The sequence below is a fragment of the Phalacrocorax aristotelis genome, chromosome 7 (assembly GCF_949628215.1).
Source record: "Phalacrocorax aristotelis chromosome 7, bGulAri2.1, whole genome shotgun sequence".
Classification (NCBI taxonomy): domain Eukaryota; kingdom Metazoa; phylum Chordata; class Aves; order Suliformes; family Phalacrocoracidae; genus Phalacrocorax; species Phalacrocorax aristotelis.
Window position 1 is genome coordinate 9,115,022 of NC_134282.1, and position 288,358 is coordinate 9,403,379.

The 288,358-nt window shown below is 41.7% G+C and overlaps 6 protein-coding genes across 19 annotated transcripts; 4 read left to right on the forward strand and 2 right to left on the reverse strand.

The window, feature by feature from the left end:
• Positions 1–7,240: 7,240 nt before the first annotated feature.
• GMPS (guanine monophosphate synthase) lies at positions 7,241–38,600 on the reverse strand. Its single transcript, XM_075098631.1, has 16 exons — positions 38,410–38,600; positions 32,445–32,626; positions 28,720–28,834; positions 26,998–27,095; positions 25,842–25,945; positions 23,994–24,187; positions 23,528–23,693; positions 21,808–21,959; positions 21,027–21,200; positions 19,302–19,407; positions 18,157–18,272; positions 17,045–17,170; positions 15,826–15,941; positions 13,950–14,080; positions 12,178–12,350; positions 7,241–10,589 (listed from the first exon to the last, which is right to left on the reverse strand). The coding sequence occupies exons 1-16, from the start codon at positions 38,434–38,436 to the stop codon at positions 10,488–10,490; spliced, it is 2,082 nt and encodes a 693-aa protein (XP_074954732.1). The 5' UTR covers positions 38,437–38,600; the 3' UTR covers positions 7,241–10,487.
• Positions 38,601–40,004: 1,404 nt separating this feature from the next.
• Positions 40,005–54,380, forward strand: SLC33A1 (solute carrier family 33 member 1). The gene is made up of 6 exons (XM_075098632.1): positions 40,005–40,898; positions 44,640–44,830; positions 45,484–45,668; positions 46,573–46,690; positions 48,189–48,404; positions 50,110–54,380. Exons 1-6 carry the CDS (start codon positions 40,145–40,147, stop codon positions 50,275–50,277), a joined length of 1,632 nt encoding a protein of 543 aa, XP_074954733.1. The 5' UTR covers positions 40,005–40,144; the 3' UTR covers positions 50,278–54,380.
• Positions 54,381–54,671: 291 nt separating this feature from the next.
• Positions 54,672–59,920, forward strand: C7H3orf33 (chromosome 7 C3orf33 homolog). Of its 5 annotated transcripts, none has more exons than XM_075098633.1 (5): positions 54,672–54,794; positions 54,883–54,942; positions 56,700–56,853; positions 57,668–57,828; positions 58,745–59,920. In XM_075098633.1, exons 1-5 carry the CDS (start codon positions 54,714–54,716, stop codon positions 59,015–59,017), a joined length of 729 nt encoding a protein of 242 aa, XP_074954734.1. In that variant the 5' UTR covers positions 54,672–54,713; the 3' UTR covers positions 59,018–59,920. The 5 variants fall into 5 exon arrangements, with proteins under 5 accessions (XP_074954734.1, XP_074954738.1, XP_074954736.1 ...); XM_075098637.1 differs by having other exon boundaries at positions 57,668–57,690; XM_075098635.1 differs by lacking the exon at positions 54,883–54,942 and having other exon boundaries at positions 54,674–54,794.
• Positions 59,921–62,802: 2,882 nt separating this feature from the next.
• PLCH1 (phospholipase C eta 1) lies at positions 62,803–147,125 on the forward strand. 8 transcript variants are annotated; one of them, XM_075098630.1, is made up of 24 exons: positions 63,197–63,283; positions 77,295–77,412; positions 102,896–103,042; positions 104,131–104,374; positions 106,736–106,865; positions 109,640–109,810; positions 116,392–116,485; positions 118,630–118,833; positions 120,412–120,532; positions 122,081–122,252; positions 125,043–125,150; positions 127,194–127,355; positions 130,073–130,144; positions 132,976–133,070; positions 133,770–133,867; positions 134,481–134,660; positions 134,746–134,853; positions 135,844–135,968; positions 136,419–136,503; positions 137,266–137,412; positions 137,820–137,899; positions 139,925–139,984; positions 140,465–140,825; positions 143,886–147,125. In XM_075098630.1, exons 2-24 carry the CDS (start codon positions 77,334–77,336, stop codon positions 145,970–145,972), a joined length of 5,130 nt encoding a protein of 1,709 aa, XP_074954731.1. In that variant the 5' UTR covers positions 63,197–63,283; positions 77,295–77,333; the 3' UTR covers positions 145,973–147,125. The 8 variants fall into 8 exon arrangements, with proteins under 8 accessions (XP_074954723.1, XP_074954731.1, XP_074954722.1 ...); XM_075098622.1 differs by lacking the exons at positions 63,197–63,283; positions 139,925–139,984 and adding an exon at positions 62,803–62,868 and having other exon boundaries at positions 133,767–133,867; XM_075098621.1 differs by lacking the exon at positions 139,925–139,984 and having other exon boundaries at positions 133,767–133,867.
• A 38,196-nt stretch (positions 147,126–185,321) lies between these two features.
• Positions 185,322–190,140, forward strand: STRIT1 (small transmembrane regulator of ion transport 1). Its single transcript, XM_075098311.1, has 3 exons — positions 185,322–185,362; positions 189,871–189,970; positions 190,060–190,140. Exons 1-2 carry the CDS (start codon positions 185,350–185,352, stop codon positions 189,963–189,965), a joined length of 108 nt encoding a protein of 35 aa, XP_074954412.1. The 5' UTR covers positions 185,322–185,349; the 3' UTR covers positions 189,966–189,970; positions 190,060–190,140.
• A 17,598-nt stretch (positions 190,141–207,738) lies between these two features.
• MME (membrane metalloendopeptidase) lies at positions 207,739–257,205 on the reverse strand. Of its 3 annotated transcripts, none has more exons than XM_075098640.1 (23): positions 257,040–257,205; positions 253,636–253,805; positions 252,259–252,294; positions 244,490–244,651; positions 242,812–242,892; positions 241,999–242,094; positions 241,793–241,911; positions 240,697–240,762; positions 237,215–237,349; positions 234,791–234,892; positions 231,533–231,669; positions 231,340–231,433; positions 229,408–229,536; positions 228,387–228,485; positions 227,772–227,852; positions 226,699–226,802; positions 224,504–224,562; positions 219,533–219,652; positions 218,706–218,839; positions 216,394–216,459; positions 212,864–212,959; positions 212,384–212,460; positions 207,739–209,149 (listed from the first exon to the last, which is right to left on the reverse strand). In XM_075098640.1, exons 2-23 carry the CDS (start codon positions 253,793–253,795, stop codon positions 209,050–209,052), a joined length of 2,253 nt encoding a protein of 750 aa, XP_074954741.1. In that variant the 5' UTR covers positions 253,796–253,805; positions 257,040–257,205; the 3' UTR covers positions 207,739–209,049. The 3 variants fall into 3 exon arrangements, with proteins under 3 accessions (XP_074954741.1, XP_074954740.1, XP_074954739.1); XM_075098639.1 differs by lacking the exon at positions 257,040–257,205 and adding an exon at positions 256,511–256,603; XM_075098638.1 differs by lacking the exon at positions 257,040–257,205 and adding an exon at positions 253,996–254,082.
• Positions 257,206–288,358: the final 31,153 nt, after the last annotated feature.

The following is a 288,358-nucleotide window of genomic DNA, read 5'->3' on the forward strand; positions in this document are numbered from 1 at the left end:
CAAAGAAAGCCCGAGGGACACCTCCAAGCTCCTCTCCTGATCCACTTTTGCATTTCTTAACTTCTGGAAGTGCCCTGGAGTGACCCCTGTGCCGTGGTCAATAATGGCATCCCTGAATGCGTCAGGAAGGATCCCAAATCAGCCATTTCAATGTGCTTCCAAATACAAGCAAGATCTCTGAAAAATTTGGCATGGCAGGTTGGACATTCCCTGCCGTTTTCATCCTCTCTTGGAATAAGCTAGAAAGGGAGCCAGCATCACATCAGCCCTCACAGGATGGAGGAGCAGCCCTCCCTTGGTTCTTCCCTCTATTCATGGCAAGCAGGCATGACCTAGGAAAACAAAGAACAGGTTCAAAATGATGTTTAAAACCCGCTACGTATCTGCTTAGATTTAATTTAGTTTTTAAAACTATTCCTTGGGTTCCCCCCTTGGTGCCCTGGTTCCCTACCTGTGCCAGCCCTTCAGGTCAGCCCCCCCCCCGAAAAATACCCAAAATAAGCACCAGGCAGGGGCTAAGACCCTCCTAGCTGCCAGGGAGCAGAGCCCAACAGTAACATGAAATACATTTATAATCTAGCAGCATTGCTTCCCCTGCAGTGCACGCTCCCCCTCCAGGCTTTTGCCCATGAGTAGCATTGGATGGGCACCACACTGCCCCAACCCAGCTCCGTGGGGTGGAGCCCAGGCATGGTGATAGGAACAGCATTTAGGGGGAGAAATGACAAAATAGCTGTATCTTTGGCATTACTGGATAACCAAGAGTTAGCTATATCTATATACTTCGGGGTTTAAAGAGAAATGTCAGCATCCAATATAACAGAAACTGGTATTAATGTATTTCCACGTATCCAGCCCTCTCCTGGTTTTGATGTCCTGTTCCCATCCCAGCAGCAGGGAGCAGACCATTACAGGTGTGTCTCCTGGGGAAGGAGTATCTGGTTTCTCTGTGTTTCTCAGTCCTGCTGGCAAATCTTCCCCAGCATGAGGGAGAGCTGGAGGTGAACTGCCTCCCCTCCGATTTATAGCACAGGATGGAAACCAAGTGCACTCCTGTGCAGTCTGAGCAAGCCCAGCTCGTGCAATGAACTATGTGACTGTCGGGCACTGGCTGCTCATGGATTCCCCGCTGATGCACTGGGAGAGCAACTCCAGCCCTTGCAGACAAGCAGATCTCACATCAGCCATCGCACACAAAAACAGCTGTGTTGCCTACTTCTGATCCATTTGCTGACCAGTACAGGACAGGGAGCGGGACTGCCCCCCGCAGCTATTGCTGTTCCCACTCTCGCCTGGGGACAGTGCCAGCGAGGGCGTCTCAGCCGCCCGTGGGTAATTACAGCCACTTGCAATTTGCTGATGTATTGCTATGTTCCTGTTCCGTCCAGATTTATTACATCTGATTGAAACACCACTGCAATTAAAAGTGACAGAGGGTAAAAAGCACTTATTTCTTCATGAAATGGAGGTGGAGCGGTTGCATGTTGCAGCATACACCACAAACCCCAAAGGCAGCCCCTTGGAAAGCTCCAGCTGCCTCCTTGAAGGGCGTAAGGGAGCTGGGCAGCCTGGAGCACACAGGATAACATTCATCTTTGAGTGAGTCAATCTGCTGATATTAAAAAAATGAAGTGGAAGTAGGCTCTCTTCAGCCTTTTATCTTCTCAAATAATTTTTAGCTATATTCTTGGAGCCAAATAATAGTCCTATCACACCCAAGCAAAGAGAAAAATTCCTGGGTATGTTAATTAACATATATTTTTGTCCTTGCCGAGTCTTCAGTGAAATCACTGACAAGCGGCTTTTCTGGGTTTGCTCTGGATTGCACCAAGAGCAACTAGTGACCAGCCAATCCATGATTAGAAAGGGGAAGATTTTCCAAGGTCAAGGAGAATTCAGATGTTCAGACCTTTCTGGAGGTGAGCAGCTGCCCAGGGCAGGCAGGCGAGGGAGGTGGTGCCTGGCTCTGCTCTTGGACATGTGCCCTAGCCTTTGAAGCCTGACAATTTCCCGGATCGTTCAGCATCTGCTTTCAAACAGTACAGAAAGGTGCAGAACCACCCACATTGTTCCTTACTTTTCTGCATAAATTTCAGACAAAAAGGCTGATGCACTTTAGTCGACAAGAATTTGAGCAGTTAATTCCCTGCTGATCAGCTTTAGTGCTCTAGGTATGCATTTACATTCTTCCTGGACAGGTTTCTGTGCTTGGAGGATTGTGTTTGGTTTCCAGAGGTGGAGAGCCCCAGCCAGGGGTGGCAGAGAGCCCCAGCTCTGACTGTAAGCCAGATCCATGGGATGGACCAGACATGGGACATTGAGCTGCCCCTTTCCCCCCAAAAACCGTGGCCAGGAGCCCTGTCCCCATGCCCGCTCCTCCTGCTCCGGTGCCATCTGAGCAGCACAACCAGCACATCCATCAGACAACCTGCAGGATGCCATTGCGTTACCATGGCAATCATCACTACAGAAGTGACTAAAAATAAATGCCGGATCCACAAAGCACAAAAGATCATCCTGAATCCAAGCCCTGACTCAGTCACCTTCAAACCTGGGTGCGTGTGGTGCTGTGTCCCCGCTCTGCAGCCACCCCGCTTTGTGCGGCGGAGACATTCTCCCTGCTCTGCAAAATTCAGTGTGGAGCAGCGAGGTCCCTGTTGCACAGGTACAGAGTTTCCTTCAGTCCAGGTCCACCACTGAGCTCTGCCACCGAGACTGGCTGGAGCTCCGCAGGAGCCCGTGGACATCCCTCCAGAGCTCTCATGGGGCTGCGGTCATCAAGGAAACCTAAATTCTTTTTCTCTAAAAACCCTAAAAATCCACTGATTCTCATTGCATTCCCAATGTCCTGAGCAGCATCCCATCTCCATGACAAGAAACCCAGAGATCTGGGCAGGCCCCATGCAGATCAGACATGAAGAGATAAGCTGAGGACTTGTAAGTGACTTGTCACATGCCACCTTGCCCAAACAATAACAAAATTACCCCACAGAGCAAACTACAATGGCAGCACTGAATCACCAAGGTACACCCCAAAGCAGACCCAAAGGATAAGAGCTGCACAAGAGTGTAAGTCCTGGGCATAAAACCCAACATGTGAGCGCTGCATGAACAAGAGCCAAGCACCACCTCAGATAGAGCTGCAGGACAGGGAGGCCACAGGCTGAGCTTCCCTTTCCCCTACGGCATCACAAGTTTCCACCAGGGAAATAACAGCTCAGGGACTCCAGTGCCCGTGGCCGGGTCACGATCCCTGCGAGCCCCATGGTCAGATGGCAGCTCATGTCAGAGCATGCTAAATTATGCACGGCGGCTTTGAATTATTTCTTCTTCCTTAAGGAAAGCATGTGCACAAATATGTTGGCAAACACCCTTTTCTGTAGGGAGGGCGAGCCTGGCCACCCTAGGGAGCAGCAGGGCCGGGGACTCAGCTGGGGCAGACAGCAGGACACGCACAGGGTGGGGGAGGACGGTCCCCAGGCACGGCCCCTCAGCTTTGTCACCTTCTTCCAGACCCTGTAAGGAGCAGAAACTCTTTCTTCAATTAACATTCCTCTCAGCTAACACCTGATTTAAACTCAGGCTGTCCATGAAGCTTATACTTGTCTCAGAACATTTGTCCGTGTTTTTTTCACCCTAAAAACGTTAAAAAAGGAAGAAATCTTGCAAGCTGCTTTATATTAGCCTTTGTATCCCAAACCGCCCTTGTGAACAATCAACAAGAAAACTATCCCAGCTCTAAGGAGGCTCTTGAACACACATTTAAATCAATTACATCCATGAAAAAGGAGCCTCTGTGAGTAACAGGGCACAACGTGCAGCTAATAAGCCCAAAGCGAAGGCGTTTGCAGAGCCCCACGTAGTCGCAGCTTGCGATGGTGATGTGGGAAGCACTTAAAGCATGCCCTGCCTCGCCACAGCTAAACCAACCACTGGAAATTGAATTATCTGTATTGTTCCCACTCCCTCGTGCTGAAAACCTTCCAGCCTTCCTCTGAAGCCGCTGGCGGCAAGGCTGAAGCTTGGGAAGCACAGCCCAGGTAAGGACCTCCCGTTCCAGCCTGTCACCCGCCGCCACTGGGATTTGCTTCTCTAGAGACAGGTAGTGACAGGATTAGGGCAAGAGAAATATCCCACCCAGCTGCTTTGTATCTGGGCTCCCCCATGGGTGCCTCGACGGCTCTGCTGGCACCGCAGCTCTCCAAAGGGCAGGGCAGCGTGACTCCGCGTTCGCAGCCCACTCCCCATGTACCCAAGGGAGGGGTGGGGGGACCACAGTCCCTGGGAGCTGTGTGGCATGAAGGGGGGCGTAGCTGGGGTTTATCACCTCACTAATGAAAGCATTTAATGAGCCTGGAAATATTTCCTAGCAGAATTCCCACTGGACACCCAGTTCCTCCATGACGCTTATGGGAACAAAATCAACGTTTTGGCGTGTAGTTGCACCCCCAACTTTGGCGTGGGTTGTTTGGGTTTTTTTTTCCATCTGTCTGACCTAAAGGTCAGTGAGTTTAAGATGTCATCTTTAAGGACTGCCCTTGCTATTTTCAAAACCAGTATGAGCAAACCCATAAAGGAATCAGCAGTGCAGAAGCCAGCCGACTCATTCAAATGTTAAAACTATTCCATTTTATAATGAAGTAATTAAGTTACAGCACTGGTTCAGTTTTCGGCAGTTCATGTTCAGGCAATTAGAGAAACAGAAATAACCCTCTCCCCCGGATGAGATGCAGTTCACCTCCCAGCACTGCACTCCCACAGAAGCGGTTATCCCTGGGACAGCAAGAGCACTTTGTCTCAACTTCTCTTCTGTGATGAGATGCATGAAATTTAATGGGGAAATTAAATTTAAGAAGGAAGAGTCGCAACACACTTTTAATCTGATCTTTAGGCAGAGACATAGAAATGGCCCAGCTGTGACACTGCACTTCATGATCCCACTTTACTCCTTTATATATGGCTTTTTTTCACATTTATGCGTTAGCCAAGTGGGTTAATGGCCTGAATCTCACTTAAATCAGCTGCAGCAGCTATTATATCATTGCACAAGTCTCTTGGCAATCTGCTTCTAATTCAGCACGGAAATAAGCCAGAAACAAGAGCAGCCCCACAGCAAGTGCTGGGGATCCACAGCAGCACATCCGAGCAGTAGGGGACCCCGGCCTGACAGCCGAGCTGCAGCTGGCACCGTGCAGCGACTGAGCCAACCTCAGCTTCAAAGTTATAAACCTTGCTTTGGAGCTGTGTTCGCTGTAAAATGCAGTAGAAACATTTTAAGATAGAAGCTTTTTGTTCTATAGGAAGGAGCATTACTAGACTAAGGTGAAGCATAAGAACGAGAAGAATAAGGATTCCTTTAAATAAAGCCAGCACAGGGCAAGAACAGCAGCCCCAGAAATATATGCCCTGCTATCTAAAGGAACTTAACTCATACAACACAACCAGAAAACTAATCTGAATATTTGACTGAGGAAACAAAACCAGGGGAAACTCCAACCTGACACAGGGGATACCATGCTGCAGTGCGCAGGATTGCAGGACCAGCCTGTGCTGAAAAGGTAAACATTCCAAATCCACAAAAAAAAAAAAAAAAATCCAGTAATCCAAATTCCTTTTCATCTTCCGAAGTTTCTGAAAAAGCTTTTGTGGAAAATAGGAATTTTGTAAAAAATATTCCAGATTTATTTCTGCAACCATTCTTTCCCCGGCTGCTTTCATGCTGCAGGAGGTTACTCGCACTAATTTGCTTGTTCCTGTAACAGTGGCCCCGAGCACCCCCCACTCCCTGGGTGGGCATGGGGCGGCACCCAGAGCCAGCAGGATGCGCTGGTGGCACCGCTGGCCCTGCAGCCGGGAACTGGGAGGAGAGACCTGAGGACCTGCTCCCTGCCACCCAGAGCCCCAGGCTCCCCAATGAGCCCAGCCACACAGCCATTACCTTGTTCAAAACCACCCTAGCTGCATCCCCAGCTCCCACAGTGCTTCAGCGTGATGCTCAGGCAAGGCCTGCATGCTGTCCTTACCTTGGATCCCTCCCGCTGCTTCTCTGAAGTCCCTTAAGACTCTCCTGCAAGGCTGGAAACTGCACAGAGGGTTTTGCCCCAGAGTTCCTATCATTACTGAGCTACGGAAGGAAAACATGCAAGACAAGGTTTTGTTTTGGAGACTCCCCGGAGGAAGGCAGTCCCTCCAAAACCTGTATCAATGCCCTGCAGCCTCAGTGAGGTATGTGGGTCCAAAGCACAGCGTGACTGCTGCAGCTCCAGCTGCTGAGGCACAACAAGAGATGGAGCAGAGGGCTGCTCCCAGCGCCGCAGGCGCTCAGAAATACTGCCGGGGACCTGGAGGAGAACAACTTGTTTTTGCACTCCTTGGGGGATAAGGGTTCTTTTACATCACAGATAAGTGAGCAGATGGATCAATCAAACCCTGTTCCCACCGTGCCCCCAGCTCCGGCCCAGCCCACAGCGCCAGAACTGCACTCAAGGGCAAGTTATTTATACTGAAATCATGGCTGTCAGGTTTGTTTACTTTGGAGCATAGCTTGTATACTGCAAGAAAGGATCTTTAAGCAAGATAAATGACCACTGCCCACTCGCACTCTCCCCTGCAGACAGAATGACAGCAACTCCTTATGAACAAAACCTTCATGTGCAGTCCTACCTGTAATCTCAGCAACCTTTTTCTTTTTAGAGGGGGAATTTGCATGCAGTCTTGAAATTGTAACCTACTGCTTACGCTAAAAACAAACACCAGCAGCAGAGATCTGTCACAAAGCCAGTTGCAACCCCAATGCAACGAGGTGCTGGGGGAGTTTCCCACTAGGACGCTGCAGACCCACCACCAGCAGCACCCCAAGGGACAGCAGCAGCCTGCCCTGGTCTTGCGTGGACATCACCACTTCAGGTTAATTAACAGGGCTGCTAGAACACAGCCCTAGAAGAGGCTCCATACGCATTCCTAGGAAGCAGTTACATTTGCTATAGCATATCACAGTACAAAAGCACTCATCAGGCAAGTACCACACAGCACCAGTACAAGTACCACTGCGGTGGGGTGTCCTGTCCTGTGACATGGCAAGGGACAGCCATGCCCCGGCAGGGGCATCTCCTTACCCCAGGATGGTCTGCAGCCAGAAAGCATGACTGCCACAAACCAGCTTTTTCAACCCCAAATGGACAGTCCATTTATAATGTAGTTTTCTACATATAAGCCCTAAAAAGAGTAAGTCACACCCATGTTCAAACATAATATTTTTATTTGTGGATAAAAATTAAGGCTCACAGTACTTTATCATTTCACAAGCAGAAAAATGTTAAAAATCGAGAATGACGGGGAATGCCCCCAATACAAATTCCTCTAACTGCTGACATGTTTTACTGAAGACTCGAGGTGAACAATTGTACAGGGCAGCTACAGTTATTAGTTTGTAAACTAGGTGCTAAATATATATAGATTTATTTTTTTTAAGAAATGTGAACAGAGTATTATGTTTCTCTCCACTTCTGGCTGTCTGATACACATGGAGTCCATAAAAACACTCAAGAACTGCTGGGGTAACACCAACCTTCCTAAGAACAACCCACCACGTCTACAACGCATGGCACAGGCGTCAAACAGGGGGAAGAGAGCTAAAGATCACAAATTTCATTTTGGTAAGACATTTTGATTATAGTGCAACAGTTTATGCCTAAAATTTTCAATATTCAACTTTCTGGCTTAAAAAAACCACCACAAACCCCAAACCAAAGTATGTTCCTAAAAAGCACAGGGACTGCTGTCAAGCTCCGTTTCATTACACACATGAAAGCAACCCAGGTGATCCAAAGAAGGTAGAAGTGTATGTCAAACTTCAGTATACACATAGAATACAGGTATACATCATGCCTATAGTTAAGATGCAACTCAAAGGACTTCCAAGTGCGCAACATAGACAGAAATCATTTACTCACTACAAGGATGCTGCAGGTCTGTGGTCCAGAGGTACAACAGTTACTTTACCCCCAAACCAATGGGCATCACCATCACCAGGCCAAGTGTTCTTGTGAGTTACATCATAACTATGGGACTATTTACTGCAGATTTATTTACATGGAGACCAAGTGTCTCAGTCAAAACTGAGAAAGGTTTGGGTTTAAGAGGTGCTCTAAATTCTTTGCATTACTTTTTAGTAATTACCATATTCTTTTCATTCAGTACTTTTTAATAATTCTTATATTCTTGGCATTACTTTTTAGTAATGCCTTCTGTTTTGCCTGTTTGCTGTCAAGGTAACACAGACTGGTGGCAGCAGCAGCAAGAGCAAGCCTACTTACAATGAGCAACAACTGCTATAGCATTAAAAGGCTGAAGGATTTCTGCATCGCACCAAATAGATTCATTTCTTGTCACTGCACCCTTTACATCTGAGATACCCCCACAGTAATGAAAACTATCCTCAGCTTTTTCTGACAAAAAGTTAAAATGTACTCTAAGGCCATAATTTCATTAGGGAGCTTTCTTCTGAGATAATACAAAGAAAATGTATGTGTTTTCAACAGAACCCATGCTGTAATAGATTCTGCCACAGCAAACACCGATTTCCTGTGGTTTTGGCCAACAGCTCTTACAGGTCACAGTCAGTGATAAAAGAACATTTGTACTAACGGTATTTCACTTACATCACAAAAAGCTCATCCAAAGGGCTCAAATTGCTTATGATGGATGTGGGTGAGAAGTACTACCCCTATTTTATAAAGGGGGCAACTAAGATATCGATTAAGATCAATGTGCTCAGGCTACAGGACCTGCCAGGGGCTGGGCTGCGAGGGGAAGGCAGTTTTCTGGGCCCCTGGTCTACTGCTCTCCTGTACGCCTGTGTCCCCAAAGGGTTTTGAAGAGCAGAGGGCTGTAGCCACCACTCAGTGACACAGGCAAAAGAGTATATTAACGCATTAGCCATCTCCTATAAGCAGAAATTCAACTAAATTTTCATAATGTGTAGGCAGTAAATGTAAGAACAACAGGACAATGTGTGCAATCAAAAGAATATAGAACAAACACTTTAAACCATTACTCCAGTTCACAAATCTATGCAAGTGGAAATATACAGCCATGAAATACTCCAGGCTACTGAACATTTTAAAACAAGTGTTTCACCCCCATAATACTATGGTAATCTTGCAGCTGAATGAAATGCAACTGCTTAAATTAAAAAAAAAACGTAATGGTGATGAGCCTGGATACACGGTTACGGTTCCATTGGTGGAGGTACCTGGCAGGCACCCAGCAAGCTGCTCAGGTCAGAATTTAACTGTTACTTCCACAGACAGCAACTGCAGGACACACTCAAAATTCTCAGGTGGATGGAAACAGCTTTGCCTCAATACATCAGAAAAGCACAGGTGTCCAGAGTAACCATCTCTCAAATTATTGCTTACTTAACTACATAAACAGCAGAATACAAATGACAGAAGGGATCTATATGGATTGGGTAAGTCACCTCTGATACCATGACTCCACACTAATGACTATAATGATCTTGAAGATCAAGCTAAGTACAATACATACAAAAAAAATTCCTGTAAAAGCAAATGCATAGCAAATAAACTGTCATCAAGTATAATGAAACCACACCGGCAGCAGGCTGCGAAGGGACTGTTGCGCAAGAGTCTGAGGACAGAAACAGGATTCGCAGATCCAGTAGCTCTGGTGCAACAGCTTTCCAAACCTCACTCCCACTTTTATGCTTCTGTCAGAGTCCCCAGAAGGACACAAAGATACTTCACTGCCTGGAATTTGACATACGCATACATGCAGTAAGTGTATACTAAAGATTAGCCTGTGTATACACATCTGTTACCAACACGCACACCTACCGAGCAATGCAAGAGGGAGCAAGTACAGAAAGACAGACAGGTCATTTCATAATATTTTAGCATTACTCTCTTGGAGCTCAACATTATTGCCATGGGCTAATACGTCAAACAATATAGAACAAGCTTAACAGTATACAACAGATACACAGTAATTCCACAACTCAACGGTACCCACTACTCCATTTGGCAAAATATTTATTCATAATAAATCCGTTCAAAAGCAGTTGGTCACAAATAATTAATTTTACGTTTTTAGGCTGTAACAACGCTTTTGGTAGAAGTAAATAAACTGCCTAGTTTTTACACAGTGTACAAAACCAAAGAGACATTGAAATGACAGTTAACAATAAAACACATGAAAACAGGAGGAATCAGTAAGACAAAGGCAAAAGCAATAGGAATCTGTCTGCGCACCGGCAATGCTGCCATGATTATTTACCCGTACAAATCCTCAGCCCCACTTAGTTATTATCCCCAGCACAGCTCTTAACTGCAGGTTTATGCTCCAGGAGAGGAATCTGATGCGATGTAGCAGCTCCAGTCACTCCTTCACAGTACTGCATGTCAACACTGGGAATGGTTTCTGATATGATTTAGACTGCACACAGTACTTTAATAGAAAAAAGTTAATTATTCCCACTCTGTTGTTCCTGGTGGCTTTGATGTCAAGTCATACATCACCCGAGAAATGCCAGGAATCTTCTTTATCTCTGCCACCATTTTTAACACAACCTATTGTGGAGAAAAAAAAAAAAAAGGAGAACTTTGTACACACTAATTTTGTTATACACGAGAGAAAGAGCCTATAACTATTCGCATATTACCACCAATTAAGAAATTAAATCAACATAAAGAAAACCTCTAGCTTCATGATATCTGCAGTTACATTCGGAACTTGCAGATTTTTGGCACTGATAGTAAACCAGGGTGTCAACTGCAATAAATTCCCCTCAACGCAGCAGCTCTTCATTTTTTGAAACTATTTCCTGAGAGTTCAGCAGGAACATGTGCTGTTGTGTCAGCCACTGTCAGACTTCTCTCAGACCATGATCTCCAGCTGAACCATCAAACACAAAGCAACAGCCCAAGTGAAACCCCTTTCAAACAAAAAGGGAGCTCTAAAGGTTAAAAAAATAAGAGAAAAACCAAACCAGGAAGCAGCATCTAAAGGAAAGATTTTCCATTGAGAGTTATTCTCCACAGTTCACAATCAATTCGTGTTAGCAAAAGTATTCTAATCAAGAATGCGCTGATCCTTAGAAGTACAGCTTCCTTAAAAATCCCATGGTTCGTAACAGTGCCACTTACATGACATACTGGTTTACAGTACAAGCATAAATTAAAGAATGTTGCTCTCCGTGAGAAACAGACAATTTTAATCAAATATTATTATTTTCCCGATAAATACAGACATTTTGCACAACCTCTACTATTTTGTTACCACATTACTACCTAGTCTTAAAGTGACCATTTAACATTTTGAAGAATATGGAGGGGTTTTGTTTGGTTGTGGGTTTTGTGGTGTTTGGTTGTTCTGTTTGTTTGTGGGTTTTGTGGGCTTTGTTTTTGTTTTTTTGTTTTTTTTTTAAACCACAAACTTCAAGGTCAAATGAATCCTCATTTTACATAATGGAAGAGTTTATACGGTAACTTACCTTGAAGCATTTCTTTTTAAATGAATAGGCTGCCTTAAAGCAGAAGACTTCAGTTACATACCATTACTAAACAATGCCTATATGCTTTTGAAGTATGTTTTTAAAAAAAAGAAGTCAATCCTGTTCTTTGTCTAAACTGCATTCCCAGAGAGACAAAGTACTTGAAACTGGAAATGGATAAAGTTTCCCAGAAAAAATATGCCTGAACTTGACTCCTAAATCCTTTTAGTGACCTAAGTAGAAAACAGCACACAGACATTAAACACCAGGTTCCAGCAAAATCAGATGTGGCAATCAAGGGCAGTTCTGTAAGTCAGGACATTGCCAATTACTAATGCAAAAAAAACCATTTCAAAATCCCAGGGATTGTTGGGGTATTGGGTTTTTTTTTTTTAATTGATGGTATTTTGGCTCAACTCTGCTGAAAAGCCTGTAAGTTTTCACACTCATCTTCCAGCTTCTCATTTTGTTACAGTTTTTTTTTTTTCCCCTGAAACACCACCATATTCTTCCTAATGAATACTATGAAAGAAAAAGAATTGCAACAAAATCAATTGCAACAAAATCAAAGTCAAGGCAAGCAATCAAGAGAGAGGGAAGAAAGTGAAAATGAGTCATCTACAATACTAGCTCATGTTGAAAAGAAACTTGAAAACCTGTATTACCTCTTCTGGAACCTCATTACCAGGAGTTGCTGCAATACCAGTCATAAAATCACTTGTAATAAAAGTTCGAATAACCACAGATCTTTGACAGGAAGGTTGTTTCTGTAGGGGGTCCCGATCAAAATGCAACGGTGTCAGTATTATTGGCATCTGGCTAATTTTTCCAGCATAACCTGCAGAAATATATCAGTATAAAGTGCTTTAATTTGGTTTAAAGACACAAAGACGATAGAATTTTTACAGAATTTCCCACATGTACTTCGAACTATACACTAGGAGCTACATTTATGTCTTCTGGGATCTTGTAACTGCTACCACACCTCAGAAGACCACACTCATCATACAATTATGTAATTAGTGATACATACACTAAAACTACTCAAATTGCCACTTGAAATAATCTTCAGCGTTTGCAGACATGCAGAACAAAACCAGATAATCTCCATTATCCTGTAATTCACTGTGAATGCAATTTAAGATCTACTTCCCTTCCCACATAACATAACCATGGGGTTTTATCTATCCCCATATCAAGCCCAATAAAGAGCCATTCACAAGTATCTCTGTCTTTGATGTACTTGAAGGAAAGCTCTTAACTGTCTCTGCTGCTGGTGGTTGATGGGTAACTTCAGACAATCATCTCCCACCTTTTTTTATATCTCCTCTGAAACCTAATACACAGACGCCCCTATTTCACTGTTTAAATGATCTAAAAGTTTGAGATTCAGGTGCGTGGCAGCCTGCAGAGCCCATCTAACACTGATGCAGCCTCTCACGCTCTGCTTGCACCGGCCTGAACTTGTTGGTACAAGGTACTCCTTCACTAAGTAACTCAAGTCTTATTTTTGGGAGCAATTCATTCACACCAACTGTCACCAGAAGTTAGCAAGACATATACAGTTTTACAAACACAATTGACAGTGTTATCCTCAGCCTTTTGAGGCTATTTTTGTACAAATTATGGTAAGACAGCCTTGCAAACAGAATATGTAGTTTTAAAGAGATAGCCTTTGTAATTTGATTTATACAAAATACAGGCAAGTCTGATGAACTGCTTCCCACACATATCACATCTTCAAATGCAATTAAGTAAAAAACCAAAACAAACACTGAACCTCAGAACTACTGTATTCCCAGACTTTCCCCGTTCACCGTATCACAGGGTACTGAATGCTCCATGCGTATTAAGGGTTTGGAGCATTACCATCTGCTAGCCTGAAGTGGTTGGGTTTATAAATACAGCTTTTATTTTATGTTAAGAAATATGAGATCACCACAGGTAGTGGGCATCATCACCATTAGAAACTTAGTGTTTGGGCCCCCTTCTTTCCACAAAAAAACCCCATGATTTACAAACGATGTCAAATTTCTTTACAGAGTTTATTTACTTCAGCTAAATGCTGATGACTGACATCAAAGAAAAGTAATTTGGTTGACTCTCAGCTGGCTAACGGTATTTTTTGCAGAAGTATGCACTGCAGTGAAGCACCCCATCTCAGAGCTTCATGAGTTGCCAGAGGCAAGCCTTAGTCTCCGAAAATCCCCTAAAATTAATTCTGCTAGCAGAAAGGTTAGCAATTCCTGTCTTTTAGCTATCAGATTCTACAAATTTCAGAAAAGGCTCTTGCCTGTCATCCCATTAATTTATGACTTCTGTGGAGATATTCAAGAAGCCTGTAGATTTTCACAGGACCACAAGAACTATAACCAGTTATGGTTTGCATGGATCTTGAAACAGGCGTTTAATCCATGGGACAAGGCGAAGTACCTACCAGACTCCCTGAGGATATTGTGAGCCTCAAAATCAGCTTGACGTAAAGTGCTGAGGACTCCTGTTGTCAGGAAAGTGGGGGTGACATCTGTAGGAGGTTCTTTGACTGGTGGACCGAACACGTACACAACTCTGAACAGAATGGTAAAAAACACATTTTGCATACATGGAATAAAACAGATTGCCTAAAGACTTCATCTTTAGTAATGCAGTAAGAAAATAAAATTAGGAAAAAAGCGTAACACTTGATTTTGCTCCCTAGCTGCTACCTAGAGCTTAACGTAACTTCATGCATATATTCTATAAACATGACAGGCACACTAGCTTTAGAAGTCAAACGTACTAATTTGGTTTGCTACAGACTAACAATAGCCCCAATATTACTTATTCAAGACACTAATCCTTTGAAAAAAAAAAACAGAAGTACTAACACAGTGGTATCACAAAGGGTGTATTTTTGATTTTACTTTGATGTCAAGTTAAAGCTGAAGATCAAAGTTAAGATTATTCTAAGAAAGCTACTTAATAAGTGCTTACAATTTCCATCTTCTCTCCTAATAGGAAACCACAAAAAAACACCACTAAATAATAAACCTTATGGATAACAAATAGCTGTGTTTTCAGCATGGGGCACTAACGCTCCAATTCATAGATCTACATAGCTACGTTTGCAATAAAATATCTTCTGAATTCAGACCAATCACATCAGCTTCATTTTTAAATCTCACTCATTATGTTCTGTATGTTGCAGAACAAAAAGTATAATATTGTCTGACAGGCCTTATACAAGGATTTACTACAACATATTCACACAAGTTATTTGAGTTTGTAGATACAAACCAAGAATACTTGTCTAAAATCCAAAGCAGAAAAATATGCAAGCTTTCCATTCTGTATTTTTGTTTGTAATATAAATTCTCTAAGCATAGCTGGGCAGAAAACCAACTATTTCAGTGCACTCCTGGAACTGCCAGCTTCAGTGTCCCTATAAACATCAGTGAAAGATTCTGAAAACATACCCTGGTACAGCAGAACTCCCAGAGATGTGGTATATTTAGTAGAGTAGCATTAAATCCAAAAGAGCTTAGAGAAGACAGAAATGCTGTAAATCCAGCACATACTTTGAAATTGCACACGCAATCCTGATTTTATACCACCTTTTATATACACCTTTTGTTTCCTCTGCGCTTAGTTTAAAGAAATATCTCATGCTTCAAGATCTCACCTTGAAGAACTATACTCCTTTCAGTAGGAGTCACTTATGTGACAAAATTAAGTTTTGCTATCAGCAATTATAAGCAGTGTCGTCAGAAAGTCTACAGCCAGGCAAGGAGGATATGCATTCTCCAGAAATGATTTAATATCTGAGCAACTTCAGTTGCTAGGAAACTTATGGAATCAAGTAGCTAGAAAAATGCATATTCACAAAAGAATATTCACATATTCATATGTCAAACATATTCACAGAGCTCAATTAAGATTAAACTGCCCAGCTTTAGAGCTTTCCTATGTGCCATTAGAACTGACAGTCCCATCTAAATTCCCTTTTTGACACAAAGCAAAGCAAAACACTGCATGACACCACAACTCACCAGCAGACTTGGAATCTTTCAAAAATGATTTCACGTAAGTTACATTAAATGTAGTCTAATCAAGAGCTTAAGAAAATGAGGAGGTAGACTATCAATTTCTTTTTCAAGCTAGTAATTCCAGAAATAAACCAATGTTTTAATTTATTGTGTATTTGTAACCTCTGTAAGATACACCTGTCCAACATATAAAAAAATTCTACCATGGATTAAACAGAAGAATGCTTGTGCATGCTAAACTTCCATATATAAAGTACAACATTAGAAATAAAAATTCAAAATACTTACCTGTTTATGTTGTGGCACATGCGTGGTATGAGCCTGGCAAGAAACATAAGAGACTCCCAGTGTGGAGCATCTTTACTAGAGATCCCACAAACATAGCTATATGAACGACAGTCACCCTATAAATTAAAAAAAAAAAACCTGAACATCAATTTTGCTGCCAAAATAGTTCACAGTACTTTCTCGTTCATCCTGTATGTTACAGGACCATATTTCGTGCCAACGTTTAGCAGATGCTAAGCTAAGCTAGTGAAATCAGTACATGGAGAGAACCAAGTGAGTGAGAAAACACAGAGTAAGAGAACAGACCTCTCGTGAGCTAACAACAGCGTATGAAAGGAAAGATTCATATAAGGTGACCAGAGCATGGGGATTGGCATTTTCATGACATCATCTGTGGAAGGCCTGTGACAAAGTAAAGAAATCTGCTGATGACACTGCTATTTAAAACAGTAATAAAAGCTGCCTGCAAAGAGTTACAGAAGCGACGCACAAGATTAAGCGGCTGATAGTAAGAGATGTAATTCAATACTGATAGCGCAAAGAAAGGTACTTTACAGCTATGACTATTCAGTAAAGAAAACTTCCAAGTTATGGCACGTGATTCCATGAGAATGCCAGCTCAGCATTTGTATTTGGTTTGAGTTCCTGTAACCAAATTACAGCCCACAAAAATTCACATGGCATTAGCAAAAGAGTGAAGGGAAAGAAAACACTATGCCACTGCACAGATTCAGGTGATCCCGTATCCCGAATAGCCTGCACTGCTCTAGTTCCTTTCCTCTCAGGGATAAGGATATAGTACAACTTGAAAAAGTAGAGGAAAGGGCAACAAGCGTCTTCAAATGCAGGAAGCAGGGTTTTTTTTGACCAACTTAGTCTAGGACTCCTGAGCCTTAAAGGGGGCAACAGGATTACAGCAGGGGTCTACGAGACTGAAGTCATGAAGAAACTGCCTATAAATGACCAGCATTATTCAACCTTAATGATATCCTCAAATACAATACCTGGCATTTACTCAAGAGTCTATTCAGATATCTTGACACCTTTGCACTACACCAGCACTGACAAATGACAATAACATAGGTATCAGCCATTTGAAGTTTATGTTCTTGACTCAAGCTCTTTATTTTCAAATCTTAAAGCAGCAATTATTATGCTTCACTGCAGCCTGCCACACTGCCAGGAAGCAGCTTTCAGAACATCCCTCAAATCCATTTACCTGCACTCCCACAGTTTTGATTGGTAACAAGAAGGCATTCAGTGAATGTAGGCTTGTAATCTGCATCAGCTTCTCCTGGTCTTCTTCAGTTGTACAAGCTTTGACCCTTTGTAGCAAAGTATGTGGCTGTGCAACAGTGCAGAAAAATAAATTTTAATTAAATAAAGTCCCCAAGCACTCAAACAGAACTTACACAGTACAAATAAAATTATTATTTAAGCAGCAGTTTGCTTAAATTTAGTCTACATTTACTCCTTGGAACTATTTAAAAAATACCTTTCATTTAAGAACTAAATTTTAGCAAAAGCAATTTTGTTTTATTAGACTGTATGTATTTTAAGCTGAGGCTATCCAAGGCCACAGATGAAGCTCTTTTCCTATGCTCCTTCTCTCTTTCACAAAACTATACTTTTTTGTTGTTTATTTCAGATACGCAACAAAAAAATATCCTGTCACTCTACGCTACAATTTAATATGCTTTAAAGGAAAAGCAGATGTAAATACTCGCACTTCAGTATTTATCAAGAGAAGTTTTAGAAGCTGTGTTGAACTTATGCCTTAGAGCAGGCCTCTGCTAACAACTTTTCACCCCCCTGCAGTTTAGTTCAGGTGAGTAATCAAAGATCATAACAGTGAAGATATTGAGAACTTAAACATGACTGATTAAAAACTGCAGGTTTTTGTTCAGGACATCTGGCAAGCACTAGTTTCTCTTTCTGCACTCTCATTTAGACATTCAGTGATTTTGAGGGCAAGCAAATCTAGAAAGTTACAATTATTTCAGGGAGGGAAAAATCTTTTCCTGATACTATGTGATTTGAAGTACCTCCAGAAATCTCAACTGCACGAACTTCAACTGAAAATTTATTTACTATTTGAAAGGTATATACGCTTCAATTTTTCAGAAATTGTTCAACACTTGCACCAGTTATGGCACTAGAAATTCTACTGTACTCTACGGAACAGCTTCAAGTGAATTGCACTGGAATGCATTATTCTTTAAGGAGCACAGACAAGTAGTTTTAAACTTTTAGCAGCTTAAACCGCATTGCGGGCCACTACAGAAGGATCATACTGCTTTTATGCATATTAGAATTTAGCAACTTCGTTACCTTCTTAACACTGGCAGAAAAATCTGCAACTATTTTCAAAATGTTGTTTGTTTCAGGAAAGTCTTTGCACACATAAGGCTCTTCAGCACATATCACTCTGATTGCTAGACCAGGACCTGAAATGCAAAGTAGAAAAAACATTATACTAAATAACATGAAGCTGACTTCTATCTAAAAGCGTGACAGCATCTGGAAGAGCAGGTCAATCGTTGAGTACAGTGTGCTTTGTGATTGTACCTATACTTCAGTTGTCTTAACACCCTACAAGACAAAAAATACACGAGCAGTTTATTCTGGAACAATATTTCCGTTTGGCACATTTAGGCATTATTTACCTACACCTTAAATTGGCTGGTTGTGCAAAGTGATGAAGTTTGGTGGATGGCAAGCAAAGGGAACAGGAAGTTCCTTGTGCCCTTTGCTAGGCAGCTGGGATGAAAGAGATGGTTATAACATACACTTGAGTCTCCACTGATTTTAAACACCCCGATGGCTATTTGACCTTTTAGCTACTTAATACAAAAGCATGTGTAATTTGCTGGGAGTGTCTGAAGAAAGCTTCTTGCATTTCACGTGATGCTTGTGCATTAGCACAACAGCTTATGCCCTCTGCCAGTGACTACTACACACCCTGCAGGACAATTTTAACACACATGGACAGAAAAATATAACTCCCTTAAAAGGATGTGGGCTTTGCTATATTACGGACTTAGATGTTTTCTGGTGGAAATCTGTTGTTTTCCACACAATCATTTTCAAAACAGCAAATGCCCCTTAGTAAGGCAGGCAGGCACAGGCTGCTATTTCAAGTAAGATACATTTGACAGCTCAGGCAGCATTCAGCGGCACTTCATTGAGAATTCTTGCTTTGGCTTATATATCTAAAAAGAAACAAACACAGCTAGAAGCAAACTCAATTACACAACTTTTTCTTTAATCGTTATACATAATAAAGGTGCTCTCTAACGTTCTTTTCCTGAAAAAAGATTCTGCTTAAGTAGAAACTAATAAATCTGTAATTTTTTTCCTTTTTAGAGGTAACTTCTATGCTCCAACATAAATTTATTCTACAGGTTAAGCATATGCTAAACAATACTGATCTGATCCACAGCCCTTCATTAAGTAGCACAGACCAACTCTCATACCTGGGAAGGGATGCCTCGAAACCAGCTCTTCAGGAAGACCAAGTTCTCTCCCTAGCACTCGCACTTCATCTTTGTGAAAGTCTTTCAGTGGTTCTATTACTTTACCCTTAAAAAAAGAAAAAGCAATTTACACTCCAGCTTACATATTCCAACGTAAAGCCTCAAATGTTTAGGTTATGGCAGTCGAATTGGCCTGCTTTTCACAGCATCCACTTCCAACACTTGCATAAACACTGGAAAGAAAAGTACATGTGAATGTGGGCTTTGTAAAATCAATTACAGGACAGAGGCTACAACAAGGCAGTTTAAGTTCGTTCCAAAACTATTAATGGCTCAATCAGTGTAGATACAGCTGTAGGTCAAGCCTGCTCTGACAGTCTTCAGAAATTCAGACTTCTCTTCCCTAGATGTTCAAACCAATCCAAAAGCCTTGAAAATACTTTGTACAGTATTAGAAGTTTGGGTCAGTAATGGTTACTTTCTCTGCTATGGTCGGGCACTTACTAATAACTGAGCACCTTCCAACAGGCTTATTATGTGATGTCTCGTGTTGATTCTTTCTTATTTTATAATACACCTGGAGAACTTAGCATTCTAATGTCAGAAAAGACAAAACAGGGCAGTGTCCTACATTTGCTTTATATGCTAATAGGTAAGAGCTCTGCATGAGACAGGTGGTCAAAATGCTTTTCTGGGCTTTGGGCTAAACAGACCAATTGGGAGTGCAATCAAAGGGACAGGACTTGAGCTGCTTATCATCAGACAGTTCAACCTCCTGTGTTCATATCATCTTCAACCTCCTGGTCATCAACCATCGATCAGTCCACAGATGTCCATGTTGGGCCACGTCAGAAAGATTTGTGGGTTCTTAAATTGACAACTGGCAAACAGATTGTGTGCCACCAGCATACTGCTGGCAGGTAGCCCATCAGGTTACTACTGATGTGATGCATAAGCTGCATAAGAACACAAAGAACTCATCCCTGTAGGTATGTGAAGGAACTACCCCTAGATTTCAATACATTTAAAATTTATTATTCTCATGCTCTCTCAAGAGAGGGGATAATACTGTGTTTGCAGTGGCGAACGTTATTAGAGGTTCAAGAAAAGGATAATTTTGGCCCTCTCTGTCAACAGAAGGCGATTATCTTTTCACTAAAGCACTCTCACCGCTCTTGCCTGGATCCATAATGTGCCAGGTCAGGACTACTGGTACCTAAAGGTTACCCACGGACTAGCATTCAGAACAAGATACAACAGAAGGAATAAGTGACCCATTACATCGTGAATTCCAGCTGAACCAGAATAAAGTTGTCTGAGAAGCCTTAACCTGCCCTGCTAAAGGTATTTGGTATTGCTTTGCCTCCTTACTAGGATGCAGGTTTGTTTTGAGGGTTAAAAAGCAAAAGAGAGGAAACAGCTTTCAGCTTGCTGTTGAAAACACCATGGTTCACACTAAATGAATCCATGTTCAACCTGTTGACATCTTCCTCAGTATTCAATGCTGGACAACACTCAGTTGTGACTATTTTGGGAATGTAGCAACTAGAAGAGTGTGTAATAAATTGCAAAATATTACAACAGAATCCAGAGGGCATCATCAGAAGAGGGTCCCATCAACATGGGACTGTTATACTGGCAAAACACAGTTGTTGTTCATTTCTGATGTTCAGCTCCACATGTGTGAAATACAGCACATACACCAGTATCCTCACTTCCATTTACCTCTTCTCTTAACTTTCGAATCAGCTCTGTGTCATTATGATGAGTTTTGATGACTTCAGCTTTGCCACTTGCAACAAGGGAAGCACTTTCAATGAGATCAGGTCTGAGGGTACCCTGAGCAAGAAAAACCTCTTCAGGTTTCAGATTCATTTCTCCAATGACTTCATTGGCAATCTGTAAGATGGAGACAAAGAAAAGTGTTCTGATCTACTTTTTGGTTGTCAAAGGTCTAGAGGATGATAATGGATTGCCCAACAAATGCAGGTGACCTGCAAAAGCACAAACAAACAGGAAGACTAATTATGACACTAGCCCACTGCTGGAATAGTCCTACAACCCCATATTTTGTTGAACAGAAAATGCAAGAAAAATCTTCAGACTCCAGGAACATCACTGCCCAGTCCACGTTATATTCTCCCTGCGTCACCCACACTGATTGCTGACAGATGGAAAACAGCTCATCTTCAGCAAAGCAACAGAAGCATGCCCCGATGCACATTATCCATCAATCTGATGAAAAACATTACATGGAATTTCATGCAACAGCAATGAATGGCCAATCAATATAGTAAATTTAAGCATGATGGTGGATCTAGTACAATGCTTGTGAACCGTGTTGTGACCATTGACTGACGGCCAGTGGCTTCTTTAGATCATCTGCAACTTAAGACCACTAATGCCATTGAGTGCACAGTGCTTTAGAATAAAACAGTCTGACATAAAAGATGTATCTAGAAATTATATCATTAAAAAAAAATCAACTAATAATTATAAACATTACCTTAACGAAGGTGTCACCAATAATTTTTCTTTTTTCTTCAGGACTTGTAGTCATATTTAAGGTCTTGCTAATTCTTTTACGTGGAGTTCTGTCTTCATCCGAGATGGGCAGAGTTGTTGTACCATTATAGAATGAATGAGCTGCATTCACCACTGCAAGAAATTACCGGAATTTGTTGGCAAAGACAGTAAAGATTTTAATGCAAGGTGGCAAAGAAATATGTTTCGCTCTATTGCTTTAAAAAAGGAAAAACAAAAATCATTCCAGTACTTCGACTATTAACAGCACTATATAGGGCTGTTCAACACCTCAAGAATTAATTGTAACAAAACTGTTTTATTTCTCATCTTAATCTACTCTAGAGGGCAATTCTTTCATATTATGAGGCTAGGCAACCGTGTGAAAGTTCAGTTCTAGCTTCCCCTCTTAGACTGTAATTTATGTGCTTTATTTAAATAGTTTACAGGATGGTATTTTCCCAAGGCCTTTCTGCAACCAAAATTAAATGATGCACTATTTACTCATGGTACATTATTCCTCTTAATTTAGAGAGGCTCCCAATGCAGACATCAGCTAGGAAGCTTTTTGGCATCTTTTACCAACACTGAACTCCATGACCTACAGAAGGAGGATTTCCAGCAAAGGGATTCCCTCCGTTTGTTACTCCAGCAGCCTGCCAGAGCCCAGGTTCATTGGTCTACAGAGTGCAAGAATAGGACACAGATTTTCCACTAAAAAAAGTAATAAAAAATAATAATAGTAATATTTTTAAAAATATGTGTGTGTAACAAAGCTTAGACTTTGCTGCATCAGGATATCACAGCCCAATCTGCAAGAAGTTAACATGCAAGCTCCCAGCATTGTTTCACACAGTCAGGCTAGTGGAAAGCACTGCTCACCCAGTACCACACTTCCTGACAAAAACACAAGAGAATCATTTGACAACAGTACTTACGCACAGCCCCAGGAATAGGCAGCTATTACTCATGAAATAAATCAGCCGGGCAGTATAAAGCAGGTCTCGTTGTTTGCACAACTCAAACATACATAATTTGTCTTCTCTGACTTCCTTGTACTTCAGGTACCAAAAAACTCTACACCTTATCAGCCATGACAAGGTACCTTCTGCTCTCTCATAATGTATTGCTTCTCAACAAGCTACTCTAAAAAGAACTAAAATGCACACCTATTCAGAAGCCAGGAGAGCCAGAAAAAAAAGCAGCCTTGAAAAACTAATTTTGACTATAATAGCATTCAATCACCCAAATGAGCTCACCATTTAAAAAGAGGTCCAGGACAAGAAATAAGGCCCCAGTGGAGGTCTCTTAACCAAGCTACTGAAGAAAACCACAATGAAAAGAGTTTCGCAGCAGCCGAAAAAGGATTACTCAACCATCAGCAGAAAAGTAAATGAGCAGCAGCAACAGAGGCACATATCTACTGCTTTGCTGTGCCCCAACAGGAGATATCAGGTATCAACAACTGAAGAGATGGGTCAGTTCATTGTATGCTCCAATTAAATAAGAAAGGCTTAATATTTTAGGTTTCAAACTTTGTGAATAGGTCTAGGTTGTTCCACATGAGCAACCATGCTTTGGTATTTAAAGTCTGAGAACTGCAATGGTCAATTCAAATCAATGAAACAAAACATTAAACGTACATTTTAGGAGACTGGCCACATCATTAGTTTTATCAGGCATATTTAACAAAATTATGGTACCTTTAACTTGAATCCCAAGTTTCTTGAGTGCCTCTTCCACAGACTGGCTTTCTCTTTTGCGCATAAATCCATTATCTATGTGTACAGCTATGACCTGATCTCGGTTTAAAGCTCGGTTCAGAAGAGCGGTACACACTGTCGAGTCCACACCGCCACTGAGTAAAACCTAAGGATAAGAAAAAAAATAGCAAAATTTGGTCAGCTGTCTACATGGAAAGTGTAACAAATAATTCAGATGCAACTATGAGGATCAGAAAAGCTACTGACTTACAGTCAATGATTTGGAAGAAAACAAGAAGTCAAACAATGTATCGACCCAATTGTGCAAACCTTCTAAAACCTGTTTAATGTACTACCCAAATCATGACAATTCTGCATTTTTCAAATTAACCTTAGTAACTTTAAGTGTAAGTGTTTCTATCAGGCTTTTGCAGCCTATCTTTCAGCTTCAATTCAATCTACTTACCAGGACTTTTGATGAGCCCACTTTCTCTTTGATATCTTGAATGCACTGAAGTTCTCTGTTTTCCACTGTAAAGGTACCACTGCATCCCGCAATATCATAAAGAAAATTCTTCAGGATCATTTTTCCATTCACTGTGAGGCTAACCTCAGGGTGGAACTGTGCTCCATACAGTTTTTTAGATTCATTTGCTATGCCTTCATTGGTGCGAAGAAACAATCATAAAAAAAATTTGGAAGCAAAATGCATACCCAAGAAAGTCAAGCATACACTTTTTGAGCAATTTTTTCTGCCACATTTTCTCAAAAAAACATCAATCAAAACTAAAGTTTCCAGTTAAGATTAGGAAGAAGGGTACTGTTAACAAGTCTGGAACACACAATCCCTCAGTAACCAAGGAAAACACTCCGACATACTAGGAAAACCACTGTGAAAACAGGAAATCAATTACATTAATTTTTTCCTCATCATACGATACCTCATACAACCCTGCAACGAAGCCACATTGACACAGCTGCATCTACTTTAAACGGGTTGTGCTGGTCGAGCTGTGTAAGCGTCCCTACAGGGATATGTTCATGAGTACCACCGCTCTTTTTTAACAGTCTCTGCAGAGGTGAGCAGATCACAATACTGCACCTTGCACCAAGTAAATGCTGGTCAGACTGGGATTAAAAAAATAGTAGGCAAACTGCCTCACTCCACTGACGTGTGGGAGACTCCCAAGTACATGGTAGCACTGTATTTCTGTCGCTGCTGGAAGCCCGGCTACCACTTTACCAGCATTTTTTTGCTTGCTTAGGCACAAGTAGCCACAGGCTTTTTTAAGAGCCCATGGGAAATGGCACAGGAAAGTGTTGCTGATAGGAAAGGTACAACTCTCTTTCTAATGCCTACATAAAAGCAGGGTTAAAGATACCACAAACCTATTGGAGCTTGCATACTGGATGCAGCAAACTTTACAAACTACTGCTAATGTTAAACATGGCAAGCCAGAATATAATGAATGCTTTTGGAATGATCTAGAACTCATGCCTACTCAGATGGCACTACAAATTGTTTTGCTATGTAAAGAATCTTTCTGTAAGAAAACATCTTTACATCTTTTAAAAGGTCTGTTTTTCTCAAATTAGTTACTTGCCTGATTTAAGAGCAGTATCTTCCCTGACCCCCCCCCCCTTTTTTTTTTTTTTAATGAAGATTTAAAGTAAACCAGGTGAATATTTTGAGATCTTACTAAGTGGCTCAGCAAACTTAAGACCTCTCCAGGTCTCCCAGCTCCTAGGAAAGAGTAGCTTTCAAAAACCAAATTCTAAGGTCAAACATTTTTCTGTGGCAATATGTGTAATGTTTGAAACACTGCTTTCAGTACCAACATTATTTTTGCTCAGTTGAACATTCATGCAATAATATTAAATATAATAACAAGTTAATCAAGCTTTAATAATTGAACAGTGTTTGACTTGTACTGTTGCAGTGCAAAAACCAAACACTGCTTACACTGCACACTACCATACATGCCTTCCTCTCCCCTGCCTCAAGGGTACACAATATTTTATTTCAAAAGAGAAACAACACATGCATATTTTGAAATAACATAAACCGTAAAAATAAGTTTTCCTTAAACCACTAATTTAAAAACAAGACCATTCATTTTCATGTCTATTTCTATCTTCATTATCAGGACAGTACAATATGCAAGCAAACACATATGGGAAATTGCTAAAAACAATTCACTTATTTGGCAATTAATGGAGATATTCTGTTCCCATCTGGTTCTAACTACTGTCCTGCCATATTCTTTCCTTTAATGAATACTATCAAAAGACAATTTCAGTATAAAATAAATACCTGCTATAATGTTCCCAGACTGGGCAACCACTTTGAATCCATCAGCTACTTTATCCACACTATCTCCGTGAGTAAGGAGCACAAGCTCTTCCTTCTGAAGGCCCCTAAACAAAGATTAAAAACTAGAATCAATAAAAAGAAACACAAAACAAAGATACTCCCACAAACAGACTTAATTACCTGCGCTGCCAAGAGAAGCCCTTAGGCATCCCAACAAAAGCACATCTCAACTGACCGGGCCCATTTGAAACATATGCAGGATTTCCTTCCCAGAAACAGTCACCTCCAACTCTGAGCTGCCTCCACTGGAAGCTGCGTAAGTTCATGTACAACACATCCTTCATGCAAGAGGTAATTTACCTCAATTCAGAAGGGGTAGGGGTTTTTTTGGGGTAGGCGAAGGGTGGGATATGTTTGGTTTTTTTATAAACACACCAATATTGAAGTATCCCCTCTTTGACATGTGGAGTCATATAGAGTCAATCAGGATACTTGGAGTCCTGCTTTTTATTTCAATAAAGTTTTCTTGCTCAAAATGAAGTGTTTTCAGGACGATTTGGACATCTCAGACTTTAGGCAGGGTATTAAGTTCTGCAGTAGCTCTACAGGGGAACGTTAATAAAATTGGAACACCAGGTATCAGTAAACTGCTAAGAATTATTACAGGGACCTTAAGAGGCACTGACAAATTACCAAGACATTATAAAACATCACAAAGCAAATTTAAAGGAAGGTAGAAAACAAATGGGTTTACATTTTCTATTACATTTCAAGATTCGGATGGGTGCCAACCAATATAAGAGTAATGCACTGCACAGCAGAAGAATATAAGAGCTTAACATAAAAGATTCTCATACTGTGGTACACTTTATGGTGTCTCAATGAAGACATTCTGCTTTGAAATAAGGGGTTTACACAACATTCCAAGCAAATATATCTGCATTTTAGAGTCGATTGAGAAGTTATGCCTAAACATTTGTTTAAATGAGTAACTTGCCTACTTATGAACACAGCTATAAAAGTTTTATTAGAAATTATCAGATAAGCATGGGTGCAGTTCCACTACTTTCTCTAAAATAAGCTTCCTCTCATCCCACCACCGATTTCCAGATTGGTATTTCCAATATTGTTTCGATAACTTAAAATGTCTATGTACCTGAACAGTGAACATGTGTTATCCAGAGTAATGCTGAACACTCCATCTTCTCTAACACTCTTCTTGTGCACCGTACCTCCAAATACCTTATTCATCATCTGCCAAAACAAAGATGTTACATGAAAAAGCACCACACAATCTAGTACCACTTTATACCTCAGTCTGCCTGTGACTGCCAACAGCTCTAGCCCTCCAGTACACACCAACCTAGTTTTTCATGCTTATACTCATTTAATATATTGTTTTGCAAAACGATAAGAATTCTCTTCAAAATTAATCACTGTTCTGTATTGGGCTCACTCCCTTCTGCCAGCCTTCTGTCAGCATAGCTGGGGACTGGTGTCATACACAACGAGCAGCGGAAATCCACAACAGTAGACAATAGGCAGAGATTTGCAAAATAATGCATATTCAATAGTGCACATCTACTTGCTCTTATAAACGGCTGCTCTGCAAATCAGCTGAGTATCTGTGGCCAGTTAGAAAAAGAGTTAAGCTGCTGAACAAAAGTCTGATTTCTCTCTCCTTTAGTTAAGGGCCCTCAGATAGGCTTAAACTTCTCAAACTATGGCCCCTCAGTTCTGGAGACCCAGCCAAAAACTTGAGCCTATTCCCTCAGTGTTATTTTTGTGACTCGTAATAATCATTGCTATATCAGAGTAGTACAATTCTCAACTAGGTTTTTTCCTTCTTAAATCCTCACCTTGTCATTTGGAGTTGGATATCTGCATTTTAAATTTCAGAAGTCTCAAAGACTTTTTTCCTTGCAAGTATAACTGGCAACTTAAAAAAAATATTTTTAGAGTTTTACCTTCCAACTAATTTTCAGAGATTTAAGGCTTCATTTTAGACCTAGTTTGATATTATGCTATGCTATTATGATATTATACTGCGCTTGACTGATTTCAATCTTTTATAATGAAGTAGTAGCGCATTAATACACAAACTTGATTCACTTCCTTAATGTCAGCCTTAAGGAACTTCCCCTGCTTGAGGCTAGCTAATGTGGCTTTCAAATTGCTTGGCATTTTAAGGCTTATTTTAATATAACACGTTTCCCTTTAGAACAGGGAGTGCCAACATTGTTTCCGTAATTACCAGACTTTCTAAAGGAGTTTTTTTCCAACCATTATTCACCACCTCTGAAGGCCTAGTAAATCACTAACCCTGGAAAAAAAGCCAAGGTACACAAGCACAAGTCAGGCACCTAATCCATCCTTTGTCCCCTTGGAAGTTTGTTTCTTCACCCAGCTTGGATCTAATAGACCACTGCAGGATCACCGGTCAGTCCTAAGGTAAATGAGTGTTTTGTCGCAGGGAGGGTTTAAGCACTCTTAAGAGCTATGCTAGAAACATTCTGTGCTTGAAAGCCAAACGGAAAAACTATTTCACTTGTTTACATGAGGGGCACAATTTTCAATACCAACTAGACAGAATTAGTTAATGACTGCCTGGTTATATTTATTGTGACAAAAAAGGCAGTGTGGAACTCAATTCACACCACTTAAGCAAAGAAAAAACATTTATGCTATTGATATGTTAGAGCCAAGAGAAAAATACACAGTATGCTCAGTTTACTGATTAGCACTTTCAAAGTATCTTTTGCACATGTGGCATACTGCTTATATTTGAAAAGCAGAGCCTTTAGCAGGTCATCTTCAGTTAGTATCAGAAAATGAGGCCTAGAAGACAGCTCTAGACATACATATCTCTCAACAGCACCTGCATGCCATAGCAGATTCCAAGAACTGGTTTTCCTATTGTAAATATTGCTGGGTCAAACCATGGTGCATCTTCGGCATACACAGAGTTTGGTCCTCCAGATATAATGATAGCTCTGCAGACAAAAGATGGAGAAAATATTAACGTAAATACATTGTTTACTTTAAAATCTCTTTATTTGCTTGAAACATTGACATTGTCTCATAACACTCTCATAACTCTATATATTCTAATATAAATTTTCACACAGATACCCTAACATATAGCTTAACTTTGCTATGCTAGAGCTGTCAAAACCAGCAGCTTACCAGAGTAGTATTTCATCAGTTTAAACAAAGTCAAATATAAACCATCTTAAAAAGCGACTGTATTTTAAAATTCCTCATAGTCAAGTGTCAACTATCGGAGAAGCAAGATGCCTAGTACCAAATGCAGAGTATTAGCGTTAAGATATATATATATACTTCATGATGTCTGTGCCATCTGGAGGAGAGTTGCATTCAAAAAAACAAACTCCCAAACTTCTAGAGCTGCTGAGAAAATGTCCCTTAATCCACCCTGATCACAAAGGGAGTGACATTAGCAACAGGTTCTGAATTAGAAGTCCAATACATTCAAGCATTCACGGTTTGAAGTTAATACTTCATACTATAACAGAAAATTAAGTCTTTCCAAAGGGGAAGAGTCGCCTTTGCAAACCATGATGATCTGCAAGATCATGAACTGCAGAAGTACCAGCCAGTTGGGCAATGCTCTTTGGCCTCAACCCAGGATCGAAAACGGGTGTACCAGACCTTGGACTGGCGTACTGTTTATTTAACAGAGAACATCAAATCCGTTATTCAGAGTGAGAAGTGAAAAATGGGACAAGAGAGAAGTTGGCAGACATGGAGTAAATACATCTAATAAAGTTTTCTTCTAGCATTATTTAGAGTGTTTGTCATGCAAGTACTGGCAAAATAGAATTTTTCTATTTTTAAGCAGCAGAAACAGGCAGCGTGCTTACAACATCTGTACCACGGGCAGAAATAATCATGTAGTAACAAGCCCACGTACCAAATACTGCCTCTCAACTGCAGTCATGCAGGGTACCTGCTCCCAGCAATGCATGGTTAGATCTCCCCAACAGCCCACCTCCACCTTCCCCAGCCCGAGCTCCTCATTTCAACACAGGGGACAAGGTGGAGGGCTGGACACAGGCACCCCCAGAGCCAAAGCAGAGCAGCTTGTGAGGTGGAAGAGGCGGCATTTATTTCTTTGTATGTCAGGATCTACAAGTGAGCTTTGGAATAAGCAGACCGCTGACATAATGTAGTTTTACACTGAACAGTCTTGACAAGTAGCACCTGCTGTACGTGTACAGGCACTTCTGTCCAAGTCGGAGACGTGATGAATTTCCTGAACTCAGACACTGCTAGAAAAAGACTGAAAACTCTTAATGCCTGGTGGTATTACTGCTTTGTACAGCTTTCCACCACATACAGACACATTTGCTTAAGTGCCATACATACAGAACATTATTTAATATTAATTAAAGGAAATATAGCCACACCTACAAATCAAACATTCTTATGACAAGTCAAAAGAGTTATATACTGTCCTATTCAACAAGTAGAATCTTAAAAACCTGCTTTTCCCCACACCAATTAAAATCCCACAGAATACAGGAAGGTTATACAATGTGCCTAAGTATTAAAGAAAAAAGTTACGAGCTGAGGGCGAGAGAGGAACCTGCTTCTTCTCAACTGTCCAGGAGAAACCAAAACTATCATGGGACGTAGATTTTGAAAGTTTTACTGCCACACCATGTAATTTCTTAACATACCTTCTTGTGTTGGTATGAATATACCTTTTTCTGGTTTACCTTAAACCACTTCCAAAACCAGCTGACCTAGCTTTGGAAAGCCTATTTGCAATGGATTAAAGGCACATCAGGAACCACATCAAAATACCAAGAGTAAAATGCATGCATTGATGCCCCAATGTCAGGACTCATGCCAGAGCTCAGACAGTGCCAGAATTCAGACTAACGCCTGCGGAGCCCCTGACTGCGGCACCTCCTCAGCCCAGGGTCAGGATCTCATGGCAACTGCTAATATTTATGTCATGTTTAGATGAAACCTGTCACTAGAGATTGTTCTGAAACTATGGAAATTGAGGAGCTGGCTTTTTAAACACAACGTATAAATACTGTTTAGCAAAATGTTCAATCCTGCTGTCTCAAACCTTAGCACAGACGAAAGCACAGCTCCTTGGCCCATTCAATGCATGACCTGCAACACGGAAACCTGACTATTCCCATGATGTGGAAAGCACGTTGAAATCTTGCAGTAAAAAACACAAACTAATTTTTACAGTGGTCACTGAATAAAGGCACCCAATGGCTGGCGTCATTATTTGTTGAGCCTTCCTGGATGCAAATGATTGACTGAGGCTGTGGACACAAAGCTTATTGACCCATCTGGGTAACCAATAACGTGAAACCACTATCTCAGCCTTGAGAAGTGACCTTTCGAATGAAGATGTTTTGCCACATTTTAGAGAGCAGTTATTTGGAACGACAAGTCCAACAGGTCTAATCACAAGACTCTGAAGAACCTTCAATTATGAAAAGAAAGGGGGAAAAGGTCTTCCCACTACAAACCTGCATCAATATAGCGCAGGTCTGAGACAAAACATTAGGATTCAAGGTGTGGGTCACAGTACAACACACAGGAGATGCAGGAATTCTTTTTAAACCAGTAATCAGGTATGTCCATCTTTTAAAGACTTGGTTGTTGAAGAATTATAAATAAGATCTGACAAGAGAAGGTATTTTTCAGAACATTTCTGAAAGAAATTCTTCACACCACAGCTATCTGACAGATCCAGCAGTTCCTCGGTTTTCTGTTCTCTGTGTTTTCAGAAGAGATCAATAAGATCTTATTTGACTTACTAAAATATACTGTTTACTGATTCACTAATTATCATTGATTAGAAAAAAAATGCAATTCTACAGCAAAGCACTGTCTTATCTGTTGTCGGGCACAACCGAGAAGGACACATGCACCATATTTCTGGAGCTGTACTAAACTAAGTAAGACCTTAGACGATTTGTAGACTCAGGGTATTTATTTTCCTCCCACAAAAGAGAGACATACACTGGGAAACCTAATTAAACAAGAAAATGAATGCACAAAGGATTAAATAATTGTGAGAGCATTTCTTGCTGCAAACAATGAGTGGTAGTTTCAGTTAGTTTTTTTAAGTTGCTTCCCAGAAATAGTTTGGCATGATTTACTACAATGCCTTCAGTATTCAAGTTAGCTATTTAAATTTTTTTTTAAACTAACAAAATAACGTCTAGAAACTCACAAAACTTGTTTTCTTGATTGATAGCTACCCTAGTTTAACAGGTGAAACAGCAAGATCATCTAAATTGTTGCAGATACATATTTAAAATGCAACCTCTTAAATCATACTTACAAAAAGAAATGATTAAAATGACATTAAGGCATTATGAATCAAATATACAAAATTTATATTGCTGCACAAGTTTCCCCAGAAAAACTCAGGCGTTTCTGCGGATAATCTAAAGATGCAATCATTAACATCATTACAATGATAACTACTGCACATAAAAACCCAGGCGATTACCACCGCTGCCCACATCCATAGACACCGTTACACTGAAAAGAGAGAATGAGCAGAACATACAGGCAGAGGCATCACAGGAAACAACCTACCGAAACCCTTGTTCTCTGATTGCAAAGGCTGGCGTTTCCAAAGGGAAGATCTCGGACTGGACGAACAACTCGCGCACCCGACGATCTATGACTTTCCCATACTGCGCTCCAGCATCGAGTATGACGACTGCTCCTTCATAGTGGTGCTGCCCATCCTTGAGATCTCCTCCGGCGTTCTCTGGCTGCGAACATCACTCACGTCAGCGTTTTATCATGACACACTGCAGGCTGCAGACTTTAAGCCAGATCTCTTAAACAACTAACATCTGTAAATCTTGCCTATATGTTATTTTATGGTTAAAATGATAAAGACTAGCCGAGAAACTTCTAAATGAAAAAATCCTCAAGTTTATGAAACCAGTAGATGCACTGGCAAGATAAAGGGGCTATACATTAACACAGCACATCCCTCCCCAGCCACACAAACATGACATCCCCGTCCCCCAAAACAAACAGGGTACAAATCAGGGAAGAAAAATGCTAAAAAGCCAAGCAGAGCTTCCCACATATAAGAAGTCATATGCCCTGTACACCACTACAGACACTCCGGATTTTTCCATTTTACAGTTCCATATAAAACCCAGCACACCCTATGATAATTAAGAGCATGTGCCTATTCTCAAGCAAAACAGGACAGTGCAGTCAGAAGAAAAAATGTTTTTCCCCCCTTCACACTGCCTCATATGCTGAGCTTTCACTTGACATTACCTCCTGGAGAGGATAAAAAAAGGGGGGAAATTGAGAACAAATGTCTCTACTAAATAATTTTTCAAAAGAAAAAGTCAACTTTTGAATGCAGCATTCAAGCAGACTGCATAATGGAACAAAGCAATGGTTCTCTTTGACCCAGCCACATTTGAGTTGGTTGGCCAACTTCAGCTAAATCTGAAAGAAGGCTAGAAAACGCAAGGAAAAGTTTCTTCTTTCTTTAAGAGAAACTGTGAAAAGAGGCAGCTATTCCATGGAAGTATCCTTATCAGAGGATCTTCAAGGAAAGATGTGAACACAACCACACTAAGACACCAAGGAATTAATGCAGAAAAAAATCTGCTGCTTAAGGAAATTGCTTACTTTTGGGGTGTTTTTTTCTTAACTTAAATCTTACACTGTTTCCTTGCCAATGTATTTTGATGAAGGAGAAACTGGGAAGGGTTTTACTTTGGCAAACACTGCCTCAAAACACATCTGGAAGCTTACAACCATTTCAGGTTTTAATTTTGGCATGTTGCAGTTGTTCTGCATGTTTGTACCAGGCAACATATCCTTCGACCCAGGGCTCACAGGAGGTTCCCAACACTGCTGCTCAGACTCCAAAGGAAGCTGGGGCAGCCTGCAGCACGCCATGGTATTTCCCCGTGGGTCAGATAATCACCTCCACATTAACAACAGGTCATTCTGGAGGAGACCATCATCATGCTGGGACATGTTCTCCCCAACAAATACACAACAAAGGCTGCCTTTGAGCTTTCTTCCTCAGCTACCAAGATGACACCTCAGATAACTGTCTTCAGATTAGTCAAGGAAGTCAAGCACACTGGAAACTTTCAAAGTTTACACTAGCTGGAAAAGGTCTTCTCTAAATTGAAGGACATAAGCAGGAAAAAATAACAATGCCAAATCCCCCACAAGCCTAAATCCAGGTTGGTTAGTTACTTGTTTTCTTTCCTTCAGCTGGTAACTGAGCGTGCCTGATGGGGAGCTCTTAACTTTTTAGTCTTGTGTTACAATCAAAAAGGGCATATCAAAGGGGCAAACACCCCTTCGAACCCCGTAGTCAGATGGGAAGAGGTCACCAGAAATGTCTTCCCTTCCAGTGGGAGGGAAGGAATAATTTTTATAGCAATTCTGGGCATTGTCACCTAGCAATTTCTGAATTAGCATTTCTTGCACAAAAGACCAACATCCTTATTCTTTCCTGATCCCATCTTGTGGCAAATGCTATTCCTTTCAGTGCTATTTCTTAACAAAAGCCTTTAATTGGGTCAGAGCACGTTCTGTAGCTTGTACCATGAAGGGACAGAGCTGTGCAGCCCTCTTGGCTGAGTGTCTGAGATCATCCACTTCCACCTGAAGGAGACCAAGGTGGGCCATAAGCAGTCCCCTCCAGACCCCTGGGCAAGCCACGGGTGCCTAGCCAGCCCTTGCACAGATGGGTCCCAGCCACATGTCGTACCCTAGCATCTGCCAACTTGCACACCACCTCTAAGAACCTGTGGAATGAGTAAGAAGAAAGTAGTACAACTCTGTGAAGGCAGAATGCATTTTACAGTAAAAAATACTAAAACCAAGTTATTGTTGGCATCAGCTCAGCCAGACCAATGGCCTAGCTTTTACATGTGTAGCTAGTAAATAAATCTCATTTTCAGCGCCCTGCCCTGAAAGCACTGAGCTGCTTTGAGCAGTCAGGTGTAGTTAGCTGGTCCCAAGCAACAGCTGAGGGAGAGACATGCGTGTGAAAACAAAAAGAGCTCAAAGTTACATTGGGAGTAGTTTAAGAAACGTTGCGTAAGGCAGCATAAGTAGCTCTGTATCTCGGATGAACCTGCATGTTCCTTAGTTCTCCTCAGCAAAGGCAGACAGGGATACATACCCCTTCATCCCAAGGGCAAACTGGACAAGCCTCTGTGCTGCAGTCACCCAGATGTGAGCACTCAGCTCCCAGGCTGGCAAGCCCCTTTGCTGAGCCATCCCTGTCACTCTTGCAAAGTACAGCAGCATTTTGCACAATGATTGGGGGAATACTTTCATAGATAACTGCATCAACATTAGAATTACTTCTCCATCATCTGTGTGGCCCTGGAAGATGGCTGTTTAAGGATTCAGTAGCTCATTGCCCAAGTTTTGCTCAAAGTCCATTAACACTTTCCCAAAAATCTCAAAAGCCAGCATCTAATCATAGCTCAGAAGGTCTTTCTCCAGGTGATGCATTTGGGTTAAAATCTAGTAAAAGCATGGCATCCATCAAGTAACACAGATCTCCTTACAGAGAACATGTAAGATGAGCAAGACAACCTGAACTTCACCAGGAAAAAAACAAAACCCCAGAAAACCATTCAGTTGGTGGCCTAATAACTTGCTGCTCCCTTAGATGTGAGCTAAGAGTGAACTACAGGCTGAAATAATTTTCTCCCAGTACCACACAGGGCACTGTCCTTTCCTCCTGTAGGCAACCTTGCAGCACATCCCCAGCATACATCCACACAAGCCCCATCCCAGAGGCTAACGCAGGCAACTATCACCACAAGGGCTCCGTCAGAGGAGTTTTTGTACTTCACTTTTGAGCTAAAGTAGAACCGTAAGGAGGTGCAGCTCTGAAAAGAGCCCAATAAAAACACTACCATAAATCACATGGAAAAGAGAAAGGAGAAAGTTGGTAAGTCAGTACAGTATCTGGCTTTACTTATTTAAAGGCACCATTCCAAGGCTAGAGATTTTGAACCCAAATTTAACATGGGAAACTTCACTTAATAAAAATCAAAAAAGGCACAGATGCTGTTAACATGCAGCCAACATGGCAGTTCAGCTCACGCATTTGTATAACATATGCATGCCCACAGAAAGATGAAGAGGACACCAGGCAGCCCGGCTCCTGCAAGAACCGGGTTTATGGAGCCAGCACCCCTTCCAAGTGGGAATTCTCCAGTTTCTAATAAAAGCTCTTCTTCCCCCCTCAGTTGGGGTATAACTAGAGTTCCTTGTCTTCTCCTGGTCTATTGTCACAAAAATCTGGAAAACCTACTATTTTTGAGAACTTCTGCCGAAGCTGGTTTGACAGCTGTCAAAGGTTCAGGTGTTGGGGCAAAGCAGACAGAGGTACCAGCCTGATGTACTGAGAGGAGGGCTAAGAAAACGGAGTGGGACTGAAGTATGCCAAGAGAAAAATGGGGGGAAAAGGGGGGAAATCTATACTCAGCTAACTGAAATCACAAGAGTCACCCAGAAAATCACATCATACATGAAGTATTCATACTGTTCTCTACGACTGCTGAAACAAAGTGATTACACTGTCAAAACGCTGTGTCTCCAGACTGCCATTTGCCCAGTTTCACAGAGCCAAGACCTGGAACCAAGGTCCAGAGTGCCACCTGAACCATATCGCCACCTCCAACTGCACTGCCATGGAAAGGCTCAGCTACAATCCATCATTTCAGCTCTACCACTTGGTAAACTGGACGGGGAAAAAAGCTTCCATTGATGCTGGGTTTTTTCGTGTCAAAAAAGAAAAAAGGTCATGAGTTCTACAATGAGCTATGGTAGGAGACCTGCCACGAGGCTTGCATTATCAACCAAGGACACCACATATCTTATTTCTCAGTGTACCTACCTAACGCTTCAGACTAAGTTTGCAGGTTCCTAACAGCCCACTTCTGCAGAATGAGGGAATTTTTCAGCACTTCACACACCCACATGCTCACAGGTTTTTCATTAATGCAATTTATAAAATACATTAACATACAGAACAGTCATATTCTGGAGTACCAAGAAGCATCTGGCAGAGCCCCGTTTGTAGTAACGGCCCCTCTGTCTGAGCCTTCAGCCCTGAGCTTTCACCCACACTAATAACTTAGGACAAGCCTAAAACCAGGAGCCTTGATCTGGTGCTTTCAAGCCAGCACAGGTTTTACAAGACTTTAATTGTTTCCCTGTGGTATTAAAATCAAGCAGGTATAAGAACACCTACTCATATTTTTTCAAAGTATAACAGGAAAGTAACTCCTCCAAACTCAGGCAATCCCTGAGACTGATACAAGAGCCCCCAACCCATTAGCTCAGACAAACTTTAATTTACGTAAGTCACATGTGGATTTCCAATGGCTGCTGGGACCCGGCCCCCTGCTCTCGTTAGCTCTCTCGTTAGTTCTCATTACCCTCTTCCTGCGAGAGCATGGTTTGTGGAAGATGAGCCTGGCACCACGTAGCTGGCTCTGGGTGCCACCACCCCAGAGAAGAGCCCTCAAGAGCTGCCCTGGCCAGAAAAAGAGATTGTGTCAATGGTCAGGGAAAAGAGCGTGTCAGAAAACTTCCACAGAGACCAACTGAGCCCTTAAAAAAAAAAAAACACCTCAGAAGCATGTTTTCTTGGCAACTAGATAAAAAGTCCAGAACAATGCTTCTATCCTACTACAGAAGCAGCCTGAGACAACCTGCAGGGTTCTGGTTCTGAAGTTGCATTACCAAGAAGAAACTTCAACTTCAAAAAGGCACACACAAGTCACTTTGTCATCCCGGTACGCAAGACCTACACTGACACACATCTTTTTTGCCACTGTCGCTGCAAACTGGACCGGGCGCGACGCTGAGGGAGCGGTGCGACCCTGGGGGTCACCAGGACAGAGGCAGCAGGCCTGCCCGCTTCTGCGGCGATTAAGCAAACCGACTTTTCTCTCAAGTTGGCTGGCCGAGTGACCCTTCCCATCAGGACATGACAGCCGAACAGGGCGGCTAGCCGCTGGGAAGGCTGCTGGCTGCACTCCCCGGGAGCCCCGTTCCCGTTTCGCCCCGCAGGCCGCGCAAGGTGCGGACCCGGCCCAGGCGGGTTCGGCCACGCCATGAGCCGGTATTATAAAAAAAAATTATCGAAATCTAGATTGTGAAATTAATTCGTTATCTCAGAGCAACCGCTGCTGTGACTGCGCGGGCAGAGCGGCGCGAGGGGGCCGGGGACGCGGGCAGCTGCCCGCGCAGAGGGCGGGAGAGTGGGCACCGGCCCCTCGCCGTCCCCACACCCACGGCCGCCCGGCCCCACTCCCCGGCCCGCCGCCGCCGGCCTGCTCCGCGCCACAGGGCCGCCCACAGCACCCGGTAGGCGGCCGCGGGGGGAAGGCCAGGCCGCGCCGCGCCATGTGCCCAGCCGCTGGGTCAGACCGGGCCCGGGCAGCGGCGGCACAAAGCGCCCATCAGGCCCGGGCGGGCGGCGGGCAGCGTCCCGGGCCGCGGCGCGGAGGAACGCGGCAGCGGCACTGACCTTGGCGTCTCCGTTGCAGAGGGCCATGAGGGCTGCCGGGGAGCGGCGCCGCCTCCGACCGGCGGGAAGCGGCGGGCGGCCCCAAGGCGGGGAGGGGGAAGAAAGGGCCGCGAGGAGCCGCCGCCACCCCGCCGCGATGAGCTAATGCCGCCCGGCTGCGCCTCCGCCGCGGGGAGGAGGAGCCGCTCGGCCCGGCCCCGCTCCGGCGGAAGGGGCGGAGCGCGGGGCCGGGCCCGGACGGGGACCTTGGGGTCAGAAACGCGGATTTAGGGACTATGGGCCCACTCTGCGGTGCAGGGCGGCGGACAGTGGTCGCAGCGGTGCGTCTGGCCCTGGGCGGCTGAACGCCAGGAGTGCCCGCACGTCTCCTGGAGGGGCCCGGGAATGCCGGACACGCCGCCGTCAGTCGAGCCCAGCTTGCGGTGTTCGGGCTCCCGAGGGTCACTTCGGTCCGTTTTACGGGTACAAGTGAAAGCAGAAACCGAGACTTTAAGTGTATTTCTGTGTGTCAATATTGCGTGGTATTAAGTGCATCTTCTATTTCTGCTCAGGTGGAATTTCTTAAAAGGCACTAAGGGGGGTAACTACATCGATGACAGCCTGCCGGTAACGTTCCCAAAATATTTTGGAAACCTTTCTCTGAACTTTTAAAATTATTACTCTTCTTGCTTAAAGAGAGGGAAATGAGGAAGGGTGTGAGTACAAGACTTCAAGTTACGCGTGGAATTACAGACCGAAATCTGGTTCCGCTGCCAGATTCTAAGTGATTTTGTCCTAAGGACAGTGTGCAATTTTTGTTCTAAATATTTTAATTGCTTTATGGCTTTAATTGCTTTATGGCTGCGATTAATCTTTCAAGAACTGAAAAAAGAAATGGAAGAATACTTCAGGCATTAAAAACAGAAGAGAAGTGTTTCTGGTGGTCTCATTATCATGTAACTATAAATTATGGGTAAATGGGGGGGAAGTGACATTCGCTTACCTTAGTTCTTATTGATTTTTATTTCTGGTAGTACAGGACAGCCGCAGAGAAAGAAAAAAGAAGGGCGGGGGCGGGAACTTCATTTTTACCATTCACCTACGGGTCACGGATACCCTGGCGATGCCGCGCGCCGGCCCCTGGCGGCTGACCGCTCGCTGAAGGACCTTTGAAAGCGCCCGGGGGTTCGCTCAGAGCTCCGGTACCGAACCGGCGGGGCACCGACAGCGTCCCCGGCCCCGTGGGGCTGCCCTCCCGCCAGGGTCGGGGCGGGGGCGGCTGAGGGAAGCCCGGCAGCCCCGCTTTGCACCCCGCGGGAAGGCGGTCCCTGTACCGCCCCACCGCCAGCCCGCACCGTACACACCGGCGAGCCGGGAAGCCGCCTTCCGCCGAGCCCCGGACAGCCTTGCCACACTGCGGCCGGTCTGTCCCGGCCCCGGGGGTCCCGCCGTGACCCGGCTCCCTCCGCCCGAGGACGATCGCGGTGCCGCCTCAGCGGCGGGGCGGGGCCAGTCTGTCAGTCAGGGTTGAGCGGCACCGCGGCGCGGGGCGGCCGCCTGACGTATCTCCGCGGCGCACCAATGAGGTGCAGCCACGCCTGCCGCGGGCGCCCGCGTGACTGGAAGGGGCGGGGCGGTGGTTGGCGGCGGCCGGGCCGGTGTAGCGGCATCTCATCAGCGGCGGTGGCGCCGGCCTCCGCTCCCGCCTCGGCCCCTGGGGGCGCAGCGTGGCCGCCGGACCGCCCCCGGAGGAGTCATGTCGCCCGCCATCGCGGCCAAGGAGGGCGGCCGGCAGCGCCGCGCCGGGAGCCACCAGCACTGCCTAGACGTGAGGAGCGAGGCGCCGCCCGCCCTGGCGCTCTGTGAGGACGGGCTGCCGGGTGGGGAGGCCGAGGCGCTGCTGCCGCCGGAGCCGGGCTTTCGGGGGGCGCGGGGATGCCGGGCGGAGCTGGGCAGCATCCTGCTGCTGCTGGTGCTATATGTGCTGCAGGGCATCCCGCTGGGACTGGCGGGCAGCGTCCCCCTCATCCTGCAGAGCAAGAGCGCCAGCTACACCGACCAGGCCTTCTTCAGCTTCGTCTTCTGGCCCTTCAGCCTCAAGCTGCTCTGGGCTCCCTTGGTGGACGCCGTCTACCTGCGGGGCTTCGGCCGTCGCAAGTCCTGGCTGGTGCCCACGCAGTACGTCCTGGGACTCTTCATGATCTACATGTCCACCCAGGTGGACGTGCTGCTGGGTGACGGGGAGGGCCGCGGTCCCGACGTGGTAGCCCTCACTGTGACTTTCTTCCTCTTCGAGTTCCTGGCGGCAACGCAGGACATTGCGGTGGATGGCTGGGCCCTGACCATGTTGTCTAGGGAGAATGTGGGCTACGCCTCCACCTGCAACTCGGTGGGCCAGACGGCCGGCTACTTCCTGGGCAACGTCCTCTTCCTGGCCCTCGAGTCGGCCTCCTTCTGCAACAAATACCTGCGGATCCAGCCCCAGCCCCAAGGGATTGTTACCCTCTCAGGTACGGCCTGGGTACCGCCGGCCTGTGCGTGCTGATGCTGGGATGGGGATGCTTCTTCCCTGAGCCTGGATCAAAGCTCTGTTCAGAGCGAGCAGTGGTTTAGCACTGTGAACCGAGCAGGTTTAGATTGTCCCCTGCCCATGAGCAAGCACAGCCTGCCAGGGGGCTAGCACAGTCCACTGCACTGAGCTTCCAGGCTTCTCTGGGCTTAAGAGTGTAGGAAACCTGCCTTGTCATCATCTTGGCTGACCTGAGCACTTTGGAGACAGTTTTTTTTTCCCCTAGTTTAATGACCATGGAATAGATTATCGCTTAAAAAAAAACCCAAGCAATGCAAAAGCTTTGCCTCTTTTTAAGGAGGCCTTTTAAGAACATGTTCTGTGAGGAAGGAAAGGGGAAATTAAAAAAAAAGACTCTTCCAAGATGGTATTGTTCACAGAAGTAGAAATGATGAGTGTTTAGTGTTGACTATGTAACCAATTTCTGAAGGAAGGCCTTACTGTAGTAAACTAAGGGCGATTTTGTTTTCTCTTTAATGAACTAAATGGAGTCTGGTAATGCAACCCTAACTGGCTGTTAGCATAGGGATGTCTTCTGTTTGGTGGTTTTTGGGCTGCTTGGTTTTTTTTTCAGAAAGGTGATTTGTGGTGGTTGATGTTAGGTGTATTACCTAGAAGATGCTTAAAATGCATGTTTTGGTTGGAAGGTTGTGTTTAGCCAGCTCAGCTTATAGGAGGGCAGGGAAAACGGGCACCACTTCTGGGTGCTGTCTCAAAGTGACCATGGCTGGCAATGAAGAGTAAATTCTCATGGTTTTTTCCCATTCTTACGTTGATTGGTCTGCCTGTATCATCTAAGAGAAAAGGTATGCCAAAACTGAGTTGAATTGTTGTTTAAAGGCTAGTTTTCGCTTTCTGTCCTGTACCTATCTTCTTGATAAATTAGGATATCAGTTTCCAAGACTGCTGTACTTATTTTGGCTATGCAGCTATCGCAATTGCTGACTAGTTTTCCTCTTCCCTTCCTTTTGGTACCCCTATGTCTGGTCTATATGTCAACAGGCATAGAGTAGTTCTCAAAGTAACCCTGCTGATTTATTGCTTTCCTTTGTTTCCCTTTACTTTGTAGTTCTTCAGTGCTGGCGTATCTCTTCCTTCTTGCTCCAGCAGCAGACTGATATCTCTTACTGCTGATGCAACTTGCAAATCACTAGTCTAGTTAAGAGAGCTTGGTTTGTCTATACTCACCTCCACGGCCCAGGTTTTTTGTTGTCTGGGGTTTTTTCCCTCAGTACTGTTTGTATAAATGGATTTGTTACTATTACAAGAGTGCTGTCTTTGGGAGAAAAAAAAAAAAGTATCCCAAACCCCCAAAACATCAATGTGACCTGTTTAACTTGTCCTGGAGTACTAACCTGGATGGAATAAGAAAAGCAAATAGCTTTGACGCTGCAGTTGCAGGATGTTTTTTTGTGTGGGAAAACTGGCTGCAAGAAATTTCTATTCCCTTGTTCACGTGACTGTATGCCACAATTTGCTGTGTCCACGTTTCTCCTGAAGCAGCTGTAGAGCAGTACTGTAAACCTGCTCACTGAAATGGGGAGAGTGGCTCTCTGGTTCTAGCGCTGGTTGTAACGGGGCTCGTGATGAGCCGGTTTGGACAGTTAAAGCACCAGAAAACTTTACAGTTTGAAAAGGTGAATGGTCTTCTGCCAGTTCAAATCTCTGAATGCTTTTGTTGTAGGCTGAGTGCCAACACTAAGGAAAGAAAAAGTCAACACTTTGTGATCCCACGTCAACTTCAAGTTGATGTGAAGCGTCAGTGTTAGTTGCTTGCCACACGGTCACATGTATGCCTGTCCCAGCATGAAGGAAGAGAGGTGAAGCGTGAGTGCAGGAAGAAGGTGTCCCTCCAAGGCTGCCGAAACATACCTGGGCCAGTGACTGTGGAGGGCCCTTTTTCCTGGGAAGAGAGGTGTAGCTTTAGAATTACCTGAAGCTGTTATGATGAAACACCTGTTCCCTCACGCACACCTCGCTGATGGTTATTTTCCAGCCTGGTCTGTCCATGATCTAGTTCAAAAGTTTGCTTTTCCTCAACACAGTGGTATGTTTTGCTAGCAATAGTATAGAGGCAGAGACAAAATAGGGATGGGATCGGGCAGCACTGGTGGCACCAGAAACTTTATGCTAGAAATTCTTTGTGTAAACTGTAATTCTAAAGTTCTTTTGCTTGTAACCTGTTAGTGGACTACGTGGCTGCTTCCGCCCTGCTAATCCAGCCGTTGCTGTATTGCAGCTATTGGGGCTGACCTGATCAGGAGTATTCATGTGACGATGCTCAAAGCTATTTCTATTCCCGTCCTTGCACTGTAGGTCTCTCGCTGCTGTGATAATGCTTAGTGCTATTATTAGAGTACCACTCCTGTATGTCTTTTGTAGACAGTAGCTGTGATTAGCATGACTGTCTGAAAACTCATCTTTTACTTAAAAATATATATTCAGGGTGCCTTTTTTAACAGAGGACAGAGCAATCTGACAGCATGGGTTATGAGATCTTTCCTTTTCTTTAAAGAGGTGAAAAGTAACTGATGTGGAAGCAGCAGAAAATGGTTTGAATTACCCTTTTTTCCTTTTACACTGAGAATACTAGGATATAGCTAAAGTAGTCTTTCTGTGTTTTCTTCCACTCTTGTCGTGCTTGTTCTCTTCCTGTACATAAGAAGCAGCTAATGATTGCCTAAACCTTTGCACTGTCTTTGCCCTTTCACCAGCCCTCGCTGCTTACTTTCAAGTCACCGTGAGGCTTCTGGAGTTGCTCATGACCAGGAAGATAAAAGTCAACTTCTGTCTTACCCTCTGCATGTTACTGAGTTCTTTCTTGCCTCTTTCATAAAGGTAGAGGGTAGGATTATTTTAGATTAATCCAGTCACTAACTCAAAAAGTGCTAGCCATAAAATATTGGTGTGTTTTTACTATTGCTGCCTTCAAATCCACAATTTAGCAAATATTGCATCTGCTTTAAAAAGAGCACTTAAGAGTTAGCAAGTATAATAGCCACTTAAAACCTATATGTTGGAGTGATTAATTATTAATAATTATTAAATTATTAAATTATTAAATTATTAAGTTTGCTTGACGGCTGTGTAAGAACTTTCATCAGGACATCCTGACACTCATAAATATAAATCTTTGTTTCCTTCAGATGGTAGGTAGATATTATATAGGGAGTATAGAATTGAGGCACAGAATACTTACAGGGCCACAGAATAAATTGACCGGAGAGTTGTGAAGGACTTCTTCCTCTGAAGTTTTTCCCTGTCTTGTAATTATTAAATGTGGGTTTTCCTCCTTGATCAGCTTTTGGTGAGTGTAGTCCTTCAACATTTTCATTTTTATTTCTGTTCCTCCTCCGGCATGCTCACTGTGGTAAGAATACACAGAACACCAGGCAAGTGACCCGCTTTGCTGCTGCTCTTCTGCCTCAGATCTCAAGCAAATGTGGTTATAGAGGGAGGTGCAGGGAAGAGCTATGTGAGTTACTGTGTGTAGGCATGTGTTTGTGGTTTACTTTTGTTGCTTGTTTTTAGGAGGGTCAATGTTTTTATTCAATTTTTGATTATTAGGTTTATACTGTTGCAAAATAACTGCATTTTAGATACTCGGTGAATTGTTAATGAAGTGTTGATGGTGGCTGCTAGAAAGATTTTCTTTTTTGATTTCCCTTTTTTTTTTCTCCAGATTTCCTGTTTTTCTGGGGAGCTGTCTTTTTAATTACCACTACACTGGTTGCCCTTTTGAAAAAGGAAAACGAGGAACTAACACCAACAAAAGAAGAAACAAAAGGCATCACTGATACGTACAGGCTGCTATTCTCCATAATCAAGATGCCGGCAGTTCTTACCTTCTGTCTCTTGATTCTCACAGCAAAAGTAAGTAAATGCATGTAAGAATTGTTAAATGCTGCTGAAATGAGTGCCTGGAAGGTTGTTGAGTCCCTGTGGTGTAACTTATTTCTTAGTTTTGCTAGCTGGTGTCATCAGACTTCCAAATTTTCATGTGGAATTTGAAACAAAATCACTTATACCATTGTGCTGAGAAAAGTTGTACAACAGAAAACATTTGTTTGAGCTTTTGGAAGTGTTTGCACAAGTGTTAGAGAAGATTGATTGCAATCTAGCATTAAAGTAATTAGTTTTTAAACATTTTCAAACAGTACACCTCTTTGTGTACTCTGCAGTTAAAAGTCCAGAAAATGTTTCTTTTGACCAAAATGCTATTCCCAGAATCCGCAACTCTGCGCAAACTAGGTTTCCATGTTGGTTGTCGTGGATGCCGACAGCAGCTAAGGCACGGGAATGAACTTCACTGCTATGTTTAATGTTCTTGGTGTAGTTTTGGCACTGATGACAAGAAGAGTGTGCAAGTGGGGAGCATGTTTCAGAACGGATTAGGAAATCAAATGACACACACAAGTGAATTGTACTCTATCACATTTCTCAATTTACTTAATACTGAGTAAACTGAATTTCTAGGTAAACTATCACTGCTTTCCCCAGTTTATTTTGTCTAATTTATATTGCAGGTTGGATTTTCAGCAGCAGATGCTGTAACAGGACTCAAACTGGTGGAAGAGGGCGTCCCAAAAGAGCACTTAGCTCTGCTAGCAGTTCCGATGGTTCCTCTACAGATCATATTGCCTCTGATCATCAGCAAATACACAGCAGGCCCCCAGCCACTGAACACATTTTACAAAGCTATGCCTTTTAGGTAAAAACAAACAAATCTTGTTTGACAGAAACATAGTAATTTGCGTATTCAGATCAAGTGTGGGATTTCTTGTGTAACTCTCAAACTTCCAGATAAAAGAAAGTATGTCAGAATTCTCATAGTATGTTGAACTCTGTGCCTGGTGCAGTGAAGATGATTCATGTAAGAAAGCGGAAGATGAGGTGTTTTTAAGATGCGTATACAACAGCAGCATTAGAGCACTACTGTCCTGCTCCAGTGTCGGTAGTTGCTTATTCATGAATCATTCTGACTAGATCCAGGACTGTATCTGTAAAATTACATGTGCTTCCCAGCGTAAGAGTGGCAGAACGCGTTGACAAGTCATTTGGTGCATCTACTGGATGTATGCTTTACTGAGGTAACTGAGAGTAAAAGAAGCTGAATTATTTTGATACAGACAAGGAGACGTTTCCTAAGTGTTTCATATGAGAGTTTGCTTATGGAATTCTAAAACCAGTGAATGCAGCAAATTACCTAATGCTGTTATTCAGTAAATCATGTAACGTGTCTGTAACAGGTAGCCGTTACTTTTGTTGTGTTCTCATGCAACTATGTGTGTTTTTGCAAAAAAAAAAAAAATATCTTGCTGCAGCTGGATTTGGTTAGATACCTCGTGTGTGCAGGGGAGAAAGCTAGTATAGGAGATCTGGTGGTGAATTGTTTATATGGAAGACAGAATTGTTATGGCATAAAATGTTTACAATTTCAGTGCTTGTCAAATATTTAATATCTAATTCTGTCTAAGATATCTCAATAGTTAAAACTATTTCTATAAGCTATTTTAATATATTATGCATGTATAAATGTTCAATAATTGCTTTGTATCAAGGAAACACATGAGGAGAGTTACTTGAATTACAAATTATCTTTCTTATTACTCCAGGTTACTGCTTGGTCTGGAATTTGCGTTTTTGGTATGGTGGACTCCTACAGTAAAACATGAAGAAGGATTTCCCATCTACTACTATGCTGTAGTATTGTTGAGTTATGCTTTACATCAGGTAACGTGTGCTGTATGTGGGAAGGGGAGGGGGGCAGGAGGGCATTTTCACATCAATCAGTGAGAGGACTATAGATGCCATTATTTGCTTTTGTCCTTAGTTACACTAGAATTCCTCTAAGCCTGACCTGTTGTGCACTATAGCTATATTTTATTTGGGAAGTCTTGCCAATATTATTTCTCCCTCTTCCATGTGCCCCACTGAACTTCTTCTATGAAGTTACTTTTAGTTGACCAGATCTGCTTTTGTTTCCCAGATTCCTTTTCTTCCCCAAAACCAGAAGCTCAAAAGCATGGTGGAGTCAGAGAAATCCCAGTATTCTGACTGAGTTTCATAGGCATGATGATGATTGTGCTTATTGTGCAGATCCATAAATTATGTGATCCTAGCCCTAGAAAAAACACTTTATTGATTTTGGAGGAATGTTGTAATGGATCTAATCCAAAGGCCTGGATAACAAAATGCCTGTTACAAACTGGGCTTCGGATCAGAACTAAAATGTATGCAATGCCTTTAGAGTTCATGTTAATGGCTGAACATGAGCCAGCAGTGTGCCCAGGTGGCCAAGAAGGCCAACAGCATCCTGGCTTGTATCGGGAATGTTGTGGCCAGCAGGAGCAGGGCAGTGACGGTGCCCCTGTGCTCGGCACTGGTGAGGCCACACCTTGAATATTGTATTCAGTTTTGGGCCCCTTGGGACAAGAAGGACATTGAGGTGCTGGACCGTGTCCAGAGGAGGGCAACGGAGGTGGGGAAGGGTCCAGAGAACACATGTGATGAGGAGCAGCTGAGGGAGCTGGGGGTGTTTAGCCTGGAGAAGAGGAGGCTGAGGGGAGACCTTATCGCTCTCTACAACTACCTGAAAGGAGGGTGTAGTGAGGTGGGTGTTGGCCTCTTCTCCCAGGTAACAAGTGACAGGACGAGAGGAAATGGCCTCAAGCTGCATCAGGGGAGGTTTAGATTGGTTGTTAGGAAATATCACTTCATTGAAAGAGTGGTCAGGCACTGGAACAGGCTGCCCAGAGAGGTGGTGGAGTCGCCATCCCTGGGGGTGTTCAAAAAACATGTAGACATGGCACTTCAGGACATGGTTTAGGAGGCACGGGGGTGTTGGGTTGACAGTTGGACTTGATGGTCCTAGAGGTCTTTTCCAACCTTAATGATTCTATGATTTAAATTCAAAAGTGTTATTTCTATATGCGATTTTATCTGGCCTTATATTTCAGTGTGATAATGTGAGTTGTTCCAATGCATGTGAGGCTGGGTCCGCTTCAGCATGACTTGAGACAAGTGGCAAGGCTACCTCTTGGTGTTAGTAGAGAAACAGACTGCAGAAATAATTTCACTCTTGTGCAATTTTAACCTGTTGGGATTATTTTTCAGTCAATGTTGCTGACTTCAAGTAATCTCAGAACAGTTTTTATGTTGGGGTTTTCAGTTGTCACTGTGTAACTGGGAAGACCTTACCATCCTGTGGGTTGTCTTACCTCCTCTGTAGATCACGCTGTATAGCATGTATGTTGCAATAATGGCCTTCAATGCCAAAGTCAGTGATCCGCTTATTGGAGGAACCTACATGACACTCCTAAATACCGTGTCGAATCTTGGAGGAAACTGGCCTTCCACCGTTGCACTCTGGCTTGTGGACCCACTCACTGTGAAAGAGTGTGCAGGGGCCCAGGAACAGACCTGTGGAACTACAGTTGCTGCAGATGTAAGTTCTGGAGGCTGTGAAGGTCTCTGTTTAATTATTTATTGATTAAATGGCTTCTCTCAGTATTTTTTTTCACCTTTAAAAACCTTCATAGTGCATGGCTTATGCTTAAAATTTCGCCGTAATTGAGCTAATTTTCCTGTCTGATAAAACTAACTCTGTTTTTATCTTAATACATCTTTACCAAAGATTTGCAGTTGCAGAGTAGTTGTCCGTTTCTTTCTGGGCTGGGATGAAAAGCTGGTGGTAGAAGCACTAGAAGGGTGCCACATTCCCTGCGGTGTAAGGAGGCCATAGTTACACTTTTGAGAGTAAAGCTTACTAGGTTCAGAGTTGTGTAATTAGGTGGTCTGTTCTTGGCAGGCTGCCCCAAAGTCCCTCAAGTTTTGTGGTAGGTTTTGTTCCTTCTGTCTTTCTGGAGGCTTCCTATCTGGATACCTTAATACCTTCTCCTGCAATGTTACTTTGCTTTCTGTCTTTGATCTTCAATTTCCACGTGAAATTGAGCAGCGTGACTGGCTGCCTTCCCAGTTCTGGGGAGCCCTGTGGAAATGAACAAAGAACACGCCGTGCTACCGCACACGGATCAAACAACAGGACACAAAACGGCCTGGAAAGCAAGGTTTCGAATTCACCTTCTCATGAGCAAATGAGAAATTATACATGACTGTTTGGAAGGGTGGAAATGTTTGGGGGCTTTTTGTTGTTTTCTTGTGGGTTTTTTTGTGTTTTTTTTTGTTTGTTTGTTCCATACTCATGACTGAGACTTATTTCACTCTTGAATGCCAAGACTTTGGGATGTGGTGGTTCAGTAAAGAAATAGTGTTCTAGGAGTCAAACATGACTTGTTTAAACTGCACTTGTAGTTTCTATTAGTTGCAGAGGGGAAACTGCTTCTGCAGTGTCTGCTTTTTCAGCCTCTCATTGGCTTGCACTAGTAAGGTTCTCTGTGCCTGGGCCTCTACTCAACTGAAGTCCTTCCTCCTTCACCTCACTCCTCTGATCTTTTTTTCACATCCATCCTGTTGTTAATGTTCCACCGCCACCACTGCTCCCTTCTTATTCCTAATCTGATCTTGACGTGTCTTAGAGTAACAAAAATGCTGGCAGAACCTCAACTCAGAGGATTGATTTACCTTGGGATTTTAGCAGTATTGATAGCTGAACAACAGCAGAAATGATCATGTGCTATTCACTTACCCTTTAAAAGCTGGAATTTTTGTCTTCTAGTTCTGCAATTAGAAAACATTCTGGGCATGTTTTCCCCAGAAATATGCAGCATTCTCTACTGTCCATTTGCAGATTCATTGTGGTGAGATGCAAGGATATAATTTCTAAAGAAGCAGTTTGGATGGCTAGGGAGGGAAAAAAAAAAAAAATCTTTCTTCATGGGACTAAGAACAGTGATTGCACCTCCAGCCCAGCGTAAGACAGCTGGACAGCTTCTGTTTTGCAGAGTTAGCCCCTTGGGCCAATGCGCTCCATTTCCCAAATGTTTATAAAAGTGTCACTACTTTTTGTGCTGATGGTAGGCTCAAAAGCCTCTCTTACTAACTCCACAAGAAACAAGGAAAAGTAAACAAACATATTTAGTCGTAACCAAGAGCAGGTAGAAAACAGTATCTAATGCCTACTTTCTAAAAGTCTGTGTTTCTGTATCTCCTGGAGAATATGTAATGCATCAACTTCTGCTTCTCTGTTTCAGCTCTGCACAAAAGCTGGTGGTTCCTGCGTTACTACCTTGGACGGTTATTATGTGGAATCTGTCATCTGTGTCATTCTGGGATTTGGCTGGTGGTTCCTACTTGGGCCAAAACTTAAAAAGCTGCAGGATGAAGGACAGTCTTCATGGAAATGCAAGAGGACCAATTGATGCAGTTTAAATACTGGACAGACTAGCAAGGTCTTTTTTTGTTTCACTACAAAGGCATACCCCATAATCAGTAAACAGGAACATAGGTATTTTTAAATGCCACATCGCTGAAAAAAATGGGTGGCTGAGACAGTGGTATGTTTGTATGTGATACCACTTGCAATATGAACCTGTAAGTTCAGAAAGTAATTGTTAAAAAATGGTACCTGTGTACTACATCCATATCCCCGAGCTCTAGCTTGAGTCATGGCTACTGGTATAACCAATGTCCCAGTTTCCATCTAGTAGCTATGGAAAAGCTAATTGTGCCATGTCTGTCTAAACAGCAGCATTCTCGGTTAAGGTCCAACTCTCTACTTTCAAACATCAATGATCTGACATGGGGAGTTGACCTGAGGAAGGATGTCAAAGGCATTTTGACTTGTAGGTTAAGCGTGTTGTACTACGGCATTCCTCGTGGGAAGATAAATGTAAAGTGTCTGTGGGCTTTGTTTCTTCTCACTTTCTGAACTGTAACCACGCCTCGAAGGATGAAACGTTTCAGAGATTCTTTTAAATGTATTTTCTGGCTTTTATAAGCTTTAAAGATTTATAAGAAAATATTTTTATAAACAAATTACATTTGTTTATTTTATTTCCACTGTTTCAAAGCATTTTGATTTACATTAATGAAAAATTGCTGTAAGGTCGGACTTAAGAGTAACGCACAATACTCTAAGCCTTGAGTCCTGAAAATGTAAACTGGAGAGTGCAGCAGCTAGCACACAAAGACAGGTTTCAAAAGGAGAGGGCATGCAGGCTTTCCGAAGGCGGTGGTTGTTTTGAGGGAATGAACTGATAGTGTTCGTTCCTCATTGTCAATAAAATTTGAACATTGAATTTCAAAAACAGTGGAAAACGTGTGACTGTTCCCAGCTAGGGGTATGAAAAGATGATCAGTGCCTTTGAAAGTGATTTGGTGATGACAAACTTGCCAAATTCCGAGTAAGTTGGTGTATGGCTTGCTGTCACGTAAATCAAACAAGCTGAATCCTATGGTAGAGCTGCTACAGAAGTGTATTACTGATGCTGTGTAGCAGAAACATTCCCATTGCATTTATCAAAAATGACTTCCCTCCCGAGTGCCTTAGAGATGTACAGCAAGCGTACTGTACGCCTAGAGCGAGGGCACTTGGGCGTTGTTGGATGTATTTAGTGTACATCATTATTAAAAAAGAAAACTATTAAAAATACCTTTGAAAGGTACATGATTTTCTTTTCCATTCTGCGTTTCTTGCCTTGTCAATATTTAAGTAGTGTATCCTGAGCTTTGTGTTTCAAACTCCTGGAAGGGGTTGCGGATCTTTTCTTACTATATGTTTCAGGAAAAAAGTAAATTGATACCAACTTCTGACTGACTGGAGGGGACATGGGTGCGTGCAATGTGTCTACAGGACATAAGGAGTCAGAAAGTGTGCAGAAGAGGACCGGGTGGCCAAGTGCTTCCTTGGGCACTGAAGCCCCTTCCTCTGTCCCTTCCCCTCTCCCTTCTCAGAGTGACACCCTTGACAGTCGGTGGGGGAGAGCCAAGCCCCCGGCTGTGATCTGGGGTTCAGCAACAGCACCCTCTCACAATTTGTTTCAAGTACAGCAAAATCAGTCCAACTAAATAAAATCACATTGTTTTTACTCCCCAAACTAAAAGTCTTCCAATTTCACCTCTGCATAAGCACAAAAAGAATGTATCAGAGGTTTGTAATCAAAAGTGGATGCACCTTTCAGTCCCAGCCAGATCATCTCCACTGGATTAACTATGTATGAGGCACTTCAGTTCCGTGTCTTTACTGGAGCAACAGGCCATTTACTTTAATCACATCTTGTCGATGCCTAGAGATTGGGGTTTTTTTTTGTTTGTTTGTTTTTGTAGCTTTTCTGACTTTGAGGAAAAACTTCTCAAGGGCCGAGTATGGGAAATTAAATCCATAGGTGTTTTGGAGTCGGCTTTTACTGTGCAATTTTGTTTCACTATTTCTGAAGGTGCCAGTGAAACTTCTTTTTAATAAAGATGGGTTGAGGATTGCTTGTCATTACATTAGACAATCTTGACAATATCAAAATTAAATATAAACTCAAAATCAGTAGTACTATGATTCCATGAATCTGTTCTATGAGTCTATATACGAAAAGTGATCTAAATTAAATAACCATCTCCTCTTTCAAACTGGAGAAACAACTGATGGATTTTTTTTTTTAATCTATGTTGCTGTTTTGTAATGCAAGTCAGAAATGTGACTGCTTTACCAGCTGATGAGCAGCTCGCTGAAGAGAACCGCTAAACTTCCAGTCTTATGACTTTTTTTCCTCCCAGCCCTATTTTAAAGTGAAATAATTTTTTTTAATTATTTTTGAAAGATTAGAATTGTAGACTTAAACAGCTTTAACATAAGAAAAGATAACTTTTTAAAAAGACAAGAAGAAGGAAGCAACCCAACCTCTTCTGTGAGAGTCTGTTATTTAAATGGGAACAGGAGAATGGGAACGGTACCAGGTGCTGCTATAGATCTCTTAGTTCCTTTGTGGCCTTACGTGGCCTGAGCAGGCCCGGGGGGAGTTACCTGTGTGTTCTCTCTAGCAAAAGGGAGATGGCAGAAATGGGATTTTTGTAGGCAAAGTGTTTGTATTGGTTTAAACTCCTGAGCAGGATCGGTGTGAAGTGAGAGCGGTCCCAGGGGAGAGGCTGAAGGGCCGGTGCAGCAGGGTGCGGGCAGGAGAGGCAGAGACCAGCCCTCCTCTTCGATTCCCGTGAGACACAGCTGTGTCCTTACGGCAACTTGCTGTGCAGGAAAGTCTCACCTGTGCTCGTGAGTGTCATTTGCTGTTTCCCAGGGCTCCCTGAAAAGGTGAATAGTGGTGCTCCAAAATCCAATTCTGTAATTCCAGTGCCCAGAAAAAGCGCGTATAATGCAAAGTTAAAGGTGTGACAGGGTCTGTAAAATGGGATTGCGCACCCGCTGCTGCTGCGCCCGGCCTCCTGCGGCCCCGCGAGGAGGCGGCTGAGGATCGGGGCGCCTGTCCAGGGAACTTTGGTGCTGTCGGTGTGCTGTCCATCACAATGACCAATGGTTCTTATTTTAAAATACCAGCTCTACATGTCGTCTTTGTTACGGACACTAAAAAATCTACCAGTGCCGATTGTCAACAGTTCTTTGTTTTCTGTAAAGCTGTTTTATTTCGTTGTCTTCTGGCTGTTTGCAATGTAGTTTCACGTGATGAGAAACACTGTTTTAAACCGGCTGATAAGAGATGGTGTTCAGATGATTTTTTCTCTGATAAAATAGGGAAGAGTGGAGAGTTCTATCACTGAGTAAGCATTGAGGGAAAGCAGAACATCTCCCCGCAGCAGGGAGTGAAGCAACTGAGTTTTTGCAGGCAGCAATGTAGTCTGACTCTGACACCCTACCTCCCCCCTAATGAGATGTGGCTAATTTTTTTAGCATTTTACCCAAGGTACAAATTGTAGCAAAGTCAGCAGGATGCTTCCAAACTGTTGCTTGGCTACAACTTATGGTTTTGCTGAAAACAAGATTTTGCACTATTTCTATATTTATTACTTAATCTTAAAATGTTAACACTTAGTAAATAAATTAAAACTAAGAACTGTACTGCTTTCTTTGAAAAAAATTACAGGGGTAATATTTACTTGTCCAACTGTACTACTTGCATAGCCAGTAATTTAAGAATTGTTTTAGTTTGAACCTTAGATAAAATGTTTTGATTCAAGTATGGGTTTTGCTGCCTTGGATTATAAATTCCCATTTACTCTTTGCTTTTCCTGAAACCTTGAGTTGTAACCAGTATTGGTATCGTCTCATGTACCACCTGTTCATGTAGAAGCCTAGAACTGGGTTGAAATGTAAGACTTGTGTGAATATAAATCCAGTTTTGTATCGTTGTCGGGTTATTTTCTTACAACGCACATATTTCTGTAAAGACCGTATTGGGTGCATTGCACGGATGGGCATTTGGTTCAGCTGCGGGAAACGGTTGGCTTGAGCCTTTTGGTAATGAATTACAAATACTTGTTAGTTTTGAACTAAGGGAAAAGAATAAACAACAGTGATGAACACTGGAATGTTCCAAAGTTGTTGTTTCCTTAAGACAACACCCAAGGTCCGGCAGGGAGCACATTGCAGGCGCATAATGCAGCGTGCAATAAGCGTAGCACGTTTCACAGGGTCCGAGGGGGATGTCACACGACTGAAGAGTTCAGGTCATCTCACCAGTTCTGTTCAAACGCAAACCAGGCTGAGGCCGCACCAACAACGTCTGCGGCCTCGCCAGCCATTGCCACCGTCTTAGTTTGAAGGTGCCCGGCCCCGCCCCCGCTCCCCAGGCCGGCGGGCGGCGCTGCGGGCCGGGCGGCGCTCCGGGCCGGGCGGGGGGGCCGGCGGGCGGCCATGGCGGAGCGGCGGAGCGGGGCGGCCGAGGGCCTGGCCCGCCTCTCGGAGTGGGCGGACGCGCACCTCAGCCTCCTGCGGGTAATGGGGCTGGTGGGGCGGGGGGGGTGGGGGGAGCCCGGCGCGGCCATGCCCGGCCCGGCTGAGCCCCGCTCTCCTCTACCCGCAGAGCTTGAGCACCGGCATGGCGGTGGCCGGGCTGCTGGTGCTGGCCCGCAGCGTCCGCATGGTGAGTGGGCTCGGCGGGGCGGGGACCCGCTGGGCGGCGGGCTCGGCGGGGGGAGGGCCTCGGCGGGGTCCCTCCCGGGCCGCGGCGGTGCCGGGAGCCCAGCGCCCCCGGCCGGGCCCTGCGGACGGGGCCGCCCTGCGCCCGCGCCCCCGCGGGACGGGGGAAGCTGCGGCAGCGCCCGGCGCGGCGGCGCCACGCGTGTCTCCTCGCAAGCGGCCTCTCGGCGGCCAGAGCCAGCGGCCGCTCCCGCAGCCCGTCGTGCGGGGACGCGCGCTTCATCCCTCCTGCTGTAGGGGCCCGATGGCCTTCTGCCTCCAGCCCGAATAAAGCTGCACTAAAGGCCGTTTCCTCGCATCTTTCCCCCGTACTTCCGTGAACAGAGCTACTTTTCGAATATTTTTAAACATGACCCTAGATCTTCACTTCCCGAAATGAGCAGCTGGCGGCACATACTAACGCTACGCTGCCAGGTCGAGTCTCCGCAGGTAGGGAGCCACCCGTTCTCCCGTGTCCCCCCCAGCTGTTAAATAGTTCCTCTGATGTTCCCTCTGCACAATTCCAAATGCAGTTTGCAATGGGAGAACATCTGTATAAAGTTTTTACTTTAAAATCTTACCAGAAGGCCTAGATTTGAACTACAAATGTTGTTGGAATTAATTTTTTTTCTGTTTTTTGTTTGTTTTAAACCAAGGCTTCCTACATGTGTTAAGCAGGTTGTTGGAGCTTCCATTGCAAATGAGGTCAGACTTGAACAGCTTCTGTTCATAAAAGCCTTCAGGCTTTCTGCCCGCAAAGTGCTGAGTTTCTGTATTCCTGGTGGGAGAACTTACGGACCACAGATGGGAAGGTTTACTGAATAAATAACATAGAGTAGAAAGATCTTTGAATTTAGTGGCGGTGCTTTGGTTGTTTTATTTCCCCTGCGGTCTGGTGTGTCACAGCGGTTGCACGTAAGCAGGTCGGTACTTTTCACAGCTGTATAGAAGTAGGTCAGCGTTCTACTAAAGGTTTCCTTCAGTGAGCCCTCTAGACATCGGTGTCTTGAATTCTGGGTGTTACGGCATCCCGGGTGCCTACCCTTCTCCCTCCACCCCCTAAACCGGGTGGCTGCTTCATTCCTGCGCTGCTGCTGCTGGCTGAGACTTTGCTGCTGCTAAGCTTAGTTTTCCTGTGTGATCATGTAACTGTCCCTTTGAATACTCCCATTAGCTGATGGCTATGGTATCAAATTCAATCTTCTTGTGATCTTTTCAAAGGTGTACACCTGCTTTTGTCCCCCTCCTTTTTTACTCTCTTATCAAAGTCTGTGTTGTTTCTGGCCTGCCTGCCCTGCCTTTGTTTTCGGTGAGTCTGTTCTTTGCTGGCATCTTTAGATACGTCTTGGCTTCCTTTCACCCCTATTCTAGCACCGCTCAGGCCACTTCTAAAACACTCTTTTCATGGTGAATCAAGTGAACTTCAGTATGCGTTGCTCAAAAAAAAAGTCAGTTTCTGTTCTTTCTCTAAACCTTGCTTTCATGCCCACCCCTAATATTGCAAAGTCCATAAAACAGCGAACATCCCTAAGTGTCTGGAAAGGCTGGTACATAATGGCTCCTGCAGCTGATCACTATATACACGTAGATACTTGCCCATGCTGTCTAATAATAGATCTGTAAACCGCCAAACTATTTTCAGAAGAAGTTGGATTAAACGTGGTTGTAACTGCTCTACCTTTTGTTTTTAAAACTTTGTCTTGCTCTTCTTTCCATCAATAGACAGCAAAGTTTACAAGTGCTTTGGATATACCTGTGGCGTTTGTAGAAAAGAATGTGAAACTGCGGGGAAAATTACATCACATAACTGAGAAAGGCCTGGAAGTTGAACACATTCCCATTAGCATTCCTTTCATTACATCGATACAGAGAAAATGTAAGTAAAAGTACGTGAGGAGCAAGGGTAGGAGCGAAATGTTGTTTTTAATGTGTCTCACGGGGAGCAGGTAGGGGCACGCCTGAGAGGAAGGGTTAAGGTACAAATCTGGGTCTGCCTTTTGGCCTTTCCATACTTACAGGTGGGAAACTGGGGAATAAAAGACTGCGAGAAGACTTGTAAAAAGAGCTTGCCTATACAATATTTGTATGAGTTAGCATCATTATCGTGTTATGTTTATGGCAGCAACAGCTCGCAGGCAGGCAGGTCATTTGCTTGCATAGCTCATCTCCTTCCTGGCAAAAAGACTCTACAGGGATTACGCTTTAAGTGATGGCTGAAAATCCGACAGCTACCTGTGCAAACCCATCCTGAGGGACAGTTTTTCTGTGATTTTGCAGAAGTTGTGTGACTCACAGACTTGATGGACACTTGCTTTGCGAATACCTGCAGGGGCTGATGCTCTGTTTGCAAACACCTGCAGGCATTAATGCTTCTTGCCTATTGTTTCTGCCCCTTCAGATAAAATAAGTGACTGACAATGAAAGTGTTTTTTTCTATTTGTATGCAAATTAAAAGAACCTAGCTTAAACCACTTGTGCAATCTTGAATTAATTTTTTTACTGAAGTTGAGATGAGACCAAGTTCTTATTTGCGAGTAAGTAGTGCTTTGGGGAACTGACGTGGATTATTTTTCTTTTTTAAGTCCATAGGAATAAACTCATTCCCAACAGCTGAGGGTCGGCACAGAGCATGGCATTTCCTTTGACTGCTGCATTCCATGACAAAGTTCTGTCTCTCCCTCTCTAATCAGGGCAATCAAAAGGTCTTCTGCTGGTAAGACTTGCTGGAGTGGAGTTGGCTCCGGGCGGCACGGCCTGGTTACAGCAAGAGTTAAAACCCAGACAAGTTATATGGTTCCAGCTTCTGGGAAGGGAGGACTTGGCACTCGAGTGCCTTGTTTTAGTAAACAAGGTAAATATAGTGACAAAAATGGACTTTTATCTGCAGGCTTGAGTTTGGCTTTAGTCATGCAATTCAGTTATCTCAGTACATGTAGGGAATGTTATTATTTATAATTTATCTATCTTGATATGAATTTTAAGTGTTGTATTTGTAAATCTGATTTCAAGACTACTATTTTTGCAGACTGATTCATGGCACGAGTGTATTTCTGTGTCAGATAGTGTTAGGCTGTATCACATAGTTCTGATTACCCTGATGTTTAGTCACAGAATCCCAGAATGGTAGGGGTTGGAAGGGACCTCTGGAGATCACCTCATCCAACCCCCTGCTTGAGCAGGCACACCCAGAGCAGGGTCACAGGACCGCGTCCAGGCATTTGAATGTCTCCAGGGAAGGGACTCCACAACCTCTCTGGGCAGCCTGTGCCACTGCTCTGGCACCTGAACAGGAAAGAAGTTTTTCCTCATATTGAGGTGGAACTTCTCATGTTCCGACTTGTGCCCATTGGCCCTTGGCCTGTCATTGGGCACCACAGCAAAGACTCTGGTCCCATCCTCTTGATACCTGCCCTTCACATATTTATAAGTATTGATAAGATTCCCCCCTCAGTCTTCTCCAGGCTGAACAAACCCAGGTCTCTCAGCCTTTCCTCATAAGGGAGATGCTCCAGCCCCCTGACCATCTTGGTAGCTCTCTGCTGGACTTGCTTGAGCAGTCCATCAAATGTTCTCTCACAAATGTCTTGCATTAGTGTTATGTTTTAACAGCCAGCTGGATTCCTCTTAACTTTTAACTCTTTCTGCCTGAAGCAGATTTAGCCAGAAGTAAAGCTTCTATCTCAGAGGGAGCTCACACACACAAAAATCCCAACCCCAAACTGTTTTAAAGGTGAAGTGGATATCTTATTTATTGTGCCTTTTTATAGGGTCGATTTCTCAGCGTGTGCTTAAACGAAGAGATCTTGAGACAAGGGCTTGGCAGAACAGCGCGCATTGAAGGGCTACACCATGATTCCCGCCTGTACTGGAAACTTCACAAAAGACTGCTTCGAGCGGAGTTAAAGGCCTTGAAGAAAAACAAAGGAATATGGAAAGAAGAAAGCTACTCTGAAAGAATTAGAGATCGTATAAGCAACAATAAATTTGTACAGACATTGAAACAATTTGCAAGCTGGATAAGACGTTCTATTTACAGGTGAACAGGGGGACTTGTTTGGAGGAATGCCAGTTACCTACGCTATGTGCTTTGGGTAAAGTAGAGGTTTATGATAAAAAAAACAGTGCCATAATTTTGAGGGTCCCTGTCTCGAACAGAAAACCCGTGAAGTTACCTAATGCTGTAGTATAATCCACCAGTGGGATTGAACATCAGCAGTAGTATGCAGGTCACCAATTAAAATCTTCTGAAGCCAAACTTTTCCACAATAATGTCCTAAATTAGTTGTCCAGTTTTCCACCTGCTAAATACACACACAGCTGTGTTAGCTAACTAGTGAAAGCAGTCAACAGTCCAGTTTTTAGGAGGTGCAGAGTATTAGTTCACAGTGTTCGGCCGTAAATGCTTCTCTGTTACATGTCATTACTATACATTGCTTAGAAAACTCCATTTCAGACCTTCGCAAAGCTTGTGGTATGTGTTTACACACAAGCGTTTTGTTTGAATTCTATTCTTACACTTTTGTGTATAATTTGTGTTTTAAAAAACCTTTCATCTTGAGTAATACGTTGCATTGTTACCTGTATAAAAGGTAATTTGTTATGGCTGATCTTAAAAGCTGATAAGGTCATAACAACCAAAGTTCCTTGGAAAAAAAAAAAGTCACTTGGTATATCAGAGTATAAATTAATATGTCAGTAATCCATGTTTCTAGAAGACAGTGCTCATTTGAGGAGGAAAACTTATGCTATTTTTTCTGATGGCTCTATAAATATCTAAAATTGGATGAAAATAAGACTTTAACATGGAATTTGAAAAGGTGGACCATAGTGTGCGAAGAACTTAAATTCTCATTCTTGTTTTGGTTTTGAAATACTTGTTAAGTATATGAGAGTGTATTATTTATTTACAAAATATTATCAGAATAAAGATTGAATTTCTTGTGTTCATTGTTACATTTTATATACCAAGCACTTGACCTTAGTTTAACCTCTCACTGTCCCAATATTTATTTAAAGTTAAGTGTTTTACGGATTTTCTTTCTTTCTGTGTATTTTTTTACCAATCAAATACTAGGAGGAAGAGTGTGGTACAAAAAAATCTTAATAACTGAACACTGCTTGTCTGAAAATTAGTTGCTATGTCATAATTATCTCTGCTCATTTCAGGGTAAAATTGTTAATCCTGAGATCTTAAAAAAACACAGCCTTCCCTTGGGTAAGAGTAGATGTCAGTGCTGCTTTATTACTTTTGTTCCTGGGTCCTTTCAGGGGTGCGGCTGGTTTTTGCAAAGCAGTGAGCAGCAAGCCATGAAGTACCTGCAGCACAGTTATTTGGATACAAATGTGAGGAAGAGGAAAAGCAGCTCTGCGGGCAGAGGCAGAGCTTGATGGGAGCTGGAAACCAGGTACCTGTGTCTGCTTTAAAAAAAAAAAAAACACAACGAAAAAGGAAAAAACCATGAGGCATCTGTTTTTAAGTGTGATACAGTAAAGGACTGGGACAATCACTGCTGTGGTACTTCGACATAGAGTCATTAAGGTTGGAAAAGACCTCTAGGATCATCAAGTCCAACCATAGAACATAAAAGTCATGCAGATGGTTAGGGATTTGGGACCAGCTGTTGCATCCTCCAAAGCAAAACTCAAAGTTGACTTTTAACCCCAAACTACAAATTTGGTCTCAGCAATAATCCACGTCTCATGGGTGGTTATAGGTGTTCCTGTTTCTACATTTGGTAGAAGGAGCTTTTCCAAACTGACTGTAATTGTACAGTTATAATGGGGTTTTGCTGTAATAATTAAATATAACTCTACCTGGACTTTGCCCTTCTGTTATGTAAATGAGCCCTAGTAGGATTTATCACAAAAATCCACTGTAGAGGTGAGAGAAAAATCTCAGGAAACCGCATGCTATGTTTCTAGCAAGCAGAGGTGAGGTGTGGGTGAATATGAACCAAGTTTGTTCCCCCCAAGTCTTGGCTTCAGCCCTTTTTGCCCTTGATGGAGTTCAGAAAAGCCCTAGAGATTTTTCTAAATTACAGCAAATTGTTGTATCCTTTGGATTAGATTGTGGCTTGTGAAGGATTTTTAAAAGATGGAAATACAGCTGCTTTATCGCTTGTTTATCCACCTCTTAGTTTTAACTATGTTTTTGAAGTTTCCCTCCCTGTATTTGTGGCCATGAGGTAGTCTAACAAATAATTTCAGAAGGAACTATAGAAAGTGATACCTAAAATCTTTGGATTCAGGCCTCTGATCTCTTTTCAGGTTTGTTGCACATGACAAGAAGTTTCGGTGATGTGCTCTTACTATCGTTCTTGGTCACAACACAAACCCAGGGAGGGAGTTTCATGTACAGGATCAGTGCTGTGATGGACAGCACTAGTCTCACAGAGAGTAACCAAGTGGTGTGGGATTTGAGATTGCCCTGACAACTGACTTCATGAGAGTTAACTCCTGTAATTGTTTGTTAATGCGGTTTTCCTTATCGTCCAGGGCTTATCTGTTTTTAAAACAACACCACCCCCTCCCACCTCAAAAAAGCACAACTCAGTTCAAAGCTATGCTTTCCATCTGTGCAAGGCTTGAGAGGTTGCAGATCTTGTCTCCGTGGGAGGCCAGTCTATTGAAAAACTGGTAACAGGAATAGAAACAAATAGCTCTGCAGAACCAAGTTGAAGAACTGACTGGGAGGTCAGGGGCAGAAAAAGCACTTTTCTCCGTCATGTAAAAACACTCCACGCAGCCTCTGAGAAGCACTATCCCACTCATTTGCGTGCCCACAGCAGCAAGGCACGCAAGAGTATTTCCAAGCAGAGGATGCAGACCTTGTCTGATTAGGAAAAAGGACAAGAATTAAACTGTTTAGCTCTTGTACCTTCACCCGGCAACTCTGAATATGCTGCAAGTAAGTCATCTTAAAAATACCCTAGGGAGCAAGAGACCTCCAAATGGCCAGCTAAGAAAAATATTGTCAGTGTTGCACAGGCTTTTTATTGCTGGTGCAGCATGTAAGGCAAATGGTTGTCATAAACACTACTAGCCTTCCTCTGAGCCCACCCGAAAGTGGTGGGCATGGTGCTGTTAGCATGCTTTCCTGACAGGCAAACAAAGAAGCTTGGCCCCACACATGGAGCGAGGCGTCGCTGCCGCAGAGCGATGGGCGCCTGGGGCGGGTTCTCCTGCCAAGGCCCCTAGGATGGGAGGGATGGCAGTCGCCTTCCTCAGGTTATGTCTCTTGTCCATTGCATTATCCCCGCTCTTTTCCCTGTCTGTCAGAGCTCACACCTGCTGGTTCCCTATGAAACACTCCTCAGTCACCCACAGAACTATCAGATATAAGAAGTTATAGTTTCAAAAGCAAATTTTTAGATTTAACCTGCTCCAGCAGAGAGGCACATTCACTCACACCAGGACTTTCGCTAGCCGCTGGTACACCGTATGTCAGGGAAACCAGAGCTGTGCAAGTACCGGTTATCGCTTCCCTGCCGTTAGGTTCCGTTAGCCAACGCAGGTGAGCGGCCCTTTGAGGTCATCGTAGCTTTTTATAGGAAAAAGCCCAAGAAGTCAGTCAAACCCGATGATTTCCCTCCCCCGGGGGATCCCGGCCTTGTCGGGGGTAGGTCCCAGGACGCTCCCTCCGGCTCCCGGGGGCGGCGGGTCCCTCCCCGGGGCTATGAGGAAGGACGCTCCCGCCCCGCCCCGCCCCGCAGCAGGTGCGGCCGTTGTGCCGGTTGTGGCCGTTGCCGCCGTCCCGCGCGTCTCCATGGCACCCGCCGCCGGCGGGGCGAAGGTGAGCCTGAGGGGCCGCCCCGAGGGGCCGCTTCACGCCCTCAGTCCTTCCCCACCGGGCCGCCTCAGCGGGGTCCGCTTCCCCGGCTCGGCGAACTCCGTGAGTCCCGCCGTGAGGAGCGGCCGCTGTGGGGAGGCTCCACCGGGGCGCTCAGGGAAAGGGTCCCTCGCCCCGCGGCAGCCGCGAGGCGAGGCGGTGCTGAGGGGGAGCGCTGAGGGGCGGCGCGGCGCCCCACCGCCTCGCAGCGGACACACAATGGAGCAGGTTGAATGGGAGCGGGCGCGGGGCCGCCGCAACACCGGGGCTGGATCGCCGGCCTCAGCCGCCGCCGCCGCTCCGCTGGCGGGCGGGAGCGCGCCCCGCTCCGGGCATGGCGCCGCTCCGGGTTTCCCCTGCGCTCCGCGCCGGAGGGCGGGCCGCGCCGGGGCGGGGCGGGCGGCAGCGCCGTGCGTTTGAACGGGAGAGCAGGTTGCGGCGGTGGGGTAGGGGATTGAGCGGAGCCCGGTGTTCTGCGGTGAGTGAGGGAGTGCGGGCGGGTGGGCCTTGGGAGGGATGCCCCGAGCTCCCGGCCCCTGAGGCGAGGGCGGGCGGCGGCCCCGGCGGGGGCTCCCTGCGGCGGGGCTGGGGGCGGACGGCGGCGGGCGCGGACCTGTCCCCGGGCGGACTGCCCGCTCCTTGGAAGCCTTTGCTGGGCTTTCGTTTTGGGAGTTCATGCCGGGTTTTCCCGGTGTTTACAGCAGAAAGTTTACAAGGTGTAACTTTTTTTTTTTTCCCCAATAAAGTGTTGCTCTGGCCGGTGAGACGCGGTGTATCTCACGCGGCGCTGTTATACTCACTTCGTAAAGAAACCGCGACCTTTCCTTCCCCTGGAGCTGCAGAGGCGCGGCGGGCCCGACCCGGGGCATCCTCGGACGCTTCGCGGGGTCCCCGAGGGAAGAGCCAGCACCCGCCGTGCTGCTGGTACCAGGGGCTTTCCCTTGGTGCTCCGAGGGGTGTCTGATGTCGGCCCGAGTCACAAGGGGCTGCTCCAGCGGTTGCGTTGGCCGTATTTGTTCTGTTTGTTAAATAATGAATCATCCCGGATAAACTTCCAGTCGTCTTTTGGGCTCTTTGCCCCTTCTCTTGGGGGTAAGAACTACTTTTGTCATGTGGTGTGGGAGGTTCTGCTTTAAGGTTGTGTCAGAACAGTTGGAGAACCCGGCTTGGTGATGAGCTAAAATCAGAGAAAGCTGCAACCGTTTGGTATGCCTTAGACTTAGGCTAGACAGTGTTAAATGAGGCTTAACGAAAAGTCCTGACTCTGCTGAGAGGAGTGGAGGATGTTGCCCAAAGAGTGTTGCGGGGTGCAATGCTTCTGGGGCGTGCTTTGTTCTGACCCTGTGCTGAAATAGGTGGGAGTTGAGAAGAGTCAAGCCTCCTGCTGGATTGAGTCCTTTCTAAAAATAATTTCTTTGATGCCTGACAATCTACTCCATAAACCATTTTTCAAGGAAAAAAAATAAAGTACAAAGAGCTGGGAATTCTACTCCATGCATGTTTTGTTGTAATTAAGCAACTGTATAATTCTGGGAACTTCAACTAGCTGACCGAGAAGTGTTTTTAGAAGAAGTGTTATAAAGTTTCAGGGAGAAAGATATAAGCTTTATCTGATGAACTAGTCATAGGCTTTTTGTTTAAAGTGTGCTTTAACTCCTGAGTTATCAAGCACAATGTTTGCCCTCTTTCAGTGGACTTTCCTGATTTACTTGCCCTTGGGTCTTCTGGCCCGTGTGTTGCAAAACTTAGAGGAGGCAAAAGAAAACTTTGGGTGTCTGTTCTGCAGGTATTCTTTCAGAGCATAACATTACTGAAAAGACAGACGGGATTCAATCCTGCAACAGGACACCTAAGTTAAAGATAATGTGGTATATGGAAAGAAAATGCAGACTTTTTGGGAGTTGAGAGATAGCAGAGTGCATGCACGCTGTTAAAAATCTTCCTGTTTCTTTAAATGTTAGCTCCCTGGCATAAGTTTGATAATACTTTTTTTTTAACTTTGGATGCTTTTTCTAGGTTTAAAAATGGTAGTAAGCTGTTACAGAAAAAAAGTTAAGTGTTTGTCAATTGAAGATGCATGATTTGTGAAAAATGATCTGACCGGTTGCAGATGCTTTCTGGTTTTATGCTACCTATTGTCCATAAAAATGGGGATCAGCTGGTGGTTTTGGATCAAGTGGTGCACAACTCATTATTTTAACAATACTGGCTCAGCTTGTGAGGTTGCCTAGGGAATTGATTTAATGCTTCTGTCCTTTCACCCTTTGAGGCGGGTGTCCCACAATGACTTTGATCAAAATCACTAGTATTTGTAATGGAGAATAAAATTTTTGCTCCATAAAAAGCAAAGGAGGGGCCACTCGCTATTAACAGATCCCAGTCTTGCATGAGTTGACCTGTAATCTAAAACATTATCAAGAAATACCCGTGGCAGTAAAACAGTTTTATGAGCATTTCATGAGAATGAAAATTAGTCCTTTGTTCAGAATTTAGCTTCCCTTTATTTCTGGGGAAGGCTTTAACACTGAAGCTGTGTGTTTCTGTTGGCTCTACAAAGTAATCTTTCTATAAATAGAATGGTTTTCCTTAATGAAATCTGAATAAGCATTTCTTTTTTTAAGGTGTCACCCAAGACTCAATTTTGATTGATAACCTAGGGTCACAGCTACATATGGTGGTGTGGTGGGTTTTTTTGTGTTTTGATTTCTTATTTGTTTGCTTTCGGTTTTTTAATAAGTTTAAAGAAGTCTGAATGTTTAAAAGATCGCAAACACTCTGCATTTGGAAAGCAGAGGTCTGTTTCCAGGTCTGTTAGAGACCTTCTTTATTATCTTCAATAAGACAGTTTTTTTTCTGCCTGTGTCTTCTGACGAGGTAAGACTGCCAGGTGTAATTGCCTTGTAGGGTCTTACAGAAACTTTTATTTAGTGCTTCAAATTTACTCGAATGTGTTGAAATGAAACACAGTTATTAGGGCGTTTTTCTCTTGGCATAGTAGGATGCAGAGTATGTTCTGAGCAATCATCATGGCTGTTGCACTGGAAGGGTATTAAAACCACTAACCAGCAAAGCGTGGTTCCCCCGGGCAGTGGAGCAGGCCTGAGCAAAGCACCAGAGATTAATTGGTTTGAACCGCTGGGTCTGGACTGTGCTAGGGATAAATCCATCTTTGCTTCCACTGGAGTACTGCTGAGGTTGGCCAACCTTAGTGCAGACTGATCTAATTGCCAGGAGGAGGGTGTGTGTACTTTTTTGTTCCCTTTCTTTTTCTTTCTTGTTTATTTTAGAAAACTGGAATTGTTTTCTGTAACAACGGTGACTTCCTTGTTCCAGCCTCCTTGGCCACTGAGGGCATTTTCATTAGAGATCTGAGCTTGCCCTCTGTGTTCCTGACTCACAAAGCCTTTTGCTGGTGGTCTGGCATTAGAGGAACACTATCTAGTTGTACTTGAGTAGCTGTGAGTGACACGAGCGTGCATTTGAGAGATGGAAAGGCAGGTTGGGAGATTGAGAAGGTGAGGAAATATCCACTACTGTGGATAGGCAGTTACTAAGGCTTCCACAAAAGGAATGGAAGGGAGAGGTAGGCAGAGCTGCTGACAGCAGTTTGAAAGCAGATGCCTGTTGCAGTGCTAGAGAAAGCTAGTGACATGATGCTGGGGATGCAACATGTGCCCCTTCAGAGCTTCCTGTCCACTGGTGAACAATGCAAAATTGCTTCAAGGGTGTTTGGGTGTGTGCATTAAAGCAGTGTATCACTCTCAGCAAGAGATGTCCACATGAATCTCTTCAACTTGAAATAACTCAAGGTTACTTGCAAAAAATGTCAAGTAGAGGCAAACTGTTGTTGTGAAAAGCAGTCCATGCTCCATTACTGACTTGATTTATTGGAACTGACACAAAGCTCGCATACCCATGCCCAATGAGCATGACCAAGCGTGTTACTGAGGTGAAGTACAGGATGATGTGTTGACTGTAATTGCATGGGCCTAAAATGGGCATTGCTGAGCCTCATATCAATGTATTCTTTGCTTGGTCTTAGTTCCAGCTGCAGGTGATTGACACGTTGGTTGGCAGCACATTTGGTAGTGTGTCCCCACATGAAAAAATGGAAGAACGTTGGCAATCACCAACTGTATCAACTGCTGCCATACACAAAGGGTCTTGTATGAAATGCCTGCTCTTTGTAGGACTGCATGTCAATCAACTGGTTGCCAAATATGATACAAGATGCAGATCATCTATACACATGGCTGGCTGTGTTGGCACAAGTCCTTTCCAGGGATCTTATTTTTATCTTCGTATCTTACCACATTGTTTGAATTATTCTATGTTTCAGCTGAGCAGCATCCAGGGTTTCCCAGGCTATAGCAATAGCTGTAAGTTCAGCAACAGCTCTTTCAGCTACTGAAATGGCAGTGTTCCCCTTTTCAAGAAATAGTCTCATATATTAAGTGTGTCTGAAAATGACTTGTCCAAATTATTAAATATTTACACCTAGTGAGAGATGGATACTGTCAGGTGTACTGCGTACTACCTGCTTTTTACTGGGTATGTTCCTGCTGATCTGTTGAGGAAGAAAAGGTCCTTCTTAAAGCTATGAAATGATCTGTGTGAAAAGAAACATTTGTTTCAATTTCTAGAAACAGAATTATTTTCTAAAATGATAGGTAAGAAGAAAGTAAGCTTACACTTCATTATCATGACTTCATGTCTTAAAGCATCATTTTGCTGTTGGGAAAAGGTCTTCAGGTATTTTCAGAAGCACTTAAAGATGTTGTTAACAACTGTTCAGTAAATTTCTTTCTGTGTTGAATCTCTGTGGGAAAATCTATTTCCTTCACCTGCCTTTTATGTTTCACACTCCAGGCAGAGGTGCATGTGGTGAAGCGGTGCTAACCACAGCTTCAGCTCAAAGCAGTGCTGGATGTGTTCTTGGGAGACAGTCAGTCTCCTTTTGCTGGCATGTTTAATAGTTCGCCCTAGTCAGCATCAGCACTGACAGACTGAGTGGTGTGAAGAGGAGTTTCTTTTCTTGATCACATGCAGTAGTGTTGTAATAGCATTGAAGCCCATGAAAATTTATCATCTCCAGCATGGGAGGTAAAAGTTGTCCTAATTTTTACCTGGAGAATTGAGGCATGCATTAGGAATCTCTGGGCGTTCACTAACTGCCTTTGAGGTGAATCAATTCCCCTGACTTTGGGACTGATACTGGGGTGGAGGGCTCTTGGGGCTGATGGTTCTGGGCTTGCTATACATTCCTCTGCCTACTTTGAAGGGAGTGGTGGTGTTTATAGGAGAAATTGGAGAAAATATAAAAGAATCTCAAAAAGTATAATAGAATCTGAAGATGTGTTATTGATGATGCATAAAAAAAGAGAATGCATTGCCAATATGGTGAAGTGAGTCTTCTCTCTGTAGATTAAAACTTCCAGTGCAGAAAGACTCTTGCATTCAACATCTACAGTTTGAAAACCTTTGTGCAGTAAAACCAAAAAATGATTTGGGTGAGTGACTTGGTGTACGGTGCGTTGGCAAAAGCAGCAGAAAAGAGTGCAGAGTACTAGAAAGCTGTGTCATTCATGTACACTTATTCATATTTATCAGTTCCATGTCTGGTGGGATGACTGTTACACTGAACACGGGGTATGCAAGGCAGGTGTCTTCTGAAGCGGTGCCTGCTGGGTGACAGAGGCAGCAGCATGCTGCCCTCCTGGAAATAGTTCCTGAAATAGGGGAAAAACAAATTCCATTTAGGCTTCTTGAGGAATGGGGAGCAAATGCTAATTCCCTTTCAGGGTCTGTTGCCATGGGGAGTCGGTTCAAATCCTTTCTAATGCCTTCCTCAGCAGCAAGTTGTGCTGACACATGCTTTTCATGACTTCCCAGAAAGAGAAATTACTTGAGACAAAAGCTCCATCAAAATTAGCAGCCACAGGAAGATTAACATTTGCTGTTTGTTAGCTGTGGGTAGGACAGTTGAGAGAGTTGTCCATTATACAGGCTATCATAGCTTCACTGGCCTCCTGCCTGCATTGGGTGGGCTACACGGGGGGAGGAATGGGTGCTGGGTAACCTGTTGGCCAGGCACCATGTATGGTGCCATGCAGTGAAGTCTACCTGCTCCTCTCCTGGAAAATGAAAGGGTATTTTATGGAGCAAATTGCGGGCATCAGTCCTCTAGCGTGATCCAGATTGGATGCGATTAGGGTTGGGCTGAACCTCAGAGAATTTTAGTTCCATTAGGAGGGAGATGTGCAGCCGCTGCTGCCTGCATTCTGTGAAGCTGGATACAGCTTCCTGAGTGTCCCTGGCAGAGCGTTGGTACTGGGACAAGGATCTGAACTAGCAGGGGACATTGAAGAGAGCTGTGGTCTGATGTGGCAGTAGCAATGTCAGTGATGATAATGCTATTTCTGCCTTGCTGAGGTAGATTGTTCATTTTACAGCAACCAACAAATATTTAGAAGCAGCTTCCTCAAACACTTAAGCATATTGACATCAGTCTGTCTTCATCTGGTGAACAATGTATGACTAAGATCAGTGTTTAATGCTCTAATGGGGGAATAGCCAAAATACCGGGTTAAAAAAAATAAAATCTGCATATTCAGGAAATCTCATCTGTCTAAAGAATGTATAAGTGCAACATCTGTATCCCAAATCCAAACTGTCTTGTGACCTTTTCCCTTTGAATAGTGAACTCTGACTTCTAAGAGTTTCCAGTTGCTCCCAGTGAAATCCACAGGAAATGTTTCTTTGCTACCGTGCTGGCTTGCACGCTCTGAGACCTTTACTGCCAGCGTTGTCCCAACACAGCTGTTCCTGTGGCCGTATGGCACATTGGATGAGGGAACTGAACTGGCAAAAAAATAAACCGAACAATAATCTCTTATTTTATTCCTCTAGACCAATGCCTAGAAAAATAAGAAAAGGTTCAGGTACTGGATGTTTTTCTCTTCTATTACCAAGTATTATCAAAAACCTTTTTTTTCATGCTGGTGATATTTATTACCTTGCCTTTGGAAAGGGAGTGTAACTTTGCAGGTACTTTTTAAGCTTTTTGTTTATACAAGAAGATACTTTAAATTTTGGAAAGTATCCATACATTTATGAAATAGGTTGCACCACAAGTAGGTGAAACTTTGTTTTTTAAGTTAGAAGAATGACACCAATTTGTGGGCAAAACTGTCTTTTGTATCAGCAGTGTGGATCTTTCATCCAATGCAGCTAACATGCCTTGCCTATTCTGCGTGGCTCCTATAGTAACATTTATGCAAGTTATTTTGAGTGAATGTAGATATTTGGTGCTGATTAAAGTAGAGATTTGCACAGATGAGGTTTGGAACCCTTAAGGCCTGGGTTTGTATGACAGTTAAATCTAAATCTGCATGAATTCAGACCAGCTTAAATGCTTAGCCATATTTGGGTGACTGCTAGTGGCTTAGTGAAATAAGAAGCCCAAGAGTGCAGATGGGTGGATGCCCCATGAAATATTGTCATATTAGGATTTTATAATCTCTTCAGATTCAGTTTCAGGTCTAACTAGGGCTGAGCTTTTAATCTGATGGCTACTTTGTTTTGTGGATACTGTTTAAAAAAAAATAGCCTGTGTTGTGCAGCAGCTGGTCTCTGAAACTTGAAGGTTGTTCTACCAGAGGATTTGCTGATACTTTCTTCAGAAAGTAAAAACATGAACTGCAGCTATTTTTCTAATGTTTAAAGCCTGGAAATAAGTTCCTGTTGATGGCTACTGATAAACAGCGTATTTTAACATGCTTCAGGGAAAGAAAGTTGGTGAGAGCATAAATTTCCTGGTTGCATGTTGTGGTATAAACAGAATTGCAAATTACTTTGCTCCCTCTCTTCAGTATCTGTTATTTCATAATATTAGTATAACAAAGGGCTGAGCCCTTGGACTACTGAGAGCGTGTTCTAGGATAAAGTGTCTTCTCTGATTTCCACTGCAATGTGTTTGCCAAGCTGCTGAGTGCTGATGGCACCTTCAGAAATGATGTAGAGCTTGATCTGGAACATATCTTTATAGGAATAAGAGATTGTACAGAAAGACCTGTGATCCCGCCTGGGCAGCCCTCATTCTGTTCCTGAGGTGTGCAAGTAAATCTTTTGCTTACCTTCAAACTTAAGGGAAATCAGTTAACCTATATCTGTTCTAATAATATATGTAGGTCTGTTGTGAAGCAAGATTGCTTAGCTTTTGAATACTCCCTTGGAATTCTCCAAGGAGAGTTCAAAGTCGTATTTGTACTGTAATTTGCTGTTTATTTTTTTCTGTTTGCAATAACTGGATGCACGTGATGACAGTCAGCAGAGATTCTGGGTGCCCTCGCTACAATCAGCTGCCAGATTAAAGACCAGTGTTTCTCTCTGGGCAGTATATTCCTGCTACTTAGTGTGAGCCAGATGGTCTTTCCACCCTTCTGTACAGATATCTCTAATGCTTATAAGAGTGCTCTCTGGCCGTATTTGGAGCTAATACAGTATTATTTCCAATCACAAGCTAAGTGAGTCCTTTCCTTGACTCTGTATTGCTCTTCCCCTTTCTAACATTTATTTTTCTTATTTTTCCCTTATTATACTTTTCCTCTGTTACTTGTCCAGTATGTCTGAACTATTTTTCACTGTAAAATCTATCATCAAGAGGTACCTGAAATAGGTGCAAGCTTCCAAAATCTAGAGCCCTCTGAATATTCAGTGTTTTCTGGACTTTCTTTTCCACTGAAAGCAGGATTGCCAGGCACATGTGCTTTTTTTAAGTTTGGTAGAACATTTTACAAAATATTTGTTTCTACCGTACACCATTTTGTCCTAAGGAAAGGAATACATTTTTTTATAAATCATACTTTCCAAAGGTGTTCACTGGGTAGATAGCAAGCTCTGAAACTGGGGCTGTGGTTTTGTCAGAGGGAAGTGCTGGTGAACTGCAGCATCTGTCCTGTTAGTAGGAACCATTCATACTATCTGATTGACTTAATAATGTTATCTGTTGAAGTGCTTCAGAAACAAGTAAGGGAGAGGGCAGCTGAGAAAAGGTGAGATTAACAATCTCTCCACCCTGTTACTCCTCACTTAACTACCAATTAGTCTGAGCCTTCTGGAGAGCTGTGCACTGGAAACAAATCGAGTTACTGTCTGGTGCTAAATGGATGTGTGCTTAATACCCTCTTCACATTCAGGACCTGCACAGTATCCAGTTTAATATTGCAGATAAATATTTAGATTATGCTGCTACTTTCTCAAATAGTTTACTGCTAACCATAACAATCAGCCTGAGCTGAGAACATGTTTCACTCAAGTGTTGCTCACCCTCCAGCTGCTGGTGTAGTGCACTGTGAATCCCTGGAATGAATGTCCTACTTCTCTGCGCAACTCACTAAGGCATGAGATTTTTCTGTGCAAGAGAGAAAACTGCAGAATATTGAGACTAGTGGGTGTCAGGTGTTTATGTTCTCGGTGTTAAGCCTCTTGTAATAAGAAGCATCTATCACAACCTAGGCAGAGCATATGCATCCCCTGATAAGTTCAGAGATGTCTTATAAATTAATCTCTACAACTTTCATAATAAAGTAATTTCATAAAGCATGCGTGTAACAAAACTTTCCTTGTGAGTTCAACCACTAACTTGAGGACAAAAAAAATCATATTTGTTCATCTCGTCCATCAGTATCTACACAGACATGTACATGCATGCATGCGCACAAGTTAAACATATTACACATATTTTTTTGTATCAAATTTCTTTGAGAAAAATCAGTTTACTTCCATTAATAACTCTTGTGAAGTACAGTTCAGTAGAACGATTCATAGCTCTTGTTCTCCCCTTTGGAAGGACTTCTTCTGTGGACTACTACTCAAAGTACTAAAATAATGCAGCTGACACTTGTTTAATGGAAATTAATGAGCTAAAAGAGAAGATACAGTTCCTTCAAGATCAGTATTTCTGCAGACCATGTAATGGAATCCCTGGCTCAATTTACATGTTAATACACTTTATCCAGATACAAAGTAGTTGGATTCTTGACACACTGGAGTAGTATCTCTTTGCTCAGGTAGTGAAGCATGGATTGCTTTACCTCTCCGAATGAATGTGCCAGGCTGAACCTACAGGAATTTTGCTTGTCATGAAAGAGTGATACCCCTAAGTTGAGAAACTTGCAGAGTGGATAAGTTAGGAGCGTTTTCAACTCTTTCTGCCTTGGCTGCGTTATCAAGTAACTGCACAAACTAGTTTTGAACTCAGATTTGCATCTGTTCAGGATTTTGGTTGCTTTTTGCCAAAATAGCTTTGGTGGCACTGTCCTTTCCTATTAAAACATAATTATATGTTTAGTGGCACTTTTTACTCACATAGCTTAACCTACATGGATAAAATATGTTATACAGGTATAGCCTACATAACATTCTGGTCTATGACATAAACAAGATGTTATTTTTCTACTATGTCATCATTGTTGAAATGGTGCAAATTTCTGTACAGTTAAGTTCCTAAGCACACGTTCATTTGAAATGACGGTATTTGGCCCAAAGTGTGTGGTTGGTTTGTTTTTTAATTTGCCTTTTTTTTTTTTTTGGTACAATACAGTAAGGCATGATCCTGGCTGGGCTGTCCCTGAGCTCTGTAACAGAGAAAGCAAATAACTTTGAGGACCATCCAAATAACTGCTGGTGTTTCTTAGGAAGGTTTTCTTACAGGATGTTTGTGTCAGCTGATGCAGCCACTTTGGGATTCTGCCTTCATCCCTGACATGCCAGGGAGAACCTTTGTTCTAAGGGGCCACCGTGGTGGTGTGGAAGAACCCTTTGTGTAGGAACAAAGGAGTATTGTATTGGCATGAACCATGAAAGGGTGGGGAGGGGACTGAAGGGTTTCTTTCAGATGCACTGCATATATGTATATATCTCAATAGCAACATTTTCCCCATAAATTTTGCTGCCCTGCTGTGACATGAGTTCTGTGTGGGAGCTGAGCAGGAGATACGATCTCTCTTTATTTTGTGTAAATTCTTAGTGATGAATATTTGATACGATTTTCTTAATTAAAACATGGTGCCACTTGTATTTTTTTATAGCCTAAAGCAAAAAGCCTGGCAGTAGGCTGGACCATGATGTGAGAATTATTCCTACACATTTGAAGTAACTAACAGCTTGTGCTTTACTAATTAATGCTAGAAGAGTGGCCCCAGTTATGGCAAGCTATAACGAAAGCTTATGGCTGGCAAGGGCAAAAGTCCAAGAAATGTAGAAGATGAAGTCTGGCAGAGGTAACGGGTATTACTGCTCAGCGTTCCAAATTTTAGTGAAATATGCCTTTATTGTAAACAATACATGGACCATACTCAAAGCATGCTTTGTAATGGAGACTGTGATAGTTTTAAGATAGAGCAAAACAGAAACAGGCATTCTTGGCTCACACCTGCAGTGGATCATTCAGACTCTCTCTCCTCCCCACAGAGGCAATAATGGGGAGGCAAATCCCACATCTGCAACTGAACAGCCTCCTCACAAACCTGCAGCAGAAACATCATAGATTAGTATTTGCCTATCAGTCTGTAATACTTGCACTGATCAATGGTGTTAGTAAACATAAGCATCACTTGACACTTTTTCACCAAGCTATGATCTTCAGCCCCACACCAGCTGCTTCTTCTGGGGAAGAAAACCTTGCCACCTTCCAGACTGGAGCAGCCCTGGCTGGGGTGTCCATGAGAGCCCATCTGAGCCAACAGCTTGCTGGCAGGAGACAGGGAAGCCTACTCCCCTCTCCCTTGCCTCCAGCTTGCAAGATACTGGTACCCCTTCACAGTGCCAATGCTGTTGATTCAATATTGTTCTCTGAGCTCATTCAGCTTGCTAGCCCTCAAGGAACAGCCTGCTTTTTTTCCTGGGTTTGAGACTTGAATCAATTGAGAGGTACCTGGTGACTGACAGAAGTGGCAGGGATGGTGGTGAGGGGGAGGAGGTCTGTTCAGCCACTGCAGGGGACCGCAATAAAGATGAGACTGGGATTCTTTCCAGGTGGACCAGAAATGGCAGATATTTCTGAGCTCTTTGTGATCAGATACTTCACCTTCACCCCTGCAGGAGATAGCATTCGTCTCACCAGAGCATGGGGAAGGGGAAAAGTTCTTCAGGTTCTCCTTTTCCTTTATAGTTGAGTACAGTTGTTGGGGCCCAGGAAATGTTTGTAGCTAAATTGGTCATTAAGGATAATAAGAGACCTTTTGGCTATGATTTAAGGTTTCTTGTTTTCCTCTGTTTTTTTGAAATCGCTTGAGCAAAATAGATCTGTGTTCCTCAGCAGAGCTGCAGTCTGGGCTCTTACTGCATGCTGTGGTATTTCATCTGGCGGGATTTGTTACTGGCCCGCCCCCCCCCTCCCCCCGGAAGTAGTTTTATGAGGAGGCTTGAACAACAGTGTCCTTACATCCTGCTAGTGGTTTGCTTAAAGACAGTTGGTGGTGTTTGTGCCAAGTGTGGGTGAGAAAGCAGCTGGGTTGACCAGGGTGAAGGTGGGAGTGAGATAAAATGGGCGACCAAAGTAAGCTTGTAACGGGAAGGGGTATCTGGATTGCTGAAATGCAAGTCTTGATAAAATAGCAAAGGGAGAAGGAGGATCCAGTGAAAGGATTTGGTGTCAGAACAGGAGATCAAGGAGTTCACGGGTGTTTTGTTTCTTGTTTTTTTTCCAGCAGCAAATATCAAAGAAATATGAAATGCTGATTTGTTTGGCTGTAACCGTGCATACTAAGTCCTGCTGGGTAGGAAGGATTTTTGTACAGACCAACTTGCAAAACAGAAGGCTGAAATTCTTTGAATGGAAGTTCAATGAAATGACTCAAACAAAACCAGCCTTGTTTTGAGTTATAACCACCAGCTTATTGATGAGTTAACTTCTACTGTTTAGGTCTCTGAAAATAATTGTTCCAATTATTCCCATTGTCCCAGACTGGGGCAGTAGAACAGCGGAGTGGCTATGATGGAAACGCTCCCAGGGCTGAAGGGAGTTGTTTCTCACCTCATTGTCACTGATTGGCTTCAGCCCCCTGCTTTCCCCTCACTTGGCTGGCCTTTGTTTTGTGCTGGCTTGCTGCACATTTCTATTTTAACCGGTTTATAAATATTATTGGCTGGATCCAAGAAAAATTGGCAGTCAGGGGCTTGGCCTAGCAGAGCTCTGGGGCCTGTGTCCAAAAAGACGGCTCTCCACTCCCAGCACTTATTGGTGATAGCATCTGTGGCAAATTACCCGTGAATACTTTGATGGGTTTGTCTCTGATGCTGCTGGCGTTAGAGGTGAAACTCTTTCCTGTGACTGTGCTGGGAGCCACAGCCCTGGCAGGCGAGCAGGGAAGGTGGGGCCCAGCACAGACCTGCGCAGGGAAGGGTTGCTGCCTGGCTGCTGTGTTCTCCTGGGAAGTTCTCTGCAGTATGCCTCTGAAAATAGTGCAGTGGTTCAGAGGTGAATCCCCGTCTTCCTCCAAAGCAGCAATGTGCGCTTCTGCCTGCTGATAAAGATGCTTGGTTCAGGCAGCCATCAAAGCTCCTAGGTGCTCTGGGGTGTCCTCAGCTGGTGGCATTTCCCAGGAAGGGTATGGCTCCCACCTGTTCTGTTTGGTCCTCTTGGTGATAGCTATGTAATGGGGGTGTAATGGAGGCAGGGGAAGTGGGAAAAGATGGTAAAGCTGATTGACAATTTATCCTATGCTTCAGCACAGGTAACACTGATGCTCTGAGTTGAGAGCATCTCTTCCCTGTGCAAAGCTGGGATCCCTTGGGGCTGGAGGACACAAATTTTGCATGGCTGACATAACTGCGCCACCTCAAAGGTGCTGCTCAAACTGCCTGTTCCCAGGAGAGTTCATCCTTAGCTCCCATGGGTGAATGTCTGCCAAGAGCAGGGGTGTGCTTGTGCAGGGGGGGTGCTGAGTGTCTCTGCACCCACATAATGCTACTCTGTGGTCTCAAAATCGTGAGGTAGTTACCTTTGGACTTTTTTTGTAACCTTCACTGGGGAGAATTTATAGTTTTGTGGTGTTGTCTGATGTGTCTGTTGTTTGTTAAATATGGAACAACATCATTAAATGGATTACATTGATCGTCTCTCCATGGCCCCTCAACAGCCTGGAGGGGCTGTGGAGATCGACTGTAACAACAGGTGCCCATCACGGGTGCAGTGACTGCCGGGTAGGGTGGACTCGCCTCTGCAGCCTTAAACTGGCTAGTTGTAAGCATCGCTGGCAGTCCGGCTCTAGCTCCATCCAAGTGATCCACCTGCAGCCTTTGCCTGTATATCCTTGGAGATGGGCATGTTTGGAGAGTGAAGGACTGTATTTGTTGTAATGCTTTGCATGAAGCTAATGAACTAGTTTGCTTAAAGGGCACAGATGAATACTCTTACAGTGCTTGTAGTAGTTGTGCATTTCTTGTGAACTGACGCATAATTATCCCTATCCTGTTTCACTGTGTAGGGTCACTGCCTTTGATGGTGAGCGGAAAGTCATCTTACAATGAGTTACTGGAGTCTGGATAAGAAAAGCTGTCTGCAGTACTGCAGGCACTTCTTGGTGGACAACGGTGTGTTTCATGGTAAGTTACAAGTTATATTTTTGCTTTCTTGTGTTTCCTACTGTCAACTGCAACCGAAATCCCTGAGTGGCGCGTGTGTACCTTGCTGGTGACGCTCTCCTCGGGGCCCGTTAGCAGCATCGGTCCTGCACGAGCCTCGCTTCGGCCGTGCCTTCACCGTGCGGCTGGCGATGGAGGGCTACGGCGTGCTGCCCGTCGGGTGGGTGCCGGGGCTGCGGCCGCCGCCCCGTTAGCGCGGCGGGGACACGGGCTGGCTGCCGGCGGCGCCGCGCGGGCGCGCCAGGGGGCGCTTTCTGACCGCCGCCCCCCCGCGCGTGCTGCCGGTGCTCGGCCCCGGGGTCCCTCCTCCGCACGCAGCGGCCGCCCCGCCTGCCCTGGCTCGGCTCAGGCGTGCGCTTCCGGCCGCCCCCTGTTGGTGAGACCACCGCCAGGCAGGTGCTCCTGGCAGGGACGTGCTGGAGCCTTAACTAAAGCATCAAAGCCGCGGTTGGAGCGCAGCCAGCGAGCAGAGGTGCTCTGGGTGTAGATGGTGATTGTACGTGGAGTGAAATGGATTGTGTTCACGTGGTCTGGCACTGCCTTGCACTTGCACATTTCCTCCGGAGGCAGTTCTAGAATGCTCTAGAGAAATCTGCAGGTATGCATCCCTGTGCTCCTAATGAGGAGGAACTGAAAGAGTCAGGCAGAGCTTGACTTCCAAGTATTGATCAGATGTTTGTGCAAAACAGATATCGAATAGTCATCCCTAGTCAGCCCCATATCAACCCCTCACATCTCAGTCTTTTGCCATTACAGATTATATGCTATGATCATTCAGTTGTTGAAGTATCTTTCCAATAGCAAAGCTGGGAAATACTCTGAAGACATTTTGATATAAAGTACTTCCTTTTCAGGACCTCTTTTTGTATGCTTAAAACTTGATACATCAACTTAACTGGAGAGGGCATGCATTCTCCATGCAGGTTTCTCTCCCTTTGCTGGGCAGCCCCGGGGCTCGGTGTAAAGAGCAGTGCTGAGCCGAGCCTGTGCTCCTGCAGCGGGTGAGGGACCACCAGTATTCAGGAGCCGTCCCTGCCTGGAATAGACTCCTGCAGGTCTAGTCTAATAAAGACAGCTGGACCCCTCCCTGCCCTACTGGGGGGGTGACTTCCTAATGCTGTTTCTGAGAGCCCAAAATTTTGTATTCTTTATCCCTTTGAGGTCAGTGATTAAAAACTGTTGCTGTAGGGCAGATTTATGGCACTATTAATAACAGCAGCATGGAATGCCTATAAATTAAAGATAGAAATACTAATCTTTTTCAGAAGCAAAGGGAATTTTTTTCCCTAAAGAACCTACATCTCCATCTTCACTGTGTTTGCCAGGAAGCTGGGAAAGTTTGCAGCTCACAGACCTACGATGCAACCCACTGTAAACCAAACTGCATTTTAATCACTGTAGTTATGTCACCATTGATGAAGCTAATGGTTTAGTGGGACGATTAATCATTTGTCAGTTTGCGCATCTTCTTAACGAAAGCCTATTCAGAGATAACACCATTTTCCCTTGTACTGCTTTTATCTTGCCCATAGGCACTGCTAGTTCATTTTGGGACACCAGAAGAATGTTAATAACTTCTCTGTAAGTCAGTCTGATAGCGGTGTTGTCACATTAATTCATCTGTGCGCTGCATTTGGGATGTGCATTACAGGGAAGATGGTTCACAAATCTGTCATTGGTGAACTTGTCATCTCCAGGCACAACTGTTCTGCTTCTCGAATGAAACTGAGATTCATTCCTAGGATTTATCAGGCCATTTATGCGGTCCCACTGATTCTGGTGGGATCATGTTCCTTCTGAGTTCTTTGACATTGTGGAAGGAGAGAGTTACCTCCCAAATGTCTTCACCCAGGTTCCCCTTCACTGAGTCTGAGCACTCCTGCTGTGTTTTGGTAAGCGCCCCCGTTAATCACGTTTCTCTCCAGGCAACAGTCTGCTCCCTGGCATGAGTGTATAAATGGATCAGCTATGTTTTGGATGCATATTTGCAGTTTTGCTATTCCAGATCAAGTGAAGGGTCTGGTCTGTACTCTGACTTCAGATGGCATTTTATCATAGAGCAGCATGATGTCTTTATCCTGCTAATGGCATGAAGGCTGGATAATGATCCATTAGCACAAAGTCCAGTAATCCATGAATAGCTATTGAGTGATGAGTCTGTGAAGTGATAATCATCTAAAGTAGACACATAATTAGCAGGAGTCCCAGACCAGAAAGATTCTATGGCCTAATTTTTGTTCTGCATCCATGACTAGACAGGATTAATTATTTTTCCCTGACAGAATCCTTTAGGGCTTCCCATTGGTCTCTTCAACCTATGCAAGACACTGCACTGACAGTTACTTTCACTCGGAATATATGGAGGGAGACAAAGTCACCACTGGACAGTGACAGAGGTGGCAGTTCCCAACAGCACAATGTAAGGAGACGAGTGCATATCACCAGGAATTAGCATGTTGCTCCTGATGCTTGAGAGAAGTTGGTTTCGTTTCCTATGGGACTGGGCAGATACAGATAAAAGGGTTGATGGAGCTTTTCAAGGATTTGCTTTTTGTCAGTGAGCCTCCTGATCCTGTAGGTCCTGAGAAAGGGCAGCGGGACTGCTGGGAGTGAGCAGCTGGGTGCTCGTCCCCATTTCTGATGGCAGTCTTGTAGTTAAGGTTGACACATCCTCCTTGCCTCTCTGACAGCCCAAGTGGGACTGAGCGGTGACCTTTGGGCTTTGCATGACTAAACGAATACTGAACAAATAAATTGGGACTTACCTGTGTCTGAGACCATATTTTCTCCAGCAGCTGTGAGGAAATTGTACTTGTTTAAAACTTTTTTACACCACTACGAAATTACGGAAGAAAATCTAATGTGAAGTCTATGTGGGAAGGGTACTATCTGTTAGCAGGGAAGGTACTGTGATCCAACCCCTTGTGATTTGCTGACATTTCAGTGCTTGGGTTGTATGTGTCCAGCTCTAGTGTCTATTAATTCTAATTTACAGTGTTTTCATGATTAATTTTTTTGTAGTTATTACTATCATAGTTTCATAAACTCACATTGAGAACATGGCTTTTCAGGGAGCAACCACACAGAGGGGTTGATTAGCTTATTATCTACATTTATGAATGCTAATATTCTGTAATCGTTAAACAGAAAGCAGCTGTGGCATGTTCAGCAAATAGCTGATTTTTGTCTTGGTGGTTCTGAAAAGAGCTGTTCATACTTACCTTATCAGAGTCAGTTACTTATGCCAATTATCTTTTCTTCTTAAGTTCTCTCAGAAATACAAGCCTTTTGTTTAAATTGCATTTCCATAATTACAATTAATTCTGTCTCTTGGTTTCTAATTTTATCTTCTGGCCTTTCCACCTTTTTCCATACCTGTGTCAATAGGGACTTGACTGCTATTGGTAGAATGCCATCTTAATTCAGCCTTGCTCATATCATCTAAACTGCATTATTTCATTCAGAGCAATTGACTAATTCAGTCTTATCAGGCTTGTCTGGAAGGTTGCATTACAGTGGCATGGTTATCATCTTAATTGAACCTGTAATCTGGAAGAACTGTTGCACCTCTGGTGCAAGCCAGCCAGATAAAAATATCACACTGCATCAGCTGGTGTTCTTAAAAAGCATAGAAACATCTTTCTCCATGGAGACTTCAGGACTGGAAGCATCTACAGAGGCGCACAATATGAACTTTGCTGCTCAACTGTGTTCATGTCTGGTGTTTCCTTCATACCCTTCTGGGACCTGCATTGCTTTAAGAACCTGAAGAGGTGGTTTGCCTCCAGCTGAGGTGTTTAAATGCAAGAAACTCTTGTGGACTGCACAAATAAGAATGTCAAAGCTCTGCGTTTATTGGGAGTAGCTTAAACATTTTGGTTTGTGTTCAAAAAAAAAAAAAAAACAAAACCCCAAAACCGCAACAAACAAAAAACACCCCAAAACCCAAACCATCCAACCAAAAAAACCCCCAGAACTAACCAACCCCTACCTCTGCCCCAACAAACAAACAAAAACCAACAAAGGCAGTGTGGGGGGAAACCCAACTTAGAGCAGGAACTCCCAAATGAGACTGCAGCACTGCAGGTATAACCTGCTGTGGTGCACAGTACCTCTGTGTGAATGTCAACGAACCTCATATGGAAGACAAACAGTGAATGCTTCTGCTCCAATGTGGGAGATCATCAGCTGCAAGTGAGGAGGTGGTAGAGAACAAACCATATGAGATACGGCAACAGGAGGACAGCACCTTGCTTGTGTGATGCATTAATTGAAGGCAGATGCAATTTTGAGCGTTGTGGAGTAAGACGAAGGTGTTAGTGCTGCGAAGCCCAGCCTAATGCAGTTCCAGTCAGCAATATTGGAGCAAGGGGAGTTTGGGACCAGGCAGAGAAAAGGACTATGGAAGTGGAGATGAGTCTGGTTTGTTTAGCTTGGAAAATCAAAGACTGAGAGGGGATGTGACTGCTGAATATAAATGCATTGTGAAGGGAGAGCCCAGGGAAGAAAAGGCTTATTTGAACTGATGGGGAAAGTTGGCACAAAAGCAAACTGAAAATTGTCTGCAAGTATGTAAATGGACACAGGAAAAACTAACGTACTTTGAGGTGGAGATTGATAAGTTTGGAAAAATTGTTAAAGCATCCTAACTGTGCTCTTGCTCTGAAGTTGTAAATGCAATTAGTAGCAAGCAATATGTTGATTAATGTGAATATAAGGCTGGAGAACTACTTAAGTCATCCCAGTTCAGTTCCTGTGTACAGTGAACAGCAAATACAAACAGCAGTGTTTCCTTTCAATTCTGGAAAATGCTTCCGTACACAGATCAGGCTGCTCTCTACCACATTATAATGATACTTTGAGACATTTGCATGTTGTTAGGTGAGAAAAAGCATTGATACACAACTGTGTGGCTTTCCACATGGCTTTAATGCATTGTCTTTGAGTAATGACTGAAAATTCATATGGGTAATGCTGAAGTACTATGTGCATCAAAATGGCCTAAGGATTTCTCATTTTATTTGGAAAAGCTGCTAATAGCTGCATTTGCAGGATATTAAAATTCTTATCTGTTTATATCTTAAATTTCTGGTTACAGAAGTGGAGGTTGCTGCTGTGTTTGTGGTCTAGGGAGCCTTATCTGCCTAGAAGCAAAAATGTCAGTTTTCTTCAGTAACAGCGAGATACAGCACAGTGTGTGCACACAGAGAATAACAAACTGAAGACAGATCTGGGTTTAAGCTATTTTAGCAGTTTCTGTAGAATAGAGCAGATAAGCAATTATAATGTTCGGAATAGCCTTGAGGACTTGACGAACCCACTTTCTTTTCGTTCCTGTTGCAAACAGCGCCAAAATACAAAGTGCATCATGCCTCTAGGCTTGGAAAAATATTTTTTTTTCATTTTCTCAGGGTTTTCAAGCATATTTTGTTTGTTTGCTGGTAATAACAATGTATGAATGGCAATGTTGTCAGACCAAACATCCATCTGCTTTGCTAGCAGATGTTTGGGGCTAAAAGTGTAAAGGGGGGAAAAAACCCCATTGTGTATGTAATAACCCTTCCTGTGGCACACGTTCCCAGTGCCTGCTGGTTAGCAACGTAAGTACTTCCCCAGCCAGAAGCTGCATCTAGATAATTGCATTTATTAACTTTTACATGATAAGATTTTTTTTTCTAAAGTTTTTTTTTTTTAATTCACTCATGTTTGTGACCATCTGTGGGAATTAACTCCAAAATTTATGTTGGTTGGTGTAAACCTTCTGCTTGAAAGGACACAGTAATTTAATGCAACCATGCCACATTCAGGCTGTAATGGATGGGAGCAGGTTTGGTTACTCGATTACTTCACCTTTGAAAGGCCATTGACTGGATGTACTGAACTGAGGGCTGAGCTTGTAAGGTCGATAGGTACTTAAGTCACGTTAGGCATTTTGGTAGCTTCAAATGTCTGCTCTCTAACATTTTACTGAGGAAATGGATGGAGAACATTGTGGTGGTAACACTTTCTTCTGCCCCTGGGAAAGGGAAAGTGGCAAGAATGGGAACTTCATTTTAGACTTCAATATTGAAGTCCTGAGTTGCTGCAGTGCTGCTTTGGTGCAGTGCTGCCATGGATATCAGTACTTCCGCTTACTTCAGATGGCACTTTGAGATAGGCCACTCAAACATTTGTCTTGTGCTGGCACTAAGCAAACAATATTTTTCAGTAATTATTTTCCCATCTGACAAAGTGCAGTGAGCTCTCTGACCCAGCCACCAGAGAACTTCAGGAGAAAATGCTGACTGCTGGTCTGGATTCCAGCATGTGTTCCTAGACTCTTGTTTCAGGATCAACCAGCTCATCCTTCAAAAGGTTCTTCCAAATTGCCTGCTCGTATACATCCCAAGGTGGGGTGGCAAGGACCCCAATAAGCAATTGACCAAGGCAATTGCTTATTTTGAGAGATCATCTCAAAGATTTCCCAAATATAACGGATGCAATTGTGCATCACCTTTGTTAGATGAGCACCTACTGCTGTTACACAACCAGTTTTGGACAGCTTTGCAAGAGATTGCTATAGCAGGTGTTATTGCAGTGTTTTCCATTAATTTCAGTCCGGTAAGTTGAGCTTTTGTGCTAGTTCTTGTAGGATATTTTTGCCTCAGTAGTCTTGAACTTTTGTGCCCAATGAATGTGAACATAAAGTGCATTATGTTTTACTTCTTATACCGTAAAATGGTCTATTTTGGTTATTAGAGCACAAGAGTTTTTGGGGAACAATATTAAATCTTTGCCGAATTGCATGGATACGTTAGGCTTGATGTTTGCTGGTGGGCAATGCTTTATAATTAGCTCTGCTGAAGCTTCATGCAAGCCCTGTGCTTGAAGCTACAGTGCTAAAGTTGCCAGATGTAGACCTCAGAATTCAGGCTTATATCTTAATAGTCAGCTTCAATTTAAGTTTTATAATGATGCTTGGGAAAGCAGGACAATTTAATAGTGTGGTAATTTTTATTTTGGTTTATATTCTCATATATATAGCTAAATATCCACAATTCAGTCCTTGAGACAATCAGATATAACTGAAAATGTATATGCAAGAAGGGCATTAAAGAATTTATTTATTAAAATTCACATAGATTAAAAAAGTGCCTAAAACGCCTGAAGAAACTGCCTTTTGGTGCTTCATTGAGTGTGTAACTACAGTTAAGAACCCCGTGTCTGTCACTAGATGCATCCTTTGGTTAAAGGAGTTTCATGTGTGGGATCTGTCTCGGTCTCGAGCCGGTGTGTCAGGCGGTTGAGTTCTAATGCCAGGTGTTTTTCCCCTTCCATCTTTGTATATTTGTCAGCTTTCCAAAGAACCATGTTTTCATTAATGACAAATGTGTAGTTGATAAAAGCTTTAATCTGATAAAAATGACAAGTTTTTCAGGCAGCTAATATAAACTCTTATTCATTGCTAGCTGACTTTTCATGAGGAGGTTGTATTACCATTTAGGTCTAAGATTAAATTTGGATGATGAATATGAAGGTGTTGTTATCTTCTTATTTCATTATCTATTTACTAAGAGGTAGAAGTTCTCTAATCAGCTTTTCTTGCTTTTTAGCAGAATTAGCCTTTGTACCAGTTTCCACATTATTTTAACAGTGAAAAAGGAAAAACAGATGAGCCAGAAAACGAATATTCTTCTGATGCTGTAATTTCAAAACCATTAGTTAAATCATATTCTCATTTTTGGAAAATGAATATTTTGCAGTAGAACTTACACTGTTGTGTCTCTGTCCGTAATCTAAGCCTGTGAAGTATGGGTTTTAGTGTTTAAAAATTGGGCTTCTGTTTTCTGTCCATTTGGCAAAAGCTGATGCTTTTAGTAATAAATTTTTTAGTTGTGAATCGTGGCAGCTGCCCAGTGCCACAGGGCAGGTTCAGGTGCTGCCAGGCTGTGGGGAGGCAAGGCAGTCTCTTGTGGGCAGGGCTGCACTGCAGCCAGTTCTCCAGCAGATCCCTGGACCACAGCTGCCTCCCCTGGACCTGGCCTGCCTCAAGTCTCAGCCCTGCCAAGCATGGGGCTGTCGGCTCTTGAAGGGCGCCTCTGTGTGAGCTTGTGTGAGTAGAGCCCTGCGTGGCCTCTCCGCATCCCAGCCAACAGATAGCAGCAAGCATGAGGCACAATTTTTACTCTGGAATTACTGGTTTGGCTTTACATGGCATACATGTGTCTTCCATGCTTCTCAAAGGGGTTCTTAGCTGGTTTTATAGCCCAACATACTTGGGCTGCCTGGGGAGGAGAGGCCTGAGCATAGCAATTGCCGCAGCTGTCTGTCTTGTTGGTCATCCGTTTTGCTATGGGAATTTCTGTTGGTTATCCCGTGGGCTATTCCCTCACACGGATAAGCTGGGAGTGTCTCGGTGGCAGGTTTAACATATCTTTTCTTCCAGGGAGCTAAAAATATTGGTGTGGGTTTGACAACTCTACCCCAAGACAAGCCATCACCCTTTTCATCCCTCTGGCCTTGCTTCTGCCACAAAACAGGCCACATTTCCCTCATCTCAGCCAGAAGCTGTGAGCTGAGCTACAGTATATTTTAAATGAAAACATATCTGTAACTATGTGCATAGAAGAGAACAAGTATAGTTTGCAGTTATTATAGGAAAGCTTTAAGTCACTCTTTTAAATGAAATGACAGGGATAGTGCTTTGACACTGTCTGCTTTGTATCTGGAGGTACTTGCTGTCTTATCTCAAAATAATTCCAGTGGTTTAATGACAGAATTTTTTTTGAACAGCAAATTAAGATGACTGGAAAATAATATTAGCCTGGGGGAGATGGATTTTGAGTGAATGAACATCTTTTTAATAAATTTTAGTGCTTTTTGGATGTAGCCGAGACTGTCAGAAGCTATCGCTGAGATGAGGCTTGGAGGGATGGTTCACGTGTTTCAAGAAACCAGCTTAAAAAGTTGAAGAAAACAGACTTTTGAGCATGCAAGGCATTGGCAAGGGTCTCCCAAGGAAGGGCTTATGGGGCAGAAAACATAAGCAGGATAAACAAGTGAGTCTGTTACCTTTCCTGCCAAACCTTATTTTGTGGTTGTGCAATATCTATGAAAAAGTAGTGGCTGTTGAAAGTATGTACTGTTGTCTTATGGTGATCATTGATGTTAATCAAATACAGGTAACAGAATAACAATTTTATATTCAGAAAGCTTGCTTGTTACCGTCAACTCTGAGACTTTGATAGAATTTTGCATGCTGTGGCTCCACAGAGTGGTCCCAGTAGGAGTGTTGTGATCCCCCTGAGAACACGGGATGTATGTGAAAGCGAAGCAAACTGGAAGATGTAAGGGTTACTCGGCCATGGCTTAAAAAAGATGTAGGTGCAGTGTCAGATGGTATAAAGTGAACTAGTTGCCTTTTGACTTTTCCCTTTGCGGACAGTCAAACTCTACTGTAGTGTGTCTTCAAGGACACACCAGTTTCAGAATTGACTCTGACAGCGCTAGGGATTGGATGCAAAACCTGGCCTGTCAGTGAAGAGTTGTCAGGGTGATTATTATTATTTTTTTAAGTTGAATAAACCTACAAGTACTTTCATACTGTTTGGCATATCTCTCCTGAGTTACAAAGAAGTCTTCATTTATTTGCTCTAATGTTCTTACTAACCTATAGAGCATGTTCTAATTTCTAAAGACATATAGCATTTAAGCACTTCTGGTTTTAAAATGAACTGTATCTTGAAGTCAAAACAATAAGGAATGTATTAATGATTGGGCAAGGTTTCTTACAGAGCAGCTTTGGAGTTAGATACTTGTGTACAGCTCCTCCCATAATTCATAGAATGATAGGATTGTGGAGTAATTAGCACTTACCACATTATCAAGTGTGATCTGATATATCAATATAGAGTGGTGACAGTTATTTTTCGTTGTTGAGTTGCAACTAAACACAAATTAATTTTAATATAAATGTGCTGATACCACTTTGAAGCCTCTAGATAGTTAGCTTCATCCATTAATCTTGTGAATTGAGGTATGAACCAGTGGTGGGGTAATGATGTAGCTGTTCCATTTTCCCTTGTAACTGAGAGTGAGTGACATGTCTTCAGAGCATGACTTCTGCTATGTCCTGCCACCCTCAGCTGGAAGTGTGAGTAAAAGCACAAACTCTTGAGTGCAGCCAAGAACAATCCTACAGTGGCTTTGGGGGTCTGTTTAATTTTACAGGTTGTTAGATATAGTCAACATATGTCTTGCAGTGTGCCGCAATCTATCTCGACATGTGGTGACTGTGGGAAGTCTTACTATTTGTGTTAGTTAGCGACAGCTAGGAAATAATGATTTCTCAGTAAGTAAAATGCATCAACCCTACTTGTATCTTGTCTCCCATCTCACTCAAATTCTACAGGCATGTAGAACTATGGGGTGTTTTGGTTTTTTTTCCTTCTCTCAGTCACACTGTCTATCGTGTAACTTTTTTCCTAGCATGCGCTAGACAAATTCTGTTCTCTTTTATTGCTGTCACAATCTTTCAGAATACAGCTGGGGACTCCTTTGGTGCGCTGATGTAAATGTCACTGTGTAAAAGCCAGCTGAATAATGAAACAATTAGAAAATGCAATAAATCAAAGATGCGAAGCATTATACGTGGAGCCTGCTTTATTCTTCCCATGCTTTCCAGCGCTGTGTCCCCTTGGGCTCCATCATAAGAAAGTGCAATTTATGCAAGTCTGAATGTTTCTGCCTGTTGTTCCACACTGACTATAAACCTACTGATTTCAGTAGCACTGAGTTGGCTTAAACAAGCACAGTATTTAGCCAGTAGCATGGTAATCTTTTATAGCTACTGGGAGAGTTAGTGCCCAGCATCTCACAGGAGGCTACTTGTTTTATGAAATCAAATGCTCAGTGATGCACACTTAACTGTTTGCATGCTTTGTGCTTTAACTGGCCTGATTCTGCAGAATGGCTGTTCCCTTTCCAGTTACTGACAGAGACAGGAGGAGGGGGCACAAAACCTGGGGAAAAGGAGTGCTGTCCACAGAGGTTCTCACCTTCTGCCTCACAGAATCCTGTGGCTGCAGATGCTCGGAGTTACTTTGGAGTGAGGGTGGTTTTTCTCTTCTGCATTCAGCCTGCGTCACTTTCTCGTTCTTTAACTGAAGTATGGTAATCTGTTCCTGACCAGCCTCCCTAGGTGCCAGCGGAATTTCCTTGCGCTTGCCTATAGAGCTCTTCTTCCCAGGCATTATGCACACTTAACGCCTGGAGTCTTAATCACTGTGCTATGCATGCATGTCTCATACCAAAAGTAGTCGCTGCTCCTGCATTCCCACAGCAGCAGCACAGAGCAGATGCCTTCAGCTTTCCTCTCAGGCTGTGCTTTTCGGCTTTGAAGAAAGTTGCCTAGTATTGCCTCTGGATTTGTGCTTTCCCATCTTTGTTATGGATCATGAAGATTTCATCGTTCCTCGTAGAGAGCAGTGCCGGCAATGTTCTCCTGTACTTCTAAGGATTGTTTTCCAAATGTTTTAGCTCTGGAGACATGAAGATTAAATTGGAGCTTTCCTGCAGCGAGAATTTCCATTCTACTTGCCGATAATGCATGAGTTACAAATTTAATGGCAGACCTTGAAGTATATAAAAATTTAAGTCCAGAAAAAGGTAAGGATTTTTGAGTTTGGAATTACTATAGGAAAAGCTCATAATGTTTCTGGAGGTGCTTGTAGAAAAATCAGGTAACTTTATCCTTATGATTGGTAAGTTATGCACAGTATTTATGTGGACATTATTAGTATGAAAAAATGTGTGTGTGTATATATATTCCTGAATATTTAAGAGAAATACCTGGTATTTTTGTATTGACTTGAAAGTACATTGCTCCATGAAAACGTGGATTGTATGTGAGATACTACTCCTATGATATGGACAAACTGCACATATATGTTACTTTAAATTATTATGAATCTACTTGCCTTTAAAAAAAAATTCTTGACCTTTTCATCTATTGGCCATTTTGCTGTGGCATAGCTTTCTGTGGGAAAGAGTTTCTATTTTCCTAGTCGCACTTACAAATGGTGTAACACACATGCAAATTATGTAAAATTCTATCCAAACAGAAAAATGTGTCTCTTCAAGAATTGTAGGAGGATGATACAAAAAAGGAAGGCATCTTAATAACTTTCTTCAGTAACTTGTAGTTTATGATGTCTGATTTTGTTCAATTTAAGTCAGTGCTGGAGGGAAAGTGGTAATTAGTTTAAGCCCCTAAGTGGATATAGAGTAAATGCTGTAGAGAAGAAGAAATGGTAGACAAAGTTATTTTTGTATTTTGCTCATCATTAATAATGTTCGTTTATGTGCTTTTAAAGAAAAGACTTACAAAATACATTTAGCAGAGAGCTGGCTTGCCAAAATTGGGTAATTCAGAAGACATTTTCTAACAAGATTTTTCTACCTATCATTTAAAAATGAACAAACTAACTAATCTAAAATTAAGCCACCAAAAGTCAAGGATTGCACTTTGAAATATTATTTTACCCACTAATGAAGCATGTTAAAAAACTCAATGGCAGTGCTGGGGTTGATATAGACTGATTTTTTTTTTCCTTTGTATTTATCATGGATAATTATATTTGATAAATATTATTTAATTAGGGAAAGTTACTGGAAATGGACACCAGCCATTGTATAAGAAATCAAGACTATTTTAAGGAAAATCAGTTATTTGTGTATCCTCTCAGGGAAGGGCCTCCTATGTTGGAGTCAATATGCTACAGTTCCAAACACTGTATTTTTATTCTGGAAGTTTTGGTTACACAAAACTCTGCATTAAGCTTTGATGCATATGGTTAGGTAAAGGAGACCAGGTGTTACTCCATCTGCTTTCTGAGATGCAGAAGGTAATGGATATGTCCCCATTTAATAATTTACACGCGCTAGCTTATTTGAAGGGGGTTTTTGGAACAGTCCTAGAAGAAAAGCATCAGGTTAATTTTTAAAGGTCATGTAAATATATATGTAGATAAACACAATTCATACCAAAGTACTCAGTTGATGGTAAAATTCTGTTTGAGGTAATTTTGCAGCCCCTTTTCCTTAGGCAGATATAATAGCAACGGCCAAATTTCTGTTAATCTTTTTCAGTTAGTGGCACTACCATTTCTCTGTCTGGTGGAGGCAGTTAAAGAATGCAGAAGCAAAGAGTACAATGCAGTGTGCCTGGCGTTCAGGCTTGGCTGCTTTGGTGGCATTGCAGCAGTGCATGCGGGGTCATGGCTGGGCTGCTGGGGTGCTCCCCACACACAGGAGAGGTGACATGGCATTGCACAAGCGCAGACTTTGGATATAGTGTTTTGTAGGCATTAATACATTCACGTGCTTGGATGGTGGAAGAAGGCTGAGTGCCTGATCTCCCCCTTACTCAGGCTGGTGATTACTTAGGCCTGCCATCACTGCTACTGATAACAGCAGGATCACACCCCATGCACAATTTAGGCTCGTATGATAGCACCTGGATAAAGGGGATCACTGAGCAGCAGGTACGCCGTGTGCCGTTGCTGGCTGACCATCTGACTTGGCTCTGCCATGAGCGCTTGCTGGAAGCAGCAGCTCCGCACCTGCCAGCGGTTTGGCCTTAAGTTCTTAGGCGACTGCTAACCCCTCTGAATGGGAAACGCACTTGTGCTCCAAGAGGCATTGGCAGTGGGGTGTTAGCAAGCATGGCATGGGAGGAGCGGCACAGGCTTCCCTTGGTTATGGGTCTGGGTCTTCGGCTGATGGGTCATTGTACTTCGTAGTTATCTTGTTTCTGCTGTAGCAGAACACTGTGTTGCAGTTGGTACAGCTAAGCAGAGAAACAGCAGTGAACTGCGTCATGTTTCATTCACAGGAACTATCACAGCAGCCTTTTTTAAGGTCATTATTAGTGCTGCTTTGGGACTTTTGTATCTTTACATCTGTCCAAACACTTGTAAACCAAGTATTAAGTGTAGACTCTAGAATAGTAAGTGATATATAAAGGAATTAGCTCAGAACGGTGTACTGTTCTGAGTGGATATGGAAGGCATCAACCTTTTCCTGTGAAGAATTTGGTCTACCACGGTTTAATTCCAATAATAGATTAAATCTATCACAGTGTTATGTGCACTCACAATAAATTAGTATTTGAACATAGCAGCTTTGAAAGGTTTAAAGCCTCCAGGTTTTTTGGTGTTCTCTGAGGATGTTACCCCGCATGAAGTGAAACGCCTCACCTGCCAGCCTGAAAGGAGCGTTGCTGCTGTGTGGCGCTGTGGAGTGCCAGGTCCTTTCATAGTGAGGTTTTGCAGGATGCTGGAGCTGGATGCTGAATGCTGATGGCTCCATGAGAGGTATCTAATCTGCTTCTGCAGAGCCAGGGGTGCGGTAGACCAACTGGTAACGAGGTTAATGCTTGTTAACTACTTTGCGTTTTGCCTTTTTTTTTGTGCTTATGAATTAAATATACTCTTGTTTCAATAAATCTACAAAACACCATTATCATGTGAAACTGAGAAGGTTCTTAGTTTGCTGAAGACCAGTGCCTTTCTGATGCAATGTGGCATAAATTTCAAACTCTTAAAGTAACTCTTTCATTGCTTTGATGAAGACTAAAATGGCCAAATGCTATATTGGGATCAACATTAATGGTGTCAGTATCGTGGAATGCAGTATCTTGGTGAAACCAGGGGCTGGTGGCAGAAGCTTGCTGTGAGAAAAGTTCACAGCTTTTCCAGCACTGAGCTTACCTGCAAGAGGAAATGTGTGTGCTTATTTTTCCTCTTTACCATATGTTTTGAAGTAGTCACTTAAGCTCATGTCTTAGAGGACAGCCTGTCAGTATGCAGGCAGCATTTTGCGCTGGTGTGTGTGCTTCTTGAATGACTGAAATTAAAGTTATGGGAAACTGTAAGCTGACTTTTTTCCTTTTATTTTTTAATACAAGTGTCAGGAAACCCAGCTGTAGGTGAGGCAGTTTGTGTCTCTTCTATGTCAGGTCATTGGTATCCTCAGCAGTATAACAGATAACTGGAGATGTTTTCACATGTCACCTGTAGAAATTGATCAGCATGAAACTCAGATGCACAAAACATCATTATTTTAGGTAATAAAATTACTTTGGTGTTTGAGACTGTCAATTCATTGTTTGTCCACAGATGAGTCACTGTTGGTGACTTGCACTGAGGTAATTTGAGAATAGAATAGATAAACGTGTTTCTTGAGCAAAATGACTGTTTCTGAGGAGAGTGAATAAATTGGTTCATATTGTCAGTTGCAAGGCATTCTTCATTCATTACTTTTCATTCTACCCTGCTTTTTCCCCTCCTACTCTCTATTCAAGCCCCACATGTGGATTATTTGGCAGTCTGAAGGAGAAGCAATGCCCCCCTCCAGCCCAGCCACTGTCAGAGCCTAGCGTGATGAGTGCGCTCCAGGTCCTGGGGGTTGGATCCCTCTTCCACCCACTTCGTCCTGCAGCTACAGCTGCTCTTCTGCCCCGTGATTTATTCCCCTCACCAGGCTGTGATGCTGTACAGGTGCCAGGATTGCTGTGACATATTGCTGTTTGCTCATAAATTTGCAGGCATCAGAATTCACTGTTTGCACTGAAGCTGGGACAGTTTATCCTCTTCATGTCTCCTGTGTGGGGACAAGAGCAAGCTTTACGGAGGGTGTTCTGGTGGGGTTTTTCAATTTTTTTTTTGAGAAGGTAAGGCAAGGCAAGGGTAAGATATAAAGGAATGGCACATTGCAGGGGGGGTGGGTGGAGGGGGAGTTTAGGGAATCTGACCCAGCTCCATATGTTGCAGTGGGAAGTGTATTTCATTGAAATCCTGGGTAGTACCTAAAGAACTGAGGAACAGGGATGATGTTTAATGCTGTAGAACAGAGGCAGGCTTAGAAAAAGACATGCTTGGTTCTTGGGCATATGATCCTTCTTCATGTACTTACTGATTATTTTAGAGGGCAGACGTGGGATTCTGGAAGAGAAAGAGCTTGTGGTTTCTGTTTTCCACTGTGACTTCTGCATTCAGAGGTGTGGATCCTGGGATGCCTTTCAGGCTCTTCTTTATCGGTTGCTGTGAGACCTCCGAGGAGGTGCTCCTGTCTTAGCACTGCTGAGGAGCATGCACAGGTGACTCAGCTGAGCTCCTTTGAGTCAGTTATTGCCATCCTTTCTGGTACCTGAGCAAAAGCTTGCCTAGCAAACGGGAGACCCTAGGGTTTCCTTTGGAGACATGGCCACAGAACCACAGAACTATTTCTTGTATTCCTTGAGATAGGTTATGGCAGCGTGAGGATGCTGCCCAAGAAGCCAAATGCCTCTCTGCCCTTTGCTTGTCCTGAAACCTGTTACTGAGGCTGTCACAGCAACACGTACGGACCTGTTCACTCATCATCCTTGTCAGCAGGTGTAGCGGAAACTATCCGTTTGTTTCTGTCTGCTGTTTCTACCACTTGCTCTACAGTGTCATGGTCTATTGCTGTGCCCTCCCTGCTGTGGGATCCTCACACAGTAATGAGGATTAGGATGTGCAAACTTGTTAACTCTGGTTAATAAATCTATGTTTCTTTTTCACTCTAATGATGTGACAATGTGTTTTGGCAGTTGGCCATGTCTGTGGTTAAATGATTGTGCTTTTCAGTGTTGATAAAGAACTAATTCTGTAGTCTTAATGGAAAACTTCTAATCCTCAGTCATGCTGGGTTGCAGTGGCATCAGAGCTCTCAGAATGAGAGCTTTGATACGATCTATTTCTGAAGGAGAGGAGATCTTAGAGACATTTGTTTTATTTCAGGAACCAGTAGCAATAACATTCCCCTGTAAGCTGTCACACAGTTGGTCTCTTGGCTCTGTGTTGGCAGGCTGTGGCCTGTCAAAGGTGGTGCTTTATGGATGAGGCTTACAGTTGGGCTCCCAAAGCCTTGTGACTGCTCAGGCCACCAGGATGCTTCAGCAGTGTAAGTGTCCAGCAGGACTGCAGAGAAGCTGCACCTGCTGCATGATCTGTTCATCAGCTGCTTCCCAAAGTGCTGTGTGAATGAAACTTGGGCTGATTTCTTGAAGATAATAATTAGAAGTCATCTGAGTGGGCAGAAGGAAGGTATTCTTGAGCAGAGGTGGAAAACATGCATTATTCATTGTATCTGGGGGCTGATCTCTTGGATTTCCATTCTTGAAGTGTAGATCTCAAAAAGGGGATCCCAGGCCCTGTAAATAAGGTAGTGTCCTAGGAAGTAATTTCCTGCCTGCACAGTACTTTAGAAGATAGTCTCACTGTAGGAACAAGATTTATGAATAAGGATGATTAAAACTCTTTTGGGATTACATTGTAGTGCCAGGTCTTTGTTTTGATGCTTCTGGTTCCTTTCTGATCTCTAAGTGCAAAAGAGGAGGGGGACTCAGTCTGGGAAAGGACTCTGGACACTCCCATGACAGGAATAACTAATTTTCAAAAGTCAGCTTTGGAAAAAGCATACAGCAGAAAACTTGTAACTTGTAATATGAAAATAAGATTAGTTAAATTGATCATCCTAGAAGCATTAAGCCAGCAATCTCAATATGGTATGCTGAAACAGAATCCCAGAATGGTAGGGGTTGGAAGGGACCTCCAGAGATCATCTTGTCCAACCCCCCTGCGTGAGCAGGCACACCCAGAGCAGGGGCACAGGACCGCGTCCAGGCGGGGTCTGAATGTCTCCAGGGAAGGGACTCCACAACCTCTCTGGGCAGCCTGTGCCACTGCTCTGGCACCTGAACAGGAAAGAAGTTTTTCCTCATACTGAGGTGGAACTTCCCGTGTTCCGACTTGTGCCCATTGGCCCTTGGCCTGTCATTGGGCACCACAGCAAAGACTCTGGTCCCATCCTCTTGATACCTGCCCTTCACATATTTATAAGTATTGATAAGATTCCCCCCTCAGTCTTCTCCAGGCTGAACAAACCCAGGTCTCTCAGCCTTTCCTCATAAGGGAGATGCTCCAGCCCCCGACCGTCTTGGTAGCTCTCGGCTGGACTTGCTCCAGCAGTTTTCTGTCCTTCTTAAACTGGGGGGCCCAAAACTGTACACAGTACTCCAGATGTAGCCTCACCAGGGCAGAGTAGAGGGGGAGAATAACCTCTCTTGACCTGCTGGCCACACTCCTTTTAATGCACCCCAGGATACCATTGGCCTTCTTGGCTACAAGGGCATGTTGCTGGCTCATGGTCAGCTTGTTGCCTACCAGCACTCCCAGGTCTTTTTCAACAGAGCCGCTTTTCAGCAGGTCAGCCCCCAGCCTGTACTGGTGCATGGGGTGGTTCTTCCCCAGGTGCTGGACCTTGTAAACAGTGGTTACTATGAAATACATATTACTCATAAACACAACTTCTGGGAGTTACTGGTACCAAGTGTTGGTTTTGGGGTTTTTTTTGTTGTTGTTGTGGTTTGTTTTTGTTTGTGTGGGTTTTTTTTGTTGTTGTTGTTGTTTAAGGAAAGAAGACAACAGCAGCTGGTTCTCAGACTTACTAAGACTTAAAACTATACTACTAGATTCCCCCCCTGGGTAGTATATGTTTTTGAGCTTCACACCTTTTATTTTTCTGTTTGTGTATTATTTAGTGAATTTATAAGCATGAGTTGTTTTTCAGATTTAGTGATTTTCATTGACTGTAGGCCATTCACAATTGTTTTGAGTAGTCACAGTTTTTGTTTTGCTGGTTACTCATTTTGATTCTCAACCTTCTTGAGGACTGAAATGAAATACCTGCCCTGTTTTCAGCTGGCCCTTGCAAGTGCTAGCACCAGCTTTTGGTGTCTCTGCAGGTGAGTGTGACTTCCTTGAGGATTTCTTGAGATATGCAGAAGTGTGAGAGGTTGTCCATCTCATGTCCATAAACTTCACAGAGATTATGATTAAATCCACTGTAAGAAGCTTAATGTAAAATTCCATGAGGGGTTGGAAGAGTTGCTGCAAAGCAAATTAAAAACTGACATAAAATGAGATGCGGCTGTTAAGAACTGTTGCTTCCCTCAGACCTGCCTCTGCTCTCCTCTGCTTTTTGGCTGTTATGTAACAAAAGAGCAATCAACAATTTGATTACATTAGTGGTAAGCTGTGCGGTGTGCTGGATATTGTTGCTATTCTATGGGATTTAGAGCAAATGTTCTCTCTGGGGGATGGGGGCATGGAGTAAATGGCTTTTAATGGCATTAGAGTAAAGGCAAACTCAAAGCACACTCATGATGAATAAATGGCTGCCAAGCAGGATGATGAGAAGAGTTCAGACAATTGAGAATGTTTTTTGTGATCACGCTTAGAGCATCTTCACTACTTGGATTGTGATAGTTTAATTGCATACTGTTGTCTAGTTCAGGGGTGTGTGTGCTTTTTTATTTGCACGTTTCTTCACTGCCTGCTTCTGTGAATGTGCCTCTACGTCCGTAAAAAATGGACTCTGAGCTGGATCCAGATCCACGATTCCAGTCATGAGAGCATGCTGTGACTTCTTTGTCACCCACCAACCACCTACTTTTTGTGTAAAAGCCTTGCTCAGAGTTCGTTTTCTGGAATATTGGGGTTTTTAAATCTGAAAACTTGAGATAATTGCTATCGTGGCATTTGGAGTTTAAATAAAATAAGATAAACCATGCTTTCTGTGGTGAGGAGCAGTTATCCTAAGACGAGGTATAGGATCCTGTTCTGGTTCTTGGGATACCACAGCACAGTGAATCACAGGAGGTGTCTACAGAAGTCCTGGCAATGCGTGTGGGTGGGAACAGCACACGATGATAGTTGGGGGGGGGTCTTTTGGTTTTTTCCTTTCTGAAGAGAGAAACTAACAATGTACCTGCAAAGTATCTAGTGAAACCAAAAACACTGAATGTAGGGGAGAAGAGCTCGTGTTGCAATTGAAAAAGTAACTTCTGTGTTTTGTGGATTTCTCGTATATCCTCGAGCTTAATGTTGGCTTAATGCAGCTTGCTGCATATAAATTAGAAACACAGTTTATATCCTCTCTCATAATTATACTTCGCATTGTTTGGTAATGCCTTTATACCTTATTTAATCTTTTGGGTTTTTTTTAGACAGCTGTAACATTAAGCCCATAAAAACAAGACCTGAGACTAAACCTTTTTTTTTCTTTTGGTTGCACATTGAAATACTAATTTCTTAACATGTAGTAATGTAATAGGGAAAAATAAGGAAGAGCTGTTTTTGTGGACAGCAGTAAAAATTTTTAAAAAACTATCTGTCTCACAGCTTGAGTCATGTAATCTTTATACTCAGTTATTGGACACTTCCTAAAGCTACTAAATATATTCATATCCCACTGTATTTTTAAGGGCCCACTGTATTAACTTACTAAGCATTTTCTGCGAACACGAGCTGTTTGCACGTAGCAGTTGCACACACTGCCCTTTGCCAAAATAGGTTTTACTGGCTGTCCTGAAATTTAATTAATAACTCATTATTTAAAGGCCTGTGTGCATTGTCTCATAGCTTTCTTGGGCTGTCTCATAGAAGCTGAGGGAAATGCGGGTGAGATTCTTCTCAGGGTGAGCTGAGTGCCCCTGTGGCACAGGCTGCCATGTGTAAACTTAGGACAAGCATGGAAGTTTAGTTGAAACTTTGCATGTGTGTGTGACTTACTGCACAGGACCCACAGAGTAAAAACTATGGGGCCTTCAGCTTTGTATTTTTGTTGTTGTTGTTGAAATAGTTAACATATTCTCTTTGCAAGTAATGGTCATTTGATGGCAATGGTGGGAAAAAATGCTTTTTAAAGTGAAATCCCACTGAAGCTAAAAAAGTGAAATAAACCCCTGTTCACCCTAAACCTGTATTCCATCAAGGTTTTGCTGTAGGCTCTTGACAATAGAGAGTTTTGACACTAATGATTAGGTAATATTATTGTCTTGAATACCTAAACCCAAAATATAACAGCAAAAATATCTCAGACCTGTTCCTGCTGTTGCTTCCTTTTAGGGTTACATGACTGAAAAGAAGGGTTGGGGAAGCTAATGAGGGCTGAAGGCATAGCAAGACCAAGTGTTCAGGAGCTGGGGTAACCCAGAAAACCTTGGTGCAGTGTTTGTTCGTTGTTGCATGTGGGTGATGGGACAGCTGGTGCCACACTGAGCATCCCAGCCAGCACCCTTTAGGTGCTGGTGCTGCTCCTGCACGGTGCCTGCCTGTTGGCTCCAGTTGTGAAGTGACCAGCATGCTTATTTAATCTTGGATGAACATGTTTTATGGGGAGGGGATGTTTGTTTCACTGCTGTGATGTGCCCTGTCTATAAAAGTGCACTTCTGTTTTACTGAAAGTGCTGCCAGGGACAACGTTTTAATTCCCTAAATATTTTCTTTCTAGTATCAACTAAAGGGTCTGGCATGCATCAAAGGTTTTGTAGTAAAACACAACAGGCAGATATGCATGTCATGACTATCACTGTTGAGAATTAAACTAAATTAATTGCAAACTACTGAAAAACAGGACTCGTACAGGGACGGCTGTTAAACCTGTGAACAGAGCTGTAACTTTTTGTGAGGGGTTCTCGCAGGGTTCAGTGCTAAGCTATTCCTTTGTTATTAAAGACCTGATTGCACATGGGGATAGATTAGAGCAGAGTTGGATGGAAGGTAGCGTTGGCTGATTTGGGGCGGATTAGAATGCTTTTTGAACGTAAGGCCGCGTATGGTTAGTGATCAGAGTTCCAGCTTAGTGTTCCCAGGCAGCAGCTCGATTTATTCAGCAGCGAGGAGCAGTGTTGTCAGGTAGAATAAATAGCATTTGCCTAACGTGCAAGACTTCAAGTAACATCTGGATGTGCCCGGGGCTCAGATGGCTTTCCTCCTGGCTCCAGAGGTCTACCGTGTGCTGGGGAGTGTGGCCACTTCGGAAAAAGTCCAGCTGGCACAGATGGGTTTGTATCTGGTTTACCATTCAATAGAAAGCAGTTCCTTTGGAAAAGGAGTTGTGTACTACTAAGAGTGATTATCATCTCTTGAACTGCAAATTAAAAAAAGCTCTCTGAATTCAGGTCTGTTTTGCTTTAAATGGTTATTTTGGGAGGAAAAAAATAGATTTCAATTTTATTCTATTCAATTCTATTTCAATATTATTAAAAGCTGTTAAACTACAGGATGTCTGTTACGATGATTTTAGACTGTCAGGAATAAGTTTACATAACTCTGGAAGCAGAAGTGATTTTGTAGTTTTCAGATTTTTTCATTTGAAAGTAAAGCTTTAAATACATAGTGCATAAGCATATTTTATTTGAATTTCCAGATTTATTAACTTTTCTTTGTTCTTGTAACATATAAACTACACTGTATTCTAGTTTAACTTAATTCATTTTCAGACTCTGGGCAAAATATGCACAGCTAGTCTTTGTGTTAGAAAAATACCATATAATGGAAACCATGCCTTGCTTTCTTAAATTTTAATACATGTTTGCATAGAGGAGCTGCTTCATTTACTCAATATTTGTGGTTTATCTAGAGGATTAAATTTTTCTGGAACGAATTTTCCTATTCCTTAGTGAAAGCATTCTTGAATTGCTTTTCTGGAGCTTTATTCTGAACTGCCTCTGTTCAATAACGTCACCTTATTCAGATGCTAATGCGTGGTGTCTATCTGTTGGGAATGTCTGGTTAAAGACTGAAATTAGCATATTGGGAATAGATTTGAAAAAGACTTTCTTTGTGTGCTTATATTTTATAAATAGCTTTAGAGGATGGTGTATTTTGTAAATGGTTTGCAGAGTTGAAATCCAATAGGCCGATGAATGGTGTGGCATTTCTGTTGTTATCTGTTCTTTAAAGCGGATTCTTTCTGTTATTAACACCTCCACAGTATGGATGATGCTACGAACTCACATGTTTACTATTCTTCTTTTAAATGTTTGCATTCTGATGGTATTTTCTTGGAACTGGAAGAGCGCAAGCAAAAGACATGGCGCTTACTTGGGCACTATACTTATTGCAGATGGCATTTGAGAAATGGGGAATGTTGAGATATTTGGCAGGAACTGGATTTCTTCCACTTCTTGTCTCTATTTGTGAAAAAAGTGTTTTAAAATCTACTCCATATAACTTTTGATTCTGAAATCTATCTGAAACTGTGTATGTGAAATGCATCTAGAACAATTACAAATATGATGTAGAAATGTTTAGGCAATTGAAACCGAAGAAGAAACTGATCACTTTTTATTATCTTTTTTTCCCATGGTTTTGTTGGCTGTAATTGTCTGAGTGTGGCCCATTTTATGCTTTTCTTGCATTAAAGAAGCGTAGTCCTCTTTCTTCTGCCTTTTGTTAGCATTACTCAATGACATCTTAGTGAAATTTTTTTTTTCTGGCAACTGAGCTGATGATAATAGAAAGACTTATGTGAGAATTAGTTATTTTTCTAAGACCTTTATTAATAAAACCAATAGCCTTAGGTGCAAAGAAGCAGATTTTCCGTGAGTAGCTTGTTGCTAAACCTTTTCCTGAGCTAAACCCCTATTGCAATCAATTACTCTAATAGTGAAATAAAAATGTGCATGCAGTTTGAGCCCAGGCTAACGTAGCAGTTCAAATTTGCGTATCCACACACACTGGTATGGCCTTTTCTTATGAAAAGCCTTATTTCTGTGCTGGAGGACAATTCTTGTTTGCTTGTTACTTATGAATCCAAAACAAACTTGATCTAAACTCAGTTCCAAAGTGAAAGGCTCAGCCTGCCAGAAGAAGGTGTGTGTGTGTACATATATATGTATATGTAGTAAGCTTTAAAGACTTATTTTTGCTTCACTTAATCTTTAAGATTCTGAGTTTTCAAACCCTTATGGCCTAAAGGCTTGTCTTCCTGGTGCTTTGTGCATCTTCAGATAGATGCCAGTTCAAACTGCCACAGTTAGCATGTGGATACTGTATAACATCCATTCCTGGCTTGATTTATATCACTTCCCTGGCTCATCTCAAAGCAATTCCAAATCCATCCATGTGTGATGATTCAGAGAAGGCTGTATATTTATAGACATAATAAAGGACAAATTGATTGCACTTTTGCTTTCAAAAGAGTTTGATTCTGTTCAGCTCAACCTGAGTTCTCATTCCTCCAAAAAAGACAACTCCTCAGCAAAAACACTGCTTCTGATGTGGTTATTTGATGCAGGGTTTGGCTTGCCAACAAAAAGGGCTTTGTGTGAGGCAGCCAGGGGAAGTTGGTCCAGCGACAATGGCTGTTTGCCTCATGTTTGACTAATGTTTGGGATGCTGCTCTGACAGCATCTGATTCAGAGGTGCTTTGGAAGGAGCAGCAGGCTTGTTCTCCTTCACTGATGGCCTCAGGGTTGTGTGGCTCTCTCTTGGAAGATGTGTTCTGGCCATGCTTCTGCTGTGGAGACAAACTGAGCAGGACCACCACGTGCTTTGGTGTACGGGAGCACTGTGGAGTTTCAGCTGGTGCTGAGTCCACTGCTGCTTGTACTGCTTCTGCCACTTCCTGTGGGAGCTAAGGAGGTGTCAGGAGTTGAGAAAACAAACCCTAGCTCTGGCTGAAAGGAGTGGGAGGGTGTTATTAGTCTTTACTGTGATAACAAGAGGAGTACTGAAGAGAGAAGTGGTAAAGAGAATAAGGGTGGTAAGAAATAAAGACAGACCCAGGTAGTATTTGGGAGCCAGCCAGAATGTAAACAAATCACCTGGGAGGTGAATTTGGCGTGATATCAAGTGAGGAGAGAAACAGAAGGTAATTTAAGAGCAGGGATATATACTGAGATCAAGAGGAAATGTTATCTTCATTCTAGTGTTTAGAAAACTGTAGGAGGGAAGGTGTGAGATGAAATGGAAGAGATGGGTGTATTTTAGTCCAAACAGAGAAACAAAGCCTTATCGTCCAGGATGGGATGGGTGGATAAAAGGAAGTCATCCCAGTATGTGATTGGAATTTGGTAGCAGGATGGAGAGGGCGTAAATGTGTGTAGCAGGGAGGAGGGATTGTGTATTTGTAATTCTGTTAACAGTTCTAATGGTGTCAAAAGCACAGGATATAAGATAAAGGATTGCAGAGCCCAAAGGACTGTGAAGTTTGAATGATAGTCTCACCAGTCCAAATTTGCAGAGTGCTGGTTAAATTTACAGTACTGTGTATAATATAAAAATATTTAAAGGAAGTAACTGTGGAACAACTATAAAATATTTTCCTTCAATATATGGTAAAGTTTTTTTTTTTTGCCTCCTTTATCATGATGGTGTTTTGACAGATGATTTTTTAAAATATTCCTATGTGGAGAAACTAGTTGCAAAGAAGAAGAAATAGTGTCTCTCTTACACAGCAATGACTAGTTCCTGTCATTAAAGGCGCAAGTCAAAAAATTTATATGCTTGGCAGATGTTGGAAAGCCAATAGGTTATTTTATTAGTGGAATTAGATGGCCATTTAGTTGAAACCATTTTGTTCTGCTTTGCAGTTGAAAGATGCATGAGTGTTATGCAGTCTGGGACTCAGATGGTTAAGCTGAAGAGTGGAACAAAAGGGCTAGTTCGTCTCTTCTACCTGGATGAGCACAGGACCTGCATCCGATGGAGACCGTCCAGAAAAAGTGAAAAGGCAAAAAGTAAACTTCTAATATTTCTTGTAATTTTTGGGGCAGTTCAGTATTAGAATGTGAATTACAGAGGGAAAGCTGAACAATATTTCTTTGATCAATTAAATAAATGCTTTATGATGCTTATTTTAAACGTGATGTGATACATGAAGGTTTTCAAGAGTGTGAGTAGAGTTTAACTGCCTGCTTAAAGTTCAGGATTGTGAAAGGAAAGGGAGTGTGGTTCAGTTGGATGTCAACATTTTCCATGGGCTTATATGAACTATGAGCAAACTGAAGAGTGACTTGATAACAAACAATGCTGAACACTTTTTAATGTGTATGTCACAAATTTAAAAACAGAACCTAGAAAGGTTTAGATTGATGGTTCTTAATATTAACTGTGATAATTTTCTTTAGGCATTATTACATCTTCAAGTTACAGTATAGCATTATTCTAATTGAAACTGTTCCTGCTGCACTGTTTTAAATAGGAAATTCAAATTGTGGTTTATCGAATAAAATAAGGACTAAAAATTCACAAAACTGTTACAGAGGGTTGAGATTACAAACAAGCAGTTGGGAAGGTGGGAAGGCTACAGATAGTGACAGTTGATGTTTTTGGGCCTGTGTGTAGCGGCTAAGAGCTGCTGTGTGGAACAGCATAGCTGTTTGGAGCCATGGCATTGGGAGCCATGTTACCCTAGCACAGTAATGGGTATCCCTGTCTTCCTGCTGTAGAAAGCATGGCTGTGGTGGGTGCAGTCCCTTTGGAGCTACGCAGTGTTTCACTGATTGATGGAAGACGCTTGGCATCCGTCTCCTCGTGCTCCCCTTTGAGTAGCCTACAGGCTTCTGATGTAGCAGGGAGCACTCAAAGAGCTTTACTGTGACCTGCCAGTACCTGCACTGGCCTACCTTTGAGGCAGCTGTACTGTGCATGTGGCATGGCCAGAGCAAGGATAAGCCTTGAAAGCAAAAAGCCCTTTTGGATGTGAAGATGTAATATTAAAAACATTTAATGACTTTTAGTCTGAATAATTCAGAAGTGCTGAAAAGCAGGAAGAAGTTGGATGTATATCCAGCCTGTCAATCTTTTTTTTCCCTTTTTCCCACAGTTGTCATTGATTCCATTTACAAAGTCACTGAAGGCCGGCAGTCTGAAATCTTCCACCGCCATGCAGAGGGGAACTTTGACCCAAGCTGTTGCTTTACCATTTACCATGGCAACCACATGGAGTCGCTGGATCTGATAACATCTAACCCAGAGGAAGCTCGCACCTGGATCACGGGACTGAAATATTTGATGGCTGGAATAAGTGATGAGGACTCGCTCTCTAAGCGACAGAGAACACATGATCAGTATCCTTTTATAAGCCTGAGCTCCAGCTTTGGGTTCGGTATTTCTGGCTTGTTTCTAGTGACTTCAGCATAGGGTGTCCTTTCGCCTCTTGGTAAGTGACTAAAAACCTTGCCATTGATTGCAATGGAAACCTGAGTTATGGGTTTGACACGGACACTTATCTGTGTAATAAAACATCAGCTGTGCTTTAGGGACTGGATTAAACTCCGTTGAAAGCAGGGGATAGTCTTGCGTTTTGTTAGTGAAATTCTTATTGAAAGGTCAAACCAGTCATTTCTAGTTATCTCAATAAATACTAACCCCAGCATGATTTCAGGATTTCTGTCGTCTTCTGTTTGCCCAACTGTGCTTTTAATCTTCTGCTGTAAATTGCAAGATCTATTCGAAGACACTGTTTTCAGGATTTTACTGATTGAAAGCTTGAATTTGTTAGCCTGTGCACAGGTGAAACCCTAACGTTTTTGGGAGCCTTTCAGTAAACTGGCTAATAACTCCTGGCCACCTCTGCTTCTCTTGATATATGTCAGATATCTGTGCTTCTCAGCCTCTGCTGATTGTCAGGAGCACAAATCTTTAAAGCTTCTTAAGTGTTTGTTGTAGCCTAGTAACCAAAATGAACTTGTAAAGATTATGCCTATTGAATATTTTCCTGATGTGCTTTCTTTCACAACAGGGCTGCCTAGAATCTTAAATACAAAGAACACTTCCCTAAACAAAAAAAAAACAACCAACAAACCCACCTTGATTAAAACTGTAACCTGTCTCTTCTGCTGCGCAAAAGTCTACAGTGGTCACTTGTAAATACTCCTTCTGGAGCATATACACATTTCAGGTATTTTCAATTTATATTTTCAGTGTTTAACTCTGATACAAGATAGACATAGATCCATTTGGGGGATATATTGCATGCTCTGTTGCACACATACTCAACTTGCTATATTTATCCACGAATTTTCTGAGCTGCTCTGTGTTCTCTACTGGTGAAACATCACTTCAGGTCTTGTTTGTGTTATCGAATGCAGCAGCTAGGAGACTGCAGACAAAATGACCCTGTACCAGTTCCAGCTAGTGTAAGAACTTAGTAAAAGCTGCAAAGGGAGATATGTGCAAAGAAGTGGTAAAAGGTACTAGTTAGAAAGTGGAGAAGTTCAAGCAGAATGAGGGGAGAAGTGGAAGAGATACCGGAGCAAGCCTAGCAATATTTGAAAACTTACAGTACGTTCTCAGAGGAGAAGCTAGTAGCAGTAATGAGAGCACAATGGGGCTGGTATTGTGAATCCAGCTGTAAATAATTGTCATAAACCAGTACTGGTTTTAAGCATTTGACTGAAACCGTAGCAAGGACAGGGGGACAGAACTAGTTCAGTGTCTCCTCAAACCCATGTAAACCTGCAGAACATCCAAAAAAGGTCGTGTTAGAGATGAGCCTTATGCAGCATGAAGGATCACTTCTTGTTTTCTGAATTTGACAGCTGCTAGCTTTATTTGATGCCATTTTTCCCTTATGGGGGGAGAAACATCCAATGTATGAGTGCTATCCATTTCCTCTGTGCAACTTATGATTCCATGGAGTTGTTGCTGCCCTGTGGAAGATGTGGCACTGGGTGAAGGCAGAGATATTGGAAAGAAAGTGTTGGACAAAGAAGTTGTCCAGAGATTGGAAGAGTTAGAAATATACAGATGAAAGAACTGTGTGACAGTCTTGAAGAAAGCATGGAAAACAAGAGTGGTTAATTTTTAATGAGATTCATATGTAAAACACTGGCTGATAATAATGTGCTTGGGCTTATTTCACAGTCTTCCTTACTCCATCTTTCTGCACTGGATTAACATCATCCCTGATACACGTGGCTACTGAGCTTGATTCCTTGGAGTCAAGTCATGAAACCAGTAGCCCTCAGATATAACTCCGTGGTGGTCAGGAGTCTTAGTTGCACCAGGTAGGAGGTACAATACCAAATTGTACCAGAAGGCATACAGTAGTAAAAATGCTTTGGTTTGGCATCAGTATGGGGAGAACCATGTAGATAGCACCAGATCTTTGCCAGTAATGACTTTTATTTCATGGTGTACATCAGTAGCTCTAATGCAGGTGGTGGGAAGTCTTAATTCAAGTGTTTTACCCAGAGATGCTGACTTGAAAAAGACATGTTTGTGAAGGCTGGATTGAATAATATTCAGTTCTTCCCCCTGGAAGATATTAAGCTTCTCTGCTAAGCAGAATTATGCTCCTGCCCGGAATTGCTGGGGCAGGGCCTTGTTCTCCTGAGTTGGAGTCCTGTCCCTTACATGCCCAACTGCTGTACCTCCCTTCTCTGTGAGGAGATCACCCTCTGTACCTTTCCTTGACATGTCTGCAGCTGGGTCAAACAGACCTTTCAGGATGCTGACAAGAATGGAGATGGCCTGCTGAATATTGAAGAGATCCACCAGCTGATGCATAAATTAAATGTTAACCTGCCCCGCAGGAAGGTCCGGCAGATGTTTCAGGTTGGTGACCTCTAATGCACAGCGTTGTTGTGGAAGATAGTGCCAGTTACAGTCTATTTCTGGACAGATCCAGGATAAGATATGCAAGTTGGGACTTAAAACTCTGTCCTTTCCAACACCTCACAGACCTTTTCCAAGTCTTACCTTTCTGCAGACAAAGATGCAATAGAACATTGTTTTAATGACATGAACCACATAGAAGACAATTTATTAATATTACTTTTTCAGATGCATTATTGTTTTCATCTCTGTGAAATGAATTGTTCCGTCTTGACATTGATGGACAATGAAGTTACTTTTTTGAAATATTTTTTTCATTTCCTTTATGGAAAATTGTTTAATAGAAACTACCTTTATGAAACTAACAACTTCTTCTTACTTAACCAGAATAAATTTTTTACTTGTTTGAAAACAGTTACCACTTTCCACCAGCCCTAGTGTTTACTGTAGGAAAGATAAGCCAAGGACATAATGAAGAGCAAAATAAAATTTTAACTCTTCATAACCAGTAATAGCCAAAAACTGGTTAGCTACAAAACATGGTGAAGTTGAAGAATCTTCTATGGTCAAAAGTGTTTTGTTTGGCATAAAATCTGGGGAGTAACTTATACTCCATAGGTATACCTCTAATGCAAAGACTCGAAGTGTGGAAACTGCGGGGGTTGTGTTGCAGAGGTGAATTTAGGTTGTACTTGTTCCCACAGATTTGAAATGTCACTTAAGATATGCAGTAGATATAAAATGATTTAAAATCCCACCTGACACTACATACCTGGGAATTATTTTCTTCTCGGCTTACTTCCTGTGAACTGAGTTTATAGCTTGGATGACGATAGCACTAACAAGATGTAATGAAATGCAGCTCCCTGAGATCCATGGATTTTGCTGATATTATTGACTGCTGCAGGAGAGGCAGAGAGTTGTGAAGCACGTACTGAGAGGAAGAAAATGTAGTTCAGTCGACACTTTTAAAGTGTCTGGTAATGAAGCAGGGCACTCTAGCCATCATCAGCATTTGTATAATCGGAGGCAGCTTCTGGTTAAAAATAAACTGGTTTACTTATTTTTATTTTGCTGCAGTTGCTGCCAGCCTATACCTGAGTTAACATCCTAGACCTCACAGGCATGGTTAAAGTTATTAAGGCTGACTATAAAAGGAATGTTGAAGGTTTGTTTACTGTTAGTCATTCAGGGCTCATTCCTGAAGGCCTTTACTCCACGAGCAATGCTTTGTGCTAGCAGTCCTGTGGACTTCCAGGGCTTAACAAAGGATAAAGGGAACAGCAACGTAACTCTGGGACAAATCCTTGCCCCTACATCTAGCTACTCTGCACTGTTTTTACACTTGATCTGCACAGGTGGTGCTGTTTGCATGACTTGGTGTTACAGTTTTGGACACAACACGAGCAGCCCACAGCCCTGGGGGAGCACCCATGGCCAGGATTACAAAGCAGTCCATGTCCTGTATATGGGAATAGAATATGGGGCTGATACTTCAGTTGCATGTATGTACTAGGAGTCACTGGTATAAAGATTGGTTCCTGTTCTAAGAGGTGCTTCAAAGTTAAGTGGGGTGGTTTATGTGAAGGGAAAGTAAAACTGGATCCTTGGAAAGCAAAGCAGACCTGAGATGTGTTCGTTGAATCTGCTATTAGATAAGCTTCTTTTCTACAGAAGTGAGGTTGGGCACCAAATGGAAGAGCTTTCTTGAGAAGGAAGCAGTGATAGCAGGATGAGGACAGTTTCCATCTGGAGAAGAACCAGTGTACCAGTGCAGAAACAAGCCAACAGGTTCAAAGCCAAGTCAGTGTTAAAAGGACCAGAAGGTGTTCTGACCTGAACAGAAGGAAGCATCATTTTTAACAGAATGTGACTTGGGAATGGCAAGAGGGTTTGTAACTACAGAGAAAAAACATTATATATAGCTGTAAATTAAGGACATTATTCATGGGAGCAATGGCACATTTATAAACATTTATTTCACTTTGTCTCTATTATCTGCTTACAGCCTCAAACTTAGCAAGAGTTGTAGCTTCCCTGAAGTTCGTTTTTCATGGAGACCTGCATAATGTTTGACAGCAGTTCTCCAGAATATATTCTTTGTTTTGAAAATCCAAAGCAATCCTCTTAGGCAGATGTTCACAGTAAAAAGCTTGTATTAACATGCGTTAAGTACTGTTTTCTTCTCTTCCTACCTCTAAGGATAAAAAAAAAACAACCCTGCCATCAAGACTGGGGATATCGGGCGTATGTTTTGGTATGGAGTCTTATTGCTGCTGCAGACTTGTCCCCCCTACAGAGTGCTGACAGGGGGCTGAGAGTATTGCAGTTTGAAATAACATAAATTTAAGACTCTGATATTGTCCTGAATGTTTTAAAATGTCAGACTCTGTTGTTAGAGGAATCCATGGGGTGAAATTATTAAGTTCCTTGCTATGTTTTAATCCAGGATAACTGCAGGGCGTATAGGAGAGTAACAGATCAGAATAAAGCCCAGGGTGAGCCTCTTTACATGGGAAACAAATTCAAAACTAAAGATGGAATTGAGACTTTATAGGGAACCTGTGGCTTTAGTGTAGTAACTCTTTTCACCAAAAAATCCAATAGATGGTATTATAATTTTGCAGTTATTTCAGCCTACTAGGATTTGAGTCAGAACAGAATCTTGCAGACTAGAATTTTAAAAATTTCTGTTCATGCACATAAATCCTGTTCTGCTTTGTTTCCTGAATTCACCCGTGTTTAGCATGCTTACCTGAGTGTCTTTCTCTTAGGAAGCGGACACAGATGAGAACCAAGGAACCCTAAATTTTGAAGAATTTTCAGTTTTTTACAAGATGATGTCCTTACGTCGAGATCTCTACTTATTGCTCTTAAGCTACAGTGACAAGAAGGATCACCTCACTGTTGAAGAACTCGCTCAGTTTCTAAAGGTGGAACAAAAGGTGTGGGAATACTATGCACCCATATGCATGTACATATAAATACATTCAAATATAGGGAAAGAATTTTATGGAAAAAATTACATTGGGGCAGAAGGGAAAGAACAGATGTAACAAAAGAAATATAAATGCTTTATTGTTTTTTTTAAATGGTTCTAGAAAGAGGTTGAACTTCTTCAGACTCTGGTAGAGGAAAGGCAAGTGTAGGGCAACATGGTTAATATTTGTGAGCTTATAATGACATTCTGGTAACTTTCATGCTTCTTATAGCTGATTATCTTGTGTCTTAGCATGGTGGCTTTCTCTTGCATGGCTTGTCTGGGTTGTTCATTGGTGTTGGGGTGGGGCATTGATATTTCCAGGAGATGCTTTTCATGAGTAAAGGTCTTGGCAGATATACCCTAAATTAGGATGATACGGGATATGTTTTAAAGCTAGAAGCGCATGACAAAAGAAGAAAAACTATATAATACAACATGGGATATTGCACCAACCTGGCAGAGGGTGAGGTGTCCTGGATTCTATTCCTTTTTTATTTTTTCTCCCTTCTGCCATGTTTCCTAGTTTTTTTTCCAGGAAGGTCTGTTTTCCGGGCATCATTCTTCACAGATGCGTGGGACTTGCACAAAGAAAATTTCCCATCTGAATGTTGCACTTCTAGGTTCAGGGCACTACAGGAACAGGCACACTGATAAGGAATTAAAAAAAAATTAAAAGATTAAGAGAAGCATAAGTAACTTAAGAGGCAAAGTTGGGTCAAGATCAGAGATTTTTTTTCCCCCAATGTGCTTATGAATAAAGTTGCTGAACAAAAAAATCTCTAGCTATTCCCAAATGTGTGGTTCCAGTGGAGATTTTCACAGCTGTCTTGAGAGACTGCATTACTGCAAAAATTGTCTCTGGAACCCACGGAGAGAACTTGTACGCTAGACACTGAGGAGCACAGAAGGAACCTTGTGATCTCTAGAACTCCTGTTTGCTTCTGCAGTTGGTCCTGGGTTGTTTTCTCAGCCCGTGTGTCCTTTCAGAGTATTGTTCCAAAACAACCACACAAAAATAAATGCTAACATCCAAACCTACTTGAGCTTCCTGGGTATAGATGCTGTGTTTTGCCTGCTGTCTTGGAAAATCTCCTGTGCCATTCTGGGATCCTGCCTATGATGACTGCTTTTTCTGAGTTATACCTAGCATAAAATCAACAGTCTCTGCGGTTTTGTTGCTGAATTTCCCCCTGTTGGTCATTGTGGCAATTCCCTGGCCTGTAGGACTCCCTGGTTCTTTCCTTCTGCCTTGAAACATGGAGCACTGTCACATCACTGGTCTTTCTGTGGTAGCCTCAACACACAGATTCTTGCAAGCAATGTCATCCTGGCAATTCTGCTAATTACAATTTCAAAGCACAATATGTTTTTATCTTTTTCCCTTTATGCTAACACCCTAAGTCTTCTGAGCTCACTGCTTTTTCCTTTGTTTCCTTTTTAACCACTGCCTTCTACTTGGGTGCCCTTCAGTGGAGCACCCTTGACAGCAGCAGCAGCATGTTTGACACAGATGAGAAAGCAAAGAAGTGCTCCAGGGAGGACATGTTCATGGGGATGCTGAAGTGCCCAGGAACAGCTGAAGAGCCTGTGGTATGACAGGGCACTCAGAGACCTGGAGCAGGAAGAAAAACGTGTGAAAGAGGCAGAAGAGCTGTCTTTGTGGGTACACAGGAACATTATGAAACTACCGATGCAGCAGAAAAAAACAAGTTGACTATCAAGTCTGGCATACTGCCTCCTCTTCTCTGTCTACACACTACTCGAACTGCCGAATGCCCACAGGGCTATTTCCTATAAATGCCCTGTTCAACATTATTCCAAAAACAAACAATAAAAAGAGTAAAAGCTTGACTTCCTGAAGATGAATGTCTCGGCAGTCTAGTTTAGAAGCACCTTGCACTTCCTTTGCCTCTTCCCTCTGGTCTTCCTACTTCTCAGCATTAACAGTATTAGAGCAGAATTAGCCCTTAATGTTTTCAGAACACAGACGTTATGACAATGTCCTTGGGTAAGGCAAGATTGCCTTCAGAAGCTTATAATGGTTCAAATCATAATGGAGCTCTCAAGTGCTTTCAACCAAACAGCATTTTGTTTTTGTTCTTGTCTGGCTGCTTGGAAATCTGTGGACAGTCTGTCCAGCTCCATCTGCTACTCTTTTGGCAAGACTTAAATATTCTGCAGTCTGAGTATAGAACAAAAGTGGTTTGGGTTTTTGTTAACTTGCTAAGCTGCCTCTTTTTTAAGGAAAGCTCCCTGTTGCCTTCAGCCTGGAGCTTGCGAATCAGATAATTTCCACTTAGGTGCAGTTAAACTCAGCTCATTGCTATTGAAATTGCAATTATATGGCTTCAAATGTCAGAAGAGCAGAAATTAGGCTGTTTTCCTGGAATGACTCCTGGTCCTGCAGTCCTCTTAGCACAAGTGGCTGTGAGGGAGGAATGTCCCTGGATGTTCAGTCACATCTGCATGCCTGGGAGTGCCCTCTCTTAATAAACCAGCATCAGTGTCTGAGGTGGTCCTCCCCAGAAACTGATCTCCTGCTAAATGACAGGTTGCTTCCACAGCAGGATCTCCAGGCTCTTTTGACTGACAGAGCTTGTCTCGTACTTGTCTTTGGGTAGTGGGGCATGGGCGAAATAGGCTCTACAACCGTAGTTGTCCCTGTTAAGCAGCAGCTTTGTAGTTGCTGGCTATTCTGGACCTGCATCGTAGAGTGAATGGCCTCATTCTGCCTCTGTCTTGGGAGCCCCCGTAGTGATGCTGCCCTGTGTTTGGGCATCAGCCAGCCTGCAGCTGTTGTCTGATTGCTCTCTGTCCTTCCCTCCTCCTTTCTGCTGTATCTGTATCACATCAAGTGCTTTTATTTCAGTCACAGCAGAGACCTCTTTGACATTTGTGCTGATGGTTTTATGCAGTTACAAGGCTGTTTTGGTGTTACAAACCTGAAATGTTTAGTTTTGGTTTTCTGAGGGTGAGGTTTCCCATGTGCCTGCTTGCCACCTGCTGCCTTACCATGGATCAGTTACTTTGCAATACAGTTTTCATCTGTCCTGAGAAAAAGGACAGCCTGCTGAAATCTTGCCTCCAGCAGCGTTCTCTGCATGCTCCAGGAAAGTGCTGCATATTGTACAATGTGCCCTGTCATACTGCTGAATGAGAGGAACCAGATGGTCATGTTAATACTATGCCATTGTATTGGCACCAAACCAATATCTTCTAAAGTGGCTGCTGCTGTACGCAGCCCAAATGAAACTGGTGGCAAAAATTAATGCCCCTGCTCATTTTAATTGAAGTGAAGAGAAAGTAATTTTGTAACAATTACACCCTCGGCACATGCACATATAATTATGTAAAGCTTTTCTTTAATTATTCAATATGGGCTAGAGTATTTTGAGTTAAGCCTGCTTGAGAGAGTAAGTTTACTGTTGTTACTTGTCTGTGCTGATTATACAGTATCACAGGAATAACTAGTGGTGTGGTTAATAGTGAAAATATGACAAAAAGTGGTAAGAAGTAGGGATTAAGCACAATTTTAGGAAATGAATGTTTTGAAACAACTATAGCTGTGCTCTCGGAAAAAGATTTAAAAGGTTATAATGAGACGGTATATGCCAGGGCATATCAGTACATGTTAGCCTGTGATCTGAAACAGTGTGTACTAAAGGATATCAGCAGCCAGTATCCCAAAAGCAATAGGAAATTATAAATATATCAGTGTTGGTACATGGACTTTAAAAAGAGGAGAGACTGGAAAGCTTGTTAATATTAGACAAGGAAAACAATATCAGGTCATCATGCCTGATCAGTCCTTGCTACTTTCCACAAAAAGCCCTTATTGCAGCAACATAAACTCTCAACTGGAAAGGAAGCTTATGCCTTCCTCTCTTTCTCATGGTTGCACACAAGGATAATCAGTATAACTGGTTTATGTGGTGACTCAATATGTCATGACATCTTACATTGACATCTTGCACTGAAATTGGAATAATGTATTTGATTACCTATATTTTTATTTTTCTTATAGAATGATTAACTATGAATAACTAAAGCCTAAACTGTTAGAGCACTGTTGACATGCTGGTGAGTTGGCATCCTGTCTAGGAATACCTGTTATTAGCATTGCACTTCTTTTCTAACATCTCCTTCCTTTTTTTTTTTTTTTTTTCCTTCTAACTTCTCTTCTACTTTACATTCCTCTCTCTTATTTCCTTTCCCATGAGAATGATTCCCATTCTTAGCTTGTAGGCCTTTGACAGAAGAGGGCTCTCCCATTACTTGTCACTGCATCATGCTGCAGCTTCAGACGGTGTTACATTTTTGGCAACAGGTTTGTCTGACCTGCATCCAGTGAGATTGGTGAAATCAAAAGTGATTTCCCTCTTCTTTCTCATACTTCTATACTGAAGACTAGAGATAATGTTGTCTTGTAGTTTTGTAGGATCTTATTTTAGGAAAATTAATTGGTAGTTCATTTACTTAAAAACCAAGGTCTTATTGGTTACTCAAAGGCTGATACTTTTTTGAAGAACATATCTGCAAAAAAATTAAAGCTTTTAACCAGGAGTATAAAAAGTAGCCACGTATCCAAGAGAACTTGGAAGCTGCACTATTGACCATCTTCAGTAATCACGTATCTAAATATACAGTCATCAATAATGATCATTACTATTTGATATTCTTTTTACTGGAATACTTTAAAACTTAATGAATAAAAATTTAAATGAGTAGGCTAAGTCATCATCTCTCAAGCTACAGTTAAAAAGCACAAATCAGTGGACTTTTCCCTAGCAGATGCAGCTTTGGAGTAGATTAGACATTTTCATTCCTAGAGCACACAAGTACCCTGCCACTCAGCCATCAAGGAGCCATGTGGGATAATGAAAAAGTTAATTCTAGACAGCTTGTGCTGAAGAAGGGCCTGCTATGAATAGTGTTTGCAATCAAACAGCAACATCTACTTGAGCTAGGATAATCAGTTATTTTCTCAACTGAATTGTTCTCATTCCTGTTATCCTGTGTAATTCCTGCAGGTGTCTCATATTGTTGGCTTAGCTAGGAGATATAAATAAATTGTTTGGAAAAGCAATGGGCTGAGCCATGCTTTCCCTGTGCAAGAGAAAAAACAGAGGGAAGGATGAAGGAGTTTTTCCTTGAGTCACCATATGAGTTAGGCTGCTCACTTGCTTGCCTTCTGTTACTATGCTTCTATTGTTGATATCTCTAGTTTTTCCCCTCCTCTGGTAATTCTTCATTCTTAGGCTGTAGCCTTTTAGGTGTTACGAGATATGGTGAGCCATGGCACTCACATTTTTTAGGAGGAAGTCAGCACTTGGCAGCATCAGGCCCTTAGAGAAGACCAGATCAAGAGAGACAACCTACTTTAAACTTCTGTATAGCTAAATGCCAATGCTGGGAAGGCTGAGCTACAGGAAATAAAGGAAAGTGCAACTTCATCAAAGGCTACAGACAGAGCAGAGTAAATTGAATTGGTTTTGCCATCGGAAAGAGAGTTCTATTAGTAAAACAGTTCAGAGGGACCATTTTTGGATTTAAACAATAAATATTGTGTAATCTGCAGGATGACTAACCTCCCTCCTGCCTTTGCCTAAAGCAGTCATGTTAACAGAGATGACACACTTTTTAAGAGATGGGACTGCATGTTCCTTTACTTCCAGACTGCTCCAAATGTCAGGGTGTTTTGAGCTGACTTTGGCAAAGGATGCAGAGTACAAGCAGTAAACAGGATAATGGTACAAATAAGCTGCCAAAGGTTTTAGTGTCATCATTGCCATCCTGTGATATGATTAGTGGAAGAAATCAAATACACCCAATCTTAGTTTTCACTTCAGTTCTCTACAACTTAAGGGGGTGAGGGTGAGAAAAGATGAGATGAATGATGGAAGCTGCTACTTTAATTTTAGAGGAAATTTTAGAGGTTCATGGTGATACTCTATCCCCACTAGTCAGTCAGGACTTCAGTTGTGGGTTAGTTGAAGCTGAAGACAAAGCTCTCTTTTTTTTTTTTACAGAATAACTGCTGTTTTTCATTTCAGAATCTAATTATTTATCTCATATTCTGTATATTATAGTGAACTCTCTTGGAAGTAATGAAACCACAGAAGTGGAAAATACATTAAAATGAAATCAAGCCCTGCCAAATCTCTTTGTGTGTCTAAGTAGATTATATTAAAGAGTGTAACTTGGTAGTTCTCATTTCAGCACTATTGCCCAGTGCAAATATTAAGCGTGCTTAACAGCTAATTTTCATCTTTAAACTAACATGAAACAGATTTTAAGTGACCGCTACCTCTCACTCCTGTTTTTCTCCTCAAAGGTAAGAGCTGTGAGGGTTGTGCAACACTGACAAAAATCAAAACAAAATCTTAATAAACACTGTAAAAGGACTTTGTCCTATTCATAGTTGATTGAACTCAGTGTTTGATCATAAGGTTTTTCAACTGCCCCAGAAGCCTAAAGTAGATCTTGATATGCTGGTGACATGGTATTAAAAATAAGTGTACCAACACTGTCATTTTTGTGCAGATGAATAACGTGACACCAGAATATTGTCTTGACATCATACAGAAGTTTGAAGTATCAGAAGAAAACAAGAAGCAAAATTTTCTTGGGATTGAAGGTAAAGTTTTTTATTTCAAAGTCAGTTTTGATATACTGTAGTGGAATAGAAAAGCTTTAACAGCATTTTGGTGTAGCTTATAATATTTGACTGTGATAGAAAGTTACACAGAAGATCAGCAGTAGTAGTGTAGGTGCATTTTTGAGAGACATGGGAGAGATGAGAGTAGGTGTGGTGAATTAGCAGCTAACGTTATACGGTGACATATCATAGCCATCATGCACTAGTGTGAATTCCTTAGGCTTGCATGAATATATTGCTAAGCGTGTATTTGTAAAACACAAGCAAAAAACATTCTATACTATGTATTTTATACTATAGCCTGCTCTAACTGAAGTAATAAAAGGAAAGTTTTCATTCTGCTCTGTCTCTCTAGATCTGGAATCGTTCCTGTATGCTCCATTGATTCATGCTTCTGTGAAATAAAATATGGGTAGTTGTATTTTCTTTAGGTTTTAATACCTTATTCACCTTGTTCACTAAAGCAATTGTAAATGCTATACTTACTCAGAATCCAACTTAGTATCAAATCAAAATCTGAATTAGAATGAAATAGATTAAATGCTGTACTGTGTTAATTTACTAGAAGATAGCTTTCATGAAGCAGCATAGTTTACATGGTGATTTAGGTATGGGGGGAGGGAGGGAAGGGGAAATCTTCCTCTGCATGATACATAAATCCTGGGTAGGGCCTCTCAGATCTTAAACAAGCTTGTGGTGTGACCCAGGGCACTGCACTTAAACTGAAATAAGGAAAGCAACATGAACAAGCTGTGACATTTAAAGTAATATTTCTGAAAGTGTTTGTTCCTTTTAATCTTACTGCTGCTGCTTTTATGTTTGAGTTGCTTACAGGGTTGGTATTGTTTGTACTATCCTTTGGAAATATTTTACATTTCTCATTCTCAAAGGAGGTATTTTTAAAACTTTCTCTGTTTGATGCTGATCTGATTTACAGGGTTATAAACCAAGTACCGTGTTCTCACATAAACTTGTATCATATAGAAAACTAAACTAGAGTGAAATTAGCTAGGTTAGTGAATTGGCTGGCAGGCCCCCCCCCCCCCCCCCCCTTTGTGCTGCAGTGCAGCCCTTGGGTGGCTCCTACCTCGTCTACGTGGTATCTTCAGTGGGAGTAGTCCTTATCTACAGCAAAAAAGCAGCATTGGGACAGAGCCTGTGTGTCAGCAATAAACTCAAAAAAAGTGTTTGCTTCAGAGTCAGGATGTCAGTTTGGCTCCTGTTTCTGTCCTGTGATCTGTATAAATTGCCAGATCTTTAACTTTGGTAGGAGTGGGTTCTTTTGTTTCATTCTTCATGCTGTTGCTACCTTCTGAAGATTGCTTTTCGTCATGGGACCCATGGGGCATCAACAGCAGCATGAAGTCCCGGCAGATCTGCAGAATACCAAACCTTTACTCTTGCAGGTGTCACATCCTACAGCTCTACTGCTGCCCAACATCTGAGGGATTTCTGCTGCTGATTATTTACAAGATGTCACTCTCTTGGTGGAGCAGAACAGGATAGCTCTTACCTGTTAACATCACAAGGGTCCACTGAGGGAAACACAATGTGCATCTCAAATCCTTTGCATCTTGCTGAACGTGAGGCTGAGGTTGCCTCCCTTCCACCTATTCAGCTATATTCCTCTAAGCAGGTCACTCACCCTCCAAGGCACAATTCAGTGTCCCAGGAAATGTGGACTGATGCTGCTGAAGTATTTGGCTCAATTTCTCTGTTATGCTGATGCTTTAACAAGAATCAAGAGGGTGTAGTGGAGAACAGTTCAAGAAGGAGAAGAAAGAGGAAAAGACAGTTTTTCTAACAGTAATGATTTGTGGTTTAGTTGCAAAGGTGTCAGAACTTCCATAGACTTCAAAAAGAAATACCTGTGTGTGTGTCAGCGGTGGACTGAGTCTGTGCAGCCTCTTCAGTTTGCAGAGAATCAGACAAGCCGCAGACAGCAGTTAATACACTGAAAACAACGGGGTACAGGAAGATTAATCCCAGCTATGTGATTCAGTGGTTTTGGAGACACAAGTTAGCCTTGACAAGCATGAAGAGAGGAAAGTGTTAGAGTGCAAATCATTCACTTGGTAAGATATACCACATTCATGGCAAAAACTGTTTCTCTTTGTTCAAAGGTTTCACCAACTTCATGCGCAGTCCTGCTTGTGATATATTTAATCCACTGCATTGTGAAGTGCATCAGGATATGGATCAACCCCTTTGTAACTACTTTATTGCTTCATCTCACAATACCTACCTGACAGGAGACCAGCTGCTGTCTCAGTCCAGAGTGGAGATGTATGCACGAGTGCTGCAAGATGGTTGTCGATGTATTGAAGGTAAATTTTCAGCATAACTTGCTGGTTGTGAACAGTATGATACAGATTTAAGTGCAAAGTCAGTGGCAAGCTCAAAACATAAATGCTTCGCTGTGTGATTAACTTCCGTGATAAGCTCTTGTTTTCTGGCAGTCTAAACAGGAATTTTTCATTGGGAATGACCTTCTCATATAAACTTCATAGACACCACTGTTTTCTCCTGCCTACTGCTGTGTTGTTATGCTTTTCTCAGCCAGTGCAAGTTTTCCGTTGTCCCATGTTTATGTGAAGCATTTTTTTGTTGCACAAGCCCCACTAAGGCAATGGATGGGCATCTGTCTGGGGCCCTGCAGTTCCAGCAGAGCAGCCCTAGTTGTTCCACTCTGCAGTTCCCCCACGCTGGAGGTTACCACTTCACAGGACTGCTTCCTAATGCATGTTGTTCAGGATGAGCTGAGCTAGCAAAGACCTTTTTCTTTCATAAGCTGAATGGGAAAGCATATGCAGTTCCTCCTGTGGATGGAAAGGGAAGATGAAAAGTGCCTGTAGGAGGAGGACAGGTGAGCAAATGTGCATTCTATCAGCACAGCTGTGTATCTATTTCTGTCACCATCTAAAAGCTGAAAAGCTTGGTTTTGGTCTGCCACAACAGAGAGGTAGGATGCAGTTTTGTTGGCTGGATGCTGGTGGAAAAAAACAAGGTGCTGTTTGTCTGATAGTCTGGAGTTTGTGTTGGATTCTTGTTTAAGTTCTGCATGATTTAAATAATAGCAAAACATTAGGGATTTTTTTTTCAGGATTCTGGGGGGAATAAAATATTTTGATAAATTTAAACTCGCTATTAATTTTTTATGACTAGTATTATAAAACTGATCTATGGAAGAGCAATTTGTTGATCTGAATTTAAAAATCAATTAGAGAAAGTGAACCTGAGAAAATTGGGTGGTCTGTCATTGCACTTTGCCTTCTGTAGGAAAGTTCACTAAAACACACAGTAGCGTGTTATTTTGGTTGACCTCAAAACTATTGTAGATACTGTACAGCCTAGGTAATAGCTCTGTAGTTTTCTCTTTGTGAAGTTTTTAACTTCCTATATAGGAAATAGTAGTGACAAGTTTGGTGTAAATCCAGGATACAGTAATTCATTAGGAAAAGTATTACTGTCCTAGTCCATTCTACATGTGATGGAATTGATGCTACTCTTACTAGAGTCAGTTATAAAACTGTAAGGACAGTTGGGAGTGGAAAAAGACTAAATTGTTTTTAAATAGTTTGTCTTCAGAAGCAGAAGCCACTTTCCCAAGGGATAGCCGTAAACATTATTTGACCTATTACACCTCTGTAATTTTATATATGAGGAAAAACCCTTAGCTTAATGTAAGAGGAAAAACCAATTTTAGGTTGCAGATTTCTCATGTGATATAAGAAAAGACTGTCTTGTTAGCCTTAACTCAGTTGGTAGGTCATAATAGATTGAATGAAACTTGTTGACACCTGCATGGTTGAGTAGTGTATGTGAGTTCTGCTGGCAAGCAAGATCAGTAGAAATGTATAAGACCATGGGCATCTCTTAATGCATAGCTTTTTTTGTCTTAATAGTGGATTGCTGGGATGGTCCAGATGGAGAGCCAGTAGTGCACCATGGCTATACTCTTACTTCTAAAATACTCTTCCGTGACGTGGCAGAAACTATCAATAAATACGCCTTCATCAAAAATGAGTAAGTGTAGAGTTAGTTTTGAAGCTACACCTGTCTGTTTTGTGTAGTTAATCCCATGTCAAAATCAACAATCAACATCAGGAAGTAGGTATATTCCTTCTAAAGACATTGAGAAATTATAAAGTTGATTCTGTTCCCCTGTTTATTGCCTGTGTCATATTTATTGTTCAACTGCATGAGCTCTTTCCATTAATCAAGTTAGAAAGTTCAGGCTAAGTTACGAAGACCTTTCATGCATTGTAAACTCAGTAATATTTTGAACAGTCTGAGACTGTTCAATATCTACAGGTTAACTTAGACTTTTGGTCTGAACAGAACTTCCCACTCATATCCACAGGAAATTCTCCTTAAAAATCAATACTGTAATATTCTCTACCTAAGGAAAATAATTTTTATCAGTAGGAAAATTGAAAAGCTGTCTCAGTTGGTATGAGAAAATACTGAGATGTGGGGTAATGTTCAGAATATGTTTGCCATCATACTGTACAACAGTTTATTATGAAAATCTTGCAGTTTAACCAAATGTATACAACAGTCTCAAATCATGATTGAATGTATAGAATTTTGAGCAGTTTAGAGAGAATAAAGGGAATCTGCTCACTTCTCTTAAAAAAAAAAAAAAAAGAAAAAAAAAAAAGAAAAAAAAAAGAAAAAAAGTGACCCAACAATAGGTGGGTGGGGACCACCCCCCACCCCAGAAAAAAAAAACGAGCCCAAAATTTTGGTGTTACTGATTAGAAATAGGAGCTGGTGAATTAAAAACTGACAGACGTTGGTCTTTGGTGTGTAGGTGGGGTCTGGGGTTCCTTGCCATAGGATTCTGGGGCTGCCAAGAGTATAGAAAACAAATGGGCAGATTTGTGGGAGAAGTAGGCTGTTACATACAGAAACACACTGCCTTTAGCCCAAGAAGCTTGAGCTGCAAATTCGTGGGAATTCTGGGACAGTATTCTGGAAAGTGTTGCCAAATAGTTCTCCTTCTCTTGAGCATCTTCATAGACTTGGTCTGATTCACTTGTAGCTGCACTTATTAAGACAAAGGCAAATTGTCCATGAAGCTATCAATCTTCAGAAGATGAACAGAGAAGAGTTAGCAATTCCTTTGAATGTGTTGATTTCGAGATGCTTTTCTCCAGAAGCCGCTTGCTGATCACTTACAGCTTATGAAGGCTTTGTATGTGGCTTGCAAAGAAATAGTGTAGCTTCTGCGCAGCCACATAGCACAAAAAGGCTTTGCGTTACTGATGAGCTTTATTGCAAGTTCCTCTGCCTCATGCTCGGTGATCATTAGTTTCAGACACTGTCACCATGTGCGCTCATGGGTAGGGTTGGTGGGAGAGGGCAGAATCACCTGCAGGGACTATCTGAGAAATTCTGACCGAGCAGGGGTTCGGGATTTCATGTGCAGAGTCCTTCCTCCTAAGGTGAGTTTGTTTCCAGACTACTGACAATGTTACAGCAAACTATTTAAATCAGTTTATGTGGTAAGCTGTGCAGGTCGTCTTCTCTTAAAACAGTTATGACAATATCTGGGGGTTTTGTTTCTAGGTTTCCAGTGATACTGTCTATTGAAAACCACTGCAGTATTCAACAGCAAAAGAAGATCGCTCAGTACTTGAAGGAGATATTTGGTGACAAACTCGACTTGTCATCTGTAATCACTGGAGATTCCAGACAGCTTCCTAGCCCTCAAAATTTGAAAGGGAAAATCCTAGTGAAGGTAACTTGCTACTGGTGGCATGTTTAAAATGCAAAAATGTCAGCATGTGATATTTATTGTAGATTTTCTTTGGCTTTGGAGAACTACTTCAGCAGTACCCTGTAGAATAGTACAAATGCACTGAGTTAAAATTCTGAGCTTTTCAGAGACATCGAAACAGGGTTTACCTTGGACTTGGTGGGTGTCCCAGAGTGCTTCTGTATGTGTTTCAACAGGGAGGTGATATCAACAGCAGTGGAAAGAGAATTCTTTCTATTTCATAAGCATCTTATCTGAGAGTCTTAAAGTCAGAGGTGCTTATTTTTAAATCAGCATTGAGTCAGGAGAGCTGAAAAATTATATAAAATGCATCGTTATGAATAAAGGAACTGTGACAGTTACCTGAATCTGATATTTTCCCATTTTTTTGAAATTTGTCTGATTTGTTATTAGTCGATATTGTTCTGTATGGTTCATATCCCTATAGTATCTAAACGTTATCCTACAGTCCCACCTTGGACAAAGTATTCAGACAAAGCATCTGAAAATTTCTTACATTTTCTTGCATTTCCCCCTCACCCTGCTATGAGCAGTAGTTCATGAAATGAAACTATTTTCACGGTTCATCAGCTGTGTTTATGGAAGAAGAGCACTTCAGAAGGTGGCTATAAGGAGCAGTGAGAGAGGAGGCCCTTGAGCACTGTAGTTAGTGTTGTATGCAAGATTAATTGTTTGAGCCTCTCAGTATAAATGGATTTGCTCTTCAAGGAATTTCAAAGACCAAGATGGATATAATAAGAAGGGAACGCAGGGCAGACCTCTGAGAGGATGATTAATAGAGTTCTGGCTTATTAGTTTGGCTAATTTACTTTGACACATGGGGGCAATTACTTTGCTGTGAGCTCTTGAGATACTCTTTTTTCTCCTTCTAGCCTCTGTATTAAGAGGATTCACAATTTTGGTTTGATGTCGGTTTGAACATATTTCAACGTATAGTACAGAGCTGACTCTGAATTAGAAAGCTTTTGAGTGCTCAACTGTGATTTTAATTTTCATTGAATCAGTTTTCATGTGTAACCGCTAGTTAATGAACTATGCAATCATGTAGAGTTGGTGTTTTAGGGAGTTAAACAAAATAGTATATAATGCCAGTCATGCGACAAACCTGGCAAACCAGGCTTGAAATACTATGTCAATGCACAAAAGGCAAAAGAGGCTTGGTACTGTGCTGTTCTTACTTGAACTTTTGAGCTGGTCTTCCTAGCACATTTGAGTTTGTAACTTTAGTTTGATTCTTCAACTAACAGGGCTGAAACCCTGTGAGTAGTTCCAGAATGGTGTGGACCTGAGCTAAAGTTTTCAGAATGAGGAATACTATTTTAAGCATCACAGTATCTTTTTCACAAAGCTCTGTCTCCTATCTCCCGCTCAATGCCTGTTGGAAAAGGCAAAATCATATTTAGGAATCAGCATCTTGTTGAGAAGTAAACCAGTTTCTCGTCTTTTTGCTATTATTTTTCTGTTTTATACATTTTCCTTTGAAACAGTATTGATTCATTAGCCAAACAATTTCAAGTAATGGCATAATTTTCATCTTGCTAGTGTATATAAAGAGTAATTCTAATAATATTCATCGATATAAGCCAACACAAAAGTGCCACCATGAAGTGAATTTGACCCACTCGTTAGCAGGGCAGCATTATTAATTTTGGAATGCAGCCTACAAATCAATCCTGTTCATTCCTGCAGAAATCTGAGTGCAATTCTTATCTACCTCTGTCACTGATGAAACAGGGAGACTGAAAACATTTCTGCAGTCAGTGAGGAAGACAAAGAAGTGATAACACAAAAGTTTATTAAGTGATTTATTAAGTAGCAGATGGTAAAGCAAGAGGCAATGGCCATAAGTTACAGCTTGGGAGGTGCAGATTGGATGGCAAGAAAAGCTTTTTCAGCTGGGGGAGTGCAGCATGGGGAGAGGCTGCCCAGAGGGCTTGGGGAGCCACCACCCTTGAAAGTTTGCAAGACATCATCAAAGCAAAGCTCATCTAAAGCTGGTGATGATCCTCCTTTTTAGTGGCAGATTGGACCAAAGACCTTCAGAGGTCCCACAGCCATCGTTTCTAAGGTTCTGTGATTGGGCTTTGCTATAAGTGATCATACAGGAGAATTCAAGATGAGTGTTCTAAAAAGGATAATTGATCTGTCGGAGCCTTTTTTGTTTGTTTATTTTTTTAGGACATGGAATTAAAGTAGTTCCTTTCTAGTGTAGGTATATGACATTCACAGTACTGGATTAGCAACTACTTTTGGCCTGCTGACTACACGCTTCCATGCGCATGCAATATTAATATAGGCGTTGCTGCTTCCTTCATGTTGATGGCTGCTTGCAGTGAGTTCTTTTGTGTCCTCATTTTCCGTTCTGATGAATAGCCTATAACAAAATCTCAGCTTCTGATTTTTTGGGTTTTATTTTAAGTATACAGCAGTCTGCTTGCTAGGGTTAAGCTTGAAATATCCAGAGTCATCTCAAACTCTACACTTGTTAGCTTGCTCCAGAGATGGGAGTTGGTATGCTTTTGTTGAAAGAGCTTGCAAAGATCTTTCAGTAACAAACTCTTCCAGAAATACTTAAATTATCTCCTGTGATAATACAGAGCCTGTTTGCATGACACTCTCTGAAAATGAATTCTAAACTCTGGTCACAAATTGCATAAGTAGTAGTTGAGGAATGCGCTATTTTGGTCTTTGCACTAAATAAGTAACACTGACCATGTATGCACTTTTGTGAATATCTTTTCCTCATTTTAGGGTAAAAAGTTACCATACAGTCTTGGAGCAGATGCTGAGGAAGGAGAAGTTTCTGATGAGGATAGCGCTGATGAAATTGAAGATGACTGCAAATTAAAGCCCTGCTATGTACGTGCGTATACACAGTTCCCAGAACTGTTACACCGCTACATTTCTTACATGCGTACTCCATAATGCTACTTACGGTAGTTAGCAGGTTAGAGTATTTAACTTTGATTCCTGAGTCAGGTCTTTAAGATACAGAAGTTATCTAATTCCACATTTAGATACGGAATTACACTGTTCAGAAATGCACACTTTGTCATTTAAATCATTTAAATAACAGATTTAAGTACTTTCGGTACGCTAGACTGCAAACATTGATGCCAGTACTATAAGCGTGCTAGGCTTCTTTCAGATAGAAATGTATAGTACTCAAAGCAATAGCATGATGGAATTGCTACACAATTTCTAGGTTAAAATTATGGTAGGAGGCACACAAATGAGAAAACTCTGTGAAACATATTTTCAATCCTTCTGTTTTTTATTTGATGCTGAATACTGCTTTCTGTTCCCTTTATTTCTTAACTCCTCATTTGTTTTTCTGCTTATCTCCACTTTTGAATGTAGCCCAGTGAGTTTGCCTTGTTGCCACGTGGAAACACCTATCTGTAGTTCTCACTAGCTGTTTGGTTTACATATTAGGCTTTTAATTTGTCTGCATAATTTATGCCTGCTATTAGCAATTGAAGGTTTTTCAGAATAGTTTAGGATTTGCTTTACAGGTAACAGAAGTTCCCATCTGAATTGGTTCAGAGGAAGAATATGTTTATGCCTGTTCTTCCTCTACTCTGATGCTGCTAAAATGCTAGTGTCAGTAACATCTTTTTGGAGCTTCAAGTACACTACATGGAAGGGCCGATTTGATTTCTGCTTCCCTCCACCACCCCCCAGATGAACAACACCTGCTACTGGACAAAATCATAATTAATTAATTTCTTAATTATTTAGAGGTTAGATTGCACTTGGATTTAATTCAAGCCCTGTGTTTCACAAGACAGTCTCATACAGAAGTACAGCCTTGCAGTAAACACTTGAAGCATAGGATAAAATCAGCTTGCTTAATGACTTAGAATGTTATATTTCTGTTAATATTTATTACAGAATTGGAAATATTTGGCATTAACTGATTTATGAGGAAGCTTGAGAACTCCCAATCCCGTAAATCTTTAAGAATATGATTGTTTTAAGTACAGGTACAAACTTCCACAGATGTAAGTTCAGGGGAAAAAGTATAGATTGAATGAACATAACTCTAATTATGGGCATAGTAAGATGAGAAGATAGCTCAACCAGTTCTGAACCACCATAATGCCTGATTTGTAGTTCTGTCCTGTTCAATAGGAGCAGTCTGTGTAACACACATATGCTTTACTAGCATGGCTTGAGCACTTCTGATGAGATGATGCTTTCTTCAACAGAAAAACCTGAAACAAAATTTGACAATCATTAAAGCCAATGCAAAACACAGTATGTCTTTGGGGCTAGAAAGGAAACAAAGGATGGAACAGCTGCTTTCCTCTCCTGTCTCAGGAGAGGTCTCATACCCCATGGACAGAGGAATGCTAGGTGCACACTGACTGTAAGATCCATTTTTATTTTAAGTTCCTTATGTAAGAGACTACTTTGTGTCTGTACAGTCTGCACAACGCTTGTTAACAGTAATTGCTTCCTCTGTCTTGCCGTTTTTGGAGCAGAAGTCTAATGATGCTTAAGTTGTCTGATATTTTGGAGGAAGTGTGTAAGTGCATTATCTGAGAATTCATGCCATCTTCTGAAAGAGAAGGTCAGACTTGTGATTGTTTTGATACAAAGAGCTAATACCAAGGCTGGGTTCTGGGGTCATCTATGTTGTGGAGTGTGCTTTGGTGAGGCAGCGTAAATTATGTGCCAGGAGAACTAAAGAGAAAAAAGGAAAATGGAAATAGCGGTAAAAGTCACCAATAGAAAAGGCAAAATCAAGCAGGATTATGTGAGAAGCTTTTTCTTGCACAGAGAAAGGAAATGTTGGGAGTGCTGCATGGCCTGAAGCGTGTGTAGCACTCCCTCAGGCTTTCACAGAAGTGATGGATGGAATAATCTATTTTCACTGGATTTCTTAATGCCTTTCAGAGTAATGGTGCAACTGAGCACCAGGTGGAATCTTTTATAAGAACAAAACTGGAATCTCTGATGAAAGAATCCCAAATCAGGGACAAAGAAGATCCTGACAGCTTCACTGTGAGAGCACTGCTAAAGGCAACTCATGAGGGTTTAAATGTTAACCTGAAACAGGTATGTGGGTTTTTCCCCTTTGTATGCTCTGTTGAATATTAGACAATGTGGTGTGTATTGCTCATTTTTAGATGAGAAAGCTGATAATTTATGAACAACCTCTGAGAGTTTGTTATACCCAAAATGAAAATGTGGAACTATTTCAGGAAGATATGAGAGAATTTGGTCAAATGTGGAGAGTATTTTGTTTCAATATGTTATAATCTGCTTTATTCCTTCTAAGACTTGGAAGCATCTAATTCAGTAAGTACCAATATTGGAAGCATGTGTCAAGCAATTTGGCTTGTGTCTAAGTTATTGGGGAAGGATCCTTCTTCTATTGCCTTAGCCCTATCAAGACTGGCCATGATAACTGAAAGTGTTGTCTGCCTGTAGTGCTGGTGGCTGTTTTGTACAGCACTAAAACAGAGGATTGTGCTTTTATTGCTCTAAGCAAGGTTCTGTTTATTTTCATGCCCAAACTGTTTTATATCAAGAATGGTATGTTTCTTTTCCTTTTTGACATGAAACTATTTTTGTAAAACAGTAAAGTGTGTCAGAATTTTGAGTATATCAATAGACAGCTAGTACCTTGAATCCACGATTACATTACTTTTGCCTCAAACAGATGCAAAGACCAGTTGTATTCAATTAGAGTGAATTGTTCTGTGGGGGAGGTGCCTACTCTGTAACCAGTATAGTCTTAAAGGTCACGCACAGGCAGCTCTGCTTTCTGCACCTCTTCCCACTCTGTAGGGTTTATGTAGTTCTAATCAATCTCTTTCTCCAAGGCTGGACCTATGAGAGTTTTGCCTGAAGCCAGGCTTGACTACAGAAAACATAGCTTGTGCTGATGCTTGAGACATCTGGTCAAAGCTGTGTTGTGGTGGGAAGAGGCTGTAGGAATGCAGAGGATGGAGCCATCTGACCCAACAGAGGAGAGTTATTTTCAGACTGTGGCTTTGCAGTGTGAGAACAGGGTCAGCCTGTCTGTTCCCTTTGGCCTTCATGATGTTGGAAAAGTGGGATTTCAGAGAGCAAACTCCCCATGTTAGTAAATATGACCAGATGTGAGCCATTTCAGTATTATTTTTAGTTAGAATAATTACATTTGGTATGTTTTCTGGTATCTGGAAAAATGATTTGTCCCTAGCTAGCATTTGAGGGGCAGGGAGTTTTAAGAATGCCAATTTCCATAAGGTGTTTGTATTGGATGTGATGCCTGAGATTACATGTTACATGTCATTGACATGACCAGACTACTGAAAATACTTCAGTAATGCAACTGCGTTGTTTGGACATCTGTCAGTTAATAGTGATAGTGATAGAATTTTCTAATTTACTTATTTTACATTATTAAGGGACATATAGAGATCTCTTCCCTTGCTGCAACAGTCCTGTGTGAAGACTGATTGTATGTGACTGTTGTTTTCAAGGGTCTTAAAGTAATACAGAGCTGAACAATTAGTAATAATCAGTTAAAACAACTGGAAAATTATTTTTTTTATCAACAGTTGACCTAGGTGGGAGAAAACTAAATGGTTAAATGTTGTGATGGTTTGGTAATCCTGTAACTCATTAGCCAGCTTTGTTTGGTGGTGGTGTAAAGCTCTTTTCTAGCAGTTACTGTGTAATTGATGTACCAGAAAGGGATCTGTTGGGAAATTTTTCTACTTTTTTTTGCTGGTCAAATCTCATTTTCCTTTACTTTGTCCCTGATGTGCCTTTCATTTTCCCAAAGACTTGCTGTTATTAAAAAAAAAAAAAATCACAGTGCAAGTTTGTGTAATCTACAGTAATTATCAAGTGGGGTTTTTTCTGGGGAGAGAGGAAGGCAATGTGTGTGGTACTGTCAGTCAGGCCTGATTCTAGTTTGGATTTGCTGTTGAAACTGTCAACTCTCACTCTTATCTGAAGGAGAAAATTACTTTATCTGCTAAGGTTTCCTTATGCATTTTACACAGACTTTCAGCCTGAGCTGAATGTAGATACAGAGGTTATTGGCTTTCTTTGACCTGAAGAAACCATCTTGTGCCATTATTATGATAGCCAGAAGTGAATTACAACTCAGCACTGAGGAAGGAATAACTCAAGTTTATAGGACTTGCTGAAACACCGGGCAAATATTCTTCAGCACCTTTAGGTTTTTGTTTTGCTCCTTAGAAGATGAAGGGATGTGCTTGTCCGACCGAAAAAGCTAGATGCTGCCAGGAATTATCAAACTGATGTCTAGGGGCATGGTTATAAATGTGAAACTTGGACTTCAGGATGAAATGTCCAAATGTATTTGTTAGGAGAGATTTCCCCCTCCTCCTTTTCCTTCCTGGCCATTTTCAAGTCCACTTTCAAATGTTGTGTTTTGCTGTTGCTTGCCTGTTTTTGCTAGACTGTTTTTTCTACATGGTTGGTTGTTGTCTTGAGTGTTAGTGTTAATATTTTTCCTTACTGTTAAAGGATTGCTAAGCTATCAAGTATATAAAGAAATTAGAAAAGTCCTGTAATGAGATTTTGGATTTCAATTTCTGTTCACAGATCAGTATATTGTGTTTAGACTTTAACTCGCTTTTATTCTCGTGCAATCACTATACCTTTGTAATAGTGAATCAGGGTGATGTACTATTATAACTTTCAACTTATATTAGGTAGAAACTATGTCTTTTAGTGACCGTAGCAGACTCCTTAAAGATTCTTCTTAAGGTATCTACTCATACTTTTTACTGTGCTCTTTCCCTGCGCAGAACCTGGACCTAAAAGAAGGTGGAAAAAAGTCTCACAGTCGATCATTAATGAGTAACTTCGGTAAACACAAAGTAAGTAAAATGAGAGACTCAGTTTGTTCTCGTTCTGACAGCACTCTAGAGACACTGGGTATGTTTTATTGCTTGAGACAAGCATGGTGTGTTTGGGGGCTGTGAGGAAAGCCTATGTGATTACACTTGTTCTATTTATTGCTGTTCAGAACAATATAGCTGCTAGCAGTACAGAGAACCCTTTAAAGATGACCACGCAGACTCAAAAAAAAATCCTCCATGAACAAGATCATCTTTACTAGTGATGTGGAATTGCTGGTTTTCTCATCAAACTTGCAGCAGTGGAAGAGCAATGTAGATGAATGCCTTGGTGTATTCTTGTTTTCCAGACCTCTGTCCACATAGCTGACAATGTTTGTTTCATTCACGGTCCAGTTTTACCCTGTTTCATACCCTGAGCAATGCCAGGCAGAGTGTGCTCTTACTGTCTTTCCACTTGCTTTAAGGGACTGCTGTGACTGAGTACTGGCTCTGGGCTCCTGCTTTGTACAAATGTGTTATTTTCTGATCTCTTCGTGGTTTTGCATATAGCATTTATATGTCTGCGTAGCTGCTAGGTCCAATTGTCTGCTTCGCTGGGTCTTCACTGTGGGCAGCTCTATTGAACCAAGCAAGAGATAATATAATTGAAATGAGTGTGAGGTTTCATTTTACACCTGGACAGATAGCAGTCACCAAAAGGGACAGTGCGCCCATGTTTCTTCCCATTCCCATATCCTCTCAAATGTGTTCCTGTTACCTGCCTCCCCGATTCCCACACTCCCATGGTGCCTCGAGCCTTAGATTTACTGAACGTGTAGTGTCGGCATGAGCTGATTCAATCGAAAGCTTTTTTCCTCCCAGAGTCAATTAACAAATACCAAGTAAGTAAATCAGCAGATAGACTTGTCTTAAGAGAGGTACACAGCAGGTCTGCAGCCTAGTCACTGTGCTGCCAGCAGCTTCCTCTACCCCCAGCCTGCTATATATCTGTATTCCTTTTTAAAGCTATCCATGGCGAAAGCTGTAGCTGAGCAGGGAGCCCAACTCTGTAACTGGTAGCCTGGGCAACAGTTTAGGGAAAAACAGCAATTATTAAATACTTCATAGAACTTAATCAGCCACTGGTTCATCTGCCCTGAAGCCAGCTAGGAGCCATCAAAAATTCTCTAGGCAGACAATACCAGGACTCATATCTACACTTTGATTAGAAGCTTACATCAGTTTGAAGTGGTCATATTTCTTTCAGCAGCTTTAGCTAAGTGCTCATTATTCACTCAGTATGTGTTGAGATCTGCAAGTACCTGTTGTGCATGGTAGTGGACACTTCACATTGTAACTTGTGCTCACTGATGGGAAAACAAATGCCATGGAATGAGATGTCACAGACTGAAGTCAGCTACTAAAAACTGCTGGTTACACTGAGGTCTGAAAAGTATGTCAATAATTCAATTACTTCAACTAGTTTTCCTAATGGATATAACAAGTTGGAAAGGACATTTGTTTAATCTCTGCTGGAAAAAAATGAGAGAGTATATATAAATTTTTTTAATCATTATTGTATTGTAGTCTGAGGCAACAGGGATGACCAGTAACTTCCCCCCTATGACTTTCCAGCTAGAGGGATGCCTGAGAAGGATGATTACTATTGATATTTTTGCAGATACACAATTATCCACCCAGGGATATTGACTTGCGATGTTTCCAGCCAGCTCTTGTGCCAAATGTATCCATGTATAATATCCTGCCAGCGGAGGGCCAAAGACACTAAGGCTGGTAATTCCTGCAAGTTAACTGCAGGAAACATTCAGAGTGCAGACCTTTGGATTCCAAAATTGAACCACGCAAATGATTTCCAATATAGTGATTTTTATTTCAGCACTAAACACAGCAAACTAAATTATGTACATTATTGGTGTATCACAGCAGGAGAAAAGACATCTGTGCTCAATTAACATCTAGCCATATGAGCAAAAGGATAAGGAGCTCTCGGTCATATTGTTCATGACCTCTTGATGTGAAGGGAATTAAAGAGACTCACTTGAAGCTATAGTTAGTGTTACAAAAGATGTAATGTTGTTGAAATGGGAAACTATTAAATAGTAGGTGCTTATGAAAAAAGGTGCTTTTGAGATTTTAATCTTTTTTCATAGCTTTTCTTTACTATATACTGTAATAAATTAGAGTAATTTGAATGCTTGTATGTGTGGCTCAAAAGGCAGCATGAAAAAGATGATTGAAAACTTTGCGCAGACTCTGTTCTCAACTCCATAAATGAATTTGTTAAATTTTCTAAATTGAGGGTGAGGTGGGAAGCACAGGCAGGTGGAAGCAATGCACTGTGCATTTAGATCCTACTGTGTGTTGCTGTTTGTTAAATATGATATGATCCATTAGAATATCAGCAGGACCAGTGCCAGTGTACTGGAGACAGTGGAGCAATGTTGTCCTGTCACATCAGGAGGGGAGCAGGAGAAGGAAGCTACAGAATACACAGTAGCCTGCAATGGACTGGCCAGTTTACAGAAATAAATTGTCTTCAGGCTTGTATTTATGTGCTGGCTAGCAGATAAACCTGCTGCATGCTTGGATCCTTGGAGTCAGGTGGAGTGAGATCAGGCCACAGATGCTTTGTTGGCTTTCCTTCTCCACACGCATGGAAACACTTGACATACCACCCAGGGGTTTCTGGTGCCAAACCGCCAGGGGTCATTCTGTGTCTCTGTAGGATGCTGGTCTGGTGCTGTAAACCTACTGCAGCTCACCCACCCACCTGATGTTAATTACAGTAATGTGAATTTATAGAGCCACCCTATAAACTGACACAGCTGTGCTTGATTCATTCCCAACAGAAAGCTGTGAAGGCAGCATCCAAATACCATAGTGCATCAGATGATGAAGAAAGCCAGCAAAACTCTTCTGGGAAGGAAACAGGGCAGCTCCACAGGTAAGCTATGAATTGCTATGGTTTTACAGCTCAGTTAAATCTACAGTCCTGTTACTGCTACCAGTATTTATATGTCACTGTCTCAGGGAAGTCTGTTCTTAAGAGCAGGTCGTTTATGACACTGCTGTTGGGCTATATTTTTCTGTGACTGCTGTAACCCAATATTTTGATTGTGTAGTTTTTGTAGGTTGCAAAAAGCAATTACCCTTAAACTGAAAAGAAGTGTGATAGTAATAATCTTCTAATGGAAAAATGGCAATCTACATTTTTGTATGTTGTAAATAGTGCTCAAAGAAAACTGTTTAGGCTAAATAGGGGTACATCACTGCCCAGACAACTTTATTACATCTGAAAATGTACAGAAAAAGCAATCAAAAAAGTGCCTTTGAGAATGCATTTGTTGTCACTGAAATACTCCATTTTTCAGATACAGCTCAAAGCTGTCTGCCTTGCTTTTGTTGAGAAGGAGCCATGATGCAGCTATTTCATTATGTTTTAAATGAAAAAATTTATTTGTGTGGTGTGACTATAGAGGTATGAGGGGAACAGTCATCTCTGAGCCCTAAGGAGGTTTGCCACATGTGGTTCCCTGTTCATAGTTGTTTATTTCCTTATTGATATAAAGAACAGAAAGACGATTGAAATATGCTTTAAACATTGAAAAATTCCTGATTTGTTTTATATAATATAATTCAGCAGACTGGCTCGTCGAAGAAAAACGGTGAAGCTGTGCCGAGCTCTGTCTGACCTAGTGGTGTACACGAACTCTGTGGCAGCCCAGGATATAGTAGATGACGGTAAGGCTGCTGGCATGAGACTTGCACATGCCTTCTTCACTTCTTGTTTTGGAAAAGGAGCAAGTCCATGTTCTGAAAGTTTCCCTTGTTTTTCAAAGATGTTTTAAAAGCAGAGCAGTTAGTTACCTGCCCCATATACTTAAATGGAGAAAGAGCAAAGCACCACCTTACCCTTCCCTAAGAATATCCTTATGTTACAAGGACAAGAGCAAAACCAGAGCCCTGCTGGGCCTGTCTTTTCCCCCAGCTGTAAGCTTTTCTGTAAGATAGTTTTGATCATGCTGCCATTAGTAGACTTCTCTGTAGATTCTTCATAGTGATCATGTGGGGTTCTGCAGGAGAAAAGGCCCTTTCAATTAGCATAAGCTCTTGCATAGTTTTCCTTGTAAGTCTGGAAACTTGAGCGCAGAACAGAAGACCCTCCTGGAAGGCAAAACTGGTGTCCTTCAGTTACACAATATACATGATTGGCATGTGATGAGATTATCTAACGTTGTAACTTTGGACTAAATCTAATGTTCCCCTTAGTATGAGTGCAGCTGAGGTCTGAGTTCAGGCCCCTGTCTCCTAGGATTGCTTTGCAACTTGTTTGTTGATTTAACAATACATGCAGGATCAACAGGGAATGTGCTATCATTCAGTGAAACAAGAGCCCACCAAGCAGTGCAGCAGAAGGCTGAACAGTTTATGCTTTACAACCAGAAACAGCTTACAAGGATCTATCCATCAGCCTATCGGATTGACTCCAGCAATTTCAATCCTTTACCTTACTGGAATGTTGGTTGCCAGTTAGGTAGGTGTTGCATGAATAACTTACTTCCTGCTTCTTGTGTATGTGCTAAGTAAATATCTTACACCTGAGTCTTCTCTTTCAACAGTGGCACTAAACTACCAATCTGAGGGACGTGTGATGCAATTAAATGATGCAAAATTTAGGGTAAATGGCAACTGTGGTTATGTCCTCAAACCTCAGCAGATGTGCAAAGGTAATGTCCCACTATACATTTATTAGTGTAAGCATCAAGCCTTTCAGAAAATGTCTTAATGGTGAAGTTGCCAAGACACAAGAAAGAAAAATAAAAACTTATGTAGAATATTTCATATTTCCATAAATTCATAAGCTTATTTTACTTCAGAATTAATATATTTTTGTCCTCAAAAAATGTTGTCTACCACTAGACTGTGTCAGTACCTGTATACAATCTCTTGATGTTAATACAGGTATATTTTGAGGTCTCCATCTTAACGTGTGCTTAAAAACAGAAAAGGGGGTCCTAGGATAGCCAACTGCAAGCAAGAACAAGGTATGCAGTGGCCCAGGACCAGATATCCAGGTCTTGGTCCAAGTCTTAAGCAAGTCAGTGGAATTTGTTCTCTTTAAAGGAATTGGTTCAGTCCTCAAAACACTGTTAGAACAGGAGCCAGTGGTGTTCAGTATTATGCAATGACAATCCTTCCATATTTTGAGGATTTAGGATCTGATTGTGCTCCTATATCTCTAAGTAATTTTCTTAATGTGGCCGTAAGAAGTAATGGCATTGATTGAAAGGTACTTGAGAAATGGTAGAGGGAGTTTGGGGACTTGAAGCAGGCACTGCTGCTGCAGGAAGCAGCTTACTCAACCCTAGTTGCTGCTTCTCATTAATCTCTGGGCAGCTGTGCAAGAAACACGGTCAGGGTGCTGCTCTGGGTTATAACTATTGTGGTTTTTTTTAAGCTACTACTTTACAGAAGAAAGTGGTTTTTTCAAAGGAAGAGGGGTGCTTTCTGTCTTGTAATAATGTAAACATGGGCTGCTCAGCTCAGTAAAGGTTGTAAGAAAGTGTAATGGAATTTTAAAATTAATTAACAGGTGCTCCATACTCTGTAAGTTACTTGCTTATGACTGAATTTTGGCTATATGTATGCATTTTGGGGGGTGATATTTCTTCTGTGTATCTTTTTCCCTATGCTTCTAATTCCTTGCCATCTTTTAGGCACATTCAACCCCTACTCTGCTGATCCGCTTCCTGCCAGCCCTAAAAAGCAGCTTATTCTGAAAATCATCAGTGGACAGCAGCTACCTAAGCCTCCTGACTCAATGTTAGGAGACAGAGGAGAGGTAAGACACCCTGATGCCAACAAATGCTTCTGTGAGAGGTCCTGGAGTGACATGGCAGCATGTGACTCAAAGAAACTTCCTCCTTATTTAAATACACCAATAAATTTCAGATGTTGTCAAGCTTTTGGTCACTAAATACCACATTTTCCCACAAAGTCTGTGTCCTATACATGATGTTTAAGAACTAATTTGTTTTGTATTTTGAGGGCAACTTCACTTTCTTGAAAACTAGTCACAGCTGGCCGTGGCTTTTGAAACTACAACCCATACATCAACTTACACTTCATTAAGCCATTTCCCATGGTTGTGCTGCTTCAAAATTCATGTGAATCAAAGGTTTTTGAATTCCCATATGAATTTAAATTAACTCTCTCTATGAATTTCCTTAAAAATTGACCTTTACTTGTATCACTGGCTTGCTTTTAAAATACTTTGTTTTTTTAAAAATAGATAATAGATCCCTTTGTTGAGGTGGAAATTATTGGGTTACCTGTTGACTGCTGTAAAGATCAAACCAGGGTGGTTGACGACAATGGTAAGATAATCTAACTGATTTCCTCTTCTTAAAGTATTAAGTAATGATAAATGATTCGGTATCTGTTATTACTTTCTAAATTGCAAAGCTTAATTCCTGATGAAATCAAATTATTGTATTTTAACAGATTAATTCTGCTTTCTAGCCAGAATTTCTGGTGTAGGGAGACAGACAAGCAAGAGTCAAAGGATAAGAATTTTTCAATACAATATCTTTCTCCTGGATTGTTCTTAAATGTCCTTCATGCAGAAGTTCAAAATATTTTTTTAATTATTTATGTAAAATACATGTATAATTTCACATGTAATGAAAACAAATAATGTCCTAGGCAGTTTCACTGCCACCTCAGCTTTCAAGTGAAGGAGATGAATAGCAGAGTGGGATAGTCTGTTGCAGCAGGAAAGGTGGCCATTAGTTCTCACAGGCAGTTGCAAAACCGTGGGGAAAAAAAGGGAGTAGTTCCTGTTTGTTTTGGTCTATCTTTAGCCTACCATAGTTTTGCAAAACATCACCTTGCCTTGGTATCCCTGCCAGCGGCCCAACCAGAACCATTTTGTTTGTAAAAGCAGTCCAAGAGACAGATCTCTCACTTTTAATTACATAATGGAGATTGAAAGCATCTAGATCTAGATGAGCAATAAGTAATGAGTATTCTTATGTGTATTTGGTCTGCTTGTTTCTTATGTCTCTTGCTATGCATCATGAAAATTGAGGCTAGTGCTTGCTATGGACTTGTTTTCCAAAATTTCTGTTTGTTTACAGGGTTTAATCCTGTTTGGGAGGAAACACTCACTTTTACCGTCCACATGCCTGAAATAGCTTTGGTGCGGTTTCTTGTTTGGGACCATGACCCTATTGGGCGAGACTTTGTTGGACAAAGAACTCTGGCCTTTAGCAGTCTTGTACCTGGTTAGTCCCCTTTGCTTTCCTTGACTTAGAGATCTAACTGAAGAACAAACACCTTTGAACTTAAAGTTGAAGATGAGGCTATCAACATAGGGTATATGCCTATATGTCTGAGACTTCACGTATGAACTTGGGCAATTCTCCTGGTGTCTTACGGTGGTATGTTCACCATTACTTGAAGGAGTTTGGGTGTCTGTACTTTTGGAAATTGCTACTGGTGTCTAAGCCCAGTGTTTTAACTTAGAGGCGATTTGTGTTGGGGGGCTTGGAAAACCTGTGAGAACATAAACCACCTTATGCCTTCAGTAAAAACTTACTGTATATATTTAAATTCTATGGACAGTCATTGCCAGTTGTGCATAAAATACAAACTATCGATTATTTGTGGTGCAATGTATTTGTTTTACTAGGTTATCGTCATGTGTATTTAGAAGGGCTGACAGAAGCGTCCATATTTGTTCATATAACCATTAATGAGATCTATGGAAAGGTAGGTATATCTGGAAATTTACATCTCTTATGACTTACTTTGTTTTAATTCTTCTGATAAAAATGGATTTAAATGTACCCCAAAACCTCTCAGGATTTGTGTGGTTCCTAAATGATTCTTACAGCTTAGGTTCATGGCATTTTGTACCTTGAATTAGCAGTACCTAGCTCTCTGGCACTGATCAGTAATAAAGTTTAAACAAATTATTCAGATCATACAACAATGAAAAAGCAGAACCTCTGATTCCCTATTGCCCTCAACTTGATGTCTTCGTTTGCACTCCTATCTCTATAGGTACCTAGATATACTGCTAAGCACCAGCATGCTTAAGGAAGCAAACTGCAATTTCTTATGCATAGTGTTTTCTCTGAGGAGCACTGAGCCAGGGCACCCATTCACAGCACTCCCATGTGCAGTAAAACACTTGGTGCTCTCCAGCTGAGGTACCCAAATAACAACGCAGACACGCTTCTGTTGGAGTGCTCAGGAAGCAGAAGCTTGTAGCTCATAGCATGGTGGTGGGTTCTTTGCAGGTGGTCACTACAGAAAGCATAACATTGTTACTCTAGTCTTAACATGTATGTTCTTATGAATGTTCTTACTGTTAGCACCTAATAATGATCATGTCTAGAATACAGTAAGTACATTTCTTCAATGTGTTAAACTAATTTTATTTTAGAAGTATATGTTGAGAACTGTAACTGCACCAGAACATGGTATTTGACAAGCTATTTTTAGAAGCTAATTTAAGCTTTAAATCTTTTAGGTTTTAGTGCATACATGTTGCTTTTCTGCATGACTGCTAATTTTAAAATGTTTTAAAAATGAAAGTAAAAGCACAGTGCTTTTTCTCTGCATTTCTGTTTCAACTGCCTTAATGAGCAGGTTAGAAGAGGTTACTGGAGATAAGTAGCTCAAAGAAATTAAGGCCATGTACAACAGAAGGCTGAAATAAAATGGCACTTTGATGATTTAAAAAAAAAAACATGCCAAAAAACCCACAAACAAAAAACCCCACCTTTATCAAGGGTGTGAGTTGAAAAGAGCAGTTAGTCCTCAATCTTTCTCTCTTCTGAGAGTGGATGCAGAGAATGTAATGCTAAATATGTAAAACCACAGTTCTGCAGGCACCCAAGGAAAGCTCAGTGGAACAGAGGGAGCAAATAACACAGACAAGGCCCAGGGCTGGATTGGATATAGTCCAGATCCTCACTTAATTCCACTACCTTTATCCTCACTGATCCAATTAGATCACTGAATGATCTAATGATGGCTGTGTAAACCGCTTAGATGTCTGTCTCACTCTTGGCATCCTTGTCTCAGCACAGGGACCAGTGTTCCAATGTACTCATCTGCTCTTGCCTCCACAAGTGTTCCTCCCGCCAGGGAGGACGGTGGCGAGGCAGTGGAGGGAACGGCACTGATCGTACCAGACCTGTGCATGTTCTGAGTGCAAAGAGGAGCTTTTAGTATTCAAGGTAGACTTCAGTACTCCTAAATTGGTGTAAAAAGAAAAGCAGTAGTAAACAGCTTGGAATGCATCTGCAGTATATACCTAGATCTGTATACATCTGGGTACGTGTGTGAAATCACATACAGAGCTGGTGACAGTCTGTAGGGGAGCCTGTTTGGCTATTGCTCATGGTTCATGTGCTCTTCAAAGAAGAAAAATACTCAAAAATAGTAAAGAGTAGTTTCACAGGGAAGGCAAAAGAAGTGGGGGAGGGAAAGACCCGTTGAGTTCTGATCTTTGTATCACTTAGTCTATTCATCTAATGCTTGCTTAATGGTACGCTGTGTTATTGTTTCTAATGCAGATATAAAGGCTGAGTGCACACTTGCATCGCTGTAAGTAGGGGATATCTGGTCAAGTTTCTGAAGGAGACTGACATTAGACTAATAAATAGTTTTAAATTATTTGCTGTAGGGGGGGTTATATTTACAGTTGACGTGCTATTACCTTATTTGTTGTATCACAGTCTTGAAAACATTAGCCAAATGTATTTGCATTTTTTTTCCTTTCAGTGGAGCCCTTTAATCCTCAATCCCAGTTACACAATATTGCACTTTCTAGGAGCCACAAAGGTAGTCTTCATTAGCATGCACTTTGCACTTGCTGGGCACAGATTTTTCAAATGGTTCCTAATCGCATGATCTGCAAGTACCAAACTTACATCATTCTTCATTCAGATTCTGAAACATTTGAATATTGCTTTGATGAAGCCCATGCATAAAATTCCAAGTTAATGTGTAGCCTGTCACTGCAGTACACTCCTTACAGTCTTGTCATCTCTGATTAGGAGACTTTGAGCAAACTTCTCTTGTAATTGTGGCAGGCTGCCATCCTAATGAGGAGAAACAGAGACATGCATGAATTCATGGAGACCTACGCTGATAGTTCCTTGGTCAGAGTAGATGTGAATTGCTTGGTGTGAATTTTTGCTTTGCTGCATTTTTAACTTTGTCTTCATCATTCATAAATACTCTGAAAGCAGCCCTTTTCGTTTTACTCATTGTATAACAGTATGAACTCACTCGAAACTCTGGTTATTTTTGTCCTTTCAGAATAAGCAGCTGATAGGACTCAGAGGGTTGTTTAACAAGAACCCTAAGCACAATTCTGCTGAAACCAGCGGGCGCTATGTACGGAAGCGATCTATTGGTGATCGAATTCTCCGGCGCACAGCCAGTGCACCAGCAAAAGGTAGAAAGAAAAGTAAGATGGGTTTTCTGGAAGCTACTGAAATTAAAGACAGTGCATCTGAACCAATAGACTTGAAAGAGAAAGAAGGAGTTGTAAGGCGAACAAGCCGGAGTTTGCAAGCACGTCCTGCTTCTATGCCCGTGGACAAATACCTTCTTGTAGGACTGCCATGCCCAGAAGATGAAACTGCCCAAGATGTCAAAGGAAAAGAAAACGCATCTGGTAAGATGCTTCCAAAATTACTTTTAATGTAGTAAGTCGAAATAGTCTATTAAAAGGCTTCGTTCTGCAGTCCCTATGCAAATAGTTTTATGCAAGTCAAATAAGAGTTACTGGGCAAAATTACATACGATTACATCGAACTCTTTAAGTGACACCTTGGAAAGTTGTCTACACTCCAAACTAGGCAAATTAATTATAATTTCTGGAAGTGCTTTTAAAAAGACACTTGCTAAATTTCTTTCTGTAATTTAAGAACCAGCCTTCAATTATGCTTCATTAATTTCTGGTTTGCTACTGTCCGTTTACTGATGAAAACAGAGCTGCTGGCATGGTGGGTTTTCTCTCCCTGTTTTCAGGAGGAAGAACAGCATGCAGCATATGTTCTTGCAAATAGTGTGTGTAAGGACTAATGCAGACTTCCAAATAGACATGAAAGGGGTAAAAGTAGGTCAAACTTTGTAGCCAACAGTCTTGATAGTCTTCTCTTAATCTAGGTTACTTAATTTGGTTAATTTATACGGAAAGCATGTGCTAGGATAAAACCTTCATCTTATATTATCGAAACACAATATAATATAATTCCTAAAATAGCTTTTTTTCCCTAAGTGTATTCAGCAATAATAGTCCTGGTTTTGAAGTCCAATTATTCCCATTACTACAGCAAAGTTAGTGCTTGACCTGCCTAATATTTGATTTACTGGCATATCTGAAGAAGTCTAGGAAGCTTTGAATACAAAGGCTGTCGTCTCCACTTTGAGCTTGTCCCTAGTCTAGGGCATCTGTACTGCTTTTTGGGGCTGTTTTTTGTTTGTTTGGGAAGAGTGTGGGCACTCAGACAGGCTGTCCCCATGAGGCTGCAGGACTAGCCAGATCCTCAGCTTCTGGTCGGTTCTGACAGCGCAGCATTTCTCCCACAGGGCTCTTCCTCACCTGGCATAGGACAGCTAGAAACACCATCTGTCTTCCTCGGTAAGATGCAGAGTGCACACCGAGAACCTCTCTTGGGTGATAGAAATGCTGCTTTGCTCTGGATATTCTCAGCTGTGGAGCAGCAGCTTCCAACAAACACGGGAGCCACCCTAAAATAGGAGAACTACCAGGCACAGATGAGAACACATTGTTAAGCCACCTTTGTTCTACTTGCCCATATTTGTGGCTTTGGAGGAACATCATCTTGTAAAAGAAGTTACATAGGAGAACAGCAAGCAAAATCAAACCAATTCTTTTTCTACCACCCTGAGAAGTAGACTGGAAAAGGGACATTCCCAGTAAAGGAAGTTAACGCTGAAATGCTGTATTTTAAATTGAAAGATCCTCTAGATAAGTCTAGTGAAGATGATACAGCTCAGCCATTCTTTTCAGCAAATTTAATAATTTCTTAGATATTTCTTCCTAAATATGCTACGGACAAAGACACAAGATTCTTCTAGAAGAAGCTTTCACTCTTTTTGGAGGTCACAGGTATTCACTTAGAGAAAAATAACCTTTGCAGAAAACACAGGCCTTGGTGAGAAGACCTAAAAAGCTATCACAGGGAATGAATCCTGCCCCTTCTAACTATAAGAGGGCTAGATCCTGTCTGCTGAAGTTTCTGTAGGCCTTGTTCTATAACCCCTACAGAGGTGGGGGCTGGCCACCTTAGACATAAAGAAACAAGACATGAAGAAGACTAAATTCCTGATGGAGCCCTCTTCTGTCCCCAAGGGACCTTCTCCCTTCTCTGTGCTGCAGGGCCATCTATGGCTTAGTGGACATTAAGTGTCCTTAAGTCCACTTAAGTGTTAAGTCCACTTAAGTGGACAGAAGCAACTCAGGCCCCTTTTTTTGTGGAAGCACTTACCTTGAATCATGATAAGAAAAGGTACAACGTAGCCTCGCGCACATACTTTCTGAGATTACTCAAGCCTATTCCTGTAAGTTCAGCCCAAATATTTCAGACTGGGAGGTGGCTTCACCCTTGGGGAGGTACTAGTCAGATGAAGTGTTCGTTGTTGCAGGACACTGTGAAGAATGGAAAGGGCTGGCTGTCCAACAGAGATCTTTCTTGCTAAAGTACTATGGCTGCACATATCTCTTCTGTCTCAACTGGAATTACACCAAGCGAACAACGTGTTGTCTATTTTCTCCTCTGTTCTTTATAGAAAAAGAAAAAAAATATCTGTGAATCAAAGAAATGTACGTCTCTTCCATCCTTATGTAGGAACAGTGGAAAGGTTGGGGAACTTTTCAGATTTTGAGATCAGCCTCTAATGCCATGTTCATTAAAAATAGCTGTTACTGTGCTGGGGGGGTTCAGTCACTGTTAATGAATGATCAGGGCTTCTCTTGTTTCTTCTTAGGATACCTGATTTCTAGCTAATGTTAGAAACAGTATATATTATGCACATCTTACATCTATAGTCCTCGCTTAATTAAAAGCTCCAAAGGAATGAGTCATAGAGCTTGGATTTGGCATATAAAGACAAGTTAAAAATTTGGTGGAGGAAATATCCAATGCTTATTTTTTGTGAAATTCAAAATATTGCTTTCTTATGAATGCAGTATACTGGTAGAAGATTAATTAAATCCTTAAATTTTAACATTTTACAATAACTACATGTAAAAAACACTGGAGTCCATCTACTTGATGCTTTTTACTCAGCTCTTTTAAGCATGCATCTTGTTTCACAGTATTATGTTTTTTTTAACAGAGCTGTTTTGTTCTGTCTTTATTGCCATGCTTCTTTATAGTACAAATCTGAATAGGAACACAGCTGAAGGTAATACCATGTGCAAGCTATGATATGGTACCTCATTAACATTATTTGCAACAAATATTACATCATGTGCTTGATGTAATAGACATTCAAAGGAAGTTTCAATGAAGTGCCTGCAGTTGTATTTTTCCATTTATTCATATCACACAGATAATTTGTACTGAACCTGCACAACCCCATAATTAAGTTCTGTCACAACTGTACCTAATTTTGCATTCTCCATTTGTCTGTCTAAGGACAAAATAGTTGTTAATTAACAGAACACAATATTGTATGCAACTAATATGTTTCTTATTTAATTTAGCCAACAGTGGTGACAATACAAATGAGAAGGAAGCAAACTTGAAAGAATCTGTTTTCACATGTTCTGAGAAAACTTCAAATTTGGCATCTCAATTTAATAAGGAGAATGACCAGGAGGAGACCACAGTTGACTCTTTAGTACCTCTACAGGAGCAACCTGAAAACTTAGTTTTTGCAAGTGGTGTAGCTGAAACAAATCACCTCATAGATTATCAGGAAAACAATCTTTTTGATGAAACTGTCCCTCTAATGCAGGGCTCTGATTTTGAAATTTCCACAGAAAAAACAAATGACAAAAGCTGTGCAGACAATAACAAGGAAGATGATTCAAACAGGTCTAAGGAACAGAAAATATCTCTTGCGGGGACTTCCCTTTCTCAAAAAGTAGAAATGGAAAATCACAAATATGACATCATCAAGAAAAGCACTGCAGCACCTCTTTCTTTGACAGATATTTCTTCTACCATTTGCTTGGATGTTCCTGACTTGCACTCCACTTTAACCATGCAAGACAGTGACATTTCTCGCCTCATAGATGAAGTTTCTTTAGCTAATGAGAGCGAGATGGATAGCACTGTCTCAGCACTGATTGGACAGGTTGATGTCACAGATGACCAAACTAATCTTACTGCGATCTCAAGCCTCCATGGTGCTAGCAGCCAGACCTTCAGCATGATGGCTGCACACCCACACATGCTTACTGCGGATCTTAACAGTCCATGTAAGCACAACTTTACTACCACAAAATCCATCAAATCCCCTTTATTCTCAACTCCAGATACTACCGTGTTCTCCAGCCCTGAGACTGCAGAGTATTCAGTGTACACAATTATCCATGAGGCAACTCTTACACCAACTTCTGAATGTAAGACCTCCAGTGAATTAGTTTGCAAGAAGTTAGACAGTACAGAAGAAAACTTGCCTAGCTGTCCTTGTCCTTCACCTCTCTCTTTGCTAAATGCAAATCCCAAAAGAAAATGTGGAACGAGCTGGGAGGCCCCTGAATCTGCCGGTTCTTTTGCTTCCAATAGCCTTGTCTTTGCAGAGAGACTTGTTGACCTTCCCACTGGTGAAAATTCAGAAAGCAGCAGTCTTGTAGAAGTAGATGGGGACTCTCAGGATCTCTTGGTAACTGCATGTGAATACAAAAGGGAGGACATGAGTCAGCTGGCTTCCCCTTTGAAACTGAGGCAAAAGCAGGACACTGGGCACAGTGGTGAGAGGACCTCTGGGAAAAGCACAACTGTTGAGCTCTGTGCTTCTTCCCTGGACTTCTCAGATAACTTCAGGACTGAAGGGAGTCAGCTCCCTTTTCCAACGTGTGAAAACGTTGGCTTTTTCTATCACCATCATTCAGATAAGCAGAAAAATGTAATGTGTACCTCTGAGAGATCCCAGCTCAACATACACTCACCAGTGCTCAAAAATGCTTTGGCATTCCCACCTCCTTCAGCCATCAAGCAGACTAGCCCTTGCAAATCCAAGAGTCTCGGTGACTTGACATCAGAGGATATTTCCTGCAATTTTGAAAGTAAGTATCAGTACATAAGTAGGAGCTTTATCTCATCAGGCATGAGAGACAAGAAACTTGCTGCTATGAAAAACATGAGACCACATTCTACGGATGCTCTGACTGAACAGCTGAGGAAGCTGGTGTCTCTGGACCAAGAGGACAGCCATCAAACACTGTACTCCAGGCAGATTGATGAAGACTGCCCAAAAGCACTGGTCAGAAAACTCTCATCCAGAAGCCAGAGCAGAGTGCGGAATATAGCCAGCCGTGCCAAGGAGAGGCAGGAGGCTGCCAGCAAGCAAAAATCTAACACAAGTAGCATAGCAGGGATTGTCCTTCGGAACAAGCCCTCAGCATCTCCTCACGTTATCAACAGGCATTCAACAGGCTCATACATAGCCAGGTACCTGAATGGCTTCCCTGGGGAGGACGTGGAGGGCCGAGGAATACCAGAAGGTGCGTGTGCTGCTTTGCACTATGGCTGTAGCGACCAGTTGTATACACATGATTCTGTTCTGCAGCTGGAACCCAATAGTGATGATAAGCCTGAAATTTATTTCCTGCTGAGACTGTAGATTGTATAAATGTACATCTTCAAAGTTTACAAACTGTTTCATTGAAATGAAGGATTTTTTAGCAAGAAATACTGATTTGAGGGTTTAAATTATTTAGAAATGCAATTTCATGCTAGTGCTTCAGTCATGATTTAATGTGCCCTTCCCTGTCAAAGCTTATGTAAATAGAAACCATGTTCCATCCTTATGTATGTATTACTTTGATTTAGAAATTCTAAAGTGAAGTAGTCTGGGGACTATTTGCATGCAATAAGCATTTGTAGCATTTTGTATTTGTAATGCATGTCATTTTTAAGTTGAGCACATCTGTGCTTGAAAGCCTAATATTGTAATGAATACAATAGTCTTCTGTTTTCCTGATGTCCTATTTTGTTGTCTGAAAAAACATTTTTAGGGATCACTTTTGGCCTTTCATGCAAATTCTGCTAAGCATAGTGCTTTCTGTTATTGGTAACATCCTTCAGGTCAGACTGTGGAACTAGGACTCATTCTGCCCAACAAGCAGCAGTCTCAGAATAAGACCTTTCATTAGCATCACTATTTTCACTCTGACTTGCACTTAATTGTTAATATTAAATTTACATGTTTCCATGTATGAACTATGATTCTACAGCAAACAATTTGTAGAATTAGGGTTAGTCCAAATTTGTGAGTCACGTAGATTTGTCTTCTGCCCGCTCTATGAAGTATAACACTTGCCTTTCTTTTTGGTCATAGGACAGAGTGGAATGTGGGAGTAATTCTGCATTTATGAGTGGAAAACACTTAATTTCTGCATAATTTGTTATGTATTTTTGTTACTGGTTGTGTGTGTAGCGTCAGTACAGTAGCATATCTGTTTTCTGTATATTTGTAATTTTATTGCGAAATTGTTGACAGTCAGTGAAATATTTAAGGCTGACATGGTAGAGTAACTATTTTGACTCTCCATCTTCATCTTTTTCTATGAATGCTGAAAGTGAATTGAGTGAGTAATCTCAAACACCTGACGCTTCCCTGTAGGGAACAACATAGCTTTATTTTGATTTTAAGATATCCTTTGCCTTTGCTGTAAGTTTTTTCTTATATGTAAAAGACGTACCTTTTACCTCTTTCTTTTGTAATGCAGAGTATTATTATTCCTGAAAACATCATTAAAATACATTTTTAAGCACTTGGTTACATGTTTACTGAAACTGTAGCAAATACAATTATGCTTAAACTAACAGTAGATAGTGATTGCAGGCATCTGTCTTGTCATGAGCTCATAATAAGGTATTAGAAAGGGAAAAAATTCTGTCACTTCACATAATGGTAATGGTTCTTAGCTAGAAATCAGCAGCTGAGCTCTTTCTCTTTTCTGGATAGGAAGCCATGTTTATTGAGTATGTCTACCTGCCTGCATATTCCCATTTTGTTCCATTAAGGGTCTAACGTGCAACTGGCTGCTGTTTCAACCACTTGGAAGAGAACAGTGTATTTTCTAAATAAAAAGCATTTTTCCATGAAGGAATAGAACGAGACACTGGAGTAACCCCTTAAGCTTTTGACCTGAATTTCTGTCTCAGTACTTGTGATACAATTTGGAAGGTGCGACTGAAGCCATCTCTAACTTCAGGGAAATCCAGAAGCTCTGTGCCTTGGACTGTTGAAACTTCAGCCAGTACTTCCTGAGAGAGATGGTTTCAACTTTCGACTCACCTGTAACTTGTCTGTTGTGGTGGTTTAGAGACTGTTTCCAAGTGGAAAAGTGGATGCTTGCAGGCTGTGATCAGCTCTGCTGAATGCTGCGTGCCACAGATGCTCACACACTGTATCCAGATACATTTATTTGTATTAGTAGAACCTATACATTCTTTAGAAATAAGTGTCATTAAAAATACCTTGTAATTAAGCAAATGATACTATCTCCATTGCAGGAGACTAAAAAACTAACCTTGACTTGAAAGTTGTTTCTAGCTTTGATAGGAATTAATTTAGAAAAACCGTATGATGCGTGCAGGAGGTCAGAATAGATTATTACAGTGGTCTTTCATGACTTAATCTGTTATATTTTCCTTTTAATTTTAGAAATTAATTCAGATGGGGACAGTTCTTTGTGTGAAAGTGAAATTTGAAATGAAACAGGGCAGGATTTCTATAGCGTAGACTCAAGCCAAAGAAAGATCTGGCTCAGTAGTCTTTCCTGTCTCACTGGTTTTGGTGTTTTTTGTTTGGGTCCCGTCCTGTCCCCCCGCCCGTCCCGTCCCCCCCCCCCCCCCCCCCAATCTCACTGAGATGTGAATTGTATTTTGTTTGCACAAGTTTCTTTTTGGTGGTGTAGTATTTAGATGTGCCAAAACTTTCTAACTTCTCAGCATTGGAATGCTCTGAGCCTTGACAAACTTGAGTCAGAATATTCAGGGTGGTCAAAGGTCTTGTCATCTAGTGCAAGCGAGAAGACAAAGAAATACCTATGTCAATTGCCATTAATTTCTGTTCTTGACTAATCTGTAGGGCAGTTTGTGGGCCTGGACATAGAAAACTGATGAGAAAAGAGTATTTTCATATCTGTTTGGAAAGGTGATATGAGAGAGAAGTTTGCAGTCTGCAGAAGTTTCATTTTGATAGGTTGTATTCGGAAATTGATTTGGTCCTTGAATGTATGTCTTATACATGAAGAATACATGAAATCACAAGTGGTGAGTGTAGGAGCATGAAGATACCAGTGTTACCAGCTACTTCTGCACAGAGAAGCTTGATGATGTGATGAAGTATTTTGAATATTGGAAGCAAGCGCTCTGTATGAAATGTTTTAACTGAAGATGGATCTAACATTATCTCTTGCTTTTATGTTAATAATTTTAAAAGGAAAAAGATAAGCAGTAAACAAAGTACTACAAAGTCAATGGTATTATTTTGTGCATATGTTTGGATTAAATTTAGTATTTTGTATTAAAGCAAGTGTACCAGGTGTCTTTACAAGATAACCGTTTGACCATCTCTCTCTTAATTTACTAGAAATGGAGAGCATTCAGATTCTGGAAGGAAGAACTTGAGATCCAGAGCAGCAGAATCCATACTACCCTTGCAGAATAGGCAGGTGAAGAATACTCCCCAGGACTGACGTGCCTGCTGTTTTCCTGCCAGCTGGCGTAGGGTCCAGTCCAGGTGCAGTCCTGTTTCGCTTTGTATAGTGGGTCAGAAAGTATGTCTAATCCCCAAAGCCACTGGGGCTATTCCTATGCTTACTGTTAAGTATCTGGTTACGGTCTTCACAGAACTAGGAACCATTCTATCAGCAGATGTCAAAAATGCTTGAAACCTCAAGTTAAACTTCTGTTTCTTTTCCAGATGAGAGTGTGTATAAACAACTTATTCTTTGCTTAAAACTATCCATGTTGCCTCTGAATCTGGAACTTATAGCAGAAATGTAGGGCAAAGACAAAAAGGTGGAACAGAAAGTTAAAGACATCACTTATCTGATAAATTAGAAGCTAGTACTTGTTTTGTGCCAAGTGGAAGGTTAAGATGAATTGGAGATGGGCAGACGTCACTCTCCACTGAAGTCACTTGGTGTAAACCTATTATTTTAAAGGAGATCTACTTCATTCTGTACCAGGTTATATTCTCACTTCCAGTGGATTTTTTATATCTATTCCAGATTGCTAGTATATCTTCAGTTTTTAGTGTAACTGAGTGAACTTCGTTTTCTTCCATGGAATGGAAGGGATATGAGCAAAAGTACATTCCTATGATTATGAGAACTGTAATCAGTGTATAATATCAGTCCATTGCAGGCAATGCCTCATTTCTAAGTACTGGGCCAAACACACCTCTGGTATAACTAAAAGGTCTGATCAGGGGAGCTATACCAGGCATAGATTTGCCTTATTATATAAAAACTTTTTGGCATGTTGAAGCAGTGTGTTTTAGTTAAATACCACCCACCACTTCTGTGACATTCTGATTCTTGGCATAAACTTGAAAATATGGCATACCTGATCTGTGCATGCCTCTGCGAATCGCTGCTGCTGCTGTGTGTGCACCAGAAAGCAGCTGTGTGAGAGCAGACGGGCTCGCTGACTGCCATGCAAGAGTCTGGGGATAAGTCTAATTCTGTAGCTGCCAATTTCCATCCTCTTTGGGATACTTCTATGAACCTGGAAGCATGCTGCCAATCCAGCCACTCCAGTGGCGATGTTCCTGTCATGAAGACGGCCTGGCATATCTGAAAACTGCTGGTCCTTCTATATCTGGAAAATGATGTGGTATCACTGGTAGGTATTAGTCATATGAGTCCAGAACTGGACATAGTCATGGTCTAATGTGGTGATACTCCAGAATTACAGAAAGCAGTCTGTCTCGTTGTGAATTTGTGCTGCAGAAATCATTGCAGTGTCAGGGGAAATCTGACCTGGAGGTAATACACTTTATACAGCAATGCTAAAATGTGATCCTGAATAACAGTTGAGATGGGATAATTTTGGAAAACCAAGAATGCTTGCTTCAGTAGCCTTCTGTGTTGGATAATAAAATGAAGGGACACTGTATCAAGAAATCTAAGCACACTCTGGCCTCATCTTGGTCTTTAAAACTCTGAGTGTGCTGGTTTTTGCTAGGATGGAGTTAATTTTCTTCATAGTGTGTATGGTGCTGTGTTTTGGATGTTTTAGTTCCTGCTGAGCAGGGCTTACACAGAGTCAAGGCCTTTTCTGCCTCTCACCCCACCCCACCAGTGAGGGCCTGGGGGGCACAAGGGGTTGGGAGGGGACACAGCTGGGACAGCTGACCCCAACTGACCCCAGGGATGTCCCATACCATACGGTGTCATGCTCAGCAATATAAAGCTGTGGAAAGAAGAAGGAAGAGGGGGACGTTTGGAGTGATGGTATTTGTCTTCCCAAGTCACAATTACTTGTGATGGAGCCCTGCTTTCCTGGAGATGGCTGACACCTGCCTGCCCATGGGAAGCAGTGAATTAATTCCTTGTTTTGCTTTGCTTCCTCATGCACCTTTCCTTTACCCTTTGAACTGTCTTTATCTCAACCTGTGAGTTTTCTCACTTTTACTCTTCCCATTCTCCCCCCCATACCACCAGAGGGGAGTGACCAAGCAGCTGTGTGGGGCTTAGTTGCTGGCTGGGGTTAAACCACAACAGTGAGCATCTAGTGTATAGATTACAAGAAGCATTGTACAAAGCCAGGATTTTTAGATATATGGATGGAACAGACCAGCAAGCCACAATTCAGACATTCATAGCAGCATTCATTTTTTTTAGTCCTTCCCCAAAATTAATTAAGTCATGTATGAACAAGGCTGCAGCTTTTTGAAAATCTATCTAGTGAAGGCTTTTTTGATGCAGAATCTGTTGCAAGCTTCAACTTATTCCAATGCTTTAAAAACAAACATTTCTGGTTGATATTTGTCTAGGCTCGCTTTCCAGCATGAAATGATGTTTTATTTGACTGCTCAATTGAAAGGGCTCCTACCACACAAATTTCTCTCTCGTAAACATGAAATTACAGCCGCCTCTTTGACATCCTACATGGATCAACCCCCTGAAGTCCTTCATTTGAAAATACTTTATTCATTCCCAGAAGGTCTCCCATGAAAGTTATGAAGTTTCCAGCACCATTCAAGAACTCTAGGCACCAGAACCAGTTGCAGCATGTCAGGGGCAGTTATGTCAGTGGAAAGCATGAAGATGACATTTTTACCAGACTGTTTATAATGTGAGGGCATGTTATCTTTTTTTGGCTGCAATATTGCTGTTGAAGCATCTGTTCAGTGGGTTTCTATCATGTCTCCCAACTATTTTTTTTTATTTTTTAGATGGTGGAGTTCTAATTTTGTAAATATAATTTGCATTTTAATCCTTCACATTGAGAAGTGTATTTTTCCTTGCTACCATCTTACCTTGCTGTCCAGCTCAGAAATCTGTTGTTTATTATTTTGCATTCCTCAAACTTTTGTCTTCTGCAAACCTTAATCACTACCAATTTAACACAGCTTTTTCTTCACATCCTTGATACAGCACAGAGCCAATATGTGTGTCTTACCGGACTCTAATACAAATGCTCTTACTCACCACTGATTCACTGTCTGTAGCTCCATTTGGAGGTCCGGCTGCTAACCAGCTTTGTGCTCCTCTAACAAGTGTCATAATGATCATGTGTCATTCAAGTCTCTAGATTAAAATATCATGAAGCATCTGATTAAATGCTTTATGGAAGACTAAACACATAATCATCACCACTCTTAGCAGTATGAACTGAATGGCTATAATTCATAAAAAACCAAGATGTCCGGTAAATTTAGGTTCTTTAATCCCATTTTGTTTGGTATTATTTACATTGCCTTCCTTTGACTCTTTCTAAAGAAATATTTCCTTAATTTTTTTAGTTACTTTCATTACTTTGCCTAATTTTTATATTGGTCTCCTAGGCAAGAGTTGCCTCTTTGTTGCATTTACTTTTAAATATTGGTACCTACTAGTTTTATTTCAGTGCTGTGCAGCTTTCTGAACAGTTGAAAATTCAAAAAATTAACTATTGGGGCATCTCCCTCAGCCAATTATTTTTAAACCCTTGGATGCACGTGCCTGTTGAAAATGTTTAATTTGCTATTTTTTTCTGTCATTTTCCCTAATTCTGAACAGAATAATTGATTGCTGGGAACTCTCACAAATAATGACAAGCTTTTGTCTATGACTATTCCTAAACAATCAGTCAAATGGCCAGGGCCAAGATCTCCTTTGCCCAGTGACGGAGGGAGCTATAAATAAATTGCATGAATGGTTAAGTGCTGTTGGAAACTTTGACCGTGTTAAGATTATGCATATGCTGAAAGGAGTGTTATTTATCTCTTTTGCAAAAAAGTGAATGACCTTTATGAAAATGAAAAGCCAGTGCACCAAGAACAATGCAAATGATAATTCTTTTGATTATTTCATGCTCTTATTTCAGAAGCTCTGTTTTGAAGTAACAACAAAAAACAAAAGGTGTTACTCAGTTCAAATTCTTTCTCTTGAAAGAAGAAAAAACCAGCTTTTTAACGGATTCTTAATTTCTGTAGTGTTTTGTTTCCTATTCCTTCAATAGCAACTGAGAGTGGATTTTTTTCCTCTAAAGCTTCCTTTTCAAGCTGCATTCCATCCTAACTGCACGTAGCTAGAAGAAACAATTTGTTTTCTTCACTAAGGATCCGTACTGCTGGTATGTCTTGCCAAGTATTTTTAAAAGCAAGAATACGTTATGAATTCTGAAGGTGTTTTTACACTTTCTCATCAAATGCATACATTTATTGCCTAGCAGGAAAAATCAGAAGAAGGTAATAAGCAATTATTTTCACCTAGTAAAGGCTGGTAGTTCACATCCTGGGTTAGCATGCCTAAATTACTTTTCTGGTTTATAAATGCATAAATTAATCTGTTCAAGAATCTGCGGAGAACAGTTAATAGCAGCAAGAATGAGATTGGAATATTACTCTTAAGAAATTTACCTTTTTTATTCAAAAGTAAGAAGGGTCCCTAGTTACCTTTATGTGATGGTTTACTGGCACATCTACTGCTCCTGCTTTTAAGAGCAGTACAAAATACTCCTAGTGTTAGGGATCCAATTTCACATTCTTCACTCTTGGCAGAGGAGCCTGTGTTCTGACAGAAATGCACTGCAAAGAGGGGAAAAGATCTGCTAGAAAGTTTTTGTTTCTTCTATTCATCCTGACAGGCTGGGGAGGTGTTTGTTGCCCAGTCAGATTCACCACAATGTGTCGAACAAGAAGTAAAGCAGTAGCCAGAGGAGTGATTTGTGTGTGCACAATGGGATGGGGAAGGCATTCATTTGAGGCATTAGAACATGTGAGAAACAGAAGTGAATAGATTGAACAATATTTTTGAAAGCATTCATTTCATTATGGCCAGTCATGCTGCACTTCAGTGGTGCTGGGGTGGTGTGATGTGACCGATGCAGTTGATCAGACAAGGTGATAAATCATGCTCATCATTCAGGAGTTACATTTTAATTCTGTATTTTCAAAATCAGGTTTTGCAAAGTCTGCCTGTACAGCTCTGAGAGGATGGCAAAGCTGCCCAGTGCTTGAGGTGGGGTTACTGCTGACCAGAGAAGCCTCAGCTTTTCCAAGATAGTTTACAAAACAAAACAAACAAAAACCAAGCCAAAACAAAACACCTCCTCACAAAAATAACAACATTGGGAAAAAAAAATCCAAACCATAACCCCAAAAATTCTGGTTTTCTTCACTGCAGTTCTTATATTAGCTGCTGCGAAGTTTCCTCCTGTGAGGGCCAAGCACAAGGTGATGTGTGGATGCTGTTTGGATGCTAACAAGCTCAAGGCTGGTTTGGTGCTCTCCTTTTGCAGAAGGGTGTGACCATAACTGGTTGTTAGTGTGCCTCTTTCTGCACCTGTCCATCACTGTGATTACTGAGAGCTGGTGCCGCAGGTCACTGAGGTTTGCTCCTGCTTCCCTGAGAATGCCCCATGGCTCTTGGGCACGGTGTGGGCACGCCAGCAGCCGAGGAGGTATCCTTACGTCCCAGGCTCTGCTGTGTGTCAGAGCCCGGCTTGAGGCAGACCAGGGGCTTAAATGGCAGGTCAGATCCCTGGGTTTAGGAACCTACTTCATCCTCAAGTCTCTCTTTCTGATCTCACTCTGAACGGGCATCTATGAAAATTTTACTGCTTACAGGATCATAAATCCTTCTGGTGAGAAATATACTTTGTATCCTAAAATATTTTGGTTGGGGAGCTTTCTTTGTTAGTTTCCTATTCTCATCTTAAATAAGACTAAACTGTTAAAGAGTAAAACATTCAATTTAAAAAAAAAATGAAAATCACAGAAAGAACAGACAGAATTTCCCCCAGAAGTATGTTGGGTCAATTTTATTCTTGGACCAATGCTCATTTGGACTTGTTTTGATAAGATTTTAATGCTGTTCCTGTTTGCAACAGGGAAAACAATGTTCAGCACCCTCAGTCCACATGTAGAAAAAAGTGTGGCAAAGTGATTACACTGATTATAGATCTGCTTAGACATGCAGAAGGAGAAATAAATTGAGTTTCTATCAGATTATCTTTTAAAGTCCTGTGTTGATTGAGACAGAAATAAATCAAAATGGGCTGTGCCTGTGCTGGCCTAGTTGAACACGGACTTTTTTTTTCAATTGTAAAAAGCCATGGAAGTTGAAATGTGTTCTTTAATATGTGAATTTAGTATCTGGTATGGCTGTGGACCAAACAGGGGAATTTGCAGTCCAGGTACAGCTTACTGCTGAATTACCTTGCCTTTTCTTGTCTGTTTGCAAGTATTGTGATGTCAGATGTACAAGTATGTATTTGTATGAGTAAGAATGGGTCATGGAAGGGAGGGGAGGGAGGGCAGCTGTAGTTATTGCAGTGCCTTTATTAGTTCTTTGCTTAAGGAACAGTTGGGGTTTTTTAATATGTAGACTCTTTGCAGCAGAGACTTGTCTTCGAGTGTGACTTGACTCAGTCACTGCTGTAGCCCTAACAGTATTTCTAGGGTCCAGATCCAGCCTGAGGAGTACAGTCAGCCTCTTCTGCAAGTGGAGTTACATTGATTTAATGCCTGCCTTCACTGCTTTAGTTTACTTGTATGCGTGTACAGTGAAGACATAGGGCTAAGGAATGGTGGAAATGCTCTAAGAGTTTAAGAATCTGAATTGACTAAATTTGTGCAAGTTGCTCTGCTGAGCACTTGCAAATAAAGAGAAATCCTGTTTTTCCTGGTGGGTGCATTTAAAAGTAACATGAACTTCTGTTTCAGACTTTATAGTGACATGGGACTAGTCCCTTCATATTCAAAAGAGTAAGATCTAATGCTAGTGCACAGGGAACGTGGCTGTGTACCAAATGACACCACAACTGGGAACCCTAGTGTCTAACAGCCCAAAACTTTGGGTCTAGGTCATGCAGGGGTCTGGAACATCCCTCTACTCCACGAGCGGTGTGACATGCTTTCTGGAGGCTGCACCACAGATGGTCAAGGGCAACTTGCTAGTTGCCACCTGCTCTGTGCAGTGGTATAAAAGAGCAGAAAGTTTCAGGAGAAAAGCCCCACAACTTGGACAAAACATTCACTCAGCATTGCATGGGACTTTGTGTTGTTTCCCTCTTAAGAACAGTGCTAGAGATAAAGCACTGAATTAGATCTGCTTGGTTGCCTTTGTGTGGCAGTTATTTCCCTGAAGCTCTGTTGTTCCTGATTCATGCACTGTTCTGTAACGGCATTAGTTGGATGGTTAATTTAAGTACATCTGGATATAGACTTAAATTTGTCAGTAAAGTCAGACAGTATTTATGAGATCCTGTTTTAAGGAATAATAGTCTTAAGCAAGCACATTTTTAAGGGAAACAGATGTCTTGAAGCAGATTATTAATTCATGCGTAGTTTTCAAGCGCTCATTTGACTTACAGGCTTTTTAAAGTGGATTCTTTCTTTTAATTTAGTGCTTCACATCTTAAACATTTATAGTAAAAATCTTATTTCAGTTAAAGATACATTAGTCTAAAGTGACACCTTTAAATTCAGTGGAGAAGTTCTGCTGAAAATTAACACTGCTGAGAAAACAGAATATAGGGAGTTCAGCCTTGAGCAAAGGAGGCTCAGAGGGGATCTCATCACCATGTACCAGTACTTAAGGGGTAGCTACAAAGAAGATGGAGACTCCCTTTTTACACGGAGTCACATGGAGAGGACAAGGGGGAACGGACACAAATTGCTCTTGGGGAGATTCCGATTGGACACGAGAGGAAAATTTTTCACACTGAGGACAGTGAACCATTGGAATAATCTCCCCAGGGAAGTGGTTGACTTGGCCACGTTGGGCACGTTTAAGATTTGGCTGGGCAGGGTGCTGGGCCAGCTTGTCTAGACTGCGCTCTTCCTAGAAAGGTTGGACTAGATGATCCCTGAGGTCCTTTCCAATCTGAGATTCTGTGATTCTGTGAGTTGCAGAGTGTCTGCAAGTCATGTTAATTTGACTTTTATTTTCAGGACTACTAATATTTTTTTCAGTACAAAGAAAATTTAGTTGCATCCAAGTGGATCCTCTTGCAGGGCAGAGTTCAGCAAAACGAGGGAATACAATCAAGTGCTAAAACCGGGTTCTTTAAGTTAGTTCAGGTCTGGGGTGTAACTACTGAAGTTGATGGAGTTTCCCCAGATGTACACTAGGATGGGAGTCTGTCTCTTGACAACTTACGTAGACTCATTCCATTTAAAGCTGTTCAAAGGGCTAACTCTAGAGATGGAAGTTTGACTTAAAACGTGTTTCAGGTTTCTTGTACTTTTCCATATCTGATCTTCAAATAAAGGTGCTGCTGAGTAGAGAGGAAGGTAATTAATACCCTTGTATTTATTTTGTCTTGGGACTAAGTTGTTAAATATTTAAAATATGTGCCGAGCCCTCTTAAGGGTGAGGGTACATGTGCTGTTTTGAATTAATTTAAATAAATAGCAGCAATATTGACCTGTCCTCCCACTTCTTTTTCTATAGCTTGAGTGAGAACCTAGTTATGCATAGAATTTGCATAAAATGAGGCTTTTGCATTAATTAGCTGCATTCCTAATCCTGGAAGATAATCATTACAATATTCTGTTTTGATATGTGTAGTCAGTGGGTAAAGGTTCAGCCCACTTGGATGCATATTGCCTTCTGGAGAAGACTCATTCTTTGGCTGTATGCACAAGGTGACTGGTTTTAATTGGGTGCTCATTAGCTTTCTAAAGCTGGAGTGCAGAGCCAGAAGTCGCAGCGCTGGCTCTTAGTCCTGCACACACACACACAAAATGCACAGTGCTTGAGGGGTATTTATGAAGCATGAGCAGAGAGAACCTGTTGTCATGTTATCTTACCAGGTGAAGAAATGTAATGCCACCAGAAAGTGGTGTTCTCCAGAGATCTTATCCTCAACTAGAAAGGCTGAAGTGAACACAGGGAATCCTGCTGATGGACTAAAAATGCCTAAAAGTGAGAGCAGTTTGGGGTAAGGCTGCCAGCATTCTTCAAGGAGTACAGGGGACAAATAAAATTCTCGGGGCTGTGCAGGTAAAGCCAGGTGATTGAGAGTTAAAACTGCTGCATTGATTTACCCCATGTTTGAGTTGTGGGAGCACTGAAGCCATGACACCTTTTGTTGCGGTGGGATCCTTCCCCATCCGCAACAGTGAGAGGAGGTTGTGGAGGAATTCATCTTTCTGGATTTCCATGAAGCCAATATGTGCTTTCATGCAATAAAGCAAGATTAACTCATTAATATAGTTTTTATTTTGAAAGATAAATCCTCAGCAGTCTCCTTTGCCTCTGGTCTCCATGTTTAGTCTCTCTGTGCCGAGCACTGTACTGAGCCAGCTTTGCAGCAAAACACTGCTAGACTTGACAGCAGGAGTGAAGGGAAAGGGCCTGATACACACATGTCCAGTAAATTGCCCCTTTTATTTCCTTGCTGAAAAGCACTTTTTTTTTTTTAATCAAAAGATGTGAAAGCGTGTGTTTCTTTTGCCAGTAATTTGAGTTCATACATTATCAGGCCAGTAGGATGCAAACCCTTCTCTGTAGCTCTTTGCTAGGAACCACGCAGAGGGATTCACTCCAGTGCCAAATGAAATGGTTGTTATCTCTCTGATGGTTTTGGCAGCACCTTCTGTTGCACTTAATAGAGATCCTAATGCTTAGCAGGATGAATAAATACAAGCAATGGCCGATTTCTGCTTCTGAATGCAAGGAATAACTTTGTGTATTTTGTTTGAGCTATAAAACAGTTCAAATTAGGCCAAAATTCTTAGTCATTGCTCATACACATCAAATATATTTTCATTTGTTTTAAAGTGAAAGAATTGTGGAGAAAGTGCTGTTGTGACTTGTAGAAAACAATGCTGTAAGCATGGCAGTTCTGGGTTTCTGATCTATTAAAGCCTTGCCAGGCTCAACATTAAGTCCAGAGAATGCAGTTGCTGAATGGATATACGTTCTAGAAAGATTTATAGTTTCTGCCAGCAAAACTTTGCCATGTAATTCCGAGTAGTTCAGTAGCTAAGGAGCTGCACATATGGAAAACCCTTGATCAAGGGGGTCAATTTCATATCAGACTGGTAGCCCTAGGCTCCATCAGGTTCCAAGGTTTATCACTGTATTCAGGATAGGTGTTGGTGAGGTCTCCAACAATCTCTTTCTCCCTTATGACTGTAGAAGGGGGCAGCAGGAGGAATTTGTTCTTGTCAGATGAATAAAATGAGACTATCCTTTCATCTATTGAAAGGAATGCATCCAGTCACCTATGCAGCAGGAATAAGACCAGACAAATAATATATTTTTGTCTTCCAGAGCCAAGGTACCAAAACCAGTGCAGTGGTATGTGGTCAGGGTGTTGGTGATACAAGCTAGTATCATATAATACTGGATTATGTGAATTTCTGCTCTAGGTATTGCTGAAGGAGGAAAGGGAGGGTGATGTGTGCTTGCTGCTAAACTCCAGTGAGTTTAAGGCTGGTTCTAATCAAGGCAGGTGATGCTGAAAGATAATGCTTGAAGAAGGGATTTCCAAAAAGAAAATCTGCAGGTAATTATCCCTATAAAGTAAAGGAGAAGGATGTGATAGTGGCAAGAAAACCATTGTTGAGATGCTACAGGCTCGTTACCTCTCTAATTACTTGTAATTAAGCAGCATCTTTGGAAAAGTCTCTCTGCTTGCTGGGTGATCTCTAGCAACCTTGCATCTAGACACCCAAAAAGTATTCATGCCCCTGTGCGCGTGCCAAAATGCTCTGGAGGCAGAGTCAGACTAGTCAAGTAGAAATGACAGAAGTGCTACAGAGCCAGGTTAGCCTCTGTGGGCAAAGGAGAAGAAAACAAGGGATTTGAGGGAGGGGGAAGAGGACTTATTTGTTACTGGTAAGCATGGACAGCAAGTTTATTAGAAGACATGAATGTCTTTTGTCTTTTTCCAGGAGCTGGACCCTGGCAAGGAGGAGGCAGATCATTCCAGCTCTGCCCTCTAATGCCAGCTTGGCCCTGACTCGCCCATGTTCATTGTGAAGCCTGCATTTCAGGGACCCTATGTTTTGGAATTTTATCATTTCCAGAGATGGAGTGCGGAAAGGCTTGGAGGAGCTCATCTGTATTTTCCTATACTCTCAGGGTGTTGACAGATGGAAATTTGCTTCTTGCCTATACTTTTTAAGATGCATATTGGTTTAGAGCAACAAGTTTTATCATTACAGGGGTATGACAGGTACTTAAATGTAAAAAAAAATCCTAACAGAAAGCACACTTGATATTTTTATCACATTATACTGAACTAAGCAGGATTACTTAATGTGTAAGTCGGTCCATTAAAGCCTTTATGGCAATCTTTGAATGTGAACTGAACTTTTAAAGCTGGAATTGAAACTCTAAGGGCATGAGTTACCTGCTGCAGCACTTGTGCCAAAAAGCAGGTTACATCCTCATCTTCATTCTTTTGTGACAATACGTTGTCTCAGTATTATTCTAATACTCTCATATCTCATTAAATTACAAAGAAAATGTCCTGTTCTGCAGCCACAGCTTTACTACATTCAGATAAGTGATTGTTCTTAGGCCTGCATGGTGTGTTGTCGATGGCTTGAGCGGTGGGTCTAGAGGAAGGGAGATGCTGGGGTATTCTTACGTGGGTAATAACAGAGAAAGGATAGCAAGGTTCAGCCTAGACCCAGAACCACTAAAGAATCAAAAAGGATTTGTGTTCACTTATGGCATTCTAGTAAGTGACCGGGGAGAATATTCCAAAGTGTTTTAAACCTCCTTTGGGACTACCTTGTACACAATTCCTCTGAAAACCAGAGAAAGCACAAGTCAGGAGAAATGCCTTCCACTGTGTTGTTTATCAGAATCCAGGCCCTCTAAACCCCTCTATTTTTGGACTTGGCATTGCTAGTTTGTTTTGTTTTTTTTTTAAAATAAAACTCTGGTCTCCTGTTGAAAACAAATGCATACTAAGACAGTTGATGCTTTTTCTTCCTAAGAAAAAAAAATTAAGCTGGTTTTTTTGCTTCTAAGAGATTGTTTGGTCTTGTGGTTTTGCACTGAATTGCTTCTCACTATGTATTTGATTGCAAATACTGATCAATAACAGTTGAATTATTTAAGGAGGCGTTGGGAAGCCAGCCTATCTCTAGAAAGTCCTGTTATTTCTTTTTTCTTTATTTCTTTAAGCCGAAGAAAAGGCAGCTGCAAATACACTCAGTGACTGGCAGGTAAAGCACTGTCAGTAAGCCTGACTTGCTTTGAAATATTAGTAAACAAGCAGTTACATTAACAGTAGCCAAGTTTAACAAGATCTCCACTTATTATCCTGTCATTTTTGTGGAAGAATATGCCATTGCTGTCAGATCCATCTGTTCAGTTGCACAGCCTATGCATACAAATCACCTAGTCTCACACATGGGGAAAGATTTTTGAGAAATCTGAAACTGACAACGAAAGATGAATAGAAGATCTGTTAATAAATAGTTAGAATTCAATTTAGAAAATTGTCTGCCCGAGAGCAGCCAGGTTTTGTTATGTTGTGTGTAGTGGTGAAAAATCTGGCTATCTGGCCCAACGCAAACATGATTTCTTGTAGTCTGCATAGATTAAATGTTATCTGCAGCTTGGTTCATCACAAGTTTGTATGGAGAGGAGGCAGAAAAGAACATTGCTGGGAAAAGCCATGAAGGAGCTGCATGTAAGAAGGTATTGATTTAAACATACCTTTTTCACAAATAAACAAATTACCCTGATGACTTGGCATAAAAATCACTGCTAGTGCAAGCGGAATACCTTCCCTGGAAGTCCTGGTATGGAAAAATTAACAAATGCTAGAGAAAATTCAAGTTATAAATATATAACCTTAATAATATTCTATGACTGTTTATCCTAATCCATCAAAGAGGTTGAAGAAAAGTTGCTAGGCAAGAGAACAGTTGAGTGAATGGTCTCTTCAACAAAAACAAAGAGTTGCCGTCGTATTCTGCTGGGGTGTGTGAAAATCGAGAGCTGGTAAGAGGTGGTGTTCCTGTTCCTCCTGCAGTGGAGAGACCTCCTCTGGAAAAATAATTGGGAAATCCAAACTGATTATCATGATATTTTGGTCGTCAATAAATAAATAAATAGCAGTTCTGCTAATTCTAAAACCAATTCAGTAAAAAAGGAATCCTATCGCTGCTCTCTTCCACAGTGGTGAAGCCATCTCCCTTCACTTTCAAACCTGTCTGCTTCCTTCTTGGGTACAAATGAGCTTGACAGGTATTCAAAGGCCATGCTGGAAGGACCAGCAGTGGAATGGGATGAAACAACAGCAGAAGCCTGGTAAGATGTTGACAAAAACTTTTTGGGGTTCTAACCTGGCTCCCTGAGCAACGCTAACACCTTTATGGAACTGGGCAGAATAACTAAATAGCTGCCAAACATAATTCATTAAAGTTTAATATTAAAGTTGCTTGCTCAGATGCTAAGGATAGATCCAGCTTTGTGACTTTTGCACAGCAAATTTGTCAACTGTCAAATGTCTTTGCTGCAGATGCTGGCAGGGACTATCATGCATTTGCAGAAGAGACTTCTGTCAGCCACTGTATTGTCATTCAGGTGCCTTTTGCAGTTTGGGATTTTTACTTGCCTGTCAGTGCAAGTCTCTATAATACTCTTAGTTACTCTAAACTGAAACGGATGCTTTCATTTCCATGGGACTGGTTCAAACCTCAATGTATTTAATAGATCTATTTGGATATACTCAGGGGTGTCAGGTTTGGAAGATTTACTGAAGTCACATATTCTCTGGTATCAAAATTTGTTTATAATTTCTGCTCTGTCATCTATGTCATGCATGGTTTCTCTTCTTTTTCCTGTTCTACACTATAGAGGAAAAAGTTGTAGAAAGTGTTTCATAATACTTTTGTCATGAAACAGGGTACTGAGCTAAAAAAATCCCAAACCCCACAAAACAAAGCCAACAGTTATTGAACAACAACTGCTTGATTTTAGAAAAATAATACAGCAAGCTGTTTTCCAGTTGAATTTCCTCTTCAGCCAGCAAACATCCTGCTGCAAAAGACCATATCTGAGGACTTTCGGGGTTTTTTGTTTGGTTGGTGTGTTTTGTTGTTGTTGGTGGTGGTTTTTTGGGGTGGTTTTTTTTTTTACTGGCCTATCTATACGACCTCTCTGTGCGGCAGCCCTGGTGTATGTCACTATGCACTGGTGAATTTATTATGTTGTCAAGACTTAATACACCTGTTCATCAGCATGTAGGGTTGCTAGTAGGCAAACAAAAACGACCTGCCAAAGCATTCAGCCAGCATCTTTAAAAGGCAGAGACCCCATGTCCTCTACTTGGTGGTACATGTGAAGCTATTGCCTTCTGGCAGGAGACTTATGGTGGCAGTTTCCCCTCCACCCTGGGTGTAACACATCTCTCTTTCTCGTCTTCACACGCTGGGGTGCAGACAGAAAGAGCCAAAGAGGGGTTGAACACACTATAGTACAATGAGCCTTGTGTCAAGCCGGGTGTACGTGTATCCTTGAGAGTTACAATCAGTGACGGTGGGAGCCTCTTCTCATCCGTGCTTCATCACAGCTCCTGCTGCTCCAGGACAGCTGGGAGAGCAAGCAGTTGTGGGGCACAATGGGTATCTCTGAAATGCTTTGGGTTTTTGCTTTTTTTCTTGTTTGGCTTGGTTTGGATTTTTGGGGATTGTTTTTTGTTTTGGTTTGGGTTTTTTAAGTCAGAGTCAGAGACTTTGTTCTTTCCCCTTTCATAAATGAAAACAGAATTTCGTCTGTATTGGAGCAAACTGTGGGGTGGCCTTAGCTTTCCATGGCCTGTATTTTACCTTCTGTTTGATCTGCCTAATTAACAGATCACAGCCTCCAGTTCTGGTTTTGACAGAGGGCTTTATGTGAGCTTTGAAACTGGTCCCTTAGCTTATGTCACTGTTTGCCGTTCAGAGAGGTGTGAATTGCCCAGGCTTTTTACTCCACCCAAGCATAGAAAACTGTGCGGCAGTCCCTAGTTTGGGGGTGCCTGGGCAGTGTTTGGGTTGGCCGCAGGGAGGACCCAGCTGCCAGGTGGCCAGGTTGTTGATTTGAGCAAGGACAGCAGGGAGTGCAGAGATGGCAGCAGCGCCTGGGCAGGATTCCTGCGTGCCTATTGCTAGCTAATGGTGTTAGGGTAGGTGCAAAGTCAAAGCTGCCAGCTGTATAGTTTGAGGCAGCCAAAAGAAGCAAACAATGTCTATCTAAAACCTAATAAGATCGATACGTGCATGGGAGTGCAATCTGCATCCTGGGCTGCAACAGAGATGTGTCAAATTGTAGCTCTGCCCAGAGCAAAGTGGGGAGTGTCCAGCATCATCTAATCCAGAGAGGGATGGAGTCAGTCCACAGGAGCGGAAAGAAGTGGAGTCATGCTCCAGTGGGCTGTCAGACTGGGAGCTTCTGAGCATTTTTATTTTTTCATTCTGGATGGGAGCATTTAAGGTAACAGTTGATCATTATTTTTGAACTTTTTTGTAGCTATGGAGACCAGGAGCTTTGTAAAGCAAAGCAGAAGCTCTCTAGGTGCAGTTGGAACTATCTCAGACATTTCTGTCTCTTTTGGCCCTGTGCCAAATCTTTTCACTTTCTGGAAGCTGGAAAAAAGAATCAGAGTGGCATTTGCAGAAAATTATACTTTAGATTAAAATTCAGTGGAATAAACATGAATGAATCTGCATTTGAGAACAAAGGCAAATTCTCAAATGCTCCTCTCCCACAGCTACTGCTCTGAATATGAAAGGTATGTGCCAATAAAATCAGCAGGTATAGCAGTGCTTTTGTCAGACAGGCACCCACTTCTTTTTAAAACAAAGGCAGGAGGGACCTGTACCTGGAAATGGCAGTGACTGAGGAGGCGTAAAATATCTTGTTTGTCATATATATTTGAGTCCGTGAACTGTTGGATAGGGATAGAAAAGTCTATATCATCTAACTTCTCATGATTAAATATATTGTGATAGGACTGCAGTGTGCTGAGCCCCCTTTGAAGGCAAGAGATTTGATGGATAAGTGCAGTGAAGCCTGACTTTAAGGATTCATGCTTCTCAAGAATTTTGCCAAATGTACTATGTATGGTCCTGCTTTAGTTTTGTTAGGTGATCAGCAACTTTGTTACAGTCCTTGATTTTCTGCATACACATCCAAGTATTACTGAATCGGAGAGGATAATTTATTTCCTCAGCATTTGTTTTAGGGGTTTGTAGTGTGTTTAATCCTGGGATGCGGCAGCAGAGAATTTTTTTTTTTTTTTAATTCAAACTAAAAAGCTCAGTTTCAATCACATGTTTGTGACACAGGAAAGGCAGTTGCCGATGAGTCCTCTCAAGAGCTGGGGATCTGTGCAGTCAGCAAATTTAGTCTCCAGGGAAGTCCCTGAGGGAGCTGAGCTGCTCTGTCCGGAGGCCCCAGCAGGAACACTCACCTCCGGCAGTCCTCGGCTTCCCTTTCTGGAGGAAAGCTGCTGCAGGAGCCAGGAAGGTTGCTGAGGTGGCTGTGGGGAAAAGCAGACTGAAGAGAAACTGTTTCTTGGATGGGGAGCAAATAGTCTCTCTGAAAGAGCAGTTGAAACTGTCCCATAGGGAGAGTCCTGCTCCTAGTCTTTAGCTTAATTTGTCCAGCAACTAGCTCACTTCTCAGACTGCGCTTCATTGGAAATGCAGCAGCACCTCTCCCCTGTGCCAGCCAGGAAATGAGTGATTATGTAGCAAAGTATGTTTCACTGAATTTGTATAGTAAATGTGTTTTTCCTTGAGAAGGTGATTTTATGATGTATAAGAAAAAACACGAGAATGTGCAAGTCTGACTTGCATGTAGCAATATTGTTTACAATGTCTTGTCTGTGGCAACAATCCGTAACTTGCTGAGAGGGATAAGGGATCAATTCATTGCTGTAGGAATGTGTGCAAAGATGCTCCAGAGATGCACTGGGGGAAATGTCTTTGTGGCAATGAAAATCTATTACTTTGTGATGCAATAAGTTTTCACATGTCAAGAGACACAAATAATGAATGTGATGAATATGGATGAATTTGAGTAGGATTTTTGAAGTTATTTGGAAACAATCATCAGTACTGCTGCAGCTTTACCATTCTGTAATATTTCAGCCTACAGAATAATCATCTGGTTCTGAAAATTGTTACACATGAAGTTTTAGTAGCTATGGGAGAATTGTTTGGGTTTTTTTTCTGTATTATACAGAAGACTGAATTTTATGATAGCATAATAAATGTCAGAAATAAATATATGACTAATTCATTGTGGCAGTAGTACTAGTGCCATAAAACATTAAGTTAATAAATGACAACTGTTTAGACAGACTTGAGCCACACTTACTCTACAAGCATTTTAATTGCTTTTTTATAAAGCCAAGGAACCACTGGCAGTACTTTTGAAAATAAGGCAGGGTACTGCACTGGCTCACCAAGTGAAGTAGCCTGATTGTACAGTTTCAGGTAAGGTTCATTACAACTGAATGAAGACATGAGGCTTGTCCACCCTTGTCCCTTCTCTGTGGGGAGCTATCTGCTTCACTTAAGCAGTGTTTTCCCAAGTCAACTCTATGGTTTAAGATAACATTCATAAAGCTATGAAAACCTTTATTTTGCTACCTTGAGGTGTTTTACGCTTTTTCCTGCCTGATATAATCTCGATGTGGGAGTCGAGTGTCCCATAATTGCTGAGAAGGCACAAACTGTGGAAGAACTCTTTTCACTCTGTCCTAAGAAGTGGCCAGGCATGGGTTGGTGCTGTCTCTTTCAGTCCTGCTTGGGAGAGTTGTATCTCCCTTCTGAGCTGGGTAGCTAACCAAAACTTACAGAAGAAGGTCTAGCAGCCTATTCCCTTAAAAAATAAAAATCAGTGGTGGTATTTGGTATATTGATGCATCTTTAGTGTAAAGCCATTCCTCTAAACCGGAATACACAAAGTGGCAAACAGTTCTTACTCACAGCTCTTTCACCCAGCCCTTCTCCTGTGGAGTCCTCTCCTGCAGGGCCAAGCACGGCTGCTTCTTTTCTCTGCATCGGCCTCTGACCCCTGCTGAGCTTTGTCTTCCGTCCTTCCCATGGAACTCCTTCCCAAAACATTATGTACTCAACCCCCCTTTGATTCTGAACAGCCTTGTCTTGCCTTCTGTTTTGGACAGAAATGTACTTTCAGGTGGTTTCTGTAGCAGAGCACCTCAGTCTCTGCATTCCCCTAAAATGTGACACAGTAGTAACTCCCCTTACCTGCCCCTGATACCAGGGCCCTGGGCTCACCTGCTGGAGCTTTTGAGAGAAGACATAAAAATTAGCTGCAGCGATGCTGTCAGCTTGTATAAAACAGGGTATATGGTGCTTGGCATCTTCTTTCCTCATTGGGTATTTTGAGATAATGTGGTACTTTCTGTAATACATTCCACTGCCTACTGGTACCAGGAGTGACAGCGTTCCAGGTTTTATATGTTTTCATTATTTTTTTTGAGATTAGATGATAGCCTTGCAGTGTACTGGGGGGGGGGGGGGGGAGGTGGGGATAGGTCCTCGTTTTGTCCTTAAAAAAGCAATGCTGCAAATGATGTAGGGGTGCAGTCACAGGCACAGGATGTATCAACATCAAAATGTGTAGAGGGATCATTCAAAAATAGGCTATTAATAATTCAGAAGACGAGTTGGGAAAGAAATTTAATAAGGAAATTATCTGGCTTTTGTTTTGCTGGAGCAGCTACTGTTCATGAAATCAATACACACAACACTGTAACAACAAAGATAAAATGGTAGAGTAAGGGATAGTTCAGAAACAGTAGTTACTTATATTCTGTGTAACTCCTTATACCATTACATACTCTTACTTGTATTTGCGATACTGTTTGTGTGAGGGAATATGAATCGGACATATAAAAGACTTTCTTTTTGTAGGTGGTGCAGCTGGATTTCTCTTTCCTTTGCAGTTTGATCTGTGAACATGACCTTTCTGATTTTATCTGTGCACAATGAGACCCTGTATTTTGTCCAAGGAGCCTGGCATGCGAATGCTGGCTTGTGCCGAGTGTATCATGCCCCACAGCATAACACTGGGGTACAAAGAACCACCCCAGGGAACTGATCCTACGTCTAGCCGTTTAAAGCATTAATAGTTTTTAGGTGGCAGTGAAACAAATGGATATGCATATGAGAATATAAATGTCAGTTACCATATGTAGTTTTGGGATATATTGTTTGGTGAAAGACAGTCCTGTAATTTAAGATCTGTATTGAGTTTAAGATCTATACTGTTACGATGATAATTTTAGAGAAGCGTCAATATGCTGATTGATTTCAATAACTAACATGTCTTTCTAGAGACTCCTTGATATATGTTGAAATTGGCAGTGGAGGGTCAAAGAGGCTCTTTGTAGTTCTGGTATCTCTTTCAATGAACTCGGAATCAACCCTTAACAGCAAATAGGTTAACAGCACTAATTATCCTAGAAAAATAATATAGAGAGGATTAATATAGGCCAGGAAGTAGCTGAGCAGTGTAACAGCATAAGACAAACTAAATCTGTCCAAACAAACAGCCCACTAATACAGTTCACAGGCAGCATTGACATCATGCGTTAAGAGAAGGATAAGACTGGAAATGAATGGGTTTAGTGGGTTTCTTGAGGACTGGCCTTGAGATGGCAGGGGAAATTAGCACTTTAATTTTCTGCGTGCTTTTTGGTTCAAAGGAGATGTTGATAGAGAGTGAAAAGGCAACAACTATGTTCCTCAGATTGCTGGAAGGAAGCTTGTTTTGCTCTTTTTTTTTTTTTTTTTTAATGAACTTTGAGAACTGTACATCCACCTTTCAGTCAGACTTCAATGTCCTGCTGGGAGATGAGGTCGGTGCCAGCTAGCCTTCAAGCCCATTGCGTGTAAGATCATGCTCTGCACCCCTTTTTTGCCTTTCTGCTCCTTCTTCATCTGAAACTGTCTTTTCATTGTGTGATCTGAGCTGAAGCTCTTCCACTTCATGGGGAGAGCAGGAGCTGCCAGGCTGCTGGTGCCCGCCTCCTTCTGCATCTGTGCAGTCCCAACCCATTTGTCCCTCGATTTGTCACAACAAACTGCACGTACGGATGTTGAAAAGTAGGAAAAGAACTGATAAAATATGCACCCAATATAAATTCATGAGCAAGGTAATGCAATAGGATCATTCCAATACAAGGGTTATTTTATGCTTGCCTTTTAATTTGAAATACGCAGAACAGTTTAAGGGTTTTGACGTGTAATAAAATCCTGACCTGTTTTCCACCAAATTGCAATTGTACAGCCTTGGCTTAATAGTATAGTGCCATCTGGAATCGGGTCAAAGCAAATCCACATACATTATATAACTTGAATTGGCTTATGCAAGGAGAAGGGGATATAATATCTTAAGCCTTTTAAATGAGGGGTAACTGCAATACTGGGAATTTGTTAATATTATCTCATGCTAAATTTTAAAATGCATTTCCAGGTGCAGTATTTAAAGATGAGGCTGTTTATTTGATGGGATCATTTGCTTTCATGTGTCTGGGAGTTGTAATTGGTAGGAATGCCAACAGGCTGTTACCCTGTGGTTGGATATTACTGTGGTCAGATGCTGTTGTGATGAGCTTGGTGGCTATACCTGGATGAACAGAGGGAGAGCTCTTCCTCCCAGCCAGAAAAGGAAGCAAACATAAGATTTGCCAGAGTGAACAGAAATAGTTGTGGTTTAAAGCCTAGGCTCTCCTATACCGTTCATGAAAGTTAGTCAAGAACTCAAAAAATAGCTCCTTTTATCAGTATTATTTACTAGCATGGAGACAATTGTCCAAGCTTTTTTACTTTAATAGGAGAAAGTTAATTTTTTGACATATTAAAACATATTAGCTACTTTGGGGAGGCTAGAGGGAATTACGTAGCTTGCCAGTGCAGTTCCAGGACTCAGTTTCTTGATCACTCTCCAGAAAGTTGCTATTCAGCTCAGAGGTGATTTCACACTTTATTCTGTGATCTCGGTGCAATGTAAGCCTCAGTTGCCACCTCCCTAAATGTTGGGGTTTTTTCACCCCACTATGGAATGAGGCTGGGCTGTCTTACAAATGTACAGGTACCTGAATCATATCTTACACTGACACTTCAATAGCGCTTCAAGAAGAGGAACTGGGCATTACTGGAGCCCCGCAGAGCCACTCACATGTGGCGGTGTCATGCAGTGCTGTCACAGGATGGACGGGAACACGGATGTGCTGTGCCATGCTGTCACAGCTCACATTGCAACTGATCCAGCTACAGAGCCCTGGGTGCCAGCACAGCCGGCGTGACATTTTCTAGGATAATATTTTTAGGTGTCTCAGTTGTGAAGGTTTTCTCATGTCATCACTCCAATTTCAGAGTCCAGGGCATAGCATAAAGAGACCAAAACTCTGATCTTAGTGACCAGTATGTACATTTATATTTTATATATACATAACTTCATGCTTTTGGAGTAGTGTCCCTGAAGTGACTGGGGTGCAAAGTGGCAGTACTGCAATGTGGAAAGGAGTTCAGGGATTTTGCAGCAATTAGTGCAATACAGAAGTTAAATTTAAAATAGATCAACTAAAAATATACTGTATGTCAACAAGTCTTCTGTACGAGCCTGAAACACGACACATTGTCAGTCATTAGCCCCCCAAATCAATCAAGAGGCCTCATGCCACAGTGGCCCTGACAATGAATAAAAGGAATATCGTCTCTCACCTGTCGCTGCCATAAATGCAGTCCAGCCAAAGTGACTGGAAATTGTTTCCACATGATGACATGTGGCTTGTTTGAGATGAGCTGGTGTCACAAAAGCCCCCTCTCTCTATAGTTGGAATGTAGGCAGCTGTCAGGCACCAGACAAAGGCCAAAGAATAGGGGTTTTAGACTATATTACTCTATTTTAAGTAGGGGTTTTTGTGCTGTTGTCATATGCACTGCTGTACTTGAGGCCATGACATGATTTGGTTAAGATCTGAATGTTACGGTTTGTGCTGCTCTTGTTCTTCCCCAAGGAGAAATTCTCACCTGCAGCACATGGGCTTTTTGGACAGAATTCTTCTTTCCCAGTTGCTGCTGCCGTGGAGTTAGCAAGGACAAGAAGGTGGCATGGTTTGTGAGAGTTCTGAGCTCCTGGAAGGAGTCACAGAAGTGATCATCCAAGGATTAATTTGTGTGTGAAGGACACTGTTTTAATGGGAAGTCTCTGGGATTGTGCTTAATTTACCTGAGCTTCTTTTAAAAGTATATTAAGCCATATTACCAAATCCTGCACTGACATGCAAACTCTTCCTACCCTAGTTATTGCTGTGCAATGCCAACGTTATGGGATGTGGCCACCAGCCTTCATTAGGTGCAGGAGGACCTGGTGCCATTAGGTTCACAATCAGTAGCTCTGGGGCAAAGGAGCTGCAGGAAGAGCGATCAAGGAAATGATCAGTAGATTATAGATCGCTCATGTAATAACTTAACACAATCAAGAAATATATGTTAATATATCAAGACAGAAAGAAAAATATTGTCTCAGTTTGAATCTCACATAATATATACAGAATTTCAAGTCAATGTTACCTATGCTACTAATTTAATTAGCATTCATTTAGAAGAAGCCATCCTTTGACATTTGACAGCATTCAAACTTTGAGATGCTTGTTCAGAAATAGCTACCAGAAAAAAAATCAAGTCCACGTAGTTTAGTTTCAAAATAATTTTGAATTTTTCAGACATTTTCTATTTCCTTCCCATGCCCATGTTCATATAAAAATAAGCATTGGGACTATGCAGTTGTCATTCTGCATGAATAACTTATTTGCAGGATAGATTATAATGTTAGTACTCACAGAACATACTTGAATCAATTATCAGCAGCATCACTTTTTCTGGAGGAAAAAAAAGTAAGTGATTTTTTGCTTCTTTTGGGGTTTTAGTATGTTCTAAACTGTTGTTGGCAGTTGCTGATGCTTCTAATTGTTCATGTAACACATGGAATATTTTCACTTCAACACGCTTGGTGATTTAGTAACCTCGAAAAATTTAAGACTGGTTCAGAGCATTTGCTGAACGAGCAAAGGCTTTTCTGCTCAGATAAAAGTACACTTATAAGTACACTCACAAAACATGAACTTCTTGTTATCTGCCAATAATGTAATGTAGTATGGATTATTATACCCCGGAAGGGTTGTTCTCTTACACACATTGAATACAGCCCATATGCAATCTCTCCATGGATTTTGCTTTAAATTTAAACTTCAAGATAATTTATTAAAAGCCTATTTTTAGAGATTATTCCCCTATAAAAATCTTCTAAAATATCTTCTCTTCCTCTTTGTCTGAGCCTTTAGAATTATCTGTGTTCCCTTTTACTTGCAGCATAATTTTAAAGCACTTAAGACATTACAAAAGATAACATGCTCTTAATGAGGTTTAAAGATAGCTTGCTTCAGTTTAGTATAAATGAAACAATAAACTGAATCAGAGGAAAACCTTTTACTGAACTAAGAATTTTGATGTTTTGCAGCAATTAACTTAAGCTAGAATAACTAAAGTGGTGAGTTTCTGCGTGTAAGGCCTTGCAAAAATGATCGTTGGCCTTTTGTATTTTGGATGAGGTTTTTATAAACCCATCTGCCTTCAGTGGGAAGGTAAAGCCAAATTACTTCTCTAGTCTGTCCCACTACTACCACTTTCATTGGCATCCTGCATATTTAGTTGATCGTATATAAATGTGTTGAACAAAGTAGAAAACCTATTAAAAAAAGGTAATTTTTTTTTTTTTTGTAGAAGTGTATTCAAATCTAGTTCCGTCATCTAATGTGTAGCCTTCTGCAGGAACTTGCTGCCCCTTGGGCTGAGAGGGGAAACAGAGAAGGATTATGGAGCACAGGCTGCAGAAGGGCTGCCGGAGCAGCCTGGTGAGGGAGAGGAGCAGCAGGCTGTTGCAGCCTGGGATGGAGCTGAGAGAGCAGAGTATGTGCAGTCCTTGCTCAGTGCAGTGAGTGTTTTACGCCTCTGTTGTCTGAAGTGACTACTAGCTGGTTATCTTAATAAAACAAAGTTATCTCTGTGTTAAATTGATCATTAAAAGGTTGGCATTGCAATGAAAGCATGCAAAATGCTGTCATTGTGTGTATCCCACGTGTATGACCATGTGCAACACTTATTCTGAATGTGCTACTAGAAAAGCACACGTAAATGGATTAAAAATAGCAAAAAATAACACCAATTTTGGCAAAATTTTACTTGTGACATCCTTTGTCATTTGGGGTGTGTTACAAAACATGCTGATTCTTTGAGGAAAGGTAGGTGAGTTCTGTCATTTATTCTTTGCTATATAAAAACAGAGGAGGGGTTAAGAGAAGTGGTGTAACAGAAATGTCGATCATGGAAACAGTTTTGAGGGCAGGGCTGTTGCAGAAAGAACTGTCTTCCAAATATTCATTAAATTGGGATCTTTTCTCATGTAGTGATTAATTTAAATAATTTTCTGTTGTCTGTGACTGTGATATATCATTGAGAGAAGGGAAGAGGAACCATTCTGCAAGTGTTTAATAAACAAAACCTTGCTAAGAGAGGAAGGGAGAACTATTTTCCTTCTGTAGGCTCTGTATCCTGAGAGGAGGGGTTTGTGTTCAAAAATCGAGGACAAAATAATAGTTATCCTATGTAAATAATATGTAATATAATTAATTATAGAAATACTTAGTCTGCATTTTTTATCATTCACATCTGTTTTTTCACTCTGTATGGCTGAGACGCAGCGCTGGCCTGGCTGCCCGGGGCTGCAGGAAGGGGTTGCCATCTGCTGGCAACCACCCACTCCAGCCCGCAGCAGGTGTGTGCAGGCTGATGCAGGGTGACTCCAGCAGGAGAGATTTTGTGTAGTGGGACCTGACTCCTGAAGTCCTGGAGAAGTTGGATGACTTACTGTGATCCCAACAGCTCAGTCTAACTTGAGCAGTAACAAGTATCACGGATTTTGTGTACCGTGGACAAAGCGAGGTAAGATGATGTAGGTGGGTGTGTGGCTCCTGCTTAGGAAACAGCGTGAACCTGTTGCAACGGCCAGATTTAACTAGTGCATACGATCTGTGGCTACTCTGGAAAAGAGGAGGCTAATTAGGCAGTCTTGACCCCTGGTTTTGTGATTCAAAAACAGAACTAACTTCTGAAAGCAAAACCCAGCAAATTCTGGGAGCTCAGTCTGGGGCAAAATATGTTCTCAGTAAAGAACCTACAGAAATGAGAAAGGTGGGAGGATTAAAGTCAAACACACACAAGAATACGTGTTTCTTCCTGTAGATATTGCTCCCAGTTGCTCAAGTGATCTGAACAGTAGCCAAAATGCCAGTGCTCAGTCATTTTTGAGCTTCCCTGGCTCGTGCACACAGGTACCCCAGGCTGAGGACAGTGAGGATCAGGTGCCCTACTTCATTCCCTGTAACTGTAGTAGGATTCATTTGAACAAGGGCAAAGACACCACAGAATGAGGAAACATTCAGCTTCTTCAAAGCCCCAAAACTCTAAATATATCTTTCCTGAGAAAAGTTTTAAGTACAGCATATTTAATTTGTTTAAAACAAACAAACAAAAATCAACACACCTTTTTCTGTGGGTATAGCTCCAGTGCCTCAGCAGACTGATGCAGTAGAGCATCCTCTGGGTTCTCTGTAAATCTGAAGTTGCCCTGTCTGTCACAAGAGGGTACTGCAGCACCAGCGTAGCAGCTGCTGTTCACACTACCTTTTCTTTAGCGACTTGGTGTTTACAGTACATATCTAGCTAGTAAAGCTGGCTGTGCTCTTACAAATAAGATACAGTTTTTTAATCTGTGCATGGAAGTGGCAATTTTTGAATGTTTTTAAGAACTTAATTTCTGGTTGGATAAAACTTGATAACATTTTAATGACTTTTCAAGGCTTTTCAAAGCTTTTTTGAATTAAGTGATTTGTTCTGGTGATTTTTAAAATGCATATTTTCCCAGCACAGAGGATTAATTTAAGAAGGAAAATATAAGCTGTAGAAAAGGTAAGGAACAAAGATCCATCTCATGTTCTCCCACAAGTAGATGGACTGCAAAAGGAGGGGTCACCTCCACAGAGATACAGAATCCAGGCACACTTATGCCAGAGTCACCTGGAAAAGGAGTGAGAAAATGACTTGACAACTTGTTGTCTATAAAACGCAGTGGAATGTTGAACCAGTCCCTCCAGGAGGACAGTGTCAAATCTTGCATCAAGATCATACGGGTTCAGCTCGCATTCAGAAGTGGTAAGTTTGCATTGTGCAGAACTCTCTACCGCTCATGCAAATGCTGTTTCCTTACAGCTGAGACTCAGCTGGTAGGGTCTGGTGTATCTCCGCTGACTTTAGTATGTTTTTGCTTTATCTGAAGTTGTTTTCTTCTGGTCTTGAATTTTGTCCCCTTTAACTAACTGCCAACCTTTTTCAGGCTTGCCTTTTCCATTTCTTAAGGAAAGGGAGTCCTCATACGTACAGACAAGAGCAAGATATCTGTGGGTATTTCTCCTGGGAAAGGTTCGGTTTAGGGTGGGTCACTTCAGGGCACAAACTCCAGGGCTGGCTTAGACTCAGTTTTGTTGTAGTTTTTTAATACATGGGAAAATAGAGAATAAAAGATTCTGAATAAATCCTCCATTTTGTTCTAAAGATGACATTGAAATAATCTTGCTCCATTTTATCCACTGTTTATGATTAATTGGAATGATCAGATGAAGAAATAAATTACTTAAATCTTAAACACAGCATTTTAGAAAGTCTTTTACAATTTATGTTAATGAATATATCCTTTTTTTCATTAGCCAGCTCGTGTTTTGCCATTGTATTCCTTCCTGGCATGATCTAATGTTCTTTCAGAGAACACAGTAATATCAAATAAAAATGTTTTCAGCTGGTGTATGACTTTGCTCAGCACATGAGCTGAAATCATACAAGCCAGCATTTGTTTTTGAATGCAGTATCTTCAGTCTAATAAGTTGTTTTCAACCAGGACATTCAGGGCTGAACCAAGAACTGGAACACTCATCACAGCTGAGCACTTCAGTTATTTGTTTTTCAGGAGTTAGAACAAAGGAACAACCAAAAGTGTCATTTACTATCCAGCTGTTTCACACCCTTTGTCTGGGTACAGACAGGGCATCATGGTACCACCACCAACCCAACCACTTGAGAATAACGAACCCCATATGTACCTCTTGTTGTAGCATCCCTCATTGCTCCTGGCCTCCTGCACTGCTGCCTCCCTACTTCATCCAACCTCTGAAGGACGATTTTCCTGCCCATTTGAGTCTGAAATGGTAAAAATGTATCCTGAGCACTAAACTTTTAAACGTCACCTTCATGGAACAGATGCTCCTAGAAGCTGTGCTAAGGCACATGGAGGACAGGGGTGTGATCTGAGGCAGCCAGCATGGCTTCACCAAGGGCAAGTCCTGCCTGACCAAGCCAGTGGCCTTATATGATGGAGTGACTGCATCAGTTCCCAAGGGGAGAACTACAGATGTTGTCCATCTGGACTCCTGTAAGGCCTTTGTCATGGTTCCCCACAACATCCTGCTCTCTAAACTGGGGAGAAAGAGATTTGACGGGTGGACTCTTTGGTGGATGAAGAATTGTTTGGATGCTTGCATCTAGAGGGTAGTGGTCAATGGCTCAACGTTCAGATGGAGATCAGTGACAAGTGGTGTCCCTCAGGGGTCTGTAGTGGAACCAGTGCTGTTTCGTATCTTCATCAATGACACAGGCAGTGGGATCGAGTGCACCCTCAGCAAGTTTGCAAACAACACCGAGCTGAGTGGTGCAGTTGACACACCTGATGGATGGGATGCCATCCAGAGGGACCTGGACAAGCTTGAGAAGTGGGCCTGTGTGAACCTCATGAGGTTCAACAAGAACAAGTGCAGGGTCCTTCAGGTGGGTCGGGGCAACCCCAGGTATCAATACAGGCTGGGGGATGAAGGGATTGAGAGCAGCCCTGTGGAGAAGGACTTGGGGGTGTTGGTTGATGAGAAGCTCAACATGACCTGGCAATGTGCGCTCACAGCCCAGAAGGCCAACTGTATCCTGACCTGCATCGAAAGCAGTGTGGCCAGCAGGGCGAGGGAGGTGATTCTACCCCTCTGCTCTGGTGAGATGCCCCCTGCAGTGCTGCATCCACCTCTGGAGTCCTCAGCACAGGAAAGATGTGGACCTGTTGGAACAGGTCCGGAGGAGGCCACAAAGAGATCAGAGAGATGGAACACCTTTCCTATGAAGAAAGGCTGAGAGAGTTGGGGCTGTCCTGCCTGGAGAAGAGAAGGCTCTGGGGAGACCTTATTGCAGCCCTTCAGTAATTAAAGGGAGCACATGAGAAAGATAGATGGAACAGGTTTCCCAGAGAGGTGGTTGATGCCCCATCCCTCGAAACATTCAAGGTCAGGTTGGATGGGGCTCTGAGCAGCCTGATCCAGTAGAAGAAATCCCTGGTCACTGCAGGGGGGTTGGACTAGATGACCTTGAAAGGTCCCTTCCAACCCAAACTGTTCTATGGTTCTGTGATTCTAAGAACAGTCCCTTTACAAGTGAGGGGAGCTGGGCAAAAGGAGAAGAAATCAGTTAGGCAGCAGCTATGGCAGTCATTTATCCTGTTCACTTTAATCCACCTCTGCCCTTGTGCCACAGGCGATGCTGGGGGAAGGGGGCAGCTCTTGTGTGTGCCCTGTTATGCTGGCCTGAGCAGGGAGAGCATTATGTATTCAGGTTTCTCCAAGCACTTCAGACATGAAGCTTCTCATTTCTGCTCTGTCCTTGCAACCATCAATTAATTGCTAGTCTTTGGGATGAGATTTGGAAAGAATTTTCCAAAATAGTGCAAATGGCATTGTGTGCCTTATCTTTTTGCCTGGTACCCTACCTCTAGCAGATCCAGAGCCAGAGGAAGCTTTTCAGGCCAGTGTCGGTGGAAGGCTGGAAGAGGTAGGGTCTGGAGCACAGTTGGCTGCTTGAAGGTAAGTCATGGCCACAGGTACTGCAAAACAGTATGGGGTCTGTCCTTGTATTGGGGGTGGCTTCAGGCTCCTCTCAGCTTTTTGCCAGTGGAACAGACCAGTGGCAGATGTTGCGACTCTGGCACCTGGCCACTGCCAAACGTGCATCCCCTTGCCTGCACCGAGGCCTCTTCCTTAAGCTGTTTGCTGCATACAGGGTGCACTACAGGTTAACTTTTCTTATCCAAAGCAACAGAATGGAATAATTAACTTCATGTGTTTGTGATAGCAGAAAAAAAAAACACATGGAAAATGCAGCTTGGTAAGGCTGGAATTTTAACTTGTGCTTAGCAGCTCGGTCAAGAAGTTATAATTCGGTGCAAATCTGAGCAACACATTGAACGCCTTTAAATTTTGAGGAAAATGCCATTTTTCTTCACCTGTAACAGTAAAAACCACACCAACAGGTCACACTAATGTATAAAACATAAAAAGCATCCTCCAGAATGCTGACATTTCCCAAGTCATAAATCCCATGGTGATTTATGGTGTATAATGGGTTGTGTTTACTTCCTGAATAATAATCACTGGAGAGGGAGAAATTCAGTGAAGTTTTTATCCGAAATATCTGAAACTTGTCCTGTTGCTGACCCTGAGCTTGGGTAGCTTTGGTTGCTGGGCTATTCCTGGGAGGTGTTTGGTTTCCTGCGTGCCCTTCAGTTCAGCAGCAGGCGAAGGTGCGTAGCACTTGGTTGGTCAGGGCTCCAGAGCTGCTTTCTGCCTCCAAATATCTGTGGTTAAGTATGCCTGGCTCTTTGTTCACATGCTGCCATCCCCTCCGTGTGCTGTGGGGCAGGTAGTGGTCCGTGGGCTCGGCAGGCTGTGCATAACAGGCTGGAAACCCCTGGTCAGGCTACGGTGTGTGTTGAGACCTTGGCTACTGAAGTGGCAGTTTTGAAACCTGGCATTGCCTTACGTGCCACGGTTTTGTAGTGCAGCTCACCCTCCAGTCATCTAAAGCTCAGCACTAAGAAATCCAGCTGAGATGGTTTCTCATAAGTTATGTGTCAGGCAGATTTATTCACAGCAATTATCCCTGTGCCAGCTAGAAAGGTATTTACCAATCACTCAGCAGCCATTGAAATCAAACTATACAAAGACAAAACCCACATTGTTACTGATGTTATTTTTAGACACCAGTGGGGAACTAATCCAGAAATGACCAGAATTGAACATATAGATGCGTGCCCTGATAGTGCAGAAATGGTGCTATCCATTATATTTACAGCTTTTTTTTATCAGGTATCTCAGCATTCAGCTGAAGTGCTCTGCCAAGAGAAATGATGCATACACTCTGAGCCCTAGGAAATAGTGTGTGGAATTAAATATTTAGCAGTTTAATAAATGGAGTTTTTCAGGTTTTCAGTTGCATAGTTATCAAATAAATCAACAATCAGTCTTTATTTTCATGATGTAAATAGGAGTGGAAGTAATCTCAAGCAATTTTTAAGGTAGCTTTCAAATGGTGTGACTGACAAAATGCATCTCATTGGACAATTTTTCCACACATAAATCCGTTCTGTGAATGGAATAATCTGATACTTTCTCACATGTTAGTCTGCAGGTTACAAGAGAGTATGGCAAAGTAATAAAACAATTCAGGGCATATAAACATAGCTTTTGATTTGCTGGTAAATCCAGGGTTTTTAAAAGGAAAAAGCTCAACTGAAAGAAATGCGATTTTAAAAAAATTAATACCAATATTACAAAGCTATAAAGATTTTATTACTTGGATCATTCCTTTTGTGAGGATGAGTTGATATGTCCTTCTAATCTAATATGAAGCAGTGTAACCTGCAGTTAGTTATATGAATCGTATAGGATTTGTACAACTGAAAACATTTCTTTGCCAGTCTACTGAATGCTGTGTGTAGACTTTCAGATGTTAGAAGGATGGCTAACAAAAATATGAATTTGACATTCTAATATTTGATATCTAGCTACTGGTGAAATTACAGAGACTTGAGTGTACTCTAAACATATTAGCTAGTTAAATAATAAATATTGCCAACTTTCTTTGCAAAATGGTGGTATTTTAATGAGGTGTTCTGACAATTTTTTCCCAAACATCAGACACTAAATCACCCTGATTCAGCAGAAGTAGCATAACAAATGCTGCATCAGTGTTGTTGTTACCAAGCAGTTGATGTTTGCTTTCTCTACTGTATTCCCAGCATTCCAGGGGACTGTGCTATAAAGAAATCATGTCTCGGGTACAAAAGGGGAAGAGTTTGCCTCTTACTGAGGTGATACCTGATTATTTATAGCTAAATCTTTCCCTAACATATTGTCTAAGAACATAGCACCAAATCAGTGAGAGGAAACCCGAAGCTCACAGAGCTGTGTTTGTCTGCTTACCGTAATACCCCATGTCTGCCAACACAGGACAGTGGGTGGGTTGAGAGATGGGGAGATGCTGTAGTTTCTGATGTTAGGTCTGTGCCCGTTATTGTTACAGCAAACCAAGTTAACCACACCATGTTGTGGCAATGTTTCTGTTGGCCTTGTGGCCCCAGTGTTAGGTTAGCCAGCTGCAAAGCTCCTATATAACCTGTCTACCTGTTAGGGAGCTGTACAGATACATTTCTACTAGTGTTGGCTTGATTTTTCGTGTTTTCTTCTGGATTCGACTCTGGCTTTAATTGCCTCCTTGCCCATTAACTTTCTCTGAGCGCTCAGCTGTCGGTCCCCTCCGGGCTCAAGGGCAGATGCTGCGGGTCCTGTGTTTCGAGTGGCAAAGGCACCTGCTGATGCAACAGCTCCGGCAGCTCCCCAGGCCTCCCCTGGCAGTTTTGGTGCAGAAGCAGTTAAATGGCTTTGACAAGGATGGTGTCAGGTCTTTCAAACCATGGCAGTCTCATACAACTCCTTTGTATGACTGAAGAAATAGCCAAAAGACAGCGATCAGTGGAATAATGTACTTTGTAATATGAGGTGGGATACTTTTGAACACAGCTAGGGACATTGTTCCTTCCAACCCTTCACCAAAGCTTTGGCACACAAACAATCAAGCAGCCTGTGGAGTGTCCTCGCCACTCCCCATGGCCAGCGGCATGTGCGGCCGCGCTGGGGAACAGCAGCAGTTTCTGAACGATGGCATTCATAACTTCCAGCCAGCCAATGAATCCAACAGCAGCCTCGGCTTTTGTTTTTAAACTTTTTTCCCCTTTTTCAGCAAAGTCACATGGATCTGAAGAAGAGATAATCTAATATTTTTCTAAAACATCAGTACTCTTTTTTCCCCTTAAAATTGCTTTCTTTTCCAGAAGGACTTACAGCCCTGCTGCCTTACTCAGTTCCTCCTCCTAATTTTGGCCCTAATTCACTTCAAGCACTGAAGGCATTTAAAGCATTTAAAGTGCATTCCTAGCTTTGAACGGTTAATGGGCCTGAAGGCAACGAGACTGCTCAAAAGACTGCTTTAAGTGAGATGAAACTGAGTACCTCAGTGAACTGAAGGCTAAAACGGAGATCTTATTTCTGACCACAACTAGCCATCTGAGTCTAACTCTGAATATTGAGTATTTCATTATCCCAGCACAGCACAGAGGAAAAGGCATAAACAAACTATAATGTAATTTGAAACACAAATAAAAATGAGGGAAATTGTTTTTCCTGTGTATCGTTCTTCAGCAGGCAAAAAAGTAGATGCTTTTTTGCCACGAATAATTTTCTCGAGTTTTTTCTTAAGCATTGTGTACCCTCCTTGTTTTTTATATTTTCAAACTGTCCTGACTTTTTTTGGCTGTTGGACTGAGATCTATTGTAGAATTTAAGTCTGCAGTTCATTCCTCCATTCCAAACAGAAGATGTGTTGTTTAAAATAATGTCTATACTGTTATGCTATTTTTTGCTGCAGTTACGACTTTTATATCCTTAAGCTCATGCTTCAGACTTGCAGAATGATACTTAATATGCTTACAGCTAAATCAGGGTAGTAGTTAGGAAAACTGTTGTGAACAGCAATGACTCTCTGTCCTTGCTTAAGGCAACTAGGCCTGGAAGGATCCCAATCTGTGAAGGTCAGATTGTCTTGTTAGGAATACATGGTTCCTGGTAGAAATTATTTCCATTAGATCAGATGTATATATAGAATTAGCAGAACCAAAACAGATAGGATTCTTACAGGAACAGCTATGCAGCCAATGAAGCTATTGTATCGGAGATATTTTTTTTTCAATAAATCTTGCACAGAGAACAGAATCGTATTTCTTTTTACAACAAATTGGATCTTATCCCAGAAAGTCTGCTCTATAGCAAAGCTAGACAAAGACTGTAAAGCTCACATTTTACTCATCTCTCAAAATGATGTGATACACTGAACTGTGCATGGCATAATAAAATGTTATATAGCCCTGAGTTTTATTTTAAGAGTTTAGCCATTTTGGATAAGCAGTAGTGAAATCACTTTGTTTACATGGCGCTTGGGGAAAGGAAGGTATTTTTTACAGAGAACTCGCTTGGTGAAGAATGCAGAGAACTGGCAACAGCCAGTAGTGGAGGTATACTAGGCATATTCAGTACAAGAAAACTTCAGTACTTGGAGAACTTGCCATTTTGGTTATTGTATTAGCATACCCATTTGATCAAACTGATCTCTAGAAACCAGTGGGATTCCTTTGACTAGTTTCCCTGGGCAGACGAACATGATCTTTGAGGGGACACATTAGGCCTTTATTATGAAGTACGCGTGGATCTGGAGATGCTGCAAGTGCAGTCACAACCCCTGGGAAACCACCAGTGGGAAATTCTAGAAAGCAGCACGTCCCAGAAATTCTGCTGGTTTTCAGACTATGTTAAAATTTATGAAAAAGAGGTTATCACATGATTGCTGTTAAGCGGTAGCCAGGAGTTACAGTCCTATGCTCCTACTAGAGGAAGTGGGAGTTTGATCCCTCAGCCAGCCGAGTCCCTTCTGCCAGTAGACACTTTTTGCTATGGACCTGGTGTTAGTGGGCAGACAATAAAGCTCAATGTTTCTGTTGCTTCTGCAGAACTGGAGATAATGCCTCAAAGTGCCTGCTTTGAAGTATTTCATCGTACAAAAAGAGTCACAAGAACCAAAGCAGCAGTGAGCACAAGCTGACTGAGGAACAGGTTGGTCAAGGTATCAGTCGCAGAACTTGGTGAAAACTTCCTCAGGTGACATGACTTGGCTTCAGTTATTTTTCTGTAATCACCATCTTAGAATTAATGCCAAACTCAAAAGACCAAAAGATGGGGGCTCTTTTTAGTATGCAATGAAACCAATCTGTACAAAGCTCAATTCATCACCGATGTAAAACGGCTGTCTTCAGTAGTTTTGCCAGAGCTGAATGTGGCTCAGCCACATTGTGTGTGTGTTAGCATGGTTTCTAAGATACTGATCACAGCAATACAAATAAATTGTATTTAAAATATTCCACTGCCATTGTTTTTGGTTTTGTATTTTGGTTTTGGGTGTTGGTTTTTTTTTTAGTTTTTTGTTCATTCCAGATGAAAGTACTCTGCAGATGGACACAAGTCGTATGTGGCCTAGGGCCCACATTTTCCATTCTCGCATCCAGGGCAAAAAATATTATTCCTGTAAAAATAGCCAGACATTTAATTGTATTTCATATGGGTATTTTGAAGGCTGTCTCTTCCAACTGTTTTGTAGGCATAGCATTGGACATGTATCTGCACCCTTCTGCTCTGCCTCTGCGGCTATGGAGTAGGCAGGGAACTGAGATGGGGTCCCTGGAAAGCAGCTCCTGCGTTCAGGAACAGACCCTTCCTTGGTAGGGATGGGGATTGCATTTCCATTAGAACCAGTTCCCAGTTCTTTCAAAATTAAATAATTGAGTTATGAGCCTGCTTTAGAACAAATTAGATCATGTTGGTATGAAAAGCCAGTATTTTTTCTACCTGGTGCTCTAGAATCTAACTTTGACTTAATTCCTTTTCTGCAGGCTATCTCATATAATAGCTCCAAGGAAGATGTGACCTCCACAGCCTTTGTAAGACATGAAACAATTCTGAAGCAACGTGATAATTGAAATTTAATTTTTTATGTAAAGTATTTAACCTTTAATCCACAAGCACATAAGAAAGGGATAATATCTTTTTAAAAAGATCTGTATAATGTGTTTCTGAGCACTGTCTTGTCTTCTGGGAGACCACAACCAATTCCTCTGAACTACACAAACATCCAGATTAGATCTCTTAAAAACATCCTGTGCACCTGCTATGTAGAATGGCTTTTGAATTTGTGTCGTTTTCCATTTCAGAAACACACAGGAAGAATCCTGGTTCCATTTAGTATCTAGGCACAGCTCTGAAATGGGATTATGTATAAGCTTGCTGAATGTTAGGTAACATCCTCCCGTGTCTGAAAAAAAGCATTTGGGTAGCGGCTTTTTGCTAACGTGGTGCATCTGTGTGTTCCTCTGAATGTTCTGTACAGGGCTTCATTTCCTTAATAAACTCTGAGCAGGTTTCTTATGCTTATTGGTCAAAAACTGTGGCCAGGATCACTCCAAGGGATTCTTATACGGAGTTCTCCTCTTATGTGATACAAGCTGTTGTGCAGTTTGTCCTTTGGGCTCAGATCTGGTGCTCGTCTCCATGTTTCTTCTCTTCTGAATTAAAGACAGTTTGCAATGATTTATCCTATTTAGGACAAGATCATTCTCAGGTTATTTTAGGAATGTGCCTCCCTTGAATTTTGTTACCCAGTACCCATAGCAGTAATTACAACCTGTGACTGTTCACTGTAACCTTTCAGAGGGAAGATGCTAAAGGTACCTCTGTGCTTTGTGGAGTACAGGATAACATGTGATGCTTAGCAAGTAACTAATAACTACAGAAATACATATACAGGTACTACTGAATAGGACTTGGCTTGCTTTTTTGATAGGAGAGGGACAAGAGAAGACACGGGACCCTAAGAATGACCTGGATCCTTGTCACCCTCTAAATATGTGGACGCACATAAATACTATGTGAACTTATCACGTGGTGTTTCATGGCTGTAAAAAGGGCAAAAACTACTTTATGGTCTTGTTTCTCTCCCTTTTCAAAAATTACTCCCCTTTATTCAGCTTTCTCTAAAACAGATGTGCAGTTGCAGGAATAGGAAGAGGTAACCCTGAATCCCTTGAACTCCTGCCTTTTTAGACAATTGAATGCATATAGCCAAAAACTGGCATCAGTGAGCAAGGCAGCTGCAGCACATTCCAAATATTGCTCTATTTAAAGCATCCCAAGGCTCACAAGAACAACTGCAGAGGCAAACCTTAAAACTTGCCAATACAACCAGCAGAGGGGGGAATGGCTGAACCAGGTAAGATGCACAGTTAAATGTGAATGTAACGATGTATTCCTAAAGTTCATAAATATGAGCAATGTCATGTGAAAATACTCAGCTACTTGTATTCTTGTATGATATGCTATATATTTTACTTTTGGTAAGAAAGTGTAATCAGTTTAAAAGCTAATTCTGTTAACAGCAATGAGTTTGAAGTAGCTTAGGTTCCTCCTGTATTTCTGAATCCTACCAGTTTTGTTTTCTTCAGGTTTTTTTTGTGGTTGTGATTTTAAGTTGACTAACATAATTAAACGGAACTGTGTAAAATCAGTTATGTTTGACAGCATTTTAAACATACTCTCTGTGCAGCTGAAATCTGAGCGTAATGTTAAGTGAACATATGATGATTCAGGTTTTAGCTCCACAAAGCCCAAGTGGCAGAGCAAAATGAAACTTTAATAATGACCTTTTCATTATAAGTACATTTCCACTTTCTCCAAGGAGAAAAGGCATTTCATAAAAATGCATTTTATATTCATTGTTATTTTCTATTTACTTCACTGTAAGAGGTCTGGATGGTGAAACAACTGTAAGTTTAATTACGGTGTTAGCTGTGTACACAGCTGTGTATAATTTTCCGTGTGAAAGTAACTTTGTATACATCTTCATAGCTATATGAAAAGTTTTTAAAGACTTATCTCCCTTTTTTTGCACCATTACCATTGGTATCTAAGGAGGAGATTGGAATTCTATTAAACTCAGATACAACAGGATACTGAATGCTGTTTCTTAATTTTTCTTTCCATAGATATCCACAGAAATTATACTGACACTGGTATTTCACCAGGAATTAGTACTTAACTATATTTTGCATTGGTAGGGCGTGTATTGTTGTTTGTGTTTTAAATAATAAAAAAATCCATAATCATGGATTTTATGGCCATAATCATGCAGACAGACCAGGCTAGCACCAGAACCAGCACTGGGGTGGCAGCAGGAGTCACAACGCCGGGGCAGCTGGGCTGGACTGCCTCCTGCCCAGCCCCGGCGCGCCCTGCGCAGGGGGGCAAACGCCTCCCTGGAAACATCGGGGAGCAGAGAGTAAGGGCTGGGCAGCCTTGCTGAAATTAATAACTGCAGGGTTCGCATGATTTTTTAATATGAAGCTGGCAAATGTCATCAACACAAAAGCCCGTCCACATCAGCTCTGTTGTTAAATTAGATTTCAGGGCACCACAGCCTCTGTTGGCAGTGCATAAGGACATGGAAAAACTCATCTGTTGGGGCTGGCAGCTGGGACACACACAGGAGGCAGGGTCCCCTGGGCATGCCCACACATTCCCTCCTAGTCTGCTGATCAGTGTGGTGTTCAAACTGCCATCCCAGTGATGGGTTAGTGGTTGGCTTTTGTGCATGCATGTGTAGCCTATATGAGATAAAATATAAAGAAAACTTCTGTGAAATTCTGAGGAATTTTGGAGCAGGGAACATAAGACTGCGAGTTTGAGCTTGGCATTCCCAGAACTAGATGATCTTTGAGGTCCTTTCCAACCCAAACCATTCTATGACTCTGTGATTCTTTACCTGCCAAGCCTCCGCCTGTTCAAATTGGGAGTTGTTCCACGTGGTGGTGTGGGGTGCCCTTGTCAGCGCAGTCAGACCCAGACATTTCAGGGGCAAAGGCAGCTCAGTGAGACCACAGGCATCATTTTTCTCGTGATAGCTGGCAGGAGTTTTGACCAACTACAGACAGCAAAACCAAGCCCACTTAAGCTTCTGGATAAAAGGTAAGCCCCAGAAAAATAAGATAGCGATCAGATAATCAGTGTATTTAGGCTGTACTTAGCTTGGAAGCCTGTGCTGCTATACCCTGTAGTTGAGGGGTCCTTGGCTTCACTGTGGTACTTGGGCATCCTGTGGTGGACAATTCCGAGAACTTCCGACCTGTGGGAGTGCAAAGCTTGGGAGTCTCTCTATCACATGCAGAGGAACCCTGCTGTCGCACAGCAAGTGCTGTGTGTTTGCTGCTCTGCCCAGCCTCTCTCTGTTTATTTTGAGATAAATTAATGTTTGAAGTAGAGAAAAATTACTATAATGGGGGCAAAAAGAAAGTAATTTGTAGCTAAAACACCAGCTTGCGTACATGGGTCACAGTAAGATTCCTTTATTCTTGCTGCCATCCAGAATTAGCCTTTTGATTTCAGCAGGCTCTGGCTCAAACCCCAGAAGCCAGGGTTTGTTTCCATGGTCTGTTTGAAAGCAATACTTGTGACTGCAATAACCCACATTTCTCTCAGTATTCTGCTTTCATGTGCATTCATTTAAATAGTGATTATAATGAAACCTCATGTTTCAGGGTTTTAGCTGATTACCTGCAGGTGTCAGTAAAGATTTTCTTTCTTTCCAAAACACAGTTGCTTAGAAGTATTGTGTTCCTCCACTGCTAGTTCCTCCCCACCCATCTCCACCTCAGGCTGGAAAGCAGAGAGTGCAGATGCTCTCTTTCTAGCTGTTGGTGTGCACAGCCTTGCTCCATGGTGAGGGTAATACTGATTATCAGATTTAGACTCAGAATAGTTTTCCCTTGGACCAAATATTAGGACCTTGAAGTTTGTCACCTTCTTCTGAGGCCCTGTTAAAGGGTTACCTGCTCAGATATCTCACGTGGCCAAGCCCAAGCCTTGAGCCTATCTTGCACTTCAGTTCTGCTCATGGCATAACATATAGTCTTCCAAGCAGTTGCTTTATTCGAACTCAAGTCTTGGGGTATCTGTCCTGTGACATATAGATCAGCGCAAATGATCTCATGGTCATTTCTGTTTCTTAAACTATGAAACACAAGAACTCCCAGTGGCTCCTATGAAACTCTATCCCTTGGAGCCAGCTGCTTGCTGCCTCATGACAAATGCAGGGCACCGCATTCCTGCTGATCCACCGGGACTTGCCTGCCTCTCTTATCTTACTGCATTTAAACTGCATCTCGTATAACAAAACACCATATTCAGTAGACACAACAGCAGCTCAGCAGAGCTCTGTCAAAGCTCTTCCATGTAGCCCAGCAGGATCCAGCCCTTTATTTGTAACAGGACCTTTAGAAAAAATGACAAGTAAAGAGAAATTATTCCCGACAGAAGTAGCTTTACCTTACAAAGTGTCAAAGGAATAACAATCTTTAAATGAAAGAGGTAAGGGGCTCCCTTGTGGCAAAAGGACACCCAGTTTCAGAGCAGGATTTTATCTTTTTGCTGTGTGGTTGCTTACCTGTTTTATACTTTCATGGTAGAACTTGTAGATTTTTCTATCTCTATGTTCTCTCTTCCCCTCTTGATAGATATGCCATGCAATACCATGGCGAGACATGTTTGTGTTGTGCATAGCTTTAAAAGAGCAATGTGGAAAACCTTAAATTATTAAGCATTCCTCCAAAGTCTGTCTGCTTGATCTAAACTGTGCACGGTCTTGTGAATAGTTTTACATTATTTATTAATCCCTTCAAAAACCTGCAAATCTTTTAACTACAGAAAGATGTGCTTTAAAATGTTGTAATATTATTGGTAAGTAATATGATCTCAAAGGTTAATATGCTGCTTTCTGGTAATTGTAGCAAAAATTGCAGGAAACTGGTAGAAGGGTCTTTGAAATTCTGATGCTGTATGGAAACATATTTAAATAAAACACTAGTCCTGCTTTCTGTATACTCCTTGTAGCAGCGTTACCTGCTTTGGACTCCATGTCTCCATCTAGTTTTTTAGCTTGCTCTAATACTAGTGGACAATACAGGCAAGATGTCACATGTTTGTGCCTCACCCAACTCAGCCAGGCAGGTGAAAATTCTTATGTTATTTTTTTTACTTGAAAGGGGGGAGCACCCTAGCAGTGGATAATTACATCAACCCTAGCTACCCCGTAGCGCTGTAGTGACCGGATAGGAGAGGGCTGGGTCAGGCTCTGTGTGGAGAAAGCACAGAGGTGAGCTGTGAGTCCCTGGCACGCCGCCACTGACAAACATCCTGTTGGGGTGGGGTAACTCATACAGCATCCCCTCATTGCAGCCCCAGGCACATTGATCTTAAATGGGTGCAATGGTAAATAATCACTGTATTTCTGATTTACTGTTGCCAACAGTCTAATGAGACTTCTAGAGGTGTTGTACAGGTCAAGGATTGAATCCTGAATCTGCCAGGACAGCTGCTGTCAATAAAGTCCAGTACAGATGTTCTGGTGACCTCTGGAGACCAAGGACAGAACCGTGCTGCTGTCTCCTCCCTGTACCCTGCTTCTTTTGGAAGTGCTAAGCCTTGTACCTATCTGATTGCAGAGACCATACTGTGGAAATATCTTTGGGCTTTTGCTCTGTATTCTCATTAGGAGGCCTGCCAAGGTTTAGTGACTCCACACTAAAAATACCAATCATAGATAACATGGCCTAAGCTTACAGGTATCATTTTGCTCTGTGATAATCATGTTTTTGATGCGTTTAATTTAGTGAATTCAGCATCAGTGTAACGTGGCCTTTCTGAAGACGATCACCTTTTCTCTTTCAGCCCAAGTCCCGCTTTCACGTCTCGTTGTACCCATACTCCTTGCAGTTGGCTGGATAGTGGGTTGTGCGCTAATGGTTTACATTGTCTTCTCCTGATGGAGGTAAGTGACTTGTACAGTATCACATACCATCCATGCTTTCCTTGGTTTGCACTGCCACCTTTTAAAATGTGATTTTCTTTGTTTTACAGGACAGAAGAATTTACAATTATGTTGATTAGAAGAACCTGGAAGTTAAATTGAAATTTATAATTACTACAATATGTATAAAATTAGTTATTTTTAATATCAGTCAACACTGTAAACATGGTGTACATGTTTTATCTACAGCAAAGGTTTGAAATTCTAATTAGAGCATTAGGAAGAATCATCAAATCAGTTACCCAGTTTTCAAATGGCTTGTAATTGAGCGAGTAGTTTTTGGAGTCCAGGTACCTGCCTGTTTTAGGTCAGATATCTGCCTGTTCTGCAGCCTACTTTGTTGTTGCCTCCTTGAATTTAAGCACTTTTGGAAACAGTATTCCTAGAGGTAGTGATGCAGCGGTTGGCAAAAAAAGTGAGTTAAGCTCATTTGTGAGATGTGCTGAGCTGGGGGGGAAGTATCTCAATGTATTCAGGAAAGCTTTAAGTGAGTTAAGACAATTTTTTAAGTTTTGTAGTGAAAAATAAATTATTAAATTTAAAATATTATGGTGGTACACTCTCCCTGTCCCGAGATCTGAAGTACCAGTGTCTAAATAAATTTTCTGAAATGACATTATCTTCCTTTTTTTAAAAAAAGCAAACAAACAGTCATATGTACATACTAATATGTAAATCAAAAAAGTCCTTTAGAAAATGAAAGGTAGACAGGGAAAGTTATCTGGAAGCAATGCATCCTAAAATGCGTGAGTCGGACTTTCTAAATCCTAAAATATTTGTTTTTTATTTAATAGTGTGTAGATAAATATGAAAGTAACTGCTGATCTCTTCTGCTTACATGATGTTCAGGTCCCAGTTTTGTATTTCTCCATGGGCAACCAATCCAGTTCTTGTCAAATTAAATGCCACTGGACACGGTGGGCACCGAACTGGATCGAGACCATGCAGAATTCCAGCCCTATTTTCTGACATGCCAGCAGCTCCCCTCTGCTGGCATCAGACAAAGTGCAATCCAGGGAGACTGGAGACCAAAGGTGGAATTCAGAATGAAACTAAATAACTAATCTGGAAAAAATGCAATGCAATAGGTGAAAATTCCATTTCTATACCTCACAGGAACTGTTAAAAAGCACAAATACAGGACACAGAACTGCTGGCTGGATAGCAATTTTTGGAAAAGAGCCTGGGAGCTGCAATGTATCACAACCTCAATTCAGGTCATAACCTTGGTGTGAAAAGGGAAACATCTTGGGATGAATACCAGAAAAATGGCCTGAAAGATGCATGAAATCATCCCCCTGCTCTACCAGCAGTGGTAAGGCCTCCCCGGCCTACTGCAGCTGGCTTGGGCACCACAGGAACCAGTTGTGGGCTGATGAGAAGGAACTCGGGGCAGAGCAACAAGAGGGAACTGAGGTTTGTAACATTTAACTAGTGATAAAATGAGCACACAGGAGTAGTTCAACCTAGAAAAGAGCAGATTGAAGAAAATGTATCTTAAATATGTCAGACTTTTTGAAAGAGGAAGGGAATAATCTCTTCTTGGTGATACACAGGGCAAGAAGTAATGAAGAACAAGTAAGTGAGATTCAGGTTGTCCTTATGGTAAAGCCATGGAAGTACTGGAATAAATTTTTAGGCATAATGATCAATATTATTCTTGCTTATTGGAGGCCTTTGAGAAGAGATAGAAAACGTTTGTTGGGGATGCTGCAATGGTATAGGTGATCCTGTCTTGGTGCCTGAGAGCAACTGTTTGACATCTCCTCATGCACAAGCCTCCATGACTGCAAGTACTCCCATGAAATTCTGCAGGACCGTTTGCGGAGAATCACAGAATCATTTAGGTTGGAAAAGACCTTTAAGATCATCAAGTCCAACTGTTAATCCAGCACTGCTGAGTCCACCACAAGCCATGTCCCTAAGCACCACATCTACACATCTTTTAAATACCTCCAGGGATGGAGACTCAACCACTTCCCTGGTCAGCCTGGTCCAATGCTTGACAACTGTTTGGTGAAGAAATTTTTCCTAATATCCAATCTAAACCTCCCCTGGTGCAACTTGAGGCCATTTTATCCTGTCCTATCACTTGTTACTCTGGAAAAGAGAAAAAACTGACTGATGGTAACAACAGGCAAGTACTACTTCCAACACTAGGCTTTTTGGCATACAAGGAAAACATTTTAATGCTAGTTGCAGCATTAGGAAAAGTCTAACATAGAATACGAGATGAGCTGCAGATCATGCGTGTGGTGTTTAGGTAAAGCTGTGTGAGGAAAGGCAGCAGTGCTATTAGAGCAACGAGACTGACCAGGGAGTCTAATGTTCACATGAATACGTTGCACGGTTGCCTGCATCTAACTATGGACTGTGTAGCCAAAAGGGCTGAGCCTTCCATCACATATTTAATGCTTTAACTTCTTGTGTTCTTAAAACCTCCTAGATATTTCCTGATTCCTTAAGAGAAGGAAGAGGCATGAGAGAACCGTTTCTTTAGTTTGATCCAAGGGGTGGGTGGGCTGATTCTCTGAATTTCCCAGTTTTCGTGCTCTACTGTCAGCGTGCTCACATGCAGCTACCGAGGCAGTTCAGACTCACCTATCAAACAAGGGCAGAAGCTGAGCGGGTCACGGGGCGTTAGCTGAGATACGCTGTACCACACAAGTGCTGGCAGGTATTGCACGATGTACCAAAATGTAGTGTACTAAACGGCTTGCCTTGCAGACGTCTGAAGATGATGTAGTGTTGCCTGAATCAGCCTTGGTATGGTACTCTTATGTCTTTCTTTAGAAACTTGGCCTTACGTGGCACATCACTGAATATCAAACCTCTTATTTAGCTGCTACCAGCTAAGCAACTTCAAACTTTTTAGAAACAGGCAAGAGTTAATTTCTTGTGAGGCCCGGGGAAGTATTTTTAGCCTTATTATGGGGAAAATTTCTTGGAATCTATTGTTATGAAACAGAAACATGTATGTCCTTCAAAAAGAAAACATGACTTATTTAAGGTTGGGAGGCCTGTTGTACAGCATAGCTTGTCTAGAATTGTGGCTCAGACTCGCTGCGATCTGATTATCTTGTATTAGGGGTTCTGCCTTTTTTTGATTTTCATTGGATATAATTATATTCACCCACTAGATAATGTGCCTTGAGATCTTTGGTGACCTGATCATTTAAATCAGAAATGATCATCAGGCAATCTGAGCCACTGCATTTTCACAGACAGCATTGAGCTTTTGAGCTCGAAGACTTTTGTACTAAAACATTTCCATTCTCAGGAGACAAAATCATTAATAATTCAATCCCCAGTTAAAGTAGAGAACTGACTGTGGGAGGCATGTCTTGAAGATCTTAGCAAGATATATGTTTAAGGAAATGTGAAAAAAGTCTTAATAACTTTTGATGGGGTTAGATAAAGAAAAATTTTTTGACTCCTGCTCATGTGATTTGTATCATCTTGAGAGGGGCAGATCAATCAGATGTCCTGTCTCCATCCGTAGTCAGTGTCTGTTATCCTTTAAGAAAGGAAAAAATGCAGAAATACATTTGGCCATAATGCAACCATGAATATTCCTTTGCAACTCCAGCAGCTAATAACAGAAGCACTGAAGTGTGACAATCAGTTTCGGCAATTGTCTTAACACCAAGTTACTTCGCCCGTGAATAAATTGAGGGCAAAGGGGCGATCCTGTTTCATCAAATGCCCTGAAAGAGGGGATAAACCATGCAGTCTCTTGGAGGGCTGGAGATTCCCAGTCTCTGTGGCAGCTGCTGCTTCCATGTGAGGACCTCCAGCATCCCCAGCCATCTTCTGGTCGCTTACGGATTAGAACATCATTCTAATTTGCTTGTACACTAGACTACGCAAGCTAAGAGGCTAGTTCAAACACACATCTAAGCAGATACATTATCTCATTTTAAGGACCAATGCCTCATTTTCTAAGACTGAGACCATCCAGACTGATACTAGCTCTGACCATCCAAACTCTAGACAATAGGGAGGCTCTTGGAGACACAGGTTGCACATGTAGTTCAATTCTCTAGTGTTTTTTAAAATCTCCCAGAAAACCCTGTGTTGAGATATTAAGTGATTGCCATTATACAAAGTCCCAGTCTACATCCTGTCTTACAAGCTCATTCTTCCTTTTGCGAGTGTACAAAGCAAATAGTGAGTCTCTTACCATGCACAGCTTGTCAGCTGTATCTGGTTTGCATTACGCCAGCAGCGCGATAGAGCCAGCAGCACTCTCCCACAGCTGCTTCGCAGCATTGATCTTGTCTCCGACCCGCACAGCTGCAGCACACCCCTGGACAGGACTGCAGGGATGGGCGTGCGAGCTGCCTGCGAGCTGCCTGGCCACAGCTGCTGCCAGGACAAGGAGGCACAGAGTGACTTCACAGTGACTGTGTACTTTTTTTTTTACATTTCAGTTTATTCACCAGGCACTGATGAAAGTAGTTCTGAAAGATCTAGTTGACCCAAGCGGCTTTTTCAAGTGTCTAACAACATTTGGCATGAAATGTTTAAAATGAAAATGTTACAGAGCTAAAATATAAACATTACAATATGTTTTAGCTTTACCTGATTTTTGGGAGCAGAAAGATCTGGTTTGGCAGAGCAAAACAAAATAACTTTCTAGATTGGCTTCAATATTGTCAAGCTGACTGGCTGCATAAAAAGGAAAAGAAGTTCCTGACAGTTTGGTAGAGTAATAAAAAGAGGATTTTTCCAAGAAAATATGCATCCCACACCCTGTTTAAAGTCCACTGACCACTCTGTGAAGTGGCCTTTTGCAACCACCTTCAGGACAACCCACTCGGGTGTCTTTCCATAATGAAACTATACAACGCACTGCTGAATCTTCCCACACTTGCAGGGGTATATTGGGTAACAAAAGGTTTCGGGTTTTTTTCTTCTTGAAAAATAAAACAAGTGTCTGGGTGCTAAGTTTTTTCTTGCAAATGGAGAGATGCTAGTGATTTAGGAGGAGAAGAAGAAAACATACACATTCAGATTTCTTCCAAAATCCAGGTGCATTGCTATTAAAGTGTGGCGATAGCTTCAGTTTTTCTGTCAGTATGTGCCAGTACATAGAGCATTTGTGTTGTTATGATGCTGGAGAGGGCTCTGGTTTCGTTACAGTATAATGCTGCTGAGGTCTGAAGAGCTGTATCACATCACCCGAGACCCAGTTCTTGATGAGCAAAGGTGGCCTGCACACCTCTAGGGTGGGCACCTTTTCCAAGCCCCTGTTTCATTTCTATTGTTTCCTTCCAGATAGGATGATGTTTTCTGTGATCTAAGATGAATTTTACTAATTAATTTATTATTCTTCTTTTTATTTACAAAAGGTAAGTGGGCACATTTGGGTTCCTAGTGCTGCAGAGAACAGTTGCCAAGTCTGTACCATGGCCTCCTACTTGGCTTTCCTTGTTACCCACTGAACAGCTATTTGAATAAGTTGATTAGGGATGAGTCTCTGTCTGCCTGTCCCGGGATGCTGCGTGTAGCTTCCTGGTAACTGTTCCAGTCTCAGGCAGGCTCGACTGCTCGACCCAGCACGGTGCCCACGCTTCGGGCTTGGGCCGGGAGACCCTCCCTGCCCCGCAGGGAGACAGCCTGGAGGGGAGCCTCCCCCAGGGACAGAACCTGCTGGAAGGGCGTGGAGCTACAGGGGCTCTGAGGGGCAGGGTGTGGCGGGGTGTGCTGTGGCTCCGGCTGTAGCTCCAGCTGTAGCTGCAGCACCAGCACCTTGCCCCAGGGCAGGACCCCAGCCAGGCTTGCCCTGAAGCTGCCTCTGGGATGAGTTTCAGCAAGGGCTGGCCCAGGCCTCAGCCCTGACCCCACCCCAGGCCTGTGGTGGGGGATGTGTGGCCCAAGCCACCTAAAGCCTGGTTTTACCTTTAACCTGTGGCAGAGATGCAGCCACCAAAGGTAAGAGCAACGCTAATTTTGTGTTAATGTTGGATGTGGCTCCTTAAACCTGTCATAACAGGAGCGCATCAGACCACTGGGGCATGAAACTCAAGTACTTCCAAGTACAGCTGTAATGGTATTTCTTACTGTGGGTAGAAATCCGGGCCTAACTCGGCTCCTAAGTTTGCAGACCCATTCCTGGCTCCTACCCGAGCGTGGAGTGGAGGCTTTGCAGCCTTTTTCCTTTACTGGGTTTACTAGCACATGATTAATTACATTTGCTGTTAAAAATACTTTTTTTTCTACAAAGCAGCCACATGGGCATATCCCATATTGGGTGCTTCATATTGCTGGTAGCAGTTGGCAGGTCAGACTTAACAGAGTCTTTTGCTCTTAACATTCACATGGGATCTGGGTGTGGTGAGCAAGCAGGACTTACCAGAGAGCAGGACGAAGGATCCCTCTGAGGGGTTGGGGCCTGTCCTTCATCTCCAGCCATCTCTCCAAAGTGCCTAGTCTGTTCCCTTTCTCTAGAAAGAGGGTTGCGGCTCCTCAGTCATCTGCAGAGATGTCAGCTTGTACCTGTCTGCAGTCACAGCACATTGATTAAAACGCATCAGTGTTTAACCTTTTTACCGCAGCAGTGCTACGAGCCCCTCCAGATCACAACCTCTTGAGCCTGGTGCTACACAAGGAAGTGTAATCAGCGACCATTTCAGTGCCACTGATTTATGAGTTGAGGTGTAATGACAGACTAGAGGGCAAATAAGGTTCACACCTATGATGGCCTTTTCTTTTGTTACTTATGAAGTTGTACAATTTAATTAATGATTGTAACCCCTTGTATATCAAGAAAGCTGTGGTCATTGGAGACAGTCTTAACAGGATGAAGAGTTACTCCACCAATATTTTGTGCCTAAAGCTGAACTATTTAAGGCCGATTTAATAGCTTATTGATTTAATTATCCAATGGTAGCTACTAGTGCTCTGTGTAAGTATCTTATTCTGGGTGGTAATGAAGGGAGAAGGTCACCAGAGAATCTCAGTACTTGGATAAGATCCCCTCCTGGAAAAACGCAGTTAACTAGCATTAGGAATGTAGGGCTGACAAAGACATCTGGGTTTATTGAGTCTGGTCCTGAAAGCTGTCCTTGACAAAGGTAGGAAGTGATTCTTGTAAACAGCTGAAAACATTTTGGAGAGCCTGTAGCCTTCTGTGGTTGCATCTGGTTGAAGATGCACTGGACAACTGGTTTATTCAGGGAAGAGCCTGGGAGGTACCAGTGGCTTCCTCACTGACACAAGCTCTTCCATAACAGCAGTTGTGAGTTATGCTTTCTGCCATCCATTTTGTCTGTTACCATACCTCATCATGGTGATTAATGACTTTGCCTCACTTCATCGCCTCATAGCTGGACTACAGGCATGTAATTCACCTGGGCATGAAGCCCAGTCTGTAAAAAAGTCCAGCGTAGGGTAGGAGGTCTCAACACCAGCATGACAACTGTCTTCTGCTCCTACATTATCTTCCCATAAAATACTATATCAAGTTGTCGGTGTCAGTCCTTACGTTCAATGCTCTAACTGAAACAGTACCACAATAACTAAACAATTCTAGATGAAGACTATAACTGACAAACCTATTTTTGAAGCACTCTCTAATTACCAGAAGGTGACCTGTGCAGGAGGGCGATCTTTCTCAGGACCTGGTTCAACTCTGGATCAAATTCTGACCTCTAAGGTCCCACAGAAACCACATTATAAGATTTTCTATGTGCACCATCTTTGACCATGTCTTCTCCAACATGAATCTATAGCAATGCCTGTATATAACTAAGTCAAAGTGGGTGCTGTATTGCGTGTCCACTATTGTAGTGAGAAGAACAGTAGCAAGCTTATTCTCATTTAGTGTTCTGCTGGAGTATCACGGTTGAGATACAAGACTTGGAATAGATATGGGATGTTTGGTAGCAATCCCTTTACTTAAGGAAGCCTTAGGACAATAAAATGGTCTGCTTGGTAGCCTTAAATGTATAATCTCACAAAGGATTATTCCAAACTTTTTTCTTGTTTTCTGTTTGTCCCATTAGTGTAATATCTAGTTGCTACGTGAGGCTCTGCACGGACAGTGGAGGACACTGAATGGTACTGTTGTTGCCAGCAGATCCGTGTAAAGCAAGCTGTGAGTGGGAAGTCTGAATAGTGTCAGCATGAGGAATTTTGTCCCAAATGTATAATTGATAGATTCTGGTGTGTTCGTAAGATTTTTGGATGGTACCTGTAAAGGCTCTAAAGGGGTTGCATTGTTTGGAAGTCAGTGCACATATTCCTTTCCTGGATACAGCAAACAGTGCCCTTACCAGAGGTAATAATATTTGGTGCAAACTGTACTAAACATCTGTCCTTACACAGCAGAGTCCCAGGCAATGCAACAGCCAGCTGAGCCTGCGTGAGGGAATTAATATAATTTCATAAAAAAGGAGGTGAGTAGGACTCCAGGGCACAGATCCAGCCTTCTGCCTATTACTGAGTCTGAGAGGTTGGTCTGAGCTCATTAGGACTCAATTCTATTAAACACTGATTTGATGAGGAAAATATTTTTTTTCCTGTCTTGAGTCACCACCATCACTTCCTCCCATATTTGGTTCTGGCATCTTGATACATGATGTGACAAGAGCAGCTTAAGTTAATGAAGACCAAAGGAGACATCAAGATGTGTGGAATCTGAATAATTTGGGGAAAATCTGCCTGCTGTCAAAACTCAGTATATATATATTTTTTTAACGATCATTGTTGCCACTTTTATTTGTTTTCTGAGCTGACTGCTTTCTGTTCTGTGGAACGTTGCTCCAGTAGAGTGAAGTTGGTTGTATTATATAAAGTAAGTCCAAATTTTTCTATGCTTACTCACAGCGTGAGGGGCTCAATATGTGCGTCTTTGATTCTTCTGGAGAAGAAGTTATTCCAGTATTTCCTGATAAAATACTTGTGGACTTTTTTTTTTAGGTTAGTTAATTTAATTCTCAGATACATTTTGAGATATTTATTCTCATTCTGTGACTATTACAGCTTCAGAATTTATTTAAATTTTTTTTTTTTCTGTACTTCTTTAGTACTGTAGATGCTGCCAGGGAGCTGTGTTCCTGTAGCAGTCTTCTTTATTGCCTTTCTTACAGAGTCTGTAAGACCTGTAAGTGTGACAGAACAATGAAATGACCTACTGATTTTAGTGAAACACCAGTCATTAGCCACATGAGCTCATGTGCATGGTCTGTGTGAAATGCGTGTTTCTGTGTGGATGTAAAGTTATAGTGATCCAGTGTATGGAGGGGCTTCCGCTGGAGAGAATACATCCCCAAGCAGCTGGAAAGATTTTTGCCTTGTTGTGGAGGAAGAATTCCTTGATGGTTTAGGTAAAAGAATGAATGCCGTACTTAGCGTTCCATCAGCAGCTGGTCAAGTAAGAAAAACATTGGGCATACCCAAAGGAAAATTAACAAATGCCATGGTATATTACAGTAACTTTCCTTGTGTTGAATTAAAAAATAAGGAGCCCAGGAGAAGGGGGAAAGAAACCTGATGAATTTGGACTCTGAATAAATCCCAAAGAAAGAGCTCCCCAGCGCTAGGCTTTTCCTGGGAGGACAGTCTGGCAGTGCAAAGGTTGCTGTTGTGCTGGGAAGACTGAAGCATCCTCCTGGTCAGTAAGATGCAGTATACAGTGGGGAAAAAAGTTAATCTCAGTTCTGCAACAGTATAGCCTTAGTTATTTTCATTTCTGGATATCTGTGTCTGGTAAACCTTTCATCCTTGGTCCTGTGGGTGTTTTTTTTGACCTTCTTGCTTTCATCTGAATTTGCCATGAGCAAGGGGTGATTTTTTTAAGGAAAGGACTAACATCAAGACACTCTGTCCCTTTGAGAATTGAAACAAGGGTATGGTAGCATTTGAATCAGAATGTGTCCTCACTTAAACTGTGAACTAGTTTACCATGTGGTGGTGCTACAGTCTGGAAGGAAGAAAATACTTTACTGACCATGGTTAATCAGCAACGTTCTTGAGGAAAGGAACTAAGGTACCAGGGATGGGCTCCAACTCATAAAATTATAGAATCTCAGAATGTCCTGAGTTGGAAGGGACTCACAAGGATCATCAAGTCCAACTCCTGTCCCTGCACAGGACAACCCCAAATTCACACCATGTCTCTGAGGGCATTGTCCAAGTGCTTCTTGAATAGCACTGGCCTTGGCACCGTGACTGCCTCCCTGGGGAGCCTGTGCCAGTGCTCCACCACCCTCTGGGGGAAGAACCTTTTCCAAATATCCAACCTAACCCTCCCCTGGCACATCTCCCTGCATTCCCTTGGGTCCTGTCACAAAAGCAACTGCATGTTGCTGCCTTTGTGCCTTGTTTTGCATTGGAAGGAAACCTTGGGGCACGGGCAGAGAATGAGGCGCAGCACACAGCGTGCTCTGATTGATCATGGGACAGGACTGAATGCCTGAAGTATCTCTGACTTCAGTTCCAACACAGCCTGTAAGACTTAAGTTTGCCTCTTAAGTCTGCTGACATTTTAATTTGTGATTAAGCACAATGCTGGGGAAAATCCTTTCTTGGGCAGTTGTTACTCATTAGACATTTGGGTAAAAAGGCCTCCTAACAATGTTACAAAAGATGTGTGAATCCATTTTGGCTCCTCTAGACACAGTATGTACCATATCTTATTTCTTGCTGTGCTGTGTTTTTCCAATGAGTGTTACAAAAGATTGAAAAAACTCCAGCTTTTTATATTCTGGAAGTCATTTAAAGGCCATGATTCAATATCTAAAACCGATAGGTTCAAAAGGAGAGAAAAAAAAAAGTAAATGTAGCATACGTAGAAAAATAAGTAACACCTGATTACGAAGAGGTAGTGATTAAGGAGTCACTTGTCCAGAAGAAAAAGTCTCTCAGGGTCTTCATCATCAGCATCCTCACCGTTGGAGCTTTTCTGTGGTCTCTGAGTCCAGACGTTGGTCAGTGGCTTGAGGGTCACCCAGCAGCCCTCGGGGCGGCGCAGTCCTGTCTGCACAGCTTTGTAGGAGACCTGCCGCTGGCGTTGGTGAGCGTGTGGCCCCGAGTCCCTGGGCAGCAGAAGTGAAGCTGTTTGACTGTGAATCACAGCATGTCAGCAGTTCTTAGATGAATTATTTAGTGATGGGTGTCTGTTATGTGTATTTGGTAGCTGTTTCGTTAATTCATTGTCAATTAATTGACCAATGTTAGTATTTATGCGTGTTTTATAAATACATTTATTTATATACTCCCTAAAGTTTTGTCAGCCTGCTGCTATGACAAGTCAGGTTAGGCCAACTGCAAGAATCAGAAGACATCTGTAGAACTATCGAGGCTGACTCTTAGGTTTTACAGAAGCTGCCAGTGATAGTCTAAGTTGTTGATAATAATATTTTAGATAAAAATGAGTGGGTTTTTTCCCCAGAAGTATGAACAAATGCAGCTGTTTGCCTGTTGGATCCTGCCCTGTCTCAGTCTCACTCTTCATTGAACTTATTTTTGAGTTTAACTCTGTCCTTTCTTGCACTGAAGTAGATCAGAGAAAGCTGTTAGATAACAGTATCTTTTTATACCTGTAAATATTTTTCTGTACATTTCATTGATATTAACACGGATACTGTGATAAAATGAAAAGTTGAACTGACCTTTCAGCCAAAATGAAAAACTATGAAATGTATCATGAGGAAGAGACCCTGCTCCCTCTGGCTTTTCCCTTCACGTTTTGATGCTCTCCACAGAACTCCAGAGCTTTTAGAAGGGTAGGCAGGATTTGACAATGGCAGCCTGACCAAGCTTTTGGGGAAAGGGACTGTAATACTCCTTAGGTGACCTCTTCTATCCCTGAGACCGATGAGTGTAAATCCTGCTGGACTTGCAGCAGCCTTCATGCAGTCAAGTACTGGAAACGGCTCTGCAAAGCCAGCTTGCAAGTGAACAGCTGTCATTTTATAGAAATAATGTAGATATATTGTTTCATTCCTTTTATTCTCTGGTGGTTAGGAAATGAAGGTGAGAGAGATCACCAATATTTGGACAGTATTAACTGTTTACACAAGGAGGGTTTGTACCACAGCACTGTAGCTTTTGGTTGACTAGTGCAGTATTTGTAACTGCAAGTCAGTCTGCCAATAATAGACAGATAGTAGCAGATGTTCCTGCTATATTATAACTCATTAGATGTTGGATTTAAGAGTAGTTCACCACAGCAGCAGGCTCCAAGACCGCTTTTTGTACCAAAGAAAAGAGTGCCAAAATTTGTATGAATGTATTTAGAGGAATATATAGCGGAGGGAGAAGTTAGAGCTTAAATGGGCAGGAAATGAAAAACACTGCAGATGGACTGTGTGATTTTGTGCTTATTTGCAAGGAATTGATTTCTCTAAGAGACTACAGAAGGAAGGTGACTTAAGTAGCTGGAAAACATGATACTATGTTTACTGGTTTTATAATTTATGGTAGTAGATCTGGCAAGTAACTGTATTTACATGCCAAGCTCATGAGAATGCTAGAAAGGACCAGTGCATTTGCACACAGCTTCAACTCCTACTGTAAAATTTTTGAGTGTTTAAATATGGAACTGAAGCAGCAGTAAAATATGAATCTGCACCGAGTGACATGTCCTTCAGTCTTGTTTGTTGTTTTTGAGGCCTTTGGTAAATGCTTTCCGTGGCATGTCTATAAATACTTCCCTGACATATTAACGCTCTGAGGAGAATCCTCACTGGCACTAATTAGTTTGCAAGCTGTGATGAAAGGCATATTCTGATTGTCACTGCTTGTTTAATGTCAGTTAGCTCACATCTGAATGATTAGTGCTATGTTTCTTTTATGAAGACCTGAATTTCACTTTTGCATGAGTGAGGAAATAATAATTGCCACTGGTTAAAGTCTGGTTTCTAAGACATGTATTTTACATCTTAGTTTTCTGTTAAAGGCTAATACAAGCTTTCCTGCAGCCAGCTGATGTGCCAAGTGACTTTTGGAGAAGACTAATGAGAGGTGGTGTATGATGTGCCTAGCCCCAGCAGTGGTATCAGGAGATATTGAGATTCAGATCTGTACTGCAGATGATTCCTCTGTTTTCTTTTTGGTCCTGGAGTGTAGTCATTTCCTACTAGGGCTTATTTCAGTAGTCACAGCTACCCACACAGTTCTGATTCAGCTGCTTTAGCCAGGAGTAAAGCCAACCCTTCATTTATTTTCCCACCTACCCCAAAGGGGAAAAAAGGCAAAAAGCAGCCTCATTCGCACCTACAGGCTTGAGATTAGTGTAGCCCGTATAGTTGTGTGAAGGAAGGAAGGAGGGTGTCTCTCAGGGAGGTGTTTTTGGAAGTGATATAGATGCAGGGGCATATGTAAGCATGACTTTTACAAACAGTTTGATTATTTATGGCCCTGAATTTCTAAAAGGATTGCGTTTCATTTGGATGCATCAGGTTAATCATAGAATGGCTTGGGTTGAAGGGGGCCTTTCAAGGCCATCTAGTCCAATCTGCAATGAGCAGGGACATCATCAACTGGATCAGGCTGCTCAGAGCCCCGTCCAGCCTGACCTTGAATGTTTCCAGCGATGGGGCATCAACGACCTCCCTGGGCAACCTGGGCCAGTGTTTCACCACCCTCATTGTAAAACATTTCTTCCTTATATCCAGTCTGAATCTACCCTCTTTGAGTTTAAAACCATTACCTGTTGTCCTATCACAGCATACCCTGCTAAAAAATTTGTCCCCATCTTTCTTATAAGCCCCCTTTAAGTACTGAAAGGCCGCAATAAGGTCTTTTCAAATATCATGGAGAGTGGCTTGGCAACTTGTCATGGTTTTAGCTGGGATGGAGTTAATTTTATTCACTGTAGCTGGCACAGTGCTGTGCTTTGGACTTAGTATGAAAATAATGTTGATAACACACTGATGTTTTAGTTGTTGCTGGGTAGTGCTTGTACTAGTCAAGGACTTTTCTTGCTTCCCATGCTTCGGGAAATGCCCTACCAGTTGCCATGGACTGATCCATAATGCATTGGAACAAGGTGGATCTCCCGAACACCTACAATACATTGCCCCACACAATGATGTCATCAATACAGGAGAAAAAGTTTTTAAGAAAGGGAAGAAAATAGTCCAAATCCTTCTGTAGGCTGGTTTTGCCATAAAACAAAGTAAATTTAAGAGACTTGTGGAAGAGATCTAGTTCTTAGGAATAAAATGGCAAGATGGGTGCCGTCAGATTCCAATGGATGTGATCAACAAAATAACAGCCATGTCTCCACCAGCTAGCAATAAGGAAACACAAGCTTTTTTTGGCATCGTGGGTTTTTAGAGAGTGCATATTCCAAATTATAGTCTGATTGTAAGCCCTCTCTATCAAGTGACCTGGAAGAAGAATGATTTCAAATGGGACCCTGAGCAATGGCAAGCCATTGAACAAGTGAAACAGAAGGTAGTTCATGCAGTAGCTCTTGGGTCAGTCTGGGCAGGACAAGCTGCAAAGAATGTGCTCTACACTGTGGCTGGGGAGAATGGCCCTACCTGGAGCCTCTGGCAGAAAGCACATGGGGAGACCTGGGGTCAACCCCTGGGGTTTTGGAGCCAGGGATACAGAGGGTCTGAGACCTGCTATACTCCAACTGAAAAAGAGATATTGGCAGCATAGGAAGGGTTTTGAGCTGCTTTGGAAGTGGTTGGTACCTAAGCACAGCTCCTCCTGGCACCCTGACTGCCATTGCTGGGCTGGATGTTCAAACAGAGGGTCACCTCTACACATCATGCAGCTGATGCTACGTGGAGTAAATGGGTTGCACTGATACCCAGCGGGCTTGAGTAGGAAACCCCAGTCGCCCAGGAATCTTGGAAGTGATTGTGGACTGGTCAGAAGGCAAAGATTTTGGCATATCACCAGAGAAGGAGATGACACATGCTGAAGAAGCACCACTGTATAACAAACTATCAGAAAATGAGAAGCAATTTTTCTTTTCAATGATGGGTCCTGTTGCGTTGCAGGAAAGCATCGGAGATGGAAGGCTGCTGCATGGGGTCCTATACGACAAGTAGCAGAAACTGCTGAAGGAGAAGGTGACTTGAGCCTGTTTCCAGAGGTAAAGGCCATCCAGCTGGCCTTAGACATCGCTGAATGGGAAAAATGGCCAGTGCTCTATCTCTGTACTGACTCATGGATAGTGGCAAATGCCTTGTGGGACTGGCTGCAGCAGTGGAAGCAGAACAACTGGCAGCGCAGAGGCAAACCCATCTGGGCTGCCACATTGTGGCAAGATATTGCTGCCCAGGTAGAAAACCTGGTTGTGAAAGTACATCATGTGGATGCTCACAGCCCGAGTTGGGCCACTGAAGAACATCAAAACAACCAGCAGGTGGATCAGGCTGCTAAGACTGAAGTGGCTGAGGTGGATCTGGGCTGGCAACATAAGGGTGAATTGTTTCTAGCTCGGTGGACCCATGACACCTCAGGCCATCAAGGAAGAGATGCAACATACAGATGGTCTCGTGATCGAAGGGTGGATTTGACCAAGGATGCTATTGCACATGTTATCGATGAATGTGAAACGTGTGCTGCAATCAAGCCAGCCAAGCAGGTAAAGCCTCTGTGGTATGGGGGGGCGATGGCTGAAATACAAATATGGGCAGGCTTGGCAGATTGACTATATGACACTCCCACAAACCAGTCAAGGCAAGCACCATGTGCTTGGAATGGTAGAAGGAATCACCGGCTGGTTAGAAACATATCCCATGCCCATGCCACCACCTGGAATACTATCCTGGGCCTGGAAAAACGAGGTCTGTGGCAACATGGCACCCCAGAGAGAACTGAGTCAGACAACAGGACTCATTTCCAAAACAAGCTCATAGACACCTGGGCCAAAGAGCACGGCATTGAGTGGGTGTATCACATCCCCTATCACGAACCAGCCTCTGGGAAAAGCGAAAGATACAGTGGACTATTAAAGACTACACTGAGAGCAATGGTGGGGTAGAACATTTAAACACTGGGATACACATTTAGCAAAAGCCACATGGTTAGTCAACACTAGGGGATCTGCCAATCGAGCTGGCTCTGCCCCATCAGAACCCTTACGTACTGTGGAAGGGCATAAAGTCCCTATAGTGCACATAAAAAATATTCTGGGGAACACAGTCTGGGTTATTCCTGCCTCAGGCAAAGGCAAACTCATTTGTGGGATTGCTTTTGCTCAAGGACCTGGGTGTAGTTGGTGGGTGATGAAGGAGGATGGAGGAGTCTGGTGTGTGCCTCAAGGGGATTTGATTTTGGGTGAAAACAGCCAATGAACCGAATGGTATGCTGTTAATTGCTAGATAATGTTGTATGTCATCACTACTATGGTTGCTATATTGTAGCTACCCCTTAAGTATTGGTACACGGTGATGAGATCCCCTCTTGAGCCTTCTTTTCTCAAGGCTGAACAAACCCAGTTCTCCCAGCCTATCCCCTCGTATAGCAGCTTCCCAGTCCTCTGATCATCTTGGTGGCCCTTCTCTGCACCCCTTCCAGCCTGTCCACATCCTTTTTTGTATAGCAGGGACCAGAACTGTACACAGTACTCCAGGGGTGGTCTGACAAGCGCTGAGTAGAGTGGGATAATGACTTCTTTCTCTCTGCTGGCGATGCCCTTTTTGATGCAACCCAGCACCCTGTTGGCCTTCTTGGCCGCAGCAGCACACTGTTTGCTCATGTTGAGCTTCCTGTCCCCCAGGACCCCCAGGTCCCTTTCCACAGAGCTGCTCCCCAGCCAGGTGGATCCCAGTCTGTGCTGCACTCCCGTATTGTTTTCCCAGGTGCATGACCTTACACTTGTCCTTGTTGAACTTCATAAGGTTATTCTTGGCCCGCTCTTCCAGCCTATCCAGATCTTCCTGCAGAGCAGCTCTCCCTTCTGGAGTGTCTACTTCCCCGCTCAATTTGGTGTCATCTGCAAACTTCATCAGGCTACACTTGATGCCGTTATCCAGCTCACTTATGAAGATGAATAACATTGGGTTATTACCTGCCTTAAGAAGTGGTGAAGGGTATAGAAATTTCTGACAAACACATGGAGACGAGTGAAGAAGGGGGTCCAGCAGAGAGGTAGGAACCCTGTTAACACAACTTCTTGGGTTTTTTCTACTGCTTTTCTCTAACTTCTACTGGTTTTCACTCTTTGCTTCCCTTTTGTGGTCAGGAGTGACTTAGAGGCAGTAGTGACTAGACAAATAATGGTGTGGGTGCAGGGCCCTGTCGAGTCCTAGCTGTGCCCTGGACATCATGTGCCTTCAGAAAGGTCTGTAGAAATATGCTTTGTGGCTGCCTTTGGCCACTTCATATCTCACGTGAACCATAAGCAAAGATCCTTCCATTGCTTCTTAGAAACTGAAGGTACAGCTAGCATGTCTCCAGCAGCAATGGAGCTGTACTGGCTGATACTGGATGCCTTTGCTATTGCTCTTGCATTAAGCATGACTCTTCCATCTGGGAATTAATGAAAAAGAACTTTTTTTCTCCTCTCTTTAACATACTGTTGGCAAAAAGCCTTGGGAGAGCAAGTTTTCTGCAAGCAATTTTGGTGTGATTTCCTTGGATACTAAATAACCTTCTAAGATCTGCTTTTAAACTAGAACAAAATTATTTGAATTCTCCTTTTGTCAGTTGTTATAGATGTTGAAGTGTGGTGCTCGGGCTGAGTGTAGAAATTTATTTGCAGAGAATATTTTTTTTTTGTACTTTTGTATTTCATATAAAGAACACACATTGCATTTGGCTCATAATTTCCATTTATTATCAAAATGTTTTTATCAGATGACAAACTCAGAAAGCTAAAAGGAACATAGGTTTTTAAATATACCTATTTGTTGTAGCAGTCATCTGAGGTATCTGGTACTTCTTTTTGGAAATCTGTTTGCTTTGATATACAAAGCAGTAAGTTCCTTTGCAATCTGCATGAGGATGTTTAATACATATCATTGCAGATTTAAAGCCTTTTACCTTCTTAAAGCTCCATTCTTGCAACCCGCTGTGCAGCTTTACTGATGTGAGGACTGACATCGATCAGAACATGTACAAATTATGTGCAGGATCAGATTTTAAACACTGAGAAAGTCAGCCTGAAGACTCGAATATTGGTATCCTCCATTGGAGAGCTCAGTTTTGTAGGCTTCGTCTTAATGCCTAATGCCATGCTTTACTCAGAATTCCCAGTTCTATGCAGCCACTGATAAAATATATTACAATACTTCAAGTCAAAAGTGTAGCTCAGATTTAAATATAAAACCTATGATTTATACATTACTAGAAAATTTTAAAAAGACCAACTTTAGAGAAAGCAAGAAAAAGCTTAGAAAACTGTGAAAGGGTCTTTGATCACAGTCTTACAGATTATTTGTCCAACAGTTAATAAATTACTTACTATTTCAGTTTGGCTGGAAAGGAGTAAATAAACTGCTGTAAATAGTGACTTCAGATAATACACACTGGAATAATTAGTGAGAAGTTACTTAATTACAGCAGGCCTTTGGACTCCTCTTGTATAAAATGGTTTCAAGTAAAAGTGAAAACATTTGGTAGAACAGACTAATCATAACAGCAGAGGGTACAAAGTCTGACACTTAGGATATAAACCATTGTCTCATTATCATGTTATGATGTCTAAAACTGTGTGTTACTTAAATATTTCCTTCCTCCGCTTGAGCAGAAATATGTTTTCACTGACCAGTGGGAGATAATGTGTTATACTTTGACAATTTAAAATAAATCCAAAAAGCCACTGGCCAGTGGGGAACAGGATTAACTACAAGTGAAATGTTACTGCACACTGTCAAGTGATTTAGATTCTACAGGGTTCAGTGATAGGAAAAGCAGCCGATCAGCTACAGCAGATAATTACTGCATTGTCATTTGTCCTTCATTTGATGTTTTGATTTTTTTATTTTTGCCTGTTTACTAAGAATTACAGTGACCACTCTAGCACATTTCCCTCAGTTTTTTTCCCTCTTCCCCTGCTCAAAATTAGTTCAAAATTTCTTTTTTTCTGGAAAGCTTCTCAAGACACAAGGTTTACAGTCCCATCACCAAACTCGGCACTTTTCAGCAGGATCCATGTAGTTTGTGTTGGTGCATGAAAAGGCTTCAGAAAACTCCGGAGAGTTTTGCAATGATCCTATGACCCTTTAAAACAAAAAACACAACATCTTGTCATTGTTACTTGCCTTTGTTTAAAGCCAACAGATGGCTGACATTTTGTAACTTCTTTTTTTGCAACACCTCAAAACACTGTGGGAAACTCTGTGTTTTGGAACTCTGACTATTGCTTCCCTTTCACCTCAAGTGGCTGTATTTTCTCTTTTCAGTTCATATGGTCCCTACTGCAACTTCCCAAAATATACGACCTGTCCCTTCTTCATCACTGGCTTTCACAAAACTTCCATTTATTTCACTCGGAACATGATTATTGCTTGTCATTAGTTTTCACTGAGATTTTTTTCAGCTATGTTTTGCTGACAAGTTTCTTGGTAAAGGGAGAACAAGACCCTGAGGTAGAGGACTGCAGTGTAACTTCTCAACTCAATGAATGTCCATTTACATTTTTACCCCAATCAAGTTTTAACTAAGAACATAGTGCTTCTCTGGGCATTCTCCACAAATGTTCTAGTGAATGAGTTTCCTGAAAAAAAGTCTCATACAAAGAACAGCTTCGAAGTGAATATGAGGACATTCAAGCTAAAGCAGGTCTGATAGGTGTAATTGTGAACATATGTGAATCTATCTGCTAGGAGTTGCTCATTCCTTCAGGAATGGAAATACAGCATGCACATACCTAGGCAGGAAAACAATGTCAGCTTCAAATGTCAAGTACAGATACTGGTGCACAGTGATCGTGGACCAGGAATTATCTGAAGAACTGTTTTTTTGAGTAATTTATGATTATTCTGTGAATAATCTTAATCATTAGATTCAACAGGACCAGGAGGTGTCCACAGAAGTCGAGGTGTAGTTCAGCAGCTGACACCTGCAACAATTTCACTGTCTCTACAAGACCAAAAGCAAGACTATTTGCCAATTGGTCTCAGGAGCCAGCAGCAGCACAGAGAAATGATTACCAAAAAAAAAGTGATCTAGCAGCGCTTCATTGGTCTTAAGGACTAGAACTGCTAAAACAGGATTTTGCCAGAAACAGAGCACAACATGTTTTTGTGTAACAAAACTCTAAATACACTTGTTATTAACAAACAGCTGAAACAGCAGTGGGCTAACAATCCTGCTTCATTTACTTATATCCCCAGAACTACAGGGCTTTGGTACACAAGCAGGGCTTGACCTGTATCTGTTATTGTGCTTGCTATGTTTTAATTTTGCATGTTAATGCTTGGATACGGATTCCCTTTTGCCTGCCTTTGACAATTACCTGGTCTAAGGCACCTTTCTGTTAACTTATTTTTCTAGTGGACTAAAGATACCTGTCCTGAAGTGTTTGCCCAGGACTCAGAGTTATTAGCCCATGGACTAATATTGTACTATGCAATTAACAAATTTTATGAAGAGGTGCCTGTCCTACCTGCAAGGAGAAATAGCCTGCAGTTAGTGTAGCAGGTGTTAAAAGAAACCACAAAAACCCCCACCCCTCCCAAATTAAAAAAAAAAGGCACTTTGGGAGCCATCGTGATATTTCAATACTATGTCATTAGGCAGTAATTTTGTGGGTATGTCTCGTTTATTGAAATGCTTTTGATTTTAGAGCTCTTAGGAGGGCCTTATTCTGAAAGGCATTTCCCAGTCTAAAAATGTTAGTATGATTTCTCATTAATACTTGTGTAATTCCATATAAAATTTATCTAGCCTTTCATACTGATGTAAAAACAGCACAATACATGATGTAATATACCCAAAATATACACAAATGCTGAACTAGTGAACTTCAAAGGACTCGTGACTCATACAAATTATATATGCAAAGAGGAGGTGCAGTTCTGAACAACTGCTGCAGAGCCTCATTAGCATTGCAACCAAATTCAGCTGGTCGTAGGACCCGATGCATAAACCGCCTCCGGGAGAGATCTGCGGATAGCACAAAAACCACCCACAGGGAAATGCCAGTCAAGTACCAATTGAAGCAACACTCGCTGCTTTCACGAAATGTTTGGGTATGTGGGATAAACAAAATAATTCTTCAGTGAAAAGCCACTGAAAGCGAGATACTGGAATTAATGTACAGAATTGTATTGGGAGAGAAATCAGCTACTGTGTGCGTGAATCCTGGAGGTGACGCAGCCTTTCAAAGCTAACAGAGATGTCATGATGTCTGACATTACTACTTGATCTCATAGCATTTGACCAGAGTTATTAGAGCAAAAGCATTGTTACACTACTGATGAATAGGTTGCTCTGACTTAAAAGAAAAGACCCTAGTCTAGCCCAAAGACTTCCACCCTGTACAGCCAAGTTTCCTGCACTTGACTGTGCTGAATTCAAACCCTCCTATTCCTGGGAAGGCTGACTGGGAAGGCAGAAAATACAAACTTGCTTATTGCCTCACAGCATGCAGGTTTGCTACTGACTGAGGGGCAGTGATCTTCCCCCTAAAACTCAGTTCTGTTACTCTTGCAAGAGAGAAGAAATAGTGACCTTGTGTGACACCTGGGACACAGTGGAGCCCCAGTTCTGGGCTGCAGGTGTTATGAGTAATGCTGTTAACGTAACAGCAAAGACAGGCCAATCCACTCTGTTGGAACAGAAGAACGTCTTTCTAGCTGTAGATGGCAAAGACTATCAACAGAAGGTCACTTCTCTCTCATGTCAGTATTGCTGTTCAGAGAAGGTGAATTCTTCTTCATTCCCGGAAGACTAAAATCCTTGCACGCCATAGATTAACTGGAGATTTTACTTGTGACTTTAGTGGAGGACAGAAGTCCAGCCATAGCCTTTGGTCTTTACGAGAATCCTATCAGGAGCTATTGCGGGAGCCAGGGGACTTCGGAAGAGCACTGGATTCCAGACACAGCCACTGGGACTCTGCTGTAGCAATCATGCACATCTGGTAACAGCCAGGTGATGGTTTGTGTCCTGTGATGACAACTGTTCAAAGCTTCTCAATAGGGCGGAGAGAATTAAGCTGTATTGTCTCAAGGGTGAGGACAACTTCCCCACAGCCTTATTCTGCCTGTGGAGCTTCCTGGGAAGGACTGGTTTCTGTCAGCACAGAGCTATGCTAGGGCTGCGAGGTCTAGTGGGACAGTCTGTCTTTCTCTCTTTTAACCATCTCCAGTATGCTATGTCTATAGAGATGTACATACCTAAATCTACCCTAGTAAGTGCAACCTAGCCTTCTGTATAGTTTTTAAAAGTCTATAGCTAAAAACTGTGTTGCACATAGGAATTGCACTGAATATTATTATAAACGCTGACCTGAATTTGCCTGGGCTGTGCACATCAGTTTTGATGGAGTTCACAGCATATTCTGGTCTGTATGTTCCACACCATACCTACACACATAACAAAGAAAAGCATTTGTTAGCCATAAGGTTGTTCAGGAAGAGACCTGCTGTCATTACACTATGAAATATTTAATGTTGTGAGAATAAATTTCACATTAGAACATAGAGGAAAAAAAAAATACTGTTGTCCCCAAAGGCACTTGGGTACAAGAAACTGTCTACCAGACTTACTTGTGGATTAATTTGTTTATTTAGAGAAGATAAAAATTACCTAACAAGGATTTATTTTCACTACTTTGTAGTTACTTACTTTGTAGTGTAGTGTTTGCTCAGTTTAGCCACTTTGCCAGCTCTTAGAAAAACTGTGAAAGTCAGCCTATTGTTTCTGGCTTACTGTTAAACTGTAACTCAAAGTGGTTTTCAAAGCCTTCAGTCAAGAAGTATAGAATACCTGTGCGAAGTTCAGAAAAAACAGCTGCTTATGGCTCATTTTGAGACCAGGAAGAAGTTTTTCTTTTCCATGCTTTTTCACAAAGTTTTGATAGGCCTGTAGAATGAATTGAATAGAAATGTTAAAACTTCCAGCCCAGACAGTCAAAATGAAATGATGAAAGGAGAAACACGGGTTCTTTGACATAACTAATCTTGGACTACCTTGGCCATCCATCTTACCACATGCAACCTTTAAGCAAAAAAAGACAGGGCTGTTTCTTAGCATTCTAATACCAGTGGCCTGACTGAATCAAGACACTTTACTCAGTGAATGGGCTTTACAGTTGTATTTTCACCAGATTTAGTGAAGCTGCCCAACTTATATTGGAATAAATGGTAGGAGAAAGAGGCTTAAAGGAGGCAATTTATTGTAGCAAAAAAAAGCCAAGGCTAATGGAATAATTTCAGTAAGATGGGGGTACACCCAGACAAAAAGATCTTTGCATAACTATGCACCTTTTTACATGGGAAGAAAATAAGAACGCAAAGTAGGACAGTTGTGTTCTGAAATGCAGTAGCTACAGAGAGTTAGTACTATTTTTCAGCAAGCTTTATAATAATTAATGTATTAAATTCCATTGGACTGTTACATATTTACCTAACAAATCCTTTCACAGGATTAATTAAGGACTGCATAAAGCAAGGCGGTTGTGTGTTAAAAAAGTAGAGTATGTTCTGTAACGGAAATGACTCTGAAATTCTCTGACATCAGCTGAGGGGAAGGTGTAGTCGGGCATCAGCAAGCTCTGTGCTAAACCAGCCTCCAAATCATCGCGGTTCAGAGCTGTCTGTATAAAGGTTCAGTCGCAGCAGCTCTGTCTCCTGCAGGTTCTGTAGGTCAGGCATTACTGCCAGTTACCCTCAATATGTACTTTGCGTGGTAAAGATCCATACGGGCAAGCATGCGGCTGTGCTGCTTTCTAAGGCACAGTCTCAAAATGAGCATACCTGAGGTGTCTCACATGATTTGGGGATTCCCTGTGTGTGGATCCCTGGCTAAGTAACTGTGCTGGGCAAACCAGCCTGCCTCTGCTCAGAGAGGCACAAGTCATCTCCAAGACAATCAAGATGTGATCAGAGGATTCATTCCTCCCCCATTTGTTCACCTTTCCCTCTTCTTCTTTCTGTTAGACTTGAGAGATGTGGGGTGAAAAGCTTCAGCTGTGGAAAAAAATCATTCTTCTCTCTGGTTCTACAGAACATGTGTATTTGCTATCCTGTTTACAGGATTTTTCTTCCTCTCAAATGTTTATCACATAAATGTATTTCATATTTTTTTGCCAACTACTGGGTTAGAGTCTAAAATAACACACTTATGGTAAGATATGCTTTCCCTTTATACGATGCAGAGTTCCAGGATCCAATTTTACTACCACAAAACTGATTCTGCAGGGAGAAGAAATCACTTTATCAATTTTCTAATGTTGCATTATGAAAAGTAGATTTTTTTCATTGTGATTTTGTTGATTATTTTTTTCTTTTCAAACATTGCAGAAGACTTTAAAACCTTCCCATGGTAAGAACAGCCTTCATGTTTCTTATGATGACCATGTGTCACACAATGTGTTGTTAGTATATCATTACTGATAGAAAGATGGTGGCAAATTGGAGAAATGTTCTGACTAAAGTCAGTGCCAAGCTACTGCACGAGTAAAGCCAATCAGCTGCACAAGTGCAAGCTGAGGAATGAGCGGTTAACCCATCTACGGAAAAGGCTCCGGGAGTTTTAGTGGATAACAAGCTGAACAAGAGCCAGCAGTGCCATGGTACTGCAAAAAGGCAAGTGCCATACTGGGATGTATAAACAGGAGTGGCTTATGTAAGATACATGAAGTAATCCTTCTACTCTACTTGGCAGTGGCCAGGTCTCAGCTGGAGCACTCTGTCCAGTTTTGGGCACTGCACTTCAGGAAAGATGTGGACCAACTGGAGAGAGCCCAGAAGAAAGCAGCAAGAATGAGCAGAGGTCTAGCAAACATGACCTATGAGGAAAGATTGAAAGAATTGGGTTTGTTTAGTCTAAAGAAAAGAAGTCTGGGCCTTCAAGTATGTGACAGCCTTCAAGCCTTCAAATACATAAAAGATCGCAGAAACAGAACAGATTGCTTTCTTGAAAGCAAAGACAGGATGGCACTCAAACTGCAGCAAGGACGTAGCAGAACTTCTATTACAGTATGTTTGAATCATACAGAAGTAGTTGATTCTACCCGCGAGGGGGTGGGGGAGGGGCGTGGTCTAGATGACCTTTCAATATTCCTTTTGGACCTCTTTTTACTATTTACATGATATCTTAATATTTATGAATATTTAATTCTTTTTTTTGGGGTAATACTTCTGACCTTCTACTTTTTCTCTGGCTACTCCCATTCATTTCAGAAAGAGTAACCCCTTTCATGGGTTCGTAGTTGTTTTTTTAAATGCACAAATGTTCCAGTAACTGAAGATCAGGCTAATCTAATATGCCGTACTGACGCCTCTTTTAGGCTTCCAGATAATTCTTTAAATTCACATTAATAATTGTATTTGTCCTCAAACATTAATATTCCTAGTGAAGTAAGTGTTGCTGATGGCTTGCTTTGCAGAAGCTGTGGTAACAGCTTTGAGAAGTGTGAGTTGGGCCACACATGCCAGCAGGCACTTTGTGGAGGAATGGCAGCACGCCAGTTGTCATGTGTTGAATGTTTTGCCATAGAATGAGGTGTTCAGGGAAGGAGAGGGAGGATCATGTTATTAAGGCCTGCAACCATCAGATTTGCAAGTAACAAGAAAAGTTCATAGAGAAGCCGGCTTGCTTCTCACCTCCCAACCTGCATTCACAAAGACCTCACCTCTGCTTCTTTTACTTTCAGCCTTCACGTTGGCCGATCTGAGGAGTTAAGTATCTATTTCAGGAAGAGAATGGAAGCAAAGCCAAAAAACACACCAGCTCCCATGCCAGGTTGAGCGCAAGGAGTCCAAATGTCACTGACATCTTTGGTTACCTGTCCAGGTGACCTAAGTCACTTGAGCAAAGATTATATTTTGAACAGTTTTTTGATCAGTGAATAGCCTTTTATGTAGGCAGAGACTGTTTATGGGACAGAAGAAAGCCATTCTGTCCCTCCTTCCTGGCATAAAAAAAGCTGGTGAAGACAGCCAGAGGCAGACAGCTGCTCGGTATCACCAGTTTAGTTAGGTGATGGTCCAAGAGTGATTCATTATATGTTTTCATTGTGTAAATTCCCTATTCACAAAAGAAAAAAAAAAAAAAATAGAGAAAGAAGTCAGCTGAAAAAGTGCACTAGGAACAGATAGTATGTACCCTGAAATAATTAACAGGATGAAAGAAATGCAACAGCTGGTCAATAGTTTTAAACCATGCTTTGATGACGCAGTCAGTATGGTCCTGTCCGTAACAGAAAAAAAAATGTTTCTTCTTCAAAGGCTCTGACATTAATTCTCTTAACCTATGATGGTTTCAGCTAAAATAGAAAAATGGATGCTGCTTACCTTATATGCTTGTCTAATACCCCCATTATCAGCAATGTTTTCTCCTAGTGTGTTGATTCCACTCAGCTGCAAAATAGAAAGGAAAAGTACAGTTTTCTGAAAAGAAGAGCTTACCCAGGACCTGTAATGCCAACCTTTGTGCATTTTTCACTTTTTAAAGGCAAAAATTCCCTTAAAATCTGATGTTTTAGCAGAAGATTATGTTAACATCTCTAAAAAGTCTTTGCCTCCCCTGCCTCAAAATCATGCAGATACTATCATTTTCCCCAGTCCTCTTCCTTCCCCTACAGGCAGCTTTCTAGGCTCTTGTATCTCTTTTAAGCAGATTTTCTGATGCTGAGTCATTTTTCATTCATTCTTCCCATTTTCGCCATGTCCTTAACCCTCAGCTTCTTACTGCAGTCCCAATTAGAGGAAGCAGGCAGAATCTGTCTGTGCAGCCTACGAAACAAGTAAGAACCCAAACTCCAAATAGTTGAAATTATCCGTTAACACACATCAGCAAATCTGCTGGAAAGTCAGAGTTTTCCTGTATATTAGGCAAGTTAGGTAGCTCTTCGGTAGTGAGATACACAGAAGATATCCAGCTGGTATAGTATTTGTAAGTCAGTGAAGTATCACTAAGAATGATGAAGCTTTGGTAATGAAGAATCTGTAATTTTATTTTTAAAACATTATATTTTTAACCTTTAACCCAAGATATTGGGCTATGATATTCAAAGCTGCAAAACTTAGAACCATCATTAGATTGAATTTAATGTGTGAAAAAAATAGCAGAAAAATATGTTGAAATATTATTCTCTATTTTTAATGGTCTCTCTGTGAGTCCCAACAGTTTAACACACAGATTAGGAAAACCTCAGGGCTGGAAGTTTTATCTTTTCTCTATTCTGTATGACAGAACATACTGTCAGCTTCTAAAAGAACCAGACAGCAGTAGTCAGAGAAATAGCCTCTTGTAAGTGCCTTCTCATTCCCACTTAACTCTAGGAGGTCCCATCCAAGAGAAATTTTGTTCCTTTCAGAAAAGCAGGTGGCGGCACAGTTCAATGCCGCATGTGGTTATCCAGTGGAGTCCAAAATAAACAAGGTGGATGTTAAAAGCAAGCGGACTTCCACAGGGCAATGCAACTGAATGCTCCTGTAGTAAACTGCTTTGCTTTTTTAATGGGCAGCAATGGTCCAGGGGCTGACACTCACTTGCCATGTCACTTGCCACGTGGAAGATGCAGGAGTGTTAACTAAAACCTGCACTGGTGCAATATGTACCTTGGCTGACAGAATGATGGCTGCTCTGCTAGTAACTGTGGTTGAAATTTGCTCTCTGTAGCTTTGAAATATGTGCACTGCCAGCCTGGGACAGTAAAATCCCTACGGCAGCAGGGTGGGAGCAGCGTGATGATGGTTAAAGTGTCTCTAGATTATTAAAGCTGGGTTGTGTACTAGAGGCAATGTAGGTGCATTAGCAGAGCATTTGCTCACCCCCAAAGTGACATGCTTTGAAGTGCTGTGTTACATACACAGGGCTGTCTCCTTCCAGTGGCAGTTTTGCAGCTTGCATTTAATAGAAACAGGACTGGTCTCCTGTTCAGTGTGAGTAATTATAATATAACTGTCACCTGTTTCTGTGAGTTAATGGAATATTGATCATGTGGGGGACACAGAACAGACCTGATCCTGCTAACTGTTCTCGTGAAATTAGGGCTTCCAGACACAGAGACTACACTGAATGCCTAATAATTCTAACTGCAGACTGCTATAAATGCAGTCACATTTAGATTGCCTGCCTCCCCTGAATCTGCATGTCATCTTTTACTCTCCCACTGTACCCTGATTCTTCTCAGACCTTCTTGCTCTGTAGTCCAGATGTTTGTCCTGGGAAAAGAGCAAGAAACTTCTGAGTGAAGGAAAGCAGCAGGTAGCACTTGTTTTGATGGGAATAATATTATTTGTGCATCAAGATTTGGGAAAATGAGGTTCAAACTTCCAAATTCTTTATTCTGTTGCTTTGTGGAATTAAAAAAGAACCTCTGAGGGCCCAAAAGGCTTCTAGGACTGCCACGCACTCAGAACATAAATTCTGCCTCTTTCAGAACATTCAGTGTATGTGTGGAGTTTTTACTACTATCTTTAATTTTAAGAATCTCTCTTGCTTTTTTTTTCCTCTTTTTTGGTGTAGGGGCGGCAGCATTGGCCATAAGCCAAGAGAGCATTCATGTGATTAAGGGTTTGCATGTTTAGGACATAAAAAGGACATAAGATTTTGTGCTTCCTCATCAAAAATAACATTGGTAGTTACAAATACGACATACATGCTGTCCACCTGCTAGGTCCCATGAAAAGTTTCCATACTGGTACACCATACACTGGGATAGCTCCTTAAAATTGCGTGCTGATTCTTCAGTCCACCAGTCCACAAGGTCTCCATTCTCATTAAAATTTCTGCCTGTAATAAGATGTTAACAGAATTATGTATGCAGGAAAAGAGGTTTCTGATGCAGTAAGAGGGGTAGCAAGTAAGCGTAATCGATCATGCAAAAAAATTGCTGTAATGAGGCCATCATACAGATGATGTGTGTGGATTTTTTGTTTTTGTTTTTGTTTGCTAAGAGGGCTATATTTCAGCAGAGGAGGAAAACTAATTCAGACTGAATCAGAAGAAGGGATTAAGGCTCTCTTAGGAAGCCTGGTATGGTTCTGACCTGTGACTCAATGCTAAATTGATCATAGTGTGGTCTAGGAATGAATGATGTGGCTGAGCAACAGGTCTGATAGCGAGACCCTTGGGCTCACACCTGTGCCAGCCTAGTGACACACCCTGTTCACAATTATGTGTCATTTATGATGGTTTTTGATGTCGCCTTTGGGAAAAGCAAGTGACCAGCAACCATATTAAAATCCCTTGTGTGCTGCAGGCCCACATCCTGGGCTGTTGCTGCAGCCTAGCAGCTGCAGGAGTGTCTGTGGGATTCTTTGGATAGCGCTTTTGGGAATCATCACATAGAACAATACTGTAAAGCCTCAGATTTGGTCTTATGTATGGAAACTTCATTTTATCAGCCCCCTGGAATGATTAAGCACTAAAGCATGTAAAACACTGTGCATTGTAAGTTTTGTAACTAGAAACTCAGTGCCTTACCATTGTCATCAAAACCGTGTGTGATTTCGTGACCGATGACCATGCCTATGCCACCATAATTCAGAGATTTGGGCTGGGATGCACTGAAGAAAGGGGGCTGCAAAATGCCAGCAGGGAAGACTGCAAAAAAAACCCACAACACAATTAAGGCACTGCCTCATTATCCTGTGCGCACAGTATGAACAGACCATTTTTATGGGCTTCAACCAAAGTCATGCTGTTCCCTCAGATTTACCAGCAACAATAAGTGAATTGACACGTGGTAATGGCTGTAGGACAGTAGGAACTGATCAGCAGGACCACTCCCCTACCCTCTCAAGCCTAGCATAAAGCAAAATAGCTCTTCTGACACTTGCAAAATCATGATCAGCTTTTACTTTGTTACTTTGGAAAAAAGCAGTTTACTTTTCCAATTTACAGCGCTTAGCATTCTGGGACTCCTGCATTATTATTAAATAAACCTTACAACATCATGAGAAGTGGGAGGGTGTTCCCCTAGCTAGAAGAATAAATTATTTGATTGTTGCCCCCACCACAAATAAATCTGAGAGAGAGGAATTTATTCTTCCATTGAAAACATCAGTAATTCCCACTAGAATCAATAAAAATAGGCCAAGCTGGCAATGCAAGGACTGGAAAAAAGCAGTTATTTTCACCCATTTCTGTGCTCATTTTCTAGGCGTTTAAGAAACAAATTAGTAAAAAAGAAACCATGTTGCAATTGCGATCTTTTTAAAAATGAAGAATTGAATAAATTCTATAAAATATTCAGTATACTTTGTATCTCATGCAGCCCTTTTCCCTATACCTCAGCCTGCTGGAGCAATATAAAGTATTAATTCTCACTGTGAATGTGATGTATGTAACTACAAAACCTGAACAAAAAAGAGGAATTAGATGGCAGTTTTCACATGACAAAGGAAATAAATCAGATGCTTCTTGCATTTCAGCTTCATTCCAGTACAGCTCTAGCAGTTGCTTTCAAGATGAGAAAGAGACATGGGAAAAACGAATAATAATAAACAGGTTAGAAAATAAACTATTTCTGCTGTGCTGTGCAAACTGCTGCCTACTATCATAGTAATTCTATTACGTTATTAGTTTGACATGGAATTAAATATCCAAATGTTTTGATGTTGTTATCCAAAAGTATTGATAGTAAAGACAAGAGTGTAAAAGCCATACTCTATGATGGGCTATTAGATGGTTGGCAAAGCAGCGATATCTGGAGCGTTGGGCATCAGAACACTATTATTTTTTGAGAATAGTGCCAGCAAGATGTTTACTCAGAATGATACACATCAGTCCTGGTAGCTTGGAACATTACAAGTGTCACTTGGTTGGAACTCAGCCTGTCTTTTGCTTGAAACCATAGGACCGTCTTCCCTCCCTGGAGGCAAGACAGTTACTCAGGACTTCCAGTTCAGTTTAAATAACACCCTGTCACCTCATCCATTTTTAGAGTAAAATGTCAGAATTTGTAGATTTTTATTTCTTTTTAACTCTACCCTTCTGAAAACAACTCATTCCATGACTTCTGTTACATAATACAGGTCTGAAGTGGACAGGCATTCCTCCCACGGTGGGATACATTTCCAGTGGATGTTTAAAGAAGCGAGAAGTACAACTCCTTTGGGATCTAAAGGGCAGATTGTACTTCTCAGCTTTGTGAACATCCAAGGCAGGAAAAGGCATAAAGTATTTCCCTCAGAATCTTTGCAGCCCTGGACAAACAAGAGAACACGCTGCTTTTCTTCCTGAACATGTTTGAGAACAGCAATGCCTTTACCGGGACTGGCTGCTGCACAGTATCGCCCCAACAGCCAGAAGCATGGGTCGGTTCCATTTTGTGTATCTGCCTGTGGCTCAGAGGTAGCTGGTACCTAAAGGAACATACGGTGGGCTACCTTACCAGCAGCAGCTCAGCTGAAAGTTTTTGAAGTTGAGTGGCATCCTTATGACCAGTGCTGCTGCTGGAACAGTGAAGATCAGACCATACTTAAATGTAATAATCGAGCTCTGTATTTTCTACACATCATGCACAGAAGCCCTCTTTAGAGGGATTTTTCTTTTAAAGCATAATACTAAGCTAATTCAGACGTGACTCTAAAGATCACAGTGCTTTAATTATCCTGTGGCATGCCATAGCTAAAGGATGAGGAAAGTACTTATGGCTCATATTAACTGCCAGTCACCAATTTCAGTATTCCAAATCGTGATTCCTTTTCTATGAATTACTGAACAAAGCTATTTTAAACAAAGCCTTCTGAGCAGATTTTTGTGCTAAATGTTGAGTAATGAGCTAAATGCTCACTTAGCTTTACCACCTGCTAAACTGATTGCACCATCTTGCCCTCCTTAACCAAGCAGTGCTAGTCAGTTAAGTCAATGCAGTTCTGTCTCTATGAGGTCTATCTTGGATTTCACAATGCTTACTTCATGTTTTACCTTCAGAACCCACTGCAAAGTCAGAACAGTTTGGGTTAACTGGGAAAGTTCATGAACCTTGGGAAATATCACCAAAGTTTTTACTAGGATGTGAAACCTAAAATAGGTGAGTATTGTAGCTGCTGAATTGCTATGCAAACAGCGCTGCACCGATACCTCTTTGCAGTAGGCTGTAATCTCTTGTCCTGTTTATGACTGCACCAATATAAGGTTTCCTCATTCTTGCCTGCATGATGTTGAGGCTAACAATGCCACAGTCCCACTGTGCCCAAAACAGTACTCTCTGTGATTCTGAAAGCACGAGCTATTGCAGAGACACAGGTGACTAGTAGAAGTCAGGATCATATTTGCAGAAGTCTGCTTAACAGATCACGTGACTCAGTAAAATCTAGGGCTCCAGGACTTTCTTTTATCTTCTTCAATTCTTCAGTGGGGAAAGAAATATTTAAAAAGGAAAAATCCTGTTGGAAAACTTGGTTTAGTTTGTGGATTTCTTCCATTATAAACCTGATGCTATTCCTTTAAATCTGCACTCGCAGAATCAAGTCTTGTGTGATCAGGGGCGCTAAATCAACTTTATTTTTTGGCACAGAAAATACAGACTATGAAAATGTTAGTATCCTGTATTAGACATACACTGTAAAAACGGAAAGAAAACTGCATCTGTCTCGCTTAGTGCAGCTGTGCTTGCAGACTGTACAGCTGGGAGTGCTTTTTGCCATGTAATAAAGTATGATACTTGGTCCCAAAATAAAGCTTCCGATGACCTCTGCTGCTACTCTAAGTCCTGCTGGCAGTGGCAGTCTTGCAGATCAGTGACATTACATTTGACACTAGTATTATAAAAGCCCAGTGGAAGAGAGTACCTGACATTTTTCACCTTGATTCAGTGGTTCATCTGATAAACGAAGTGGGACTATATCGGAAGCCATTACTGAAGTCTGAAAAGAAGTGACAATTTCATCCCTGGCAATAAAGATAACGTCTCCACCAAATATTTTCTTTGGAAGCCTTCATAAATAAATAAGAAATAGCATTGTTTCATTCCTGTGCAGAGCCCTGCAGGACAAGGTTTTTTCATTTTTGAGAGACTTGTTTTCAGGAGTTATACATGGATCATAGTGCTTCATTAATGGCTTAGAAAGGACACTGCAATTTACGACTTGGATAATAACAATATTTGCAGAACAGGTATGACAGAAGTATTGTGAAGCTTAATTAATGTTGTAAAATGTTTTGTGATTCTTGAAAGACCACCACTGTGAAGAGACCTGGAATGGTTCACAAGATGAGAAACCTCAGTGCTTCCATGTGGTTCTAAGCTTTAGCTATAATGGATTTTTTTTTATTTCTTTAAAAGCATTTTAATGCTTTCTTTTCTATTTTAAGTTATTTTTAACCATGGATGTTGGGTAGGCTGACGTTATGAATGTTTATCCTCAAAAGCAGTACAAAAGCTATTTCACTGAACTGAACTTTTCTCTTACATTTTAAATTTGATCTTTTCCTTAGTTTAATCTACCAGGTTTCCATTTTCATTTTTCCAATGCAAAAGAAGCAGAATTAAATGACATGAGAGACAGGGAACCTGAAGTCATCTGGCAGATTTTAAATCCTGAGAACAGCAATTAAGGATGCTTCAAAATTCCCTAAACTTTTCTTAAGCCATATGTAAAATAATGTATGTTAGAACTTTGCATTTAAGATTGCTAACAGTTAAGACTTGCAATTTAAATGGGACTACTTAAAGTGATACTAGTATGGAGCTCTTGTATACTGTGGCTTATAATTAGATCTTGAGTGCCACAGACAAGATAGCTGGTGAGAGATTTCCTGAGTAAACTTCGTCTTTTGGGAAATGCTGGTTTCATTAAGCCCCAGATGATCTCTCCCAACTGTCACGATTATTTTTACATAGAGAAGGTGGTGGCAGAGCCATGTAGGATTTCTGTCTGCTTGGGACTTGAAGCGGCTCTGGAACAGTGACTGTATGCTCCAGAAGCAGTGACCCCATAAGCTCCTGGTCCCACGCAGCATGGGACAGTTGGCTCAGCCACAGCTTATGTGAAGCTGATAGCTGTAGTCTGTCTTCTGAGCACTGGATTTTACAGCTGTGTATGGGAAAGTGCTGGAGATGAGGAAGTAGAAAGTAAGAATAAGCAGGGTTTTGCACTAATATTCCAGCATTATTTTTTTAGTCAGTGGTTCCTTCAGGTGAAAGTGGTACTGTAGTCCTTAATCATCCTTTAAGAAAAAAAGGAGTGCGGCCACCAAATTTACTTGGTCTGTAAACTTCTAGCCACTCCATGCTGCTATTGCATTCATGGCTGAATCAAAACATGAGGAGACAAAAACACTATGAATGAAACCTCTGATTTTGCTGCACTGAGGCCCTTCTGCAATCCCCATAATATTAAGATGGTTTCACTTCTTGATTTTAAAAATACATACATAGACATATATAAATTTATAAATAATTTGGCCATTAAATCTGTATCCAGTCAGTAAGTTGGTAAACCTTACCTATTTGATTCCTACTTGCTGAATAAAAAGCATTGACAACAGCAGCTCCACTTATCCACCTAGTAACAAGAGAAGAATAGATGTTAGAATTTCAGTTCTTAATGGCAGAGTTAATGATTACTGGAACAAACCTAGACATTGAATCACAGAATAATTGAGGTTGGAAGGTACTTTTGGAGATGACTATCATGTCCAACGCCCCGGTGCACTCAGCATCTCATTGTACGTCAGACATTATAATCCCTTAGCCATTTTAGTAGCCCTTTCCCTTTGTTATTTCAACTGATTGACAATGATACTTAATTTTTGTTTCTATTTCTACCCCTACTGCAGCATTGCACAGGCAAAATTTCCCATATAGAGAAACGGAAACACAGAACCTGAGGTTATAATGGTATCTAAACATTTGGGGATAACAGAACTTTTTTAAAGACTGTTTACTTAGAAGGATTTCTGTGTCACCTGTCGTTGTCAAATATCCAGCTACCCCAAATACCAGTACATTACGAATATCAGATTAGAGACTATTATAGTTTTTTCCTTAACACAATTTATTGAGGAATGAAGGTACATGCAAAGATCATCATGAGCTCTTGTGGCAGAGGCACAGCTTGATTCACAGTCCTATGGTTTAATTTAAATAATACCTACTTTCCTTGATGAAGGCTCTCAGCATTACTTTTGCGTCCACCTCAACACATGGGAAATAATGAGTTTTAACTCTTTTTTTCTACTTTACAGTTTTACTGGCTTTCATCAGTGATCACCTAATGAAATTCCTAAAATCACAAGCAGGGCTACTGTTTTGATGTGGGCCGTTATTGTACACATTTAATAATACTTCAGAAGATATGTCAGATAAAATGAGATAATGGTTCTACAAGATAAAATAGCTGGGCCTTACACAACTGAAGTTGTATTTCCTGGCTTCATGCTCTCTTAGTGAAATTAATTTCTATGATAAATGATATATTTGATAACTATTGCATATGCCAGTCATAAGCAATGCTAAGTATTCTAACAGTGGCTATTGCTTAAGGGAAAATTAATTTGCAGAATAAATTATAACTCTCAGAGGATAATCAATTGTGGTTGATACTTCCGGGCTCACTTCAGGGCAACCTTTGAATGCAGTTAAACTTACGGCAGTTACTCCTAACTAACATACACTTGTGAGAACAAAATAGTTGTGTTAAATCCAGCTGAAGCAAGTGAACAAGCCAAGCCCAAACACAGCTTAAAGTTAAAATAGAGCAGAAGTAAGGTGGCTTTTAGGTGGAACATAAATTTTCAGTTAATGATATGTAAATACAGAACAGCAAAAGCAACAGTTGGAACTATTTATCTCTCAATCTCTCTGGGTCTTGTTTGACCACCCACATGGTGAAGTTTTTACTAACATCTAGTCAGAATTTTGCATGCTCCGGCTTGTGTTTCTTCCCACTTGTCCTATCATTGTGAATCTCCAAGAAGAGTCAGGCTTTGCTATATTGCCTCCCATTAGGTAGCTGGATACAGCAATAGGGCCTCCCATTAATCTTTTGTTTTTTAGACTGTAAAAGCTAGTTCTCTTATCCTCTCCTCAACATAAATCCAGCTCTGCAGCCCTTATTCAAATGAACAGTCTTGCGAAGTTAGCATGGCCTATGGTGACCACAGTAATTTTTCTTATTTGGTTTAAGTTAACTTCCAAATGGGTCAGAGCCGAGACAGGAATCATCCGGTACAGCCAGGGAATGTGCCTTGGTACATCGTTTGGTATATCGACATTCTACTAATATTTTAATTCAGAGCAGGAGTACATTTCTGAAGTAAATTCCCACTCACCCTCATTTAATCACGCTTTCTCTTTCCTCATGCTGTCTCTGAGCAAGAGAAATTAAATTCTCAGGGATGAAATTCATCTTTCAGATGAACTTAATTAAAAAGCTGCTCTCCAGGAGTCCACTCTGGAAACAAAGGGACTAGACTTGACCTACGCCAGAATACTTAACCTACACCATCTCCCAATTTCTTTGCCCTACTTGCTAAAGTAGGTCCAGCCTTTGATAAACAAGCAATGCCCTCTTACCTGCTGTCCTCATGGAGGAAAATGTGCAGAAGGAAGGTGATTAAATCATCACTAATTACCCTCCAAGTACCTCCTCCTGTGGAAACTGGACGAAAGTCTATACACAGTATTTTTAAATACTTACTCCTCTTTGTCCACCTTTTCTCTAAGCTTTTTCAACCTTTTCTTCTGGGTAAATACTAAATTTTGAATAATGTTTTCAAAGTATTCTTCTTCCTTGTAGTTCAGCTAAAAAGAAAGAGGGAAAAGTACTTAGTGGTGTTGTTATTCATTTTCAATAAAAGACACGTGAATCTGGAAAATCTAGTCATAAGCTTGATGAGCTAAGCAATGCATTTTTAAGAGAGTATTTTGATCTACAACTAGAACTTGGTTTGCAGTGCTCTGCTACATCACAGAGTTGATATTGTAGCTGGATACATTAGTGGCTGTGCAATTTTTTCCAGAGATCTTTATTCCCTCTTTAAATATATCTTTTGAGTGGAGTTCAGCATTTGTTGGTTTTGACCCTAACCTCTGGCAGTTGGCCGCTTGAAACCAGTAGCTACCAGCTTGGTAAGCTGCAATTCCACCTTAGAAAGAACATATGAGTAAGTCTCAAATGATGTTTTAAAAAGCATACTTTGGTTATATGTCCATATTTTTCAAAGTTAAAACTTTAAGACATATTCTGCCTGAACATACATCTATACTAAATCCATAATGGAGTTACTCTTGCAAATGAACCTACAAGGTAAAAGAATAGTGAGGTCATATTTTGCAGTGAAAAGCTCAGATGCAGTTTAAATTTTACAGATCATCCAATGTCATACGTCAGGGACTAATTCCAATCCATAGATAAACAGGCACAGTTACTAAGTTATGTGTACTTGCATCCACTTCAACAAGTGTTACATCAGTCCGTGGCACATTTAGAAAGAGTGGACCGAACACCATTGGCTCCATGTTTTATTCTAGCCTAATTCCTCTAGAATTTGTACATTCCCCTGAAATACCATCAAATACTTAGCACCATCTGTACTGGATCTGCTGTACTACACTGGCTTTTTAAACATCATTATTTACACCTGTGCAACTGAGCACAGGATTGAGTTATTCTCTGCAGAGGCATCCGGTTCAGCTTGGCTACAAAGGCAAATTCACCGTTTTTTCTCTTAAGACCCTTTTCTAATTATACCACCTATTGTAGATACTTACCTCCTGGTACTCGCTGTTCAGCTTATTATCATCAGTCACGATCTCATCTGGATAACCAATCCTCTCTCTAATCGCTCTTGCCTAGGGACAAGATAATTTGATATCCATAGTAAATCCAGCCCTATATTAAAATCATTCATAAATTATATAATAAATGCAATATGGAAGCAACTGCAGAAAACCCAGATGTTAATTATAGATGGGTTTTGTTTACATTTTTTTATTCATTGAAAGCACTGTAAAGTTTATGGTTAATTATAACAATGGAAAATTCTAGAAAGTATGTTCTGATCCTTCCTTTGTAATTAAACTTACAGAAATGTGCACGATAGCCAAACATACTTCAGCTATGCTGTGAGTTGAAAGGCTGATTTAAACAAATAGTAGAAATCCTGAAATATTTGACATATTTTACAGTATCTAAAATAGAAATAAAATTAATAACTGGACGTTTTTTAACTTCAGTACATTATAGGAATGTACATTTACAAATTTCCAGAAATTTGTAGTTTGACTCAGTTTGGGTCTGCATCCTTATTTTTTTCAGAAAAAACAACTGAAATACTGATTTTTATAGAAATACACAACATTACCAATATTTAAGATTCGACTTACTTTTTGTTCTGCTTTCTTTTTGGTTTCTGCATCCATCCAGGTAAGTTCATCCAAGGTTTTTATAAAAACATCACGTATATCTGCAATCATTTCCTCAACCTTGAAAAAAAATCAGTGTGTTACAAATCCACATAAAATGATCCAATTATTTTTGCACAGTCATGGGTTGTTTATTACAGACTTGTTTTCCCTGCACTAGCTGCTTGAGCGTATGCTGTTTAGAGGCCACACTCAAAATCTGGAGCTCAAGTGAAGTAGTCCTTTTAACCTGCCCTGGGGGAGGAAAGGGAACGGGCGTGAGCTCACAAGGCAATGCAGCTCAGACTACAGAAGATCTGTCATATATCCATCCGCTGGATGTTGTGCATCTGATCAACTTATTGTGTATATGTCAATGACAAAAATGGTACATCTGAAACCTGGATTACAGTAGGGGTGATAGGAGGAAAGTAAGACTTAACTCCACCTTAATTTTCAGCAGTTTTCTCTGTGACTGAAGAAAAACAGAAATAACTGATCGTCCCTGTGCCCCATGTTGGCAGATGAGAACTAGCATCAGTTTCAAAGAAAAAGCAGTGACTGTTCATTTCAGTAAGTGCTGCTCCTCGGGCGTGCGTACTGGCTCATGCACGGTCCATTGCTGATGTGCCAGTGGTGCTTTAGCCTCGAGGCTGGCTCACAGAACAAGTGGAGCAGGCAGATGCCTCCCTCCCTCCAAGCACGCACTCATAATCTTCATATTTCACACATTACTTCACACGGTGGTCATTTGCTTGGAAAGCAGGCCAGCCCAAGACAAGTAATGCAGAAGTACTTAGGTGCAGAGGAATGACTCTCCTAGCACATACGTTCTGTGGCACACTGAGAAGCAAATCTGAAGGTTAGCTTTTTTAGAAAGTGAACCTGCTATATAGAAAATGTTGATAAAATGTGTAACCAAAGCTGTGTAAAGAACTGCATGGTAAGTGACAATGAAGTGATGCTTAGATGGCACACAGGCTAAGTTTGCTAAAAGCTTTACCACATGTTTACTGTCTCCAGCAAATGCTTCCTGTACATATAATCGTCCCACTGCATTCTCCATGTTGCCATTGACGTAGTTCGCACAACGACGCCAAACAGCAGTTTCTGATGTTGTGCCGTAAAGTGCCTGTGAAATGTAAACGTTAGGTAAAATAGTGACATCTGGGCCCACACAAGGTGAAGCAGAATGGTGACTGACTGGCAGATGTGTGTTTCAGAGGACTGTAGTTCACCTTGAATACATCCATTTAATTCATATTTGTGTTTATGGCAGTTAGGTAGACTCACTCTGTAATGGGAACATCTGTCACAGGCTGAGTAAATACGAGAATCATTAGCAATATTCTTTATCCTTCCAAAACATGAAAGGTAAAGAGAAGAAAACTACTCTAGAAGCTAAGAATGGGAGAGGTTAAAGAGAAGTACCTCAACACAAAGCAGGGATCTGTATTGCAGTTCCAGCTCTGACAGGACCATAGTGATTATAGAGCAAATTAATTTCTGCAGTGGTAGGATTGTGTTTTCCACCCAACCAGCAGCTTCTATCAGAGCCTCCCACCTTAAGGAGCCTGCAAAGTAGCAGCTCATTTACTCTGTGTGATGTTGCTACAAGGTATGTAAGGATTTTATCATGATAATGTATAAATACGTGATAAAGGTGAGTGGATAGTATAATGGTATGAATGCAAGGAATATAACAGACAGTGTCAATAGAGGGCAACTCTCTGAAATCATGTTTTATAATGAAGTTTATATTTCATAACAAAGCAACTCCCCATCTCTTCAGAGGTATAGATCAATGACTTCTGGTGTTCAAACACTGTAACTGCTATACCTTGAACTGAATTACTTGTATTGAAAAGGAAAATTACGGTATGGGAGATTCATGGAAAGCCATAACTGTCCTAATATTTATATTTGAAAGCAAACTTAACAACACAAACATTAGTTTATTTCCACTGCACTTAGTGTGAGAAGCTCCAGCTATACTATATCATATATTATCAGTTAATTAGCAGACAATTGTATGTTTTTATACAGAGACTATGGTAAAATCTTTTTCTTTCAAACTTTGATATTTTTCTAAATGAAATTTCCTCAGTGAAGTCCTAAGATGTAGTGGGGGATAACTTTAGTGTATGAAGTACAAAACATAGTATTCCCTGACGATGCAGACTAAGCAAATCTAAAGCTTTGTATTAGAATAGTTTCATACTTTAAAGAGTAGGGGAAAACTCTAAATCATCAATGAACAAGACTGCCGTATTCAGACATAAAACCGACCAAACTGAACGTTCATTGACTTCCTCAAATAATTATTTTTTACGTAACAAGCAGAATCTCCTTAAAAAGCTGCATATGTGTGTTAAAGTATTTCTTATGGGACTAACTGATATAACAAAACGGCCTCAATCTTTTTTAATGGAGCTGAACAAACTTACAAAGTAGAAAGTTCTACTGTGGAAATACAAAGGACTTCTATCTCCGATCTGTTTGTCAAATTGCTCACCATTTCCTTGAAAGCACTAAAATATCTCGGGATCAAATGATTGAAACCCAAGATTGGCCTCACATTTGACTTTGAATGTATTTCTTTGGACGGTGAAGTGTTTGTAATAAATCAATCAGAACTGCAGAGTATCCTTTGCAAATAAATGGGACTGTTCTGTTATCAAAATGGGGATTAATTTAGACACAGAAAAACATGGAGACCAAATACCAGAACAGTGCTTTTTGAATCCACTCCAGCTATCAAGTGTATATCATATAAATTAGGTGTACAATCCGGCAGAAACTTCAGCAAACACATCAGGTTTTGTGTGCAAAATTCAAAATAAATTAAATTTTTATATACTACAAGTACATTAAAAATTTATCTTTTATGGTTCACAAAAGTCTTTATGACTTAAAGAGAGTTTAACTTCTGTACCTTACGAAAAGCATTCCTTGTGTCCTTGTAGTTACGGCTTAGGCTGTTGACAAGATCCATTATGAATCTCCAGGCCATGTAATTTTGAAGGTCTCTGTTTAACAAAACAACAATAATAAGCTAGTAATGTTTACAGGCTTTTTAAGCTTATTGGAAATAAAAAGCAAATTACAGAAATACCTAACATACCTACCTGGAACTGTATTTATTAAGAATAGACTTCAGCTTGATAAGGTATTCTGGATCACAAACAATTACATGTTCGGTGTTCTCAATGTTAATTTGTACAGTTGACATTATATCATTTATGAATTTTGACCAGCTGAATACCTGGAAAATCAATATGCATTATTATATTATTAAATAATAAAGAAACAGTATTTAGCTTTTTTTTCCCAGCATAAATATGTTTGCATAACACAAATGCTCTGCCTTTAGTTTTCCTACATAGTAGCTGCGCTACCTGTAAATGGAGTCATCATGATAATAACTGATCTGAGATAATTTATATCCTTTGTGCTCTAAAATCCTATTAAAATAAGGTATTTAGCAGAAGAGGTTGAGGCATTGTTTTGATTTCAGACTAACACAATTTAAAACGTTATGATCCCCTCCTTTTAGCCTGGAAAAGCAGAAATGGTATATTAAGTAAAATTTTCAGTTGCCTTTTTGCTATATTTGGCTAAGAACTTTTAAATCAAAGCATGACTAGCAGCCTGGTTTTCAGTACATTATGTCTCTATACCTGTGGGGCAATAAGATTCGTGGTATATTTGACAATACATTCAGAAGCATATGGTAAGGATGACTCCTGAAGTATGCTGAAGTCCCTAACAGGATTTCTTTTAATAGGCTTTGAAACAAACACACTAAATCCACTATCTATAATGAATTTTCCTCTGCGTGCCACAGTACTAGATACTGGAGAAACAACTGACTTGACAGCAGGTCAGTCTGCAGCATGCTGTGACAGACAGTTCACAGACAAAGGTTAGTGTTCTTGTTTGTTTTCTGCCTCTCTGGTCCTAAACCCCCATTTTCTTTATGCTGCTATTCACCTTTGCAAGAGGCCCACATAACTTTGATGACCCAGCACCTATGACAATTATTTGTTACATTTGCATTCTCTAGCATCCATCTAGTCTGAACGGAGCACTATTTTAGCACATGGGCGCTCTCAACTGGAAACCCTTTCTGGTTCACTAATAAGAAAATAATTTCCCTTTGATAGGTCTTTGGTTAGTGACATCACGTGCCTCAGACACTATATGGGTCCAAGGAGTGACTGAAGAACAGTCATTCTCTTGCTTACTAAGAGAAGGCAGACCATGGTCACCGCTCGGCTGCGGAGCACTGGGGTGTGAGCCATGGAGCCTGGCTGTAAGTGGGCAAAGAAGCCAGGCTGCATGCAGCCACGTCGCTGTTCATCATGTAACCCAAAGCAACAGAGTAGTATTAATGCATTCCCCTACCCAGGAAATTCACATCTGCAGCTAAGAGAAGCTAAGTATTTTCACAAGTATTAAGTGTGTAACTTGTCTTGCTCTGTATGATACCAGCTGAGAGACAGATTCTGCAGCTGGCAATACTGTACCTTGTACAGTGTTAGATATTCCTCCAACTTCTCCATTCACTTCTTTAGTAAATGACACTAACATTACAGTCATACATGGTATGTCATAGCTAACAGGTGACATAGCTAATTCTATATACACTGCTTCAAATTCTCTGTATTGGTCCAAGGTTTCCTAATCCGTGGCCTCTGTGGACCGTCGTTTGACTGAGAAAATGATTCAGAGCAGAAGCTGAAAATCATCATCAAAACTCTAGAGCTACTCAGTGCTTTTACAACACTGGGCAGGTACTCATTTTCGTACGGAAAAGGAAGGTGTTACATTTAAGAAAAGCAAATAATCTTTGTACTTTTTTTTCATAATTTTTTTTTGTTAATTTTTGAAATTTCTGTTAGGCCTATTATTTTGAAAAGTATGTGTGATTTTTCCCAGTCTGTACCTTTTCAGAGGAAAGTTTTATTGGAAGAGCCAATGTCTTTCATCAGACAAACTAATGTAGCTGAGGGAAGCAGATAAGCTTTCAGGAATAGAATCACTTTAGGTTTGAAAGAGAAGCAGCAAACTTCAAGCTAATCTTAGGAATAATTGCTGTTCTATCCTTAGACCATTACAACAATGCTACCAACTCCCATCATGTGTCTTTTGAGCATTTTTGGGTAAATTTAGAGCAGATGATTATTGCTGATCTGCAGTACTCCCCAGGAACTGGAAATAACCAGGGCAATACCATTCTGTGACAAGAGAAGTTAGTTTCTGACATTACGACTGTAACGGCAACTGTTCAACTAAGACCTGTGGGAGAAGGCAAATTATGAAACAAATTAAGCTAGGCAGAAGTGAACTGTCATATAATTTAAAATTGAAGAATTTAAAGTCAATAAAAATAGCGGTGCTTATGAAACTGTGGTAGGAATAATAGTATTTCATAGTACCTTACTGGCCCCAAAAGACTCAGTAATGCACTGCTGCCAGTCAGACCGCAGCGCTCTCCACGTGACACATTAGTTAACCTGCTTGCCTGTTGTGCAAGATACTGAAGTAGAAGCCATTTATGATAAAAAATATCCACATCTAGTAAGACATGATGTTACTGAGGAGGCACACCTATGTTATCCAATCTTCGGCTATTCATCAGCCAGATTTTGTGGTGCCATGAATTAAAGGTTATACTGCACAAATGGCACAGGGCTCAGGGTAAGAGAAAAGGCAGAGCTGAAACATCCTGGGGGAGCTACAGTGGGAGGAATGGGGAGAATTTCCCTGATTCATAGTCATAACTTCCTGGGCTCCCTTCTGCTTGCTTCGGGAGCCCATCTTACAGACAGAATGTTGGAAAAACAGTCCTCTTTGTTCTGAATCTGCAGCTCTGGGTAAGCAGAGAAGGCCTGAATAGTCATACTACAACATATTTGACTCAGCTGATGGCTGCAGTCTTAACTTTTGCCCCAGGCCCTCTGGAGCTGCTGTGGTAATTTCAGGAAGGGAATTTATTTGTACTTCAATACTCTCCTGATTTTCAGCAAGGGTTATGTATGTGCAAGTTTTGCAAGATTTACCATCCTGAGCCCAGGAGGATAAGTCAAGTTCATAATATTTTTTTCCTTTGTCCTTTTCCATCTCTTTATGTTGAAGCAGAGGGGTAAGATCTGCCTTCAAGTTAGGAGAAAGAGTGGGTACAGAAGCCCAGCCTTTTGCATATTGTTTAATGTCATCAGATCTTTAGGTAACACAGTGTGCATGTCAGGTGACCTGTTCAATTTCGTATGTGTCTAAATTCAAGAAAGAAATGTCTTTAAAAGAAAAAAAAGTCAGGCTTCATAATTTAATCTCATCAGTAATAAATTAGAGGTTAAAATGTCAGATTATTGTTCACTCACCTTCTGACCAATTTCCAATGAGAAGTTGTTTTGGAGTTGTGCCAAGGTCATTTTATTGTACAGCAGAAGTGGATCATTTCTGTCTTCAGATTTTGTTGTTGCCTATCAAAGTTAATGGTAAGAACATTACTGAGTACATTTAGTCAGTTCACAAGAATTTTTGTAAGTGGAAGTAAAAAGAAAAAGAATTAGTATTTCTGGCTTGGTACATTACCATAAGTTTGATTAACGGTAAAGTAACATATGGAAATATGGACAGTATTTTATAGATACAAAATATATAAAAGGATAGATTAAATTAACTAAACTTTTGTCAGTGAATAGAGCTTTAATTTTTGGATTTGTTTTGTGTTACAGCATCAACAACTCAGGCTGTGCAGGAACACTGATTGGAACATAGCCCCGTACCACTCAAAGCACTGAGCAGACACTGTTACCCATAGATAAAAAAATCTTGGGAGAAGGGAATAAAGGACATGTATTTATTGAGTATAGGGTGACCAGCGTGCTGTGGTAGGAGTACAGCGTGAGCGTTCTGATCAGGAGGCATGTGCTGTCTGATACATTCTTTCTGGAACCACTGTACAGAAAAGGGGTCATAACTCAAAACTCAAATAAGCTTTGTGTTAGTCTAGGCAACATGGTTTTGTACCAGAGTGTTAAAAATGTGCATACATTAACACCTTAATGGCATGACTGTATTAGGGCCATTTCTTATAGACAATAAAACCGCCTGACTGCCAGAGAACTGTGTCTGTGGTGGTGCTTTATGAGGCAAGTTAATCACTGGAGTCTCTAGACAGCAAATGTCAGCAGGGTGGTCTCTGGAATTAGGGTGCGGACAATGTAGACAGAGGAGGCAAAACCAGCACCTAATGGTAATTACTCCCTTCGTCTCTGAGTACTTTCTTGGATATCTTTCTGTTCTTTTCCTCAAACACTAGTGTGTCCCTTGCTAGGGTGCTTCTGCAGGCTTCTGAAGTGCACTCTTGTATCCTCTTTCACACCTTTGTTCTCGTGCAGGAGTACCTTGTGACAGTGTCAGCACTTGCTCCCCTCATAATACTCCCCTTTTAACTTAAGACTTTTTTTGGTGGCAAAGAGAGAAAATGCAAGTACAGAAATGACTACGGGAAAAGAGTGATCTTGTGATCCGTGAAAGTAATTAATGGGAGAACCTGCATCACTACTGCCTGAGTACTCTTAACTGACGCGGTCAGGAGCGAGAACAGTAGATTTCACCCATTTAAACTGTTTTGAAAAATCAGCCATGCGAAGTCTGATTTCACCTCTATCCTTTTTTTAAAATGATTTCTCTTTGCCTCCTCTTTCCTAATCTATTGTGCATTCAGTTGTGTTTTCTTTCACAAAATCCCAAGAACACAATGCCAGCTCTGTTCCAGTAACATTCAGGCTGGTGGTGAGTTTTTGATGAAAGAGGTTAAAAACCAAGGCAATATCAGCTTACCCACCACCAACTGTACCCTCTACCAGCAGCCAACTGCTGTAGAGACATTTCAGTTGTGGTTTCCCTTCATACTCCCATTCAAATCTTTCTCCAATGAATTACTTTTCTTGTAATATTTTTCTATCTCTTACCTAAGCCCAGAAGTGGGCTTCTCAGGAAAATGTGAAGAAAATAAAAATCAGATGGTTTTAGTTTATACAAATGTGGGGAAAGGTCTTCCTCTGCCAAACACATGGCCTTACTATCAGTGTAACTTGAAAAATAGCTGAAGCTAGAAAATTTGTATATGGGTTGTTTCACAGTCATCCTCAGCTTCAGGTCCTTCTGAAATGTTTACTAATCATAAGCCATGTTTTTGCTAATGAATGCTTGAATTTCCATTTGTTTTTTTCTGTGCAATTTCAAATTCTAGCTATTACTCCAAGCCATACTTCAATGGAGAACAGTGTTTGATAAAAAACGCACTTGGAACAATCAGCATTGTGGAACAGCTTGTGCAGGACAAACATTACTTTGTGTTGCACGGCAGGCCAGGGGTTGGGAGTCTACTGCTCTGATACCCAAGCAGCCCACGGGAAAAAAGGATGAAGGCAGAAGAGGCCCAGAAGCATCTCCCAGAACTCACTTTCTAAACCAGACTAAACAGAAACCAAGCCTGTCTCTCTCTCTTGCTCTCTCTTTCTTCTCTTGAAGGGCTTCTGTGAACAGATTAGGATAAAAGATTTTGCTATTTGGAAAACAGCTAACTCAAATATTTTCCCTCACTAGTTAGAAGGCATGTCTTTCTCATTATGTGTTCCTCTTAGGTGTTCCAGGCTCCATACATTTTTGGTCTGCATTTGATCCCACAAAGTAACATTAGCAAGTAACTTAACAGCTCAGCTTACAGTTAGCTTTCTTAGGATTTAAGAAAAAAGTCAGTTATTTAAAGGACGCTTTAAAAATGTTTTTCTTACATTGGCAATCTCTTTCTCCAGGTCCATAACTCTTTTCATTTGTTCCGAAATCTCGCTCTCAGTGAAAGAAATATTTCTTTCTTGAAGGATTAGTTTAGCTACAGAAATCATGAAATCAACATACGCAGAACATGCCTGCAGGAAAAAATACAAACATTTTAAAGATAAAACTCTTCAAATGATAGCATACCTTGATTATCTTTAAGATTTCATCTTCATTTTTTATGAACTACAGTTCTTCATCTCTTCCTTAACTAGCTTAACAGTAATTCACAAATAGAAATTAACTTTGCAAATTCCCTCATGGAAAATTGCTGTATATTTTGTAGTACTGTTCAAGACAAACAGTCTCAACTACTGCACTGTGTTTTTATTATTTAAAATGAGACATTTGTAAGTCCATATTTAAACCATCACCCGTGTTTTTCCCAGCTCGCTTTAATTACAACTTCCAAAAATACCGCTTCCAAAGAGCAATGTTCCCAGAAACATAAAACAGAGAAATGCTGATGGGCTGTGTTGAATTAGCATTGTGGGAAAATCACTCCCAGAAGCAGCGTACCTCCTCTACTGCTTCTTGGAACGTTCAGATATCATATTGCTGTATCTAAATTTAGCATACCTAGATATACTGTAGACAATATAGCATACATTAAAATTAACACATCAAAATTCACGAAGGATAAGAATGGAAATATAGAAGTATATTCTCTTAAATGTTACACTGTCAAGTATCTACAGATCTCATTATATGTTATGGAACTTAATATTATTCTAATTCCTCTTTAAGCCACACTCATTTTTCTATCATCAGAAATGCTGTTTTCAATATGCTTTTCAACTGCAAATAAAAGACCTAATATTAGATTAGCTATCTAATAATAAATCTATTTTATGTAAAATAGCATAATCTAATAAAAAAGTGATAAAACCTAGGATGAATAAGGTGTGCATGTCATCAACTATTTTAATAGAAATATTTTGGTATGTTCAGCCCCTAAGGCAGCAGGACGCACCACTTTAATGAATGCTACATTTATACAGCCATTCGGATAACTCCTTACTTGCCGTCCATCTCCTGTCAGCCTCCCCTAACCGCCAACAGTGCTGTCCAGGCTGTGTGTGCTGGAAAACTCTGAGCAGCCCGTGAGAAGTACTGACAGCAGACTTCAAAAAGACAGGTGGCTTACAGCATCTTGAAGGACTGAACTCTCAGTGTTATTTTTAATCAATATAGATATTTTACCAGAAAGAGAAAAGCCCATGAAACTGCTGACAGCTACAAGTCACAAGAGAGAGTGCCTACCAAGCCTGTAAATGCCATTTTAAAATATCCAAATACGATTTATAAGAATTCAGTACAGATAGTACCCCAAATCAGTAAGTCAACAGAGATCTTCAGGTACTCAATGGACTTGATTTTTGGCCTAAAGTGCAGATCATTGTATGGTCAGGTAGCAAAGAACTAAGTCAGCTAATTTCAGATGGACTGTATAAATACTCTCAGGTATTTTAATGGGAACTTAGATGTCAGAGTAACTCCTGTATGAACAGAGAGGTCACATATCTTACAAGAGAATAAGATTTTGAAAATATGTTGTTCACAGATTCCACTTGTATGTAGCTTTGTGGTGGGAAGTCCTGTCAAAGCCAGAGGTTAAAGTGCAGGAGGCAGATATCTTGCTTGCTACATTCAGCTCAAAGAGTAGAATAACACAGCAGGAAACGGAGCCAAGAAAAGGCTGCTATCAGAGTGCAGGGTTTGAAAGGAGGAAAGTCTCCCACCTGAAGTATTCATGCTTGTAAGAACATTATGAATCTGCGTCTCAGCGATAAATCTCTGGTTTTTTAAAAATACTTCCTCTTATACTTTCCAGCAGTGGAAAGTAGTGTGATACTTTCTGGTAGGTCAGAGATTAGAACAGGAATTATCTTTTAGTGCTGCAGTCAATGTAATACAAGGAAGTGAGCAAACTGCGATACATGAGCCAGCTCCTGGAGGCCATAACGTCATAATAATATAACTGAATGGTTAATATGGTAATAATTGTCTTTACTAGCATATGATCTGTAATTAAATGTAATCAGTATTAGAGTATTAACTGTTAGCAAGTCAGCAAAATGCCTACAAAACCAAATGTTTTGTGTTTTCTTATTGCTTCTGCATTTGATTACACAGAAGAAAAGTAATTAAAGGTTACTGTGGTAGCAGTTTCACCTACATGACTTCAGCACATACGTATACTTCAGCTCTCAAGGACTCTAAGCACATCCAAGATTAGCAATGAGGGATACACAGTGTCAGGGCTAACAGGTTAATTAAAATGTCGATGAATAATAACTAAACATGAATTAAAGAAGACCATATGAGATTTTAGGTATCCAAAGCAATTTCTATGATATCACATACTTTAGCTGCTGCATTTTCTTTCAGCAGTTGACTTAGGGGACTGTGATCTTTTCAGATCTTTCATGCAGAAAAGCGTGTCTTTGGTTCTGAATGGTCCTTTTTTCCTTTCTAAGCCTAAGTGATATGATTAGTCCACCTGGACTCCACTGACACCTGCAGTGCTTGCCAATCGATGCCAGTTGATCATAGTTCAGAAATGGCATCCTTTTTCTAGTGACGGAAAAGGGGTGATCCATAAGAACTCCTATTCCATCTTAATACAACTTTGACAGTTATGAGGTACCTCTTGATTCAGCTGTGAAGCCTGGCAGAAGCTGTGTAACAAAGCTAAATTGTGTCATGTCTATTTCCTTTCAAGAGGTCCTAAAAAGCCAAGTAACTATTGCTCTTCTGACTTGCATAATCATACAGGAATTGTGTGGAAAAGCTACTACTTTTCTTCCACATACATGTTCAGTGATTATAAGAGGAATGGAAGAGAAGGAAAGGGGAAACAGGAAGGGAGGCAGGCTGAGGTGTCTGGGTTGTAGTGATGCCAGAGAGATGTGCAGTCTTCTCATCCAGTGCAGAGACAATTGGTACGTACTGGCAGCTGGAGGCTAGACACAAACCCCTTGGCTCCTAGTGAGCCAGGAAGACCAAACTAGGTCTCTAGCATTTATGGCGTAATATTATAACACCTCATCTTCAAGACGCTTGTTACACTCCCTCCCATTCTTGGCTAACTTATTTCTACTTGCCCTTAATCTCATTTCTTTATACCCTCTTCATTTCCCTTTTGGCTCTCTTGCCTTTTTGCACACTAACCCATGTTAGAACTTCTTTCACTAGTCTGTCACACATCCTATTCTCACCTGCAGATCAACCTTGTTTAAATGCTCATCATTACCTTTCTCATTCCAGTTTCCCCAAGTCTCCCAGTGGTGTTTCCCAGGGGCAGTACTGGAATCATTCTGGGGAATCTCTTGGGTTCCTGCTCGTTGCCTATCCCCACTCCTGTGGATATGTCTGCCTTGAAAATGTAGCCTAAAACTTCTAAAATGTAGTCAGTGATCTGTCAGCTCCATCTTACCTCTTTGTATGCACCAGTGCATTCATAGTAGTCACGAGAAGGCAGGCCAAGCCCAGGCTGATCAATCTATAAATTCAAATAAAAATTAAGAAGTGCTTAAGGAGAAAATGGCATAGTATTGTACTGGTTTTTGGTCAAATATAGGTTGCTGATGCTTCGCTCTTGTCAAATTATCTTCTGGCCAAAGGGGACTTTCTCTCTCATCCTGTTGCCCTCCTTTAATTCTTTTCATTCACCTTATACTTTTTGTCTTTCTTTTCAGTCTTTTTTTTCCTCTTGCTGAGTAATACATGCTATGTGTAACCAGTGTGAAAACAGTGGACGTACAGAAGACAAAACAGTCCACAGAGAGGTAAGGCAGTTACTGCACCTTTGAAATTCATACATGCAATGTAGTCAAGGATCTATCCACCCATTGACAAGAAAGATTAGACCTTTGCTCTTGTAACTGTTGTGTCTCAGGAGTAGCTGGTGAAGATTCACCATATGTAATACTGTCTTCCTCTGGATTTTCCATTTTCAGAGATCATCTCACGTTTACAGGCAGGGCAGCCTCAACATACTCCTTATGCAAAAGTTCTCAGCCACTTTCATATTTGTGACAGCAGACTGCAGGTCCTGTTAGCACTTCGGCATCTGAATACCTTTTAAAAACATGACTTCCTTTGTGGGCTTTCTGCCATTGGGACCGTAGCCCAGGTTTTCAGTGACAGAGCTTTCTGCCTGAAGTACATGGTAAGGAAATCATGTTTATTTATTTCCTTGCATGCATCCATAAGCAGATCGTGTCTGTCTTCTTTCCAGTGTACACATAAATTGTCTGTATGTCCTTATATGCCTTTGTTATTCTCATCTCACTGAGAATAATAGTGTATGAGTGCACACAATTAAGATGTTAACTTTGAGAATGGACAGTACACTGTGAAGGTGATAATTTAATTTTGAAAACTACAGAGATTCACAAATTCATCTACAACTTACTCTGGTAAAATTTCAAATCACTAATGTTTCTCCTGGTTAACATTTAAGGCTATGCTTCTCCTTATTTTTCTGCACTTTTATGATCAACAAGGCAATGCCACCCGGAGAGACTTACGTGAATGATATGTGCTGTGGAATTTTTATCATCTGTGCCAACAAAAAAATTAATAAGGACCTTTTTCCCATATCTGGAGTTCAGCTGTGCAATAGCTCTCTCAACTGTCCAAGTCATACCTAAGGAAATGAAAGGTATACTCAGTTTCTATTTTTGGTAAGCAATGAAATTTTAACTGAAAAGGAAACAAACACAGATTATCTTACCATAGGAAGACTCCCACTTAGTTGTTGCTACAGGCCAGTCAAATACCTCTGGCAATAAACTGATTAAAGGCCTTCCACCTCTGCTATCAATGGTAGCTTTTGGAAAAATAAAATGAGTTACCATGACATTTTAAAACATACGAATGTTATACTATTATAATTAGTTCAGAATAATGAAGCTGAGAAATACGTTTTCACCATCACCACAATAGGAGTTACAGTCTGATTTATGACTGTGCTTTATTTTAAAAACATGGTTCAGTCATGACTGCAAACAGCATATGCAAATCCTTGAGACCATGACATTGAAGAACTATTGTATTTTCACTCCACAGATAGCTTGGAATAATAGTTTTGAGAAGCATTAATAACATTAAAGGAACTATTAAAACGTGTGATTTAGGAAGCACTGCTAACTGTTTTACTGCTCCTCAGTCTAGTGATCTCTCTGTCTTTCTAGAAGCCTGGTATGCCAATTATTTTCCACCTCATCCCTGATAATTTCTACAAAAAAAGTTAACCCACATTTAACTGAAAGGATTTGAGATTAAATATCTGCAGCAAACTGGTAACTGAAGAGTAATGTAATCTCACCTATAATATCACAGCAAGTAAAACACAAGAAACAGTACTAATTTTACTATTGACATTCTTATTTGACTTTATAGGATGGATACATTTTAATTTTCATGAAGAATTTCTGAGGAATTATGCACAGAAACTAGGAGGATATAGGTATAGCTGACTGTGAAGAGGGGATTTTTTGGATTATATTTATATATCCTATATGCAATAAATTCAGGAGACTCTTACTTTCATTTATGCACGATCTGTACAGAGTTTTTGCCTTCTGCACTGCTGCTATATCATTACCGCTTGGTGTGTCGAGGACATCTGAAACACACAGAGAGCAAATATATCTTAATATCTGGTCTTTATTGGAAAGATACTGAAGGAACCATAGAGGACACCATCCTGAGGACCAGAGGGCAGACGATAAGCACTCCCTGCCCATCTAAAATTCCAGGGAAGCTTTGCCTTTCAAAAGCTGAGGAGGAAAAGCTCTGGAGGTTATAGGCTTGCAATTACATCCATCCATGTTAATATATTGAGCACAAAGGAGTCAGGTAGATATTCTGTGGATCAACCTTGGCGAAGTATAAATGCTCTGACTTCTCAGATGACCAAACTTGTGTGAAGAGAATTGCTGTCAGGGCCCTAAGCATACCAGCTGTGCTGACCAGCCTGTAACCATCTTTTCCTGTAATTCTAATCTACAGTCTCTTCACCGCAGCCAGGAGTTCAGCTGTTTGTGTTCAAGGTCTGCTTTGGTATGGTGCAGCTGTGTTACCATGCTTTATACTTCTGTGAAAACAGCTAAATTTTAAGAAAGAGCCATGAGAAGCCTCATCTGATACCCCCACTTGTGCATCCTACGCCTGCTGGCTCAGAAGCAGCAGTCCACATGAGCCCCTTGCCCATGCTCCTTGCCCATGCTCCTTGCCCATGCTTTTGTAGCTATGCTGGACCTGGCCTTGTACCTTGCTGAGCCTGACCTTGCCTGGCTGACTTGCCTGCAAACCTGCTGCATGACTGTGAACTTGCCTGGTGATCATGGGGCTGTTGGCTGGACCTGGTCACTGTCACTGGACCTGATCTGCTCCTCTGGTTTGGGTCCTGTGGGATTGAGCCCCTTGTCTGTGAGGCCTCTGTCCCTGCCTGCTTGAGTCACAGTCGGCTCCTGGCTCACCCTCCTTTGTGGGGCAGCCCACTTTTGCCACTATACAATTACTCCAAGTACTACTTTACAACTGCTCTGCTCTGCAGAAACTGAAGCCTAAGGGACACTGTGGCATCCATAAACTGCAAACCTGGCAAAACCAGAAGATCTTCAAGGTCAAAAAAGGATATTCAGTCTGGAGAATGGTTTGGAGGATGTTTCAGGAGTATAAACTGACTTTTTACTCTATTATTTTCATCTGAAAAAGGGGGATATGGACAATTGGACACTATTACGTTTTGTGGGAAAAGGTATACTTCTATGTTTATGACGTGACTAGTTGGAAAATTGTTTGCCTGCTCTTTGGGGTTTAGCTGATAGAATACAGATATGCAGGACACAGGGCTACCAGAGAGCAACTTCTGTGACACAAGCAGACCTCTTTCTTCTTCACCTAGCTTGGCTGCTATTGTTAGTGCATGATGGTAATGATACGGATTTCTGTTGTTATAATATGCAGATGAGCACACAGAGTCCAGATACCAGAAAGGTCAGGTCTGGTCATCTCCGCTCCGGTGTCAGGCACAACAGCATAACTTCTATGGCATTCTCCAAGCAAACAGTTTCTGGTAGATTTGCCCTGAACTGAACACAAAGAAACTGAAATATTTGGTAGTACTTTAAGCTTTGCTAGACAACCACATCTTATTAGAATAACATGTAAGCCGAAGAAGAAACTTTATATAGTCCACAAACATAAACCCCACTGACCTTTTAAAACAACTTCTAGTTCATCTCTTAAAATGTCAAAGTTACTATAACGGGAGCTGGTTTCTGGAATGACGTTCCTTTTAAGCCATCCTCCACAGGCATATTGGTAAAAATCATTACAAGGCTCTGCAGTGGTGTCCATGTTCTCAAGGATTCGGGCTGCTGTAATACAAGACAAATCAAGGCATAAAGAATCTTGAGAGAAAATAAATTAATACATTTGTTTGCTCTGAAGGGGGAAGTAATAAGTGTATTTCCTTTAGTTTAGAGTAGCCTCAAGCCTACTTGAATGTTCTAGATCAAACAAAGTACTAGTCAGTGAACAATGAATTACTATTCTTTTACTGCCCATAATATATACACTTTTCTGTTGCCTGTGTTTATTGATGGCTAAACTGACTAATGTTCCTACTTCCTGTGAGTGGTTGCTCAATTTTAAATAAAATGTAAGATGTTTCATTTACTGACTTACACTTCTTTGTATTGAAATGTGCTGAAAAGAGAAATTAAAAGCATAGGACATATCAGAGGTCAAGTATCTACTGTAATGTAATTAAGTATGGTGTAGGCTCAGCTGAATCCAATCTATTTCAATAAAATAATGACTTTGTTGTACTGTTTAAGTTCTTGTCAAGAACGTTTTCCTATTAATGCTTTCCTGAATCTACATTGATTTTTTTTTTTTAGGCCTATTCATCATTTTATTCTAGAACTGATACTGCCTCTTGCTGTTCCTATTGACCCTCTTGAAATGGCTTGTCAAAGACTAACTGGTCACTGACTGATCGTGACATGGGATTCTCTACTGAAATCTGATCCCCTGATGACAGTTTCCCAGCTGCTATTCACAAACCTTCTGGGCTTTTCTTTTTTGTGTTCCTTTTCCACCTTATTAGTGCTTTCACCACTACTATGCTAGCACAAAGTCTCTCACAGAAAGGATTGATACTGAGAGTCAAGCAAGAGCTAATGATACCTCTGAACTTCCCAGGATACAGAATATCCTTCCCATTTTTCAGACATTATTTTTAGTAAATGGTGAGGCTTATGATTTGAAGTGTTCATTCCTCCCACATGGGTGAGTCAAATATTTATAGCTATTTCTCCAGTACTTTCAATATTTTCCATGTCTGTTTTCTGTTGGAAATGAGAGGTGAATAGACAGGCTATAGTATTTATGTTGACTTGCTTTTCCCCCCTACTTCATTTTTCTTGGGACCTTCAGTTGGGTTAAGAGTGTTATATTTTAGGCAACATCTGATAGTTTTACAATATTCCAGTGCTTGGAAGATGGAAAAAGCCATGAACACATGCATTTTCAATTTTAGACTGCTTAAATGGCATAAAAACCACTGTGGAAATAGGTACAATGCCTAGTACCTGATTCTTTTCCTACTGAAGCCAATGCCAGGCTGACTCCAACTTGAAAGGATGCAGGATCATGCCAGCAGCCAGAGATTGTGAAATTCACTCATGTTTTTACTAAGTTAGACACTTGCTTTTTACTCATTCTGCGAAAGCATCCAGTCCTACTGCCAAGTCTATTAGAGCAAGGAATTTCCCCCCTGCCTGTAAACTTGGACAAGAGGCAATGGACACATAAAGAAAAAAAAATATCCTTTTGAACTTAAGAAAAAACTTACTCTAAGGGTTGCCAAGGAAGCTGTGAAGTCTCCATCTGGGAAATAATCAAAACCTGACTGGACGAGATCCTGAGCAACTTTCTCTAGTTGACCCTGATTTAAGCAGGGCCGTTGGACTATGTGATCTCCAGAGGTCACTTCCAACCCCACCTGTTCTGTGATTGTGTAAACTCATACTTGTTTCTGTCTAGTTTGTCCTATTTCATTTAGGGAAAGGGGAATGTTTTGAATGGTGCACTTTACTCCTGTCCTAGCTCCACCTATTTTCTGTAAAGGAGAAAGACTGCTAATTATTACTAAAATCTCCTGGTTAAGGGTATCCTTATGAATCTCTCTGCTAGGCTGGAGCAGCATCTGAAGGGCAACACTGTCCTTTAGATTATCTTGGCATGTGTTAGTCCAGCAACAAACACTTTAATAGCCAGGACCAGACATCACTGCTGGCTCATTCAGAGCAGTGCGCCAGCCCTGCCAAAAAGAAATGGTAGAACAGAGAATTCTTCAGACTCCAAGCAAAGATGGTTCTTATCCACTGTCTTGTCACTTTAGAAAACGAAACAAAACAAAAAACAACCACCAAAAAAACCCCAAACCAATGAGAAATCCACATCTTGCATAAATCTGAGAAATTATTAACAGTCTACATAATATCAAACCTTGCTTTAACTGTGGAATCAGGTTGCTATATTTGTAGTCGGCATATGTTTAATCTTCCTTGCCTACTACTAGCACACAAAAATAATCATCTATCATAACATTTCTGCTGTCCAGGCTAGCCAATATTAGCTAATCAACTTTTATCAAAACTGGAAGCTTAAATACTGTACACATAACAGAAAGAACTCAGTCATGGGAACCATAGTCTTTCACTGAGGGCTTCATGCAAAATACATGTATTAAGTGTTCTCCTCAGGCATACTCTCCTCAAGAGTGTAATTTGTACATCTGAACCTCAAGACAACCATTCATTATTTGGCCGATACCACGGATCACTGAAATGTGATTTCATTATCAACCAAGCCCAGAAGCATAGTGACACATGAATTGTCCCTTCAAAGTCAGTGGGACCAATTAGGCTGGACAGAACCCTAAACACGCTCTCAGCTATTCATAAGTTGATACTTGTGCCCAAAGAAGCTTTATGGTAAGCTCATGGCTGTATGCACGGAGATATTTTTGCTCTGGAAATAATACGTGTGAGACTGATGAATATTTTGTTATTTTAATTCTAATACAAGTTAATTCATACATACACAAATACAAATATAGTATACAGAGTATACTTTTCATTAGTCCTCAGTATTGCTTTGATGAACCAGCGTCTGGGTTTTTTCCTATTCTCACGTGTTTATTCAGTTTCCTCTCACTGAAGAATGCAGAGCCTTAATCTCAATTACTTTTAATGATTAATTTTATTGTGTTACTCCTGATTGCCAGTTGTTGCTTTAATAGTTTACAAATAAAGTAATATATGCTGACATAACAACTAGTGACCTGAGGAAGATAAAGGAGAAACACAATATGCTTACCTAGGTGAAACTGATATGAGAGAGATCAAAATTCCCTATTCTCATCAGTCTGTGCTGTCTGAGCTCACGAAAATTAGCAGAGAGTATGTCAGCTTATTCAAAAAACGCTCACACGTACAAATTACATGGTATCTTCATGTGCTACGCTGCAATGGATTTCACGACCTTGGTAACATTATCAGGCAGTTACTGATATTTTAGCCTGTGTATAACCAATTGAATCTTCATTACATTTTTTCTTCTGGTCATTATTTGAAGCTTCTCTAGTAAATGTACTGTGAATTCTGTTAGTGTCTTCACTTTATGCTTTTTCAGTGGCTTGTACCTATTGCAAAATTTTGAAATTCATTGCAAAAAACTGTCACAGTATTGGTCAGTTCTGGTGTAAGGCACTACCATTTCACTTAATGTCTACTCTTAGTTATATTTCTTGCAGGACCACAATTTTCCAAAGTTAATACTTCTTGCTTTCTACGCGTATCTCTCTGTCTAACTATTCTTCTATGTCATCCTACGTGGTCTGGAAGAAGCAGCCAAATTAAAGATGAACTGCTATGAAATCCTGATTTGAAGTAATATTAAACTTGTACGTTCATCCCAGTAAGGTTATTATTAAACAGCAATAATACAGTTTATTTCTCTGGTTTAAGCACCTCACACTGCATTTTTAAAATACTGATTTATTTTTTTACACAATTATGTAATTCTGACAAACTCTTTGAACTATTTTTGAAGCTCTTTGAGCACTGGAGGCCTGAGCAGATGCCAGCTAACCATTCTGGGCTCCTGATTCATAGTGTTCTGCTTCTGGAGCCGAGAACTCACTCAGTCTAGTGGCCACCTAATCAAAGAAGTCTTCTAGGTGATTATGTCCTTACCAACACTTGCCTCCCCTTGTCATAATCTATTTCATTCAATGGTCATTTAAGTGTGGAGAAGGCCCTGCACTTCTATAGCAACTTCTACCTTAAATGCATTATACCACAGTGGGACATGGAAATCCTGGCTCAGTTAATAAATAACAATTTTAAATTCAAACTGTTCGTTCCCAACTCTGCTTAGAGCTATCCATTCTAAATCCTTTTCAGACAGATGCAGCATTTGGAGCTGACAGTTCTGTAATGGCTAGCACATCCGAACTTCATGTGTGGGCTCCCTGACCCTAACTGCTTCCTGCACTGTGAGATTTCATTGCTACAACAGTCCAATACAGCATGCAGGTTTTTAGCTGCTTCTGGAGTTGACCCTTGCTACGCAGAACACATACTAATGCTACAGATCGTAGTATGGTGAGAAGTACGTGTTCCAGTTTGACATCCTTGCTTTTGCATCTGTTTCGATCTTATCTGAGGTATAGCCCCACAGCTAAAAGTTAATTACAAAAATTATAATTTAATCAGATCACTGGTTGCCTCCCAGGACTCTCACAGTGTGGTATGTAAATACCAAGCATTAACACTTGGTAAAATTCAAACAATTATCTTTTGCTCGGTTGTAAATTTCATGTGTTCCAGGCTGGAGTGTGCAGTTCATGCACACACAGTAGTAGTTACTCACAAGAGTAGTTCCCCTGTCTGCAGTGGATCAGTTTTCACGTCCTATATAAGGACAGCAGAATGTGGATTACAGAAAAGCTCTGTGATGCAAAGTAGCTCATTTTCATGTGAGCAGAAAACATTTTCATAGAAGACATTTATAGCATTACCTTGGCATTTTACATGTTTTGAGACTGAATTCTCACCATTTCTTTTACACTTACTCTTTCACTGTTTGAACTAGACAGTTTGTTGAATGAGGGGCAGATGATAGTAAATGGGATAAATGTGTGAATACAATAAAGCTGTATTTAATGAAAAATTAAAAGAGATTATAACATTAGAACCACACTGTACATTTCTATTTTTGGGACATTTCAGTCTATCTACCTTTTTTTCTCATTTTACATTTCATAGAATTATAGAATTGTTTAGGTTGGAAAAGACCTTTAAGATCAAGTCAAGCCGTTAACCCAGCACTGCCAAGTCCACCACTAAACCATATCCTCCACCACCACGTCTACCCTTCTTTTAAATACCTCCAGGGATGGAGACTCCACCACCTCCCTGGGCAGCCTGTTCCAATGTTTGACAACCCTTTCAGGGAAGAATTTTTTTCTAATGTCCAACCTAAACTTCCTCTGGCGCAGCTTGAGGCCATTTCCTCTCGTCCTATCACTTGTTACTAGGGAGAAGAGTCCAACCCCCGCCTCGCTACAACCTCCTTTGAGGCAGCTGTAGAGAGTGATAAGGTCTCCCCTCAGCCTCCTCCAGACTAAACACCCCCAGCTCCCTCAGCCGCTCCTCATCAGACTTGTTCTCCAGACCCTGCCCCAGCTCCGTTGCCCTTCTCTGGACACGCTCCAGCACCTCAGTCTTTCTTGTAGTGAATACTGATCACTATATTTGAGGTCTAACCCCTCCAGTGCCTCACCATGATTATCTTTGTTGAATTGAGGCAATTTTGACTTTTAAAAAATGCTCCTTCTTCACCCTGTTATATAATTTTGTCAGCCTGCCATTTTTCTCCATCAATGTCCTTACTGTAATGCTTTCCTAATTTTACTTCTGTATTGAGAATCTAACATTTTGTGAGAATGTTTATTTATTCCCTTAAATATTTCATGCTGTAAATCTTTTTAACGGAAGCATGAAAGAATAAAATTATTCTGCTTAATTCATTTAGCCACTTCTTGCTAGACCTTCAGTTTACATTATGCCTTATTTCTCTAAACTTACTGCTTTTCCTTTTTGAGTTCATTCATCATCCCATGGTCTATCTGAACTTCTTTTTAACAGATCTGCATAAATATTTAGCTGAAAATGAGCATCTTCAGAGATTAAAAAAAATCAAGTAGATAACCAATTTGATCATTTTTCAAATCACAGCATGAGCTTTCATGGTGGCAGAAAACTACCTTGGAATTGTAACTAAAGGACGGTGATGACCACCTGAAATAACACTTGGACTGTGCTGATGACAATATGCAGTTATTGAGACAATGGACTGCCTTGGGGCTTCACCAATGGATGACTCCAGTAGGACTGAGGTATGGGGGCAACTAACCTAGCTACTTTGGCTACTGTCTAAAATGAGACCTAAAATTAGTAGTCCCACAGAAGTAAGGAAAGCAATATAATGACCTTTCTGCACTGTTTCTGGCATGTCTGCAAGTCTAAATGGGGCCTATGAATCAAAACCTTTTGGAAGCCTCCCACGGGTGCTATGCACCTCAGATTCCTTAACAATGGTACTTAAATTACATATACTTTTGCTTGCAAGCACATACGTTTTTCTTGCATGTTGACTGTCAAATCCTTTATGACTCCTCACCGCCTTTCCTGTGTCTCCTATTGACATACAGGGTCTCTGGCTTCTCCTAGGGCTGTCTTTTCTCTTAACTTCCAGAGGGGCCATTCCCAATGATAGATTCTATGTAGAAGTTATGAGTTCCACTTGACATGGAGATAACACACAGCTATTAGAATGTTTATGATGCTTTTCAATGGGAGGTTACCAAGGTTGAACAGAATGCAAGATGTTTGCTTAGTAAGCAAAGAGGGTGTGGGTGCTGGGAAATGATCCATACGTTAGCAATGTAGGGGTCTCCTCCTGGCTTGGAGAGGACTGCTGCAAGGGCATGAAGAACTGTTCAGCTGTTTGACCATGGAAAATGGCATGAAAGCAGAGAGCAGCGTAGAGCTGGCATAGAACCCCTTTGAAATCTATGTTGGCACAGCCAGCTAAATGCTCCTTTCTTTTGAGAAATAAGAGAGAGAGGCTGCTTCCAAGCCTAGGATCAGTCTGTATTAATGAGGTGGAGGGAGTGTTATAAAAGTAGAAGTAGATTAGGGAAAAAGAAAAAAAGGAAACCAGCACTAATTGATCTGGAGGTGAAGACAGAAAGAATAAGAAAATTATAGGTGAGGGGAAAGGGAGAGCATGGATAACTACCACTTCACATACTTCTAGAGGATATATAGGATGGAACTCAGCATTTCTCTGATGCATTTCAGTAGCCTCCTAGTCAAGTTCAGACCAGGATGTAAACTAAGAATTTTTTATGCAGTTGTTACTGCAGGATGAAGTTAGCTTGTCAGACTATAAAATCTGGATTTTTTTTTTCTGGACAAGAAGATTAATATTGCATCTCCTCAAAGAGTAGCACGGCATCTTTAATGGCTATCAGTGGTCAGGACTTTATTTTAATGTACCTTCTTTAAGGACATAGCCTCTGTTTGAATTCTGACTTGGAGGTGGGTGTGAGGAAAAGCCCTCTTCTGATTCACTTAAAGCACTTCCTGAAGCTGGAGGCATTCTTTGGAGAGTCTGTTTCTAAGTTTTAAACTAGCCGGACCCTGATGACTTTGTAAGGTCTGACAATATCACATCACAAGATTTTACATTTGTAGAAGAACTATGCTAAGAAAATTATTTGGGTTAGCAGATCCCAGGCCTCAATGTGTCATACTTGTCTGCAGTTAGATAGGAACATTACATGGTGGTAATTTTGTTTAAAAATATATAAATTAATTTAAAAGGTATATATTTTCAGTCTTACCTGATTTTATACATTCTGATGTTTTGCAAACCCCATCTAAAAGAGAATACAATAATATTCTTAATTCTTTACTGAATGTCAAGATAATAAAACCTACTGTAAAGTTAATATTTATAGGATCAGGCTCTAAAAATACCATCATCTTCATCCCTTTAGGGCCATTCAGTGCTAGTCACTCATGACGTAGAATTTTTGTACTCATCAGAGGAAAATGTCCTATCAATCAATTAGAGGTGGTCAAGATTTTATTTTTATAACGAAGAAGAAATTTAGAGAAAAATAACACGTGGACTGAAGACAGTTGCAAAGTCAGTTTGAATTCTGCAATATCTTACAATGACAAGAAGACTTGGAAGGAATTACATGAAAATCCTGAGACATTCACTCCAAAGTCTTCTAAACAAAATACAAGGTTCAGGAACATGAAAATGTTTCCTTTTGAGACTTTAGAAATAAAACATTTTTTTATTTTTCATTTCAGAATGGCATTTTTCCATTCCATAATTGAACTAGGCTATAATAAAAAAGTTAAAACAAACTTATTAAGTACTTTAAAATGAAACAAAGTATTTCATTTCCAGTATAAGGAAACATTCCAGTTTGACCCCGAATGGAAACTTTAGCTTCTCTGTATTATCTTTTCCAAAAATTGTTAGGGTATTTACCCCTGAATGGAATTACTTTCAAATATTTTGGTATGGCTGCTGAATCAGAAAACCTTAGTATGACTACACTCACTACGGGTCCTTGCTGCAACAGCCTGTATAAGGAAACAGTAGGATTTTCACACATATTCAGGAATGTGGAGGAAGCACTGCAGTTTGGTTTTCTTCAGCAGTGTTCTATTCTGCAGAGGTTTTTTCTTACTGAAGCGTAATTGCAAACAGAAGTATTGCTAAGTCAAAACAAGCAGATGTTTTGTGTTTACCACAACTTTGTGTGAACAAATGAATTTATAGTGTCCCTGTTGGAAAAAAGCAGTTTTGTGCCAGCGTCCAGCAATAAGTGTGGATGCAGCTTTACATTTCAGATAATTGTGTCCTACTGTCTAGTGACATACATATGAAATTTCATTATGAGGTAGCAGCTATTAATCATCTAATTTTATACACTGGGTAAGTACAATTTTCTATTATCAGGCAAATAATTCTGAGCTGACCTCATTATTTTATTTTCTGAATGTTTTATGTAGTGCAGCTGTATATACCTTGCAACACAGCCTTTTCTAATACACTATTTTAATATAACGCAACTTCCTTTTTTTTACTATATACTAACAACTGGATTCTATTTATTAAAGCATTTTTTCATAATTTCTTAAAATACCTTTATATTAATATGTATTTGTACATTCAAATACATTTTAAGTGTACTCACCATCATATCTTACATACAGAATTATCATTACGATCGCTACAATAGCCAGCAGAAGTGCTACAACAGCTAGCCCTATTTCCAGGCGACTCCATCGCAGTTTCTTCTTTGGTTTTGGAGTATTCATTTCAGTTATATCCATCTGGCTTTCTGACTTGCCCATAACCCAGCGTCTGAAAGGGAAAAGGGAAAATTCACTGGAGGACTTACACTGAGCCATACATCTTGAAACTGGCTCCTCAACTGCACAGTGACAAAGATGTTTCCTGGGTTAGTTTTCAAATTATTTGTAACACTACCAGAATGTCAGTCATGAAATTAAAAGTTCTCTCCTCATGCGCACACACACACACAAGTACGTACCATGCGCTACTTATCAGAGAACAGAAAAGCAGCCTTCCTTCACACAAAGATGCCACCAAATCGAAAAGAAACGCGAACAAACCCAAGCCTATTTTTAAAACATATCCGTGTGGTTTGATCTTGTATGATGGTACAGGAGTTCACAAGCAAGCAAATAGCAAGTGTCCCTGCTTGAATAAAAATTAACCTAATCTGCTAATCACTTATCTAATGCCAAGGGTCAAAATATACCATTGTGCTTCGCTGTCATTCCTTGAAATATTATGTAAGCAATTCTTGACTACAGCTTTACAGCTGTCTCTAAAACCAGAAAAAAATAAAAAGAATCAGTTTCTGCTGGGAGCCTGTTAAATTCACACTGAAGATAGTAAGTCTTCACAGTAATTTTTAAAGAAGTGCGACCAAGTCCTCTCTTTTGAGGTTAGAACACTGTAAATTAGGAGTAACTACAACACATACATGCAAAACTGGTGGGAGTGTGATCAGACTCACGCTCACTCATGGCATGTGTATGCAACAGTAGATTTTAAGATTGTATTCCTGTCTCTCCTTAGAGGTAACTCAGCCACCTTTTGCAGTACTGCTCTTCTACAATTATATGCTCTTTCTTCATTGGCTCCCATTTATTTAGGGCCAGACTTTCCTCTGCTGATAGAGGTTCAAATTCCTATACATACAGCAACGCATTTCTCAGCATTTCACAATGAAGACTCAAGTTTCTATTCACATCATTTCCTGGGGATCTTTACATCCATAGATAGAGTACACACGCCTTCCATTCCATGGGGAAGAATATGAGGGTTCCACTGGGATAAATAATGGAAACATCTACATTCACCAGACCCCTCACAAGAAGGTCAACCAGTGGTGCAGGTCAGGGCATTCAAGTCATAGAATCATAGAATTATTAAGTTTGGAAAAGACAGAGATCAAGTCCAACCATCAAGCCAACACCCCCAGGCCTCCTAAACCATGCCCTGAAGTGCCACAGCTACATGTTTTTTGAATGCCCCCAGGGATGGTGACTCCACAACCTCTCTGGGCAGCCTGTTGTATTCATCACACTGTTTTTCCCCCACTTCCTGTAAGTCATTGTAACAGCAGAAAGGGAACCCTTCTCAGTTCCTGCATCCATTCAAGTCTAAGAACATAATTATTTTAAACTGGTTCGACTGTATCACTGACTTATATTCATCTTTGTCTCCTCAAGCTGCTACAATCTTTCAGATATCTAGTCTTTGCTTTTCTTCTGGACCTTCTGTTTCTGCCCGACCCCTGTTCCGTAGTTTCCAGTAATGTCTTCCTCTCTTTGATGTTCACCTCACCTAGAATGCTAGCTCCTCCACCGCAAAAACATGTCATTGAAGTGTCTGTGTTTATTAACAATATAAAGGTGTCAGATAACTCAGTATTATGGACCTGAGTAAGCAGGGATTTTGTGTTCCACATGTTTACACAATACCAGTCTCAGTGGATCCTTGGACACTATCACACTAACACTGTTTTTCTACACGAATGAGAGAACATCTTATCTCAGTGTGTCCCATCTCCCCTTTTGTCTCTACTCCCTGGATGTCAAGATGCATGAAGTGACTGGCAGTGCCAGAATCACAGGTCTTCTGTAGCTCAGGAGGCTGGAATCCCACAAGGTTGGCCCAGCCTCCGTCTTTCCAAACCCATAGGGACCATTACAACTGCTTAAATTTTCCTTATGAGCGCTATTTTTCTCTGAAGAGTAGGCTTTTGGTCAAATCAGCAAGTGGTTTCTGAGGCACAAGACTGAAATCCCCCAGAACTATGTAAAAGAAACAGCTACATAGAGAAATTTGACCTGCATTAACTGTGAGCCATAAATTCATAGACGATATAAAGCAAATTATCCATTACACCTTTCTCAATTCCAGTTATTTATTATTAACATTATATTTAAAGTGTTATTTATATTGACTAAATACTGACCAGTCCCCAGAATCCTCTGAATACTTGCAGCCCAATTTAAGAAATGATGCTTATCTTCTGACTCCGACGGTGTCTTTAGAGCACTGAAAACGAAGTTCATTATAGCAGCAAGAAACACTGCACCTTTCATGTGCAAATATGTTCCTAACAGTCAGCTAAGTTTTTCCAAGTGAGTTAATCTTTCTGTTCCTGCAGAGGTGTTCCTCAGGTTTAAAGGCATCCCACTGACTGATTTTTTACTTCTAGTTATTTAGAGAACTTACCTCATCTGCATTAACGAACACCAGGTAAAAGCTTCTTTATATGCTAATTGCAAGGGTAGCAGAAGTATAATTTAAGGGGAGATAAGCCTAGGTATTACGGTTTTCTTACGTTTCTCTTAGCGCTTCTGTGATCCCCTCTGCTTTGCTTACTAAAGCTCCGATTAAGATCTAAGAACTCTTAGATAAAGCAGAGCTGAAATTACTTGACTGATCCTGGTCTAGGGGGCACAGGGAGTGAATGCATCAGCTTTTCTCTTTGGGATGTGTATGTTAAAAACCGGCTCGTGGATTACTTGGTTCTCAGTGTGGTCTCCACAGAAAATGCAGCGCGTCACACGAGCACCCGCGTAGCACGTACTGTGCAGACGAGCCGCCCCCAGGCTCGGTGCGAGCTGCACGCGGCCCGCAGGACCCCCGGAGCACGGCGGGGGCCCGGCAGCGCCCCTCTGCCGCCCCTGCGAACGGCCCCAAGCGCGCGGGCTCGCGCGCCGCTGTGTGGCGCCGCGCGACAGGCCCGCCCGGGGCGGGAGGGGCCGGGCCGGGGCGGGACGGGACGGGACCGGACGGGACGGGAGGGCGCTCGGCGCCCGCCGTAGCTGCGGAGCGCTGGGCGGCTCGGGCCCGCCGTGCCCGATCCCGTCCCGCAGCGCGCCCCGACGGCACGCCGCCCCGCCACCCAACTTCTCGGTGGCCGGAGCGCGCACGCTGCGGGGGAAGCTCCTAACTTAGGGAAGGTCAGAAATTCCCGCAGGGAAGCCGCGCGGGGACCCGTCCTGCCGCCGCGCCCGCCCCGCTCCCGCCGGCCCCCGGCCCCGCACTCACCGGCTGGCGCTCGGAGGGGTCCGGCCTCGGAGCCGCCACACATATCCCCGGGCGGCGCCGGGCGGAGGCGGCGCGGTGCGCCCCGGGCCGGCGGGGCAGCCCCCGCGGGTCCCAGGGGAGGGCGGCGCGCAGGCTAGGCTGGCGGGGCGGTGGGCGGCCGCCGGCGGGGCTCAGGGCTCGGCCCGCCCGCGGGCGGCGGCAGGGGCGCTGGGCGCCGGCATGGCCAGGACATCAAATCCCGCGTCGCTCCCCGCGCCGGCTCCGCGCCGCTGCAGAGCGAAGCTGCCGGCAGTCAAAGGAGCCCTTGTCTGCCGGACGAGCAGTTCTCCGGGTGACCTGAAGGCTTCTTCCTCTTCGCGGTCATACAAATGCGATGGGGCGGGAAACAAACAAACAAGTCCCCCCCGCCCCGACAGCGACAAACCACGCTCTTCACCTCGCAAAGCCTCCCCCGGCGCTCAGGGGAGAGGGAAGGAGCTGCCGCCGGGAGACGGGCGGTGGAGAGGAGCCTTATGTCCGACAGAGCTGCCCCGTCCCCGGCTCGGGACCGCGGGCTCGGGGGGCAGCCCTGCCTGCCGCGCTGCCGCCGAGGGCACCGAGGCCGTACGCGGAGCACAGCTGAGCCTGAGAGCGGGAGCAGCCTCCGCCTTCCCTCTTCCTCCGGCTTTTCATGTCTTTCCAGTCAGTTCAAGAGAAGGAAAGAGATGATGCACGGGGAAGGTTAGCGGCTGCATGTCTGCAGTGCTTGGTGCCTGTTTCCATGCAGACTCGTTGCCTTCGTCAAATTAATGCGGTCACATACCCTCTGCAAGATCTTATGTCCTCATTCACTGAGTGATTTCTTCTCAGGAGGGAGACAGCTGTGAATTCTTGCACAGAGAGGCAGCTTCGAGCTCTACCATAAGATTTCACAGCCAACCAAATATCAAAAGATATTTGTGTCATTCGTACTAAGTTTCATTCTTACTAACAAATTGGCAAGCATCAGAAGGAGGAAAATGAGTTGCTGTCATTCCTCTCGCTCAGACCAGGTATCACACTCTGCTGCCTTCCTAAAAGCACCTTTATTACCTCTAAGGCAGAACAGCAGCTGAAATTTCTGAGATCTTTTGTTGCCAGCTGCACACACTAACATGTCTGCTGCTTGAGAGGGGCAACCTTCCTCCTCTCTACGAAAGGTGGAAACTGAATACTGACTTCTTTATGGAACTGCCCAGCAAACGATCCGCAGAGCAGATGCAATGAAGGGGGGAGGCTGATAAGGAATTAACTGAGTGTTAGCTGTAAAAATGAAGCATTTTTGCAAAATTAACATCTGAAGAAGGAGCAAGAACAAATAAGGTTCTATTGACTGAAAAGGCAATAGAAGTACCAAAAATAGCCAAGAAAAACATTTTAAAAAGTCTAGAGAACAAAAATACTGCACTTTCTTCCAGGCGGGAGTGGGGAAAATGCTGATTATATCCTTTCCAGAATCAGTGTTCAAATTAATATAAATACCTCACTTTCAACCTTGCCTGCGTTAACTCTTGCACAGCTCCGTTCCGGTTGCTGGAACAAGCCACTACTGATCTGCTCATCATGCAGGTCAGACCTGGCATTACCTGGTACCTTAAAGATACCCTAATACAAACAATAGAAAATCTTGCGAAGCAACGTAGGAATAGAGGAGTCGTTAAAAATGTATGTGATTTTGTTACTAGAAGACTATTGTGCAGCCTTAACTACAACAAAGCTTGAGAAGTAGAGGGTGATATGTGTGAACAGACTGAACTAAAATGGCAAAAAAGGACTTGTTTCAAAAATTTTAGGTGAACCAAACAAGTGTAACTGCCTAATTCACAAAGAGAGAGAAAAGGGAGAAACTCAACTGGAAATCTGTAAGTAGTCGAAAGAGTACTAATGCCTGACAGGCAGTGTGAGAATTTCCACTCTTGTAGAACCTTGTGCTTGGAAAGAGGGATTAGGTGTTTGTATATACGCAGGCTACAAGAGGTGTGATCTGTGAGTCAAATGCTGAGATTCCTGTTTGGGCCTTACTTAGGAAAAACTGACATCAAGTCGATAGTGTAATATCCTGCCTAATAATAAGCAAAGACCCGTTATCAATGCTCCTGTGGACAATCGGCAAAGCAAGGTTTGTAGTAGGAGACAATTTATTGCACTAGGCCTGTGCGACAGCCGAAACGCTCTTTGGGCAGTGCAGCCCCGCCACTGCTGCAGGACGGCTCACAGCTGCCTGCTGCTCACAGCCCTCTGCCAGCATGGGCCGCTTCCCCAGCACATGGGAAGGGTGCGAGAGGGGCACACTGCTGTCCTCCCACCACCCACGCCAGGGCGCCGCAGCTGAACAAAGGGAGTCAGGAGGTGGCATACACATGAAGTCCCTTCTTTCGTGGACCTTCGAGCTCTGCATAAGAACAACTTCTACAAATTCCTAACTGAGATCAGTAGTGTATTTGGTCATTTTTATGCCCTCTAATTTTAGGGATACTAAGAGACCTATAACTTCATTCTATTAATGGAAATGCCCTACACTTTGCTAAGGTGTGCACACAATGCCAAGATGAACGAAAAAGCTGATTACAGCTTGTATCGGTTCCTGTCAAACACTAAGTATTTGCTTTCCTCTTACTCAGCTTCATCTTTCCAGTATGGTCACATTTCACAAAGCTGAGATAAGAATCAAAAAAGCAAACCAAGAATAGGAAGTTCACCCCAGAACTGAAAAAATAGTGAAACTTTCACATTTAGAGATTAGAATAAATAATTCGTCCTTACAACCTTCCTGAGTTGTCTTGCGCTCAAGTAATCTTACTGCTTTCACTCAGAAAGACAGCAGGATTAAGACTTTGCAGATTCATCCTTTAGGCATAAGGTTAATGGGATCTGGCACTACTGCTGACAATTCTCTGGACTTCTGATGGACAACCACCAGGTTGAAACAAATACATGGTAAATTTATAGAAACAAATAAAACTCAGCGTATGATTTAGAGAGTCAGATAATGAACAAAAGTGTTAATGAAGGAGCACACTGTCACTAAATCAGTGTCCTTGAAAAATAAAGGTTTCTGCTCAGTACTAATTTGAAAGGAGATAGTACTATCTCCCAAAAATCAGTGGCTGGGGACATAGACTTCTGCAGAAACTATGCCTGCAGGTAGTTCAGAACAACATACAAAAAGGGATGCACTGTCCAGCCTTCAGAAAAAGAAACTATCTCACAATAGCTCAACTCGAATTCTTCGTCAAGTGAAGAAAAGCCAATAACCCATTCAATATTGTTTTCTCCAGTTGGTCCAAACTGACAACAGTGAGACCTTATTCTCAAAATGACCTCTGGATGACATTTAGGAAATTAGGACTCATTAACATGACTGTGAAACAATGCTGATGATACTTGTATTTCCTTTTGAGAAAGCTCACTTTTCCAAAGTAACAAAGTCAACGTTCAAGAAACAAACAGCTGCCAACATTAATGCTTCCTGTGTGATTTTGACTACCCATCTTAATTCTGCTGATCTCCTCTCCCTGTCAAGTCCTATGATATAGGCAAAAGAAAAAAATGGATAATCTCCCACCTTTCCTCCTTGTCCGGGTGAGTGTTCAGTGCAGTTGGGAGTGTGAGAGAATTTAGATGGTAAAAGTCTAACACACTGAGTGTGTTACTTATTCGTTTGGTTTTATTTCTCTGTAGGTTTATAATGAATCCAAGTCTGGGCAATTTCTCATTCAGGAAGGTAAACAGCCTAGGTCTCAAAATATTTGTTTCAGTGCCTAAATTATTCAGGTCTAATTGTATTGTATTACAAAGCTTTGTCTTTGTTAGTCGACAGCCTTTGTAGTGTAACTGATTTGCAGGTGTTTGCAAGCCTGATAAAATGCTTGGCTGAAAAGCTGGGGTTTTTTGGCGGTGGGAGGTTGTTTTTGAGCTTGCCTAAAAGCCACACACAATGCTTCAGTTAACACAGGCTAACAGGCTTTTTTGGTGTCCTGAATTTCTCTGCAGCCATACTGGCAATTATAGTTGTAAGCATTACTGGGAAAATGGTGGGTTCCATGGAAGAAACATGTCAAACCTGAAGTGACGTAAAACTGCATGTGACATATGCAGACAGCATACAAGTTGATGATAATGTAAATACAGAAACAAAAGATAAGAGAGAGAATTTGGATGAATTAACTATGAGGTTTCCAGCACAGTGCAAATATGACTATGCAAAGCTTAGTCACACTTTTCTGGTTAGCTTTAAAACCACAGTGTTACAAAAAAAAAAAAGTGATTACTGGCACAGAGGGCCTTTACTCCAGTAACAACTGGGGCAGAAACTGGTAGGGATGTGCAAAATGCAAGCAGCCAACACTCCACCATGTTTGCAAGCAGCTGTCTGCGCTTGATTTCTGAAGCACGGCTGCCCCGTGGGTGAATCTCCTGCCGCGTGAGCCCTGCCCGCGGCCTCACCTCGGGCGGCCTTTGGCCCGCGCTCACCCCCTTGCATGCCACCACAAGGAGCGGTTCTTGTACTGGAGCTGGCGGCTCAGCCCTGTAGGTGGGGGGCCGTATAATTCTCTTGTCCAGCTGCACATTCAGTGAGAAGCAGCAAACTGTGGCTGAGGAGCTGTGAGGAGAGGCCGCCACCTGTGCCCGGAACCTTCTGGAAGGTGCCGCCCATCAGGCGGGAAGGGCATGCAGTGGCGGCTGAGGCGGCAGCTGAGGTGGGCTTTGTGCAGCTGGGGAGGGGGCTGGGTGCCTGCAGCGAGCAGGGTAATTGTTGTGCCTACTGTGACATCTCCCCCTTTGGGGCAGTGCCCCCGTTCCGGTGTGACCTGGGGCTCCGGGGAGGGCGCGGGGGCCCGCGGCTCATCCCGCAGTAGAGCGGGGGCCCAGCAGGGCTTGGACCAGCGCAGGCACAGCCAGAGCCCTGCGCCATCTTGGGGAGCTGTTCGTGTGAGCTCCTGTCAGGCTGTGGCAATGATGCCTCACTAGTCATTGCTAGGAGTCATCGCAGCATTGCTGCCGCTACTTCTCCGTTTGTGCTTTTTCCTGACAACATAGTTCACATTTAAATGTATGTATTTCTCTTTCAGAGAAGTCAGCTGCTTATATGGTCTGGAAAGCCTAAACTTTGCATGTGTTTTGTTAGCATTTTCATCATTATTTTGCAGCCTCGGGGCTAGTAATTTCCTGTTTGCCTTTATTGTAGAGCTCGACATTGCCAAAGAGCCTTGTGGTTGGGAAGTGGAGTAATATACCAGGAAAGGGGCTTGTGTGGTGGTGATCAGATGATAATGTCGTTTGGGGTTGCTTATTGACAGGAATGCCAGAGACTCAGTAAAGTTATTGACCAAAGAGTGAACCGTGGCCAGGGAGATACATGGGGACCACGAATGCGGAGAATATTTTTAATTAGGATCCTGTAAAGCATGTGCTTGCTCTGTATTTCTCCAGACTAAATGATAACAGCTAGATCCTACTGAATAATGAGATTAAGGCTAAGAATACATTGAACTGCGGCACTGTGTGAAGCTGAACCGCAATGCCTGGTGTGTCTGTAAAAGGTAATTAAAGTTACCAAGAAATAAAGGAGCACAGGTTTTTGGATGCATTTGATAGTTTACAGATGATTCGTCCATCCAGGAACTGTTATTTGTCCAGCCTTACTCAGCTCAGTGGAGGACTTCAGACTGGAAGCTATGGAGTGAGCTTATGAAAGGGCCTATACTGTTCTTGATGGAGGATACATAAATTTGAGCAGATTTGTGGAAATAATTACTTCTACTAAAATACAAAACAGAGAACTCTTTTGGATTCCTTCAAGGTTCAACTGAGTGTGTTGCATCTTTTATTTTGTGTTTCTGACTTCTCTGTCAGGGATATAATATCACAGAATCACAGGTTGGAAGGGACCTCAGGGATCATCTAGTCCAACCTTTCTAGGAAGAGCACAGTCTAGACAAGATGGCCCAGCACCCTGTCCAGATGACTCTTGAAGGTGTCCAACGTGGCCGAGTCAACCACTTCCCTGGGGAGATTATTCCAATGGTTGACTGTCCTCACCATGAAAAATTTTCCTCTCGTGTCCAATCGGAATCTCCCCAAGAGCAACTTGTGTCCGTTCCCCCTTGTCCTCTCCATGTGACTCCGTGTAAAAAGGGAGTCTCCATCTTCTTTGTAGCTACCCCTTAAGTAGTGGTGGTACATGGTGATGAGATCCCCTCTGAGCCTCCTTTTCTCAAGGCTGAACAAACCCAGTTCTCCCAGCCTATCCTCATATGGCAAATAAGTATTGTGGTAACGTATGGCATAATAGGTATCATGTGGTAATGCAATAACTAGTCATTGCAAGTTCCAATTCTTAGTATTAATAGTTCAGAAATTGAAGATAGAAGCTAGATGTTTTCTGGAGGTCACAGTAGTATTAATCAAGTGTAGATTAAAAGTCATGCTTTGCTGAACTTCCATGCTAAAAAGAGGATCTCTGAGATGATCCATTCCATTAAAGAGCACCCAGAGACTTAGGAATGGAATGGAGAAGGAGATGACAGAAGTCAAGCAGCTGTGTACCATCACCTGACTTGTCAAATGCCTTGCCACCTAGCCCCAGATCTGGAGCAGCCTCCAGATGGCACAGGCAACTTGCTCTAGGAAAAATATGCCTCACTTTCCCTGGACAGTGAGATGGGCTTCAGCCATGGTGTCAGGAATGTGGCGTGCTTGCCTGAAAGTTCTGGAAGTATTGCTGTCCATACGAAGTCCTCTCTCCAAGCCCTGAGACCGCTTCACAAAGGTATGTGCCTGCTGAAATGTCCCTGTTGTGTTAACTGTGGTTGCAGAATAACTTACCCAAGTACTGGCTTGGCACTGGCTGAAACTTCTGTTTCAGAACCAAGGTATAAAGCTGTAGCTAGATGCACTGATGGGGGAAGAAAACTTAACCGTCGTACTTGAGAAAGATGGACTAATTTTTTTCATAGTAACAGAACAGAATCTGAGAGTGGTCTGAAGGTACTGGGCAATAATTAGCCTTGCACTTGGTGTTAGGAATTTTGAGTGATACTGTGTGAAGTCTTATGTGAGCTCTTCTAATGTGGATGCTTGAATATAGGATGCCTGGGAAGCTGATGAATCCTGTGCTGTACAGTGTGAATGATCTTTCAAAACTGAGTGTACCAATTCACACTCAGAAGAGCTCTCATATGAGTTGCTTCCTCAAGGTCCATTTTTCTTCTAGTGTGATAGTTATTTGGATGTATTTGGAGACAAAATATTTCAGTAGGCTTCACAGTTGTTGCTGAGTTCATAGAGCCACAATAGCTTTGGAAAAACACAGGCCTCGTTGCTTTCTGTAGAGGTTCATAATGAACGTCATCAATACTTAACCAAAGATATAGTATGTCCTCCTAGGTATCTTAGTGTGGAAATTAAAAGAACAGCAAAGAAGCAAGAGAAAAAAAATTAATTATTTTAGTGGATTAAAGTGATTATACTGTTTTTGCATTTGTATGCCTGCCTTCTATATCTTTACCTCACATACACAAATCTAAGCATCCTGTCCCAAACCACTTTGAAATATTGTTCAGAATATCAAACAAATTATTTATTAACTAAATACAAATAGTAGGACATAGCAGTGCTGCATGGGAGTTATGTATAAGACAGAATTCTGCTGAAATACTGCACATCTGTGTTGTGTATTGACCATATTAGACTGTTGATAGATGAAGAGGCCTTTATCAGGAAAGACAAACTTAGAAGAACAGATCCTGAAGTATGTGTTTTCTCAGTAGGTTGGAAAAATGTCAAGACTGGTACAGCCACTAATCAAGTTATACCATGCCGAAGGGTGTGATTCTTTTCATTGTCATATTCTGTTAAAACAATGAGCCATTGATGTACTGCGAGCCTAATAAACATGCTAAACACTAAGGGCCATGTTTGCTGTGAGTGTTGAGTACAGTTACAATCAAGAAGATTATTAAGGCTGGAAGGCATTCAAAATGAGAGGAAAGAAATGTCTAAATTTAGGATGACAGATTAAAAGTATTCGTAAGCAATGTCTAGGTCACTGGAAAACAATCAGCCACAACTTAACAAAACAGTAAGTAATATCACCTTGCCCGGCATAGTGGCAAATCAACAGTCACATTTTTCTGTCCTTTCTTGCTGCTTGAACCCTAGATGGGAGTTTCTTTTCACTATCCAAATGACATAAGCAAGCAGTCTGCAAGAAAAATAAGTTCTGTTTCAGTGTCACAGATTAGCTGGCTCCATGTCCCTGGACAATGAGATAATTTGAACAAAGTCCATGACTTAAATGTCTCCTTTTGGTCTTTTTTTAATCCTGAATGGCAAAGTACAAGACTTGCATGATGTGAGTACTGTATAGAAAATGCAGAGAGAAAAAGCCCTGACTCTGAACTGTCAGAACAGAGTGAGAGTTGTCTTGTTCCAAACAATCCTTCTTAGGTCTCACCAAATAGTAGATCTGGGAGAGAAAAATAATATTTTTTCCTAAGGGTTTATATTAGTTTACCTTAACATATGCAAGGACAAAGCTTCTGTATGCTTGAATTTGAAAATGAAAAAATAAATCTCTATTGATTTTCTCAGTGAGGACTTCTGCCTTCCCTTGAGCCTGTGGCAAAGCTTCTAGCAACTTTAACAATGAGATCAAGCCCTAGGACATCTTTCTGCCCTGAGAAATCGGGCCATTTAGTTAGGTGCTGCTGTGTGGTATTTAGTTGCATAAAGCACAGCTGCAGATGGCTGAGCATACATAAAGTTAAGCACATGTAATAAAAGCAAGTACCTGGTCTATATTCAGCTTAAAAAGTTTCATCACGCCTCTGCTGGGTGGAGTTCTACGGTGATACCTACTCACTTGCAGCGACTGGCTGTGGCCCCTCCTGAACAGCACAGACAGAGCTGGTACCATACCTTTGTTACTGAGAGAGGTGTCATGACATTAACATCTTAACATCTTTTCTTAGTTTACTTACACTTGGCTAAGAGATAGCTTATACAATGCAAGCAGCATTCTTTTTTCCCCTTTAGCTGAAAGTCTTCCACTTTATCTCAGAGTGTTCTTTGCCTTACGGCTTAGTATTTTTTGATTGCCACTTACTTTTCTCTTGGTTTTAGTTTGCCTACTCTCTGACCCTGTTTCCACTTTATTTTTCTATTGGTTTTGTCCTTTTTTACTCTTCTCTGTTTCACTGAAGCTATTAGTTCAAGGCAGATCAAATGATTTCAGGGTTAAAGCAGACCCTTGAACTCACAGTGTTTAATGGATTTGTAATTAGGCCATGTATCCCTGTGAGAATGGGCAGTCTGGGAATTTGCCAGGATTTATAGGCGGATTTAGTAGCCTACTAAGAGTTTCCAGACCTATTAAATTCCTTAAGAAGTTTTAAAGACACCACCTATTTAGGCAGGGAAACATTTTGAACTAGGGTGTCTCTACACATAAAACTGAGAGATGAGAAGTAGAAAAATGGTTATTTTGCAGAGAACAAGGAAAAGTTTCAAAGATTTTATAATGTAAAGTGCAGAAGGAGGTTTTCAAAATTACCTTGGTAACACATGCTGGCTTAAACCATATAATGTGTGTTTCTCTGAGAATTTATGTTCGTATGTTTGGTAAGGCATTAATATTAAAATACACATTAACCAGGCACTATATATGCATTGTACCATAGGTATATATGACTACTGCTTTCTACCAGACTTTCTGGTCTTTGAATACATAATTGTATTTTAAAAAATCATGAAGTATTTTCTTTCCTCCATCCTACCTGTTTGCCATTTATAAGGTTCTACAGCTTACATCTTTCTGTATATTTTGGGGAGGTCAAATAGCATCTGTTAAATGCCAGGCTATTTTATTATGAAGTCCTAGTTTACTCTTACTCATAACTAAGAACAGGTATGAACTTCTGTTGTTGTTTACTTTCCAGAGAGGAAGAGCGAAATACATATAACTGAAGAATATTTTCTTCCCCTACTCCACAACTCAGTACTTTGGATTAAGCTTTTTATCTTGGAAAAGGGTGGAGGGTAATGGAAAGGAAAGGCAGAAAACAAATGGTCAGTTTTCTCCTAGTAGCACAAACCTGTTATTTTTTCTTCCAGGTTAGAGATACCCAAAATGTAATTAGCTGCCTTCTCATTGTTCAATGACTACCCTGTAAGCAGACCCCACAGAAAAAAAAAAAGTCAGCTTACCTGTACAGCAAAGTGAGTGTAGAACTTCCTTTAAATTTGACCTGTTCAGATCTATTTTTGGATTAGCAGTGGGTTTGACTTGTCAAATATGGCTCTTGGCTAAACTTCAGAATTTCTTTTAACTGTAATGTATATCAGCACCTCTCAGACTAGTTTGGATCCATACCCATATCTCCTGACTGGAGCAATCTGAGTGCACTTGATGTTAAATCAGTTCATTCTTGTGGAATGTTCAGGTCTTGCAGCTACAGTGAGTTTATGTAAGTCTTGTTTAAATAGAAAAATATAAATTCAGCTGTTTCTGTAACTACTATCTCTAATACCTCCCCCGTTATTTGACTGATGGCATCCTCAGTACTAAAAACATGTGTTTCTAAAAATGCTGACTGTTGTGAGTAGTGGGATAAACACAAAAATACTAGAGTCTGCCTTGTGCCTAACAGCTTGGTTTTTATCTATATAAAGAGGTACAGTGAACTTTTATTATCTCATTTATACAACCTCAGAGTAGCTCTGTCACCTGTGGGTAAAGTAATTCCATTGCATTCTTTGGCATTACATTGGATTTATACCACTGATCTTCCAACTTAACAGCATAGAGTTTGGCCTTTAAATGATAGCAGCAGCAGGAGTTGATAGTTCATGTGTCATGCTGTGAGTTCTTAAAATATAATCAAAACTATCAATCTGAAGAGTCTCTGGAAAACAAATTTGCAGTTTAAACATCAAGCACAAACTGTCCCTTCCTCTTTCTTCACTGAATTAGCTTTTGAAAGGCCAAGAGCTGCTGCAGAGATAACAAGGACTGAAGAATTTACAGCAGGTGGTACCAACTGTGCAAGTACAACTCCCAGCCAAAATAATCTGACACCCAGCTGTGGAGAAGCCTGGGGGATCAGAGGGTGACTCAGGCGGAAGTGAGAAGAGAGAATCTGGCTGAAGCACCAAGACCGTTCCAGAAGTGTGTTATTATTCTCTCTCATTCAGTGAGATAATCCCAGGGAATGCCATGTTAAAATTAAAAAAGACTTCTGGTTTATTGACCAGTTAAATACATTCCCTTCCTATCCAAAAAGAAACAGCAAACAGCAAATATGAAGTACTAGATCTGATGATGAAGGATGCCTGGCATAGCATGAGCGAAACTAGTGAGTTGATAATGGAAGCGCGCCTCCCAGTGCGGCACCATGACAAGGCCATAGTAACTCCAGTGAGACTTGTAACTATATTGACGGAGTTCAGGGGAAGTCTTGAGCCCAGTTCTGCCACAGCCCCTACTTTGCATTGAGAGGTTGGTAACTGGAATCACTCCAAGCTGGGAGACACACACCCCCACAGAGAAAGTTTTGCAAATGCTTTTGCATTATTTTGGGGGCTGCCACAGGCTTACGGTGCAGATGTGGAGAAATGGCTTAACTGGCTTAGGTTTCTGTTTCTTCAATGATGGTGGTGTTGACGGTGATGTTGGTGATAGACACTGTATCTGCCTTTGCCAAGCGGAGGTCCTGTGGATGGAGAAAACTAAACATTAATAAGAGCAAATTCTGACAGTTATTTTAATAGAGGATAATAGTACTTACCTACTTTGGGTGCATGGCAATTCTTGCTTCCTTTTCACCGTGTGTGAAGACATAGAAAATACACTATTTAAATCTCTTTGTGTGAAAATTGTGACATCCATTCTTTATTTCTAAGGACTGAAAATTGTAGTATTTATTTTGTGAAAATTCTTACGAAATACATTAACGTGTTGATGTAATTTCCACATGTTTTCATAGGGTTTTACCTTTTTTTGTTCTAGAATATTGTTACAATTACAATTTGACCTTCACTCCAGGAAGACTTCCTCTGAAAAATATTCAGAAATGGCCAGAACTATTATAATTCTTTTTCTTATTTTCATACTTTAAAGAATTATTCCTGCCAAAGCTGTTCTTGATTTATGTGAAAGAATGGTGCAAAGTAATGGTTATAAAATAATGCAAGCCCTCACTAAGTGCATAGCTAGCTTTTTTGGCTTTGTTTCTCCTTATTCTTTGTATACGGTCTTACAGCATTCTGAATCCTTCTACAGTTTCAAAAATAGTTTTCTTTCGCTAGTCTTCCTTTTATTTGATAGAGGGGTGGTGTTTCTCTCCAGCAGTCCATTCTTTCTGTGGATGATCCCAACCAAGCAAGAACATTGAAAGGCTCTCCTAGTAGAAATCCACATTTGGGCCCTTTGGGAAGGTCCTATGCAACCCCTCCCAGGCAGCAAAGGAATTTGTTCCCAATGGAACTTAAAGCATTGTGAGTGGTAATAAAACCAAGGGGAAGACTATGGCATCATACTTCCATCATAGGCAGTACACTTGTTTGGTGCTTATTTGGTTTTTTTGGTACTTAGTAGCATAAAATGCATCTTTCACTTGAACAACATAGCTCAGACTTCTTGTTTTACAGAACAGTACCGCTGAGTCGTGACTGTCCTGTTTCTGTCTCAACTTGTTAGGCTATGTATTGTACTTCAGGTGTGTTTAGCTTAGTGAGAGAACAAAAACTAATTTACAGCATCTCTATGTTCATCTGATCTTGACCCTCCTCAGAACCTAGTGCAGTGTGTTTGCCTGGTGTGTATTTACACTGAGTTAGTCTTGCCCTATGCATTTTTTTAAATTTCAAATGTAGCATGAATAAACTTCTTTTTACATTGTGAGATTTCAGCTGTTTCTACTTATAGTTTATAATTTCTTCATAGAGTCTTTTCTTTTACCTTGTATTTTATTCAGGCTTTTCTTGACAGTTTTAGGTAAATATTGTATTTGCTTATGCATCATTTCAGCTGTTACTTTATGTTTGGGATGATCAGTTCAAACTATGTGATATGCTGTGTGATATTATTCATGGTTTTTCACTGACTGGATGCTCTAATGTTTATGTTATATTTGTTTCCACCTGAGAGAAAAATTATTCGTCCTCAGCATACATTATTGCCCTGTTTATTAACTTTGGTTACAGATAGGAATGTGCTTTTACTATGTAAATAATACTCTGCTCTGATAAAGATGGCCAAGCAAAAATAAAATTTGCAAGAATGTTTGTAAATATTTATTCCTACTTTTTCCAGGTTTTATCTACCATTGCTCTGAAACACTACTAACCACCCTGCTATGTCTTGGACAGCTTAACATTAGATATCCTGGATGATCATCTTTGTTGATATGGGATGGTAGTGATAAAGAAAAGGTATTTTACCTTTTATCTTATGGGTGGGTTTTAGGGTTTTTTTAGACTTTGTGTGATGTGGGTATTGGTTTCTTAAGAAGCTGACTTAAAGATAGTTGATTCTGCTGGAATGATAAATGAAGACGTACTGTGCCTTTTGTAAGATCAGCTAGGTAGAATGACATTAACATGTGAAGTGTGTGTAAGAAAAGACTTAAATGTGTGTTAATGTGGTCTATTTTCGGTTGGTTTCATTGGTTTTTTTTTTTCCAATGAGCTTGTGCTCGCTGGAGAAACCTTGCTAGTGTTTAGATAAACATTAAAACATTCTAGAATGGTGACATTGGCTATGGCGTCCCTACTGCCAGCATATTTAAAGCTGGGAAGACTCATGATTTTTGACAGGTGTAGCAAAATCATTGCTGATATAGTCATCTTAATATTTCAGTTATGTGGAGATTAAAGGATAAGATTTCTCAGATGTTTTTGCTAATAATGATTAAAATGAAATAGTTTTTCATTATCTTTCATACGATTTAATGGCAATTAGGGGGAATAATCCAGATTTGCTTGGGATTTAAACTTTAACCATTTCTGCTTGCAGCATTTTGATTAGAAATTTGAATCAGCTGCTATCCAGGTAAGATTTTCATAGCTTTTGTAAGATGAATTCTGAGTTTTCAGCTTCAGTTATTTTGACAAGTGATACTTTGTTTTTAATTTTCTTCTATTCCTGTGTTGGAGAAGCACAGTAAGGTTTTTCAGCATAATCACAGAATCACAGAATCATAGAATCAAAGAATCATAGACTAGTTTGGGTTGGAAGGGACCTTAAAGATCAGCCATGGGCAGAGATACCTCATCAGGAATAATGATAATAATAATAATAATAATGATAACAATTAGTTGTCTGTATCAGGCTCTAATTAAGAACACACCCGAAGTTCATTTCTTTGAGCTGAGATACACAGAAAGCTTGGAAAGCAATGAAAAGAGGGGAATATAGATAGGTTGATATGTAATATTTCTCTAATATTGGTATGGCTCAGAAACACAGAATCACAGAATGGTGGGGGTTGGAAGGGACCTCTGGAGATCATCTCATCCAACCCCCTGCTTGAGCAGGCACACCCAGAGCAGGGGGCACAGGACCGCGTCCAGGCAGGTTTTGAATGTCTCCAGGGAGGGAGATTCAGGTGTAGTTTGGTGCTGTTCTTCCTCTTTGTCAGGCTGTGTTTGTCCCATGTGCAATTGCTGCTAAGACTCAAAAGATTTAGAAGTTCTGAAGTTTTAAAAGTTTACCCTGCTGGACCATTTGCTAAATTTAAAGAATTCAGTGGCTGGTGTAAGCTTCATTAAATAAAGAAACATCTGAGGAGATCACACAACTGGCCTTCCATGAATAGGTTTTGATAAAAGAAAATTAATGAATATGTTTACTGTATTTATTGCAGCTGAAAAGTCACATAGAAAATGTCAGTCATAATATATGCTTTAGTTACAAATGTAATTGTACTATTCATTTTGGTAAGCTGTGACCTGCTTTATTGGTATGTATCTGCTTTAATGGAAAACTGCATTAAAACCCTGCTGTGAAATCATTACTTCCCTGGGGCTAATCAGATCATAGAATCATAGAACGGTTTGGGTTGAAAGGGACCTTAAAGATCATCTAGTTCCATCACCCCTCCCATGGGCAGGAACATCTTCCACTAGACCAGGCTGCTCAAAGCCCCATCCAATCTGGCCCTGAACACTTCCAGGGATGGGGCATCCAGAACTTCTCTGGGCAACCTGTTCCAGCGCCTCACCACCCTCACAGTGAAGAATTCCTTCCTTATATCTAATCTAAATCTACCCTCTTTCAGATTAAAGCCGTTACCCCTTGTCCCATCACTACATGCCCTTGTAAAAAGTCCCTCTCAGCTTTCTTGCAGGCTCCCTTCAGGTACTGGAAGGCCACAATAAGGTCTCCCTGCAGCCTTCTCTTCTCCAGGCTGAACATCCCCAACTCTCTCAGCCTGTCTTCATAGCAGAGGTGCTCCAGCCCTCAGATCATCTTCGTGGCCCTCCTCTGGACTCACTCAAACAGTTCCATGTCCTTCGCATGTTGAGGGCCCTAGAGCTGAATGCAGTACTCTGGGTGGGGTCTTATGAGAGTGGAGTAGAGGGGGAGAATCACCTCCCTTGACCTTGTGGCCATGCTGCTTTTGATGCAGCCCAGGATACTGTTGGTTTTCTGGGCTGTAAGCGCACACTGCCAGGTCATGTTGAGCTTCTCATCAACCAACACCTCCAGGTCCTTCTCTGCAGGGCTGCTCTCAATCCATTCTCTGCCCAGACTGTATTCGTGCTTGGGATTGCCCTGACCCATGTGCAGGTCCTTGCACTTGGTCTTGCTGAACTTCATGAGGTTTCCATGGGCCCACTTCTCAAGCCTGTCAGGGTCCCTCTGGATGGCATCCCTTCCCTCCAGCCTGTCAACCACTGGTGGTTGGTGTTGTCAGCAAACTTTCTAAGGGTGCACTCAGTCCCACTGTCCATGCTGCCAACAAAGATGTTAAACAACACTGTTCCCAATACCAACCACTGAGGAATGCCTCTCCTCACTAGTCTCTACTTGGACATTGAGCTGTTGACCGCAACTCTTTGAGTGCGACCATCCAGCCAATTCCTTATACACTGAGTGGTCCATCTGTCAAATCTATGCCTCTCCAATTTACAGACAAGCTGTCATGCAGGACAGATGCCAAATGCTTTGCATAAGTCCAGGTAGATGATCTCTCAGAAATAACTTCAGAATATTGTGTCAAAAGGACCTCCTGGCACATTTCCCTTTTAAATACTAACAGCCTTCCTGAATGACAGCCAAAATAAGATGCAAGATGGAAGCAAATGAAAGCTTATACAGTTTTGGAAATACAGTAATTTTTATAATTTGTTTTGAAATACTACAATTTTACTCTTTCCAGAAGAAGCTTTTTTCCATTTTACCTCTTGTGAAATTCAGCAAGGGCACTGTGTAATAAATACAGGACACAGAAAGCTAAGTTGCCAAACGTTTAAATAAGTGGTAGGTGGGCAGAGGTATCCTTGAAGTCACTGGAAGCTGAGTGCCCAGGAGTACTGAAACAAAATTTCTAAGTTTGAAAATACTGGTCACAGTGAGTTTCAATGTATTTCCTTCATATTGAGCATGACGCACATCTGAAAACCTGTTTTTGATTGTATCTCTGCATGTAAGCACTTCTGCAATACTGCTGCATTTTTCCAAGTTATTCTCATTTAGGCTGTTTGGTTTTTTTACAGTAAACTGAAGCAGTGCAAGAATGTTTGAAATCTTATAGAAGTTTCTAACATAGCATATACTGCTACTGCTTTTTTCTGGGTGCTATTTAAGATGATGTAATTTAACATGCTCAAATTTGCCAAAAAATTTCAACATTTCTGGATTTTCTATTTTCTAAAGAATAATTTTTTGTGGCTGCCTGAAAGGGTATGTTCAATGACCATTTCTATTTTCCAGAGCTGCAGCCTTTTATAGTACAAGTGCCACCTGCTTTTCATTAGAACTTGAATTCATAAATTATTTACATGCTTCTGAAAGAAATCTAGTCTATCTTATAAACTCTTTCCTCCCCCCTAATGCACCAGCAAATGGGTTTAATTAGGGCCCTATGAACATACTGGGTTTTATCTTTAGAGCTGCCATTCTTACTAGGGATTTTTATTTAGTTTACTCCATTTCCCATGTGACCTGCTGAAATGATATAACTGAATGTGAGTTGACCATATATGAGGGAATAGTGAAATGTCATTGTCCAAATATAAATGGAAGATACTTGAAACTGTCCAAGAGCAATGCCTGTGTTTAAATGGATGCTCTGAAACATGGAGCACTGCCACAATAATATGGCTGTCTGTTAAAAGATATCCTTGTGTGGTAAAACTCTAAGTCACTCAATATCAGAAGAATGAAGACTGGGAAGTAACCCCAAGCCCATTAATTGTGTATCTTCAGAGCATGTCTAGAATAAGGCCCATTAAAGGCATATCTTCAAAGCATGTCTGACATAGTTGGATTCAAATGTGAGAACTTGACTAAAAAATTTTTAAGCAGGAAGAGTGGTTTGGGACAGGAGGTGTGTCATGCAGCTCCCCAGTCAAAAGAAGCCCCAGATTTAAAAGCTGCATCTTAAGTCAATTAACACAAACTGAGGAATTGGCTTTTATTTATATGAAGTCCATTAATGAATTAATGAAATGGAGTTTTAGTTATTTCTGTGCATGCACTAGACATGACTGAGAAAATACTTACTCTCTTGAGTCTTTCCATGCAGTATGATGGTGAAGTACATTTGTTCTGTTACCTGCAAAAAAGCAGTTTGAGAACCCTCATGGAGCAGGACTAGCACACAAACATAAAAATTTTCCTTCTCTCCGGTGCTCTGCACTACTGTTCTGCTCAACTTTAACAAGATGCTGGTGTCTGCAGCTCTCACTGAGCTGGTCAGAAGGCAAGAACCTCCCACTTCTGAAAACCAGCATGACTTTTCTTTGTCCCGTAGTCATGCTTGGTCATTCATCAGAGACCCTACACACACAGGGTGACACCCACCTCTCTCTTTTGATTCTGGGATTTGGGTCTGCTTAGTCACTTCTCACTTGATGTTCATTTATGCACATTTTCTTATGTGCATTTCATTTAGTTCAAGAAACAAGCTGTACTGTTATTTAAAAATAAGAAAGCAAGGTTTTCGTGGGGAAAAAGGGTGAGAAAGCATGACTCTAGTCTGGCAGGTTACAGCCTTCCTCAGTAGGGTTGAGGGAGTCCTGGGAATTGCTCTTCTGTTCACGTATTTTAAGATAAATAAGTAATCTGTGATTTCTTTATCGCGGCTTCCACTGGATGAAGTGAATACTTTTCAAAACCCTTTATTGTTGTTACTAAACAGAGTGAAGCTGGTCGTCATAGAGGTGGAACGTTAAGAAGCTGAAGAAAGCAAAACAGTGTCTGATTTGGAAATTTAACTTGAGTGTTTCCATTCTTTCTCCTTCTAAGGTTATACTTATATATGTTTGAATTCCATCCAGTGGTTCAGTACTACTTCACACAGGCGACAAGTAACACTTTTTCTTCACTTTTCTGTGTGCAAAAATGTACCACTTTAACAGTAAAGATAAACTGAGATTTTTAACAGACAAAATAACTTCAAGTCTCATTCTCTGCAGTGCCCACTTAACCCTTGGTACTTTTGATGTACATAGCAAAGAAAACCATATACTTTTGGAACTGCTTTTGTAGAAATGGAGGCTGCAGCTGGATGCTCCCATGCAGATAAAGCAGCAAATGTAGAATGATGGTGTCCTGATCTTGCTACACTAATAACTTTTCAAGGTAATTCACTGCTTAATGCCTCCTACAAAGAAGACATGTGATGGGGGGGATAGGCCTGTTCATTATAGAAAGGGAAGTTTTCTCAGATGTGCTGTCCAAGTGATGACTGTAGAAGTAATCCCACTGTGCAGCACAGCAGCAGGAGGTTTGGGAGAGTTGAGAATGTCAGCTGTGCCTCCTGAGATGAAACAGGTACATCTGAAAATAGTTAAACTTCAGTCTTTTTAAAAGAGAGAAAGATGGTGTGCTCACAAGGGGGAGAGTTGGGCTGTTTGATGAGCTAGATCAGGGTATGCTGGAAGAAAACATCTGTCCAGTTAAATGTGATTTGCTTTGATCTGAGTTTTCGGGGGAGTTTACAGAGACTTCATGGGGGGAATATGTCTAGGAAACTTTCCTTTTAGGTTCTGTCCATTGAGTAAAACCTTTAAAACAGAAAAAAAATCTATCAAGGCTGTGTTCCAGTATGGTTTTTTAGCACTTTCAGTTCTAGCTCAACCACGTTAGGGCATGTGGGTGGGAAAGTAAACTGAACTTTAGGGAAACAATACGTCAGGTAGTAATTATACTCAGGATGAGAATGAATAAGAGTTTCCTTATGAAAAGATGTTTTGCAAGTAGTTTCACTTAACAGACTGACTGCTTTGTCTCAAGTATTTTCTATGCATGTATCCACATATTGATGTTTTGGCATCTGTCTCTCACTGATCCATACTCTGTAACTGAATTTTACTCTCTAGAGTGCAAATAAAAAGGCAGTTGTGTTTTCTCACCGCTATAGGCCCATAAGGCAAGCCGTTCATATTATCAGGTGTTACTCAAAGTTTCAAGCACAGTTCCTGGTGTCCTCCACAGGAGAGGAGAGAGTAATTTTCGGAAGATTTAGGATGGAAAATAGGCCCAGTGGAACGTGAGGCAGGTTGTACCTATAGGTGGAACGCATATAGAGTTAAGAAGCTGTTTAAGATTTTCTGTATATGAACTTTGAGAGAAAAGAAGGTACAGTCTTGTGTTGCTCATGATCAAGTTTGAGGTATGTAAAGAAATACTAAACTTCATAATCTAGCCACATGTCTGCCATTCCTAATGAGCCCACTGTCCTATATTGTGTTGTGTATGAGTTTGAATATATCTTAGAATCATAGAAACAGAATCGTTAAGGTTGGAAAAGACCCTTAAGATCATCAAGTCCAACCACTAACCTATCACTGCCAAGTCCACCACTAAACCATATCATCCACCACCACATCTACCCTTCTTTTAAATGCCTCCAGGGATGAAGACTCCACCACCTCCCTGGGCAGCCTGTTCCAATGCCTGACAACCCTTTTGGAGTCTTTTTCTAACGTCCAACCTAAACTTCCTCTGGCGCAGCTTGAGGCCATTTCCTCTTGTCCTATCACTTGTTACTAGGGAGAAGAGTCCAACCCCCGCCTCGCTACAACCTCCTTTGAGGCAGCTGTAGAGAGTGATAAGGTCTCCCTTCAGCCTCCTCTTCTCCAGACTAAACACCCCCAGCTCCCTCAGCCACTCCTCATCACACTTGTTCTCTAGACCCTTCGCCAACTTCATTGCCCTTCTCTGGACACGCTCCAGCACCTCGATGTCCTTGTAGTGAGGGGCCCATAACTGCACACAGTACTCAAGGTGCGGCCTCACCAGTGCCGAGCACAGGGGCACTGTCACAGCCCTGCTCCTGCTGGCCACACTATTCCTGATACAAGCCAGGATGCCATTGGCTGCCTTGGCCACCTGGGCACTGCTGGCTCATGTTCAGCCGGCTGTCAACCAACACCCCCAGGTCCTTTTCCTCCAGGCAGCTCTCCAGCCACTCTTCCCCAAGGCTGTAGTGTTGCATGGGGTTGTTGTGACCCAAGTGCAGGACCCGGCACTTACCCTTGTTGAATCTCATACCGTTGGCTCTGGCCCAATGATCCAGCCTGTCCAGGTCCCTCTGTAGGGCCTTCCTGCCCTCCAGCAGATCAACACTTCCACCCAGCTTGGTGTCATCTGCAAACTTCCTGAGGGTGCACTCAATCCCCTCATCCAGACCATCAATGAAGATGTTGAATAGGACCGGCCCCAGCAGTGAGCCCTGGGGAACACCACTCATGACCGGCCACCAGCTGGATTTGACTCCATTCACCACCGCTCTCCGGGCTCGGCTGTCCAGCCAGTTTTTAACCCAGCACAGAGTGCACTTGCCCAAGCCGTGAGCAGCCAGCTTCTCCAGGAGAATGCTGTAGGGGGAGAGTGTCAAAGGCCGTACTAAAGTCCAAGCAAACAACATCTGCAGCCTTCCCCTCATCCACTAAGCAGGTCACCTTATCATAGAAGGAGACCAGGTTAGTGAGGCAGGACCTCCCCTTCATAAACCCATGCTGGCTGAGCCTGATCCCCTGGGTGTCCCGCATGTGCCGTGTAATGGCATTCAAGATGATCTGCTCCATGACCTTTCCAGCACCGAGGTCGGGCTGACAGGCCTGTAAGTCCCTGGATCCTGCCTCCGACCCTTCTTGTAGAGGGGTGTCACATTCACTAGCTTCCAGTCATCTGGGACCTCCCCAGTTGACCAGGACTGCTGGTAAATGATGGAGAGTGGCTTGGTGAGCTCCTCTGCCAGTTCCCTCAGTATCTTCGGGTGGATCCCATCCGGCCCCATGGACTTGTGAACATCCAGGTGAAGGAGCCAGGCAGTGACTGCCACCTCTTCAACAACTGGGACCTCATGCTGCTCTCTGTCTCCCAGCACAGGGTCTTTACAACCCTGAGGATGACCAGTCTGACTATTAAAGACTGAGGCAAAGAAAGCATTAAGTACCTCAGCCTTCTCCTCATCTTTCATGGCAAGGTTACCTTCCGCATCCAGCAAAGGAGGGAGATTCTCCTTGGTCCTCCTTTTGTCACTGATATATTTATAAAAGCATTTTTTTGTTATTTTTAACTGCAACTGCCAGTTTAAGTTCCAGCTGGGCCTTTACCTTCCTAATCTTTTCCCTGCGTAACCTCACAACATCCTTGTAGTCCTCCTGAGTCACCTGCTCCTTCTTCCAAAGGCAGTAAGCTCTCCTTTTTTCTTGAATTCCAGCCAAAGCCCACTATTCAGCCAAGCCGGTCTTCTCCCCCGCCTGCTTGACTTACGGCACATGGGGACGGCCTGCTCCTGTGCCTTTGAGACTTCCTTCTTTAATAACATCCAGCCTTCCTGGACTCCTTTGCCCTTCAGGACTCCCTCCCAAGGGACTCTGTTAACCAGACTCCTTAACAATCCAAAGTCTGCCCTTCTGAAGTTCAGGGTAGTGGTTTTGCTGACCCCCTTCCTTACTTTTCCAAGAATTGAAAGCTCTATCATGTCATGGTCGCTGAGCCCAAGACAGCCTGCGACCACCACATCACCCACCAGGCCTTCTCTGTTCGTAAACAGCAGGTCCAGCGGTGCACCTCCCCTGGTTGGCTCGCTTACCGGCTGCGTCAGGAAGTTCTCCCCCACACACTCCAGGAACCTACGAGACTGCTTGCTCTCTGCTGTGATGTATTTCCAGCAGATATCTGGTAAGTTGAAGTTTCCCATGAGAACAAGGGCTAGAGATTGTGAGACTTCAGCCAACTGCTTGTAGAGTACTTCACCTGTCTCCTCATCCTGGTTGGGTGGTCTATAACAGATTCCCACCTGGATATCTGCCTTCTTGGCCTTCCCCTGACCCTTACCCACAAGCACTCAACCTTATCATTACCATCGTTGAGTTCTAGATGGTCAAACACTCTCTAACATACAAGGCTACCCCTCCACCTCTCCTTCCTTGCCTGTCCCTTCTGAAGAGCTTGTAGCCATTCATTACAGCGCTCCAGTTGTGCGAGTCATCCCACCATGTTTCCGTGATGGCAACCACGTCATAGTTTCCCTGGCGTGCGATGGCTTCCAGCTCCTCCTGTTTATTGCCCATGCTGCGTGCACTGGTGTAAATGCACTTCAGCTGATCTATTGATCTCTTTTCCAACACAGGCATGCCACCCCCAGGCTCGTTCCTAGCAAGCCTGGTTTTATCCCCTTCCCCCTTCATATCTAGTTTAAAGCTCTCTCAATGAGGCCTGCTAACTCCTGAGCAAGAATCCCTTTCCCCCTTTGCAACAGGTGAACCCCATCTCTCTCCAGCAGGCCTGGTGCCATGTAAACTGCCCCATGATCAAAAAACCCAAAATTCCACCGCTGGCACCAGCCTCTGAGCCACGTGTTAATGAGATGGGACTTGCTGTTCCTTTCCGTATGTCTCCCGGCTACCGATGGGATGGAGGAAAACACTACCTGCGCTCCTGATCCTTCAAGTAATTGCCCCGGTTCTCTAAAGTCCCTTTTGATTGTCTTTGCACCTCTCTCAGCTACCTCCTTGCTGCTGACCTGAACAACCACTAGCAGATAATAATCGGATGCTTTTACCAGCCTAGGGAGCTTCCTGGTAATGTCTCTTATCCTTGCCGGAGGGAGGCAGCAGACTTCCCTATGGGATGGGTCCGGACGGCATATCAGGCCCTTTGTTCCCCTCAGAAGGAAGTTGCCTACGACAATTACCCTTCTTTTTTTCTTACCAGTCACTGTTGTAATGCGTGGGGCTGGTTCCCTCTAGTCAACTCCTTGGGTGGATCACTGTCTGTATCTTCATCCTCCTGACCCTTGGGTTTTAGAGCCTCATACCTGTTGTGTAAGGGCACCTGGGGGGGCGAAGTCACCCAGGAGAGGATTCACCTACTGCACCGAGCAGGGATCTGCATCCATCCTCCTCCATCTCTTGGGTACCCTCCCTCTACCTGGCGGCATGAGGGCAGGGGAGCCACTCCTTCTCTTGATGCTTCTATCTGGTGTGCTCGTCTCAGGGATGGTAGGGGATGGCTCCACCAGTCTATCGCCCTTTCGCATTCCCTGATACTCCTCAGTCTTGCGACTTCTAATTACAATTACAATCTTATTACAATAGATTGTTTTCTTTGCTGTTCTTAGGTTTAGCAACTGCAATTTAGATTTAATGTTTCTGTCTGAAGTTAATTGTTATTCCTCATAGTTCAGGAGAAGCTGCCAGGAGATGCCTAGTCAAGAGAACTCAAGCTACATTATGCTTCATGTCAGTTAATCTTAGATTTTGTGCCAGTGTTCAGAAGAGATCCATCCCATCCCATAAACAAGAATAACATTATTTTGTAGGGGAAATTATTGTGTATATGAAACAAGATTTTCGGAGCAAAAATTTCTTCTGGCCAAAAGCCACAGTACTTTGCTTTTGCTCTTACTATTTTAAAATTGTGCACTTTTGGTAACCATTTAAATACATCTTCCCAACGTAACAATTTTCCATACACATTTTTCCCCAGAATGACAGTTACGGATTGGGAATAAGAAGTGTTATTTTAGGACATGGTGGGGGAAGGAAAGAAATACTGAATTATACCGAAGTTAAGCAAAATACTAGTGCATTACAGTGCACACAGAAAACAAATCCAAACCGTGATAGCAAGTATTGGCACCCATCAAAGAATTCCAAACGCCCTTTGTAAATGAGCAGGACTGTGTTTGGTCTGATAGCAGGCTTCAAGCCACACAGAAAATAAAAGGCTGTCAGGCATCTACAGCACTCAGGCAAACATCTCCTGAAGAAAACAAAATGCTTCTGTCTTTCTGTGGTACGTTCTCAGTCACTTTTGTTACAGCATGTGTGTTGGCTCCATTTTCTGTAGGAACACAATCGAGTAATCATGAATTCATGTCAGCGGCTGGGATGTGTTTAAAAAGGTAGGAGTTCCAAATTGTCTCCAAGGATTAAATACAAACCATATTGACAGGAGAGTAATTAAAAACAAATAGTCCCAAATAATGAGATCTTCTGGCCATTATTATCCCAAACTGATTTTTACCAGCTCCTCAAAGTGGATTTGAAACTTTTACATGGGAATCTTAATGCAAGATCAGAGCATTGATCCTTTTCATTGTCACAATGGCTTAATATGGCAAGTGTGTGAAAATCTTAATGAACTATTGAGCATCAGAGTTCAGAAACCTGAGGAAGTCACAGAGTAAAACCCACAGTTGTGCAGATACTGTTGACTACTGGTGTGGAATGGAAAGATTTCAGAAAAATCCATGTCAGGCTTCAAAAACAATTTGAAGTCTTAAACCAAATGAGATTTGCTTGATGCTGTTACAGAAAGGCAAAATTTCTTGTGATGCCCTTCCATCATTTTTCAGATTACCTCTCAGTGGAACATGGCAGACAGGTTACCCTTGAGATGAAAGTACAGGTCATTATGGCTCCAGACAGGCCAAATATAGAATTCTTCTCCTTCAGAGAACTTAATCGGGAGCTTTATTCTTTTTGATACTGTCCTGGTTTTGGCTGGGTTAGAGTCCATTTTCTTCCTAGTAGCTGGTACAGTGTTGTGTTCTGGATTTTGGATGAGAATAACGTTGAGAACACACTGATGTTTTAGTTGTTGCTAAGTAGTGCTTACACTAGTCGAGGACTTTTTCAGCTTCCCATGCTCTGCCAGGTGCACAAGAAGCTGGGAGGGGGCACAGCCAGGACAGCTGACCCCAATTGACCCAAGGAATATTCTACATACCATATGATGTCAAGCACGGTATATAATTTGGGGGGAGTTGAGCAGGGGGTAGTGATCACTGCTTACGGACTGGCTGGGCATCAGTCAGTGGGTGGTAAGCAGCTGCATCACTTGTTTTTCCTGGGTTTTGTTTTTCTCTCTTGTTGTTTTCCTTTTCATTACTATTATTATTACTACTACTACTATTATTATCATCATCATCATTACTATTGTTATAGTTATTTAACTGTTCTTAACTCACAAGTTTTCTTACTTCTGCTCTTCAGGTTCTCTCCCCGTCCCACTGGGGGCGGGGGAAGGTGAGCGAGTGGCTGTGTGGTGCTTGGTTGCTGACTGGGGCTAAACCACAACAGTCCTTTTTGGTGCCCAACATGGGGCACAAAGGGTTTGAGATAGTAACAAGTTAACCAGACCTTATTAAGGAATTTATATCTCTTAAGAGTTGCTGGTCACAATATTAATTTTTCTGTTCTTGATGTTTACCTGATCTGCACCATGCACTTTTTGTTGCTGTACGTGTTAAAGATTGGTGTTGGATTTTGCAGTTTGCTGTGCTCTGCAGTGATTAGAGATGTTTTGCCTGGGACACCTCTTATTAAAACACTGGTCTTGAGCTTTATCTGGTATGTGGGTTTTGTACTGAAGCCATTCCTGTACTTCGGGTGCCGCCTCATGGAGACAATTACAATTATACTACTTCTTCTGAGAGGTTTTTTGTGGAGGAAATACAGAATGGCACCTTTGCTACCTTCTTCTATGATGTTTCCTCCTTCATTACAATAACTTTTCAGTATCTTGAACATCCTTGGGTAGTTAAGTTATTTCTGTTTATATTTCCTGAGAATATTGTTTCAGTTTTGTCTAAGGTTAATAAGTAATTGAAGAACATAATCCAGACATCTGCCCCAAGGCTGGATATTTACGAGTGGCAGGGTGTGTGGGATAGTATGGTCAAAAGCTTAAGACAGTGGGCACCTCCTGTGTTGTGGGACTTCACCCCTCAACAAGTGCAGAATCCTGAAAAATTAGTACAATATTTGGAAAAAGTACGGTGTTACCCTCGCAATTCCAGAGACACAAATCACTGCAATGTGCTGGGGCCTGGCCCGTGCCTACTGAGTCCTGTTCGACACTATTCAGTACCCTCAAGGGGAAGACAAGGTCTCTGGATCTGAGGACAAAATGACAGGCACTGCAGTCACTCCGCCCCCTGACAGGTACTGCAGCTGAGCCAGGGAACCAACCCATGCTGGTATCAGTTGCCCCGATACTCAAGAAGAAATCTTGGAAGCGAAAGTCAGATTATTTAGAAAGAGAAGAAGCAGGGCCATCACGAGGAGAGAAATAGGCAGAATTCGTAAATAAGACAGAAACCGCCCGATCCTTATCCTAAGTGAGCTGCAAGTGATCTGCAAGCTCCATTTTGGAGAATGCATATTCCAAATTATAGTCTGATTGTAAGCCCTCTCTATCAAGTGACCTGGAAGAAGAATGATTTCAAATGGGACCCTGAGCAATGGCAAGCCATTGAACAAGTGAAACAGAAGGTAGTTCATGCAGTAGCTCTTGGGTCAGTCTGGGCAGGACAAGCTGCAAAGAATGTGCTCTACACTGTGGCTGGGGAGAATGGCCCTACCTGGAGCCTCTGGCAGAAAGCACATGGGGAGACCTGGGGTCAACCCTGGGGTTTTGGAGCCAGGGATACAGAGGGTCTGAGGCCTGCTATACTCCAACTGAAAAAGAGATATTGGCAGCATAGGAAGGGTTTTGAGCTGCTTTGGAAGTGGTTGGTACCTAAGCACAGCTCCTCCTGGCACCCTGACTGCCATTGCTGGGCTGGATGTTCAAACAGAGGGTCACCTCTACACATCATGCAGCTGATGCTACGTGGAGTAAATGGGTTGCACTGATACCCAGCGGGCTTGAGTAGGAAACCCCAGTCGCCCAGGAATCTTGGAAGTGATTGTGGACTGGTCAGAAGGCAAAGATTTTGGCATATCACCAGAGAAGGAGATGACATATGCTGAAGAAGCCCCACTGTATAACAAACTATCAGAAAATGAGAAGCAATATGCCCTGTTTACTGATGTGTCCTGTTGCGTTGCAGGAAAGCATCAGAGATGGAAGGCTGCTGCATGGGGTCCTATACGACAAGTTGCAGAAACTGCTGAAGGAGAAGGTGACTTAAGCCGGTTTGCAGAAGTAAAGGCCATCCAGCTGGCCTTAGACATCGCTGAACGAGAAAAGTGGCCAGTCTGTACAGTGACTGATGGATAGTGGCAAATGCCCTGTAGGGGTGGTTACAGCCATGGAAGCAGAACAACTGGCAGCGCAGAGGCAAACCCATCTGGGCTGCCACATTGTGGCAAGATATTGCTGCCCAGGTAGAAAACCTGGTTGTGAAAGTACGTCATGTGGATGCTCACAGCCCGAGTTGGGCCACTGAAGAACATCAAAACAACCAGCAGGTGGATCAGGCTGCTAAGACTGAAGTGGCTGAGGTGGATCTGGGCTGGCAACATAAGGGTGAATTATTTCTAGCTCGGTGGGCCCATGACACCTCAGGCCATCAAGGAAGGGATGCAACATACAGACGGTCTCGTGATCAAAGGGTGGACTTGACCATGGATGCTATTGCACAGGTTATCCATTAATGTGAAACGTGTGCTGCAATCAAACAAGCCAAGCAGGTAAAGCCTCTGTGGTATGGAAGGCAATAGCTGAAATTTAAATATGGAGAGGCTTGGCAGGTTGATTACATCCCACTCCCACAGACCCACCAAGGTAAGCACCATGTGCTTACAATGGTGGAAGCAACCACTGGCTGGCTGGAAACATATCCTGTCTCCCATGCCACCACTTGGAACACTATCCTGGGCCTGCAAAAACAAGTCTTATGGTGGCATGGCACCCCAGAGAGAATTGAGTCAGACAACAGGACTCATTTCCAAAACAACCTCATAGACACCTGGGCCAAAGAGCACGGCCCAGTGGTTTATATGTGATACACCCAGTGAGTGGGTGTATCACATCCCCTATCATGCACCCTCCTCCAGGAAAACTGAACGATACAATTGTCTGTTAAAGACTATGCATTTAAACACTGGGATACACATTTAGCAAAAGCCACATGGTTAATCAACACCAATTGAGCTGTCCCTGCCCAATCCAAGCTTTTACATAGTGTAGAAGGGGATAAAGTCCGTGTAATGCACATAAAAACACGCTGGGGAAGGCAGTTGAGGTTACTCCTGCCTTGGGCAAAGACAAACCCATTCATGGGATTGCTTTTGCTCAAGGATGTGGGTGCACTTGTTGGGTAATGCAGAAGGGAGGATGTGTACTTCAAGGGGATTTGATTTTGGATGAAAATGAGCCAATGAGCTGAATGGTATGATGTTAATTGCTAGATAATACTGTATGTCATCACTTCAATGTTGCTATATGGCATATCAACAGTATTACAGTAAAAATCACCCAGATTAATGAAGAATGAATTTTGATGAAACTGAGCAAAGTGAAGTGGTGATGGAACCAGAACTGGCTTCAGCATGCAACAATGCAACACCGCACACCATCTCTCCTGCCCTGAAACTGTTGTGGCAGATAAAGCCCAAAGTCATGGACTGAATGAACTGAATAAACATTTTAGAGGGATGGCCCATAGACTAAAGGAATAGTATCAATTATATTATATACATGAAAAGACAGGGAAAATGGTGGTGATTAATTGGAATGCATTGGGAAGCGTAGGATCTGGGTACGGTGTAGACGGTATAGAATAAGGGGTGGATACTGTCCTGGTTTTGGCTGGGATACAGCTAATTTTCTTCCTAGTAGCTAGTACAGTGCTGTGTTTTGGATTTAGGGTGAGATCTTATTCAGGCATTCTGAGATTTTACCTAGCTGCTTTTCCAACTTTCTTTTTCCCCCAGCGTGCATTCTAGTGTAATATGACGTCATTGTTCCTTCAGTGCCTCATGTTCTTTTGGACATTGCAGAGAAACTCCTCCATTGCTGCACCAGTTTTGTGGTGTTTATTATTTTGCTTGTTTGGCGTTTATACTGAAGATATCACAGCAGCTTCTTCATAATTGTCCTGCATATAGCACCCAGTTCAAGTAAACAGTAAATGCCCTTTTCTCAATACCTGAAGGTCAAACTTGATATTACTGCTCTGACTTTGTCACTTGAAAGCCAGACAAAAAGACGCAGCAACTTCATTTTTGAGATGGATATTCCTGTGGCATTTTGTGGTTCCTGGGAGAAAGACCCAGACTACAATTTTTGGCTGCCATATACCTGATGTTCTCCCTACCACATAAGAGAGGATTTAGTTGCAATTATTAATCGTCTCCTTCTCCCACTGTTGTATCAGAGATATTTGGATCAGTATATTTGTGTCATTAGAAGTAGGTGCCCCATTTAGAAATCTTAGTTGCTGTGCTCAGTTGTTGAGATGAGTTCATGTCCTAATGATTGTTCTGCAAATAGTACATTGGTTTCAGACAAACTGTGTGAGTAAGGAAGCTGGGCAGTATGTAGAGTGATTGAAACCTCTTTTCTTTCTGGTCACTTCAAAGAACTGTAATTTGTAGTGCGGGAGGGAACCGAGTGCCTTGCTGGTAGAAATTGCCAGCTCCTTTGTAGAGACTGGACTGCTGACTGCTTTGAAAGACTGTTGATTCTAAGTCAGTAGCTACGGACAATGTAGACAACTGTAAAATCTTTTTCCATAGTTGTAAAGTTCACAAAAGATTTTGTGTCTGATTGTCTGTGACTGATAGGAGTTTTGCATGCACATCAGAGATGGTACCAGAGATGAGTCTTTCCTGTCACACTCACAGCTTTCTCACCTCTCACCTGGACTGCAGTAAGGCCGGCCGTGTTATCACCCTTCCTTGCTCAGGTAATGAGGATTTGGGAGTTTATTGGCCAAGTGAGCGGAAGACTTACTCCCAGCTGGTTTCTGAATGGAAATTAATGCATTTGTCCCATAAAGCCTTTTCTTAGAGGCTATCTTTCTCTGTTCCAGCTCTCCCATATATGATCAGTGGAAGTTGTTAAGGCTGAACACTTTGAAATCTGCAACACAGATGTCTGCAGACTTTAACATTCACCTCTCAGTTTTGTCTAGAATAGCTTGAATGTGTCATTGCTTGAGATGCAATATAAGGGTGATCTTAAGCAAAACTGAAATGAGGGTGTCTCTCAATGAGGGCAAATATAACTTGATTGCTGTTGTGTCTTTGTAATAGGGAGGATGTTGCTTTTCTGTTCCTTTACTAGTCTGTATCATACTTGTCATGTTTTAAGTGATGACAAGTTCATCTGAAAGCTTGCAGAAGTAGCTTTGATTTTTTCAGTCAGTTATAGGTATGAAATACCCCTGTATGTTGTTTGCATACTTGGTGACTGCTAAATGGAGCTGAAGAAGTACTTGTATTTAAAAATGAAAATTTCTTTTTTTCTTCGTCCACCCCAAAAGCTGAGAGGCTATCAGTGTACTCTGGCTGTGTCTTCTTAAGTACACTGTTCCTCCTGTAGTTCTGACATCTCTGGTTAGTGGTTCTCAGCCATTTGATTTGCACTATAATTACTCAGGCTTTCATTGCTGGACATTCAGAACTTCAGCCTATGTCCTGTTATTAATACAATGGGTGACGTAATAGCATGGACCAGAATTCCAGCTATGTGAGTGTATGACTTGCACTAAATAGGGGTTTATCTTGGTGAGATTATAAAGTTTGAGCCAGCCAATTGCAAACCACATTTCAACAGTTTGGGGTGGGGGTTCTCTCTCTAGCCAGTACTAGATTGCCCTGCATCAGGCTGGTGTGGTTTGGTAAACAGACTATGTTTAGAGTCTTGGTATGCATGAGTG

Bases quoted from the DNA above. Each gene is read 5' to 3' on its own strand.
- PLCH1 (XM_075098630.1), top strand. From the start codon at position 77,334: ATGAGTTACTGGAGTCTGGATAAGAAAAGCTGTCTGCAGTACTGCAGG. The intron at 127,356-130,072 runs GTATGTGGGTTT...TTCCCTGCGCAG, and splicing joins TAAATGTTAACCTGAAACAG to AACCTGGACCTAAAAGAAGG. The intron at 140,826-143,885 runs GTAAGATGCTTC...TATTTAATTTAG, and splicing joins AGGAAAAGAAAACGCATCTG to CCAACAGTGGTGACAATACA.
- SLC33A1 (XM_075098632.1), top strand. From the start codon at position 40,145: ATGTCGCCCGCCATCGCGGCCAAGGAGGGCGGCCGGCAGCGCCGCGCC. The intron at 40,899-44,639 runs GTACGGCCTGGG...TTTTTTCTCCAG, and splicing joins AGGGATTGTTACCCTCTCAG to ATTTCCTGTTTTTCTGGGGA. The intron at 45,669-46,572 runs GTAAAAACAAAC...TTATTACTCCAG, and splicing joins TACAAAGCTATGCCTTTTAG to GTTACTGCTTGGTCTGGAAT.
- C7H3orf33 (XM_075098633.1), top strand. From the start codon at position 54,714: ATGGCGGAGCGGCGGAGCGGGGCGGCCGAGGGCCTGGCCCGCCTCTCG. The intron at 54,943-56,699 runs GTGAGTGGGCTC...TTCCATCAATAG, and splicing joins TGGCCCGCAGCGTCCGCATG to ACAGCAAAGTTTACAAGTGC. The intron at 57,829-58,744 runs GTAAATATAGTG...GCCTTTTTATAG, and splicing joins GCCTTGTTTTAGTAAACAAG to GGTCGATTTCTCAGCGTGTG.
- GMPS (XM_075098631.1), bottom strand. From the start codon at position 38,436: ATGGCCCTCTGCAACGGAGACGCCAAG. The intron at 12,351-13,949 runs GTAGGTACTTCG...ATATTTCTGCAG, and splicing joins CAATATCCTCAGGGAGTCTG to GTTATGCTGGAAAAATTAGC. The intron at 10,590-12,177 runs GTAATACAGGTT...TCTCCACAATAG, and splicing joins GTAATGAGGTTCCAGAAGAG to GTTGTGTTAAAAATGGTGGC.
- MME (XM_075098640.1), bottom strand. From the start codon at position 253,795: ATGGGCAAGTCAGAAAGCCAGATGGATATAACTGAAATGAATACTCCA. The intron at 237,350-240,696 runs GTAAGATGGAGC...TTTTTCCTGCAG, and splicing joins GCACTGGTGCATACAAAGAG to GCATGTTCTGCGTATGTTGA. The intron at 227,853-228,386 runs GTAAGTCGAATC...TCTTGTCCCTAG, and splicing joins AAAAGAAAGCAGAACAAAAA to GCAAGAGCGATTAGAGAGAG.